Source organism: Halichoerus grypus, chromosome 12 (genome assembly GCF_964656455.1).
Source record: "Halichoerus grypus chromosome 12, mHalGry1.hap1.1, whole genome shotgun sequence".
Classification (NCBI taxonomy): Eukaryota; Metazoa; Chordata; class Mammalia; order Carnivora; family Phocidae; genus Halichoerus; species Halichoerus grypus.
The window spans coordinates 92182725-92423368 of record NC_135723.1 but is presented as its reverse complement, the minus strand read 5'-3'; the positions used below and the strand labels follow the sequence as shown (position 1 = coordinate 92423368).

At 47.7% G+C, this 240644-nt stretch overlaps 2 protein-coding genes, 3 long non-coding RNA genes, 1 other non-coding gene and 1 pseudogene across 18 annotated transcripts; 2 read left to right on the top strand and 5 right to left on the bottom strand.

The window, feature by feature from the left end:
* Positions 1-14856: 14856 nt before the first annotated feature.
* LOC118519242 (uncharacterized) lies at positions 14857-32989 on the bottom strand. 8 transcript variants are annotated; one of them, XR_004909742.2, is made up of 5 exons: positions 32866-32989; positions 30785-31070; positions 29623-30399; positions 28242-28296; positions 14857-14962 (listed from the first exon to the last, which is right to left on the bottom strand). It is a non-coding gene; the product is annotated as an uncharacterized LOC118519242 (long non-coding RNA). The 8 variants fall into 8 exon arrangements; XR_013443013.1 differs by lacking the exon at positions 28242-28296 and adding an exon at positions 21753-22021; XR_013443012.1 differs by having other exon boundaries at positions 30835-31070.
* A 392-nt stretch (positions 32990-33381) lies between these two features.
* Positions 33382-217040, top strand: HIPK2 (homeodomain interacting protein kinase 2). Of its 6 annotated transcripts, XR_013442895.1 has the most exons (16): positions 33386-33623; positions 88471-89554; positions 153395-153518; positions 153786-153905; positions 155725-155811; positions 157448-157632; positions 162624-162786; positions 166606-166813; positions 167733-167854; positions 176925-177067; positions 180080-180259; positions 182956-183237; positions 193283-193527; positions 199347-199501; positions 216193-216428; positions 216883-217040. XR_013442895.1 is itself a non-coding variant. In XM_078059631.1 (15 exons), exons 1-15 carry the CDS (start codon positions 33605-33607, stop codon positions 201505-201507), a joined length of 3693 nt encoding a protein of 1230 aa, XP_077915757.1. In that variant the 5' UTR covers positions 33382-33604; the 3' UTR covers positions 201508-212789. The 6 variants fall into 6 exon arrangements, 5 of the variants coding, with proteins under 5 accessions (XP_077915757.1, XP_035975874.1, XP_077915759.1 ...); XM_078059631.1 differs by lacking the exons at positions 216193-216428; positions 216883-217040 and adding an exon at positions 200851-212789 and having other exon boundaries at positions 33382-33623; positions 166687-166813; XM_036119981.2 differs by lacking the exons at positions 216193-216428; positions 216883-217040 and adding an exon at positions 200851-212789 and having other exon boundaries at positions 33382-33623.
* LOC118521714 (uncharacterized) lies at positions 81586-82495 on the bottom strand. Its single transcript, XR_004910374.1, has 2 exons — positions 82443-82495; positions 81586-81845 (listed from the first exon to the last, which is right to left on the bottom strand). It is a non-coding gene; the product is annotated as an uncharacterized LOC118521714 (long non-coding RNA).
* Positions 173099-173205, bottom strand: LOC118523736 (U6 spliceosomal RNA). Its single transcript, XR_004911362.1, has one exon. It is a non-coding gene; the product is annotated as a U6 spliceosomal RNA (small nuclear RNA).
* A 781-nt stretch (positions 217041-217821) lies between the features above and the next one.
* LOC118551783 (small ribosomal subunit protein uS17 pseudogene) lies at positions 217822-218786 on the bottom strand (annotated as a pseudogene).
* Positions 218787-219882: 1096 nt separating this feature from the next.
* LOC118550150 (uncharacterized) lies at positions 219883-230480 on the top strand. The gene is made up of 6 exons (XR_013442896.1): positions 219883-220368; positions 220620-220713; positions 222473-222594; positions 223055-223137; positions 229169-229307; positions 230102-230480. It is a non-coding gene; the product is annotated as an uncharacterized LOC118550150 (long non-coding RNA).
* Positions 224535-239099, bottom strand: CLEC2L (C-type lectin domain family 2 member L). The gene is made up of 5 exons (XM_036114215.2): positions 238632-239099; positions 230462-230536; positions 228151-228317; positions 227210-227310; positions 224535-225214 (listed from the first exon to the last, which is right to left on the bottom strand). The coding sequence occupies exons 1-5, from the start codon at positions 238819-238821 to the stop codon at positions 225103-225105; spliced, it is 645 nt and encodes a 214-aa protein (XP_035970108.2). The 5' UTR covers positions 238822-239099; the 3' UTR covers positions 224535-225102.
* Between the last annotated feature and the right edge of the window lie 1545 nt (positions 239100-240644).

Below are 240644 nucleotides of genomic sequence, written 5' to 3'. Positions count from 1 at the left end.
ACAAAGAGCAGCCAGCCTGTGAGATGACAGGGTGCTGCTGTCTGTGTTCTGGCCTCCTCCCCAGCTGAGCCCGGGTCCCATGGCACTGGCTGTCAGCTGGGGCTCTGTTCTGAAGTCACAGACAGGAGCTTGCCCACAGCTCCACGAACCCATCGGAGCTATCCGTGTATGATGCTCATCCAGACCCAACTAGACTAGACTAGTCCACCTAACTAGATCCTCTTAGAATGTGGTGCTACTTGAATCAACTCCCCATGCCCCAAATGGACTATGTGAATCAGACATATTTGCTCTGCCTGAAGAAGTCAACTTTGTACCTGGAACATTCTGTCAAGCCCTGTCTTCACTGGTCCTAGCTCCCTCCCCATCCGTACTAGTCTGTGCACTGAGGTCCCAACCTGCCTTTTCCCTGTGCCCACCTGAGTTATGACAGGCCTTGTGCGATTCTATATTCTCATGCCCACCCCACCCCCCCCAAACAGGCCAGGCTCCCTCCTGTGCATTTTCAAAACTCAGATGTCACCTCCTCAAGGAAGACCTCCAGGACTACCGATGATGATGAGTTGCTCTTTTATGTCCTGCCGTAACATCCCAGGCTTTCTCTATTGAAGTCGCCTGACTAGTTGTGTATCTCTATACTCCAGACGTAAGCCTTCTGAGAACAGAGGGTGTGTGCATCTGATTCAACAGAGTAGTCCCAGGGGCAAGGAGAAAGCCTGTCTGTCCCTCAGTAGGTGTTCATGAAATGCTTGAGCGAAGGAATGAATGCCCGTGTTTCAGGTAGCAGCCACCAGATGGCAATAGTGCTCTTTGGGTTATGAAGGTAAATGCGCAGACTTTCTTCAAGAGCACCTGCAATAAATTGAGGTTTGTTCCCATCATCGGAGCCCTTGGTTATTTTTCTGTAAAATATATCAGTTAGTTGAAATAACCACAAAGTCACTGCTCAAGCTAGACCTTGTAGGAGAGATGTTAACAAACGGCATCCCATAAGGAAAGGAAGAGGTGCAGAGAAAGCACCGTGGAGTCCCTGGGTCCTTAGTAGCCCTCTCCACGGGATCTCAGTACGGGGTTATTTGACTCGAAGGCCCGAGAGTATCCCTTCAGACGCGTGTGAAGTTTCTGAAGCTGCCCAGCCTGACCCCCGCGTGGCTGCCTGTACCTGTTCCGGGTTCGCTGGCTCTAATTTTACTTGCTTAGCTTATCGGGGTTTTGCCAGTAGACCAGTTTGGCTAGAGAGGAGGGTTTATGAAGGCTCGTGAGAGATAAGGCTGGACGGAGGGAGGGGCCCGCGGGAGGACGCCTCCGGACAGCAGGCTGAGGAGCGCGGACTTTACCCCACGCACAGAGCAGTAGAGAGAAGGTTCTAGCGCCTCGCACATCTGCGCCTGCGTGCGTGCGGGCGGGCGGCGAGCATGCGCGTGAGGGACGGGGGAGTGGAATGGGGAGGGAGGGGTGTGTGCCAAGTGGTGTGGAGAAGGACGGATGATGGGGCTGGGGGGCACTGGAGCGAGGGAGACCCACGGCGCGGGGAAGGGGGGTGTCACTGTAGCAACCTAAGATGTAGGGCGGAGGCACCAGACAGTGGGGGTCGGGGATGGCGGACATCCGCGTGGATTCGGGTAGGTTCCACAGGTAGGACAGCTGCAGGATCGGACGACTGGTGGGGGAAGCAGAGGGGGAGAAGAGAGCCTCGCAAGGAGCCCCACTGTTGGACTAAACCCTGCCTTTGTGCAAATTAGAAAAAGGCCTGTCCTACCCCAGAAGAACCAGGCTCTTTCTTTCTGCTTAGATGACTTCTCAGTGAAGGGATGACACTCGACTTCTACCTGCTGGCAAACCATCTTGTCTGCAAAGCTCCTGGATGACTGGGGGGGGGAGGGTCCCTGAGTCAGTCGGTCCATGCCCGCCCTGCTCCACGGTGGGGTGGGACCAGTTCCAAGCCTGGATGCAGGAGACAGGAATGGGATGGTATTTCTGGGAGAAATGGGGACAAATGGAGGGGGGGCTGCTTTTAAGAGAAGGAGCATCTCGAGTTTCCTACATCTCCGGCGCAGTGGTTCTCGAACTTTCGAGGGCGTCAGACACACACGGGAGGGCTTGCTAAAACACAGGGTGCTAGGTGTCTGATTCAGCAGGGCTGGGCTGGGGTCTGAGAACTGACATTTCTGCCAAATTCCCTGGTGATGCTGATGCTGCTGGTTCTGGGACCATTCTTGGAGTCCTACCCAAACCAGATGAATCAGAATCCAGGTGGAAGAAAATCTGGATATCTTCCCTGTACCTACACCATAGATTCAAAGACAGCAGCCCTGCGGACAACTCAGGTCAGAGGACACTGCTGTATATAGAGTGCAGTATTTTGGCAAAGTGTTTGGCTTCTATTTATGAATTTCCCCCGTTTTGTCTCTAACACTCTCCTCTTTCCCCCAGGAGAGGATTCAACTTCCCCTCTTTTCCTGACCGGAGTACCGTACTGGCCAGAACTGTCCCGTCCTCCCTGAGAAGCAGTGTGAACTGTTTCAAACTTGGTTCTTTATTCTAAGTACTTGCCACTTTGCTTTGTCTAGCTCTTCCAGATATCTTCTAGATATTCCAGAAACATCTATCCTGCATTTCCTGTGGGCAGGACATGCCTGCTTACTGCTTACCTGCTGAATAGGAGCTACCATTCTCAGTCATGAGCTCCTCCTACCCCAACCCTGGTCTCACCCCTGCACTCTCCAGCTACCCAGTGCTTTGGAGTAGATGTCTGTCTTACCTGCCAATATGATTATTCGAAGTTCTGCAGAAACTAAAAAAAAAAAAAAAATGTGTGTCCTTTCTCTCAATATGGTAGTAGAAAGAAGAGGTAACATAAGGTGTGTGTGGGATAGAAGTAAATATGGGTCTGAAATCCCACATAATTACATAATGGAGAGGTATTGCCAAGGTAAATTAATAGGAAAACAGTTGGGTGATGTTTACCGACAAAATCAGTTTGGGGTGTGTTAGTCCCTGCTTTTGCTTTGTCAAATGAACCATGAATACATCTCCCAAGAGGCAACCCCCTCATGGAAGTGACCACATTTTTCTATCTGCTTAGTCAGGTGACCTCAAAACTAGGGATATTGCCAAGATAAGGGCTGAGAGCTACCTGGGGCTCTTCTATCACTGGCTGCTTTGCTGAGCGCCTCCCCATCCGTCTGTCTGGCTGGCTGTCTCGTGTCTGTCCTAGCTTTCCATCTGTCCTGCTCTCTGTGCTACCCTCACATGCTGGAATGTCTGCCTTTGGTCTGTATTCTCTTACATCAAAACACCTGGATGGGAAAACTGAGATTCAAATGACATTCGCTGTCAGTATCATGTGGACACCTCCCCTTCTCCCAACAGGTTTTGTAACTTGGCCAAGCCACTTTGGATTTGAGACAGGACTTAGGCTCGCAACTGAGATCAGAGAAGCCAGCATGCTATCACGCATTTAGAAAACACTCTGGAACATCTGCTAGGTGAGGACTTCAGGAACAGGTGCCAGGAAAGGAGGATAGATAAGAAAAGTGCCCTGTGATCAGGGAGCTTGCGGATCAGTGGCCCAGGACACTAGACTTGAGGCAAAACCACAGGATGTAGAGTCCGGCTGAGGACTCTAGGTCAGTGCCAAGAATCACCACCTTTGGAAAAGTCAGGAAAATCATCTTGGGAAACCAATGAAAGATTACAGGCACTTAGTCCAGTTTTCCACCTTCATAGCATCCTGGGCACCTGGTCGACTGGTCTCTGCTTGATTTCCTCCCATTCTGGGGAGCTCTCTTCCTTGTGAGGCAGCCCTTCTCTTGCTATAGGGCTTCAGAAGCTGCACCGGATTTCCCCAAGGACATTTCCTCACCTGAACCGTCACTCCCACATCTGTTCTTTCATCTGATAGTGACAACACCCTGTGATGTAGGCAGGGTCGTAGAGTGCCCGCTTGGCCAAGCAGTTACACTCAGTCTTGGTCAGGTTCAGTGAATCTTGGCAAAGACAAGACTAGCACTCAGGCTGCTCAACTCCTGGCCTAACGATTTTTTTTTTTTTTAAATCATACAGCTCTACCATTGCATTGAGAGCAATCCAGACTCCAGATTTCTGAATTTGAAATGTACCTCACTACTAACCTTCCCAACAAGCCTGGGTGAGAAGGTGAGGGTTAGAACCATGTGCCCTAGAACTTTGGCCTTCATGAAGAACAAGCCCATTGCCTGGGCTCTGGGCTGAGTCAATGGGGAAGTGAGCTGAGGTCAAAGGGAAGCCTGTTCTTCATACTCTAGCTAGAGATATGGAGTCAGAGGCTCTTTCCTTCTGCTTAGATGACTTCTCAGTAAAGGGCTGACACTCTCCCAACATCGTGGTGCTTCATCCAGGAGAGACAGGGAGCAAAGGTGGTGCTGGAGGAAGGCAGCGTAAAAGCCATAGGAATAGTCCAAAAGGAATGCCCATCCACATGGGGCCAGACAGAGAGATGACAACCAGATCCACACCAACAGATGGGCGACAGAGACTCGCTTGTGTGGAGTAGAGAGGAGGGAGGACCGAGCAAGCTCCTGTGTTGCCGTCGCCTCATTCATCCTGGCTGTCTTGGAGCCTGGGTCCCAAGTATCACAACTCTGATTTATACCTGCTGTTGGCAGGAAGAGATGTACTTTCTGTCATCATTGAACCTACTATCTGTTAACATCTAACACAGTTCTAAAAAAAGATCTAGAAAACCCACAGTCTGGGAGTTCTAGGGGTCCTGACACAAGGTCAGGTAGCTTCAATTACATAACTGAGGAAAAACAGTTATATGGGATTCAGGGGCCCAGTGCAAGGTCTGAGGACAGTTTGGGTGGCCACAGTCCATAAGTCGATGATGGGTATTTTTATTCAAAAGAAGCAGGGTATAAAATAATGAAACATTTGGAAAACCTAAGGAACCCTGGACTTAGTCTTTCGTCTCAAGCACTTTTCAGGAAGCCATAAGCAGTCCAGTGGGCAATACATTTTCCTCAGCCCCTTGACCAGAAGCACGTTTTCTTGGCCAGCATGCACTCAGTCCTTGGTACCATGGTACGGTGGAATGACTGACACATGAAGGAAATGATATGTTGCCTCCAAGGAGGGTAGTCAAACATCAAGGACATCATTGACCCCATGCTGGAAGATCTCTGGAACATGGCATGTTGGAAGGACTGGATAAGAAAGGTCCATGCCTTGCCCAAGATGTTCTTCTCCACTCATTGTCCTTAAACAGAATGGTTTCCTCCTCAGAACACTAACCAAGTGACCCGTCAAGTGTATGCAGACATTCAAAGCACCTTGAATGAGGTAGTGACTGTCCATATTTTATGGGAAGCTAATCATGTGCCATGTTAATCAATGTTGGAATACTGGGGCTCTCCATCTTTTCCCCCCAAAAGACAGTTGGGACTGTGGTGAAGTGGTATAGTCCCCTCCACTCCTTTCATGTCCCTTTTATTCATTTCGAAACCAGTCTCTAAGAAGAGTACTATCTTTATTTGGGCCTCATCCACAAAATGCAATACAGGGCAAAAGACTTGTTTTTGCAAGGACACATGGGGAAAGCAAAGGAAATTTTCTTCCATATGTTTGTCTGAACTTCTAAAAATCCAGAATGAACATGTATTACTTTTGTAAAGGGGTTGGGGGGGGTTAGTTCTGGAAAAACTTTTTATTTGGGCTGCAAGCAACTGAGATGAGGATAACGGTGCATGGAAGGTGTTCGTTCACTCCATCTCAGTTTCTCCGAGGGGCTCGCCCCAAAGATGTGGGGTCAATCTCATCTCCCTGTGCTCATGTATATTTGCTCAGTAGGAATTCAGCATTTGCCACAAAATGTGGAACATTTCAACCTAAGTTTCTTTGTCTTGGAAAGAGCTTCCATCTAGCTTTTTACGGTGCACAGAAAAAGGAAAGCTCTTTTAACATTCCTCTATGCCATTGCTTTTCAAGGATGCCAGCAAGAAATAAATATAAGATACTGAGCGTCCACCTGTGGAAGACTACTCTGTGGCATGGATTCTAGTTGTGCCAAGACTAGCACTTGGGAGCCTTGAATTTGGGAATTAGTAGCCACTGTGCCCCAGATTTATGACCGTTCCCATGTCTCACCCACCTGCTCCAGGCACGTTCCTGAAATTTATGAAATGCAGTTGGTGAAAGGGTACATGCCAGGAAGTGCATGGTTGAAATATTCCACCTGGCCAGAGACAGTGTCGTGTGGACTAATTTAAGGCTTTGCTCATTTTAAAGGGGTATTTCTCATTCACAATAGCATTTTTTTCCAAGCCATCTGAAGCATCATAAAGCAGTCAAATCCTGCGTGAAATGTGCAGAAAATATCCCTCACCAAAGGTCATTTGCTGTTTCCATCTTTTGGGTTAATTACTCCTGTGGTTCTTGTCTGAGTGAAAAAGTCCTTTTCTTTTTTTCTTCTTTTCCTTCATTTGTTGCTTTAACAATTAGTTATTGACTCTGTAGACCGTGTCTGGATTTTCCTTACAGAAATAAGTTCCACAATTTCTCTTTCCAAGAGCCCCAGTCATGCCATGGGATCATCTCTAGTCCAGAATCATCAAGAATGAACAGTTAGTTCTCCAAAGATGTTGTTTTCAAAGATGTGGGAAGAGCCTGTTCGTGCCTCTCTGTCCTTCTCCAATGGGGATAATTTGGCTTTCAGACTAATTATGAGGCATGGCTCTCTTTTTGAAACATCTACTGAGAACAGCTTCACCCCTATCACCCACTCCACACCTCTGCTCGTGAATCTCAGACTCTTGAGAAACATCTGTTCACCTCAGGTGTGACCCATTATCCACTGTAACAAAGAGTGACTGTATGTGCAGAGTATATATAGATTTGTACCCAATAGAGGCAAGAAATGTTTCCCTATAAAAGGAGATTTTTAAGAAGTCTCAATATTTTCAGGTCGAGTCCAATTCTTTCAAATTCTACTTACGCGAATTCAAATTAAATTCAAAAATTAAAACCAAAAGGCTGAGGTCACACAAATGAAATTCGTGTGACCTCAGTCTTTTGATTTTGCCTTTCAGACTGATACGTGTGTGCAGGCAGAATCTTAAAGACACCAAGCTTTTCTTTAGAGACAGAATAAAATCGACATAGGTTTTATAAACACTTAATTCCTACGAGACATGGGCCCAGACTAGCTGGCGTAGTTTGGGTATGTGTGATAGTGTTGGTTTTCACTCTGTTATGATTTGCTTTTAAATATTTATTTGTGAAATATAAATCTTGCTAACATTGAAGTCTGTTCTGAAGAAATGACTACTGCTTTTGCCGTTGCTTAATGGAACTGCTGAATCTTCTTAGAAAACAAAAAGATTCCGTTATATAAACAAGTCATCCCAATGAAGCATAAAATAACAATTCTAGAGAATGCGCTGCTACCCCTTCCCTGCGAGGCTGAGCTAAGTTCTGCAGATGTGTGGTAAATTAAGTACCCTAAGATAACAGCCTGGGCGGTTAATCAGCTACCAAAAATGTGAGCAACTCGAAAAATGCTGAGAAATTAGAGTCTGTGTCGTTAAAACAACAAGCACTCACTTGAAAAATTGAAAAAATTTCATCAGTACCATCAGTACATTTATAGATTCCTTTTCCATTGATCTATTCCCATTGCTAATACACCTGTTACATAACAGATGCTTACTCGCTGTTCTGTTCAGGCCACCAGATAACACTTCCTGGTGGACTGTTCTCATTTTCTGTCAGTCAGCATGATGATTTAGGATATTCATCTCACTCAGTGAAAAAGACTAGGTCTGAGCATAGAGGGCGGAAGGACATCAAATGTACAACTGTTTTAAGTGATCGTTTTCCCACAAGTGATAAATTTGCATCCTACAGCATGAGTAAGGCAGTCATGGGCATGGGGACTCCATGTCTGGGGTTGGGAGAATACACCCTTTCCTACCTCGAATATATGAGTAAACTATTCATAGCTACAAATGCTCTAGTCCACTGGGTCAGCTAATCCAACCCACAAGCATTGTTTTCATTGAGACCTGGCTCACTGTTGCATAATGCAGCCCATAGCCCTTCCCATAGTGAATTAGAAGGGAGATGGGTGATGGAAGGAGGAGGACAACAGGAAAGACATCATCAATATTTTCAACAATAATTCACAGAATGTACCAGGCACTATATGTACCAGGCACCGTACTGGGATTAAGATGAAGGGGACACAGCCTCTGCCCTCAAGAAGCTCATGCAGTAGGAGGGGAGACAGGTGTAGAGACAGATCATGGCCATGTGGTAAAGCAGTGATGGAGACGGAAGAGGGGCATATTCCCAGCATGAGCAGAGCTGACTCTTAAAGGAAAAATAAGAGTTGACCAGATGTTGGTGGAGAGGTGGGTCTCTGGGAAAGGGGTCAGGGGTACCCTGGAGCTGGTTTGAATGGGCTCACAAGGACCAGTCATTAAATGTTCAGGAATCTTGCAAGCTGGCTGTTACACATGGTCATAAATTATTACGTAGTAAATCATCAAAATTATTTTAATTATTAGAAGTATTAAAAAGTAAATAATGTGTTTGCAATTGAATAAATCATATTAAAACGAAGACAATAAATACTAAAAATGTACCATTCCCTGATTATTTTGCTGCATTTTATGATTATCTGTGCCCTTTAGGTTTTTTTTTTCTGGTCTATTGTACATGTCTGGTGAAAATACTCTCTAATTGTGGCTACTACCCACCGCTTCTCAACGCCACATTCAATGACATCATGTAAGTTTGAAATTGGCTGTGGTGGGAGTATTTATGCCAGGAAAGCCACACATGCTACAGATCAGGGATTATTTCCTCCCCAGAAGGCCATTTACCAGCAGGCAGGGGCAAGGCCATTCAAGATCAAGCCGTGCAGAAAGCAGGGGACACAGTGCAGGAGGGGGCAGGGAGAGAGGCTACCAAATCCCACAGGACCTATCAGGCCACGTTGAGGAGCTGGAGCCAGAGGCTTCTGAGGACTTGTGTGGTGTCTGGTCTATGAGACCCAGCAGAGAGCTGGACATGTAAAAGGATCTCCGGTGGCATCTGGCTGGGGGCCCTGAACCGGGCACCATGGGTGTGCAGATGAGTGCATGGGGCCACCAGGAGAGGGTCTAGAGGAAGAAGTACGAGAGGCTGGGGGAGCAGAGGAGAAAAGCAAGTGGCCCATGGAAAAGGAGCGCAGGAAGAGGCTCATCTGGAGACCCTCCATGAGAAGGAAGCGTACTGGACAACCAAAGAGAAGAATGTGTCAAGAAGCAGGAGAGACCGAAAGGGGAGAAGGGAGAGAGAGACCTGGAAGGAGAGGAGCAGAGCACAGGCATTCAATCCCCAGCCCCAGAAACCACTGCAAGGACCAAAACCATCTCTTTAACAAAAATAGGGGAAAGTCCTGCTCTGTGGCAGAGAAGTACTAAAATATGCCAGTAGATGCCCCCAAAGCCACGATTTGTTCTAGATTGTAGGGCAATGGCGGAACCAAAATGAGAAGGCAATCCAAAATTCGACTTACCAGAAAGTGATGTGTGTCCAGGGATGGAAGTAGACAGAGGGAACCTCCCGCTTCTGTAGGGGACTGATGGCAAGGGAGAAACCGCCAGAGAAGGAGGCATCCTTCCCCCACCAGGGTCAGGACCAAGGCACAGCCACCCCAGGAAGGAAGCCCTCGGGCAACTAGCCTCCCTCAAATGTTCTGAGCAACCCAACCTGGTGATTTCGGCCAACAGTGTTGCAGAAGGTCATCGAGAGGACGTGACCTCTGGGCACCTGGTGAGTTGGACATGGGCAATCGGAGGCTCCTCACCCGTCTCCTGTCCTTGGAATGTGCGTTCTGCCTGCGGTTCCCACAGCGGAAACCGTGTTCAAGGAGGTAGGGAGCCTCGAGAGAGCAAGGTGATCTTGAGGTCTGCACTGAATACGTGAGTCAGCCTCCTTAATCATATTAATCACCTCTCAACTTTCGAGATCCTGGCGGGAGGATGCAGAGAGCTACTCGTCTTGCAGCTCCCGAGATGAGCCTCTAAGTGAGTTGCCCCGCTTGGTGCACCTGCCGCCTGGCAGTCTGCGCGCATCGCCTCTTCCGTCTCTCCCTGCCCTCCGGGTTTGGGGGCCAGTTTGCAAACCAACATGCACGAGGAAGACAGAGGTGTAAATGAAGACATTGTGCAGCAGTGACATAGAATATAACATACGAGCTAGGAACGTGGATTCCTGAGCCAGGTTGGGTCTGAATCCTGGTTCTACTAATTATTTGCTTGGATAATTTACTTCAAACTGAGCCTCAGTCTCCTCACCTGCAAAATAGGGATAAGGATAAAATACACCTCATAGAGTTGTTGTAGGGATTAAGTAAGGAAATATACATAAAAGTGTCACAGCAAGGCTTGGTATCCAGCCGGTGCTACTGATGAGAACGATTATGATTCCCTTTTAGGACACCTCGCTGCCCAGCCTCCTCACCACACCCGTTCAGGCTGTTGGATCATCGGCCTCGTCTATCTTTCATACGTGTATTTACAATTTTCCAAAAACTAGAATACAGCGACGTACACTTAACACCCAAACTGCATTCACTCGTCAAAACACACTTCAATATAATTCATCTTTCTCTGAAAATTTAGAAGTTTCCTTTAGGTTCCTGTCATGCTTCAGGGTCACCATTAGGAGCATGAATTACGGTTTGCACGAAACCACCTTATTTGAAATAGCGCTACCATGGTTTGGGAACAAATGTCCTCTTTGAACCTTGATATATAACACTATGTCATATGTCATATACATCACATATGATATATAGACACTGATCGCCCGCCTACTAGGTTTCTATTCTCACACTTTTCAAAATTTACCCAGATTATTTTGTTTTCAGTGTTAACTGACTAACATTTTGTTTTCTGCCTTTCCCTTCTCACGTACCTCGGAAGCCATATGGTAGGCAGCTAATAATGTGGTTTGTATACCTGGTTTTCCCGGCTCGAGGCTCAATGAACATGGCTCCGCCCCTTCAGTCTCCCGGTGCTGCCCCTGGTTCGCCTCCCCTGCTGAAGGTCTGCTTCTCCCATTTTGTGTCTTCCTCTCTCCCTGCTTCACCTCCTTCCTTCTTTCCCTTCTGGCTTGCCTTCTTTCTCAGTTTGCCTGCTGCCTCATCCATCTTCTCCCCCACGGAGCTCATAGATTCAGAACAGCACTTGCTTGAATCTCATTGTCTGAGCAATGACTGCCCTCCCTGACTTCTGTCTGTTAAAAAAAAAAAAAAAAAAATTCTTGTCATCCAAGTTTCATGACTGCCTGGATTCCAGATAAACTAAGATTTATTGTGTGTACACAATGGCGACCCCCAGGTTATGCGCTTCGAATGCATATCATGAGTGTGCTGAGAAGAGTTTAAGCCGGCAGCCTCTTTGTTTTATCTGGAAAACATTATTTTTATAATTATTGAAGAAGGTAATAAATGGCATCCAACGAATGCTTCGTGTGGCCAGATCAGTGATTGAGGTCAAAGGAGTCATCCCGAGGGCAGCGTGGCCCTTTTTAGGAGGTCTGAGTGCTGTATTGTCCTCAGCTGGGAATGGACACAGGGGGCTTCAGAGCAGCCCACATACCACCTGTGAGTCTTCCTTTGCTGACCTTTAATATTCTCTCTTTCTCTCCTTTCCCCCCAAAGCCAAAGAGCAAACAGGAAGGTAAAGAGTTCAAGGGCTTGCTGGAGATAGGACAAGATGGCGGGGTAGAGGGAAAGCCTTCCTTTTCCCCGTCTCATAATGAAGCACTTTCCTACCCAACAAGCTGAATCACTACATGTGTAACCTAATTATTTGACAGAATAATAGGACTTTGGAATGGCTCCTGCTATCATTTCAGCCTTTTAAATAACCAGACGAGATGTTATGTAAGGGAATTTTGGGGCAAATGGCTAAATCCTCTGGCCAAAATTCTTGCCTGCCCTCGGAATCATCAATTCAGGCATCATCTTGGGTGGGGGTGGGGCGTAGGGGAGTCACCTGGGTCAGTCACCCCCCACTATGTTCCTTCAAAGTTGAGTTTGGCTCCATTTGAATTTGGCCCCATTACTCACGGAACTGATTTTCCGGGGCTCCGAATATTCATTTTGTTCCAGGTAGATAGGGCTTTTCCTCAAACTGTCTGTGAAGAATATAAAGATAGAACAAGAAGAGAGAACTATTTTAAATGACGACAATGTCTTTGTAGGCCTTCTTTCCGTTTATGTCTAAGACTCACTAATTATACTTTAATGGATTTTTTTCATGTTGAAATTCATGTGTTCAAGGTGGAAGCTTCCATTGACATTAGGATTGGACTGAGTCTGTATCATGAGAACATATCTTACTCATTCAGTTAGCTCATTTAAAAATCCTGCATATTGTGTCGACATGATGTCAAGAAGCAGGTTTCACACCAATAGATACATTTTTTGGAAAGCTAAAATGCATGCATTGCTTTAGGGAGATGAATAGTCTTTATCCCAACAGTCATTAGAGGTTGCAGTCAGAAATCTAAAACTCTTTTTTTTTTAATTAATAGACTTTATATTTTAGAGTAGTTTTAAGTTCACAGAAAAATGAGCAGAAAACAGAGTTTCCATATACCCCTGCCAACCCTGGCAGCTTCCACTATTATTAACATCTTACATTAATGTGGTGCATTTGTTATAATTGATGAGCCAGTATTGATACATTATTATTAACTAGAACCCATAGTTTACACCAGGGTTCACACTTGGTGTTGTACATTCTATGGGATTTGACAAAGGTATAATGACATGTATCCACCATCACAGCATCAGAAAGAATAGTTCTCCTCCCTAAAAATCCCCTCTGCTCTACCTAGTCATCCCTCCTTCCCCTTGCATCCCTGGAAACCACTGATCTTCTTAATGTCTCCATAGTCTTGCCTATTCCAGAACATCACATAGTTGTAATCATACACCACACAGCCTTTTCACCAGCTTCTTTCATTTATTAATATGCATTTAATGTTCCTTCATGTCTTCTTGGGGCTTGATAGCTCATTTATTTTTATCACTGAGTGATATTCCATTGTATGGATGTTCCACAGTTTGTTTACCCATTATTTTTTTAAATTAAATACCCCCACTTACATTCTACCTAGTTCTGTGAGGGATACCAAAAAAAATCTAAAATAGCTTTATTTGCAAGGTTTGTCTAATTATGAAGATAAGACATATGTTAGGCAAAATAATATAGAAGTATATTTTAATGCATTAAAGTATATAGTTGGCACCCAACAAATGGGATCTAGAAAAGCAATGTTTTCAGGGGAATATAAATCTCTTGAAATTAGACATATGTATTTTGTGTGTATGTGCTCAGGGCCCAAGGTATTCATCAAATCCTCAAAAGGATATATTACACCTCCTCCCAATATCATGAACCCCTGCAAAAATGAGGAGGGGTGCGAATAATCATCGGGTGCATTCGTAGCTGGAAAAGAGCTCACGATGGTGGTAGGGCTTGATCTAAAAACTGAAGGGGAGTGGTAGGATATGGTTTGGTGAAGCAAGGGATGAGGAGTAAGGCAGGCTAAGAAAGGGAAATCTCTCAAAGTCAAGAAGATATTTAATTGGGGATTATAAACTACAGAATGTCTTGCTCACCCCCAACAGAAAGGGTTCCATGCCAAGTATGAGTGGACAGTGTGGGTGCAGGTGCACACACATGCATGATTTACAGAAGCAACACTGCACACACACACACACACACACAAACACACACACCACCACCACCACCTCCAACCCCTCCCCTGGCCAGTTCTGTGTGGACAGATCCCCCTGTAAAAGGGCCTTAGTTTGGCAGGTCAATATGAAACCATGAACCCTGATCAGGAAAGAGAGGAAAGGGCAGAGGGGAGAGGAGGCATGATTACCTCTGCTCTGTCAGGTTGATCTCCGCAGTGGGCTCTGAAAAGCTTTGCTCATTTTCACCTCTGTAGCGTGGACAAGAAAGTGCTGCGCCAACTATCAGGCACTTTGTAAATGTTCCCGTAATTATGCTGTCCCATCTCTTGTGAAATAAGTTTCCTTTTCTTCTCTGCCTTTCTCAACCGAATCCATCCCTAAATGTCTGGCTCAAAATTCAAGCTTTCCTTTGTTTGTTCGTTTCTTCTGGTCTCTCTTTTGTCTTTTACTACAAGGCTGTGAGACAGAGCTGCTCACTGATGGACGCTATACACTCAGGTGGTGTCTGATGCATAGTCGGTGTTCAATAAATACTTTTTATAAGTTCTAATGACTAATAATAGAATTCCTGCTGGAATGTTTTATGCCATTTTTCTTCCTCATAAACTTTTAGTTTGTGCCATTTACATAGTAGATAACCATTCAGTTACGTATCTAGAAACTGGTGATCTGATTTGAACATCTTACCTAGTTGGCCATGAATTAGGCAGGTTGCAGACCAACAACCCACATGGTATATAGGTCAGATAACGTCGCACCAAGTATTCGTATTTGCTGTTCTTTTCCTTTACCATCTGGAATTGTTTCCTATTGACATTCTCTTATCCGAGACTCAAACGATACTCAATGATGTTTACAACTTAAAAAATACATTCTCTTAAGATGATCTCATGGAGGAGAGGAGTGAATACAACCCTGTCTTTCTCCCTCATTTAACCTCCACAGCAGAGCTGACTTAGTAGCTAAAACCTTGGCTAGGAGCAAACTCAAGCTCCTGAGATCATCGAAACCCATGAGCCCCCACATCCCTGCTGGCTTATGGGGACTGCCAGCCAACCCCCCACCTTCGCCTCATGGAATTCTTGAAGAATAACCACCCATGCCTCCATCACTGTTTTGTGGATTTGTTTGTTTTATTGTCAATAGACTGTAGGCAGACGCTGGGCCAACTTCTCTGGTAAATTTGACTTAAAAGACAAGGTCTTCAACCTCTGGGAACTGCAGAGAGAATAGACGAGAGAGTAAGTGATAATACAGGTAGGAAACAAGCCACAAAAGATCATGAGTAAGGCCAGATAGGTCTTTCAGCCTCAGAGGGATTGTATCTCTGCGGAATCTTGTGGAGCCTGGGGTCTGTGTCTCAGCCTTGTGGTTTTGGTAACTCCATTTTATCAGTTTCCCCAAGAGTTATCAGGATCCAATGAGTTAATTCATTCTAACCAAACCACATACTGGCTTTGTTGTTTCCCCCATCAATAGCACCAGTGTATTAATTTAGAGTGAGAGATATATCCTTTCAGCATCCAAATATTTGGGCTCAGGGAACTTACCTTCTGATACACATGGAACTGATAAATTACATTGCTAATGAGGAGAGAGCTTGCTAAGCATGGAATCAGAATCTTGGGGTATACTTCTATGGGGAATAGTGCAGCCTGATATACACACAAGCCCTGCCCTGCTTTGGAAAAGATCTTCCCAGGGAAAGGAATACTCCAGTGTGGACACACACAGACACATTCTTCTTCTTCACTTCTCTCTTCTGCGTTTCATGAGGATTACCATCCATTCACCTATGTCATTATAAAATGTCCTTTGTCAATATTTTAAAATCATACTTAAGATTCTTTTAATTGCAAAGTACATGATCATTGCAAGAAATTAAAAAAAAAAAAAAATTCCCGGATGTGTAATGAAAAAGTTAATCCTCTCACATTTCTGCCATAGTCTCCATTCCTAGCCCAGTAGTCATAGATGTGGAGAGACTGGGGGTGCAGCCTTCTGCACCTTCCCCTTGGGCCAAACAAAGATACACAGCATAGTTAGGGATTTTTACGTTTCTTTTATAAATATGGGGTTATGCAATGCACTTGGCTCTGAAACTTAACTCTTCTCATTTGATGCATCATGGTCACTCCCCCCTAGGTCAATGGATAGAACTTAAACTCATTACTTTTAATAACTACATCATATTCCATCAAGTGGGTGGACCTACCCGGTGTCTTACTTCTGGGCAATTCTAGTCTTTTTTTTTTTTTTTTTTAATTTTTTTATTATGTTAATCCCCATACATTACATCATTAGTTTTAGATATAGTGTTCCATGATTCATTGTTTGTGCATAACACCCAGTGCTCCATGCAGAACGTGCCCTCCTCAATACCTATCACCAGGCTAACCCATCCTCCCACCCCCCTCCCCTCTAGAACCCTCAGTTTGTTTTTCAGAGTCCATCGTCTCTCATGGTTCTTCTCCCCCTCCGATTTCCCCCCCTTCATTCTTCCCCTCCTGCTACATTCTTCTTCTTCTTTTTTTCTTTCTTAACATATATTGCATTATTTGTTTCAGAGGTACAGATCTGAGATTCAACAGTCTTGCACAATTCACAGCGCTTACCAGATCACATACCCTCCCCAGTGTCCATCACCCAGTCACCCCATCCCTCCCACCCCACCCCCCACTCCAGCAACCCTCAGTTTGTTTCCTGAGATTAAGAATTCCTCATATCAGTGAGGTCATATGATACATGTCTTTCTCTGATTGACTTATTTCACTCAGCATAATACCCTCCAGTTCCATCCACGTCGTTGCAAATGGCAAGATCTCATTCCTTTTGATGGCTGCATAATATTCCATTGTATATATATACCACATCTTCTTTATCCATTCATCTGTTGATGGACATCTTGGCTCTTTCCACAGTTTGGCTATTGTGGACATTGCTGCTATAAACATCGGGGTGCACGTAGCCTTTCGGGTCCCTACTTTTGTATCTTTGGGGTAAATACCCAGTAGTGCAATTGCTGGATCATATGGTAGCTCTATTTTCAACTTTTTGAGGAACCTCCATACTGTTTTCCAGAGTGGCTGCACCAGCTTGCATTCCCACCAACAGTGTAGGAGGGTTCCCCTTTCTCTGCATCCCCGCCAACATCTGTCGTTTCCTGACTTGTTAATTTTAGCCATTCTGACTGGTGTGAGGTGGTATCTCATTGAGGTTTTGATTTGGATTTCCCTGATGCCAAGCGATATTGAACACTTTTTCATGTGTCTGTTGGCCGTTTGGATGTCTTCTTTGGAAAAATGTCTGTTCATGTCTTCTGCCCATTTCTTGATTGGATTCTTTGTTCTTTTGGTGTTGAGTTTGATGAGTTCTTTATAGATTTTGGATACTAGCCCTTTATCTGATATGTCATTTGCAAATATCTTCTCCCATTCTGTCAGTTGTCTTTTGGTTTTGTTGACTGTTTCCTTTGCTTTGCAAAAGCTTTTTATCTTGATGAAGTCCCAATAGTTCATTTTTTGGGCAATTCTAGTCTTTAGCCACTATACAAGCAATCAAGTTTAAAACACTCCTGTCAAAGTGGGTCAATGCCTTTTCAAAAGAAATGGTAATTCCAGTTCTATATGCTGTTTTATTTTTTTTTTTTAAGATTTTATTTATTTATTTGACAGAGAGAGACACAGCGAGAGAGGGAACACAAGCAGGGGAGTGGGAGAGAGAGAAGCAGGCTTCCCGCTGAGCAGGGAGCCCAACGTGGGGCTCGATCCCAGGACCCTGGGACCATGACCTGAGCCAAAGGCAGACGCCCAATGACTGAGCCACCCAGGCATCCCCTATATGCTGTTTTACACAAGTTACAATGAATTGTGTTGACTATTTCCTAATGACAGATAAGGACCTTATTCTTATCAGAAACCTGTATCTCTTAATCACATGAAGGGGCTATTAAACACGTGGATTCTTATAAAACTTCAGTCACAGTGGGAGAAGTCCCCTGATTTAAGCATTTTGCCCTTTTCATAGCATGGGAGAATATTTGAGCTGGCCTAGCCCAGTGGGCACTTGATAAATATTCGTTGCGTGTTCAATACACGAAGGTCATCTGGTTCAAGTTTCTCATTTCACAGATGGGGAAATTGAAGCCCAGAGGGTTAAATGAGGCACAATTAGGGTGAAAGGGAGGAAAAGTCTGAGTGATTTAAGTTGCAAAGCAATTTGGGGGCTCGGAGTAGGGAGGCGAGGATTTGGGCAGGTAGAGCTGCCATGTATATGGGATACGCACATGGAAAGAGGCAGACGAGAGAAGAAGACTTACAAAATTTGTGCATTAAGACTATAATTCTTCTTTGAAGCTTTGTTGGATGAGGCAGCCAGGGTTCACATTGAAATTTCTCATTTTAATTATTTCTTGAGGCTGAATCTCTGTTTGAATGTGACCCAGTGCAGAAATTGGACCCCTGACAGCTTAGCTTTATGCCGCCGGGGCAGGGATGGTATGGCGTTCACCAAAACGATCTCTTCCTCTTGGACGTTCGGATAGACCCATTCCGCAACCTCCCTTTGTGGTTAGATGAGGCCACGTGACTGAGTTTTGCCCTTGGACTTGGACAGAAGACAGGACACCACTCCTTGCCTGGCCCATAAAAGTCTCCCATGAGGGCTTCTCCATTCTCTCTGCCTGTCTACCATCTGGAAGTGAAGGACTCCGAGGTCCCACATGCAGGTGGGGGAAGCGGGGTCCCTGAAGCCCCGTGTGGAAGGCTGCCTGCTGAGCACCCACTCTGGACTGCCGTTAAGAGCGAGAAATCAACTTCCACTGTATTAGACCACTGTGAGCATCTATCTGTTCCAGCAGTTTGTGCTACTTAGCTCTGCTATTTAATTAACTACATTAGTGTTTCTGGGTTGTGGGTTTTTTTTTTTTAATGAATAACCAGATATAAAATCCAGAACTTGTATCAATCGATTCTACAGTTATTATTACACATTTTCTTTTTTTAAAAATTTTTTAAATTAACATATAATGTATTATTTGTTTCAGGGGTACAGGTCTGTGATTCATCAATCTTAACACGATTCACAGCGCTCACCACAACACATACCCTCCCCAATGTCCATCACACAGCCACCCCATCCCTCCCACCCCCCTCCACTCCAGCAACCCTCAGTTTGTTTCCTGAGATTCAGAGTCTCTTATGGTTTGTCTCCCTCTCCGGTTTCGTCTTGTTTCATTTTTCCCTCCCTTCCCCTATGATCCTCTGTCTTGTTTCTCAAATTCTTCATAACAGTGAGATTATATGATACTTATCTTTCTCTGATTGACTTATTTCACTTAGCATAATACCCTCTAGTTTCATCCATGTCATTGCAAATGGCAAGATTTTGGGGTTTTTTTTGTTTTTTGTTTTTTTGATGGCTGCATAACATTCCATTGTATATATATACACCACATCTTTATCCATTCATCTCTTGATGGACATCTAGGCTCTTTCCATAGTTTGGCTATTGTGGACATTGCTGCTATAAACATTGGGGTGTACATACCCGTTTGGATCACTACATTTGTATCTTTGGGGTAAATACCCAGTAGTGCAATTGCTGGGTCATAGGGTAGCTCTATTTTCAACTTTTTGAGGAACCTCCATACTGTTTTCCAGAGTGGCTGCCCCAGCTTGCATTCCCACCAACAGTGTAGGAGGGTTCCCCTTTCTCTGCATCCCCGCCAACATCTGTCGTTTCCTGACTTGTTAATTTTAGCCATTCTGACTGGTGTGAGGTGTATTACACATTTTCTTAATATCCACTAATTCATACAAATGTAATATGGAGTCCTAACCCACCTACCTTATCCATGAGAATGAATACATAGGAGCAAGGGGGAAAAAAGCTCTGACATTACAATTCCTCCTGACTCCCATGTAACTTAAGTTAGTTTGATTTCTCTTCTCCAAGAGTTTAAGGAATCATTTTTCTTCGGAGCACTGTCTTTTTTGTCAGTCGTGCTTGCCTAATGACTCGCACTACAGAGGTTTTGTTGTCTTGACAGGAATGGGAAGTTTGTAAACAATTATTTCAGTTTTTCTGGCTTTAAAGGTAGGATAAAGGATGAATAGGAAACAGTTGGGGCAGTGAAAGAAAGGGGGATTAAAGGATATCAGTAGCTCAAGGAAACCATGGATTTCCTGGATTGTTCTGGTTTCCCAAAGCCATGCCAATACTGTGAGTAGTAGTGGTAAGAGTGAGCAGTAGTAAAAGTTTGAATGTTTCATTCAGACATGAAGTCCAAAGGCTTCTCATGGTCCCTGCTGGCATTTTAAGCTAAAGCTACACTGACTTGTATAGCTAAGAGAAACTGTTTGGTGAGCCTAAGACCTTGACACAGCAGTGTGGGATAGAAGGATTGCTGCTTGGTCACAGGTATGTGGGATAAAGGGAGACTAGTGTGGAGAGCTATGCATGCTTTATGGTGAGGAGGAAATAATGGAAGGTATTAAACAGGTGACTTTGGCATGTCATCCATGGGCCACACTAACCGTATTGCTCAGGTTACAAGGCCGCAGTTAGGGCTCACTGTGGGTTGATGAAAAAACTGACCTAGAAGTACACGAAAAGACCTAAACACAATCTAGAAAAAAATAATGCTTACAGGATATGGTGATTTGAGACCATAGGAAAAACACCATCAACTCCTAAAATGTGCGTCACACATTTTACTAACAAAGAGATTAAACATACTAAGAGACTAAATACTAAGAAGTATAGGCATTTTCTGTCATTTCTCAAATTATGACAAAGCAGACCAAAAGGTGAATATGTGAAGGCGCCTGGGGGGCTCAGTCGTTAAAGGTCTGCCTTCGGCTCAGGTTATGATCCCAGGGTCCTGGGATCGAGCCCCGCATTGGGCTCCCTGCTCTGCGGGAAGCCTGCTTCTCCTCTCCCCCTCCCCCTGCTTGTGTTCCCTCTCTCACTGTGTCTCTCTCTCTGTCAAATAAATAAATAAAATTTATATTAAAAAAAAAGGTGAATGTGTGACCAGTGGATGCTACGCTGGGTGGGAATGATATACTATCACTCCAAGGACTCATTCCATAAACAGGTGGGGGTCACACGGACAGCACTGGAACGAAGGGTGCTATCTTCTTTCTATAACAATTTATAAGGTGGGTCCTTACCCAGACTTAAAACCTTATAGCTTTTGTTTTCCAGTCCTTCCTTCCTATTGCTCACTCTCCACCATCTTGGACTCCTGCCCAGAAATATTCTTTACTGGGACGCATGGGTGGCTCAGTCGATTAAGCGTCTGCCTTCAGCTCAGGTCATGATTCCAGGGTCCTGGGATCGAGTCCCACGTCGGGCTCCCTGCTCAGCGGGGAGCCTGCTTCTCCCTCTCCCTCTGCCTGCCATTCCCCCCTGCTGTGTTCTCTATCTCTCTGTGTGTCAAATAAATAAATAAAATCTTAAAAAAAAAAAAATTCTGTGTTTCTCCACTGCTTGTGGAAATAGAGTCAAATACCTCTGCTTGGTACCAAAGACCTTCCCCAGTCCAGGCCCATCTACCTGTAGACATACTTTGTATCCCCTGTTGCCTGACATCTATCCCCTGTTGGTACAGGGCAAGCTCCATTCAGTGCCCCATGATCATTCCTTCATTCCCAGCCCTAAGCCTTTCCTCTTTGCCTCTCCTCCTCTCTCCACACGTCCAGTCCTGTGGTGCCCTGGGTGGAGGTTAGCATTCTGAGATCACACAGGTCTGGCTCCAGGCCCAAGGGCGGGGAGGTTTCATGGACTCAAGTGCACAGGACCGGGACTGTGTGCTTGGCTTGATCCTCAGCTGTCACTGTCTTGAACCTCTTAATTTCTGAAGAAGGGGCACACATTTTCATTTTGTCCTGGGCTCCACAAATTACGTTGCCAGGCCTGTGGGTGGGAACTATGCATGTGGGCAATCCCAACACATGGCCTTGTGTTTTAGTTTAATTAAAATGAAGACAAAGCTTGAACATACCTAGAGCACTTTATGTGTGTGAAGCGATTTTACGAGCATCGCCTCATCTAAACGCCCCAGCCCACCTTGGGGGTGAGGACACCGAATTCCAGCAGCAGTTGTGGGTCTTCAGGCAATTCTGAATCGATTTAAAGCATTTTCTGGTTTTCCTTGTAATTTTTCATTCATATTGTTTGTTCATCCCCAACTCTTCTTCCTCTGTCACATTTATAATAATAAGTTCAGAGTAGCCTAAATGTTCACCGTACTGGCATGGTTTCCTTGAGCAGCTGAAACAAAGTACCACAAATGGAATGGCTTAAACACCAGAACTTTATTGTCTCACTGCTCTGAAGGCTAGAAGTCTGAAATCAAGCAGAGCCACACTCCCCTGAATGCATCCTTGCCTCTTCCTAGCTTCTGGAGGTTTTCTGTCCCTCTCTGGCCTTCCTCGGCTTATAGGCACAACTCTCCAATTCTCTGTCTTCACATGGCATTCTCCCTGTGTTTCTGCCTTCACCTGCTGTCTTCTTACAAAGATGCCACTTATATTGGATTAGGGCCCACTCTACTCTGGTACACCTTCATCTTTTTTTTTTTTTTTACGAGAGATTTATTTATTGTTTGAGAGAGAGAGAGCAGGGGGAGGGGTGGAGGGAGAGGAAGACAAGTAGACACCCCACTGAGCAGGGGGCCCAACATGAGACTCGATCCCAGGACACTGAGCTCATGACCTGAGCCGGATGTTTAACTGACTGAGCCACCCAGGTGCCCCCAGTATACTTCATCTTAATTTAGCGAATTATATCTACAATGGCCCAATTTCCAAATAAAGTCATTTTGAGGTAATGGGGGTTAAGATTTCAACATGTCTTGTTTTGTGGGGGTGGGCATAGTTTAACTCCTAACATTTACCCTCCCCCCTCTAAAGAGTCATTAAGTCCTGCAGATTCCAACTCTGGAATGCATCTTGAAGACAGTCATTCTCCTCACTGTTGCCATCCCTGTGCCCAGGCCTCCCTGTCTCCCAGTCTTGTGACCCTCCAACATATTCCCACTCTGCAGCCAACAGGGGCTTTTAAAACCTCAGCTGGATCTTGTCACTCCCTCATTTCCCATTATCTCTTGAAATATCCCACTCTTTGATGAGGTCTATAAGGCCTTGTGTGACTTGGCCCCCTAACCCCTCTGACCTCTCCAATCCACCTGCCCCATCACTCTTCCTCTGGCCCACCTCCTATTCCTCCCTTATGCTCTAGGCAGACTGAATTTCCCTCAGGTAAGGGTTAAGATCTCTTGTTTTCCAGACCTCCTTGCTTCCAGGAACTCTCCCCTTCCCTCCTCATCTTTCAGGGTGTGGCTTACATTCCACTTCCTTCAGGATGTCCACCATCCTGTGTGCTACTGTGTCTGGGCAAAATTAGTGCGAAGGGGGCCTGCACAGCCCTCTCTTCTCTGCTGCCTACCAAAGAGAACTCTGAAATCTTCAGCCCTGATATTTCCGCCCCACCCCCTTCCTTCTACTCCAAAGGGAAGGTAAGAATTTAAGTCAATCTGCACGATGAGATCCTGGGGTGCCTGGGAGAAGGAAATGAAGTCTGGGGTAGAATAAAGGAAGATTTAATAATGCACTATGCATCATGCACTATGAATGTGAATTCCATTTAATGTTGTTTCAGAAATGCAAAAACAATGGACTTCATTTGAAATTAGCTGGAGCTCATGAACTGTTCTTGACTATGGCCAGACTTCACAGGGTTCAAGATATCAAGAGTTACCCCCTTATAGCATTTGTCCTTTGTCCATCAGAGCACTTGTCATACCACTGTGTGTTTCCTGGTCTCGCTCCCCTTTAGACTGCAAGTGCCTAGCACAATGTCGGGCACATAGTAAGCCCTCTAATGGTTAACTGATGAGTGACCAAATGGTGTAAAAGAACTAAGTCACCGAGAGGTTAAGAGATTTGTCCATGGTCAGACAGCAAGTATGATGTAGAGGCAGACATTGAACTTGGGTTGGCATAACTCCAAAGGCCATGTTCTTAGCCATTGCTTAGTGGGTGATGAGCTCTAGGAGCCCCAGGTGTGGGTCTCTCTTGTCACAATTGTATTCTTAGTAGGTCCTTGTTGAATAAATTTTTCTTTTTTTAAGATTTTATTTATTTATTCATTTAGAGTGGGGGGAGGGGCACAGGACGAAGGAGAGAGAGAATCTCAAGCAGACTCAGAGCTGAGCACAGGGCCTGATGCAGGGCTCAGTCTCATGATCCTGAGATCATGATCTGAGCCCAAATCAAGAGTCAGATGCTTAACTGACTGAGCCACCCAGGTGCCCCTTTGTCGAATGAGTTTCTTGAATGAGAAATGGAAAGAGGATAATAAGAAAGAAAGGAAAAGAGAGAGAGATTGTACAGGTGAAAGAAAGAGGTTGGAAAACAGAGAAGGAAGAGAGGAGAAAGAGAAATGAGAGAGAAGACAAGAGAACTCCTTACCACCCTGTCCTGACTAGATGCTGGTGCATTCTGGTCTTCTTCATTGACCAGTATTTTATGAAGTTTCCAGTAAATGCTGGGAACTGTTTAGACACTCGGGACACATCAGTGAGTAAAACAGACAAAGACTCCTGACTTCGTGGATATTGCATTTTAATAGGGAGACTCAAACAATTAAAAAAAAAAAAAAAGAACTTAAAAGATAAGTAAATAATATATGATGTTGGAAGATGAAAATACTATGCAGAAATAGCAGAACAGGATACAGACAGGGGTTCTATCTTAGAGTGGGTAGAGTTCGGGGGTCTGCGAACTTGGGTGGGAAAAAAATGACTTCTTTATTCCCATTAACCTTAAACCTTCGAATCTGACTGTAGGCAACCGGACACCTAATTGCAGTAGCTATGAGTTTGTTACCAGTGGAAGTTACAGGTATTTTTACATTATATCGACAGTTGTTACAAGTACCTTGAACTATTGTTTATACTCATCACTACTTTGTAGCTATTGGACCCGCAGTTACATCTAGCTGTTTAATGTATCAATAAAGAAAAATATATTTGGTAACTGTATCTCAGTATCATTAGTTTCTTTGGTAACTTTATGTATTTTTTTTAGTGCACTTAAAAACAGTGCTGTGAGAAGGGGTCCCTAGGCTCCACTAGACTGCCAAAGGAGTTCACAAACCAAAAAAGGTTAAGTAAGACCACCAGGTAAGGGGAAACGAGGTGCAGTGGAGGACAGTGGGGGAGGGGGGATAGGCTTCAATACTAAATAGGGTGGGCGGGGTCAATCTCATACCTAATGCCCTGTTGAACCTCACCCATCCTCAGCTGGCCCTGGCTTTGCCCTAAGCTCAGACTCAGGCACCCAGCTATGCCAGCCTATTATCTGATGTAAGAACTCTGGCCCTTCCCTGCTGCTCACCACCTTCCCCTCTTGGTGGTTATTTAACATAGCATTTAAAATTCAGAAGTTTGGAGTCAACAAAACAATGTCAAAAGAGCACAAGGAAATCCAAGAATGAATATATATATATATATATATATATAATATTTGTTGTTCTGCCCTCTATTTAAACATCCAACTCAACCAGACAAACTGCCTCAAATCAGCCAGGCAGTATATGTCTCCTACAGAAAAGATAAGCAAATCAGCAGCTTCTGAATGTTGATTAAATGTATCACCTAGGGCAAATGGAACGCGAGCTGAAGATTCTGCCATATTTCAAGAGAAATTCTTTAAAAATTCAAATTCCTCTCACAGGTACAGTGAAAATCCTCAGAACTGTATGCCAAAGAGCTTTTGTTTCTTAAAAATTACACTTTGAGGCTGTTGAAATGTTTTTAAAAGATCTACACACGGACTATGAAGAAACACTATCTGGAAATCACAAAACTAAATTTTTCTTTATATTAATTAAGATGCTGTTAGCGGCAAGGAACAGGATGCCCAGCTGAAGGCGGCTGAATAAAGACCTTGCTTCTCTCACATAACGAAAAGCCTGGAAGTCAGTGGCTCGTCTCCAAGATGTCAGGATTCTGGGTTGGCGCCTTTAACCCTAGAGGAAACCACCCAGCCCCTAAATGATTGGGTCTCTCCCTTCCAAGTGTCAGCCTTTCGCTTCTTCGTTTCTCACACCGGTGGATGTCCATATCGGGGCTGTTGAATACCTCTGTTATAACTGTATCCCCTAGAGAGTAAATTTTAAATGCAGATTTCCAGGCCCCCCCACCAGAGATTCCTGAGTCAGTAGGCCTGGGGTTCTGCCTGAAGAATCCGCATCTTTAGAAAGTCCCTTTGGGGTTTTGGTGCAGGTGACCCAAGGACCAAACTTGGAGAACTGACACCAAGTAACCTCTTCCTGTGTGATCTCACTCCTATGAATGAGCTACCCACGATATACTGATGACTAGAAAACATTTCTAGCTCTTATTAAAAACTCTTGGCTGAGCTCCAGCCTCCTGTACTCACTTGGCAAATGAGCATCCCTATCTGAATATCTCATAGGAACCTTAAACTCAACAGGTTCAAAACTGAACGCGTTTTCACCCCACATCTGGTGCATATAGAATAAAGTACAAATTCCTTGTCCTGGCAACATGAGACTCTGCCTTTACTTCCAGCCACATTCCTGATCACTGCCTGGGCCTTGTTCTTGGTGTTTAGCACTATTCTGACTTCTGACAGATCCCGGACACACATGGCTTTCTACATGCTTCCTCCCTGCCAGGATTCATGCTCTTGGGCACAGAAAGGCCATCTCCTCACACCCTTGTAAACACACTCCTTGCCATTTGTCCCTCGTGTTAGCTTTTGACCATGTGCATCCTTTTACTGCTGCACTTGCTATAATGTATTATACTCTACCTGGCGGTTTTGAACTTGAGCTCCTTGAAAGCAGGGGCTGTGGCTTATTCCCTTTTATACTCCCAGCTCCTGCTCTAGAATCTAACACATAGCATGCAGTCAGGCACTGACCATCTGATGAATTGAATTTCTTGGTGAAAAAAAAAAAAAAGAGAGAGAGAGAGAGAGAGAAGGAATGGCCAGGGAAGTTGAAAGGAAATTTAAAAAGGGCACTGTTATGAGAAGTCAAGGGAGGGGATTGGTTCAAGAAGGATGAAGGGATTAACAGTGGCTAACTAATGTTTGTTTAGAGATCAAGCAGAGGAGAGGCTGAGAAAGGGCCTGGGATTTGGCATGGGAGAGGTCACTGGCAGCCCCAGAGAGCCCTCTGCCACTGGGGCCACCCCCTCCCTGCCCGCCCAGGGGTTGCCACATAGGGGCAAGCTCTTTCATGCCAGTGAGAGGGAACTCTAGCATACAAAGTTGACACAGTCCAGAAATGCATGGGTCCACGGATTAATCAGTGAGTTAGGCTTAACTTGGCTTAACAGGATCCTCAGGCTTTTGAAAGAGCTCTCCTGTGTCTACCCTCTCTTCTCTATTCACTCAAGCTAGGGGCTTCTCCCCATGCTATTTCTGCCTAGTTTGTCCATGGTCAGCCTGGACTTGATGTCAGGCAAACCGAGCTATTCCCCGTCTCCCCTCATCACGGAAATTTCTCTGCAGGGCTAGATTGCTTCCCTGAACTGCTTCTTGGGTGCAAATCTGTCCTAATCTGCCATTCCTGAAACCTCCAACAGAATCACCCCATCTTCTGTGCTTCTTTCACATTTGTAGGCTGATGGAATTTATTCTTCTGGCCATAACTCCTTTCTGTCGAATGCTGTTCCGGGCTCTCTTTGCCTTTCCTGTATCCCCGATCAGGTGTCTGATCATTTTTTTCTTCTAGGAGCAGAAGCAGAAAATGAATGATGTTTCTGTATTCCCCTGATTTTGCCAGTGCGATTTCTCCAAGACTGCCATTTCCACAGCTCCCCTTCACCCTGCCAAGCCTTGCTCTACCCTTTGCCCTTAAAGCTGTAGCTCCTATTGTTCCTAATTTGAATGCAACGTCTACTCTTTCACATCTTCTGTCAGCGTCCTGCCCTGCCACTGAAGCCTTTGTTTGGGGAGTCCTGCAGTTATTAAACCCCAGTCTATAACACCATTTAAGCCAATCAAAGGTTTCAAGCAGAAATATGAAGTGATTTCTTTAGAACACCTAAAACAAATGTAAGTTGATATTATGACTTGTTAAGACATGAATCATAAAAGAGAGGGAAGGAGAGAAAGAAGAAATTGTGTGTGGGATAGGAAGATGCACAGAAAAAGAAAACGAGGTAGATACATTGTCAAGAGAGAGAAAAACAGACATACATGGAGCCAGAGACCAGAAGAGAGGTAGGTCGTCAGAAGACAGATCCTGAGAAAGTGAACTGCCTCCCCCCAGGCGTATCCTCCAAAGACAAGACCAGAGGCTCCAACACAGAAAGAAGGACCAGGCTGGAAAACGAGAGCATTGCATACCAAGTCCAGATAAGATACAACCTGCACAGATATCACACTACAAACACCCAGAGAGTGATAACAAGACACGAACACCTGAAGATATACACCCCAAAGACAAATACCTCCATCTTGTGGTCTTGAAGATACTGGGATGTTGCACATTTTCACAACTGTAGGCTTAAATAAGAAAAGACGTTTGTCATTTGCCCTATAAGCAAAATGATCTTGAAACCAGGTCAAAACTCCCCCCATGTTTGGTCAGCCCTGAGAAAGATATGACTCATACCATTTGTAGAAAGACAGATGGAGAAGAGGTAACTGACATAGATGGCTACTAAATCCTCTCCAGTTCTCTTGCGTTTGTTAATATTTCTCAAAAGACACTAAAGTTACATGGTCTTATGGCAATGTAGAGTTCCATGTAGTGCAAAAAGAAAAAAAAAAGGATTTATTAAATGGGTGAATATCTGTAAACTTCTTAGAACACTAAGTGCTAACGTGTTTATTAAATAAATGTAATACGGTGCATACTAACCTAGCCAGATGCGCTAGGTCCTGGTGCCAGCTCACTGTCTCACCCTGTGACTTCGGTTGCACCTCTCTTCCTGGAATACTCTCTAGTGCCCTCTTCTGGAGCCTTGATAACCCTCCTCACCCTCTATTCTCCACCTATCGGAACACTGTACATTCTTTTCAGGCTGAATTTAAGAACCCTACATTTCCCCCGTAAGTAGCCTCACCAGAGCCACAGATGTAACCTTGTTGCTAAATCCAGTGGATGCCTCCCCGCATGTCTCATTGATCTCTCATTAGCACGGAGCGCTGCCGACCACACCTCCCTATGCGGTGGTCTTTGCCCTGGGATATTGTCCTCCTCCTTCCCTCTCCTCTCCTCCACAGGGAGTTCTTTTCCCTCTTCCCTTACTTCAAATACTAGTGTTCCTTGGAGCTGTGTCTCAGATTCTGTCCCCCTCCTGCTCTCGTGCTCTCCTTCAGGGGCAGTTCATTGTTAGATTTATATCCCTGCTCCCACCATACTATCTCATCGTAATGCAGATGCAGAAACTGAAGCTCAGAGAGGAGAAGCAATTTGACTAAGTTCACACAGCTATGGAAGTGGAAGAACTGGGCTCTGAACCCAGGTCTATCTTAATCTCATGTTGCCTCTGGCTGTTTTGTGGAGGAACCAAGTTGGGCACAGGTGGAAAATCTGGTTAAAGAGAAAAGATAGAGAGGGCACCCTTGGTGGGAAAGTAGCGGCTGGGCACAGATAGGCAAGGCTGGAGGAAGACCACAAATTCGATAGTCATAGAAGGGAAGGGAGACAAATAGGCATATCAATCTACCAATTCATGAGAAAAAAATCTAAATTCATTTAAATAACATTTCCCCACCTACATGATGCCATGTATGCTAGCTCAACTGAATGTTTTTTTGCTGCAGTTGAGCATCACACAGGTAGAATTTAGTCCTAGTGGTCTGAAGAGAAGGCGGCCATCTTACCTGTATGGCTCCGTCTTGTTCTCCTTTCACAGGACTCGCTTTCTGTGCCCAAAGTGGGTGTATAGGAAGGAGACCACCCTTAAGATGTTTTCAGGTGACACAAGTGATCTTTCTTCATTTCAATTCTCCTTCTTGGGGGGTATCTTAGTTTCCTACGGCCGTCATACCAAAGTACCACAGACCATGTGGCTTTAACAACCAACATTTATTTTCTTGCAGTTCTGGAGGATAGATGTTTGAGATCAAAGTGTCAGTAGGTTTGGTTTCTTCTAAGGACTCTGCCCTTGGCTTGTCGATGGTCGCCTTCTCCCCGTGTCTCACATGGTCTTCCTTCCGCATGTCTGTGTCTTAATCTCCTCTTCCCATAAGGACACCAGTCATATTGGATTAAGGCCCACTCGGATGACCTCATTTTAACTGCATTACCTCTTTCAAGACCCTATCTCTAAATACAGTCACATTCTGAAGAACCAGGGGTTAGGACTTCAACATATGAATTTGGGGAGGACAGAGGAGATATTCCAGAGAGTACTACTGCCTAGAATCACTCATGGCTTGACAGCAACTGGGACGAAGTGAGAGGCAATTACTAAATACGAATCAGCACGAGCCCTGAGCTGAGGGACATCCAGACAAGTATGCCACGGACCTTGCCCCAAGATGCTGCCAACCCAGTTGTGGGGACAGGTCACCTCCACAGAAGTGGAGAGTCAGCCATCTAGGGTGGGGTGTGCCATGTGACAGCAGAGCATGTGTGACAGGAACTGTTCTGGAAGCCTAGAAGAAGAGATAAAAATCAGTTCGATTGGGGCACCTGGATGACAAACAGTCGGTTAAGCATCAGACTCTTGATTTTGGCTCAGGTCATGACCTCAGGGTTGTGAGATCGAGCCCCATGTTGGGTTCTGTGTTGCGATTGGAGACTGCTTGGGATTCTCTCTCCCTCTGCCCCTCCCCCCTTCCTCTCTAAAAAAAAAAAATCAGTTACATTGGTCACATGGAGTTTTTTATAATAATAACAAACACCTTTTATTGAACCTCTGCTATCTGCCAGCACTCTATACAAGTTCTATCTCCAATCCAATCCCACCTCAGAGGCTGTGGGGAGCACTATACAAAATAACTTACTTATACCAAGTTCTTAGTGTTGTGCTTGACTCACATAATAAATGGCGGCTGTCATCACTCCATGGATATTTGTGCAGGACCTACCCTATGCCAGGCAATGTGCTCCTTGCTGGGGATATAATGCCAAGCAAGATCAACGTGGCTTCTGCCCTTGCTGAACATGCGGTTTAGAGATGCACCATCCAACATGGTAGCCACCAGCCACATGTGGCTGTGAAAATGGAAAGTTCAGTTCCTCGGGCACGTTAATCGCATTCCATGTGCTCAACAGCCACAAATGGTTACATTTCCATCACTGCAGCAAATTCTATTAGGTAGCACTGGAAAGGGGAAGAGAGAGAGAATACCCGTACAGTAAAGGTCATGATAGACACTTAGAGCTACAAGGGAAGAACACTTATCATTACTATCTCATCGTAATGCAGATGCAGAAACTGAAGCTCAGAGAGGAGAAGCAATTTGACTAAGCTCACACAGCTATGGAAGTGGAAGAACTGGGCTCTGAACCCAGGTCTATCTTAATCTCATGTTGCCTCTGGCTGTTTTGTGGAGGAACCAAGTTGGGCACAGGTGGAAAATCTGGTTAAAGAGAAAAGATAGAGAGGGCACCCTTGGTGGGAAAGTAGCGGCTGGGCACAGATAGACAAGGCTGGAGGAAGACCACGAATAAACCAGTCTCGCTAGAGAGGCAGTGACTTGCTGAACTCATGCACTTGCAATGGTAAGTCGGGGCCTGCCTGCCTTGATTCAGAGCCAAGGAGGTAGGTACCTCAGCAGAGGCTGATGCCTTGAAGGACGTGAGCAGGGAGCACAGCCCAGTCAGAACTGTGTGTTATGGAGGTGACAGTTCTTAGGGTGAACTGGCCTGAGACCAATTAAGGACAGCAGGTGGGATAGAAAGGAAGGGGTGAATGAATGGTGTGAAGCAAAGAGCACCAAAGGAGCCAAAAGACGTGACGGTAAGATTGAACGGTGTGCAATAGTGGGCAAGATACTTGGCTTCTCTGGGCCTCACTTTTTCAGTTCTAAAAGGGAGGCCTGACCCAGATGGTGTCTGAGGCCTTTTCTAGCAATGGTAGTCTAGGATTCTGCAAACGTGAATAACATTAGGCTAAGAGAAGCAGTAGGACTTGTAGCACTGGATATAGGGGTGAAGAAAATGGCAGAGTCAAAGGTCACCCTGAGAGGAAGGGGGAACTACACGCTACCACCCAAACTAGGTAAGTGTGTGCAAAAGCTTGCCTTTTTTCGGGGATGGGGAGGGGGTGGGGGAGCGACAGGGGGTATGGAGTTTGGGAAGGATAAGAAGTAGTGAGAAAATCATGACTTTGTGTTTAAGAAAGTTACAGTGATCGTTACTTTACAGCCCCCAAAGTACAGATTTTAAACTTTTTTTGACCCTTGACCCACAGTAGGAAGTAAAATTTACATCATGGTCTGTACGGTTGTCCAGTATATATAACTGAAACAAAAGGATTCTGAAACTATAGTTACCCTCACTAAGGAGAATGGATCCTAATAATTGTCTACTCCATTGCATTGCTTTTTTTTAAGGGGGTCGCCATCCACTGAACTAATTTTATGATCAGTTCATGTGTCGCGACCCACAGCTTCAAAAACACTGCCTAAGCGTGGACTCCAGTCTTCTGAGGTTGGAGGCGACGGCAAGGCATCCTATCAAAGAATCCAGGAGGGAGCTGAAGTGAACCTGGAGAGACTCTGGGCTGGGGAGAGTTTGGAGGATGTTTAGCTGAAGCCCGGATCGCAGCGCGATCTGCGAGGAGCAGAGCAGAGGCCTGGGAACCACGGTCCAGGCGGCAGAGCCGGGGCCCCGCAGGACTCCGCGGACGTGAGCGTGGCGTGCAAACCAGATTCCCGCAGGGATTCAGCCACCACCGGGGGCTGCCTGTCTGAGGCGTGCGCGGAATGGCTCTGCACCTCCGACCTCCAGTGGGTTGCAAAAGCTCCTCCCCTCACTCATTCTCCCCGGAGGCCGGCGAGCGCCCACTCCTCCCTTCATTCATTCCACACCTAGCTCAGGGCGAGGCGGGCGAGACTCTCCGCCGGCGGCGCCCCCTGCCCGCCCCTCCCCTCCCGCCCCGCTCGCGCGCGCACACAAACTTCTGGCTGCCACCTCTGCGGACCCGCGGTCTTCGGCCGGTCGGAACTGCACCGCGCGCACCTTGCCCGCGAGCCTCGCGGCGGCCCCGACCACCACCGGCGGCCCCCCGCCCCGCCACGCCCCGCCCGCGCCCGCGCCCGCGCCCGCGCCCGCCCCGGCCCGCCGCTCCTGCCCTCGGCTCGGCCTTCCCCGCCTCGCATCCGTGCCATCGGCGCTCGATTGCGCGCGGACTCCGCGCTCCGCGGCTCGCTCGCTCGCTCGCGCTCGGCCCGCCGCCCCCGCCCCCGCCCCCCGCCCCCGCCCCTCCTCCCGGCTCCGCCCGCCCCTCCTCCGCCTCCCGTGCAACTTTTGCCGAAGCCCCCACACACAGCCATGCTGAGCTGAGCTCCGGCCGGGCACTGGCCGCGCGCTGCCCGCCCCGGCTCCCGCCCCACCGCGGACCCGCTCGGGGGCCGCGGCCGCCCGGCCCCTCGGCCTCGGCCGCTGCGCCCGCCCGCCCGGCCGCCCGGAGCCCCGCGCAGGGCCCCGGCCGCGGCGGCGGCGGCGGCGGCGCCCGGCCCCCTCCCCCGGCGCCGGCCAAGTGAGGCGGTGATGCGGGCGCTGGCGGCCCCGGCTGCGCCGAGAGCGGAGACACAGGCTCAAGATGGCAGATTCCGACTGAGGCTGGGGGGGCCGAGCTCGCGCGCCGCGTTCCCTTCTCCGTTGCCATGAATCGCGGACACCCCGGCCCCGATGGCCCCCGTGTACGAAGGTAAGGGGCGCCCGGCCCGCCGACCCCGCTCGCCCAGAGCCGCCCGGCCGCCGCGGCCCCCGCAGCTTTGTTCTGCCCGCGGCCCCTCGCCGGGCAGCCCCCGGCCCGCAGCCCCCCGGGCGCCCGGCCTCCGGCGCCCCACCCCCGGGGCTTTAACCGGCTCCCGACCCCTCCCCGCCTCCCCCTCCCCTGCCCACGGAACGGCCGGGATCCGGAATTTAACAGGATCTTATTTCCAGGGTGGAGAAAGAGGCGGGGGTGGGGGGGGTGGGGGGTGCGAGGGTGGGCTACTGCCCGAAGAAAAGAAATTGGGAGGGGGCGCCTGGGAAAAGACAGACCCGTGACTGTGCTTTTCATTTATTTGGAATAAATAAAGGTGATGCGGTTTAGCTTTCCTCCTCCCCCCGCACCCCCCAAGAAAATTACCTTTAGGGTGATCTTTCCACTCTGTCCCCACGGCTCCCCTTTCCACTGCTCTCCACTCCCTCCCCACACTCCTTTATTCTCCGCGAGCCTCTGATTTGGGGGGGCTGTCGAATCGGAATGTATGGGGCTAGGTGATGAGAGGGGGGTACAGAGGAAAAGTCCATTTCAGACCCAGGCAGAACAATGAAATTGGCTAAAATCTCCCCGCATTAGCGTGTGTAAGGGAAAATGTAGTTTAGGTTTTCAAGTCGGGGGTGGGGGGGCGGCCGAGACGTTTTCCTTGGTCGGTCTGGGTAAACCTGCGTGGTGCACCTTCACCTGGCGTGGGGTCATTTTTCTGATCTGTCTTTAGGAAGAAAGAAAAGAACGGAGGGCAAAAGCACTCCACTTCCCCTTGCCCTCCCTCTCTCTTTCGTTTCTCTTCAGTCAGTTCTTGTCAGCTTCCAGCCAGAAATCAAACCAGAATCAACTAAGTTTTTACACTTCGGTGTGTTTTTGTGTGCTTGTAGTAGAAAGAATTTTAAACCGAAGGGTGCCCGATTTTTTCAGTCATTTCATCGTGAAAATGTTTTTCTTATGAAATCATTGAAATAGCAGCCTTTACATACTTTTAACGTTGGTCCATCTGGCTTTCTTTCGGTTTTTGCTCAGATATTCTGTGGGTGAAATAGCAAATGAGAGGGGAAAGGGTTTGTGTGGAGCAGAGAGGAGGGGCGGGGAGAGGAGGTTTTAATCCTTCTATAAATCCGAGAACAGTGCTGGCGAGTGAGACAGGGAACGCATTAATAGTTTTATCTCTGTTACAAGAGGCAGATTAAAAAAAAAAAAAACTTATCTGAAAAGAAAATCTGTTATTAGTTCCAGGGCTCCAAATGAATTTGGTTTCTGGATGGAATAAAGTTACCAGTCAGGCCCTGGATAATGAGGCTGTAAATAACCTATGGACTGTAAATATTTTTTTTCAGACTCTCTTAGAAACAAAGGGGCTGTTTAGAAGGCAACAGAGAGATGTTATTCCAGGGGCTTTCCTCTTTGATTCTGAAGAACACAAGGTCCATTTAACCATTCGACAAAACAAAACGAAATTTCTGATCACTCCACCAGGCAGAATAGAACGAGCCGGTGGCTCTGTGAACATGGGAGGAGAACCCATGTCGGGCAGTCATTGTTCGTCTGTGTCTATGGGAGGGGGCTACAGTCAATGCTCCCACTGTCTATGGAGTGTTAAAATGAAACAATTTTCTCTTTATTAAGTACCTCCTTGAGACTCCCTCTGCTGGACACTCCGGGTGTGCATTAGGGAGGGAACTTGGCATTGAATTCAGAACTGTAGTAAAGGGCTCCTTTCCCTTTTGCAAGGGGCTGGGTACGGGGGGATTTGGGATGTATTTTGTCAACTTCGTAAGAAGCCCCTCTCAGAAACTGTGCTGGTCCTCTCCCTTTCCTATCGTTCTAAATCCATATGGAATGTAGGCCATACCCCCTAGGCTAAGACTTGGTACTCCCGGTCCACTACAGTGTTCTTTCGGTGCATTACACCAGATAAAGAATTGTGGGTGAGTAAGGTGTTAAGGTTTAAGCATAATCATGGATCTCAAAGGTCTCAGGAGCTCACTTGTTTTTATTTGCAGGCTTCATTCCCTGTTCCAGATGACCTACCTGGTCACCTCTTTCCACCCCGGGTTTCGCTCAGTCTTGCCTGTGTGCTGTCTTATAACTATTCCTCCACTTTGTACCCTTTGACTCTGCTGGAGTTTCTGTGCCTCTTTATCCTTATTTCCCTAGGCTTCCTCCTCTCCCCTCCTCAACCAGTCCAGCCTTGCTGGGTACAGCTCAGGCCTGGGTCTTTTTGAAGGAGACTGTTGGTCATGCTCTAAAACAGACAGGTGACCTCTATAAAGGATTGTACTGCTGGAACCTACATTCACTTAGTGTGATGAGTGCTTCTAAGACTCCGGTGACCTCCTTTTTCCCTCCTTGGCGATATCTGCTGGATTCAGTGAGCCTGATTTTTACCATATCCCAGTCAGAATGCATGGGCTTCTGGCGTGTATCCTGAAGGAGCAGGGCTTTTCCTGGGGAATTCGCCGAGAAGATTTCTAATCATTTTTGAGCTACTAAAAAACTCGAACATAGGGTTCTTCTCAGGAGCAGGATAATGACAGGTGAGGCATTTCAGCTGGAATTCGGGTGTGCACCCATTCGTTTGAATGGGGTGCAGTTGCCCCAAGTTGGGATACTGGGTGAAGGCCTGAATGCAACAGTGGGGCATTCTGAACTGCGAGCTGTTTAGAGAGAAACGCGGTCTTTGAAACAGGGTATGTTTGATAATACAGATTAGTGGGTAGCAAAGTGTTACCAGTCTCCTGCTACTTGCTTTTAAGGTTAGGTTTATAAATAGCACATTCGTTTTCAGTAACTTGGTACTGATTAAGTTAGACTTATTTAAAAAGGTTTATTTTCTTTAGAAAGTTAAACATTTGCCTTGCAATTGTGTTTACTCCATCAGCTTGCTTAGCAAGGCTTTTTTTCAATATGTAGTACAAAGGCCAGCCGCATAGGTCTATATTGCCATGGGTTCTGAATTAGAGGACCCTAAATTCCAAGTTAATTATGTTCCACCGTACCCGAGATGTGTCATATCAATTAGTATTGGCTTACACAGTCAGACTTCCCAAAACTCTAATACTGAAATCTCTCATCAGATGGGTCTGAAGACACCTACCAAAATGCCTACCAAGAAATGGATTCTGAATCATCTTCCATTAAAAGAATTTGATGACACATGTTCTAAAATATCTTTTCCTGTGTTTGTGTTTTATATTTTTAAAATGAGTAAGTATAAATATTGTTTTCATTCTCACCGCTTTTGAGTAGTGAATCAAGGCTCGTTAATTTTACCCTCAATTCCGGACAGTGTGGTCCCGTACTCAAATCAGAGACCTGGGTTTGAATCTAGTTGTATGACTTTGGGCATGTTACTTAACTTCTCAGAGCTTTGTTGTGTTTTTAAGCCTCATTGGATTGTGCGAGGACTCCATTAGAAATGAGTACCTGTAAAGTCCCTGGCTGTAGTAGGCATTTTGTTGGTATGTGTTAAATCCCTCTATTTTGGGGGGCTGCTTACAGGCATGATGACTCCAGGGAAAGAATAGCCCACAAATAGTTTAGAAAACCAATAATAGCAACATTTCAATTATTAATCTCCTGCTATTCCTCCTCCAGTTTGGGCACCAGCAACAATAAACCCCCTATGGCCACAGAAGAAAGAGCCTTTTTGACCCCCTCTGTGACCTTTCTAGATTTCTATTTCCACTGAGTTTCTGCTGATTTCAGGTAGAGAATTTCTCACATTCTATGCCACTTTAAAAATGAGGAAACAACCCGTTAGAGCAGAGTTTCAGGAGCCGCAGCTGGGCCTCTGTGAAAGTATCCCGAAGTATGAAATCTCCACCTTCGCCCCCGACCAAGACCCAGGCTGCCCCCAGGCCGGCCCGGAAAGGGAGAGGTGGCCCACCGAGGACCTCCTCAGAGGGCCAGCAGCCGCTCAATCCCAGGCCAGGGTCTGGCTCATCATGCATTCAACATAGTTTTCTTACAAGAAGAAATTTGGTGCCTTATGCAAGTTACAGCTGCTTCTAGTCTTAGTATTTAATTTTTTTTTTTTTTAATGTTTCATTTCTCTTCCTTCCTCCCATAGAGACTAATCTTGGGGAACTACCTTTGAGGTTTATATGAAACAAAGTAGCGATGATCAAGAGGGTATGATACGTAACCATTTTTTATTGTTCTCTGAACATGTAATTTGCCAGTGCTTTCTGGTAGTCTAATGATGACAATTCCAGCACTTCGGGCTGCTATCAACGATGGGATTCAGAGTAATGCCAGCCGACTTTATATAACCACCGGTAGAGTGTGAACCTGAAAGGGCCCAAACCCGTAATAGTTCCATTTCATATGGCAGTACTCTATTGGGGGGGTAAAAAAAAAGAAAGCTGAAAAGCTGGAGTATAGGGAGGTCTTTATTTTTCCTCTAAAAGAAACCGAGATGCCTGAAGTTCACAGCACTAAGCGTGCCTTAGGCTCTACTTAGTCTGTGCTGCTCCCTCCACTCCCATGAACTCGCTGTCCTTACAGGCCCCCGAGGTGGGCGCTGTTACCCACCCCCTTACAGACAGGGCACATCTTTAATGAAGTCACTTAAAAGCATTTATGTAGGGTCCCTGACTTCGAGGAGTTCAGGGGGTATGGGAAGTGAAAGTCAGAAGTACACGTGGGCTCAGTGGATCATGGCCTGACTCAAGATGGAAGGTGTGTGTGTGGGGGGGGGGGGTGCGCACGCATGCATGTGCCAGTGTTTAATTCTTAACGTGCTAGTGTTTCTTCAGGTGTAAAGAGAAGACCCCATTTCCCTATTTTCTTTTGAAATATATATATTTTTTAATTTGGATCAAACAAGCATTTCGGAATGTTGGAAATTCCTATTACAAATTTCCTTAGAAATCACCCTCTCTAATTACCATCTCTTCCTCTTTCATTACCTAACATTTTGTATCCTTGTAAATGCAGATATGTTTCTAATTTGCACACGCTGCTGGGAGACTTCGTGTTTTTTTTTTTTTTTTTTTTTTTCTATTTAGGGTTCTGCGTTCTGTTGTGAATGGACCCCTACATCATGTGTGGCTGTTGGAGAATTAATTCCTGGCTTTGCTGCCTGGCTGGGATCTTGTATTCCAGGTGGTTTTGTGGTGCTTATTAGTGGGGATATAGTTCGGGGGGTCACTCAGCAGATCTCTCAGGGAGTTGTAGAAGAAAACCCAGCTCTGCCTCTCGGGGGCTTGGAACCCAGGGCAGGAGAGGACCTTGGGGCAAATGTAGTTCATCCTCCTGCCTTCAGGAAGGTTGAATGTCCATGACTTGAAGTTGCCAGTTCATCGAAACAATTGTTTTTCCCCCAGGAAAAGCCCACACTAGGAACCCCCTCAGTAACCAATTCCAGGATTCTGTTAACCCGATTCCTGAGTCAATTCCTGGGCCCGCCTGAAATCTCACCTGCTGGTGTTCAAACCTGTTTTCTTTTACTCAGTTCCTTTTTCTAAAACCTTTCATATATTTGAAGATAATAACTGGGTCTCTACAGCTCTTTCCTAACAGAGCCTGTTCTGCGTCCTCTCCCTCCTCTGAACTGTCTTTAATTTCTCCACATTAAAAAAAAAAATGGTGGTGGTCGAAACCAAATACAGTTCTTTAATAATGGTCTCATTAGTACAGTGTACACAAGAAAAATGACTTCAGGATTCTTGCATCATTGTGAACCCCTGGAGGGCAAGAACCAAATCTGATTCATCTTTGTATCCCCCACAGTAGCTGGGCAGTTCGTTAAACCTAGTAGGCACTTCATAAATATTTGTTGAATTGACTCTTCCTAATATATCTAAGTAATAACTTACATTACACCAGCCCTGGATTGGTAACTGATAGTTGGCTTTCTCTCACCTCGGTCCTGAGTCTTTATTTGCCTTCTGTGCATGTCTCGCCCTCCTTCACCCCAGCAGTGCCACCTTCTGCTTGACTCTGAATGTGCTTGATCACTTTGAATTCACCCCTCTACTTCTAGCTCTTTAGAACATTATTTATCTCCTACAGATCTGACAAGCAGAATGCAGAGGACTCAAGTGTATAAAGTTGAACGGCTCGTGAAAGAAGAGAACACACACAAGAATTTTGATGATTCTGTGTAATATCAGTTCATCCAGGTTTAGAAAGGACAGTTTGTCAAATTCTTTACAGATTCTGAGTCAGCTAAAGCCATACCTGTTTTTCCAGGTTCTCTGTGACGAGTAAGCTAAGTGTTCATGAGAGTGGCTACAAGTCAGCCTTAACAACCAGTATTCCTCCCTGTCTTTGGTCTGAAGCCAACAGAAAAGGCAAAAGATACTGATGGACAAGGCCATTCAGCCTGTGGCTTTCTGATGAGTGACTTTACCATTAGAAAGTAAGCTAGTAAAATAGTTGCCAGTAAAAAAAAAAAAAAAAAGACAAACCTTGAAAACGGCAAAATAATTTTGTGGTTTTTACAGCCACTTATTTCTACACATGGCATTGAAGAGATTTGTAGTGTTTTGAAAGTGGTCTGTTTTAGCAATTCTTGCCTAACTTCTTTTGCTCTCGTAGGTTCTGATTAATTAAATGCCACTGTGTTTAAGCAGAATTAAGATTGATTGACTCTTGCATGTGCTAATGCTATGGACTTTCTAAAACTTTTACCATCAAAGAAAGAGTGCAGTCTAATATGTGAGTGCACAAGGGCATTTTCCTTCAGGTTGTGCTGCCCATCCTCGGGGAAAGATCACTGTAGAAGCTGCCATAACTTCGGGTAGAAAAGCACTTTGGGTTCACATAGTTACAGATTGCATCCTGATGCAATAAGGTTGGCTTCTGTATTTTTACCATTTTCCTCCATATCAGTATCACCTCATTGATTCAACGTATGGAGTTATGATTCACAATATAAAATGATTTTTCCAAGAGCTTGACATAAGCAAAGTGATCCATCATGCCAGTTCTGTGTAGAACTTCTGGCTTCATAAGGCATTAAAAAACAAATTTTAATGGTATGTGTGCCTGCAGTCCTGTTAAAAGTCCTATGGTAAGGAGATTTGGAAAACCCTGGTTTATTGCTGGTTGTGGAAGTATATTCTTTTTTTTTTTTCTCCTCTCTCTCTCCCTAATGAAGAATTTATAGAGCTCTGACAAAAAGCAGCATGTAAATTCTTGAAATTGTGCAGAAAGGCAGCATGTTACACCTTCCTGAGTTCTTTGTGACTGCTCGTCCTCACCAGAATCCAGGCTGATAGCAGCTTCTTGCAAGAAAGTAAATTTCAGGGGAGCTCGTTACAGGCAGAGAGAGAGCGCGCACGCTTGCACATGGGTTCAGCTTTACCCCCTGAACCACTTCATTTGCAGCTCCAGCACAGTATGCTTACTGTTATTCATTAAGTTATGACCTGAACCATCAGGGAAGATTAATCGATATTCATTATGTTCTGTTAACGGAGACTGGGAGGTTCCCTAATATATTACAGAAATGTTTCCTTTAGAAAATAGTTAAAATAAAGAAACTCTCATTTAATTATATCATGACTTATTTCAAAAAGGATTTAAGGCCGCCTAAAGGGTTAAATTTCTGGAAGATGGGAAATTAATTTGTGTAGATCACTTTTGTGGTTCAGCTTATTTCCAAGGATGTCGGATAAGTGAGGTATTCCCATTTGAAGAGACAACAGAACCAGTCAAAACTCTTGTGCTGGCTTAACAAGGTGAATAAGCAGAGTACATAATGGAATTCATTTGCAAAGTAATTTTTGCTTGGCTGGAGAGTGGTAAGCACAAAACAGACCAGCAGACGAGAACAGTAAGTGTTTGGGATCAGTTGTTGAAAGGTTTAAAAGGGGTTCTAATTCAAGAGACATTTTATGGTGAGGAGAAGGGGACAGATATTATCAAAATGATACTTGAACAAGGTAATTTCTCCTGGCCTGGATATGGCAGTAGAATGAGGCAGCCAGAGGGTGAGCCATGCTGGGGGGCTGTGTGCTGCCTTGGGAGGTGTGAGCACCGTGGAGATGGAACGGGGACTCTGGTTGGGGTCACATAGGAGAACATGCATAGAGCCCTTCTCAGCAGGCCTGACCCAAAAGGGTTCAATACATATTTGTTCCTTTCCGCGTTCCTCTGCACACCTTATGGCCATCAGGAAAGCTTGCAGGGGTTGGCAATATCACGATATTTATCCTGTTTTTCTAAAGAATCTATTCTTTTTATAGGCTCTCTCACATTCAACATTGAGATCAGAGTAGCTCAGGCTCTTACTGGGCACAGTGTAAACCCAGTGGGATCTTCACACATTAGTACCAACCTTTGACACAGGGGGAAACTGAGGCCCAGAGCAGTGAAGAGGCTGCCCTAATGTCCCCTAGAGCGAAGGGAGGAGGCAGAGCTGGGGTTCTCGTCCCCCAGGGCAGTGTGCATAAAAGGCTCAGAACACCGAATGGGGGCTTCCCTAGGCTGCGCTACCAGCTGGAGGTCCAGGGGCTGTGTTTCCAACAAGGCTGTCGGAGCCACTCACCTTTTCCCCCCAGACCTACCTGTAAGGGGGCTGCTGGGGGGGGGGCTTCTCCTGGGCCCTGATGAGCCCATGGCACCTCCCTGAGCTCATCCAGAGGGAGTTATTTCCCCCTTTCCCAAGGAAGGCAAGGTCACCTGCTGTCAGCTCCAGCGCTTAGAGTCTTCTCTTAGGAAGTTGTTCCTCATGTTTCTCTGAGAAAGTTTGCAGCTTGTCATCCTGAGCTACTTATTAACAAAAACAGAAAAATCGCAGAAGAGAAACCAGTAGAACCATGATGAGTTTCAGAGAACCTCAGAGTCTATTAAGCAGCTTTTTTTTTTTTTTTTAAATTCTGATCTTCCAGGTACAGTTTAGAGTCATTTTTTTCTCGCTGACCTGACCAAAACTTGCACCCAGGGTCCCTGGGGAAGGCCTGGGTCCCAGGGACCTAGAGCATGGTTGGAAGAGCACAGTGCCCAGCCTGTGAGGGGGCTCACCTCTTAACCTGGGGGACATCCCTCCCCTAGGGGGACGGGGCTGGGACCTTGAAAGTAAGGGGTCCAGGGCTGGAGCCCTGCCTCTCCCCTGTTCTAAGGGCAGTGCTGATAAGGGGACTTCTTGCTGTAAAATCTGGGGCAACAAAAGCAACTTGAAATGTTTCCTGTTTATACAAGTCATGGCTGGTGATTGCTTCACTGGATAGTTAGCTTTCCTTTCTTTCCCTCCTCAACCTTGATCTTCGACTCTGGTCGCTCCATAAAGCAGAGTTGATGAAACTGACCCATTTCCTGTTGCTTGCTAAGGTAGCTCAGTAACCAGTATGTCCCTCCCACAGTGAAACTTGACAGAGAGCCTAGTAAATCCTACGGCTTTTCTGTTTTGTCTGTTTGAGCCCTTGAGGTGCACAGCCTCTCCTACTCTTCTCCTTCCTTGATGTCATCTCACCTCTCTGTCCCACCCTCATCTGCCCACGGCCAGGCTCCTTAACCTACCTGTTTGTTCTTTGACTTTGTGTATCTTGGCTGTGTATTCGCCTTGACATACTTGTGGGTATGAGGGTCTAAGTGGAGGGACACGTGGAACCCTCGTTTGGGCCCATTTGTGTTGGGCCTTGTTGGGAGAGGTGGTTCTGTGACTTCTGGCATCTTCCGTCACCTGGAGGGCCTGTTAAAACTCATCAGGGGGCCCCGCCCTCAGAGTTTCTGTTTCAGTAGGCCTGGGGTGGGGCTCGAGAATTTGCATTTCTGATTGAGAACCCCTGGTTTAGAATGAATGCATTCAGAATGTAAAATCAGTACCTGTTTGTTTATTTTTTTTTTTTTTAAGATTTTATTTATTCATTTGAGACACAGAGATACAGAGAGAGAGCATGAGCAGGGGGTGAGACAGAGTGAGAGGGAGAAGCAGGCTCCCCGCTGAGCCAGGAGTCTGATGTGGGGCTCGATCCCAGGACCCTGGGATCAGGACCTGAGCTGAAGGCAGTCGCTTAGCCATCTGAGCCACCCAGGCGTCCCAGTCAGTACCTGTTTAAAATAAAATGGTGGTAGTTTTGATTACAGCTTCCTTGAAGGAGTGAGAGTCTGAGAACTGACATTAGCATTATTTTCAGTTCTCCTGCCCTTTGGTGGCAGAAACTTCCTGAAGCCATAGGACAATGTGCAGGTCCAGCCCCTGGCATTCCTGCCTCTGTCTCAGCAGAGACGAGACCCCATCTTCTCCAGGGCCTGAGCTACTGTCTCTTGGTCCAGCAGAGTCAGCCAGTCTTTCGCTATCTAGTTTGGCCCTGGGGTCCCAGAGTAGACTGGGCAGGTGTCATTCTCGCAGTAATAATATATCTCCATTAACTGACGTAAAGAGCTCTGTGATCTCTGTTTGCAGAGAGGATATTGAGGCTTAGAGATGTTAAATAATGTGTCTCAGGTCTCATAGACAGCAACTGGTAGAGGCAGGGCTTGTACCCCGCCTGATACCAGCGCACGCTCTTGTCTTGTGGTCCGTGCACCATACAGCAAGGAGATTGGCGATTAGGATCCCTGGAGAGGGGGGCAGATGGTTCTAGAGTGTTAATGTCACACACACCTCCCTGAAGCTCTACTGTCCCATTTGCCTTCTCTTCATCAAACAGGATCACGTTGACATGATGATCTAGCGTTTAGTCTGGTGGCTGGCGCACAGGATGGATATAGTAACAGGCAGCTGAGACATGAACCCCCTTTGAGCAGCAAAACAGATAAAACATCTGAGAATTACTGAGACCTCTAAGGAAAAAAAACATTATGAAAAGATGAAAACGGCAGCTAATGCCTGTCAGGCCCTAGCTGCTGCTGGTTCTGTTGTAAGGTTTTACATGCATTAATTCCTTGAATCCTTGAAGCAGAGCTGTAGGATAGGTTCATGCTACCATCATGTTATACAGAAGTCCAGGAAAGCTCCACAGCTTGAGAGTGGTAGAGCTGACATTGACCCTAGGCAGCCTGGATCCAGAGCTGGCGCCCCTGACCACCGGGCTAGAGACCCAAGGCGGAAGGGCCTCCCAACCCCTTCCTCGATGAGGGAGTAAAATATGGAAATATGCTCTTCTTCGGTTTTTCTCCAAATGTAGATGTTCTTCATTTGAATCAAAATCTACATAAATGTCTTAAAACTTGAGAAACTGACTTCTGTGAGTCTTCTTGAAAGATGAGGTGGTGGGCATAGAACAGTCAGGCCTGAAAGAGGAGAGGAGCGAAGGGGCTAGCTCTACGGTGCGTGAAAACAAGCCATAAAGCATCAAATTTGGCATGAAGCTTGACAGACCCATCCGTGGGGTGGAATGCGTGAGCCAGATTTAAGGCCCTGTTGTCTGTGAGCATTTAATAGATGATGAAGGAGGTGCCACGAAGCAGTGGGCGAAAGGAAACCTGATTTAACAAATGGGAGTGGGACCATATGATAGCAATTTGAAAAATCTCGATGGATATTCTCACCTCACATCATTATACCAACATAAATTCTACATGATTAAAATGTTAAATTCAAGGGCGCCTGGGTGGCTCAGTCGTTAAGCGTCTGCCTTCGGCTCAGGTCATGATCCCAGGGTCCTGGGATCGAGCCCCGCATCAGGCTCCCTGCTCAGTGGGAGGCCTGCTTCTCCCTCTCCCACTCCCCCTGCTTGTGTTCCCTCTCTCGCTGTGTCTCTCTCTGTCAAATAAATAAATAAAATCTTAAAAATAAATAAATAAATAAATAAAATGTTAAATTCAACAAAAATCTGTGGAGCACATTCAACATGCCAGGTAGTGTTCTAGGTGCTGGGTGTGCTGCAGTGAACAAAACTGACTGAAACCCCTGCCCCGAAGCAGTGTGCCTTTGAGTAGGTAAGGGGAAATAATCCGGTTTTGGGTTTGTTTGTTTGTTTGTTTGTTTTTGTAAGCTTGAAAGAAATAGAAGTGGATATTTATTAAACCTCTGGAGGAGTTGAAATTTCTAAGCTTAGAATCTGTAGAAGAATTTATAGAGGAAAACGTCAATAGTTTTGTCAGTGTAACATTCCCCAAATGTTAAGGTTATTTCTGATTTTACTATCATGAGCTATTTCTCAGTGTTTTCAGCATAACATTAAGGTGTCTGAAATTTAGGATAGGTTCTCCAAAGTAGAATTAGTAAGTCGAGGGATATGAACATTTATCTGGGTTCTAGATATGTGCCACCAAGATTATGTTCCTCCCCAAAGTATTTTTATATTAAACAAATCAAGCCACCTAATGCCTTGTGCACCCACCCCTTCATTCAGGAAGGAAGAGTTTCTCACTGCTCTAGGGACTGGCCCCCCCTCCTCATTCCCAAAGGCTTTCAGTACCATCTATGTGTATCAGGAGCTCCCAAACTTTTATCTCTACCTAGATTTACATTTTGAGTTCCAAAGTCATAGAGCCAACAATCTATTTGCCATCGCTATTTGGATGTCCCACAGGTATCACATTTAATGTGTACAAAGAAAAAAACTTTGGGTCAGCCCTCTGAAATATGTGCCTTTTCCAGATTTTTTTATTTCCATAAATGGCATCATCTTCCACCCAGCAGTTGACATCAGAAACCTGGGAGTCATTCTTGACTTCATTTTACTTCACATTTAATCCATCACCAAATTGTATTGATTTTTGCCTCCCAAATATAGCCATTCTTGTTTCTTGCCAGAGTTATGTTCTGTAAAGCTGCCACAAACACTGAATTAGCAAATACTGGACCAGTGCTCCTAGGTTAGCCTCCTGCAAGCCTCTGGTCATATTTTCATCAGCCGATCAATACATAACCTTCTCTGTGTGTGCTTCTGTTTAAGGACATCTTCTTTAACATATATTGTTAATTCATTAACATTGAACTCACAGGCTGTAGGACTATTAGCTCGTGCTTGAATGAAGCTTACCAGTACAAGTATTTTCTCTGTAAGGCACACCACAGCCTTTTTGCATTGAAAAACACTAGACAGCCCTTCAGCACTATGCTTGGGCGTCATTTTAAATCCCCAACAAAAACCACACCAAAAAATGTGAGCAACACGGTACTAAAGAGACAGTGGAAGGTATACTTGCCTACAGTACAAGAACAGAACCCAGAAAGCAGAGCATGGCCTCGTGTGACCTCCGCTGGGAATGCGTGCATCAGGCATGTCTGGGAATGACTGGGAAAGCGCCCTCTGAGTACTGATTGTGGGATTACAAATAAATTCTAGTGAGTTGGTGAATTCGCAAATACGGAATCCGTGAATAATGAAGGCCCACTTGTATATGGTGAACCTGCCCACTTCTCTCTATACTGCCATCCCCTGGCCCAAGGGTCAGCAAACTCATTCTGGAAAGGGCCAGATAGGAGGTACAGTTGACCCTTGAGTGACATGGGGTTAGGGGCATCAAAATCCACGTATAACTTTCGACTCCCCCAAAACTATATTAATAGCCTATTTTTGATGGGAAGTCTTACTGATAACATAAACAGTTGATGGACATATATTTTGTATGTGTATTATATGCTGTATTCTTACAATAGATTAAGCTAGAGAAGAGAAAATGTTATTAAGAAAAATCATAAGGAAGAGAAAATACATTTTCGGGACTCGGTTGTAAAAAAAAAACTCGCGTATTAGTGAACTTGTACGGTTCAAACTTGCATTGTTCAGGGGTCAACTGTATTTTAGGCTTTGCAGACCAGCCGGTCTCTGGGATAGCTGCTCAGCTCTGCACTCGTGAAAGCTGCTCTAGACACCACAGTGGGTGGGTGGGACTGAGTTCCAGTAAAACATTATTTGCAAAAACAGGCTTTGGCTGGATCGGCCCTCAGGCTGCAGTTAGGACGCTGCTAGCCCAGTCTAACCCACCACAGTGTCCTATCTTGATGCTCTTCCTGACCTGCTCATCCCCTGTGTCCGTTCTCGAGCCTCCAGCTGTTGTCCATGGTGATCTTAAGTGCACATTAAATCTGATCCCTCTCCCACTTCAGATGTCCAACCGCTTCCATCACACTTCAGATAAAACCCCAAATCTTGCATATCGTGGCTCCAACACGGTCCCTTGCTGAGTTGTCCAGTCTCATTTTATGCCAGGCTCCCCCTCTTCACCCTGTCCAGGCCTCTCCAGGTCTGTGACTTCCCCAGCTGTTTCCTGCACCGTTGCTCCCAGTCTCCCTGCCTGGGCTCTTCTGTCTCTTGCCTGACTCACTGCTGCTCACTCCGCAGTCATAACCAAAATGTCACTTCCTCCTGTGTGAATTAGACGCCCCTCTTCTAATTTCGAAGCACCCTGTTCTTTTCCTTCGCAGCACTTAGGGTTTATCTTCCACCTGCCTCCCCCATTAGACTGCAGGCTCCGGGAGGGAAAGAACACGTCTGTGGTGTGTCCATTCTCTGCTCAAGGTGCCTTCACACACATTGCACACACTTCCTAAGACTTGCTAAATCAATGACTGATCGGGAACCCAGTCTTGTTCACACAGAATTTTGTATGAAGCTACAACATAGAGACCTGAAAAAGTCACCCTTTTAGAGTGTACAGTGTGTCTTCTAAAATTGAGAGTGATGGTTGCAGAGAAAAGTCATCCTGAGAAGTGGATTTGTAAATGGGTGTGAATGTGTCTTTATTGTCCAAGGGTGCGTTCTGCCAACAGGTATATCCAGTCCCGTGGTTTCTCGCTGGGACTTGAGTGCTGTGTTAAGTCCTGCTAGGCTCCCTTTGCTCCTGGAGGGTTTTTGAACTCTGCCAGTAGTGTCTTCTCACAGCAAAGTGGGGGGTCAAGTGTGCTTGCGAGGAGGCATTTGGCACCTCTTTTAAAGACTGACTACAGTATTAGTCTGGGGAGGAGATCTTTGATTTGTCAGAGAATCATGTTAGCAATGCAGTTCCACATTAAAGATTGTTCCCAAGTCATTCCAAGAATCCTGCATGTTAGAGATGGGCAGACAGCATATTTTGGAAAGATAACACATCGTTTCTTAGATGGCCTTTTGTAGATTAGCATGGTGAGATTTAAAGCCTATTTAATTTCTTTTTTCCAAATATATTATTATAGAAATACTACTGCATTATAAAAAGTTAGAAAATAAAGGCAAGCAAAACACACAACACATGCATGCACGTGTGTGTACTCAGATTACCACAGTTATACCTTGCAGGTCTTTTCTGTGCATTTATATGTACAAATACTTTTTCAGAAAAACCGAGGTTAGATATAGTACTGTTTTATAATCTGTTTTTTTCAATGAGTAGTTTCCAGCCTTGTATTTCAGTAAAGTTCATTTAATTCTTTGTCCATATTCAGATTTCCTGAATTGGCCCCCAAATGTCCTTTGAAGCCGGTTTGTTGAAATCAGTATCTAATTGGGAACCATGCACTATTTCTGGTGGTAATTTCCTTTTAGTCTCTCAGTCTGGCCTAGTCTCTCACTGAAGAAATGGGCAGTTGCCTGGAGAAGCTCTTACCTTTTCGATCTATGGGCTTCCTTCTTCTTCTTCTTTTTTTTTTAAAGATTTACTTATTTGAGAAAGAGAGAGAGAGAGCATCAGTGGGAAGGCAGAGGGAGAGGGAGAGAGAATCTCAAGCAGACTCCAAGCTGAGTATAGGGCCCAACATGGGGCTCGATCTCACAACCCCGAGATCATGACTTGAGCCGAAACCAAGAGCTAGACACTTAACCGACTGCGCCACCCAGCCACCCCTGTGGGCTTGCTTCTTTTTAGGGCAGGGCTGAGCTTGCTTCTCCCCATCCCCTGCATTTGCTGTTATCTAAAGGTTTCACGGGTTCAAGTTCACCATTTTACGCTAGAATACCCTGGAGGTGATTCTGTGCGCTTCATTTACCTTCCACTGACCTACTATTAGTGAAGCTAAATTGACCCCGTGGATTAGGGTTGTGGTAGCCCTGAACCCTCTACTCTCCAGTTGTTTGTCCTTTTGACACTAAAAGTGATCTGTATGGTATAACTTTGATATATAGACTATTTACCAAATGGTTGTAGCGCCAAATAAGTCTTGTCTATCATCATACATTCATTAGGTTTTTGTGAAATGATGTTTTTGTAATTCTTTCATTTCTTGTATAAAGTAGAGCTCTCTCTCATCTTTGGGGGCTGCCTGGTTACCCTGAAAGAATAGTTCCAATGGGAAAGGCAGGATCTTTGCTAATCCTCTCTCCTTAATCATTAATTTTCAAAGAAAGGAATTGTGTAATAGCCTTTTCAAATAGTGAGAAATGATTTTTTTTTTTTCTGTCTTTTTCTTTATCATTGTACAGGCATGGGTTTTTATTGATTTGGTGTGTTTTAATTGTTAATCTTTTTGTTACATCCTCAGGCAGTGAGACCCCTTCAGCTCGCTGCTGTGATGTTTCGACAGGACCTCCATAAATCCAAAAAGCTTTCTTACTAAATGGCACAAGACGCCCCAGGCTCATCTTGGACTTTTCGGTGGTCTCGGACAGTGGTATTAGAGACCACAGTCCATGCATTAGGGGTGGTTATTGCTACAGAGGTGACTTGTTTCTAAGGAATTTCGGTGAATGGAACTAAAAAATACATACTGTTAAAAAGTTAGAGTTTCAATTGACATTTTCCTGTGCTTTCACTCAGTTTCCTCAATTTTATCATTGTAAGTCCTTTATGTTCTACAGAAAATCTTTATTTCTTGTTTAACTTGTAAGAATAAAGTTTTGAAATACCAATACCGATATTATTATAAACACCGAAAACTACAAAGGAAAGTTTAACACATCTTTGTAATTTTTGTTGTCCTGAGAATGTGTCCAACTAAGGATGGGTAATTAAAAACTGTGTTCTAAAGCACCTAAAAATAAATTCTTCCTCAGGGTGATGGTGTCACCAGTTTGACATATGTTAGGTTCATTTCTTTCCATTTCTTCTCAGTTTAAGAAATTTTTAAATTTAGCTTTTTTGAGATAGGGAGTGCATTTACATGACTGAAAGGTCAAAACTATGTAGATATTAAATCTAGATGAAAGATATGTAGGGATTTGTTAAGTTATTTTCTCTACATTTCTTTATGTTTCAAAGTTAAAATAATTAAACTACAGTAGTCTCCTGTATCCGTGGGTGATATGTTCCCAGACCCCCAGTGGATGCCTGAAACAGTGAATAGTGCTGAACCCTGTATGTGCTGTATTTTATGATACATACCTATCATAAAGTTTAATTTATAAATTAGGCACAGTAGAAGAGTAACAACAGTTACCAGTAGTAAAATAAAACAATTGTAACGATGTACTGTAACAAAAGTTATGTGAGTGTGGTCTCTCTTTCCCAAAATATCTTATTGTTGTACCCTTCTTGTGATGATGTTAGAAGATAAAAATGCCTGCGTGATGTGATGAAGTGAGGTGAGTGACGTAGGCATTGCTGCGTAGCTTTAGGCTGTTACTGACCTTCTGACCATAGTCAGAAGGAAGATTATCTGCTTCTCAACTGCAGTTGACCTTGGGTAACTGAAAGTAAGGAAAGTGAAATCCTGGATGGGGGAGGGGGCACAACTGCTATAGAAAGATGCACAATGAGCTCTTGCCTTGTTCCCTCATAGATAACCATTTTTGTTAGTGTCTTGTTAATTAACCCTTTTGAGTCTTTCATTTTGCAGATTCAGATTATGTGTGTGTATGTATATATACTCTTCTTCTCCTTTGTTTACACAAAAGGTAACATACGTTATCTATTCTATATCTTAACTGTTTTTTCTTAATAATGTATTCTAGCACTCTCCCTATTAGTAGGTAGAGATTATCTTCAGTTTTTTTTATGGTCACAAAGTACTCCATTTTGTTGACATACTATGGTTTATGGGACACTAACAATCTTGGATTGTATCTACTCCTCTGCTATTTACAAACCGCCTGTAAAGAATAATCTTATATATGTGTCATTTCATACTCATGCCGGCGTATCTGTGGCATATAGTCCTATAAGTGGGACTGTATGGTCAGAGGGTGAGTGAGTACGTCTATAATTTTTTTTTAAAGATACTGACAAATTCCTCCTGTTAGAATTTGTACTATATTGCACTCACACAAGCAACAGAAGAACACACCTATTTCCTTAGAGTTTTACCTACAGAATCTGTTGTCAAACTTTTGGATTTTTGCTGATAGGTGAAAAATGATATTTTGATGTAGTTTCAATTTATATTTCTTTTAAAAGTGAGGTAGAGCATCTTTTCATTTGTTTAAATGTCATTATATATATATTTTTGTGTGAACTGTGTTTTGAACTTTATACATTTTCCTACTGTGTTGTTGGTCTTCTTTATTTCTAAGAGCTCTTTATATATTGCCTGTGATATGAGTTGCAAATATTTTTTCCCAGTTGGCTGTATGTGTTTTGATTCCTTATGGTGATGACTTTGCCCTTCAAAAGTCTGTTTAATTTTATGTAATCAAATTTATCTTTTTGTTTACAGCTTTTGTGTTTTGAGTCAGAATCAGAAAGACATTTCCTATTTCAGGTTTTTAAGGTCCTTCTGGCACTTTTGTCATTTCATCTTTTCCACTTACATCTTGGTTCATGTGGTTGTTTATACTCAGGTATGTTCTGAGGTTTGGAGCCAACTTTATGTTTTTTCAATACTCAGTTGTCCCAACACCATTTATTGAAAAGCTTATATTTTCCCCACAGTATCGTAATGTCTACTTTATCATGTATTAAATTCCTATAGCATGGGGTCTGTTTCTAGACTATACTTTTCCATCGGTCCGTCTGTTGTCCATTATTGAGGTGTATGCTGTCTTTTATTTAATATCTGAAAGATATGGAAGTTCTTCCCAATTGCTCTTCCTTTTCAGAGTTTTCCTAGCTATCCTCCTTGTTTTTCCATATGAATTTGAGAATCTACATGTCTTGATTTCAGAAAAACCTGTTGGCATTTCTGTTGGGATCACATTAAATTTACAAATTACAAGGTTGAGTCTTCTCATCTAAGATCATGTTTTCTTTCCATGTGTTCTTTTTGTTTGTACTTTCCTAACGTTTAAAGTTATTTGTGTAGAGCTTATGTAGAGATCTCAAATTTATTATAAACAAAGTCATTGTCTTCTAACTGGTCGTTTGCATCTATGAGGACTATCAATTAAGATTAAGGTCTCCAGCCAGCCTTAAGGCATATTTAACAGCATGGGGTGCCTGGGTGGCTCAGTCCATTGAGCGTCCGAACTCCTGGTTTAGTCTCAGGTTATAATCTGAGGGTCTTGGGATCAAGCTCTCCCTTGGGCTCCTTGCTTAGGGGGGAGTCTGCTGGAGATTCTTTCCCTCTCTGTGCGCACTCTCTCTTTCTCTCAAATAAATAAATCTTAAAAAAAAAAAAAAAGAATATTTAACAGTATAGTTGATGCGTGTGTGGGGGCAAGGAGTATATGGGAAATCTCTGTACCTCCTGCTCATTTTTGCTGTGAACCTAATGTCTATATTAAATTTTTTTTAAAAAAGAGAACATAGCCAAAATAACCTATTTTTTTTATAGGAAAAGGGAAATAATTAAACGTCAGTAAAATAACCTGGAACAAGAAATGATTATTTTTCCTTAATTTCAGTGTATGAAGAAAGATATTTTAATTATAAAAATAGAGTGAGTGTGTGAGCGTGTGCGTGCAGGAGACTTTGGGACACTGTCCAAGGATTTATTTAGAGGCCGACAATCCTGGATTTTTATATCGCCACAATTTTGTTCAAAATATGTGACTTTGAACATAATTGTTACCCTTATATTATTAGATATGTTTGGGTTGAGGGTAAGAGGGAGAGAAAGATTGATTAATTCACTGATTCATTTCTTCATTCATTGACTGAGACAGATTGATTTCCCTAAAGTGTCTGGGCCTGAGAGATGGGGAAGGTAGGCCACGGGTCAAAACACATGCATTTGCTGTGAGGAAACATTTGTCTTAAAGGAACCGAGAATTGAACTGTATGAGACAGAAGCAATATCTGAAGGGCAGATAGATTGGGAAAAAGAAAGGTAGCTGTGGATGCAACTTGAACCAATGATTTGAAAGCCACAGGGAGTAGATTTAATCAGACTGTCAGGAAGAACATTGTAATGCTGCAGTCTCCCCACAAATGGACAGTTCTGGAGAAGAGTGATTCCTTGGGAGGAATTCAAGATGAGCATCTTTTGCTGGGCCTGCTGGAGAGTAGGGTCCAGTATAAAATGGGTGATTGGACTAGATGACCTTTAAAATTGTGGGGTGTGTGCGTGTGCTAGTGTGTATGCATGTGCACATGTGCACAAATACCCGGTCCTTCAGTCCTCAAAGTGGTCGTTTTCAGAAGTGTGAAGAGTCATAGGTGCGCCTGGCTGGCTCAGTTGGTAGAACATTAGACTCTTGAGCTCGGGGTTGTGAGTTCGAGCCCCATGTTGGGTGTAGAGATTACTTAATAAAATCTTAAAAAAAAAAAAAAAGGTCATTCATAAGTTTTACTTTTGCACTTTCCCTATTGTGCTCAACCTAAAAAAAAAAAAAAATGTTTTTTAAGGCAGGCTTGCTACTAAATGCACATGGCTTTTTGTATCTTGCTGGAACAAATGCATGCCGAGCCCAGAGATCTTCCTCTCTCTGCATGGTCCCAACTCCGAATTTGCTTTACCACTCATGACATTTGCTATCTTTCTCCACTGATCTTTCCCCTTCTCCTCCTACGCTCCCGATCTCAGGTGAGTGCCACGGTGTTCTTCGTCTGCAGAGCAGTACGAGATGTGGGGAGTCTCCCGTGGTCGCTCGTCCTCTCTGATCTCCAGTCCAGCTGACGAGCCAGCCCCTTCGGTTGAGCTCCTTTGGAACCTGGGTTTTTATTACCTGCCACCCGGCTTAAACCAGAGGCTTCTCTCAGGGCACACCTGTGACTGCCGCTGCCCTCCGTCCCATGAAGGCGGCACGGTTTCGAGGCCCACTGTGTGTGGAGCCCTGTGCCAGGTGGTTCAGCTGAAAACAGGAGAGAAAACATAACCATGCCTCTGGGGCTCTTGAAAGACCGTCGGAAGAGCCTTGGGACAGATGCCCCCCTGGGCTCCTCTGAGCGTAGGTAGAGACGCCCTCTGGTGGGACACGCACTGGTGGGACACACTAATTTCCCGGGAGTGAGGACGCACGAATGCTCACGTCTGCCTCCTTGCTCACGCAGGCCCCGTCGTGATGAAATCTGGTGTGCAGACGTGTAGGCCGCGGCGGCGGCAGGCTCGTGTGGGCCGTCGGGACGTCTGCAGTCGGGCTGGGGGGCCGGCCCCGGGAATCCCCTCCTCCCGGAGCAGGGCGGCCGCGGCCGCTTCTCCGCCAGCTTCAGCACGGCTGCTTGTGTTGGTTTCCGCTGCCCGGAGATACGGGTCGGTGAGGGATAGGATTTGCTCTGTCGGAGGTGACTTTGGAGAATCCCGTCCTCAAAAGCCAAAGAAGCCTTTTAAAGATAGGAGGCCTGAGGGGCTCTCGGGTGAAGTGGTCCTAACCTCAAGAAATTAGCTGTGGGTGCTCTCAGGCAGATTTTGGGTTCCCCGCGGTTCAGAGGTGAGACGGCTGTGATTTGGTGCAGAAGGGAGGGGGGCGAGTGCGGAAGCAAGAAATCACGTACAGACACCTCGAGTGACAGAAGGCATAAGACAGACTTCACGCGCGCCAGGGGAGGCCATGCAGAGTCTGGCCGTTGGGGGTTACTAGAATATGAGAGAACATTCTTTTATTGGCCATGTGCAGCATAATTCGGAGTGTGGAGAAGAGCTGTGTGGTGCATTGCATTTCAGGTGTCTGCAGGACACCTCAGTGGGTGTCCCCGAGACTTCGAGAGGAACAAGGACTGGGCGGGAGACCAGCGACATCTGGGGGGCCGTGGCGGCTGGGAGGCGGCGAGGAAGGAGAGACGTAAGAGCACTTGGACTTCAGTCCCGGCTCCACCAGAAGATGGGTCTGTGTGGGGGAGGGGGCGGCTGAGTGGGTGGGTCGGCGAACATTTAAAATAGTTTCCAAGCATGTGGGTGTGCCCACGTGTGTCTGGTGTCTCTAAGAGAAAAAGCAGATTGCCGGTGACCCGAGCGCAGTTGCATTTCAATGTCGAAGCACCATTCCCTGGCCCGGAGAAAACGCAGTTGTGCTTTGGAACGGACTAGCAAGCTTCCCGGGGATCCCTCCCTCTCTCCTTCCCTTCCTCTTCCTTTCTTCTTTTGAGGAAGCGCAAGAGCTATGACTGTATGGTGGTGGAACTTTGGGTACTTACGGAGAGTTTCTCAAAGCATTTATCCGAGATTAACCTTCTAGCCTTCCTGTGGCTCAAGGGAGCACCTGGAGACCTACATCTGGAGGAGTGTTTCGAGGAGTGTTGTGGTTCTTACGGCATCTACCTCGTCCAGCCCTCTGTCATTTCTCATTTATCCTTACATCTCGCAAAGTGTGCGGTTTAGTGCCTAGCACTTAATGATGGTAAAAATTGGTGTGTGGTTGGACCTGCAGAAATCCATGTTTGTCCATCGGTCTGTCTGTCCATCCATCCATCCAAATAAACCATTCATCAAACAAGGAAACCTTCCCTAAAGGCCCCCGGCTGTCTCTTCTCCCTTCTCTTGGGTAGAACTGCTAACAGCCCAGCCCAGATCAGTGCCTCCCAGGCACAGGAAGTGCTTAGCTTAGACTAATCAATATGGGCTCCTGAGCCACTAGAGGGAAGGTGATTGAAGGTGGTGGTGGTGCTGGGGGTGACATTTGAACTAAATCAGGGTTCCGCCAGAGGAGAAAGCGGGAATGGCTGTTAGGAAGACAACTTACGGTGTCTGCTTCAACATATTAATTATTTTCCCTTTTTTTCTGATTGCATCATATTTTTTTTTACCTATGGGCATTCTCCAAATTTGGCTCTATTTACTATGGTCATTATTTTCATTGAGTTCTATTCAACTAAGTACACCTCACCTTATTCTACAAATTATGCTTTGTTTTATAGTATAAGCACATATACTATAATAACCGGTACACTACAAAAAAGAATTTAAGAACAGGAACAGGAAAAATACAAATATAAAAATTCAAAACCAGGAGGAAAAAGTATCACAGATGCTCAGACAGTGAGATCCTCTACCTAGCTCTAGCTGAGTCTCATATTGTCTCTGAGCTTCATAGGGTCAAAGAGAAGGGGGAAATGTGGTTAATTCAGTAATTCTTGCTGCCAGAGAAAGAAGACATACTGAGTCATTAAGAGAAGCAAAGAGTATTTGTTTGTTAACTCTCCCCGCAACGTGGGGCTCGAACTCATGACCATGAGATCAAGAGTTGCATGCTCTACCAACTGAGTCAGCCAGGTGCACAGCCCCCCCCTCCTTTTTTTTTGAGAGAGAGAGAGAATCTTAAGCAGGCTCCATGCCCAGTGCAGAGCCCGATGTGGGGCTGTCCCACAACCCTGATATCACAACCTGAGCCAAAATCAAGAGTTGCATGCTCTATCCACCGTGCTACTCAGGTGGCCTGTAGGCGCCCCATTTTTTTAAACTAAATTTTGCAGGTGCACTTTTTTTATCTAGAAGAACCCAGTAGCATCATGAACAGGGTGTAACATTCCCATAGCTGATAAACAGCTGGGTTCTCACAGCTCTTTGTCACAGTTGTGGGCTTCCTGATTGGAAGCTCAAGGCAGAACATCAAAAATGCAACTCAGCAAAAGGAATTCTAGCCTTCGACGGGTGCAGTTCGATGCAATGCTAGAACACAAAACACTCAGCCGAACTGCTGGTCTCCATATCCATTGGACAGCCTTCATAAGTGTTACTTCTTTTACCTGGTATGTGTGTCTGTCTATATACACTCTCATAATAGTATGTATATACACCTGTATGTATGTATGTATATATGGAGAGACAGCTCAGGGATATATTCCATTGCTGACCGTGCTGTGTTCTTGCTCACTGATGGAGGCTTTAGGAATCGACCTGGTAAGGTTGACAGCTTCTGTAGAAATTAAGGACTCTATTTGAAACACTCACAGAGGAGAGTTCTATTTTTGTAAATAGGATAATTGGGTGGAAAACTGTGCTAATATCTATCTTTATTTAACCACTCCCAGGGACAAAGCCTAAGTGTTAAAACCATGAGTCCATAACCAAGAAACCACCATTTACACAGGGCCGGTGTCCTCTGTATACAGGCTGGCAGTTAAAAAGAATGGGGAAGTCAGGGGGCACCTGGGTGGCTCAGTTGGTTAAGCGACTGCCTTCGGCTCAGGTCATGGTCCTGGAGTCCCGGGATCGAGTCCCGCATCAGGCTCCCTGCTCAGCGGGGAGTCTGCTTCTCCCTCTGACCCTCCCCCCTCTCATGCTCTCTCTATCTCATTCTCTCTCTCTCTCAAATAAATAAATAAAATCTTAAAAAAAAAAAAAAAAAGAATGGGGAAGTCAAAAGCCAGACCATCCCGTTGCTTATTATTGGCTCTTATTATTGCGTATAAACAGAGGTTGAGAATGAGCAGGTAGACTGAGGCAGAGCTGTAGGGAGAAGGGGAGAGTAGTAAAGTGACACCACCAACTGCCAGGGATGTTATGTAGTGAAAAGGTTATGGAAGAGGGTTTGGGGAAGTGTCACACGAGGTACTAATTCTGTCCTGACAGAGGTGATACTTACTCCAAGTGACTTTTGTTGATCTGTCCCTGTGCAGATCTGAGTGGTCAGTGCTAGTACGGCCTGCACTGTTACACACTGTGCAGATGCCAGGGGAAGGGGGAGGGGTGGGAAGCAGAGAGCACGAGCCTTTATAGAACTCCTGCTGTGTCCAGGCATATCGTAAAATGGTTAGGAGTGTGGCTTTGCAATCGCAGGGACCCAGCGCCAGGCTCTAAGCCCAAGTTCCCTTGTTCAGAAAATTGGGGCAGATGGTGCTTTACCTCACAGACTTGGGAGGTGTCATGAATACGTCACCAACACTCAGTAAAGGTTAGTTATTAGAATGGTGGCCATCACTAGGTCTTTCTTTAATCATATGAGGTGGAGCTCATGCTCCCCATTTTACAGATGAGCATACTGAGGCTTACGGTTGTTAGTTAACTGCCTTGTCCAAGATTTTTCATCTAGGAAGTATCAAAGCTAGGATTCAAACTAGGTTTTCTAGCCCTGGAACCTGTTGGTTTTTCTCCGTTCCTTGCTACCTAAATTTATGAATAGCTCTCCTATCCCACCCTGAGATGTTTGGGCCGTGAGCTGAAGCACATTTCTGGGCTCGCTGTGCTGGTGAATGACTTTCTGTTCTTTATGCTCACATCTGACAAGCTCGGGCAGTCGTTTGTGTGATGATTGTGATGACTAAGCACTCTGTTAAGGAGTCTGGCTCAGGAGAGAGTTTCCCATTTGTGTTGGCCACACCTCCTGGAGAACATACCTGTCCAGTGAGGTGTGTGGCCAGAGGAACATGGCAGAGGTTACCTGCACCGTATTTTGTGACCATGACAGTTGTCATAGTTTTCTTCTTGCACTTCTGCCAAAGTCTATGTTTTTGTCTTTGTTTTTGGACCTTGTTAAATCTAGTATAGTGGGCTTGAACTGACTTTATGTATAATGGAAATAGCCTTATGTGGTATAAGCTCTTGCCTGGGGTCACCACCTGCTCCCACAAAGCTGAGTAGCTAGTAACTTCTTACGGATCTTTTCATATTAATAGAATAATGGAAAACAGATGGTGTGCCAGGAGGAGTGCTTTTTCTTGGAGGCTTTGAGGGCCTGTTATGGGTTGAATTGTGTCTCCCTCCCCACCCTACTGCCGCCCCCGCCCACATTTATATTTGAAGTCCTAACCCCCAGGACCGCAGAATGTGAGCTTATTTGGATATAGGGTCATTGCAGATGTAATTAAAGCTGACCTCATACTGGAATGAACTAATCCTATATGACTGGTGTCCTTATAAAAAAGGGGAAATTTGAACCCAGACACACACACACAGGGAGAACTGCATGAGAGCATGAAAGCAGAGACTGGGGCGATGCTTCCACAATCCAGGGAACACCGAAGATTGCTGCAAACCACCAGAAGCTAGGAGAGAGTCTCCTCCACAGCCTCAGAAGGAACCAACCCTGCTGATGCCTTCTCTTGAACTTCTAGCCCCCAGAGCTGGGAGAGACAGCTACAGTAGTGTTGGTTAAGCCAGCCAGTCTCCGGTTCGGGGTCACAGCAGCCCTGGCAGACGCAGACAGGGCCGGCCCATGGAGAGGCGGTGACTTCCCAACCCCGGAGAGAAACGAGAGTCACTCACATGCTTCGGTTACAGTTTCCATCGGAGCGTGGTGTCGGATGGAAGGCAGAGTTGGGAAGTAGAAAGGAGACAAGCAGTCCAGACAAGCAGACCGATGTCTGAAGAATGTGAGTGCTTGTTACATGAAGAACCTTGCTCTGAGGTGACCTTGACCTCACTGGGTGTTTTAGGTGAAGCAGTTTGCTCTTTGGGGTTGGAAATACATCTTCTTCAGGGCTACAAGGTGTCAGTTTTTTAAAAAATTGACTGCCTACAAGTGTAAATGTCGCCATCTTGAATAGTTTTGTCTGATAGAACGCTCTGCACTGGTTTAATGTTCTAGATCCACACAAAGATGGCCGCCACTTGCCACCTGTGGCTGTTGAACACTTGAAACGTGGCAGGTGTGGCCGAGGAGCCAAGTTTTAAATTCTGTTTAATTTTAATTTAAATTGCGGCTGTGGCTGGTGGCCACTGTATTGGACAGTGTGGGTCTAGAACAGAAGCAGAGCATTGGGTTAGGACCCCGAGAAGAGAACAGGGGTGCCTTCATGGGAAGGTTGGGCCAACTGATCACTCTCACGTGTGGTCTCGTCCTCAGCTAGCGGGGCTCTGGTGTGAGTGAAAGTGAAGAACACAGCAGAACCTTCTAGACGCTTTACTGAAAAGATGCTTAATGCTGGGCCCAAATACAGTATTTAGTGCTCAGTAGAGAGGCGAGGCAGATTAACCAATGCGAGGAGGACATGAGGAGGCTGGGTCTGGGGTCCAGGTGGCCTGAGTTTATTTTCAGGCTGCGTGTGCGGGTTCTGATGTGCCCGCGAGGGACCAGTAGTCCCAGTGTTAGGACCACAGGGATGTCCAGATGAGACTGTCTTCTCTGAAGGCAGGGGGGTCTCCCTTGGAGTCTTTGGTATTAGACTGGTTGTGTGCAAATGACTGGTAAAAGGTACTGGGGCCCCCTTGCCCCACCCCTCTGCACTGGCAGCCCCCGCATGGGATGGGCAGCCAGAGGATGCTGTTTTGGAGAGAGTGCACAGGGGATATTTCAGGATCGAAAACAGAACCCCAACCCAAGCATTATTAGGTGAAAAAGAGCGCACCCCCGTGAATGTTTTTGGCCAGCCCTGGACAAATGACTTGTCATTGTGTCACCACTGGCTTTTGGCTCAGTGCCCAGTATAATTTAAAAATCGCTTCTTTCTCCAACTCTACGTAGTTATCATTTTGATTTCACAGAGAAGTAAAGGGTTTATCAGTCTTAGGTTTTTCTAACCCCTGAGACAAATGATGGGTGTCGTGCAGAGACACTGCGTGGCGGAATGGTCCCTGCCTCTCCTCCCCTCCCCCCAGCCCCCGGCGGACTGGGCTTGGAGCAGTGTAGGGAGTGTGGCAGAAGGAAGGGGCGGTATGCTTGATTGAGCGGTGAGCAGGTGGATGTTCAGCTGGAATTTCTGGGTCTTGGAGGGCAGGGGTTTCATTTAAGAAGAAGCTGGAAGAAAAACTGCTCATCAGCCTTCAGCACGTTTGGTAGCTGGTGCCACATGCCTGGGACCTGGGGGATACCAGTAAGCAATGAAGGCTAATAGTACTAATGCTCATACGGTGCCACAGTGGATTAGCCCACTTGAGCACCAGCTCTGTCTTCTCCAAGAACTTATAAACTCATTGCAGCCAGGATTAAACAAAGCAGCAAAAGATACCAAGCGATGCAAGGTAATTTGTGATGAGCACCATCAGGAGAAAACCCTGAGGGTCCCAAGTGACCAGGGTTGCCTTATTTGATCTGGTTTTTGAAAGCTGGCCTTGATGTGGATGGGCAGCCAGGGAGCCCGGGGCTGCTCCAGGCAGTGGTGCACAAGGCACGGCTGGGGGACAGTGGGTGTCAAACTTGGTGCGACCGGAGCAAGTCACAGGTCACAGGCTTTTCCATTTGAATGTACTTATTTGACTGTAGTTGCCATCAACAGATGGAGAGTTCAGATGGACTACACTGAAGTCATTAATAATTTGCAGATGCAGTCAGTAGCCCGGTGCATTGGTGTGCCTCTCCGTTCCAGCAGAATCCGTGCAAGGAGTGGCTCACAGCCCCATCTGCTCTGCTCTTCCTGGCTCTATCTTTTATTTAATAACCTCTCCATGACCTGTTCATGTGAGGTCATCCATCTCTTCTTTTTTTGTGTTTAAATAGTCTTGGCTGCTCGTTGCTCTGAAGGGCTTGACTAGTTAGTGGGCGGGATCGACCTTAGTGCGGTAAACAGAAGGAGTCTAGGACGGTTCTTGCCACGAGCGTGCACAGGAGGCGGACTCCAGCATGGAGCGGATGAGGAGTCAGTGCGGGAAGAGGAAAGGATGGGATAGGCAAGCCGGGTACTTCGCCCGGGCTGCTCGGGGAATGTGAGGATAGTATAGTTGTGGGAGAAAGGGAAACAAGAGAGGGGTAGGTTTGCGGGCTGAGAATAGGGTAATGACCTCGATTTGGGACATTTTAAGTACAAGACAGGACATCCCCTTGGAGACATTTAGGAGGCATGAAAAAACCCCAGTTTGGGAGTACTCAGGGCCCCATAATACAGTGGGAGTTCATTTGGCTCCAGCTCTCCTCTCCTTCCCTTGGCAAGTGGTTCCCCATAGAGTCACTTCGGATTGGCGGGGGGAACGTTGCTCAAGTCTCCTGAGCCTTTATCCTCACACTTGAATGCTAAATCCAGAACTCCCTGTTCCTGCTAAGTAGTTCAAAAGCTGAGGGATCCTTGGAACAGCCGCACCCTGGTGGGACTTTTCAGAGCACTCCTGGGGTTGGGAGAGAAATTTCAGGGTAACTGCAGAATAATGTGAGCTATAACCAGCCTGAGTGATCTTCTTGCTGGGATCTGGATGTGAGACTGGCGTGTTTGAAGGTTGCTGAATACCTGTTGACCTGCATGCCCCAACGGGGTGAACTCCATCTACCTTTTGATTCCTAACTAATCGCAGTGAACAATACACCAGCTTGTCTTCTGTAAAACGAGAGGGGTGAACGTTCCCACCAGCCTTGCCGCCTTGGTTGGACAGGTCAGTTGACTGCCTTGAAGCTCTGCTTATTCATCTGTAAATTGAAGGGATTTGGCGAGGTGCCCTTTAACACGACTTCCCACACTAGCACTTTATGTCGGTCAGTGATTCTTTGTCCAGGGAGTGCTGTTTTTTCCATAGGAACCATTCTGCAGTTGCTAGTTAGCTTATCACCTTAGCGAGAAGCAGCGTGGAGAGGTGGGCAGAGCGTGGCCTTTGGAGTTAGTGACCCAAGCTTAAACCCCCTCTGTCACATGGCTGGCCGTCCAACTCTTGGCGACTAGCCATTCCTTGACAATCCTTGAGTTACCTCGCTGGTAAAAAGGAGATGGTAAGACCCCTTTCAGGGTCATCGGGTCATAATATGTGTCAAGCATTTGTGTTTGTGCCCTGTTTTAGACAGTTTTATTGAGATATTACTCACATACCATAAGGTTACCCCTTTTGAAATGCCTTAATTTGTACCCAGAACTCCTTGGGTTTTAGTATATTCCCAAAGTTGTGCATTGATCACTTCTACCTAATTCCAGAACATTTTCCTCACCCCAAAAAGGAAGTCCACACCCATTAGCCGTCCCTCCCCATCATTCCTCCCTCTTACCTAGTCCCTGGCAACCACTAACTACCTCCTGTCTCTATGGATTTGCCTGTCCTGGTCATTTCATGTAAGTGGATCATATAATAGGTGGTGTTTTACGTCTGGCTTCTTTTGTTTGGCATAATGTTTTCCCACTTCTTTCATGTTATCAGCACTTCATTCCTTTTTATTGCCTAATAATACTCCACCGTATGGATGTACCGCATTTTGTTTATCCATTAGTCACTTGATGGACATTTGGGTTGTTTCCACTTTGGCTATTATGAATAATGCTGTGAACATTTGTGTACAAGTTTCTGTGTGGACATATGTTTTCAATTCTCTTGGTATCTCATTGTAGTTTTGATTTGCCTTTTTCTAATGGCTAATAATGATGAGCATTTTTCATGTGCTTGTTGGTATGTGTCTTTTGGAGAAAGGTCTATTCAAATTCTTTGCCCATTTTTTTTAAAAAATGGGTTATTTGTCTTTTTCTTGTTGAGTTCTAAGAGTTCTGAATATATTCTGGATACGGTGCCTGTCGTGCCCTTTTAAATAGGATGCAGTCATTGTTACTTCCTCTCTCCAGGTTCCTCACAGAAGTCTGTAACCTATGAGGTGACATCTAGACCTAATTGCTCAGACGTTGAATCCCCAGCATCCTTAGTCCTAAGCCCTACCATGATGTCTTGACCGGAGCTCTTCTTAGCCCAGAGCCATTCTGATGAGCCATTCTGATCCTGGAGCCCAAATCTGGAACCTGGAACAGCAGGGGATAGCTGGGGTCTGGAAAGGAGCTCTGGATGAATCTATGGGGGCAGTGGCTATTTCTATTTCTAACTCTTGGGCTTTTTTCTAGATGGAGGCCTTAGGGGGGTCATTGTGCGGTGTCTTTTGTTTTTTTGTTTCGTGCTGCTACCGCACCAGGGTATCCTCCATTCTGTGCTGTGGGCATCTGGAAGTTGGGGCTGAGGACCACGTGGAGATATATCTGAGAACATTCACGTCTTCCCACAGTGCCACCGCCAAGATGAGTAGCATATTTTCCAAGAGTGATCTGGCAATTTTAAGTCATATATAAAAATGTCCCAAGGAAAATCATGGGTCTCCTTTAAAAAGAAGGGAGTTTTATGGGAAACCTTTGAAGACCTGGAAATTATTCTCTGTTCTGAGAACTGTACTCAGTGTCCTGAGACATGTTCTATACTTTGCTGCCCCTTCACCTTTGCACCCATCCTCCTCCTCCTCCATCCCTCCAGCTTGGCATGTATAACCATCCCTCAAGGCCCAGCAGGGTCTCTATTGTTAGGACCCTTTCTTCCTGCGCACCAGGGGAAAAGGTGCCTGCAGAGCAGTGAAGGCCTGGACCACCCCCTCTCGCACACCCAGAGCGCCGTCTCCACCAATCTGTGAAACTGCCAACCCACAGATTGGCCCTAAAGACTTAGATGTGGCGTTGAAGGGTCATGAACAGACAGTATTGATTCTTCCTCTTAAGTCCGTCAAGACAGGTTGAAATCTCTTTAATGCCCAGAAAATTTGCTTTGGGGGAACACAGCCAGCCCAGTTGCATTTGGATATTGCTTACTTATTTTAAAAGTAAGAAAGGGATGGGAGGTATCTCATGGTATGCTAGTCCTTTATAGGAACGGCTGTCCACAGGGGGCTGTCTCTAGCTCCCTTTGCTCCTCTGAACGAACCTTCGGACCTGCTTCTACCTGGCCGCCCTCCTGTCAATTTCACAGAGAAGCACACCCTGCCCTCAGAAAATGAGCCATCTAGTTGGAAGGATGAGACGAATCAGATAATTATTCACTGTTAGAACTGGGAGGTTCCTTGGGGATTATCCAAGTCAGTATTTTCCAATCTGCTTTCTTGACCAAAAATACTTCGTGTGGAGGAAAAAAAAGAAGTTATCCTTTGGTAAAGACATTTGGGTCACACAGTATGTTGTGTGGCCATCTCTTGGAGATGCACAGTGTTCACTAGTGGATTAAAGGCTCCGAGGAGTCCTGCAGTGAAGCAGCTCCATTGGGTTGGCCCCGGCATTTCTTCAACTGTTTGAATCTCATTTTTTTTCTTCTTTTTCCATGATAAGTATTAATAGCTGACAGGACACTGAGCATACTTCGGGAAACATTGCGTCCCTTACAGACAAGGAAACCTGTGTTCAGAAATACTAAGTGACTCGCTCAAAGTCAACAATACAGAGCCAGACTTGAAACCCAAGTTTTCTAACTCCGGATCCATTGTTCTTTTTACAAATAATAATCCTATCACGCTTGAATGAGGGTGTGTGGTATTGAAAATGTCACTAATACTACTAATGACAAAAAGCAGGCTTCTGAGTAATGCTGCTGTGTGTGGGAACCTGGTTCTGCCATTCGACCGGTGTGTGACCGTGGGCTGCTGAGCCTGTGCGTCTCTCTGACTGTCTTGCTTCTTGTGCAAAGTGAGGATAATAATAATGACCTCGCGGGGCAGTTGTGAGGATTAGTTGAGACAGTCTACGTAAAGATCAAGTCTGTGTTTCTTTCCCTGTTCTCATCGGCCCAGGTGCTGCTGGGCCCCATTATCTAGGATTTTTGAAAGGCTGAGCATATTGGACACCAAGAAGTGACTGCAGATCATAACTAATATTTATTGAATGATGGCGGAAAGAATGAATGAGCAGGAGTTAGGAGTGATTACCTGGGAACATTCAGAGCTATAGTGAACCGCTAAATATTCATGGAGCTGAGGAAGAAATGACGGAGTGATGGGCTAGAATGTGTAGATTGACGGGGGCCCTGGGGACAGGTTGTGGCCAAGGTAGGACATTTTCGGTGTCTCAGGCAGCTGCCTTCCCTTTCTCATCCCCACAACACAAAACCATGGTCCAGGTCTCTTTATGAAATCGGCAGCCATTGGCCTTTGGAATACAATTTATTTTAAAAGGTTTGGCAACAAAGTTGGTCCTGAGGCAGGAAAGGTAACGGACGGTGGACCGTGGCAAGGGGACAGGATGGTGCAGAGCACGGGGCTCCCAATGGCGGAAGGGCTTCCAAGGGGCTCCCCCAGTTCTCACGGGAGCAGAGTGGGGAGCCGGCCATTCCAGGACATCTCTCTTTCCCTTCTCTGTAAAACTCATCCCTGCCTCCCCAGCCCATCTTCCCAGCCTCAAAACTTGCTTAGGTAGCTTTGGAATTCATACCTCTGCCTAGGGATTCAGTCCTGCGCCCTAACGTGGCGCTCAGAGGGGCCGCGTGCCTGATGGGGGATCGCCAGTCACGTCAGGGGTGGGCCTGGCTGCCTTCCCGGGCTCCCGTCTCGGGGTGCCGGTCTTTGCCCTCATTCTGGAGTGTCCCGGGGCTAACAGGCTAACGTCCCACTGCTGTCTGGATTTCTCGTGGCCCTCGCCCCCTGCTCCAGGCTCCCTCCCGGCCAGGTTCTCGGCAGGCGTTTCTAGGAGCACCGGCTGCAGGCGACAGTAAATAACCCTACCCGAGGCTTCGACCAGGAGCACCAACAGCTTTGCCGCGGCGAGGGGGCAGCCAGAGAGCGCCAGCTCGCCTCCCGCTGCAGCACAGAGAGCCTCTTCATCGGGCGGCGCGCACGGCGTGCCAGACCTTGTCTGCCACGCCAGGTGCTGGCTCGTGCTCAGGGACGATGCAGGGCTGAGCACGCGGCTGGCAGCGAGCGAGGCACAGCGTCCCTCGTTTATGGACCTCGAGTCCAACAAACCCTGACTCCTGCTTGGAATGCAGACCGTGCTAGGGCACAGCTGACGGGAGGGTGGCCATTTCTCAGCCTTTCACGGGCACCGCTGCGTGGCACAGCTCCTGGGGACATCAGGAGGCCGCTTTAGAACCCAGGCTGGCGGCTCCTCCAGAGGCTAAGCCTGGAGTGTCCACACGACCCGGCAGTCCCACTCCAGGTTACGCCCGGGAGGGGTGCAGACATTTGTCCCCGCAGACTCCTGTCCGCAAGTTCATAGCGGTGTCCACAGCAGCGAGAAAGTAGGAGCAGCCCAGACGGCCTTCAGCTGATGGATGGGTGAACTGATGTGCTCTGTCCATTCAGGGGAATACTATTTGGCAATAAAAAGGAATGCAGTGCTGACATGTGCTATGACACAGGTGAACTTTGAAAAAATTATGTTAAGTGAGAGAAAGCAGACACAAAAGGCCACTTGTTGTATGGTACCGTTTGCATGAAATGTCCAGAATAGGCCAATCCATAGAGACGGAGAGCAGATGAGAGGTTGCCAGGGGCAGAGGGGGGCAGAGCGGGCAGCAGCTGCTGACGGGTGGGGGTCCTCCGGGATGAGAATGTTTGGAATTAGATAGTGATGGTGGTCGCACAACTGAATGTACTTAAAACCACTGGGCTGTGCGTTTTCACAGGGCGACTTTTATGGTATGTGAATTATATGTCAATAAAAAAGCTATTAGGCGAAAACTGCCCTGAACTTGCCGTTGCAGTCAAGTCCTTTCTGAACCTACATAGGCCAAGGGTCAAGTGGAAAGAGGGGGGAAGGCCCCGAGCAGGAGGGGAGCAGCACTGATCCTGCTGCTGGAAAGAAGCAGCAAGTGATCGGTTTGGATGAGCAAGGCTTTGGGGACACATTGAGTTTTCTGTGGGATCTCTTCTGTTTGCTCAAAATTTCAGGATGCCTTGAACTTCCTAGCCCCAAACCCTACCTGCAAATAAGTTCCAGCTGGATCCTGTTAGATTTCATTGATTAATGAATAAATGTTCAGCCTCATACGTTTAAAAAAATGTATTTTGTTTGGAAATAATTGTAAACTTACTGAAAATTTGCAAAAGTAAAAACAAAGAGTAGCCCCATACTTTTTACCCAGATCCACCAGTTATTTTACCCCATTGCACGCTCGCAACGATGCATGCTCGCTCTCTCTGTTGTCACGTGTGTGTGTATGCATACACATCTGTATTTTCATATAGATGTACTTTCAGGGAATGATTTGAGGGTAAGTTAGAGATGTCATGGCCCTTTATTTCTGCACCGTCGAATACCCTAGCCACAAGCCAAACGTGGCTATTTAAGTTAGAATGAAATAAAATGTAAAAGTCAGTTCCTCAATCACACCGGCCACACTTGCAGTTGCTCAATAGCTCCCTGTGGCTAGTGGCTCCTGAGGTTAGAGAGCCTTTCCAGTATCACACGGAGTTCTAGCGGACGCTGCCGCCTTACCCCAAGCATGTCCTGCGTGTTTCCTGAGAGTAGGGTACTCCTCCGTAGCACAGCGCGGTCTCCAACGTTAGAGAACACGACACTGATGAAATAGTTTATCTAACAGTTCGTATCCCAGTTCTGTCAGTTGACCCAGTAAAGTTCTCATTCCTTTTGGAATGAGGTCTTCGGTCTTGTCTGTGGCCCACATCTGTGTGGTTTGTGCCCAGGGGAAGCGTCTGAGCTACAGACTGTCAAGCTTTGATGCGGGGGGTCCTCTGCTATGGCCCTTCTTTCCACGGACTTGACTCGTGTGCTGGAGCCGGCTTGCATCTCCCCTGCTCAGAACTCTTTTGGTGTCTTTGTCACTGGTTAACTCACGGTGCCGTTTCCCTCTCCTTCTGCACCAACATTCAGCCTCGGAGCAGGTGGGACTCTCTCTTAGATCAGTGGGAAAGGTTTCCTATGAGTAAAAGGAAACCGGCCTGCCAGCAAGCACACTGTTTTTCTTAGTTCTGATAACTTTTCCCAAATTTTAGCCTGCATCTAAAAAGAGGCTCGTCTTGTTCCTCGTTTGTTTTCTGTTATATGGCTGAGTCGCGATCCCACAGCTCAGAGTCACTTCGTGGGGCCCAGGACCAAAGTGGGCACGGAGGAGCTTCCTGCCCCCAAATCCTTGTGTGTGGAGGCCAGATCCGTAGGCCCGGCGCTGCCCCTCACACACTCCTAAGTGCTGCCCACCCTGACCCTGGCCGTCGGCGCCTTGCTTTCCTCCAGACCTGGGGAGAGGCCGACTCTTGATGATTTTCATCCGTGCTCTGGGTGAAGAGTTGGGGGGGGGGGGGAAATAGCAAATTGCAGAGTGGTTTCTACTTTTAAACTAACTAGTATTAGAGCTTATTCTCCCAGAGATTCATGGTGACTTAATGGGATTTTATGGCATGAGTAAGCATGGGAAACAGGTTCCCAGGCTGCTGATTTCACTTCCATAGAGGTCCCCACATCCCCCTGCCAATAATTTCTAGCATTCTGTGGGAGTCAGAGCTGGGGAATGAGAAATCAACAGGTTTATTCTTTTACCTTTCTTGTATTTGCCCCTTAGAACGTATTCTCATACTCTCTGCCACCTTTTATTTGGATTCAGCATTTCTTAGAAGAAAAGAATACTTAGCAAGGTAAGAGTCACTGAAGAACGCGGTGGGAATCCTATATGAGCCATATAGTTTGAGCCAAGAAAGAAAAGGGAAAAGGATTCATGCAGAGAGAGTGGAAATGGAGCTGATGGTTCATTTTCTGCTTAACTAAAAAGGAATGAAAAGGGCTTGGCTGGCAGGGTCAAGACCACAAGGCGAGCAGTTGGGAGCCTTGTGGTGGAGGGTGGCGGTGAAGTTTCGTCCTTCACCACCTTTTGAGAACTGACATACAGAGGACTTTGAGCACTGTGTCCGCTTGGCTCACTTTGGGGTGGAGGGGAGTAGATGGAGTGTATGTATTTGATGCTAGTGAAAGACCGAGAGCTCTCACCGCATCTGCCATCAGAGGGAACACAGAAATTTGGACGTTCTCCCTTAATATCTAATGTGTAACAAGAGCTGCCCTCATTGGCCAGACGGTGTTGATTGACCTGTGCGCTTCTAGAAGCGTTGCTGAGTGGCTGTAGTTCCCTGTCACTCCTGGACCGCCAGCCTAGGGATTAAGGTTTTATTAGTTACCTGCTAGTGTCCTCCCAGCTGCGGCAGGTGAGCGTCATCTTGGGACAGGAACTCATGGATGCAGTCTAAGAGCAGATTTCATTTTAGATCAGCTCTGGCCTTGGAGATGCACTCACGGGGAATCTGGGACGCTGGAGGGGTTGTACCCCAGTGAGCATCCTGGGGATTCAGAGAGCCCCTAGGCCTGGCCATAAACCCCAGGGCGTGCCTTCTTCTGTTACTCCAAGCCAGCAAGGGCCCCTAGTTCTGTCATCTGTCACCCCACCTCTGCAGCATGTCGGGTCCCTCTCTTGTCCTCTCCCTTCCCCACCAGTCACCAGGCTTTAGGTTGCTCCTTCGGTCTCTTGTCTGTGGCCTTGGCTCAGGTTCCCACCAAGTCCTCCTTTTGTTCAGGATCTTACTCCCTCAGAGATGCTCCTCCAGGGCGGGCTGGGAGCCTCTCGGCCCTGGCCACGCAAGGCCGTGTTCCATTCAGCGGCCCGACTGGTCCTCTCCTCCCGTGCAAACACCTCTCAGGACTCCTCGACTCCTTGCTGCCTACAGGATAAAACCGAAACCGTATCTGCCTGCAGCTCATCTTTCCAAAGGCATGTGCCACTCCCTACGGGAGCCCTCAGCTGCGTTCAGGCATCCTTATTCTTCCTTGTGTTCCCTTCAGATAGGGCTGTTCCTGTTGGATCTGAACTTATCTTATTTTTTATATTGTATCTGCAAACCATTCCAGGTCCTGGGGGAAGTAGATGGCTTATAAACCTTAAATAAAAGTGGGTTTAGTCTTATTCCCTAGCTGTGATGCGTGTCTTCTGACGCGCTGGTCTCTGTGCTTCAGCTCACCCCTGCTTCCTCTTGGGGTGCTCTGCCCTGTGCTGCGTCCTCCCTCCGAACCCTGCGGCATATCATCGGTAACAGTTACGACGGCCCTATCTGGTCAGTTATTTGCTCTCACGTTCCCCGTCTCCTCGTGGTGTTCTCACAGCCCTCAGGGTGGTGCTTGAACATAGTAGGCTCTCAGCAGACATTTCTGGATGCTCACCGTGGCCTCTTGAATTCTCAACCTGGCAGATCTGGAAGTTTGACTTCATAAATTTCATCGAGGATTATGAGGTTCTGACTCGTAGTAACTAATCCTATAGAAGACTGATTGATTAATCTGGATCATTATAGAGAGAGGGTGGGCGTGCTTAGGTATTTCCTCCTTGGTCAGAGAGGCCTTTCTAGAATCCCAGGAAGACATCAGATTGCTTATTGAACATAGAATTTGAGCAAAAGTTATTATGTGTTTTTACAGATAACTATAAATTATGAAAACGCTCTCTAGGGATATTTCTCTCCAAAGAACCTGAATCAGGCACCTGAAATCGAATACCCTCTCTCTCCCTTAACAATGAAAAATCTCAGACTTATTTATAGACTTTACTAAGACGACTGCCACTTATCGTTGTAACATCATCCCTCTTTATTTTGGTATGTTCAGCATGTTACAGTTCCCAAGTTTATAGATATTCTCCTTAATTACATTTTAGGATGATCACGTTTGAGTCATCAACATGACAGCATCTTAAATCCTGGTTTTGTAGTTTCTGAGCATTTCTTCTTTTGGGATCTGCAGACCTCTGTTCATAAGTTGGTCTAGCATAGCACCTCTATTAGGGTGGGGACTAATGCTGTGCATCAGTTCTAGGAGTGTCAATCTAAAACCCCATATAAGTAAGGAGTCCAGAACAGTGTTTGTCCATCCATTAAGGAATCAGTGGTACCCTGGGTGTGGGAGCAGATGCTATTTTTAAGCCCAGTGCTGACTTCAGTGATAAAGAGGGAACAGAATGTGCCTTGCCAGGCTTGTGAGCTTATCATGAGTAATACCCACGGTTATTATGATGTCACAACTTGAGTATTCTTTACCAAGAACATAAGCATTGCATCATGCAATGGGGAACAGGGCGTGAAAAGTCTGTTTTTCCCAGGAAAACGTCAGCAGAGGGCATGAGCTGATGCTCCCAGTAGGACACAGAACCCTGAGTGCAGCCATGCCGAACTCCCACGGTCAGTGTGAAGAGCAGCTTCCCATTTCAGGCACTAGGATGTCATTTGTCTCCAAGTTTCCAAACCAAATAAGGCCTGTGTGACGAGGATCCTATACCTTCCCCTTGTTTGGGACATTATCGGGTGGGGGTTAGTGTGTGCACACCTGAAATCACTGATGGCTTTGAGGATCGTAGCTGTCCCACAAAGCCTTTCCACAGGGCACAGAAGTGATGCCTAAATGTGGAAGGTAGGGATTGAACCACTTAGAATTTTTAAAGTTGTCTCTGAAAATATGTGCTCTGCTTTTGATGGGTGAGCATGATGAGCATCAAAATATAATGACACTCGACCTCATTAATTCAGACTCATTTGCGATAGCAGCAGTAAGGAAGATTACAGTGCCAGTTAGGATGGGCTACGTTATGCTGTGGCCACAAACAACCCCCACTTCTCAGGGACTTCAAACAACAAAGGTGTGTTTCACTACCACACGGCCGGTGCACCTTGTGGGGACTTAGCTGGGGTCTCTGCTCCTCCTTGTCCTCACTCATTTCTCAGGCTGCGGAGCCTCCGCCCCTGCATCATCACTGGCACTCGGGCAGATCACACACTGGCTGTGCAAAGCTTCTGCCCAGAAACGAACACTTCACACTCACATTTCATTGGCCAAAGTTAACCATACGGCCAAGGCTAACTCTTAAGTTACTTGGCTTGGGATATCTGAGTCATAGCAGGGGTTTTCAAAGTGAAGGGCTCAGGACAATTTATGGGGCTACAGAAGAAAACATTGGAAATACATATATTTTATCTCATCCTTTTAAATTTTTCTATTTTTGTGTTTTTAGTAAGCATACTATGGTAGTAAAATAGAACGTATATAATTTATTGAAAATAAATATCACATGTGTTAGAAGTGTTCGGTTTTTTAACCAAGTGCTCAATCAATAGTTTATATAAATAGATACAAATCTGCCGTGAATGTGTTGTACTTAGAGACTGGGTCCCATCACCTCGCACCTGTCTGAATGGCTGGCATCAAAAAGACAAGTGCTGGCAGAGGATGTGGAGAAATGGGAGCCTTCATGCACTGTTGGGGAGAATGTAAATTCAGGTGCAGCCGCTATGGAAACAGTATGGAGGTTCCACAAAAAATTAAAAATACAGCCACCATATGATCCAACAATTCCACTACTGGGTAGTCTATCCAAAAAAAATGAAAACACTAATTTGAAAGAGTATATGCACCCCTGTGTTCATTGCAGCATTATTTACAAGAGCCAAGGTACAGAAACAACCCAAGTGTCCATCAGATGATGAATGGATAAAGAAGATGTGATACACACACACACACACACACACACACACACACACACACACACACAGGAATACTACTCAGCCATAAAAAATAATGAATCTTGTCATTTGTTACAACATGAATGGACCTTGAGGGTATTATACTAAGTGAAATAAGTCAAAGAGAAAGACAAATACCACATGAATTCGCTTATATTTGGAATCTAAAAAACAAAAAACCAACCAACCAAAACAAAACCCAGACTCGCAGAGAACAGATTGGCATTTGCCAGAGGGGAGGGAGATGGGGGGATTGGTGAAGGGGATTAAGAGCTACAAACTTCTAGTTATAAAACAAATAAGCCATGGGGATATAATGTATGGCATGGGGAAGCTGGTCAGTAATATGGTATTAACTCTGTAAGGTGACAGATGGTACCTAGACTCACTGTGGTGATCATTTCACAATGTATACAAATGTTGAGTCACCGTGTTGTGCACCAGACACTAATATAATACTGCATGTCAGTTATACCTCAAATAATTAAAAAAAGAAAAGAAAAGGAACTGGATCCTGGTTATGACCGGGGTAGAACTTTTTTTTTTTTTTAAGATTTTATTTATTTGAGAGAGAGACAGAGAGCGAGCACGAGCAGGGGGAGGGGCAGCGGGAGAGGGAGAAGCAGGCTCCCCACTGAGCAGGGAGCCCAATACGAGGCTCCATGCCAGGACCCCAGGAATCATGACCTGAGCCAAAGGCAGACGCTTAACGACTGAGCCACCGAGGCGCCCAGGGGGTAGAACTTTTGTAGAAAACGTTCCAAGGAAAAGAATGCCTATGTTTTTTAGGTAAAGTGGGTAAAATACAAGCTCTGTGTCTGAATCCTCTCAAGCTCTTGAAGTTTCCCGGGCATTCTCTATCAGAGTCACTGGGAATTGCTTTCTTCTTGATCAAACCTGCCTTTCCTCCCAGAATAGCATTTGAAATAAGTAGTAGATGAGTCCCATTTCGCTCTTTTTCTGTTTCCTTTGTCCGTTGGAAAATAGCGTACTGGACCGGTTGGTTGTATGTGGCAGGCATTGTGCGGAGTCCTGGGAGCGCCAGCTTTCCCCCAGAGAGCCGCTGTGTCGGGCGTGTTGTGTGTTCGGCCTTGGAGAGCCAGCCGACCTCGCCGTCCTGCCCTTCCACTGAACACTTCGTTAGGGCTTGCTTCCCGCCAGGCACTCCTCCGAGCACTGCCTCCCTTAATCCTCACCAGCACCCCCCGAGAAACTCTTACTGTCTCCATTTTACAGATGCAGACACTGAGGCATAAAGAGGCCGTGTAGCGTACTGAGGCCACACAGGCAGCCAGGGGCAGACCCCGCGGCCCCCGTGGCTGCTGGGACCCCAGAGACAATCTGGAATGAGCTCTTGGAACACAGACCACCAGTAAGGAAGGCCCTGTCGCCGGGTGCCTTCCTGCGTTAGAGGGCAGGACGCAGGCAGGCTGTCCTGTGCGTGGGCCGTGCTGCCGTGGGAAGGCTCCCTGCTGCAAGAACCTGCACGGTCGGTGCCGCGTGCGGGTGGCCCAGCGCTGTGCGGTTGTCGGCCAGTGACCACAGCAGCTCCGGTCTGATGGCAGCGACTCGGAGCATAGACGTGTCCTTGCAGCAGACCAAGGAGCCCGCTTTAATCTGTACAGCTTAGAATCTTTGGCCCCTGGCTGCCCTGCCGAGGGACCCCTCCACCAGCTGTCACGCCCACACGTCCACACACAAAATACCTGTTTGAATGGTGTGAAGAAGACCGCGTCGCATCGTTATGGCATTTCTCGCAGACAGAGCACGTCGCCGCGCTACTTGATTATTCCCAGCGTGCTCCCAGTTCGCTTGCACTTGCCAAGCACTTTCTCCCTTTCCTCCCATCTTTTATTTCTCCTTTTCCTCTTCCCCTCCCTCCCTCCCAGTGTCCCCTGCCTGCTTTCCACCCATTTCTCTGACTTTCCTTCTGTGGCGTCTTCCCACCTTCCTCCTTCACTTTCCACCGTGGGAGCGGCACTTCGTCTCCCTTTCCCAAAACGATCTCTAATTGAGTTTTGTCAGATGTCAGTTAAAGCAACAGAGAGGAACGAACGAAGAGGCTCACCAGGGACAGGCAGCCGTGATGGAGCGTTACTGTTGTGAACGGCGGCTGCCGTTTCAGTCAAGGCAGAGGGGCGTGTTTCCGTGCCCCCAGAGCGGGGCGGGCTGCATCCCGGATCTGCAGAGAGCCCGAGGGAGCGGCCTGCGGGCACTTGGCGTCATAGGCATCACTGTCTGCGTGACTCCTTTCGCAAAGTTTTCTTCACGGGGAGCCTCTGAGAGAAAGACTCAAAGAAATGCATAAACATGAGGCCGAGAGGCAGCGAACAGGTGTTGCGGCGGGGGCAGATTGCAGGCGGCGGGCCTTTGTCCTGGTTTCTTTGTAGAACAGCAAGGAGTGGAGGCTGAGCCAGGGCAGGTCTGAGGAAATACCGGCCCCGGACTCCTTCAGCACTGGTGCCCGGCAACTGAGCACACGCCGAACTTCCGCAGACCTTCAGCACCAGGCTTTCGGTCCCAAATTCCGTTGTCTTGAAGTCAAAACGTGGATCACGATGGACAAATACATTTGCATACAAAGAGGAGGTGTTTTGTACCCTGGCGAGAATGGTAACTAAGACAAGGGGGTAAAGCTGAGGATGCTTCTAGTGCTTCTCAACCAGGAGGAGGCAGAGCGGAACTCCAAGGGCAGTCCACCAGCGTGACCCTGCGATTGTCACAGATACTTTATCACAAATTGCACGCACACACATTTTTTCTTTGAAATACGTCCTGAATTGTATTAGTTTCCTAGCGCCACTGTCATATTAAAGTACCCCAAACTGGCTTAAAACAACACCAATTTATTCTCTCATAGTTCTGGAGTCTGGAGGTCTGAAGTCAAGGTGTCAGCAGGGCCGGGCTCCCACTGAGACTCTGGACAGAGCTTTCCTTGTCTTCTAGCCCCAGGTGGCTCCCGGAGGCCCTCAGCATGCCTTGGCTTGCGGCCGCCTCGCACTGATCTCTGCCTCTGTCGCTGTGTGGAATTCTCTGTGTGTCTGTGTCTTTCCTCTTCTCCTTGTAAGGACACCCACAGTCATACTGGATTCGGAGTCACCTTAATGGCCTCATCTTACCTCAATCACATCCGCAAAGACCCTATTTCTAAAGAAGGACACATTTGCAGGTATCAGGGGTTAGGACTCCAGCCTATCTTTTGAGGGGACACATGGTAATAGAATTACATAGACTAGTGGAACTTACATACTTTTTTGTTATAAAAAAGAATTGGCAGTGGCACAATATTAGAATACCAAACGGGAAGGAGTAAAGTAGGTTTCTAGTTCTGATTCTGAGTGTGCCAAGCATTTCTGAAGGTGAACCTAACAAGTAACCTTAAAAAGACAAATCAGTTGTGGGCTGGGCATGGAATGAGTAAGGGTTAAGTAAGAAAAACACTTGATTTTACTTTATAGTATGATACCAAACATTTAAGAATAACTATTTTTTGTATAAAAGAGTAAGAAGCTTGCCAGATTTTTAGTATTATAAGACATTTCTAAAAGATAGAGAAGTTGATGGGGAGCCTGGGTGACTCATTCAGTTAAGCATCCGACTTCGGCTCAGGTCATGATCTCAGGGTCCAAAGATCAAGCCCCGCATCGGGTTCCACACTGACAGGGGAGTCTGCTTGTCTCTCTCCCTCTCCCTCTGCGCCCATCCCCCTGCTCATGCTCTCTCTCTCTCTCTCTCTCTCTCTCAAATAAATCTTTTTTAAAAAAGAAAAATTGAATCTGAGGCTCATGAAGCATTGCCAGACATATACCTAGCCTCCCCAATACCTGTTCTAGTTCTGGCTTACTTGTTTCTTGAGGTGGTCAGTCATGATTTTGGAACAGTAGTGAAGGGAGGGGGGATGCCAGTGAGAGGGAGTGGCTGAAAGATTCAGGGATAAGGCTTTTGCAAAGATTTGTGACACAAACACCTGGAAATTAATACCATTGCAAGTTTAACCGCCTTATTTAGAACGTTTCAGGAACAAAAGGAGCATCCTTCTAGATCTTTGAAAAATGTGTATTTGAATGGAATTCATCAGTGTTGAAACCAGAAGCATAGCTGGTTGTGTTTTTATACTTTGTGGGTATTTACCCTTTTCATCCCACCAAGGTTGTTTAGAAGGGTTATTTTCTTGAGATCCTCAGTTGGAAGGAAAATGCAAAGCTGGGAAATGTAACAGCCTCTACAGGCCCTGCACTAAAAGGACAGTGTGGGGCACTCAGGTGGCTCAGTCGGTTAAGTGTCCCACTCCTGATCTCAGCTCAGGTCATGACCTCGGGGTTGTGGGATCAAGCCCCACGTTGGGCTCTGGGCTCAGTGGGGAGTCTGCTTTCCTTCTCCCTCTGCTCCTCCCCACATGCTCTCCCTCAAATAAATAAATAAAATCTTTAAAGAAAAATAAAAAAATAAAAGTGCAGTATGGATAGCAGAAGGGCATTAGTGCCTGTGAGATAAGACTGACCCAAGGAGGAAGTGGAGAAGGAAACTTCCATCCCATGCCCAGCCCGCAAATGATTTCTCTTTTGAGCTTACTCATGTTCCTACTTCAGAAGTGTTTGATCCACCCAGAGTTAGCACTATAAACTTAGCTGACTCTTTCCCACTTTGGTGTTACTAATGGGTCACTGCCAACTCGCCTTTATACCAAAGTTGACTATAGTTATTCCTCAATATACATTACAGGTACATCCCTGTATGGCCTTTTCCAGAAGCACTGCGGCTTACACTTAGGCAGAATTTAATTTAAAATAACCACTTTGCTCTTCCTTGTTTCCATATGTAATGTTTGACTAATTGGAATACCCTTGTAGGTCCTTTGAGGCAAAATATAGGGAAATCACAAAATGAAATGTCTTCTCTCCAAGGAGGGAAGAACAAAGAGAGTTCTCTTGGAATATCCTGACTCTATATCCTGAGAAAATTATACTCTAGTAAAATGCTTTTGGTTCCTTAAACCTATTGCTATGGGTTGAATTGTGCCCCCTGCAGAAAAATTCGCTTTATTCCTAACCCCCATTACTTCAGAATGTGACCTAATTTGGAGATAGACTCTCTACAGAGGTAATCAAGTTAGAGTAAGGTCGTTAGGGTGGGTTCTAATCCAACATGATTGGTGTCCTTATAAGAAGGGGGAAATTTGGACACAGAGACATGCGTAGAGAGAAGAGGGAGTGAAGACACAGGAAGAAGACAGCATCCTACAGACCATGGAGGGCCTTGGAACAGATCCTGGGAACAAGTCCTCAGAAGGAACCAAACCTGCCAACACCTTGATCTTGACTTTCAGACTTGATCTCGAATTTCTGTTGCTTAAGTCACCCAGTCTGTGGTCCTGTGTTCTAGCAGCCCTAGGAAACGAATACTCTTAGATGTAAAAGGTTAGGGTTTTGTAAATAATTAAGAGTCTTAATTAATGCAACTATGGTTTTAAAAAGGAGTTTTTGAGTTATTTTATTTTTCCTTTCATTGATTCCACCAGTTTCCTGGAGAAAGAAACTAAAAAGCACATGTGTCTTCCCTTCAACCCAGCAATTGCACTACTGGGTATTTATCCAAAGGTTACAAAAAGAGTGATTCGAAGGGGCTCCTGCACCCCAATGTTTATAGCAGCAATGTCCACAGTAGCCAAACTATGGAAAGAGCCCAGAAGTCCATTGAAAGATGAATGGATAAAGAAGATGTGGTATATATACAATGGAATATTACTTGGCCATCAAAAAGAATGAAATCTTGCCATCTTCAATGACGTGGATGGAACTAGAGGGTATTATGCTAAGCGAAATAAGTCAATCAGAAAAATACTATATGATTTCACTCATATGTGGAATTTAAGAAACAAAACAGATGAACTTCTGAGGGGGAAGGAAAAATAAAATAAGATAAAAACAGAGAGGGAAGCAAACCATAAGAAACTCTTAATTATAGGGAACAAACTGAGGGTTGCTGGAGGATAGGTGGGTGGGGGGAATGGGGTACCTGGGTGATGGACATTAAGGAGGACACTTGATGTAATGAGCACTGGGTGTTATACTGAACTGATGAATCACTAAATTCTACCGCTGAAACTAATAATACATATATGTTACCTAAATTGAATTTAAATAAAAAATTAAAAAGAAAACTTGTATGTCTTAATGGTATCATTCTTTTCTTTACCAGAATTATATTGGATTGGTGATTTTCAGATTGCCTGATAACAACTGGTAACATGGCCTTCATATAATCCATTTGTGGACCACACGTACTTAACCACTGCAGTGAAAGGCTGGTTTATCCATAATGGTTTATGGCGGAGTCATGGAAAGGTGAATGTGAGAGGGGCTCAGAGCTGTTATAGGTGAGGTTAGCAACTCTCAGAAAGAAAAGTAAGTCTGAACCCAAGAGGAGCTGATTTCGACACAGAACGAGCCAGTAGGTAGATTTTGAAAGTCCTGAAGAGAATCACATTTCTTGGAAAAGCAAGGAGATAACATGGCACATTTGGTTCTCTTCCCAGGAGAGCACCCCTTCTTTCTCTCCTCTTGACCCTGGGGAAGAAGAGGGCTATTGGCTTATTTCCAGCCGGGCCCAATAGCTCTTTTTCTGTTTTCGTTCTCCAGGATCAATCCCTTAATTGTGTTTATCATCATTTTATCCTTGACTTTTCCCTGTGACTCATACTTTCCTCCTCATACTATTTGACCACGTCGGTGCCCCCAAGGATTTCTTTATTTGCCATCTGCTCTACTTTCCACACCATTTCTCCTGGGAAACAGCTTTACCCACATGGATTCCATTTCCATCTAGGTGTTGTTGATGACAGCCCTTAGGTCAACATCTCTAGCCACGACTTCTCGTCCATTCTCCTGTCCTGGGTTTTTTGTATTTTTTTTTGTTTTGGTTTGGTTGTTTTTTGGTTTTGTTTTGTTTTGGGTTTTTTTTTTTAGTACATAGAGAACATTTCCTCTGTGTTCTTATAAATGCCTACAATGAAATCTATCCAAAATAGAGCTCTTCCAGCTGGACTCTTCTCTCAAAATTGGCAACACCATTCCTTTCTTAGTCTCTTTGGGATGTGAACTTTTGATTTCAGTCTTTTCCCCTTTTGGTATATTTGTCACTTCATCCTGCTGATCTTTGTTTAGCAATATTTTTGGCTGTGTCCCTTTGTCTTTGGCGTATGCATGAGCTGATTCAGGGTTACCCTTCCCTCTTCCCCCTCTGATTAATCCTGTGTGCAAGGTTAGCGCACCCTATTGAAATCCGTTCTCTTTTCAAAATGGTTTATCCTCATTCAAGATTCAGCTCAGTAAATGGGAACTAGATGCTGATTGTCAATGACCAACGGCCCCTGACATCTTAACTTTGGTAAATTAAGCAATTCCTTGCCTCAGAGTTTCAGTATGAATAGTCCAACACTGAATATTTCAACTTGGATACCTTGTCAGGGCTCGTAATTCAACTTGTGGACAGCCTATTCTGTTTTCCCATTCCCTCCCGCCCCAAGCTTTGGTTCCACTCCCCATCTTTCCTGTCACCATCATGGAACCCCACTCCTTGGAGTCTCCCAGACTTACTGGATTCTTCTCTCCTTTGCCCTTACAGCCCACCTGTTAGTGTTGTCTTACCTTTTTTTCTCTGAAAAGTCTGATGTTTCGGCTCCTTCCTTTCTATTTTCTCAGGCAGTTTCTTAGTCCAGATCCTCAGTGCCGCCCCCCGCCCCCCACCCCGGACTGCTGTGACAGCCCAGATCATCTTACTCCAGACCAGTGATCTGTCCACTGTGCCACTATGCATCAGATAGGTGAAGTGTACCTCTTTAATGAGGTAAATTTAATTTATTTGAACAATTTTGAATGGTTGTATTTCTCAGATGTCATCAGAAGCAGGTGATACAGAAACGGTACATGACTTCGGATCACCATCATGGGTGCCCATCATCTTAGCAGGTGGTGTGCAGTTGGGTGTGCCCCATACTTTACATCTGTCACTTCTCACATGTCAGCTTCTGTTTCTCCTTGCCTGTTGTACCTGTCTCCTTGTTTGGTGCTTCTAGTCCGAGAACCTACAAAGGGAAGAAGAATGGTTAATAGCATGGATCTGAGAGTTGGGCAGACCTCAGTTCATGTCCCAGCCCTGCTCCTAGTAGCAAAGTGACCTTGGACCAATGAGGTCATCTCCCAAAACTCCATTTACTCATCTGTAAAACGGGAAAAATGCACTTCACCCCACAATTGCGGGGTGTAAGCCGCTGGAGTCCGACCCAGAGAGCAAAGTCAACGCTAGTCCCTCTGCAACATAATTGTGTGTTAGAGGACAATCAGTAAGGCTGGTGGAGGCTGAAGGTGTGAAGTGAGTGGCAGGAGTAGTAGGGCTTCACACCAGCTTTACGGAGTATTCAAAACTTCTAGAAGATTGAAGTTATCAGAAGATGGCAATTCTGGATAAGTAGGCTGTTGGTGCCACGGTTGCTTACTGGTTTAGCATTTGGTATTGTATTGCTACTACGTAAATACTTCTACATTGTTGTCTCTAAGCAAAGCCTAAACTTCTTGAGGGCATAGGCCATAGGGCTAGCTGCGCCCGGCAATTTGCTTACGCGGGTTAGCAGGATCTGGGACAGTGTCCTTCTGCCTTTCAAAAGATACCCCATTTTTCTAACCTCAGCTCAAGTCTTAGCTCCTCTAAGGTCCTGTCATGTTTACTTTGGCGAGTTGCTTATGTTGCTTAGAATTGCTGGTTGTTCTTTTTAATTTGCAATGAACTTGGCAACCCCCATGGGATTTTAAGCTCCTTTAGGGCGGTGCCAATGTGTTAGATGTCTTTGTGTTTCCTTTTGTGCCCAACCCCAGTCTTTTTTATATAGAGGACCGACCCTTAATGAAATCAGTAGTATTGTTATTGTCATAATTGACGAAAGAATTCTGCAGAGTTTTGGTTGATCCTAAACTGTGCTCTGATGGAATACATTATATATTTAACATTACACAACTAGTGGATAAACAGACTTTGATTGAAAATGGTATAAAAGCCCCAGAGACATTTAGTATACACTATTTTGGAAATGTATCATTTAAAATTGGCTAATCTGAAATTATCTTTGCACTACTTGTGAAATATAAACTTGATAAGCAGGATGACTATCATTAAAATTTTATGAATATAGTTTTGCATGTCCATGAAGACATTTTTTTTCTAGTATTTTTCAACCCCTGAGGCATCAAATTATCATGTTATACAGGGTAATCAAGAGCTTTGCAGGTTAACCCTTTTCTAGATGTTTAAAAATGTCCATTCAGGTGGATATTTCTAACATTCATACATTTTTGACGTTCCTTTTGATGTATTCTACAACTTTATAATATCATATTGAGTAATGTGATCTCTAAGACAGATATGGCATCCCGTTGGGTATGGGACTTAATCCTTCGAGTTCCTGATTGTTTCTATCAAATACTCATTATTTAGCAGAAGCGTGTGTCAGAGGATTTTGGGAAGTGGGGAAATTTGTACCTCTTTAACACTAAGGTGCTCACAATTGTGTTCTCTTTAACAATGTAACTGGATTCTGCGTGGCAATCTATTTCACATCTGCCAAACCACAATTAAACTTTATCCACTGCTGGAAATGGTGCCATTATTTTACTTATAATTCCCTCTCTCAAGCTTTGGTAGAATTCAGTGAAGTTGAGTTCAATGTAATTTCTTTTTAAATCATAGTTGAACCCTCACTCAGCTCCGTGGTTTCACCAGAGTCTGATCTTCCAGTAGATAATTTTGGGGTGGTGAAATGGAAAGGAAATGTACTCAGATGTGAAGCAACTTTTCAGTTCATCTAGTTGTGAAATATAAAATTATGAAGAAACTAAGCAAATGGGGGGGGGGGAGGACTAAATGAGCCAGTCCTTTAATAAGTGACATTAAAAAAAAAAATCTTATGAGTTAAGACTTCAGGAAAATCATAAAGATTTTTGGCTATTCTTATTTTTAGGTGGAAAATACTATTCTTAACCCTAGAAAACTGAATTTCTCATTAAACCATTAAGACAGAGACAAAGAGGCACGTAGAATTACCTTGATTTGAACTTTTTTTTTTTAAGATTTTATTTATTCATTCATGAGAGACAGAGAGAGAGGCAGAGGGAGAAGCAGGCTCCCAAGGAGCAGGGAGCCCGATGTGGGACTTGATCCCAGGACCCTGGGCTCATGACCTGAGCCAAAGGCAGATGCTTAACCATCTGAGCCACCCAGGTGCCCTTGATTTGAACTTCTAAAATCAGGGTTTGATTTTTCCCCTTACCTTAGGAACCTAAACCCATCACTTGACTTCCTAGCTTTCAAAGTAGGACCCTTGTGAGAATGAATTGGAAAGGGTAACTCTGGACTGTCCCAGACAGAGTCTGGCGTTTGCTCACCCTGTCCATAAAACATCCAGCCCAGAGCCTAGTATGTACTTAGGTGCTCAAGATTTTAAAATCTGGAGAACCATGATAACCCTGAGGAATGGTGTTTGAGTCTGAGGCAGCAGGCGTGGTGAAGGGCATTTCTAGCCATGCACATCTCCTCTCTGATCCTGGGCATCCATCACCAGAGGTAGCCAGTGATGATTTCCACAATTTTATGACCCTTGGCTGTCATCCCAATAACAAATAAGTCATAAGCCATCCTCTTTCCATCTGTAAAATTCCACTTCTGCACCCTGGCCTTTCTACCAAAATGTTTCTGAAACAGTGAAAATAGAAAAAAGAGCCACTTCTCTTTTATGTAACATCAGCGTATTTCCTCTACTGCCACCCAACCCTCTCCTCCCCAAGTACTTGAGGATTGAGGAATGAGGAGCAAACTAGGTAGCAGAGGACAAAGGGGAATGCTTATTTGTTTGGCCTCCAGTGGTTAAGTTACTAAAAGTCAAGGGATTGGTTATTTCTATATTGTATAAAACATCTAAAACAATATGAATATTTAATACTGATAACTATGGGAAAAAACATTTTCAGTGTTATTGCAGAATTGGGGGGAGGTTGACTTGAACAAAAAGAGGAATAGGAAAAAACAGTGTAGATTCTGAATAAGCAAACCAAAATAGTCTCGTCAGGCAGAAGGATGTATATGGAGATATCATTTTGCATAGGTAGATAGTGGAATTCAGGATCCAAACAAGAAGGGAAGCCTCTGTCAGATCTACGGGATCAGGGTGCAGGTGGGGTTCAGAGCGTGTGTCTGGTGTCAGGCTGAGGCTGCTTGTGGGAAGTCAGAGCACGTCCAGGCTGAAGTACAAACAGAACGTGAGCACTGACACCAGGACAGGAGCTGCCTAGCCCCTGCCTTGGTTTTTTAAAAAGTCTTGGTTTGGGTGGGAAAATAGTGACAGGTTTTTCTTTACTCTCCAGAGGAAGGCCAGGTTCCATAGGTGCCTGTGACTGGTCATTGCTCTGTAGCCAGAGAACTAAGCTCTCAGGGAGGCCTGGCCAGTTAGTGCTTTATTCCGTCAACTGAATGCCTACCATGGATAATAAACTTGGTTTAATACTGGGGAAAACACGAATATGAAGTATAAACTATAGCTCTTGGACCCAAAATATAGCCTGGTTATGGAAACATGACCTAAATGTGTAAAAAGTGAAATAGCACAAAAGATAAGAAATTCAGTTCAACAAGACAAAAGAGATTTTGCAAGTCAAAAGTGCAATTTGTGGCCAAATGAATAGTACATATGGTAAGTGCCATTGGGAAAGAGATGTGGGAATGATCAGTGTGGGTTGGAGAGGTCTGGGAAGAGGAGGGATCTGAATTGTCTTGTATTTGAATAAATTGAGAGAAAAGGTGAAGGCGTGCCAGATGAGGGGATGGTGTAAGAGTGTGGAGGTAGGGCGTGTAAGAGACATTCTAGAAACAGTGAGTAGAACAGCTTAATTCAAGTTGGAGGTTGAGGACAGTTACTAGTTGGTGATGAAGCCAACAACGTAATTGAAATCGAACGTGATGATGTTAAGTGAAAGAGCCCTCCACCTTATCATGTAGACACTAAGGAGTCATTGAAAGTTTTTGAACAGGGCGCCTGGGTGGCACAGTTCGTTGAGCATTCAACTCGGTTTTGGCTCAGGTCGTGATCTCAGGGTTGTGAGATTGACTCCCATGTCTGGCTCCACACTCACTTCGGAGTCTGCTTAAGACTCTCTCTACCCCTTACCACACACACTCACTCTCTGTCTCTGTCTCTAAAATAAGTAAATCTTTTTAAAAAAGAAAAAGAACATGTTTTTGGACAGAGGAATAACATGCTTAGAAATATTCTAGGAAGATTAATCTGGCTGCTGAATATGGACAAATTAGAGGGAAAAAAAAAGACTGCTCAGGTAGACCAGATGTTTGTGTTTGGTCCAGTCCTACTAGACAATGCTTTAACTATGGAAGTGGCAGCAAGAACAGAAATAAAAAGATGGATACAAAAGACATTTTGAAAGAAGGAGAAATTACTAAGATTTAGCACCTTCTTGTCCTTGGATAAAAGAAGAATCATCAAAGGTAAATCCACATTTTTGGAACCAAGTGATTAGAAGAATATTCTATGAACAGAAAGGGGGATGCTAGAAAGGGGTGCAAGATGGTTAAATTTTTAGGAAAAGATAAGGGAGTTCAGCTTTGGAAGATAGTCTTTGATGTAGCGGGAGGCAGAAATATATTCATGGAAGGTAAGAGGGAGAGCCTGGCCTGTCATGAAGGCGGGAGTCGCCTGCATAGATAGGACAGCTCAAACTGTTTGAATGATTGTCTTCCAGAGAGAACAGAGTCAAAATGTTGGAAATGCCAACATTTTAAAGGAGGAAGAGGAAAAGGAACCACCGAGGCACACAGTGTGCAATCAAACACTGGAGGAGGAGATTACAGATTCTCATAAGCACAGATAAGAGCATCAAGAAGGAAGTTGTGGTCAGCATATCAGATGTTGCAGGGAGGTCAGGGGGAATAGGGGCTGAAAAAGTCCCTTGGGTTGGGCAATTAGGAAGTCGTTTACCTTTAAGAACACATAACTGTAGTGTGTGGATGTGCTGGGGTGGGGGCCGTGGATTAAGGAATGAGTCTTGAAGAAAAGGGAGCATAAACCACTGATTACAGGTGAGAAGAAGAAAAAAATTAAAGGGGAAGAGTATGGCTGTTACTCCTCTTGGCTTTTAAGTTGGGAGTGTGTGTGTTCCGCACACACATGAAGGCAGAAGAAAAAGATTAAGTCATTGATTCGCTCGGCAAAACTTTATTAAGTACCTAGTAAGGACTTGGATCTAATTAACAGGCAGAAATTGAAAGCTGTAAGAGAAGGAGAAGACAGTGGAAGGAACCAGAGAGGAGGAATCATGAGAATGGGAGGAAATTTGGTGTTGGAAAGGAGAGACACAGCTTCCTCTGAGACCGGAGAGAAGGAAGAAAGGATGGGGGGTGGACATAGAGTCAGGAGTGTTCTGAAATGAAGAGAATAAAGGTAGAAAGTACGGCTGCTGACGTTGGGCTCCTGGACAAAGTGGAAGGTGTCTGCTGGGAGAGAAAGGGTGGCCAGGGTGATGGGACCAGGTGGGAAGGAAAAGGTTAAATGACCATTCTAGGTAAGGCGAAGGGGTCAGAGACATGAACACGAGGACAGCTAGACACCAGTGGAGCTTGATGAAAACCCTGCTGTCCTTGTGCTTCTATGAGAAATGTTCATCAGCTGCAGTTAGATGATGAGCAGTGTTTGTTTCTACTTTCACCTTTAAGAACTTGCCTTTCTCATTGTCTTATTTTTTCTTGATAGCTTCCTATGAATTTTTGCTTCTAGAATCACCATAATTGTAAATTGTACAACTATTCCAGAGTTATGGTCTTCTAGATTTCTGTGGTTATCTCAGTTTGGCTGAGATGTTGCCATGGAATAATAGTACTTTCTAGATAAACACATTGATAGATGAACTTAACAGGAAAAGTTAGTGAGTGGAGCCCATGAATGGTGCTACCTACTCCTCCCCCAAAATAAATAAATGTTTTAATGATATAAAACATATAAAATAAATGATAAAATGTTTTATTTAGGCCATCTAAATGAAAATATCAGACTGACTGCTGATCTCCTCAGCCTTACAGAATTCATTTAAGATGACTAAGATCCCAGGGGGTAATTATGGTTCATCCAGAAGCTAGCAGTCGTGAGTGGCTCCATGATTGGACCTATGTGGGAAGATGTTTCTTCAAACAAGCTAATCTGGGGTCTGTGACAAGGAGCAGTAGACCATTGGGACAACTTAGTATGTAACAGTTAACTGGCCCACCTGATACGGTCCTCAGTTTTAGTAGGAATACAACACAGTGAGAATTGAAGAATCTGTTTCTATCACAAACAATATTTACTAAAAAAATAAGTAACGAACAAAGTTCTGATATGCTCATTCTGTATCTGAATCTTGATTGTATTCCCTACTGACTCTACAATTCTTCCACCCTCCTAATGGTGGCAGGCGGAACACTCCAGAACCTCCTTGGCCTCCCAAACTGAGTGGCCAGAATGTGCTTCCGGGGCAGGGGAAGGGAGGGAAAAGATTCACTTTCCCCACGTTGCTTTGAAGTGGAAGGAAAGTATTCTGTAGGACCCAAGCCGCTGGTCAGAACTGAGATGAATCTGCTGAATTCATTCATTTAATTTAATTCACTCCTTTTTCTTGTAGGTATGGCCTCACATGTGCAAGTCTTCTCCCCTCACACCCTTCAATCAAGTGCCTTCTGTAGTGTGAAGAAACTGAAAGTAGAGCCGAGTTCCACCTGGGACATGACTGGGTACGGCTCCCACAGCAAAGTGTATAGCCAGAGCAAGAACATACCACCTTCTCAGCCAGCCACTACAACCGTCAGCACCTCCTTGCCAATCCCAAACCCAAGCCTACCTTACGAGCAGACCATCATCTTCCCAGGAAGCACCGGGCACATAGTTGTAACATCAGCAAGTAGCACTTCTGTCACTGGGCAAGTCCTCGGCGGACCACATAACCTAATGCGTCGAAGCACTGTGAGCCTTCTTGATACCTACCAAAAATGTGGACTCAAGCGTAAGAGTGAGGAGATTGAGAACACGAGCAGCGTGCAGATCATCGAAGAGCATCCACCCATGATTCAGAATAATGCGAGTGGGGCCACTGTAGCCACTGCCACCACATCGACTGCCACCTCCAAAAACAGTGGTTCCAACAGCGAAGGTGATTACCAGCTGGTCCAGCATGAGGTGCTGTGCTCCATGACCAACACTTACGAAGTTTTAGAATTCCTGGGCCGAGGGACGTTCGGGCAAGTGGTCAAGTGCTGGAAGCGGGGCACCAATGAAATCGTGGCCATCAAAATCCTGAAGAACCACCCGTCGTACGCCCGGCAGGGTCAGATCGAGGTGAGCATCCTGGCGCGCTTGAGCACGGAGAGTGCGGACGACTACAACTTTGTCCGCGCCTACGAGTGCTTCCAGCACAAGAACCACACGTGCTTGGTGTTCGAGATGCTGGAGCAGAACCTCTATGACTTTCTGAAGCAGAACAAGTTTAGCCCCTTGCCCCTCAAATACATTCGCCCAGTCCTCCAGCAGGTAGCCACAGCCCTGATGAAACTGAAAAGCCTAGGTCTCATCCATGCCGACCTCAAACCAGAAAACATCATGCTGGTAGATCCTTCTAGACAGCCGTACAGAGTAAAGGTCATCGACTTCGGTTCGGCCAGTCACGTGTCCAAGGCTGTGTGTTCCACCTATTTGCAGTCCAGATACTACAGGTAAGACCGCTTGCCCCGACGCAGGAGATGCCGAGTGCCCCCCTGGCGTTCACAGAGAGTGTGCAGCGGGGGTCCCTGGGAGGGCGGGGGGAGGTAAAATTACTCGCCTCCAGTTGTTGCCCTCAAGTAACTGACCATAGTTTGGTCAGAAAATTAGGACATGCGCGTGGAAGTGATGGTTAGAAGCCACGTGAGAATGGAGCCAAGTAAGCTGCTCGGCATACGTGTTCAGATTCTGAAGGGATTCCTGGAGCCTGGGGTGAAGGGCCTGGCGGGGGTGGTTAGGTCCTGGCGGATGGGGAGGACCCAGACATGGGCAGGGCATGGGGCGGGGAGGGAGAGGGGAGTGCATTATTGAGGTCACTGCCGCAGGAACTCACAAGACTTGCTCAGGAGACAAGGAGGACACCCGCCCGGGAGGCCATAACAGGGGATCTGTAGGTGATGTGATTCAGATATGATTGAAAGGATAGGTGGGGGGGTTGGGGTCTTAAATACCCGACTAAGGAAGGGGTTGCAGCTGTATCCTTAAACACAGAGCAAGCACTGAGGCATTGGAACAGGTAGCAGGGTGGTGAACAGAGGGCAGCGGGACGAAAGCGATGCTGGGAAGATGACTTTTATGTCCCTGGGGAGGGAGAGGTGTGGCCCAGGCGCCAGTCAGCCCGCGCCTGTGGTGGAGAGCTCGGGTTTGGTCAGGATGGAGGGAGGATTGTGGCAGCCTGGGTAGGGAGTGCAAGGCTTGCATTCCTTCCCTCAGTCAACAAGGATTGACTGCACTTCTAGCACGTGTCAGGCGCAGTGCTGGGCACCAGGATACAGCACGACAGTGCTGGCAAGGCCCTCGCCATCCTGGAGTCTAGCATACTGGCTCCCAGCCCCGGCTACACATTAACAGTCACCTGTGGGGTGTGGGTGGGGATGGGGTGAGGGGTAGGGTTGGAAAATCACCCAGCTTGGGTCCTAATCCCCACCACGAACTGAATCGGCCCCTCTGGGTGTGGGGTCCTGCGTGGGTGTTTTTTAATGGCAGCTCTGGTGGGATCCAGATGAGAAAGAGCACTGTTTTCGGAGTCTGAGAAACCCAAGGTTGACCTAGATCCACCCCCCTCGCTAGGCTGTGTGGCGTGGTCTTGTTGCCTTGTTTCTCTGTGCCTTTACTTCCTCACCCATGAGCTGGGGAAGTCTGGTCGCCAGCCTCAGGGTTGCTGGGCCAGTGGACTGCAGTGACACGACCCGAGTGCTTCCCTCACTGTCCAGCTCGTGGGTCAGTGCGTGAGGAGTGGAGAGAAATGGGAAATAGGAGAGTCTGTTCTGGGGAGACTGTGCTGGGCTGTGTTTGAGGGGACATCGAGCAGTCCAGTGAACATGGAAGTTGGCAAGAAACTTCCTAAAACTCCAATGAGAAGATAGGACTGACACACATTTAAGAGGTTGTCATGTAGGGGCGCCTGGGTGGCTCAGTCGGTTTAGCGGCTGCCTTCGGCTCAGGTCATGATCCCAGGGTCCTGGGATCGAGCCCCGCGTCGGGCTCCCTGCTCAGTGGAGAGCCTGCTTCTCCCTCTCCCTCTGCCTGCCTCTCTGCCTACTTGTGCTATCTCTCTGTCAAAAAAAGAAAAAAAAAAATCTTAAAAAAAAGAGGTTGTCATGTAGACTATAAAACCAGAGTCCCAAGACTCATGTGCCTGAGCACTTGTGCCCTGACACTCCGATCGGGGGTGTGCTTTCTCCACACTTCCTTCCAGGCCACAGAGAAAGGCTGCAAAATGTGCTAGAGCCTCAGCTGACTGCACACCCATCCCAGAGGCTGACCTCCCCCCGTTTACCCATCCTCAGCCTGCGGGTCTCAGTAGATAACCTCACGCCCCCATCCCTGAGAGATCTGAGCCCCAGGTCGTGCCCCTGCCCATTCCTCATCCAGTGGGGCCCTGCTGTGTCTCTGCCGCTGCCCATCCCCCCCATCTCCTGAGCTACAGCAGCTCTTCTAGGCTCTTCTCCCATCCTTCCCCAGCGTTCCCTTCCCACTTCGTCCAGCAGCTAAGGAGGAGCCTCCTCTGCCCCCCTGCCTCCCTGCCTCCCTGCCAGATTCAGGAGGGAAGGATCTACCACTCACTTGCAGTCTGCTGTCGGTCCCCCTGCTCTGGAGCTACACTCAGAGGGAAGCCAGGAGCCCGGTGCTGTGGCCGCGGAGAAGCGGGGGCCTGGGCTTGGAGCCTGCAGGGGAGGGCCCTGCCTGAACCCCGAGGGAAGGGTTGAAGGAGGAGGGTGTGCAGGGGTGAGACAGCAAGCACGTGTTCTCTTTAGGAAGTGTCTTCTTTGAAAGGTAGCTCTGGTTGGTGTCATTGCGGGTCACCTTCACAGGTCCCGGAAGGAGTAGCTGGTGCTCAGGCTTTTAATACTCAGTTACCCGAAATTGCTGCTTAGCGAACAGATACCGGTTTTATTCACCTTCAGTAGAAATTGAGCATGGTGACTTGTAAAGAGACTTTTAAAAACTGTTCGAAAGGCAATGCATATTGAGAGTAAAACTTGATGGATCAAGTAAGTCGGTTTTGGGATTCTTTATGTACTCAACGTCTTCTCGCCTTCTTGTGCCCACGTGACACTTCCCACCCCCCTCCCACCAGGATGGTCTCTGCCCTTGGTGCCTGGGACCCAGCTCAGGGAGTCTGGTGGGTGTGGAAGGCTTGTTTGCAGATAGTCTCGGTGCTCTCCTTAGCTGTCCTCTCCCCGTCTTCTACCTCTGGCCCCTGCACCCCCATTTTCCTCGGAAGGCCCTCCCTCTGGGTACATTATGCCCTTTTTTTAACCCTTAGGTGACTGCTGCCTAAAATTCTGGGCAGGCAAACCTCTTCCTCCTCGTGGTCACCTTGGCCAAAAAGATGAGTATCCTTTGGGTCTTTATGGTGGGCCTCCGTGCCCAGCTCTGGTTTCAAGGACACAGCCCGCATGAAAGCCAGCCCAGCTTTTCTGCCTCAGGTGATGCTTCCTCTTGACATTGGTCCCCACGTTCCATGCCCTCCCCAAGCCTCATCTGAACCCCAGAGTGGTTTGCTAGCATAGCGAGCAATGCAGGTGCTTGAGGACAGTCTTCGGCTCTGTGTGTGTTAGTCCTAGCTATCTGTGAGGGACAGCCAACTCCAGGCCACGATTTTCAAGTTGATTTTCTCAATTTCTTTGCCTCTTATGGGGGCTGGGGGCTGGGGGCAGGAAAAAACTCTATAATTGTCCATTGTTGATCTGAGAAGGAAGACATTTTCAGCCACATCTTGAGAGAACATGTCTTGTGTTTGAGCTGTGCATCTAAGGAGGTTCCACACTTTGGATCTATCCTTCCATGGGGCCTGGTCCTCCTGGGGCCCCTATGTCTGTGTTGGGTGATTATCCCCTGGGACCTCTCACTTTCAAAGGGGAGGACACTCACATGTCCCTCCTTATTTGAAATGGGATAGTATTAAATACCTTACCTTATTCTCTTCCCTGACAAGTGACGTGGAAACAAGATGACATAGAGAGATGTTCCTGTCCTCGGCCTGAGGTACATGGAAGGATGGGTGGTGTCACAGGGAGGGAACTCCAGGATTTGGTTGGCCAAGGTTGGGGGCATATCACTGTAGAGGCAAGCCTGTCAGTGTGTTTTTCAGGAAACAAAGGCTCCTTTAGATTTTTACATCTGATGCACGAGTATCCCCTTCCTACTTGACCTTCCAACTTGAAGGTCTGTTAACATAGTTAACTGCCGAATCGCACTGTTTCTCAACTGTATTGTGCATAAGAATCACCAGGAGACCTTGTTAAGAACACATTTCCACCAAGGTCCTGCCCCAGACCCACCAAATCAGAATTTCCAGAGAAGTGCCCCCCGAGAAAGTCTCCACCGTGTGCACACACACACGCCCGTGCACACACACACACACACACACACACATACAGAGTTCACTGCAGGGAATTGGATGTGAGCTTGTGCAGGGTGGTCTTTGGCCCACTCTGAGAAACGCTGCTGGGGAGAAAGAGATTTCCTTAATGGTGTTACCTTTCACGTGCTCACACCCCAAGAAATGGAGTTGTAGGTAATCTTCTTTACTCCCGTTACCTCACCTTGGAAGTCCCTGCCATTTCCCTATGTGATTCTACACTGATGCCAGTTTTTGTGGGGGTTTTGGGGGGTTTTTTTGTTTGTTTGTTTCAGTTGAGGGAGAGCCAGCAGTAAATTGACGTGGGGGTATTTCCACTATTGGCGAGACCAGGAAACTAAAAACAAGACCAAATATTAAGCTCTACTCTCCAGAAAAACAAACAAAAAGACACGCCATTCAGGCAAAGGATAGTCAGTGATTAAAATGTGTAGAGTTTTTTGTTTCTGCTCTGGGCTATTCAAAATACTCTGTCTAGACTTAATTTGGAACACTTAAGACCATTACTAAGACCTCAAAAAAATGGGGATAAAAATTTAGGACATAAAAAATGTCCAGTAATCTCCTTCTTCAGAATAATCTAACCTTTTTTTTTTTTTTTTGTCTGATTCTTTTGGTTGCAGAGATTATCTTCAGGTTGGTTACATGGTTGTTTGAGGTAGGGCAGAGATGTATTTTAATTCAGTTCAATTCATCAGGTGTTCACCGGCAGCCTACTGTGTGTCCTGTGTGGGTAGATCTCCTAAAGGGAAGGAGGTAAAGGAAGATCTCTAATCTTGAGGAGTTTATGGTCTCTCTGAAGCGATCGAAGGACACCAATAAATCGCCTAGAGTAGGATTCTGGTGTTTTGATAGCACAAATGTTTGATCACTCGGTAGATATTCATTGAGCCTGGAGGGGAGCAAATCATGAGAAAAACCAGTTACAGAAATTCAGAGTCAATGAAAGATTTTGCCAGACGGGTTAATAGGGAAGATTTATAGAGCAGGAGCTAGTATGGAAGGCATCTTGAGGTGGGTCATCCAGGAGATGAGAGATGGGGGTGAGGGAGCCTGGGAGCCCCTGCGATTGGCACAAATAAGGGAAGATGGTGACATCTGGAAGGAGTCGAAGGCTTGGGTTGGAAAGTAAGGATTAGGGGAGTGAGGTCTGATAGGGGAGAATATTAATGAAGGCATCAGGGTTTGGATTTAAGAACAGAGTAATTTAATGAAGTTAAGGATGTTAATGAATTAAGCGATTGGGATGATGACAAAAAAAAAAGGTTGGGGGGAGCCCAGAGGCTAGGAGACCGTAGTAATTGTTCAGGAATAAAGGGAAGAGGCCCTGGATTATAATGCCTACCCCAACAGTAGAAATGTGAACACTTTTAGTGCTTTTAACTTCCCAGGTACCGTGACTGCATCATTGGCCCAGAGGGGATAGTTTTCTGTTTATTGACTGTGCTTTCTCTAAGGCACAATTCTGAAGCTCTGCTCTCTTTGGAACCTGGTGTTAGATCCCCCCACTGCTACCAAGTGATGGGCTCTGGAAGGAGAGTTGGGAGACTTCGCCCCAGTCCTGGCCTTCTGTGTCCCCAGCTAACCATGTTCCACTGAGTCATTGGGAGAACGTCAGTGTGAGCCATCCACACTCCTGCGTCTGGACCCCATTATGACCAGGGCCTGCGTTCGGTCGTGTGGTTGCTCAGAGTTGGTGGTTCGGTGTATGGTTACGGGACTATTTTTTCTCCTGTGCGTTGAGTTTGGCCTCCTTACCCCATCAGTAGGGGACAGGGGGCCTGGCGCATTCCAAAGCGCCGTACTCTGCATCACTTCAGAAAAGGGGCACAGCTTCTAAAGCCGTAAATATAAGTAGTTTCAAAAATGGCATAACTTGTGCAGATAATCAAGTATAAAGGGTGCCTGACTGGAAATTAGGTTTGACTGAGAAATGAATCGCATTGCAGGCATTAGCTTTTTAAATTAATTTTACTTTTATTACTAGCAGATAGATACAACCGGAAAAGGCTGTAGTTTACACCTTGAGGATATTAAGTGAAATATTCAACCCATTGACAAGCTCATCCACCCAGGGAGACGGTTATAAATATGTGGAAGTTTTCAGGGTTGCAGCTTTTCTGAGAAGTAACCAATAAGTTACCTGGCTGTTAGGTTATCTCCAGTTTCCCTTTACTCGGCTCTAGGACCTTGAACTGTATGGAGATAAATTTGAAATTAAAATTTTCTTTAGTGGGAAGCTTTGTGTGTGCTTGAGTGTATCTGCCCAAGGGCCCCCTTCCCTCCTACACACACACACACACACACACACACACACGTATGCAAGTACTCACGCACAAACTCAGTACCACAGCATAAGCCCGTGCATGGCATATGCATACCTGGGTGTATGCCGGCCAGCACCTTGGTGACAGAAGCCAACACCAAGCCCTAGCAGGGATGCTGATGTGCATGGGTGTGTCCACCACAGCACCACATGGAAGGAGACACACAGACACATGCCACAGTCATGCACGTACACACAAGGACACACACGCACACCTTCACAGACCACAGGAGCAAACCCGAGCAATCCCAGAGGTTGAGGACCCCGGTGCGGAAGCTGTGTTAATGCCATGGAAATGGCCCAGTTTTCTGCCTTGCAGCAGGGATACTGACTACATGTCCCCAGACCTGAGGACAGTGGGACTGGAACCATGTTGGGGCTCAAGGGATAAACCAGTTGTTTCCAAAGTGTAGTCCAAGGATCCTCCTGCTTCAGAACCACGCAGGTGCCTCTCAAAAATGGAGATTCCTGGGTTGCAAAACAAATCTAATGAGCAGGCTCTCTGGCAGTGGGGCAAGGTGACACATATTTAAATACTCTTTACTCATTACATACTCTACAGCTAATTCTGTTAAAACTACTTTATTGAGGTATGATTGGCATACGGAAGGCTGTATGTATGTAATGTGTACAACCTGATGGGTTTGAAGATAAGTATACACCATGAAACCATCACCACAATCTATGCCATAAACACATCCATCACCTCCAGAAGTTTCCTCCCACCCTCTTTATTCATCATCATCATCATGATTTTATTCTTTGAGAACTGTTGCTCTAGATGGCAGGGCTTCCAGAATATGTCACCTCCCTCCCCTCCCCCTTCCACGGGTATACCACACGCCCTGTCAAGATGGGAGAAGCAGGACTGCTGGTGACAGCCTGGCTTTGAGCTATGGATCATTCACCTGAGCAGCTCATGGCCCCTCTGTGGGGCCCAGTCGGTGCCTGGCTTGTGGTCAGACCCCTTATGCCCCAGTGGTGTTGACAGTGAAGATCCAAAAATAGTTGGTGAGATAGGAGAGGGTGTGTGTGTCGGTGAACTGGGAAGCGGGTGGTTAGGAGGAGGTGGGCTGGTTGGGGGGGGGGGGCAGAAAGCAGATGAGCAGCAGAGATGACAATACATGTCACTCTTTGTGTGATTTCTGGTAGATGTAGCACTTTCTGCCGGGTGGCGACTGGGCTCTCCCTGCAGCCACAGCTGGGTTTGGAGCTATCATCCCGATTTATGCATTGAACAAGTAATTGTTTGAATTCCGAAGATGTGCCAGACACTGTGCTTTGTGCTGAGGTTTCAAGAAATGAGTAGGAGGAGTGCCCTCAACTATGCAGTTCTGCCCCTAAGTCTGCAATGGAATGAGCTGTCCTTGGGGAGCCATTGGTTGGGTGTGCCAGGCTCTGCTGTCCTCATCTGCCCAGTGTAGACATCTCTCATTAAACTGAGAAGGGAGAGTGTGCAAGACAAGCCTGGAGTCTCCTTTCTGCCTTGGCCCTGTCGGCTTAAAGCCTGATGGAGGGTCAGGGCTCTTGGTCTTGGGTATTGGGCTGTGGCCCTCATTCCCAGGCAGAGATGGAGATGATGGCATTGTGGAAATGAAGGTCTTAGGTTGGGTGTCCCGAAAGCCGAGCCTGAGACAGGGCTTGGGTGCAGAGAGTCCTTTTGGGAGATCTCAGAAAACAGGAGCAAGGGAATGGGGAAGTGATACCAGAATTAGGGAGCTGCCCCATTCTACCTCCAAGGGGTCCACTGAAGGTCTTTGGGATTGGGCCCCAGAAGGGTAGAAGGCTGGGGCTCCAGTTCCACCGAGGTTGAGGGTCGTGAGCCTTTGTGTGGGCCAAGCTGGTATGAAGATTGGGTGGGCTGGGGCAGACCGAGAGAGGCTGAAGCAGAAAAGCAAGGTGACGTGGTGCGCAGTGAGGTCCACCATGATGGTGGCTGAAATCAGACGGAAAGTGACACATGCCCCGAAAGGCCCCAAGGTGTGTGCTGCAGCACTCTGCCCAGACACCTGTGTGCCGGTGTCCGGAAGTTTCCTCCCACCCTCTTTATTCATCATCATCATCATGATTTTATTCTTTGAGAACTATTGCTCTAGATGGCAGGGCTTCCAGAATATGTCATCTCCCTCCCCTCCCGCCACTTACATGTGACATGTTTTTAAATGGAAAGAGAAGGGGAATCTGGGTGGCTCAGTCATTAAGCGTCTGCCTTCGGCTCAGGTCATGATCCCAGGGTCCTGGGATCAAGCCCCGCATGGGGCTCCCTGCTCAGCGGGAAGCCTGCTTCTCCCTCTCCCACTCCCCCTGCTTGTGTTCCCTCTCTCGCTGTGTCTCTCTCTGTCAAATAAATAAAATCTTAAAAAAGAAAATGGAAAGAGAATAAAAGGGAAATGTCTCTTTAGGTGAATTTAAGGACTGTATAGGTTAAGAATTCAGAATTGAACTCTAAACTTGGGTTGTTTGGAAGTTGAAGATTTGACATAAAATAGCTAAAATTAATTAAAAAACAAACTAAAATTCATGAATCTGGCCTCCACCTTCTGTAGCTGGCTAGGTGCCAGCCGGAGGTGGGAGATGGGCTGGGCTCTGGGAGAGAATACCCAGGCAGGGGTGGGGCCTGAGAGCCTGAAGTAGGAGCTTGTCGGAGAAACAGTGGAGGGACGTGGCAGGAGCTACTGTTCTCCTGCGTTCTCCGCGCAGGCTCAGGAGGGGTGCCGGCCCCTTTCCCTGTGGCTCCTCTGTTGAATGAGTGAATGAATGAATGGCATCATGGCCCAGCTCACACTGCCACATGACAGATACCCTCATGTGCCCGGTTTCTTGTGGCCTTTCACTGGTCACCTAAACCCTGGGCCCACGGCATCTGGCATCTCCGAACCCCGGATCCTTCGGGACCCCAGTAGCAGCCCTTTGGGAGTATCCACATCTCCCCAGAAACATTCATTCCCATCCTTCCTTCCCACCTGTGAGATTTCAATTTCAAACCTGAAGACAGCTGACTTGGCTTTTAACAGATTAGTTCCCTGAAATCAGCCAGTATCTGTCATGTCCCATTATAACTGCAGAAAATGAGAAGTGACGCCCCCAGCCCGGAGCAGGGGCCACACGCAGCATGCTCTGACTGGAGGGTGTGAGACGGTGCCGTCCTCTGGGCCTCTAACCTCTTACCTGCCTCTCTGTCTTGGGGGCCTTTACACACCTGCGACGCAGGACTCCCTTAACTTTGTCTTCAGACCTGTGAGCTGAGTGAACAAAGATTTCCTGCGGGGAGAGGGGCGGCTTGTGCACTGCTCCCCATGGGCTCGGCACCTGCGAAGCTCTCAGTAAATGTGAGCTGCTCATATTTCATTGTCGTTATTCTTCTCATCGTTACTGTATGCGGCAACAGACCTGGCTCTGAATTCCAGCTCTGCTACCTTAGAGCTGTGTGACTTTAGGCAAGTTCCCACACCTCTCTGAGGCTCCTTGTCCTCAGCTCTTACAAGGGAAAAATTGCAGCACCTGAGGAAGCTGTTACAAGGACTGGATGAGGGAGCGGTGTGCGTCTGACTCACCTGTGTGTACCTTGCCTGGCCCAGGGCGCCTCTGTCCTTACCATTGTGCTTTTTCCCTTGGGCTCCCTTCACAGTTATGTGCCTCTAGTTTAGCATTTATTTAATTTGGTCTGTGTATCATTAGCTATCAACATCCCCAGTATTCCCAAGCTTCTGGGGATCAGGCACGGTTTCTTTTTCACCTCTGTGGACATGGGGGCCCAGCACGGCGCTTTACCTTCAGTCTGTGCAAGGGGCTGCATGCTGGGAGTGTGTTTGGTGGGTTTCCTCTGGCGTCAGGAAGGGACAATGTCCAGCTCCACGGTGAAGGGGGGGTCAGTATTTGAAGAGAGGAGCGACATGTCCCCCCCCCCCCAAGTCGGGAGGCAGAAGTGACAGAACTGTTGGTGTGGTGAGAAAGGCAGGGGGCGCTGTTCCTGACTTGAGGGCCTGGGCTCTTGCCCTCCCGCTGCTTTGGTGAACCCGAGGACGGCTGCGAGGTCCTGCACTCATCGGGCTGGACACAGAAGCCGCAGAGAGTGAGGGACGGCACACTGGAAGCCTCATGAAGTTAGATTGCATCCGACACCTGCCGTGACTTCCTGCATCCCCTCCCCATCTCTGCCCACATCAGAAAGGTCAGGGAGCCAAGACTGGATGATGGGAGAGACTGTTCAGAGACCCCCTGAAGGCGCTGTGAGCATGTGTTGGCATGGGCGTGCATGTGTTGGACATGTGAGTGTGTTTTGGTGGGTGTTGAATGTGTGTTTGGTGTGTGTGCATTGGATGTGTGAGTGTTGGTGTGGGTGTTTTGGTGTGAGAGTGTGTCTTGAATGTGTGTTTGGTATTCGTGAGTACTGGTGTTGCTGTTAGTATGTTTATGTATAAGTGTGTATTGTATGTGTGTTAGATGTGTGAGTGTGTGTTGGTGTGGGTGTGTGTGGGTATTGGATGTGTGAGTGTGTTGGTGTGGGTTTGTGTGTGTTGAATATGTTTGTGTGTATTGTATGTGAGTATTGGTGTGTGTGTTGGTGTGGGTGTGTGTTGCTATGAGTGGGATTGTGTATGTGTGTTAGATGTGTGAGTGTGTGTTGGTGTGGGTGTGTGTGGGTATTGGATGTGAGTGTGTTGGTGTGGGGGGGTGTGTTTGGAGTGTGTGTTGTATTGGGTGTGGGTGTGAGTTGGTGTGGGTGTGTGTTGGCCTGTATGAGTATGTGTTGTGTGTGTTGAGTATATGAGTGTGTGTTGTGTGTGTGTTGGATGTGTGAGTATTGGTGTGAGTGTGTGTTGGTGTGGGTGTGTTGGGTGTGCATGCTCGATGGCAGCAGGTCGACTGGTCCGTGGGATCCCCCATATTTGGAGCCCCCTCTGGTCCTGTTTCATGTGACTGGGGACGTGTACTCTTTCATCTCACAACCTTATTTATGTAAATGTGGACCGTAAAATCAGAGTTTTTTGGCCAGAACACAAGGGACAAGCTGTTGGTGTCACTTCTTCGTCATTCACTGACCTCCAGTGAAGGAGTTCTAGTTCTTCTTTTTGTCAATTGGAACTTCTATTGGCAAATAAAAATGCACTAAGCGTGACCCCCCAGAATATAAGTAGACCTGGCCCTGAGCTCCAGTGTTCTCACTTGTGAACGTGACATATTCGCCCCGAACAGCCCCGGGGCGGTCTCAGGGAGCTGGGACAGCTCTGCGTCCTGGTTGTGGTGGTAGTGCCACAAATCTATACCTGGATTAAAACTCGGAGGGCTCACACCAAAAAATTAAATAAAGAATTTTGAAATAAAAATTTTAAATCTGTTTACCCTTAAAGACCGCTAAGGAAATTGTTGATAACATTAAACCCTTAAACCTTATCTTGCCTGGTTTTTCTTCCTGTTTTTGTTGTGTTGTGTGGCGTTGGGGCAAAAGAGATAAATTTGTTCATCCTGTGACAGGATGGCCAGCAGGGTAGCAGTCATTTCTGGAAATGACCGGATGGGGGAACCCATGGAAACGACTCTGGGGAATAAACAGCTGCCGGTGACGGAAGCACTTCTATCACGCTCTTTATTCTACGTGCTGCTTCGCGTATAGGTCATGGACGTGTCCTCTAAAACTTAAGGACAGTGACCGCCAGGAACAGAGAAGTGACACGCTGTTCCCTCTGAAGTGTCAAAGTCCAAAAAGAAGATAAGTCTTTGTGGAGTTTGGTCACCCAGCTTTATTGTGCCTACAGGGTCCTGCCCTTGGCTGTCCCATCATTGTGCCCACGGCCAGCACACCCATGTGTGAAACAAGCCATTTTCCCCAAACCGGCTTTTCCCCAATGGCTGGCCTCCCATCCGAGGAGATTTTCATGCGTATTACAGAGAAGTAGCTGGTTTTGCAGGAAAGTTCTTTTGTCCCCCACAGAGAGCGGCTGCCCGCATGCCATCTTGGATGCAGTGGGTTATCTCGTCTGCCTCTGAGTGACGGACCTTGGAGAAGGGCCCCCGTCCCCGGCAGTCCTCCCAGGCATGACGAGGCCAGCTCTGGCAGCAGGACCTGGGTCATGTACCCCAATAACTGGGCCATGGCCCAAGGCCACATGCTGGGCACAGAGCCACATTCCTTCTTCTCCCTCCCCACAGACAGGAGCTTTTCACTCCCTCCTTTGGAATAAGCAGGAGGGTCACCAGCATGTGAACGTCGTGTCAATGTGTCTTCTGCTCTGGCTGTCCTGGCAGTGAGAGGTCCATCAGTCTGCAGATTGGAGCTCACGGCCACACCACCCGTTTGCCGTGTCCCTGTTGTGCTGCTCAGGCTGCTCTGTCTGCATTAGTTCCAGGGAGCTTTGGGATATCCCTCCTTGCTCTTAAGAATTCCCTTTTCTTTCTCAGAAGACGCTCCCCAAATCTCCTTCCTTAATTCTGTGCCCTTCCTCTATTCCCCGGGTCCTAACCTGGAATTCAGAGGCCAATTCCAAGGGCCCCAGCCCTCCCCTCACCCAGTGTGGCCTCAGTGCCCGCCAGGAGCCCACACTGCCCCTTTGCTTAGGATAACTCCCCTGCCCCTCGTCCCGCCCGGACCCCCGAACCCCACCCCACTCCACTCCCCTTGTGAAACTTAAGAGCCAAATCTGCCACGACCAGAAGTGATCTCTCCCTCCTCAAGACATTTGGATTTAGTGTAATCCATCTTGTTAGTCATCCATCCATTTGATTTTCAAGGAAATCGTACGCTTCCGGGGCCAGGGCTGCCCCTGTAAGAAACGTATTTGTGTGCGACTCTCAACTGGGGGCATGCACCTCCAAACAATGTTTCTGCTGGCGCTGACCGAAACCGTGAGCTTGAAGATAGATTTTCTCTGAGAAATGTGCCATTTAAAGTTTTTTCCCAACTTCTCATGTTCATATTCTGTGTCACGGCTTATATGGAGAGGTGCGTATTTTCATCTCGTTGCTTTACTTTGTAAGCTCCGTTCAGCAGGCAATATCAAATATGTACTGTGTGCGAGACACCGCGGACGCCGAGGGGACACTGCCTTTGGCTCTGGGGAGGCTGCCGTGGCTTCCTTGGAAAGAACATCTCTTATGGACACACACATTTGGATGAAAGCCTCAGGAATGGGAGGCACCAAAGAAATTAGCCAAAGTGCCGAGTGGGCCAGACTCTCTCTGGCAAGTAACAATTTGTATTTGCCCGGGCCTTTGGTTTTGATGGTCATCCATGTTTTCTGAGCTTTCCAGGAACGTGGCTTTGTGTGACCGTTATCATAACTCTGAAGGTAGCTCAGACAGCGCTGGCATCACTGTCTCGCTGGGTGATCAGTGCCTCGCCTGGGGCCACCCACGTATTGGTGGCCAACCCACGAGTGCAGCCCGTATGTCCTGCTCCATCCAGATGAGTCCTGCCCCGCTGCAGAAAGCCAGGGGTGCTGAGGACCTCCAGGCTTGCATCCTAGAACCCCGAGGGATCCAGCAGGACAGCGGCTAGCTGCTCTGGGCAGGCCAGGGGGCTTGGGTAGGCTCAGGAGTTCGTTTGAGGTGAGCCATCTCCTGTCTGTCCTCCTGCCCTCCCCACCCTCGTACAGACAGGTGTGCTCTCCGGAGAGTGCCGAGGAGCCCCGATTCCTTTCCCTGTCACGTCGGGAGTCCCGAGCGGAATGCTTGGTTCTGCATGGACACTGGATTTACTTGCTGCTTGGTTTTGTCTGTCAGTCCCTCCCTGTCCTGGTGGTGGTGAAACGTGGTGTCCTTGACACGCCGGACGGAGCAGTGTCCACACCCACCGTGAAATAAACGGGCGCACATGCACACGCGTGTCTGCAGGGGCGTGCCACACATGCGCCCGTCACCACACGGTGGACTCAGGCGTGGATCAGCCTTGGCCCCAAGAATGAGGACAGGCTGGATACGGCTCACTGCGATGCTGAAGTTCAGGCCCTGCCCACCGGCAGCAGGGTGTGCTGAGCCTCACACCCACCTGCTCTCCGGGAAAACTTTTCCCTGCGCTGACTCCCCCTTCTTGCTGTGGAAGGAGCGCCCATGCAGCCCAAGTGTGGTCGTGTTCTCCCAGATACCGAAGAGGAAGCAGGAGGGACTTTGTACATATTCATGTTATCCCTCTTTCCATCTAGCAAGCAAGACTCACCACACTTAAATACTTTCAGTTTTGCCTGCACAGCATGCAAATTGCCGGGTTTGTTTTGCCACAGAAATTGAACATTTCTAACGAAACATGACAACATTGCCTTTGCTAGCAGGTAGGAGGGGAGCTCTTCCGCAGGAGATACGCTCCTGCCGCCCTTGGGAAATGAGAGAGGGCCCGGTGCTGGCGAGGGAGCTAGAGGATCCCAGCTCTTCACTGTCTCCTACACAGGGCGCCCGCCACCCCAGCTACCCCGCGTTCACGGAGCTGGGCACCCCCGTCGGTGAGGCAGGCCATCGAAGCGGGTCGAGGCAGGCCGTGGTGCTAAGTGCTCCGCGCAGTTATTGTTTTCCTTATTTATTATAACCGTTCTTCAAGGCCCTCCTCACGTTTCATTTCCCTATTCATCTTTCCCGGGCCACCCTGCTCTCCATGCATCTCTCCCTTGTCTGTTACAAATTCTCATTGCATTTAAAATCTGTACTTTGTGCCTTGCTTCCTGCATTTGAGGGAACTTTTGGACTTATATTTGTTTTATAATTTGTCCTGGGTGTTAGTCTTGGGCGACCAGCTAGACTGTAAATGCCCTGGGTGTCCGATCTGGTGATTAACATATTCTCCATACTTGATCGGGGGAGTTGAGGATTAGAGATTTCACAAGGTCTGTAAAGGAAAGCTGTTCTATAAATCCCCTAAGCCTTTCAGGAGCTGCAAAGGTCAGCATTAATGAAAATCATTTCAGGAATTTTTTTTTTTTAATAATTTAGGTATGTTTAAAGGAGCTTTTTCAGGAGCCTTCATACATTGCTGGTGTGAATGCAAAATAGTGCAACTACTGTGGAAAACAACTTGGTGGTTCCTCAAAAATTAGAATTCCTGTACGATCCCCACAATTCCACTTCTAGATATGCACCTGAAAGAACTGAAAGCAGGAACTCAGATACCTTGTATCTTATGTTCGCAGCAGCATTATTCAATAGCCAAAAGGTGGAAACAGCCCAAACGTCCAGCAGTGGGCAAATGTGTAAACAAATTGTGGTCCATCTATACAACGGAGTATCTTTCAGCCATAAAAAGGAGTACAGTTGACCCATTGAACAGTGCGCAGTTAGGGGCACTGACCACCCCCTGCAGTCAAAAACCCACATATAACTTTCAGCTCCCCAAAAACTTAACTACTAAAAGCCTACTGTTGGGATACCTGGGTGGCTCAGCCGGTTAAGCATCCTACTCTTGATTTCGGCTCAGGTCATGATCTCAGGGTCGTGAGATCGAGCCCTGGGTCAGGCTCCGCGCTGGGCGTGGAGTCTGCTTGGGATTCTCTCTCTCCCTCTCCCTCTCAAAAAAAAAAAAAAAAAAAGCCTACCATTGACCAAAGCCTTACCAATAACAAACAGTCAATGTATAATTTGTGTGTTATATGTATTATATATTATATTCTTATAATAAACTAGAGCAAAGAAAATATTATTAAGCAAATTATAAGGAAGAGAAAAATACATTTATAGTGCTGTACTTTGTCGAAAAAATCCCCACATAAGTGGAGCCACGCAGTTCAAACCTGTGTTGTTCCAGTCTCAGCCATGCTGGTAAGTGCTACGTGAGGATGAACTTCTGACACGGGCTGAAGAAGCCAGACACACGACACGTGTTGTTTGAGTCCCTTTCTATGACATGTCCAGAATAGATGAATTTATCCAGACAAAATGCAGATTGGTGGTTGCCAGGGGCTGGGGGAGGGAAGGAGAGGTCCTTCTGGTGGGGAAGGGGTTTTACTTCTGAGCCATGGGAATGTTCCAGAACTAGATAGAGGTGATGGTTGCATAATGTTGTGAGGTTACTCGATGCCACGGAATGGTTTGCTTTGAAATGGTTCATTTTATGTTCCGTGGATTTCACTTCAATAAATTAAATCTTTAAAAAGAAGAAAGGGGGCGCCTGGGTGGCTCAGTCGTTAAGCGTCTGCCTTCAGCTCAGCCTTCGGCTGGGGTCCTGGGATCGAGTCCTGCATCGGGCTCCCTGCTCTGCGGGAAGCCTGCTTCTCCCTCTCCCACTCCCCCTGCTTGTGTTCCCTCTCTCGCTGTGTCTCTCTGTCAAATAAATAAAGTCTTTAAAAAAATAAAATAAAATAGGGGCGCCTGGGTGGCTCAGTTGGTTAAGCGACTGCCTTCGGCTCAGGTCATGATCCTGGAGTCCCTGGATCAAGTCCCGCATCGGGCTCCCTGCTCGGCAGGGAGTCTGCTTCTCCCTCTGACCCTCCCCCCTCTCAAATCTTAAAAAAATAAAAATAAAAAAATAAAAAATAAAATAAAAAGAAGAAAGAACTTTTTCAGGCTGAGAATTTGGGATGGGATGAGCTTTTACTGGGAACAGAGATTTAGGCCCTCTTGGGTGTATTTGTACACGGGACCTAGAATTGTTAAAAATGCCAGCTAAAAGGAGTAGTTTTGAGTAGTTTTGAGTATTTGTGTAGTAGGTATAAGAATGGATTTAAAAACCCTTACAAAAGCAGAGTTTTGAGGATGATTTATACTTTTCTGGTGCTAGGTTGAAGCACTAAAGTAAATTGGGGGTTTTCTTTTTTTTCATTGACTTGGGAAGAAAAGAAACGGCTTTATCCTAGCTGTCTTTGGAGCCCCCCTCCCCGGGCACCCTGGCGTGTGAAAGTGGAGGTTGGTGTTTGCCCTGATGAACGTGATATTACCTATAGGCCAGGCACCATCTGCTGTGAGCCAGAAGTTCCCAGAGTCTCTGTGGGGTGGGTGTGCGTGTGTGTGTGCGTGTGCGTGTGCGTGTGTGTGTCCTTTTTCCTCTCTCCCTTTCTCTCTCTCTCTCTCTCTCTCTCTCGCGCTGTCTTATAAAGGGGACAGTCCTGGCCTGGGAGAAAAAGACCTTTGTTGATGATATTTTAGTATTCCTGAAGTATACAGTAGAGCTGATTTTAGAGTTGGCAACCCTGAAATAAAGCCCCAGTTCTGCCGCCTCCTGGCTCTGTGTTCGTGGGCAGGTTACTAAACCGTCCTGTGCCTCAGCTTTGCGGTCCCATGCTCACGCCGGCTTGTGAACGTGAGGACGACGTGAAGCGCGCCGACGCGGGGCGCATGGAAGCCCCCGGAAAGCGTAGCCTCTCTGAAGAGGAAAAGGCTGTGGCACCGTGTCCTCTGTGGAGTGTTGACTCCAGGGAGCTCCCTTCAGGCATGTGTGGGACCCCCTCCTGGTGCCCCCTGGTGTCGCACACTTTCTTTGCACTGCCGTGTGGGGGAAGTGCAGAGCACCTGGGTTTTGTTTGGTCTTTCATCTGCTGTGTTCCCTAATCAATAAAGACTCTTGCATTTCCCCCCTTCCCTGCCCCATTCACATGGATAGTGATATTTTATTCTCACGGGCCTTTAGATGAGAAAGAAATTGGCATGTCACCACATGCGTATTTACATACTGTCTTCTTTCCCCACTGCTATCAAGAAATCCATAGTTCAACAAACGTGCCATTATCAATGGCTTTCCAGGGACCCTCTCCTTGCCTTGGTGTCTGTTACTCTGCAATACACTGTCCCCTTCTGGCCAGTTCTCCCAAGTCTTAACCATCATATGTCCACCCTTCTCCAAATCTTGATTTGTCATTCCTTCTCTTTCCCCCTTCATCCAGGAAGCATTTCTCGGACGCCCACTCTAAGCAGGGCGGTGCGCCATGATGAATGCAGGGAGGCCCTTGCCCTCAAGGAGAATGAGAAATCACTATGATCACAGCAAAGCTGTGTCAAGGGGGCTAAGATTTCATTAAGCTCTGTTTCTGTAGCCATTTTATTCCCCAGTCATGCTTCCCCATAATTTTGGGTAATTTGTCCAAAATATCTTTTGCAGGGTGTATTTTGTGACTATTTGTAAATCTCCCTTCCCTAAGTTTTTCTCTTGAGTGTGTGTTCTGTCTCTTCCTGGAAATTTGTACTGGTTGTATCAAACGGCTCCAGTGTAATCTGGTTCTTCGCTTTCCTCTGGCCTCTTGGAAAACTTTTTAATGTCCTCCAGCTCAAATATATCCATTTCCGTTTCATGGATGCAGGCGTTTTCCTCCCTTGTCACACCGATGTCAGGTAATTGGGTTGGCATCATCAGCCCCATCGCCTGGTTAGGTGGCCCCAGGAGGTGGCATGGAGAGTCCCCCAAGGCCGCCCGGCTAGCGGGGGATGAAAGGTAGCCCCGGACCTCCCAGTGGCCGTGCAGTTATAGTTAGGCCTTTCCGTCCGCGTTGGAGCTGCACACTGTGCTGGTCACTTTGGTGACGAGGACGGCTGTTCGCTGGAAACCAGGCTGCAAGCAGCCTCCTCCTTAATGATCGAACACATGTGGCTGTTGGCGGTGGGAGACAGTATGAATATTAATAAACTATATTTCACTTTTATTGCTTTTTTATTAGGTTTTCATGGAGATGGTGTTTGTGAGTGAAGTCCAGGCGCTGAGCTATAGACAGGCATTTTGTTTTCTTGACAAAATGGCGGACCTCACAGCCAGAGGCAGGGGTGCGTTTAGGAGCAGCTAGCTAGGAGAAATGCCGGCCAACATGGCAGGTCATATAAAATGGGATGAACCTGTGAATTTTTATATTGTAACTGTCATCTGAGGCGGATAAATACCGTCGTTCAGCAGTTTTGCAGGGAATTTCTCATGTGGCTGCAGCAGCGCCCCTCCCCATAAGTGATTCTTTCACCTTCCCCCGGGGTTGTCATGGGAGTGTTAGTCTCCTCCCCGCCCCCCCCCCCCGGACCCCACAGCCCTCATCCTCCCCCTTCCTCTGCTCATCTGACCTCTTTCCACCAAACCAAAGCAGACACGACCTCCCCCATCTCTCACGCCTTACAGTCTGTCTCTGTTCTTGTGTGACCATGGACGCCACTGGGCATGCAGGAATGATTGGGCCAGCAGCAAACGGTAGACTCGTCCAGACCACTGGACCTGGGCAGGTGGCCCTTTGAGACCCAGGTAGACTAGAACGGAGCTCCCGTGTGGCTCCAGAGACAGGAGGTGGTCCTGTGCTAGGGCAGGAGCCATCCCTCAGTGATCCCTTTGGTCCTGCCCTGTGGGAGGACACTCTCTGGAGCTCTGAGCTGAGTGTGGCTGGGATGTGTTGCTGTCAAGCCCCATCATCTTTGCGGTGGAGATGGGGATGTTCCTCACTGGGCCAGGTGACAGAACCTCGGCCACATAACCTTGTGTCTTGTGCAGCATGTGAGTGCACGTGTCTCTGGGAGCGTGGCGCATGACTGTGGGAGAGCTATAGGGGACAGGTCTAACCAAACATACTTACTTTGTGAGTCAGGAAGATCAGATGCATTGCTGCTAACTTGAAATTAAATAGTCTATTTCAGCCAGGTCAAAAGACCTAAGAAACTCAAAGTGCTGAGTAATGGAGAATATTTAGATGTAACCCTTCTTGATTACTTATTGAATAGGGGCAAAAAGAATTACTCCATGGAAAGACTGTACCCTTCATGCACGTAGAATTTGTTCGTTTTTAGAATTGGATTATCACCCCTTCCATGTCTTCAATTTGCAGCACTATTTATTGAGTGCCTACTGCATGCTGAATACTGTATTTTAATACTCTGAGGAATGCAGGTATTTTTAGCAATAGTCACGAGTCACAATATTGGAGAATAAAGAATATCCTATGTGTATACATTTTCCAAGTGACTAAAACTTATCCATTTCAACACCAAACTTACCCATCTCAACGCCATTTTTCTGAACAGAAATCTAACCAGAAGACACACCGTAGCACCCACTGCCTTCTGATAGAGAGTAGAGGACGAAGGGGGAACGGCACTGGCGTTTAGCGATCTACCTGCTAACGGCCACGGACCTACATTGAACCCTCGTGACAACCATTATCATCCCCACTTAGTAGATGAAAAAAATCGAATCTCAAGAAACCAGTTGCCAGGTGGCACAAGGCTGCTAGGAAGTAGCTACTGGGATGTGAACCAGACGTGTCTGATTCCCAAACACACGCTCCGACCAAGGGGTGTTCCCTCTCCCACTGAGCCTTTTCTTAATCCCTCAGGGTTATCATTACGAGTGTGCTAAAATGTGCTCATCTGTAGAGATGCATTTACACATTCTGTTTCGATGTTTAATTCTCTTTGCTCCAAAGTTAAAAGGCTCCTGTTATCTCTGTTCACTGAATTTTTTTTTTTTTTAAAGATTTTATTTATTTATTTGAGAGAGAGAATGAGAGAGAGAGCATGAGAGGGGTGAGGGTCAGAGGGAGAAGCAGACTCCCCGCCGAGCAGGGAGCCCGATGCGGGACTCGATCCCGGGACTCCAGGATCATGACCTGAGCCGAAGGCAGTCGCTTAACCAACTGAGCCACCCAGGCGCCCTGTTCACTGAATTTTTAAAATAATAACTAGAGCTGCCATTTATTAAGTGCCTATTATGTGCCAGGGACACACACACACACACACACACACACACACACACACACACACACACACACACACATCATCTCTATTCTGCACAACCCTTGCAGCTAAATATTTTGCCTGTTTTATCAATGGGGAGATGGCCTCAGAGAGGTTAAGAAAATTGCCCGCGATCCCATAACCACGAAGGGATGGAGCTGGGTCTTTCTGCCTCCAGATCTATCATGTTTCCCCAGAGCGGTTGGCCTCTGGTGGTCTCGGGGTTCAGCTGTCTGTGCTCACTGCTGCCACAGTGCTAGCCTGGTCCCCCCCTCGCAACGTGATGTTCCAACCTTCTCAGGACCGCAGAGTCAAGTCACCAAACTTGTTAGAGGTCATGAAAAAATAGTGTGCACGAGCCGGAGGATCTGAATTCTAGCTTCAGGCTGGACATGAGACCTTGAGCAAGTCATTAACTCCTGGAATTTTAAAAGTGTCAACCCCTAGTCCCTGCCTCCCTGCCTAGGCATTTGTCACACGCGTAGGAGAATTTCTGTATGCTCCATCCACATAATGTGTGTAGGCTGAGTTGTGTTTAGTAGATATGCACACAGCTTGCTTTTCTGATGCATGTAGATGCTATTTTGATTAATATATTGAAAAACATTATGTGGGTGCCATAGCTTTTTTGGCATGTTATATTTTCTGTTGGAAGATAATAAAAGTACAATTACTCTCATGTGGCTTTGCCTGCCTCCCAACCCCCAGTTTTAGAGACGAGGATGGAGTTCCACTGAATGTCCAGGACTGTAGTCCCCACCACAGGGGGAGCACCTGCCCTGCACACCTTAGTGGGATTGCTGTGCATGTCCAGGATGTGGAAACACCATGCAGGGGGCACCGAGCCAGCTCCGTGGCTCTGCCCTTGTAGAGTGGTGTTTGTGTGAAGCAGGCTCTTGGAGGAGGCATCTCTGCAGCCAGCGCGCGTGAGCCTTGCACATGGACTTTAGAACATCTGTTTGTGGTGCTCAGAGGCCTTTTGGAGTTTACTTCCGGGTTCTGGATCATGTTCTTGTAGTTGTTGATGCCAAATAAATGAGCTCCAACCGTTACTAAATTTGGTGTATCTCTACTAAAAAGAGAATACTGTTTCAGGTACTTTATAATTAGAAATTTTACCAGATTGGTCATTTCTCTGAGCACTGGCTTATTGAAACTTTAAAAAAAAAAAAAAAAAACGGGGACGCCTGGGTGGCTCAGTTGGTTAAACATCTGACTCTTGGTTTCGGCTCAGGTCATGAGATCGAGCCCTGTGTCGGGCTCCGCGCCCAGCGGGGGTTCAGCTTGGGATTCTCTCTCCCTTTGCCCCTCCCCCAGCACACGGCAGTGCACTCTCTCTCTCTTTCTCTAATAAATAAAGTCTTTAAAAAATAAATAATTAAAAAATTAAAAAGCAGTAACTGTCTTGTCTGTAGATATGCCTGTTGGTATATTAAAATCCTTTCACTTTTCATAAATTTTATTTTTGAATACAGGAATTTGTAATTTCCCTTTTTAATACAGTCTGGTCATGATAGATTCCGTACCTTCCCTGAAAGGAGAAAGAAGTGTATCTCATAGTATATTTCTAAAGAATCTCTGGATTTGTTTCATAAGACACAGTTCTTAATTCATTATTTGTTTTTAATATGTAATTTGATACTTTATGGGGTCCGATCGCGTATACTATTCCATTTAATCATCAGAACAGATCCGTTTCCTCTCCACTTACACATGTGGGAACTGAGAAGCTGCCTTGCTGCCGGACACAGAGCCAGGAGGGAGTCAAGCCAGCTAGCCCCCGGCCCCCGCCAGCTCTCCTAACACCAGGCTTCCATTTTAGTCCAGTTTCTCATGCATAAATTGTATTCCATACAGTAGTGCCAGGTCAGAGTTTAAATGAGTCCAAACAACATAATACTGGTGGGGAGAAAAAACCCTCAAAACCTCAAAAGAGCAAGCCTCAATGACATCGCAGATCTCCTGTTGTAGGCTTATTGTATAAAAAGAGAACATGAGTTCATTGGCGCTCCCTCCACAGACATGAACGCTGAAGTTTATTAATTATAATGGGAAAGGGCGCGTCTGAGTGCTCAGTTACCAGCAACTGCCATGTTGTTGGATGCTGGGTTTATCCGCAATGGTGCCAGATGTTTGCACAATAGAAACTCTGGAACTATAGGGACGTGTAAGCCAGACTCTGCCGCCAACCCCATATGTAGCCAGTACCAGGCTGGGATAACAAGGAGGGGAGTTTTCTTTTTGTCCAAGGTGGACCTTTCCCACAGAATCCCAGCACTAGGGCACCAAAGGTGATCTTGGCAATGACCTAATCCCATCTCCTTCAGGGCGGATCCTGTTCAACACCCTTACGTCAAACACATATGAGGTCCAGGCCCGTGAGGCAGACTGGCCAGGTTCAGACGCCTGACTGGTCGGGGCCTGGTGGGTGCCCCTCCCCGGTCCAGTGAGCAGGACCAGCTCCCCTGACTCTGTGTTTAGTGCTCATGACACGAAACCCAGGCAGGTGTTCTCTAGCAAGTGGACCGTGGGCTGATGTGGCCCCTGGTCCTTCGTGCCGGCCAACAGGTGTTCTGCGGGGCTCTGGAGGCTCTCTGGGCACAGCTCCTTCCCAAGCTCTTGCCTGCTGTCTGTCATCTCTGCTGTTCCCTGTTCCTTGGGTACCTGGCATCAGGCCCCTGTGCGCCCCTCTGCCATCCCGGTCCCTGTCCCTGTCCCTGTCAGGGACGCTCTCTCTCCCAGGGTTACTAACTCATTTCTCAGGACTCTGTCCTCCTGCTCCTTTTTTTCTAATTTCAGAGTTAGAAATCTCTAGACCCCAATTAGTCCTGACTCTTGTCTGGCAACATCCAAGCCGTAATTTTGAAGTTCTGAGCCACATGATTACATGTGAGGTCAGATATTACCCTCGGGTCAGCGGGAAGCTGGTGACAGGCAGAGGTGGGCAGGTCTATACGGGGGTGGAATCCCATCTGGACTCGTTAGGTGAGAAACCCTCCGGAGCAGCTTCCCTATAGCTGGCAGGGTCCTAGCACCTTCACCAGTTTAGCTAATACGATTAAATGCTGTTGTGTGAAAATAATTCTGGGCTATTTCACAGGAAATATTTATTTTCATTCCAAGTTGTATAGCAAGCCGATTCTTTCTCATAGGAGAGTATATAATGTAAGTAACTTCAATATGATGCACTTAAACTAGCTAAATCTTAACTTTGAGAACTTCAAGATTCTCTTTTGCCCATGAACTTCATTGTGGTCATTGAATTAGGCCATCCCATTAACACCAACAAAATGTGAACCACTTTTGTCTGATTGCATGTGTCTGGTTTGGTAAGATTCCCCCCATAGCAGAGCAAGCCTCCCTGACAGCTCTTGGGGAGGAGACCACAGGATTCATAGCACTCAACAGGCACCTCCAAGCTGTAACAAGATTAATCTTTAGCTATTGCTCTGGGTCACCAACTGGCAATTAGGAACATTTTCATTTGGAGAATTTCTCTTCATATGCCTTGGGAATATTAGGGTTTGACTTGGCAGTGATACTGTAAGACATGAACTCTTAATTAAGCTGGAAATAAAATTGTGATATATTTTAGTATGCATAAGCTCCTGAAAGTACCCCCAAAGTCTTATGAGTTAATGGTCCTTTTCACTAACTTTTTTTTTTTCCAGGTTCTGTACTGGTAACGTTAAATATATACACATAGGCAGAATTCTCCTTGTAATGAACGTTAGTATTTTTAAGTTTGCTGTCTGGGTGTTGGTTGAGTGGGAGGTGGTAAGAGGGAAAGTAATTTTACATGGGAATTCATCTCTGATGTTAAAAATAGTAGTCACCAGAGACATACGATTGATACACAAATATTATCCCATACCACGTTATGCAGGGAAGCATTTGATGCTAAAATTGTAGGCTGCAGTTGAAAATAAATAGGAGACCAGCCCTCTAAGATATTTACCTGTAGCTGGGATCAGACCCCCCAGCAAGGCCCTTGGGAGAGAACCAGACAGGAGCCATCAGCTTCCACCTTCTGGCCCTTAACATCTGAGCCAGACTCCAGAGGCGAGAGTCCGAAGCCAGTTCTTTCAGACCTTTCTGTGTCTTCCAGTGTCTGGTTGCCCCTTGGCTGCCACTGACATTCAGAGGTCAAGTTATCATGTACTTGACAGTCATTCCCAGTTAGCGGTAGCCATAAGGAGAGGAGCTGGGAGGGATGGGTGTAGAGAAGCACAAGGAGGGCCTGCAGAGCCAAGAGAATGCAAGGGGGGAGCATCTTGAGCATGAAAGAGTCAGTAGCGCCAGACTCACATGGTCAAGCAGGAGCAAGACCTCACCAGGCTGGATCTGGCCAGACTTCTGGGGCAGTGTGTGTGCGTGCATGCGCACTTGCACACGTGGTGACCCCCTGGACTTCTCCTTGCAGGCCTCTTGGGCCATCTGTGTTTGCTGACCTTGACAGCATCTTGCAGTAGGTTGGGGGTAGACTTCCCCTGGATGTGCTCAAAATCAGCCTTCCAGAGCTTGGCCGGGAAGGACGCTAGGCCTGCTTCTCCCCAGAGATCTTTGCCCTCCCTGTGGGAAACTCTGTTTCATCTCATATCTACCTTATTCTCCCACCCTCTCACCCGTCCACTGGCCCCGAAACTGTCTCAGAACATTATTGAGCACCAGGTGCTGGTGAGGGGTGCCTGGCGATAGACTTGACGCATGGATGGGGGAGTGAGACAGAATGGGGGGTAACTTACTACTCGTACCCTTTGTTAAAATGAAAACTGAAATTCTTCAGTAACATTAAGTGTTCTGTGTTCAGCACAGTTGCTATTGACTCTGAAATTCCAAGATTTACCATTAGGTGCATTCAGATCAATAATTAACATGCACAGAGCACTAGCTGCGTACCAGCCACTATGCCATTTGCAACAGAGCACAGAGCTGAGCAAAAACTGTTCCTGATCTCAAGGACTCTTTTTGTGGGGGCTGTCGGGGAGCATATTCATTACTGCCCTACCCACCAGAAGGACCCAGAGGAAGGCGCAGGGCAGGTACTCAGCAGAGGGTGACTGGGGAAGGCTTCCCGTGGGCAGCAGCATTCACGCTGGGCCCTGCGGGAGGTAGAATCGACACCTCCCTCTTTGGTGCCCCAAGCCTTCATTCTGACCCTTGATTGCACATACTTGTTTATAGGTCTGACCAGCCCTACCCCATTAGAGTCTCTGGTACCAAGTACAGTGCTTGACTCACTATAGGTCCCTCAGGGGATGCTTATGAATGAGTGAATGAATGAATGAATGAACATATGTGGTGATGGCTGAGCCCAGGGAGGCAAGTTGGACTGAATTAGAAAGGTCTGGAATGCCGTGAATGTTAAAGCTCATTGGCAGTGAGGGTGTTTTCCTTCTAGGGCGGAAGCAGTGTGGCCAGCAGTCTGCACCACATGAAGGGAGGATGCTGGGGCATAGCGGGACCGGTTCCTGACTCAGAGCCGAGCCCCAGCATGGCCCAGAATCTGCCCCAAAAGTGTGCCACTAACAGAGGCAGAGAATTAAGGGAAGGAACCAGATCTGAAGAATGCTGCTGGGATTCTTGGGCTAGGAAGTGCAGAGCCCACTCAGGCCAGGCCACCATGGCCTGGGGCAACTCCAGGTCCACGGAGAGGTTGTCCCGGAAGCAGGGCCCTGGGTCAGTGGACAAAGAGATACAGGGAGGTGCCGGAGAACTTCAGGCCTTCCACCCCTAGCAGGGTGGAGCACCGGGCCTGTGTGTGTGAAACGGCAGGTAATCCAGAAATCTTTTGGCTGTGGAAGTGGATATGTGCTTCTGTTTATTTATAGCGGTGCCTGGTGTTCTGCAAATTCACAATAAAGTTTCAAGATCAGCTTTTAATAAAGACAACTGAAAAGTAGGATTGCTTCCTCCCTCGTCCCCCATTCACCTCCAGCCTGTCCCCAGTCCTCATTTGGGATAGCAGCATGCTTCTAGTACAAAAACAAGCTGAGGAAGAGAAGGCTTAAAAGCTAAAGCCAGAGAGAACTTTGCAAATTTCCTTTTCAAATTGGTTATGTGATGTGGTGGCAAAGACACTGACCCAATTGAAACTTCTAGGCTCCATCGGAGAGCTGCATTTAATGGGCTCGCCTGTACGTTTATATTAGGAAAGGTGTGTTACCAGCTCCCCCAAAGTGCAAAGTCTACCCAAAATAGAGATTGAAGGGCGGCTTTATCATATAGTGAGTCAGGCAGCTTTATCATCCAGTGAGTCAACATCAGCCAAGAGGAAGGATGAATATAGCATCATGATATTCTGCACGGGAAATTCACGGGCAGGCACACTGGGATGGCGTGTAAGGCAGGGGCCCCAGGGTCTAACTGGGGCCCCGGGCTGGACCGGAGACACAGCCTGTGGAAGCAAGCTTCAGAGGGTCCCCAGAGCTACCGTCAGGCTGCCCTCCGAGCTTTGTCAGGTGGCTGTGTTCCAAAACAGAAGGGCTGTGCCCTCTTGTCCTGGTTGGGACGTTCAGGGAGCTCATTTAAGCTTACACATGCCCACAGACTCGAAAAGGGATTCTTGGGCTAGGAAGTGCAGAGCCCGAAGACTCTCAGCTGATCTTAATGTGAAGTTAAAAATGATTTGCCACATTTGAGGCCTTTCTTCAAGCCAGTTTTGGATGTAGTCCCCGATGATTCTGTTCCTGTGGACGTTCAAGATAACCGTTGTCTGTCATGGTCTGTACTTTAAAAAAAAAAACATCTCTTGCCCCATAAACACCCTCATAAAACAGCTTCCCCTCAACACCCAAGGCACCTTGTGGGGCAGCATTTTAAGTCAGCGACATAAATTCAACATTAGGTACCTAGTGTCAGAGTTTGTGGATACTTGTCCTTCAAAGTTCTGCGCTCAGGGGAGGGCCCTTTTTTCCCAAGACCCCACACCTGCTGCCTGCCAAGCTGTTTGGGCACCAGCTAAGCCGGGGTATAAATCAGGATTTGCTGTGGGGAGGGAGCCTTCTGGAGGCAGGTCCTCAGGAAGAGGGAGTGGGGAGCCAGCTGGAATCCACCACAAGCAGTCCTGGGGCAGAGTGGACCTTCTTCTTCCCAGAGTGGTTTGAAAATGTTAGACCTCTGCCGAATTCTGCTTCAAGAGTCGTTGGGGAGGTGGAGGGGCACTCTTCGGGATGGGTTCACCCTTAGAAAATTCCAGATTCACCCTTGTTTTCCCACCTTCTCGTACCCCGTCCACACTCTTCTTTGTCATAATCTGCAAGAAGCTTTGCTCCGCACAGTTTCTGCCTTCGGGGCTGAGAAAGCCTAGTGTCAAAATGATTCTTGATAAAGGCGTCCTAGGTGTTAAATATTTATTTTAAGGTAAATGTTCTACTTCTGAGAGGTTAAAAAAACAAACGTATTTTCATGCAGAGCCTTTTACTACTCAGTGCGTGAGTGTCTTTAGGCTTTTTTATTTGGCTCTGCAGCAGCTACCCAACAAACTGGATTCCTGAGATGAGCTGACAAGGATGCAGAAATGAAGAAATAAACAAAAAGCCATGTTAATTTCAAGCTTCAGTAGGAACACAAAAAGAAGTATTAACATTCGCCCAATGACAAATAATGAAACAGCTAGGATTTGCTAATGCTTCTAGCGAGGTTTCTGTAAGCTCTCCTGGAATTTTCTCTCCGTCAGGTAGAACACATTTATAACTAGCAGTGCCCCGTGAAGGTGGTTCGGTGGGTGGTTTAATTTAAAGATTGGTCCCTGCAAGCATACGGTGTTCCTAAGACAATTCCAGGGCCCCATTTACTCCTTTCCAATCTACTCGGAGTAGCCCCATCTCCCTAGTGTAATCTTCGTAATCGCTGGTCCACTGAATAAAAAGTCACTTCACCTGGCAAGAAGGATGGCCACAGAGTTGTTGTGTTGTTGTTGTTTAAGATATTCATAAAAAAAAAAAGAAAAAAAAGATAAGTAGGTCAGCCTCCAGCTCCTGTTGGTTTCCCGTTTCTTTTACACCCACGTCCCTTAGAAGCCTGTCCTCTCCCCTTGACACGATATTTTACACACTGAGAAACATTAAGGTTCTGAAATGTGTATTCCTGTGTCAGGTGGGACGTAAGTCACTGTCAGCTTCACGTTACTTCAGTTTCGTAAGTGTTTTTTGAATACCTACTGCGTGCTCGGAACTGTGTGAGGTGGAGTGTAAACACAGGCATGCAGTGTCTCATTGGAGAGAAAAGGTGGTATGGCACGTCAGAGGAGGGGGGACTTCATCTGACTTGTTCCTTCTCTCGCCATCATCTCCTACCTGTCCTTGCCTCTGCTAGGTGATAACGCTCACACACAGGAGCCTGCCATTCACTTCGTATACTCAGCGCTTAGCAAGTGTTTGGCGCACAGTGGGCAGCAACAAAAGTCCGATGGAGGAGCTGATGGGCACGGCAAGAAAGCTGTAATGAGGCAGGGGCCTGCGAGGTGAACAGAAGACAGGGTAGGACGTTGACCTTGACAGTCAGTGAGAGTGAGGGTGCTCCAGGTAAGGAGACCAGTCTTTAGTCTGGAGAGCCTGCAGTGGGAACAGCCGAGAGGTCAGCATGGTTGAACCTTGGGATTCCTACGGAGGGGTCAGCGGACTGTGGCCGCAGGCCAGCCTCGTCCGCTGTTCACCAGGTGTCTGTGGCTACCTCCGTGCCATGTCATGCCATGAGTGCAGTTCACCTTTGAATAATGCAGGCGTTAGGGGCACCGACCCAATGCATTGTTGAAAATCTGTATGTAACTTTTGACTCCCCCAAAACTTAACTACTGTTAGCCCGCTGTTGACCAGAAGCCTTACCAATAAATAGTCGATTAACACATATTGTGATATCTGATATATATTATATACTGTATTCTTACACTAAAGTCAGCTAGAGGAAAGAAAACATTAAGAAAATCATAAGGAAGAGAAAATACATTTGCAGTACTGTACTATAAAAAAATCCATGTAGGGGCGCCTGGATGGCTCAGTCCGTTGAGCGGCCGATTCTTGGTTTCCGGTCAGGTCATGATCTCAGGGTCCTGGGATCGAGCCCTGAGTCGGGCTCCCTGCTCAGTGGGGAGTCTGCTTCTTCCTCTCCCCCTGCTCCTCCTCCTCCTCTCTCTCTCTCATAAATAAAATCTTTACATAAATAAATAAAAATTAAAACTCCATGTATGAGTGGACCGGTGAAGTTCTAGCCCATGCTGTTCAAGGGTGAACTATAGTTTCCGTACATAGTCTACCAAGCTGACAGTATTCGTTATCTGTCCCTTTACAGAAAGAGTTTGCTGACCTCCGCTCTGGAGGAATAAACAGGGATGGGTGCAGTTAGCTGAGGACCATATTGTAAAGTGACAGTGTGTACTTGGCTGTCTTGATCAGGGGACTGACCTGGTCAGAGGTGTGGTTTAGGAAAGTTAACATGGGAATGATTCAGTGGGGTGGAGCTTCAGGGAAGGAACTGGGTGCAAAAAAACCAGTTAGGAGGATATTACAGTCGCTGTCTGTTCAGGCATCGCTGAAGAGAGCACATGGTTTGGAGTCATATCTGAAAGTTGACTCGCCACACTTTGTCCCCTGGACTAGAAACCTTCGCCCTTCTTCCAGTTAGTGTCACTAGTTTGGGGTCCCACCCCAAAGCTCCTTCCAGAAAATTCAAGTCAACCCCACCTAACTGGTCAGGCTCTCTCACTTTTAGTGTTTGTATGTAGATGTGTGTCCTATCTCACAACCTGTCCATACCCTGAGGCCAGACGCTTTGGTCACACCTCTCTCAGTGGTTAGCTAATATTTTGGACATAACTAGACTTTTCTAAATGTTTGTTGATGATACAATCATTGAACAGGATGTGTTGTTGGAGGAAATAAACCCTGTCTCATTCCATAAATTAGAATCCATCAGGCCAATAATTTTAAGAGCAAGCATCTGTCTGTCTGATGCACCAACATCCATCAGTTCAACCCCTGTCAGTCATTTTGGTACAGTAAAACTAAAATTAGACACAGCATAAATACAGTCAAGACGAGAGCATTTATCCCAGTGTTCATTTTTTTTTTTTTTTAAAGATTTTATTTATTTATTTGACAGAGAGAGACACAGCGAGAGAGGGAACACAAGCAGGGGGAGTGGGGGAGGGAGAAGCAGGCTTCCCGCGGAGCAGGGTGCCCGATGCGGGACTCGATCCCAGGACCCTGGGATCATGACCTGAGCCGAAGGCAGACGCTTAACGACTGAGCCACCCAGGCGCCCCTATCCCAGTGTTCATTTTAAGATTGATAGAGGCAGAATGCTAAAGCATCTGGACTTTAGGGACGTTTCAGTGAGACAGCTCCTAGAGAGAGGAGCCTGGTGGATGGAGGGAAGGTGACGATGGGTCTCGGGCCTCAAGTTCACATCTAGCACCTCTTTCCCATTGCGACCCTAAGCCCTATCAAGGGTACAAAAGTTTTGGAAATACAAATCAGGTTTTACTTAGTAATCTTCATTAATGACCTAAATCAAGGGAGAATCTCCTACTTAACGAAGTAACTAATTTGCTCTGGGAATTGATGTTGGAAACAGGAGACTAATTGATTAATATGATCACTGTGTTCATTTTTCTTCCTTCTGTGGAAAGGAGCCAGGATTCAGCCCATGCCAGGTTTGCTACTTGGGGCTTGACTAGATCATTCTGCCTGGAGTCAGTTTTGCTCCTCTCCACACAGCTGGCCTGATCCCCATCTCTGTGCTTTCTTTCCTGCTCCCTCCACAAAGGAAGGCCATGTCTTTAGCACTTTCTCTCTAAAACCTCGAAAGCTCAGGCTCAACCCACAGCTCACCCTTTGGAGGGATTCAGGCTGTCTTGCCCTTATGGATCTGTCCCTTCTTTAAGTCATCATTTTACCTAATCAATACCATACAGTTTAGCATTTAATTTTTCTTATTACTTTGTGTATGGGATAATGGAAAGGGATTACCAGATTAAACACAAAAATTCTCCCCCCCATTTTACATGGTGTGAAATCTGACCTCACTGAGCTGATGAGCAGACCTCGGATGAGACAGTGGAGGGCACCGCACATTCTTTACCATTGTTGGCTATGGATGTCTCAACTTCTCTACTACATTGATACTTAAGATCTCCAAACCAGAAATCAGCCAGCTTTTAAACACCCTTTGTGAATGGGCTTTACCCTGGGCTAGACAGTTTGCTGGCCATGAACAATTTTTACACAGACTGCCTCGGGTTACCTGCTGCCGTTGTTGTAGGAGGACAGAGAAGACCCACCTGAAACAAAGGAGAATTCAAATGGCAACCCCCCCCCAGGTGTGCCCAGCCTGGGTCTCCCTCCCTCGGAGCATAGCAGTGAGGGCCTCCTCAGCCCCGGGAGCCCTCCCGCAGATGGCCTGCCAGACCTCGGTCCCCAGGGCTCCCCAGCCCTCATCTTCCTGGTTTAGTCTTACAACAAGAAGCAGAAGATGTTGGGGCCGCTGTGCAGAGAGGGGGATCTGTCAGCGAGCTCGGGAGCATTGCCGGTCGACTAGCTGACTTCTCCTCTGTGAGGGAGAGAGACCTGACCGAGGATGAATGAGAACGAGGGCGCATCACTGTCAAGGTCAGACGCCTGCACTACTGTCTTCATTTGCTGCTAGCCAACACACTCCTCCTGTTTGTTTCCCCTGGCAGTCCTTTAGTTCACCCTCCGCCTGCTCTTCACCTCTCCGCGGGGCCCAGGGCAGGGGGTGGCTCTGTGGGTTTCAGATACAGTTTAGTGGCCATCCTCTCCCCACCCCCCTCTTCTTTTTCCTTCTTCATAAAAAAATGTTCTAACCACTGCTTTTGTAATCACCTCTGTTCTAACCACTGGGACTTTCTGTTCTAGACAGATTTATTGCTATTAAAATATTTGTCTTAATTGTTGCAGGTGGTAAATTCTGCCTTATGGGCTTTGTTCCAACTTGCATTATTTTTTGCAAGGAGGATACTGAGTAGGTTGTAAAAATACTAAATCGTGCCATGACTGAGAAGAGTAAAAGTGTAAATTCTTTATAAGTAGTAATAGGAGTTAAGGATGAGGTAGGCAGATAAAAGACAGCCCACAATGATCAAATAGATTGTGATTCTGGTCTAATGATCTTAATTAATTCCCAAGATTAATAAAAATGTTACTCTTAATTATTGTTTTTGAAGTCCCCATGTTGTGAAATTGGGGCTTGAACTGACCTTTTTACAGCAGTTAGCAGTTAGTTGATATGACATATTTAGAACTTTCTCAGTTGTTCTTGTAAACTTGACTGGGCTTCCAAGTCAAACATGTTTCATCATTTTTTGCCAACTTAAATAAATGTAACATTTCATTTTCAAATCACTGAGTCAGAGGCTGATCAATCCTGTTAATATTTCACCGGTTCCGAGGAAGATTGTCAATTCCATGAGGGCGGGGATGTCTGGTGGGGATGAGTCTATTTTATTACTCATTTATTTACTGTGTTCTCTGTAGCTTCTAAAACAATGCCAGCATACACTGTGGCCACTGCATAAATATTGAATGAATGAAAGAATGAATGAATGAATGTAGACCTAAAACTAAAATAAATCAATAAAAATCTCTTTAGAAAAATCCAGAACAGTATATTATTATGTTAAAATTTGAATGTGTATGTTGGGATGAGCACTGGGTGTTCCACGCGACTAATGAATCGTTGAACACTACAGCAAAAACTTGCGATGGACTGTATGCTGGCTGGCTGAACATAATAATAAAAAAATTAAATTAAAAAAATTTGAATGTGTAATTTTAAACAAGAACCATAAATACGGAACAAGTGGGAATAATTAAAAATTCTTTGCCCCTGGGGCACCTGGGTGGCTCAGTCCCTTAAGCGGCTGCCTTTGGCTCAGGTCATGATCCCAGAGTCCTGGGATCGAGTCCCGCATCGGGGCTCCCTGCTCAGCGGGGAGCCTGATTCTCCCTCTCCCTCTGCCCTTCACCCCACTCATGCTCACGCTCTCTCTCGCACTTTGTTTCACTCTCAAATAATGAATAAAATCTTTAAAAAAAAAAAATCTTTGCCCCTCTGAACTATAGCGTTCCATGCCTAGAGGCTAGCAATGCCCGTTTCTAATAAATGCATTGAAGTCGCTTCATTAAAACTTTACTCCCAACTGAAAGTACTATCAGAGAGGCTAATCCACTTTGGCACACAGATCATATAAATAGTTCTTAATCGGCTTTAATTTTCTGATCTGCATTCAGCAGTGTTTATAGAGACTGGCGTCAGGATAGGTGCAGAGCAATCACAATATTAGAGAAAATGTCACGTTAGCAGTTCTTTTCAAGTAAGTCTATAAATACAAAGTTCACCAGTGTTGTTTTCTATAAACCTGTCTTTGGTATAATTACTATTTCTTTTCATTATTCTACCTTTTACTTGTATAATCTTTTATTATTGTTTGATGTGCCAGTTTCACTCTGCTGAATTCCAGATGTAATACTTTGTTTTTAAAGTATTATAAAAATAGCTTAATGTTCTTTCTGTGGCAAATTATTCCTTTGGTTCATTGTTTCAAATTGTGGGTTTTGGAAGTGTTATTTTTCAAGTTGTAATCAAAACTAGGGGAGATTTAAACTTGACTGCAAGAAATCCATATTGGGGGTGGGGGAAGAAATCCACGTGACCATCGGGAAGGCAGAGGTGCAGCTCGACTCTCTCCCTGTGCTGCCGTGAACAGGCATGATCAATAATTACATGATGTTGCTCTTGCCACGTGAAGAGCTGGGCAGGAATGTCCAGGATCTTAATTCGTGTGCACACCTGCAGAGACCCTTTGACTCTGAACCCTCCACCCAGCCGTGCGTCCACTTGTGGAAGGACAGCCTCCTTGTATGATTTCTGAACCTTCTCTGGCCAGCCTCTCAAACCAATAACGAGTTGAAAATGTTTAGTTTTTAGTGTATCAATTCTTACTTGCCAAACGTCTGAAAGCAATTTGAGAGGAATTTAAGCCAAATTTTTTATTTTAGTAAATCCGCTGAAAATAAATGTAACCTATTAATCGTGCTGTGTTTTTCCTGTGTCTTGGCGTTTCCATAAATAGAAGGTTAAAATAATGGGCATTACATGAAGTAAATAAAGCGTAATTATCCCAGTTTAAAATTCCGCCGGGGGCATGCCCGTGCCTGGCTGCAGTGTTGACCTCATTGCCGTATGACTGCCATCAATAGCTCTTTCTCCTTAATCCGTTTCCTCTAAAAGCCGTACTAACACATTTACAATGTTTGTAGTCCTTTTCTGCCATCATAATTGATGTAGTTTAGCACTGTTGAAGTTTTCATGAGATATAGTCTATTTGGCTATTCTAGGCTTTAGTACCTTCTTTGTGTGGGACTGAGATAGTATTGTTGCTAATGGGTGAGACTGAGGAATTTCCCACTGCCCGTGCGTGGCCTCGTGGTGGTCATCTCTCCATTTGCCAAATGTTACCCGTATGAGAATCATACTCAACAGATAATTTTTGGAGAACCTGTCACAGTCTTACGTTCTCGTTCACAGCTGAGTCTTGAAAGGCAGATTTTAAGGAGATAATTTTAAGATCTTTCTCTCTCTCTCTGTCTACAAAAGAAAAAAAGTGGGCTTATTAATGTTCCCTCCATCTCGAATTATGTGAATATAGCTATCTCCCTTCTTGGGTTTTATCTCCCCTGCCACACCACCAACTCCTCCAAGTGAGAGATGTGGCTCCCGTTTATGGCTCATCCTTTTAAAGGACTTAAAATCAGGGTGAGTGCACAGTGACCCACTGGCCTGGGGGACAGTTTGGGCCTCCTGGGTGGGAGGAGGGCACTATGATTCTTCTGAAAAGGTCACTCCCTACCCAGGATGAGAAGCCCTCAATTTTTTTTAACGTAGTTGTTAGCTAAAGGGATTAACCCAAAGGAAGGGATTTTAAGGCCATGTCCTTGGTTTTGTTGTTTTTGATAAGAAAATTGAATTGGGCATTCTGTAAATTCACTACCTTATATAAGAAAGCACAGGTTAAATTGATCATGCCACTTGAATCCTTCTATGGTTATTTGATTATTTTCAAAATACCTTGACATTTGAAAGGCATATAGACAAAAGCCAATCAATGTAAATAGTTACATTTCGAGGGGAAAAAAAAGACAGACATCAGCCTTTTTTTTTACTTCACCATTTTTAACCACTTGGATTCAGAGCCGGATTTTGTCTCAACTAAATAGAACAGCTGCTATTCAAATCTAATGTGCAATTTTATCATTAACCAGGCCATCCCAGAAAATCTGAATAACCTTTGTAACTTTTAGGGGCAAACTTAAGGGCATTATGCTCTAACAGAGTTGATTTCATTTGTTAATTTCTTCTAGTTAGTCTGGAAGAAGTAAGTGTGATAAAGCACATTTAGCAGTGCTTTAAGTGAGAGAGGTCCTAAGCAGACACCCAGCTACAAAGTAACTCATGTCTGTTTCCCACAACATTTAACATTAATCAAACTTACTTGGTTAATACTGAGGTTCTCTGACTATTGTTTCTTAAGGTCTTATTGATTAATTGATGTGTATCATATGCAAATGAATGCGGCCTTCCCTCCTACCTAAAAGATAACCCAAAGTAAAATAGAATATATTCACTATGTACTACATACGAAACCAGATTGTTTTAATGTACAAAGGAAATTATGTTTTGTATATTATACAGATGTACAAATGTTTTCCTGGGAACCTGGCAGTTTCTTTGAAGAGCTCATTCTTTGCTATTGTTTCCTTATTATAAAAGCCAACAAGTCAGTGCCGTTTCTGAAATGGCAGTCACTATTTTAGGATCCTGCAGCAGTGACTCAGCACAGAGGTAGATCAAAAATTATAAAATTGAGTTTAAAACTGTATACTTATGTCATCCCGCTAAAGGTCAGTTTAGCAAATCATACCAGCAGCCATAGATATTTTTATATCCTTTCACCTGATAACCTCATTCCTTAAAATTACAAGCAGTTAATTCTTTTAAAAGCTGTATGTGTCTATATGATTATCCAACTGTTGTTTCTAGAAATTGAATATTAGAGACAACCAAAATCAGCAAATGAGCAATGAAGAGTCAGAGTTTGAAAAAATGGAGTACTAATAGTCGGTGGACTCTGGATTGAAGGTATAAAGACCAGAAGTATACAAGAGTAGTTATAAACCGTCAAGTGACAAAAGAACACAAAATTGTATGTGCACTGTGATTACAACTGTATATAAAATTTTAAATGAAACACTGTGGTGTTAGAGTAGGAATACAGATTTTTTTTTTTTTTTATTTAGTGTTTTGTTTTTGGTTTTGGTTTTTGTTTTTAAAGTAGGCTCCACACCTAGTGCGGAGCCCAGTGCGGGGCTCGAACTCATGGCTCTGAGGTCATGACCTGAGCTGAGATCAGAAGTCGGACAGTTAACCAACTCAGCCACCCAGGTGCCCCTGATTTAGCTTTTTTTAATATTGTTACAGAGTTGCTTAATACATTTCTTAACATGTTTCTGTCACAGAGCACTCACTGCAAGGGATCAGTCAACACTTGCATGTCACATCAGCAAAAATAAGATGCCTCGTGGCATGACAATGCTATTTAACAAGTGACCACATCGACTTCTGGGCATCCTGAAAGGAACAACGGCATTTTCTAACAGTCGTTCCCAACTCCCGGAAAGTCATTTACACACTGGGAGATCCATGCTGCAGTGTCCCGTCTGTCCAGTTTAAACCCTCCAGGAAGAAGATGGTATTTGCCAGGGCATAAGCTGATGTTTGGCCTCCTGACCTCCGACTTTTAAGAAGGTGCCGGAGGGTGCCTCGTGGTTCCGTGGGCCTCGGGTTCTCTGTGTGGCCATGGGGACAGCCCCCTTCTTCAGTCTCAGAACGCCTGAACCCACGGTCGCTCGATCACAGGTTAAAGAACAGCTTGGTGTTCGCACCCCATTTTAAAACTGATTTAACGAGTACTCTTCTTGACCTTCTAAATTAAAGGAGGGAAGGCCCAAACAGGTAAAATACTTGCTCTTTGTGTATACCAATAAATTACTTTGAAATACTGCAGTCTCTGGAAGCATGCTTACCATGTCGTCTCTATCCAGTTCTTGATGTGTTTTGGATGGCATGTTATTGCCAGCCCTTTCAGAGACTGGCTCTGGCTACTAACAGTCACTGCCCATCAGCGCAGACTACTGAGTAATTGCTGTATTGAAGGCACCATCTGGGCATCTCAGTGTTTGAAAAAGTAGATCTGTTTACTGATTCTAAAGAGCTTACAGTCTAGTTGAAAACAGAACAACTAGAGAACGTTCTCAAGACCCAAGAAGAACAGGTCACATCACAAGCCTTTGCCCAAACTGAGAGCTGGGTGATCTTGAACAAATGAGCCGCAGAGTCAGATTAGCTAAGCAGATGGCGCCGGGTGTCCCAGGCGGAGTGTGCACGCATGTCAGAGAAAGTTAAGTACCAGGTGCTAATTTAAAGCAGATGAGTTTGGTAATGTGATGAGAATAAAGAGCGGTTGTAGATTTTTGGTAAGTGTTTAATGGAATAAAAATTGTGACTAAGCAATGGGCTGATTGATTAATGTGGCCAGGAGGCTGAAAACAGGAGCTGAGTCAGGAGAACTGGGTCAGGCCCGCCTAGCTAGGGCACCTGCTGGGAGAATGGGAAGACACAGCGAAGTCCCATCTTTTGCAGAGAAGGAATCTCCTCAATTTCATAAAGTATTGACTGTGGGATAAGCAGGAAGTAGGGTAACTCAGGGGTAGAGCCAAAAGGAAGTTTAAGCCTCCAGAAACTGTCGTTATGGTGATGTGGATGACACACTGGGGACAGGGTACCTATAATGACTTCAGGGGAGGGATTCTGAGCTGCCTGTCTCAGTGTGCTGTAAATATCCAGTATCAGTAGGATGTTTAAGCAGAGGATTCAGATTTAGAATTCGGGAGCAGTTAGGGCCAGAGATTAGATTTGTCAGCCTTCTGTGCTTTGGATGAGTTAATATGCAGAAGGAACAAGTTGAAAGTCAAGGGGAGGATTAAGTTAATGGTGGCAAGGGGCAGGGACAGCAAGAGAACTGTAGGACCAGAGTGTGGCCTCAGGTTCCCTTCACTGCTGAGCAGACGAGCAGAGGCGACGCCCAGTGTCCTCCCGAGGGGATGTTGTGACACAGCAGGGAGGACAGAACCCCCACTGGAGGAAGGGAGAGAGTTTTTGGGGAAAGGCTTACTGGAGCAGTTGAGAAAAGGAGGACAGGCATAGCCGATGACGGGGGAAAAAAGGGAAGATGATTAAGGTGAGGACTTTTCTCCGTTCAGGGTAAGGCTGAGTGGTTGGCCATGAAGGAGGGGCAGCCCGAGCCCCGAAGCAAGTGACCAAATGTGAGGAGAGCAGCTCCTTGGAGAGCAAGGCCGCCCGGAGGCCCCCGCGCCCCCACCCGCCTGCGACCTCTGCTAGGGCGACAACCAGGAAGAGCAGTCCTGAGCACTTGTGCAACAAAGGACATTGGGCTTGAGTGGGCTTGCAAGGACCAGGAGGGAGAATCGAGGCAGTCTCTGGGCCAGTTGCTTCTTATCAATTACGTTGTCTCTAGGCTTCAAAGGTTGGACACGTGGAAAGTACTGATCTCTTAGAGTTAAATTTTACCCCAGAGTCTACTTGAATTTAACTTCTGCACAGTGTTTGTAGATGGGGTTGTATCCAGTGTCTCATGAACCCAGTTTGACCAGAAGCTATTATTTAAAGTTTGTTTATTTGGTCCCTAATGCGTATAAATAGCGTTAGGATCAACCCTTCCTTAAAACCTCCTCTTCACTCCTCGGTGGCTTTGTGGTTTATATCCATTAGCTAAGGCATAATACCAGTAGCCCAGAGCTGTGTGGCTCTTCTCAGTTTCTAAAGAGCTTTGATTATCGCCTCCGCATCTGAACCTCGGGCAGGTGAGGAGCCCATGACGTGGTCCAGCTCCTGAGCGGCAGAGCCGTCTTTCAGACCCAGGCCCTGTGGCTCTCCAGCTGCACTCCACTGCCACCTCTGTGGATATAAAAACGAGAGAGGGAGAGCGGGAGTTCACCGTGGTGACCCCCAGTCCAGTAGTGGAGGTCGCGAAGGCCGCTCTTCTATGCATACGTGACTGGAAGCATTTCAATGAATACTGCATAAAGAAGTCAAAGATCACTAGGGACCAGATTGGAGAGGAAAATGCTTCATGGAGGAAGGGGCTTGCAGTGTACCTTGAAGATAGGGTAGAAATTAGCAAGGCGGAAAGCAGGGAGAGAGTTGATGGGCTGAGGCAGGTGTAAGCAGGAAGCCGTGCCGCTAGCAGTGTCAGAAAGGAGGCTGCCAGAGATGGAGCCAAAGGGGTGTGGTGAGGACAGGTGACTGAGGACCCTGACAGTCAGGAAGCAGGCTTAGGACCGCATACAGGAGAGAGACCTAGAAAAGACTTGCAGGAAGCCAGGCAGGCACCTGAGTGGTAAGCTTGTCACTGATTCCCAGGAAGATTCTTTTTTTTTTTTTTTTTTTTAAGATTTTATTTATTCATTCGAGACACAGAGATACAGAGAGAGAGAGAGCATGAGCAGAGGGAGAGGGAGAAGCAGGCTCCCCGCTGAGCCAGGAGCCAGACATGGGGCTCCATCCCAGGACCCTGAGATCATGACCTGAGCCGAAGGCAGACATTTAACCATTTGAGCCACCCAGGTGCCCCCCCAGGAAGATTCTAATAGGGATTATTAGGGAGTAGAAACTATGGAACGATCACAAGATGCCCATGTGACTTCCCTGAGAAAAAAGCATGCAAAATGAAACCCATTTATTTTCTACACAGCATTCTTGGAGGGATAGATCTGCAGGGGGAGGGGCGGACAACAGAAAAATCCTTACCTTCATGTAGTTCTTTTCTGCTAAGAGTACATTCTTAATTTCAGCTCAGCATTTGATAAGCTTTTGAAATTCCATGAGCAAAATGGACAAATAAAGACTGGACAGGGGTAGGGCGACTGGGTGGCTTAGATGGTTAAGTGTCTGCCTTCGGCTCAGGTCATGATCCCAGGGTCCTGGGATTGGGCTCCTTGCTCAGTGGAGAGTCTGCTTTGCTTCTCTCTCTCTCTCTCTCTCTCTCTCTCTCTCTCTCTCTCTGGCAAATAAATAAAATCTTTAGAGACTGGACAGGGGTAGAGTTGGGTGGCTTTTAGCTGGCAGGAGGACCTCACTCAAAGGGCATGGATTAAAGATTTGTTCCAGTCAGAGGAAAGTCTCTTAAAGCATGCCACAGGATTCTATGTGAGGGAACTGAATGAAGACATAAAAGGCTTGTTTATCAAGTTTGTGGGTAACACAAACTTTGGAAGAACATCTAAGTTCCTGAATGATAAAATCAAAATTGAAAAAGATCTCAATAAGACAGAAGCATGAGCCAAGTTAACCATATAACATTTAGTAAGAATCATTTTAGTTTTAGCATGTTTAAAAAAAATCAATTAGTGGGAGAATTAATGGGAGAACATATTAAAAGACCTTGGGATAGGAAAGGCTCTGGGGGAGATAGTTATGACGGTAAGCAGTCAGTATCAGATGGCTGTCCCGAGGGTTATTGCAGTCTTAGGACAGAGTAAGAAAACAGTATTTAGAACAAGGGAGGTAATAGTCTTGTTGTATCATATTTTGATCATGTTCACTTTATCGTGGGAGGGAGCAGTTTTACTTTCGATGTGAAGGGTGGTGGTTAATGAATCTGAGGATGTTTAACGTGGAGGAGAAACACCTCAAGGTTCATGACAACTAGCTTCCAATATGCAGAGGGTTGCCATGTTGAAGACCCCACCCCCACCAACAGGTAGATTTATCTTCCTGCACTCATCAGTGGACATGCAGGGAATTCTGGGGTAGGCGGATTCAGACTCAGGGAGCAGGTCGTCGATGGAGGATTAAACAGAGGTTTGATGAGTAGTTCTCAGGGATTCTGGAGAAGAGAGTTTTAATTTGGGTCTAAGGTTATACTCCCAGGGTGTCTAGTGTCTATCATCCAGCCGTGTGCTGGAGCTGGCTTGTACCAGCTTGCAGGAGCTGACTGTTAAATAATCAGGAATGTTGCAAGCTAGTAGTGAAACTGTTGGCAGCCTGAAATCGGCCATGGGGGCAGCATTTATACCGCAGGAGTCCCCAAATGTTAAGGATCTGTCCCACCCCCACCCTCTCCCAGCATCAGTGTACCCGCACCCCACCCCACTGATATTGTCCAGAATAAAGAGTGTCTGTTAGAAGCCGTGATCCTCCGGAATGTGAAAGAGCAGACCGGGGAAGGGAATGTTCATGTTTATGTCCTTTGGACTTTCCAGATTCTGTTTCTCTTCATTGTATGCAGTTCCCCTTGTTTGTTCGCAAACCGTTTCCTATCTCCTGTCGAGATCTAGGGCCTGTGAGTTTCTCTGTCACCAGATCTGCCAGGGAAACTCGAATATCTTCCATTTCTTGGAATAATTCTTTCCTTGTTATGTATCTAGACTGGCCAGCACTGTGCAAGCTGTGGTTCCCACCCCATTCTCAGCCACTAGCCAAAAGGACTGTGAATCACAAATGAATTCAACCATTGAAATAGGATTTGGAAACACCTGTGCTGTCGAGAACACGTGATTACAGGTGCAAGGTCCAACTCGTGGCTATAACAAAGCCCTGCAAGCCATATGGCAGTAACTGTCCAGATGATCGGGCTGTGTGGGTTGACCTCAGTTCAGCCCCTGTCTCCCCCTGCCTTACGACAGAGAGCAAATAGTGATTTTCATTCTGTTGTTTATTTCTCATTTCTTTTTTTTTTTTTAAAGATTTTATTTATTTATTTGAGAGAGAGAGAATGAGAGAGAGAGCATGAGGGGGGGAGGGTCAGAGGGAGAAGCAGACTCCCCGCTGAGCAAGGAGCCCGATGCGGGACTCGATCCCGGGACTCCAGGATCATGACCTGAGCCGAAGGCAGTCGCTTAACCAACTGAGCCACCCAGGCGCCCAATTTCTCATTTCTTTTTAAAGAAAGGATTTGAATAAAGTCTGAGTCATGATATAGAAGGGAAAAGCAAATGCCCTGTGGTAGACATGAAAGGCAAATTCATCTGTGGTCATGCAAATTCTATTTGAGCCTATTCTGGGGCTCTGAGTAAAAAAAAAAAAAAAAAAAATTGTCCTTACTTTTCTGATATGTCTACTATGTACCATTTGAAACCCCAGAGGCTTTTCTGTTTTCCCCCATGATGCCTTCTCTCCACTCCCTCCCCTTTTCGGTTTCCCAGGAGACAGACAATAGCACCCAGGAATGGTTAGGCGACGACCAGATATGAGCTTCTGTAACCATGAGAGGCCTTTCCAGTAAAGTTCATATTCGCAGCCAGTGAAGCTGTTTGTATTTGATAAGCGTTTCTCTTGCCAAAATTACCCATCCAAAGGTGATTTTAGAGCTAGGGAGCAAGCAACTCCGCATCTCAGTGTTCAAATTGTGAATAAGAGAGTAGAATCATAGGTGTTGGTGTTAACGTGCAGTCAAGTATTGTAACGTCATACCTACAGCCAAACCACGTGAAGACGAGCCACCCCCCTGTATGGTGATGGGGCGTGAAAAGGGGTCAGGGAGGGCCGAATAAGGGAATGAGGACACGGCAGGAAGAAAGGGCAGAAAAGAGAGAATGCCGCTATAGCCGAGCGGGAGTTCACAGGCTGGAGACACGCCCTCGGAAGGGTGGTCTGTGATACAGGCCAAGGACAGGGAATGAAGGGGAATGGCATTCCCACGGCAGAAGCTATAGGATGACATGAGGTGACATGATGTTCATGTTCACCGGAGGCCTGACCTGGACGGCTAGGAACTTGGGGAAGAATCCCACTCCAGTTGTAAAAAAGCTGCAGCTACAGCCTGGGATTGCAATTGGGTTTACCAGCCAGAGTTCTGACTGCTGGGCTCCAGGCCTGGAGAGTCTAGCGAAAGGATGGACTTGAGAAAGACCGCTTCGGACTTGAAAGAGTACAGAAGGAATTGAATGCCATTAAATTCAGCTGCATGAGCCGTGCACCTGAGCATGCTTATAGAGCAGAGAGTTCGGTTTGAATGGCTTAATTGTGATGTGCAGCAGGGAAAAGGTTAGGAAAAGAGTCCCAGGAAAGAAGTAGGGCAGCGAGGGAATCGTGGACACCAGGGCCATAGAAAAGCAGCTGAGCTCAGTGAGGTAGTACTCTTCAGTAAAGAACGTCCCTCCCAGCCCCTTTGCCCTCGCTGGCTACAAAGAAACAGGGGCCCTATTGTTTTTGGTCAGCCACATGCTGCTGGCCTGAGTGAGAAATCTGTCCACTGGTCAGCATCTAGCCTTCTCCAGCCAGGCTTCCAGGGGAGAATTAAGTCCTCCAGCCCTAAGGTGTCCATTGTGTGTAATGAATCCGCTTCTCTCCCAGACTCCTGGTGCTGCCTAAGAAGGCGATAGTTACTCAGATCATTTTCTGTGTTCTGTGGTTCAGATGAAGAACCCTCCTTGAGAAGAACTGGCAGAGCCATGACCTGAGACTGGCCTTCCAATGTAATCAGCAAACAGGTTAGCAACCTCCTTGGGGTTCCACTAAAGAAGATTACGGGTAGCAGCTAGGATAGTGGACGCTCAGAATTAGGCACATCCAAAACAAGATCTTATCCCACCTTTGAAGCGTCTGCTGGCTTTGCTCTACCATCAGAACTCTGTCTCCTCTCTCTAACTTACGGCTTAATTGTTCCAAGGGGCAGGCTGAGATTTGCTTTTTTATCATAAATTTGTTTGCTCTTGATTTGTTTCCCTCCTCAGTACTTCCCTCCACGATTTCCCTGGTTTGCGTCTCTCGTAACTGTGGTCCCTTAACTACGCGTGGTTAATACCATTAAGTGTGCACCTTGTGGGCTCTTGGAATTCAGTAACTTGCTCCTGGGCATTGTGGCTCCAGGCTTAGGACCCTCATTCCTACAGGCATGTTTTTATCCAAGTGAGTTCCTCCCTGGTCCTAACAGCCCTGATGCAGATGCATTCTTTTCCACTGCTCTTTGTTGCCTGTGAATACATGATTGCATGTGATCAGGAGGAAAGCATTGCTAGAATCCTAGAATCATGGTGTTGGCAAGGACTTCAGAAATCACCCTATTCAACCACCCACTCACAGGAATTCCCTTCAGCAGCTTTTGTTTAACTTATTAATAGCTTTTTTTTCTGGATTTAAACTGTTCCCCAAAATAAATATTGGGTGGGTAATCCCGGGCGTGGTTTGAGAGTTGATATTACCAGGAGTATCAGGAGGAGCAAGCTTTTTTAAAAACCAGAATTTTGCTGGCCCTTTAAGCTTCTGCATCGTACTGGTCCTTCCCATGCAGGCTTTGGCTCTCCCGCTGATCACTGCCCTCCTCCATGGATGGGCAGAGCTGGATGCTTTCACAGGGGAGGCCCCGTGGGCCCAGGCAACGGGCTCAGTGAAGCCTCAGTCTATAACAGAGGTGCGGCAAGGGCTCCTCACCTTCCTAAATGCCATAAGCCGTTCCAAAGATGTGTTTTTAATGTTGGACGTGGAGCGCCTGATTGGTGTGAATGTGGGCCCATCGGGTCTCTGCACCATCGGGACCCCGTTTTGCTTTTTTGTCATTTAACGCACCAGTCCGCACATAGATAAAACTATCCCTGCATTAATAAAGACGTGGTGTTGGGGGCTGGGAGGCGTGGTTTGCTTTTCCCCTGCCTTTGGGAAGGAGAAAACTTTGCACAGGTGGGCAGGCTTTGCTGATGCTGTGTAACACCTGGGGATCCCCATCACACTGGGTCGGGAGTCCAGGCTGTGCTGCTTGAAGTGCTGGAAGCTTATGTCCTTCGCTCGCCTGTCAGCCCTCGGTGGCCTGTCTCCAGCAGAGGCCTCCTTCCCTAGGTCTGTGTGTGGCGATGGGGAGGTGTGACTGGTCCCATAAAATCTCTAAACCTGCTGTCCACGTCACAGCACTTCACAGTTCTTAGCACTGCATTTTCCAGTTACGTTGAGAGACAAATGCCCTTGTGTCTGTACTTTCTGAGTGAAAGAATCAAAGAATAGCTTATTGTCTTACCTCTGGGCTGGAGCCCAGGAAGTACAGCAGTTGTATTTTCTGCCCTGGTGCCCTCTGCCCCTTACTTATCCAGGCCTAGCCCCTCGTGTCCTTTCCCGGGTCTCTTGAACATTCCTTGTGTTCTGCCTCTGTGCCTTTCCTTACACTGTCCTCCAGCCTGCAGGCCCTGGCCCTCCTGTGGACTCTCTGAAGTCTGCCTATCCCTGACGGTCTTATGAAGTCCTGCCTCCTGGAATTCTCCCCTATTCTTCCCAGCCCGGAGTGGAGTCTGCCACAGTCCGTGAGGGTTTAAGCTCCAGGGGCACCTGGGTGGCTCAGTCGGTTGAGCATCCGTCCGACTCTAGATTTCGGCTCAGGTCATGGTCTCAGGGTCATGAGATGGAGCCCTGAGTCGAGTTCCATGCTGGGCATGGAGCCTGCTTAAGATTCTAAAAGAGTTTAAGCTGTGTGAGGGCAGAAACCATCTTTTTTGTTAATTACCAAATACTGAGCAACCAGCCATAGTAGATGCTCAGCAAATATTTGTCGACAGAAAGGCAGTGATTGCTGGCAATCTTAACTGGCATCTGTCCTATCTTGCTCCTGTCTGCATTCCTCTTCTTATACACGTACACCAGATGCTAAGCTTCTTGAGAACAGAAACCATGGCTTTGTATCACCCTCTAGCAGAGTCTTGGACACACTAGGAGCTCAGTAAATACTGGTGATTGAGTTTATTACATAATCACTCAATAATGTTCCCTGAGCGTGGGGTGAGGGTGAGAGGCAGGCAGAGTGTCCCACCCCTGCTCTCACATATAAAACCACCTAGAGCAGCATTTTCAGCAAGCAGAAGGGTCCCCCTCTTCCCATCCAGCACTTGACTATTTAGGGAGGATATTAAGAGCATGATGCTGTTAACATTATATTCCTCTTCTAAAAATTTGCAAAGGACTGTATAGAATTGTTCACAAATCCGTTATCCAGTGGTTGGCTAGTTAAATTCCTGAGTAAGCCACTTTGAAAACTGATTATAATCCTGCTTCAAATGGAGAGTTGGAAGAAGGCCAAAAAGGGTATATTATTGTATCTCGTAGGAGGGGAGAATCCGGCAGATAGTCACTGAGTTATGGCGCCAGAGCCTTCCTTTCTTCTGTTATTGTAAATTATTGTTAGAGTAGAAAGCCAAATCAGCAAAGTGAGACTCCAGCATTGCACTTCCTCTCAGCTGAGGTCTTATATAATGAAGACCTTCATAAACAAACATTGCATAAACTTAATGTGGGATCTCTCCTATTAAAGTTCGTGCTGTTTAATGTAAAGCGGAATAATCGTTTTATATGCCTTGTAAGTTCTAAGGTGTCCCTTGCTTCTGGGGTAGTTTAATAAGAGAAAACTAGTTTTATGCCCCTCACCAGAGAAAACTAGTTTTATGCCCTTCAAAAGTCCCCAGTATACTGCTAAAACAGTAATTTTGCGTCGCTACTCTACTAGTCTTCCTGCCTCTGTCTCTCCCTCGGGGGTCTCAAACCCAGGGGCCTGCAGGGCCGGGCAGGTAACGTCAGTGAGCTGGTGAGGCTATAGAAGGGGGCAGCACTAGTCAGCCTGGGGGAATTATTGCCAAGCACAAATGTGTAGCCCAGATTTGCCAGGGCTTTGGATTTTCAGGAGAAGCTGGGAATCCAGGCTTTTAGGAAATGTCACCTGATTTCTAAATGTTAGTAACTAATTCAAAAAAATGGTAAGTCCTTTGTGGGCCAAACAGTTTCTGGCTCCGTGTGGGATACTTTCTGGGGGAGGGTAGTTTGCAACCTTTGTCCCATCCCTTCAGGCCTTGCTGCCTGTGGGCGCTTGAAAATCCACCCCCCCCCCCCCGCCCCGCCGCCCCGTACCACTTACCACTTTGCCTCCACCATTTTAAGGGGGCGTTTAATTCATTCCCATCCAGAGCCTCTGCCACGGCAGGGAAGGGACCAAATGGAGTGTCTACTACAATGGTGGGTGGCGGGCAGATGCTCAACTAAGGCTTGAGGGAAGAATGAGCCGCCACCTTCCTTTCTGTGCTCTGTCCTCTCCTTGAGGTACGCCCGCACCCGGGCATCACCTGTGGCTGTGCAACGAGTGACCTCAAAACCCAGGGGCTTCGCACAACAGTAAACGTGGATTCCCTCACAGTTTCCGTGGGCCAGGAACGTGGCCGCAGCTTGGCCGGACGGTTCTGCTCAGGTTCTCCTGTGAGGTGGAGGACCGGCCACGGCAGCTCGCGCTCGTGGCTCGCGGGCCGTGCTGGCGGCTGCCAGGAGGCCGCCGTTCCTTGCCATGTGGGCATCTGCGTGGGACTGCTGGAGTGAGCGTCCTCACACCATGGCTCGGGCTTCTCCCTGAGCCAGTGATCCGAGAGAGGGCAGGGCGTGGGCGGCTGCCACGTCCTTTATGACCTCATCTCCCAAGTCACGCATCAGTGTTTCTGCAAAATCCTGTTCGGTGTTGGAGGGGCCCACACGAGGACGTTGAAAATACCAGGAGGTGAGCATCCCTGGGAGCCATCTTGGAGGCTAGCTGTCATAGACCCTCAATAAATCCCTTTTAAACAAATGATCCAACACTGAGAGTAGTTTTTCAAAAAAACGTTAAGGGAGTAACAGTTACTTAACAGTCATCCCGTTTACTATTGTGTTCTTGAGATCAGCTTCAGAAATTAAATATCCTATTTTTTTTAAGATTCTATTTGAGAGAGAGAGAGAGAGAGAGTGCACACATGCACACGAGAGAGCGTGGGCCTGGGGGGAGGGGGCAGAGGGAGAAGCAGACTTCCTGCTGAGCAGGGAGCCTGATGTGGGGCTTGATCCCAGGACCCTGAGATCATGACCTGAGCCTAAGGCAGATATTTAACCGACTGAGCCGCCCAGGTGCCCCTAAATATCCTATTTTTACAGCCCGTCTTAGAACTGTCTTCCCTAAATGTGTCCAGTCTTTTTTTTTTTTTAAATAATTTTAAAACCCTACCTGTATCACCTCTTAGAGTGATAGATTCAGGTGTACCAGCTGCTTTTCAAGGAAACCCTTTCAATTATTGCTTACCTCTGTCTGCTTCACGGGGTACTCCTTGTTCTGATATTCTCTCAGTTGCCTGAGATGACACTTCTCTACTGAACCTAATGTTTTTTAAGGATTTGAAAGGAAAATCCCCAAGAAGCAGCGTCCTGAATAAAGAGTAGAACCCCTTTGATATATTAATAGCACTTGTGAAGACAAATAGCCCCCAGAGATTCCCGGGGGCCCTCTGAATTAGTAGGAGGGGGCGCCAGTTAATCAGAGGCTACAGACGGGGAGAGGGGTTACTCCAGTTCCTGTCGGGGGATCTATTTCTGGTACCTCCTATCCAGCCTCCCACCCCAACTCAGACAGCAGGCCTAAGTGGGCGCTTCTGGGGCTTACACACACACACACACACACACACACACACGCACACACACACACGACACCCTCAGGCTGCACGTTACCTTTGCCTTCTTCAAGAACCATCCTTAATATTCATTTTAACCAGATTTCACCTGAATGAAAATATTAAGGGGAAGGAAAGGTGCCCTGATGTGATTTCCCCCAGGAAAATCCCCACTGATAGCTAGTGCTTATTTGTTCAATAAACAAAACCTTAGGCTGGGAATTGAAGGTCAACACAAGCAGAGTCCAGGAGTGTGCACTGGGGCTGTGGAGCTGTGCAACATTCTCGTGTGCACCTGGGGAGGGGTCTGGCACCACCGCCCCCCCAGGCCCCACCCACTGCGCCTTGGCGGTGGTCCCCGAGTTGGGGCGTTGGTAAATGGAAATGAAATGTATAATTCATAAGGCCGAGGTGGTGTGCGATCTGTGGAAGGGGGGTGGTAATTACAGAATTGAGAAATGAGGCTGCAGTGTTGTAAGTAACCTTTCTAGGTTAGAGACCGCTGTGATAGATGGCCGGCATTGTTCTCTTTCTGACCTTTTTCTGAACTTCCCCTTAGAAGAACAGAGGAAATACAGTTCTGCCTTTTCCCATATTGTTTTTGAATAATACCTTCAGATGCCAGCGTTTAGCGTTTCTGTTCTTCCGTTTGGGGTTTTGCTTCCCCCGCCCCCCATGCTTCGCTGCTTCCCAAAGAAGAATCTAGCCGCTAATTACTTTGTCCCAGTATTAATGGTAAACACAGAGGCTACACAAATATTTGTCCATATTGAACAGAGTATATACAGGAAAAGAAAATCGCCTTGCAGCATCCTTTCTCTCCCTCTGCCCCCCACCCCACCCCGGCCAAGCAGGGCACTGCGGAGAGTGGTCCTTGGTAATGGTGCAGGTGGCCCGGCAAGAAATGTGTGGGACATGGCTGTTGGTAGGAAGATGACGGAGCCAGGGAGGGACCGCAAGCTCCCACTTGCAGAATAGTCATTTCAACCAGATGTTAACGTGCAGGCAGGAATGATGCTCATTCACATTGAGGCTATCGATGCGATCCTAGGAGGAAAGGAATACCAAGGCTGGGGAATGTGTCCCGTGTGTCCTTCCCTTCCTCTCTGCAGCCTGAAATGCCCAGCATTGTGCCCTCCTGCCTTCCCTCTACCGCTGTCGATTTCCTGCTCTGAACTTTGCCTCCCCGGTGATGTCCCATAACTTTGGGCTCTAGGATCAGCTGAAGTCTATCAGCCTCTGTGAAGTCGAGAAGCCCCAGAAGAGAGAAAGAAGGAAGGTCTCTGTTTCTCACACAAATAAGCATCGTTAAAGAGGCAGCAGAAGCGTTTCACTTAGCCTTGCAGTTGAATCTTGAGTTGAATGTTTGGGGTATTTGGGGTTGTTTTGTTTCCTGAAAAACCAAGTCTTTTGAGGCCAAATGAAAAGGAACTAGAGAGTTCTGTGTCAGAGCCTTTCAAACTGGGGACAGAAATCGGTTAGCTCCGTTCAGTTGGTTAATGTTGATTGAACACCTGCTGTGTGCAGAGGCACCACCCGCATGAAGAAGCAAATATAGGTTCTTTCTCCTCTAGGACCTTCTGATCTCATGGGGGAATCCAGGGCAGGCCTCAGTGCATACACACCTAGTCCTGCTTACAGAGCGGACGCTCCCCAGAGGCGAGCATGACAAGCGAGCACGCAGTGACTGTAAGTGATAGTTCAGAACTTTTATTCTTTGGCAAAAAAGAAACTGAGCTCTTCACACCAGTCATCATTGCCATTCTTTCAAACATCCACTTAATTGCTCGTGGGTTTTTTTAGTTGAATATTTTAAAAATGTCCCTCGCTGCCTCCTTTCTTCACGTTTTCTCTGGTGATTTCTTTCTTCATCTCCAAGTAGTTAGTTTCTCCTTTTTCGCCCACCGCTCCTCCACTTACATATACTTTAAAGATACAAACTTCCTATGCCAAGCTTTTCCCATTAAAAATAGAGCTTTATCGGTTTCTGTTCAGATTTCCCCATGGAAATCCCCATTATCAGAGAAGAACTCACAAGAGCTGCCTGCTCCCTACCTCTTCTCTTACCCTAAAACGAACACGCAAATAGTAAGCAACCCGTTTTTATTTCTCCTTCAGATAATCAGTCCAGTTCAACAAACATCGTGTATTGAGCATTTACTTTGTTCTTGCCTAGTGCTTGGCAGTAGGGGAGAAAGAATGTAGCCATAGCCTCTTCTGGCTCCTGAGTGTAAAGCGTGATAGCCAGCGTCGGTGAGGACCCAGGACTCTGCTGGGGGCTGTGAGGTGCACAGACATAAAGAATGCAGTCTGCCACTTCGAGATGCTTCCAGTCTCATTGAGAAGCTGGTTTTAAACAATCATGAGTATCAGTGCAGGCATGAGTGGAAGAGCCGAACGGCCCGTGGGTGTGCTGTGGGAACATGGAACAGGAGGGTGCCTCGGGCAGGGAAGGCTTCTGGAAGAGGCAGGATTCCAGTTGAGAGCCCGGATGGCGGCCAGAAGAGGTGCTTTCCAAAGAGGCAGACTGGGAGCACCGGGGGTGTCCGGGGGCCCCACCCTGACCACTCCAATGAGTCTGGAAGGTTCTGCCTCCGTCCCTCCCTCCCTTCGCCTCTCTTTTCACTTTGTGCCTTGAGCTCCACTGATGTGTGGTATCTCCCCGATTCCATGCGCTGGTTAGCTCATTTGGCTTAGACTAGTGTTTGGTGCTCAAGAGAGCAAAAGGAACGTCCTGCTCTCCTTTGCTGGAGGGTGCTCCATTCCGCAGGCATGCAAGAGAGGCCCGGCTCTGGGATTACAAAGAGGCCCCGTGGTTAGGGTGAGAAAAGCAGTCAGTGGGAAGATAGGGCAGTGCTATCTTCATCTGGGGGGATGCTACCTCCCCTTCCCCCGACAGAAACATCTGTGCTCCACCCCACACTTGGCTGTGCATTGCTGACCATGAGGCCCAGCGGCCCTCCCCAGAGGGATGCCCACCCCTCCGTCCCAAAGGGTTGAAGGTTCAGAGGCCTTTCAGAGCCTGTGTCCGCTGCACTTCAGCACCCCCTAGTGTGAGCTGGAAAGAGCCAGCTTGGTTTTTTCCTCCGTGACCCAAACAAACACAAGAAAGCAAACTTGGGCTTGGTTTGTTTTGTTTTGTTTCAGCTCCTTTAGGAAAAGCTGAGTGTTGGAAGGGTTTCCCTAAATAAGCTGCCCTTGGCCGGAGACCTAAACTTTATGCCCATTTTGTTTGGCAAAACTCCTGCTGGAACAACCAACCGGTTGCCTTGTCCCGACCGTGTCTCGTCCTAACAGGCTGTGGTTAAGGCCACCATGTGGGTGAAAGCTGCGCCCTCTGCCCTCATCTGTGGGTTTGGTCTCCTGGCAAGGCGAACACGGTGTGCACTCCCCCTGGGAGCAAGGCCTGCCTCCTCCACCGGGCTCTCTGGCCCCGCTCGTGCCTGCCTGCTTGGAGACGGGACTCGTGCTGTACTTCCTGGGTCGGAACCTGCTCCACTGGCCAGGACGGCTCCTGGCCTCACTTGCAGACTGGCTCAGGAAGTGTGTCAGCAGGCGTCAGCCCCCTCAGCCTCCTCTTCCTCGGTAATTCTTTCCCCAAAGTGCCACACAGGGAAGGAGGCCTCTTCTGAGGGTGTGGGAGTATCCCTCTTGCCACAGTGGAAACTGACCCTCCGGTTTGTGTTTGGCATCTTTCTTCAGGGGATTCTCTTTCATATCTCAGGTCTCCGGCCTCTGCTGTCTCGATTGGTGTGTCTCCAGTCGGTGACACTGAATGCATCACCCTTTCAAAGAAGGAGCAGGTTTCCATCTTCAGTCCCTGTTTCTTATCCTCGGCCATTAACTGTAGAGAATGCCTCGTGATTTAGCCCCACGCGCTGCATGATCCGATGGTGCTGGAAGGAAAGGAAATAGGCTAAGGATGAGCCTTGTCTTTGTCACAGTTCACTCACTAAGTGTTGTGAACCCCTGGGCCTCTCCCGTGCAGGCCCAGGGACCCCTAGCAGGAAAACATCATCATTCTTCAGCCCTGTGTGGGTTCATTCGTTCATCCAGCAAACGACTTGGAGGGACTCACTATGAACTCACTGAAACTAAATATTAACCAAATGTTTACTGACATTTAAATCACTAAAGTTGCACATAAGTAAGTGATATTGCCTTCTTCATATGCTTTTATCTGGGGTAAAGGGTGAGCCTTGAGTTGATTGATTCGTGTGAAAGAGGCCAGCCTTTTACCCCCTGGCCTGACATCTCGTTTTCACTCCACTGGTGGGTAACATATCACCTCTCTGAATCAAGTGAAGGTGCTGCATTTATAATTGATTCCCCAGGAATTCCAAATTCCCTCCCAGTGCAGAGAAAAGAGGAGCAGCTTCCGGAAGCTGAGAGGTGGCAGCGGGACTTGAGTATGGGCAGGCTCCCTGGGGAAGCTCTAAATGCACAGTTCAACCCTCAGTTTTAGTCAACAGACTAGCAACAAAGCAGAAGAAAAACAATCCACAAAAAGGGCTAAAAAGACCGTCTGAGGCTTTGTCTCCTTTCTCTCTCAGCCAGCTCTGTCATCTTCCCAGCTCTGGGGCTTTGTGCTGAGCCCTCCCTCTAGCCCGCCTGTTTGGGGAGCCTGCATCGTGAGGCCTGGGGTCCACGCTGCCCACTGATGCACAGGCCACACGGGGCCACCACAGGTGGAAAGGGGATGGCGCATGGGAGGGAATGTGCAGGGGCTTTGCGACAATGACCGTGCTCTGTGTCTTCACCAGGCTGGTAGGGACCCTGGTCGTTGCTTTTTGATAAGTCGTTGAGCTATATGTTTTTGCTTTGTGCGCTTCTTTGTGTGTGTCTTATCTTATACAATAAAAAATAATTTAATAAAGATAAAAAAGACTCAAAAACCTTGAGCAGCATATGAGTGAAAAGAATCGGTCTGTGTAGATACGTGCAGAAACCTGTGATTCTCTTTCCCTGGCTGACGGGTGGTGGCACAGACATCCCTTGAGCACATAGAGCATAAAACCTGATGATCTTCTAGTCCTGTGGGGGGTGGGAGGCAAGACCAGGCCTTGTCCAGCAACCCTTGGCTTCATGGTCAAAGGCACTAGGGACCAGCCTGGGAGCAACTTGCAACGTAGACACAGTGTATGTCGACAGGGTAAAGAATTACAGGGCGGTGTAAGCATCTTTGGAATGAGCCATTGTGGGGTCCAAGCTGATTTCTTCCTAGGGACATTTCTCATTGAGATGCAGAAGGAATTTTGAGGCTACCATCAGAATATACTCCAGACATCTGAGAACTGGTTTCGAATTTATACCAATATCATTAGAAGTTTTGGGGATTAAGTTCCAGATCCAGCCTTTCCTTCTGGTATGTAAGCGGGAAAGTTAGATTTGGGTGCTGTACTTTGTTTGCAGGGGTGAAGCAGTACTGGGACACAAGGATCAGCATGGGGGTGGAGTGGGGGTGGGGACCATACAGCTGACCCTTGAACAACATAGGTTTGACCCTTGAACAACATGGTCCGCTTACACACAGGTTTTGTTTTGTTTTTTATAAATACAGTACTGTAAGTATATTTTCTCTTCCTTATAATTTTCTTAATAACATTTTCTTTTCTCTAGCTTACTTTATTGTAAGAATACAGTATATAATACATATAACCTAAAACATGTGTTAATCAACTAGTTATGTTATCAATAAGGCTTCAGTCAACAATAGGCTATTAGTAGTTTAAGTTTTGGGGGAGTCAAGTTATACGTGGATTTTCAACTGCTTGGTGGAGTGGGAGTTGGGGCCCCAACCCCATGTTTTTCAAGGGTCAACCATGTATGTATTTAGTGTACATCAGGAAAGTCTCATTCCGAGCCAAGATGTTCATTGCCCATACAGATAAAAAAATTGTCACTCTGATTCTGACATTACACTGGAAATGGTCAGTTGAATCAAAGAAGCCAGCTTCCTTTGGGAGATTGTCCAAGCGTGGCATGAGAATGATGACAACATCTACACCAAACCGTGGTTATTATAATCAACCTTCCATATGGACATGATGAATCGTTCTGATGTCTTGAGCATTTCTCTTGATGATAGCTGGAGACATTCAGTTAGAACAGAATCACTGGTGAGGGTCTTGAAATGATCCTCATCAGCGCACAGTGTTATGGACATCAGCAGTGTCGCCCGAGGTAGAACTTCTAGAACATCCGTGCAGTGATTTTCCTGCATGCGTATCATTGAGCTGGAACCGCCCACAGGCATGAGTGGGGCATCTTTCCTAGCTCTCCTTTTAGAGTCAGAGCCTTGCTCCCTGCGGCAGCCCTCCACCACAGTGCCATCCTCAGCGTATTACAGGGCAAAACTACTTCTGTGGAGTGTGTCTAGAAATCTTACAGTCCACAGTGTTTGGTTGGGCCATCACAAGGACAGAGTCCTCATCACCTTGGCTGAGTGCAAGCTCATGCAGCGAGTGGACTCCTGGTCAACCTCACCCTGTGGCTCTTCCCTGAAGCTCCATCCCTCGGTCCCCTTGTCCTTCTCATCTCCCCAGCACCCCAGTCAAAAACAAAGCTATTTCTCTCACATGTCCTGTTTACTGAGGAAGCTGTGTCTTTCTCAAAATCAAATCCCAGGTTGGCCTTGGATTCACCAGGCCTCGATCACTAGTTAGATCTCCACTTGACCTTCCTGGGTCCCCCAGACATGGTATGAAGCCATCTTCCGGGCACGCTGCTCCCCATTTTCCTAGCATCCCGCTGGTGACCAAAGGATGGATTCTCTCTCCGTCTGGCTGCCCTGAGACATGCGCCCCTGCACTCACCCTGCAGGCTGTCTACTGTGCAGATCCCTCGAGCTTTGCGGTTCAATTTCTCTAAAATAGCCTCCTTCCAGTCTTCTGATTTCTGCTGTTTCTCGGGTCCTGTGTTCTTTGATGTAACCCCTTGCCTCCCACCCCGGGTCACCAGCACAAATAGTGGCTCAGAGCTCATGTCAGCATTTCTGAGTCCCCTTATATTTGCAGTGGAAACATAAGATTGAACAACCCATCTGAAATACAATTTTGCATTTTGATTGCTTCTGCCCCAGCCATACTGAGGTTACTTTCAATCTACATATATTTGTGGGACTGGGCTTTTTCATTGCAGTTCAATTCAAGTACACCTTATAATATCAGTGATTATAAAATACCATGGACTAATAGAGTGTCTTGCTTCCAAGGAGTTCAAACTGCTTTATAATTCTGCCGACCATCATTTATCTTCATCTTCATATGCTGCTGTAGAGACACAAGAGAAAAAAAGAGAGATTAATAATCACATTTTATAGATGGTGAAATAAAAACTCGGAGAAATTGAGTAACATTTTTCCAGAAATGTACAGTTCTTCCTGGGCTCTCTGATTAGTGTTGCAGATTTATTGCCCAAGTTGGGAGTGGCCATGAACCTTGCACTTGTTTTACAAGTGCACCGTGAAAATGGTCGAGACATCGACTCTGGTCGCCCACTCAGCCGGGAGAGGCCAGGTGAGCAAGAGGTGGTACCATGGATGCAGGCTTCGGACAAGGTTTCCCCATGCCAAGGGGAAGCGTGGGGCTTATGGCTAGGCACTTTTCTTTCTGAAGTTAGGTGGTAGGTATTTGGCTGTTGGTTATATTCATTTTTGTACTTTTTATAGAAATAAATGAGACAAAAATGTTTAATATGTATGCTTTAATATATTTAAGCAGTTTTCCTAGTGTTTCCACTTATAAGGAAGAAAGTGGGTTTTAAAAATGAGGAAAAGGGATGCTCTTTATTCGACTGCTATGACACAGACGTGTTACAGATAAATGATTTAATATGTTTTGATTGCCTGCTCTCTGCCAGGCCCTTTGCTAGGTGCATCCTATGATGCTTTGTTTAATTTCAGCCTCATACCAGCATCAGGAAGTCGAGGCACACAGCTAGAACCTGCCAGCACCGGATTCCGCCTACGAGCGTGTGTCATTCCCACTCAGCTTGTGTGGTCTCCACACCTCTGTTGGGGGTCACTCCCTTGCAGGGTCACATGGTCTGGCCGTGATCTGGGAATACCCTATCCGCTCCAGGTGCTGTTAGGAAGGCTAGTGGAGCGAAATATCAAAGCTTCCATAATTGATGTGTCGAAAATGACAGTTGTTTACTCTCTTTCTATAGAAAAATAGAATTTTCTGTGTCTTGCTGCGGGAATGTTGGAAAGGAACAATCTCTCTCTTAGGTGCAAATTTTGTCTGGCACTTCATGTGTGTTTAAAGTATTTTTGATGTCCCAAAATAGCAATGAGGAGACTGTGTAAGATGATTCCGTGGGGTGGCAAATGAAGGATGAGTCATTAACAGAACCTGGGTGATTTGGAGCCCAAGGGGGAAGGCCCGTTTCCCAAGCCAGCAGCCCTACCTGCTGTGGAACTGAACTGAGAACAGGAACAGCCCCCGTGGAAGAAACCAGAATGTTTTCTTTTTGTTTTTACGTATGTAAACTTTGAAACAGAAAGGCCAAATAGTGTGCCTCTCGTCATAGGGCATGTTGCCAAAGAGATGGTGCTAGCTTCAGGGGAAACTGGTGCCCGCTAAGAGTGTGGGGTTGAAACAGAACGATTCCTTCTACAAATGCGTAGGGAGCACCTTCCATGCCCAGGCACTGTGCTAGCGCTGCCGACAGCCGTGTCACGGGGATGGGGCGAGGGTGGGGCATGCACTCCCCCTGCCCTGTGCCCCGGAGGCCACCCCCACCTGTGCACTTACCGAGACTCAGCTCACACTTCTCCCAGGAAGCCCTCCCTGCTCTGCCTCTCCACCCCCATAGTCTTTCCCCCTTCGTGCACTGGGCATGTACTCGGCACGTTGTATGTTAGCTGTTGGCATGCTCTCACCTGCAGCCAGGCAGGGAGCTCCTGGAGGGGCCATAGGGTCTGGTTTATTTATTTTTCAATCTTCAGCACCGTGCATGACACATAGCAGACACTTAGGAAATGGCGGTTTGGACATTCGAGTGAGTGAGTGAGTGAATGAGTGGAGCTTGAGCCAACTTCTCGCTCAGACTCACCATTGGTGAGAATGGTTTTCACTTCAGTCAGGAGTAAATGGGCCTCAGCAACCATCAGCCGTGCCTCAGGTGCACTGAACAAAAAGAAACCGATTTTAGGCTTCACTTTGAACTTCCAGGGGCTCAGAGCCGAATGGACCAGCAGCACAGGGAACAGGGCAGGTGCAGGATCGCAGCAGAATGGTCTTCAGTCCCCCGGAGATTACTGAGAGCCAGGTAGAAGAGCACCTTCCTTAGCCGAGGGCTCAGGGCCTCGGTGTCGAGCAGGCATTTATGGAGCACGTGAGCAACAGACCCTGCCCCCTCAGAAGGCTTAACGGGGAGCCGGTGTGCAAACGGTGTTCCGAACAGTTGGTGCCCAGTTCACGTTTATTGGACCAAGCTGGTTATGGGTGGTCGTGTATTCATCCCCTGGTGTGGCCAGCACGGAGAAGGTGGGCAGCGTGTGTTTGAGGAGGAAGGAGGCGGGAGGGGCCAGGCTGTTGCAGAGATGTCATCAGGGTATCGTGTGTGCTGGAAAAGGAATGAGGGAGAGTTTGGGGGCGGATTGGAAAAGACAAAGCAAAGGCTAGAGGCCTGGACTGAAGAGGCACAAGGGAGCTGGTCTCCCTGGGAGCCGAGGGCGGCGCTGGCTTCGAGAGAGTTAAGAAGAGACGGGCTCTGGAGACCTAAACTGTGAGGCCTTTTCAGCCCCCTCAGGACCCTGGAGCCCCCTGCAAACCCCCGCCACTCTCTCTGGCCTTTTTGCTGGAATCGGTTGGTGAGCCGCCTGCAGGCCGGTGTCCCCCGGGCCCCCACTCCCGGGGTTCCTGCCCACACGGAGGCCTGCTCTTCCTCGGGTGAGAGCCTGCCCCTCGTGCCCAGCTTCCATTCCCTCGCGAAGATTTACCCCTTCTGCTGTCCTCTTTGTGCTGCCTTAGAACTTTCCGTGTGAATCACATATTGTAGCGCTTTCTTATATTTAATAAAGGTTTATTCAATCAACAAATCCTTATTGATTGAGTGGCTACTAAATGCCAGGTACTGTGCTGCCCTGTGGACGGAGCAGGGGGAGACAGACGGTAAGCAGGTTATTGGGGAAGGTGCTATAAAGTGACATTTATGGCACCGGGGATGGAGACTAACTGGTGTCAAGGGAGGCCCGTCTGTGGCCATGACAATTAAGCTGAGGTTTGAAGGATGAGAAGGAGGCAGCCGACTGAATGCCAGTGGAGGGAGCATTCGAGGCAGAAGCCACCACGGAGGCTCTAGGTCCAGGAGCTGCGGTCCTCTAGACATTGAAATTGAAAGGACAGTGGTGAGCAGGGCAGGGTCGTGATCGCCAAGGCCCCGTGGGCCATGGAGGGATTTTAGTGCAGCAGGGAGCCTCTGTGGGCCTGAGAGCAAAGGGAGAGGTGGCCTGTCTGCTCCAGAAGCTGTGCAGAGAGCGGCCTCCATGGGGGAAGGAAAGACCTGAGAGGGGGCTCCAGGTGGCCAGGGCCAGTGTGGTGGCAGCGGACATGGAGAATCGGGGGCCGGTCTGAGAGATCCTTACGAGCGGCGACAGGGATGGATTGGTGGGGAGGACCAAGGTAGAGGTGGGAACCAGAGAGCGTCCTGGGTTTCCAGCATGAGAGCGGGCCGGAGGGGCCGTGAGTCCCTTCAGTGAGACAGCCCCACAGAGGGAGGGATGGAGGGAGGGACGCACTGGGGAGGGGAGGCCAAGGGGAAGAGTTCCCTTGTAACCAGACTAAGTTTGAGGCGACTGTGAGTCATTCCCAGGGAGGCGCTGGGCCATCAGGACGTACCTCTGGAGCTGAGAAGGGTCCAGCGTGGAGATGGACGTTTGGAAGAATGAATGGAGTCCAGACCTGTGGCAGTGGATGTAGTTGCTGTCAGCTTCCTAGGGCGGTGGAGACAGTCCCCACAGAACGCAGGACTTGGAACAAGAGCTATTTACTCTCTCATGGGCCTGGCGGCTGGAAGTCTAAAATCGAGGTGTCGGCAGGGACATGCTCCTTCTGAAGCCAGTCGGGGAGGCTCCTTCCGGGCCTCTCCCAGCTTCTGGCGGCCCCGGGCACCCCTTGGCTGCTGGCGACCTCACTGCAGCCTCTGCCTCCATCCCCACGTGGCCATCTTCCCTCCACGTCTGTGTCCCAATTTCCCTCTTCTAAGGACACCCGTCCTGCTGGCTTCAGGGCTCACCCTACTCCAACGTGACACAATCCTCACTAACCACCTCTGCAGCAGGCCCATCCCCAAATAGTGTCACTTTCTGAGGTGTCGGGGATTAGGACTCCAACATGTCTGTTTCGGGAGTTGACACAATTCAGTCCCTAACTGTTAACCTAGAACAAGGGTGCAGAGAGAGAAGACAAGGGGTCCTTGGGGCTTCGCCATCACAGAGCAGGTGGCCAGAGGAGGACAAGCCCACAAAAGAAACGGAGAGGCGGGAGTGTGTGGCATCGTGAAAACCCCGACTGCATGTTTCAGGACGGGCATGGGACGGGATGGTCACCCGTGGGAAAGACATGTGCCTCTCGGGTCACGGAGCTGAGAAGTTGACCAGTTGACGTGACAACGGCGCCCTTGAGTGAAGCAGAGGATGGAAGTCAGCTGGAGGAGGGCGAGAAGATGGGGGGTGAAGCGGAGATGCTGCGGGAGACCACCCTGGAGATCTGGGGGGTCAGGGGCAGAGAAATGGGGCCACAGCTGCAGGATTGTGAACGGACGGAGGAAGCGTTTGGTTTCGTGTTTGGTTTGCTTTGTTCTTGTGTTGTATTTTAGTTTTTGAAATGGGAGAATCTGGAGCGTGTTTGTACGCTTGAATTAGCTCTGTTTTCGCGTCTGCGTGTTTGTGTTGCACACCAGAGGTGTTCAGCCTTCCTTGTCACGTGGGCTAGCCCGTCGGGGACAGGACCGGGCCTTCTGTTTCTTCTGTCCCGCAAGCATCTAGCCTGACGCTTGAGCTTTCGTTCATCGTGGTCACAGCAAGAAACATGTTCTGCTGTGCACACCGTGGTGCCGTGAATGGCTGCCCCTTCCTTTTCTAGTAGGAAATGGACTGAGAGCCGTCTTCGCAGACCTGTTCAGGTAACATCAGTTGACGAAACCCACGTCTGGTGTTTCTTGCCAGAGAAGATCACTGAAGTGCCCTTCGCTCCCGTCTTGTGTCTTGGATTCACCTTGCACATCCTCAGGGAACAGAACCTGGGAAATGGGTTTCCAGAGGTTCCACACGGCCTGCTTCGGGGCGTGAGAACCGGTGATTAATCTGTTAGGAAGGTCGGCCCCGTGGCCAAGTCCAGAGATGCCCCCATGAGACCAGCCCAGTATGTTCCCAAGACCCGACCTGGAGACTACGAGGGGCAAAAGCCCAGGTCACAGGAGTAGGGAGACAGAGGTGTGGAGAGGCTTGATCCTGCAGCAGCAGCCTGCCAGAGGGGAGCAGGAACCAGGACAGGCACTCGTTCCCCAAGGAGAGGCCTGAGTCTGCATGTGAGAGGAGACTCTCTAGAACACTCTAGAACAGAGAGGGCAGAAAGGAAGGCAGGTTCTGACACATAGGGAATAAGAGAGATTGCATTGCTAGAGGCAACCCGCAGTCATTTCATCCATGTACACCGTCCAGCACTGCGACTGAGATGACTGGCAGGTGACTTCCAAGGGACTCTGGAAGCCCACATGTGTGGGGGCAACCCTGGACACAGTGACCTCGGCCAGGTGTGGGACTGAAGGCCCCATGACACAGGGCAGTCTGGCAGGGATGTATCCTAAGGCAAGCACAGACCTCCCCAGTGCACCAGCGCCAGAGGGCAAGAGCATCCTTCCACGTTCACCTAGCCGTCAGCACCCAGGACTGGAGGACACAAAGACCTGTGCGAGGGTGAGGCGCCAGGCAGAACCCTGGCAGCCGAAGTTGCCAGCAGTGAGGGGATGGGGAAGACCCATTAAGTAGGATCAGTGGCAGCTTGCACCACCACCACCCCCCCCACACACACTCACACACAGTAACTCCCTCCTACCAAGCCTGGGAAGACCCACCCGGCCTTGGACTCTGGCAAAAGCGTGTTTGGAGCCCAGACTGAGGACTATGGCGCTCTAGAAGCAAGCACCTGGTGGAGGTGCCGAATCCCCAGCTCTGAGGAAATGAGGAAACTCTTTACTTCTGAAAAATCAAGACTGTGTAACAAAACATCTTGGTTTTTTTCAGTGCTATGATCTGGAGACAAAAGATGAGCCAATGAGAGCAAATTTAAAAGAAAAAAGTGGGGAGATGCTTTCTAAGTGGGGAGCATTCAGCTTGAAGCTCCGAGACAAGGGGAGGTGTTCTGACCACACTCTTGCTCCCTCCTCCTGTGTTAGCTGGGTGAAAATAACCCAGACGGAGTCGTCTCCCCAGCTCCCACTGCTCCCACTCCAGGCTCCTGAAAGGATAGGAGAGTGGCGTCTTCTGGCATTGCTTAATCAAGTGGGAAATTTGCAGAGAAAACAGAGGCTGGGCTAATGCATTTCATTATCAGCAGAGCGCCTTGAGCCACATTTTTTTAAGCTGTGTTCATACTTTGAACCAGGTTTTCTCCAAAATGTACCCCTACTTAATCATGACACATTCTTAGAAAAGAAAATGCACTCTGTGGTGTCCTTGGTTTTCGTTACTAACTACATGTGAAAATTTCCCTTTGAATTTAGGTGGTTTCCTTCGGAAGCTCCGGCACGTAATCTTGTCTATCACGTGAAGGGACATAATGCTACAGTCAGGAACGGGTTTATAATGGAGTTCTGACTGGTACCCAGACTATGGATTCAGGAACAGGGTTCTATAATTATAATATTAGAGGACTTTTTAGGAGACTAAGTTTTTAGAAGCTGATGATAAAACAACAACAAAAAAATAGTATTTCCTTACAAAAGTGTGATTCAGACTCCTAAGAAGACGGATCATTGGCATTAACGGATTTTGGATTGAATCCCCTTATTCTGGGGTAGAGGCAGCTTGTTTTCTATATTACTGAAAGTAGAGGACCTGTATTTCAGAATTCCTTTGTAAAAAACCAGGCATTCTCTAAAGATTGGTTTCCTGGGTTTTCAATTACAAAAGATAACTCCTGAGTCTCTCTAAAGTGGTTACTAGCTCATCTGGCTAGAGTATAATGGTAATGAAGTCAATGGATGGGGCTCCCTGTAGGTCTATTCTAGACCTACCCTTCATCTCAGCCGGCCATCTGACCACACTGCCTGCTTACGGGGGAGGACCAAGCCCAAGAATGGAGGGATCACTGCCATGCAGTGCAAGAACCACAGGTCCTTTAGAGGGAGGCAGTCATGGCACCCCGGGTTTGAAAGATAGAATTCTATGTAGAGTTCATACAGAAATAGCTGCCTGCACTTCCAAATCGCTAATGATTTCTCTCCCATTCTTCCTTTTCAGGGCCCCTGAGATCATCCTTGGTTTACCATTTTGTGAGGCAATTGATATGTGGTCCCTGGGCTGTGTCATCGCGGAGCTGTTCCTGGGCTGGCCGCTCTATCCCGGAGCTTCCGAGTACGATCAGGTGGGTCCAGGCAGCTCAGGCGTTCACAAGAAGCACTTCCTTTATAACATGACACATGGGTGGGGTTATAGGGTATTTCCTGGTCTCCCAAACCTTGCTTCCCGTAACAGTGCTTTTCTTTCTTTATTCCTCTTTCTTGCCCCTTTTTCTTCTATTACTTCTTTCTTTCCCTATAAAATTGTCATTTTTGTCAAAGGCACTAGAGCCATGAGTACACCATAGGTACGACAGGAAACGGCCTGACCTCCTTCTCATCTTTTCTTGCAGATTCGGTATATTTCACAAACACAGGGTCTGCCGGCTGAATATTTATTAAGCGCAGGGACAAAGACAACTAGGTTTTTCAACCGTGACACAGACTCGCCGTATCCTTTGTGGAGGCTGAAGGTAGGAAGAGCGGCCCCTCCACTCCTCCCCAGTGCCCGACACTCAGGGAAGAAGGGCACCGTCCACTTAGTGGGGGAGATTTGACCATCGGCACGTGGATCCTGGATTTCGCTTTGATTCAGCCAGCAGCATGGGAGAGGGGGTGACCATTGTTGATATATGGGATGGATGAATTCGGATGTTCAAAAGCACCCCTTTGCTTGGCTTGCTGCCTGCGAAGCTCAAATCCCAAGTTCTGGTGGCTAAACTCCTGGGATATAATCCCTGTAAACCATGATGACTTGTTGGGTTTGTGCTGGAGACAGAAATGAACCACCCCCTACCCTCGAGGAGCTCCCAGTCCAAAGGGAACCTGGACGCATGTGGCGAGACCAAGCCCACACCCCCCACACCCCCACTGTCACAAGTGCCCTGTCCCTGGTAGGAGCAGAGTGTGGGGCCAAGAGGAGGGATCCTTGAATACTGCCTGGGGCAGAGGGTCAGGGAGGAGCATTTGAGCTGGGCCCAAAAACATGAAGAGGGTCTTCCAGGCAGAGGAAACAGCCTCAGCAGCATGGCATCCTAAGGCTCTAAGGAGGGGTCTGTCTGTCCGAGCCGGCAGGTGGTAAAGCGCGCCATTGCACACCATAAACTCTTGGGTGGTTTTACTTTAACGGAAACATATTTTGCTTTCACTTTGATCTGTGCCTGGTAATTAAAATTAATGTGTTTTCCTGGGAAGGAGAAAATAATGCAAGTCTTAAGTATGTTTTATGTTCATTTTAGGTGTTTCTTTTTTTGCAAGAGAGTAGGTGGGGTTTTTTGTTTGTTGGTTTTTAGTGTGTGTGTGTGTGTGTGTTTTTTTTTTACAGAAACCACAGCCAAATTCTAATATGATTTAATGATAAAGTGTGGCCAGTAGTTGCAGATCTAGAAAAGAGATTTGAGAGCTAAGCAAGCACTCTGAGGCTGTTGATGAGAGGGCTGGCATTTGGCAACTGTGAGAGTGAGCAGCTCAAGGTCAGGTCCAGTGAAAAAGAGTTCCGGGGTGGAGAAGGGTGAGGCCAACCAGGGGCAGGGTTCACTTCTGTGTCTTCGTGAGGAGCCTCAGTCCTCTGTGTCTGGCTGTTCCTGGGATCGGAGCTTGGATCCTAGCAGCTCCAGGTGTGGCATCCTTGAGTGAGATTTTGAGGATCAATTACCTGTGATCCATGGATGAGTCCAGAAACCCCTAGTAATTGGAGACAGCAGCTTCCTAGACCAAGGCCGGTGCAGGCACCATATGTGTGCGGCCCAGCCCTAGGAGGACTCTGGGGCCAGCTGCCGCTTCCTGGCCATGCTGCCTTAAGCTTGCCATTCCTCTTTCTCCCTCTAGAACATGGGTTGGTCATCGTCCTACCTAGGATGGTTGTGAAGAATACTGAATGAGCTCATGGGCTTTAGAACAGTGCCTGGCAGGCAGTGAGAGCCTCTAGATGAGAGTTTGAGAAATAAAATTTAAATTTATAAAACCATGCGGAAAAGGGCCTCTGCTTCTCCACATGCGGAATCTCACCTTATCCCTTAAACTCGGGGGAGAATGAAGAGTTATCAGGGATGTGGCATATTCTTATTGGAACCCTCTGGGTCTGATTCAGAGTAGGCCCCCAAAGGGTGTTTGTGGGAAGGAAAGAAGAGAGATGAGTTAGTGTGGTGGATGAGCAGGTCACTTTAAGAAGAGTGTCCTCTGAAAGATGGGAAAAAGACCCTCCATGAGAAGCAGAAGCTCCAGGGTTGGAGTCACAGTGACGAGGAAAGAATTCACAAGACCAGTCAATCAGCTTTTGCCTCTTTTGACCAGACACCAGATGACCATGAAGCAGAGACGGGGATTAAGTCAAAAGAAGCAAGAAAGTACATTTTCAACTGTTTAGATGACATGGCCCAGGTAAGCCCCATGGGTGAGTATGCAATGTTAGCCCTTTACAAACCGAGCACAGCAAGACCTCTGCGTAGTATAAGATGGCGGGTAGAAATTCACGTTACTCAACTGCAGTGGTTGACCTTGACCTTGAACAGTGATATGCCACTCCTAGTAAGAATACCATTGGGTTGGTGAAACATTTTCAAAACCTTACACCAGCTCTTTAAAAATAGCTTCAGTTTATTGGTTCCCATTTGTAAAAAAAAAAAAAAAAAAAGCACTGGCCAATCTTAGTGATGTTTTCATGAGAGGAATTCAAGCTCATTAGCACATTTGAGTCTCATGCCCATGAGTCAGTGTATTAATTCCCTCAGGCTGCTGAAACAAGGTACTACAAACTGGGTGGCTTAAGACAGCAAACATTTATTCTCTCACAGTTCAAGAGGCTAGCAGTTTGGCATTAAAGTACCATCAAGGCCATGCCGCCTCTAAAGGCTCTAGAAAGAAACTGTCCCGTGCCTCAGTCCTCATGTCTGCTGGCCCCTGACAGTCCTCTGTGTCCCCTGATGTGTAGCTGCATCACCCCGACCTCTTCATCCTTCTTCATTCGGCCTTTATTCCTGGGTTTCCTCTTGCCTGTGCACCCAAACCTCCCTCTTATTTCCTTATAAAGACACCAGTCATTGGTTTGGTACCCACCCTACTCCCGTATGACCTCATTTCAACTTGGTTGACATCTGCATAGACCCTGTTTCCAAATAAGGTCACATTCACAGGTACTGAGCATTAGGACTTAAACGTATCTTTTGCTGCCACACAACTCAACCCACTTTAGTCAGTCTCTCTCAGCTCACTGGTGGGACCACAGGCTCTCACCTTTGTGCCCAGAGAAAATTCTAGAACTTCAGCTATTTTTAGTGTAAAGACGAGTCTAAAATCAGGACAACCCAACGAGAGTTTTTCTTAAAAGCAATGAGAAGTAAAGCTATAGACCAATAAACACTCAGCACACTTCTTACTGAAGGTGAGTGTAACCAAAAATCATGATTCTGAGTAAAGGATACTTGTCGGTTGATTAGAAGCTTAGATTGTCTGAGAAAACTGAAATTGCTTTCCGGAGCTTGCCTTGGAAAATAATAGAAAGCACCACAAAACAAGTCTTTCAAAAGCTGTCTTAAGCTTGCTCTTGGAAGAAAAATCCTATGCTCAGATATCCTACTCGTCTTGGCCAGAGGTAAGCCCCATGAATACGGGGCCTAAATTAATTCTGGCCCTAACTCAGTGCATTGCCAGAGGACACAAACATTATAGACGGAAGAAGAGGTCACATCAGCTTCTGCAGGTTAAATAAAGAACCCTTTTTTGCATTTCATTTTTTACTACTTGCTTGTAGTTACTGTTTTTCAATTGTGATAAAATATGCATAGCATAAAACTGACCGTTTTGACCATTTTGAAGTATCTAATTCAGTAGTATCAAATACATTCACATTGCTATGCAACCAATGTCCAGAAGTCTTTCCATCTTGTGCTTATTTTCAATGAGGTGTGATATGAGGTACATTTCAGCTTAACTGATGGAAGCAGGAGCAGAGAATAAGGGAAGTAGGCGGAGGTGGGGCACATCGGGGTTTTGGTAACCTGTCCTGATTTCCCTCCAGGTGAACATGACAACAGATTTGGAAGGGAGTGACATGTTAGTGGAGAAGGCAGACCGGCGGGAGTTCATCGACCTGTTAAAGAAGATGCTGACCATAGATGCTGATAAGAGAATCACTCCAATTGAAACCCTGAACCACCCCTTTGTCACCATGACACACCTACTCGATTTTCCCCACAGTACACAGTAGGTGTCTTACTCGATGCTTTTTACCAGGGGTCAGCAAACGTTTTCTTTAAAGTCCCAGATAGTAAATATTTTAGGCTTTGCGGCCATATAGTAGTTCTGTCGTTATAGGCTGAAAAAAGGTGGCAGCCAGATTGGGCAGCCCGGGGCCACACTTTGCTTTACACCAAAAGGAGGGAATGGTGGAGCGTGGGAGAGCGCGAGGCAGGATGAACCGGCCCCTGGGACCTGTTCATAAAGGGAGTGCTCAGAATGGCAGCATCTATGAAGCGAAGCCACTCAGTGCCAAAGCTCACTCCCAGAACCTTCTGGAGTGGCCTCTGTCTGGTCGGGATCCGGGTTTGTTCCTTCGGTCATCCATCCATTCAGCAGGCTGTGTGCTGTGCCACGTGCGGGTACAGTGTGGGGCCGAGCAGATGGGGGGCCCCCGCCCACTGGGGCTTCCAGCCTGTAGGTGAGGGAAAGGCACCAAACAGGTGACCCCCAAAGAAGCTGGCTGTTATCAGGGAAAGTAGGCTGCCATCGGGGCAGGGCAGGGCAGCCCCCAAGGAAGGACCGCCAAAGGAGGAGCAACAGGGAACCAGGGACAAGGCCGGCAAGGGCAGGAAGGGCGCTGCCTGCATGGGGACTCCCAGCATGGGCGGCACAGGGTGGGAGCTGGGGTTCCAGGGGGGAGAAGAGGCCTCGGGGTGAGCCGGGCAGGGCCCCGTGTTAAAGATTTGGGTCTTCATCCTAAGAGCAGTGGAAATCACGGAGGGACTCCTGAGCAAGGGATGGCTGGTTAGAGTTGATTTAACAAACACCTACCTGCTGCTCCATCAAGTCAGAGGGGCTGGGAGGCCAAGTGCCCGTCAAGGTCGGCGACGTGAAAGTTGTAGGTGGCCCAAGAGCTGTTTGGGGGGAAGCCCCAGCAGGTTACAGGACTGAGGGGAGGGGAGAGAGAAATAGGAGTGACTAGAGGGGCCCAAGGGGGTTCCGCTGATATGAAGAGACTGGAACAGTTCAACATGCTGGCAGGAAGTGTGTGTGGTGAGCAAGGGATTGAAGAGAAGGATGCAGAAGTTCCCTGAGACGCTGGGAGGGGCCTGGATTGTGAGGCCATTGTTACGGTGGGGGGGGGCCGGGGGGGAAGTACATGGGTGTCAGCAGGCACGCTGGCTGGATGAGGGAAGTCGAGGATGTTCTTCAGGCAGCTCCTGTCTTCTTTTGTTGAGAGCCAGGTGGTTGGTGGCTGAAGAAGCGTAGGAAAGCCTGGGTAGTCGGGGTAGGAGGCGGCAGAGCAAACTCACCAGAGCCTTAGGGGATAGCTGCGGAGCATGGAGTTTGGACATGAATAGTGGGGAGGGTAACCGGACCCCCAGGTGAGGGCCTGGAGAGAACTGACGGTTAGTTGGGGTCACCCCGGTTGGAGCTTTGCCAGGCTGCTAAGAGAAGACAAACTGAGAGACTAAGGACAGGTGGCCATAAAGTGGTCAGAATCCAGGAGGATGACTATGGGAGGCCTAGCTGTGAGAGGGAAAGGAGGTGAAGAAGGAGGGGCCAGAGGGGCTGAGCGGGCTGATCCCCTCAAAGACTGGTGATTTTAGGAACCGCCGAAAGAGCCAGAGGGGCGAAGGTGCGGCCGGGAGATGCGATGCTTGAATTTGCAGTGTGGGGAAGTGGAGCGGTTGCGGTTGGTCGCGAGTGGGTGGCTAGAAATGACAACAGGCCACCAGGACGAGAAGTAGCTGAGAAGCCGGAGTGCCTGCCAGCCGGAGCGCCTGCCAGCCGGAGCCTCCCCTGGTGGGCAGGGCATGGGGCACAGTGGAGGACAGGCCTCCGTGGTGGACGGGGAGAGGTGGTGGCAGGATGGGAGGAGTGTGGGTTTGCGGAGGCTGAGGAAACAAAGCACACCGAGGGCCTGACTGGCTTAAACAGCAGAGCTTTATTTTCTTACATTTCTAGAAGACTGAGACCAAACACCAAGATCAAGGTGTTTGGCAGCATTGGTTTCTTCTAAGGCCCCTCCGCCTGGCTTGTAGATGGCCATCTCCCCCCTCGTCTCACGTGGTCCTCCTGTACACCGCTGTGTCCTGATCTCCTCCTCCTCGTAGGGAACTGGATGAGGGCCCACCCTGAGGGCCTCATTTCACCTCTTTAAAGATCCTGTCTCCAAATGCAGTCCCATTCTGAAGTAGTGGGGCTTAGACTTCAACATAGGGATTGGGGGCACAATTCAGCCCATAACAGAGGGTAATGCGAGATAGCACTTCAGCCTCTCAACCTCGAGGTTCTTGGGGTGTGAAAGAATAAATAGTCCCATCCCCAGTTGTGTGCGGGGAGAAAAGTGTGCTCAAGAGAGCGCCAGATTTTAGTTCGGGTTAGGAGGACATAGGGATGCATGAAGAGGCTGAGCATAAGAGATTATCTGCACATCCTGGCTGGCCCTGCCATGACCAGACTGGGCCTCGTCCCAAGGCTGGACTTGACCCTCTCCGAGCTGCAAGAAATGAGTGGGTGGTACCCTCATTACCTCCTCTAATTTCAGTGCTGGTCCTTATCAGTTGACGCTGAGTAAGTCAGATCACATTGCAACAACCAGTGTTTCCTTGGTTTGCCAGTACAAAGAAGGAACTCGGAGCCCTCCCTAGCAAACTCATTCTGAGATCTGTCCTGTCTCTGGGGTGGCAGGGGTAAGTCAAGGCATCAGTCTGTACTGGGATCAGTACTGTAAGATCAAGGCATCAGTACTGTACTGTACCAAGGAAGGCACACTTGGTGATTTACTGGACAGGGCTCCCGTGAGATCAGTCTTTTTATATTCAGGGGTGAAGCGAGACAGCTGTGAAAGAGCATGGCAGGAGATGGAGTCGTGCTCTCCAGAAGGCTCCCATCAGCCATCTGCACAGTGGATGAGACAGTCACCCACATAAAGTCAGGGGCGTGGCTGAATGACCTCAGGGCCCTGCCTGTCTCTGGGTCCTGTGAAGGAAGCAGCAATACAGTGCTTCATTGTACTTGGTGAAAGACCAGGCTTGGAGACCATGAGCATCAGCTTCAGATTCAGAATGTGATGTAGGTCCAAGAGGATCCCTGGCAATAGAGAATTCAGAAAATGGGCTCCAGAAGGAAAGACAGGTCTTTGAGCAGACCTAACCTTACCTGAGAGTAGGCCTAACCCGTCGGGGGCCCTAGAACTGGCTGGGAAGACCATGAGAACTACAGGGCGAGAAGGAACCTCCAGCCCACACTGCTGAAGACCTCCCCACCCTTGGGGCTGGGCCAGAGCTGCCCCAACATCTAGATTAACAGGTGAAAGGGACCCCACCCATTTCTCCATACCAGGGTGCTAGTGCACAAATTCCTTAAAGACCATTCTCACAGAATTAACCCGAAGTGCAAGTGCTTGCCTGCCTTCGTGAAACTCAAAACTCAGACCACTTCAGCTGGAAAATTCATAGTCTAAAAGCTTTGGGTTGAATTGTCACAAAACCATAGAATGCTTTAAATACATTCCAAAAAGAATACAAAACCCATCATTTTATTCTTTCAGCTTCCATGTGAAAGCACTTAACAGTTTGCTTGGTACTCAGTAGATGCTCAAAGCATGTTGGCATTACCAGCATTACCAGTACTTTTAGCTCTTAGTTACCATAGAATAGGTTTTCCTTTCTCTGCAGGGTCAACAATCAGTTAACTGTTTATTTCTTGTGCATCGTGTGGCCATTCTAAGTAGTCATTAACTCAGAAAGAAAGGATTCTCTGAGCATGTCTAAGTTCGGAACATCGTTCATGGAAAGGATGTTTGGGGATAGCCCACAAACACCCGGTTGGCCCAGAATCTAGCATACCCACAGTATACATTTGTAATCTTAAAGTAGTAGAAAATTAACATTTTATTTATAGTCAGTATTACATTACTTATAATTAAAATAAGTATTTAAAATTGAAATTTAAATGCTGTTTCACTATTCTGAATATTAGCAGTTGAGGAAAAGTAAGTTTAATGAGAAGACAGAAGTGAATGAGAAACAATGTATAAATTCTGAAGGACACTCTACGGTGGATTTTCAAGAATTCAGTGGTTGAGGCCACTGAGGCTTTCCTTTTCCTCCATGCTGATGTCAGCAACATTTTTATACTTCCCTTTCCTAACTAGGGTTTTAGTTTGATTCACAGATGCAATGGAGGAAGAAAAAGAGGGAGAGAATTTTTATTTCATGTAACCTGGCAAGAATGAGAAAAGCAAAAGGGAGGATGAATCAGGAGGTTAAAGAGGATATACACGCGCACGTGAAGACTGCTAGTAATTAGCTCATCACCTTGGCAGACGACTTGTCTGTCCTCTAAAACTTCATCCTTACTTGTAAAACAGGGGCAACAATCCTCTCTCCCTCTTGTGGTTGTTGTAGGACTGAGTGAAGGAGTGCTTGCAAACACCTTCCACAGTTCTCAATCAGTGTTAACTACGATTATTAATTATTACTAGTATTATTCCCATTACATGTGCAATTCCAGTGAGGACAAAGAGTGGCGACGGGTACAAGGTACTGGGTTGGCTGGTTCCTTGGCCGTCCCGTAGATGGCGCCAGTGCCCCAGAAGTGCAAGGAGTTGTCTTTGGTAAGACAGAGGCAGGTCAGAAGCTGCTGTTTCTTGTTCCCAGTCAGAGAAACCACCTTGAAAGCCAAGAATGAGCAGTGAGGTTGGTTCAGCAGATCAGGGATATGAGGAAAATACAGCGAGAGCCGTCACGTCTCTTGTGCTGTGGAGAACCTTTAGCCATCCTGGATGGGGGACGGGGCGTAAGGCAGTGGGGGCGGTTCATCTGAATAAAGGTGACTCTTGCAAACGCAGACTTTGCGTGAGAAATCCAGGAAAGTAGACCTAAAGTTAAAGTTTCCCCGGTGGTCTTACTACATTAACGTTTCTCTCCCATTCTGTCCGTTTTCTCCCCTTTATCCCACACTGCCTTCCTCTCTTTCCCTCACGCCTCTGCCTTCTGCGTGAACAGCGTCAAGTCATGTTTCCAGAACATGGAGATCTGCAAGCGTCGGGTGAATATGTACGACACAGTGAACCAGAGCAAAACCCCTTTCATCACACATGTGGCCCCCAGCACGTCCACCAACCTGACCATGACCTTCAACAACCAGCTGAACACTGTCCACAACCAGGTGAATGGGGAGCAAAGGGGAAGGCGGGCAGGGCTGACGGTGAGCATCAGGAATTGTATTTTCCCCCCAAACCTAGTCAGGAGATCAGATTCTTCCAGTATCCTACACAATATCATACACAAAATTCCTCTGCTACGTAAGAAAGTGTTTACTTTCAAACTTACTTCCTTTGAGAGACCTAGGCACTCTGTACGGACTCCTGGTCCCATGGCAAGGTTCCAGAAAGGACTGTCTTGGGATGCTTCTTCTGAGATGGCACCTCTTAGTGTTTCCTTCTGTCCCGATGTGGGAATAATGTAAACCTCCCGCTCTAATGCTTTTATTTATGTCTGACACCTGCCTGGTAAAGAATTCGAGCGCAGGAAGGGACACTGGTGGTCACGCAGGGCAGACCCCGTCCCCGTGTCCCTGCACTGCTGGGTCCACATGATCTCCTCTCGGGACAGATAAAACCTGTCCTTTCTCCAAGTCACAGGGAAAATCAGTTCATCAGTCTGTCACCAGAATCCCAGCAGCCGGAACCAGAAGGGACCAGGAAAATAAGGTTTTCTTCCCACACATTTCCAGCTTTTTACAAAAAATTAGTAGCCTTATTAAATAAGCCTCACGCCTTATTAAATAAGCCTCACGCCTTATTTAAAATAGGAATGAGACCCAGGAACTATTTACTGAGTGAATACTCTCCAAATCCTAGTCCAGGCTGCCTCTGGTATCTAAAAAAGAGATTTGTACTTTTATTCCCAAATTCCAGTCTTCCCACTTCCCCCAAAGAACTAACTGTCCCTAGATATTTTTTTCAGCCTTCCGATCAAATCTGCAGTGGTCACAACCCTCCTGTGTGTGTCTGCACACACTGCTCCAGAGGACAGGAGTGTCTGTTCTAATCCTGAAACACAGATACCTCCGCCTTGCCCTCCACACTCTTCTGACAGGTCCCCTCCCCCACCTCCCTGGTCTCTAGGCCAGGCCTGCAGCACACAGAGTTGCTGACGCCGAGCTTTTCTTCCCTGCTCTCTCTCCCCCTGCCTATATCCAGGAGAGGCCGCATGGAATCTGCCACCCCCAGGGGCCATTGATTTTCTTAAGACTCTCCTTGGGTGGGGCGCCTGGGTGGCTCAGTCAGTTAAGCGACTGCCTTCAGCTCAGGTCATGATCTCAGGGCCTGGGATTGAGCCCTGCATCAGGCTCTCTGCTCAGCAGGAGGCCTGCTTCTCCCTCTCCCACTCCCCGCTGTCTCTCTCTCTGTCAAATAAATAAATAAAATCTTAAAAAAAAAAAAAAAAAAAAGACTCTCCTTAGGGGGAAGAGCTAATGCTAAGACCTGGCGTCCAAAGAAACAAACGGTCCCTCCCAGGGCCAGGCCCAATGCTCAGGCTAAGGTGTCCAAGGCAGACATATGAGCTCCTTGACAAAATACCACCATGGTTTTGTCCTTCATCACCAGAACCCCATCACATCGGCTGGCAGGAGGGGGTTTGTTTTAAGATTTTATTTGAGAGAGAAAACGAGTCAGCAGGGGAAGGAGCATAGAGAGAGGGACAAGCAGACTCCACGCTGAGGGTGGAGCCTGACGCGGGGCTCTATCTCATAACCCCAAGATCACGACCTGAGCCCAAACCAAGAGTCTGACACTTAACCGCCTGAGCCACGCAGGTGCCTCCAGATGGGTTAATATAACTGAGAAGTTCATTTAAATTGATGGGTTGGGGGTTTCAGTGCGGCGCACAGGGGAGCCAGGCGAGACCTTGAAGCACAGAGGCTTGGAGGGAATGCTGTGGGTCAAAGATTCGTGTGAGTCAGCAGGGCCTGCACTCACAGCATGCTCGCCAGCAGTGAGTCGACTCTCTGGCTGGTGCCATGAGCACAGAGAGCAGAGGGAGATAAATTTGGAAGGGAAAGTTGGCCAAACCGTGGGAAAGGAATGCCAGACCAAAGTGCGTATATAGTGTTCATTAGACAGTAATTGGAGATTTGGGGGCAGAGGTGGTGACAGGCACAAAGTAGTCTTTTGGAAAGAATGTTCTAGCCTCAGCCCCAAGAAGAATTGGAAGGGGGGAGAGTGAAGACCAGAACTTCACTAAACAGAGCCCAGGCACCAGGGGAGAGACCCTCAGCTAAAGAGGTAGCGATTGAAGAGTCAGGTCCCAGGGATGATTTGAAGGAGGCAGCCGCAGGAGGTGGAATGGTCGAGTACCCGAGTGGAAATCTGGAGGATATTGGTCCCCAAGGAGGGAAATGTGTATGGGGAGGAGCCTCCAGGACAGGTGGGGCCCCAGAGGGAACAGAGAGGAAACACAACGCATGTCATCAGTAACAAAACACAGATGCTCCCACATGCGCATCACACGTGCATTCCCAGTCACACTACCTGGAGGCCCAAAACAGCCACTTATTGTGACAGTACGTATCTTAAAATCCAAACATGTATGCTACATAATGTAGTGATTACTTTCAAACAAATTAATTTGCTTTGCACATAAATTCAACATAAAATCTAAGTATTAAAAAAAAAACATGTAAAATGAGATTTTATCCTTTTTATCAAATTTGACATATATACGTACCCTTCTTAAAATCCTGTTTCTACATGTGTCCAAGATACCCTTGTGGCTCTTGCCTCCTTATCCTTCAGTCCACGGAACCTCTAGTGGCAAAACTTGTAAACAACGTTGAATTCGAAGACACGGTGACCCCCTCCCCCTATCTTGCGCAGGATCAGTGTGAAGAAGGCTAAATGGGGCAAAGCCAGAGGATTCCCAATTCAGAACTGAGTTTCCTTGCTTCCCAGGGAAGTTCATTCTCAAATGATGTCTCTTTCCAAGAGAGACAGGAGAGAGGACATAATTTCAGAGTTACTTAACTCCTCTCAAAATTCTCCTGACCCACTGGCATCTCTCTCTGGCCTCCAGCCTTCGGAGCTGAACGCCAGCGTACGATTGCCCCAAACTCAAACAAGAAAGCCCAGACTGTGTGTCCCTCTCCCTGGCTATCTTTGGTATAGCGTGTTAATTTGCCGTAGTGGGCTCTGCAGCCATCCGAGGGGATCTGTAAACAGTACTCCCCTTAGGCCTGAGCAGAAGGGCCTCCTTCCAAGGCCTACCTCAGCCTTCCTCCGTGTGTGTGTGTGCTTCCGTGCCAAACTCTGGGTACCTGGGCCCCTGTGCCTGCAGAGGCCTCCTCCTGGCTTCATCCTCCTGAGTATGGACTGTGCCACCAGGCCCGAGGGAAGGGGAGTGTGGACAGAGCTTGGACGTGTGGGCTGGCAGGTCCGCATATGTGCACCCAAAGCCCCTGCGTTGTGGGATGGAGCTGGGGCAGGAAGAGAAGGCAGACAGGAGGTCAGCTCTCGCCTCCTCCCCCGCCCTCCCATTCCCCGCCCCGTCACCATGTTCCAGTGCAGAACGCAAGGAATCCAAGAGTCCTAAACTCAAACCTGGCCTTCCAGGTAGTTGTGAAGTATATTTATCAAAGTGGAAGGGCAGAACATAAATAGTTTCTGGCCCGATTTTTAACTTCGCTGTTTTTAGACCTACATTATGCAAGCTTCCGTTTGCCCTCTCATCCAGGCCCCACAAATGCTAGGACTTGGCCTGAGTGTGAGCACCGAAGGTGATTCTATTGTGGCGGCAGGTGCCTGCTTTTCCCTGAGACTCAACTGTGTCTCCACTCCCCTCCGTTTTTGCTTTTTTGCTCTTGGTTTTTATTCGTTTGCTCTTCTTTTGAGTTCATTTATTTGCTTTAGACTCGTGGCTCCCAACATACCACCTCCCTCATTTTTTATGTTTGTTTATTTTTGTTTAATCCCCATCATTCCTTTAGGCTCCCACCTCCACCAGTGCCACTCTTTCCTTAGCCAATCCCGAAGTCTCCATACTAAACTACCAATCTGCACTCTACCAGCCCTCAGCGGCATCCATGGCCGCAGTGGCCCAGCGGAGCATGCCCCTGCAGACGGGAACAGCCCAGATCTGTGCCCGGCCCGACCCCTTCCAGCAAGCTCTCATCGTGTGTCCACCCGGCTTCCAAGGTAAGGATGAGCAGACGCAGCCCCTCACCTGCTTCTTACCGGACGACCTCTGGGGCACTGGTACCCGTGGTTTTCCCACATCACTGAACTTGAGGACCCCTCTCCTGCTCTGGCCAGCCTAGAAACAACAGGACTTAAGCCTCAGCACCAAGTTGTTTTTCTCCCCACCTGCTGGTGTTTTTGTTCCCTGGCCAGCTGTCTGGAAATGAGCGTGTTGTTTGTGCTCCTATTGTTAGGCTGATGTCAGCTTACATTTCCTCCAATGAAATATCCTCCCAGCGGGTTATCTGTAGAGAGTTGCCGCTCTGCCAGCCAATGCAGTCTCCGGTTCTCATGAAAAATACAAATCTGCCTGAAAAGTACCTCCCAGGCCAGTCCCCCAAATGATTCTTTAGCCACGCACCCCAACAACTCTTCTCCTGAAAGTTCTAAGAAGCCAGAGTTATACAGAGTGATACACGGTACGAGGTTACCGTGTATCCGGAAAGCTCAAGTATTTGTTTCCGCAAACCCCACGGTGTAAGCCTGTGTGTGGCTGCTCAGGTTCAGAGTCGGTGCAATTCCAGTGGATTCGGATGCTCTTCCCGACACCCCTGACTTTGACATACCACAAGTGTATTTTCATGTTAGAAGCCATTTTTCTGCTGTGATTTGTCGGCATAACTGTTCCACTTTAGGCTTTTACAGACTCCTTAATTTGACCTTCTAGTCTCTGAAAAGGTTCGAAGTTGGTTTTTTGTGGTTTTTAAAATTTTAAGTTAGAAACTAAAGGGGAGACTTGCAAAGGACCAGGTGACAGCCAGCAGGGACTGGAGTGAAGGGGAGATGAGACCTGACCAGCTGGCTAGGAGGGTTCTCCCCATCCAGCAGTTTCTGACCCCCCAACAACCCCTCTCTCCCTTGCCCGCGTCTGGAATAGGGTTGCAGGCCTCGCCTTCTAAGCACGCTGGCTATTCCGTGCGAATGGAGAATGCCGTGCCTATCGTCACTCAAGCCCCGGGAGCGCAGCCTCTTCAGATCCAACCAGGTCTGCTTGCCCAGGTAATTCTTTATCATTACTGGTATTGCCATTATCCGTGTTAATGTTGTTCACAAAAGAGAGAGATCCCCGCTAATTCCCTCCTTGGCAATGAGTTAGGTGCTTCAACTCATTAGAATAGATCAGTAATATTCTGAATGATCCCCAGGTGAATCACCTTCCTACGTATCTTGCTTATAATTCCACAAAGAACTTTAGACACAGGAAGAGTCTGGGGAAATTATTATTACTATTGTAGCTTTATAATGCAAATTAATATGGGAGACATAGGTTTTAATCCTAATTCTGCTAATAACTTTGTGACCTAAGGCAAGTCAGTTAACATTTCTTTGCCTCGAATTTCTTTCTTATAAAAGAGAAATGATTTTTTTAGAGCCAAAAGGAACCTTGGAGATTATCTCCTTATTTCATAAGGAGTTGAAAAACCAGATCACCGAAGCTGTGATTTGGAACCTTCCTTATCTGTTCACATAGGTAACTCCGAAGGTAGAATGAGAACACAGAGGTGAAAGTGGTTGAAAATGTGTAAAATGTCGTGGAAATTTAAGGTAACAGAGTGAGGCAATGATAACGGTAATCAGTCTTCAATGGCACTCGAACAAATATATCATCATTATGCCAGACACTTCATAGTTGTTAATGGATTTAATCCCTACAACAGCACCATAAGTAAGGTATCTGTCTCCAGGTGACAAATAGGGAAAACAGGCACAATCCCTGGCTCAGAGTCCCATGGCAATCAGGTGACAGAACCAGACGCAAACCCTTCTACAGAATCGTTTCCATTGCTGGGCGGCAAGGACAGCTTAACCTAAATGTTGTTAATTTAGAAGCACATTAATTTGTAAATAAGGTAGGTTCCCAAAGCCTTTTTTCAAAGTGCTCCTACAGACACTTTATTTATGGTATCTTCTGTTGAACAGAAGTGTTTGGTTTTATTTTTAATGTACTGAAATTGCATAGGTCTGTTTGGGCTCTCTACTCCATTGGCCTTTCTAATGTTCTGCTGTCTTCACTGTTACAACTAACACACGTCTTGCTGTCTGATAGGGAAAGCCCCGTTCCCATTTCGTCCTTCCAGTTCTTCAAAATTTCCTTGTCTAGCCTCGTCCCTTCACTTTCCATATGAATTTAACCATAACTCTTACAAACAAAACAATCACTGACTCCGAGTCACACAGCAGTTAGCAATTATCGCTTCAAAACAAAATGCCCTGAAGTGTATTTACTGGACTTGAGTTAAATTTTATATTTACCTGAGGAAAAGCTGACATCCTTACAGTATTCAGTCATTTCATGCACGAACACAGCATAACTGTATATTTATCTTTTACTCTATTCATTAAAGGTTTCCTTTGTTGGAATAATTCCTAAATATTTTGCAGGTTTTGTTGCTATTAATAATTTTATTAATTTTCTTTTCCAATTACTTGTTTTTGGTTTCTAGGACTAAACCTGTTTGGTCTACTGAGTTTGTTATCTAGCAGTCCTTTTTTTTTTAAGATTTTTTTTTTTTATTTGAGAGAGAGTGCGTGTGCGCATGTGTGCACACGAGCAGGGGGAGGGGCAGAGGGACACGGAGAAGTAAACTCCCTGCTGACCAGGGAGCCCGACATGGGGCTCGATCCCAGGACCCTGAGATCATGACCGGAGCTACCCAGGTGCCCGTATCTAGCAGTCCTTCTAAACTCTGAGTAGTTCTGGTTGTTTCTATGAATTCCTCTGGATTTCTTATGGGGACTACCTTCTTACTAGCTTTGTTTCTTCCTTTACAATCCTTATGCCACTATGCTGCCAGCACCTCAAAACAATGTTCACAACAACAGTGTGGACACTGGACATTCTTAAGTGGTACCTAACTTTACAGGAAATTCTTCTGTTTGCCATATTTTGTTTGCTATCAATATTTGATAGAAACTTCATCAAGCTTGCTAATTTTTTAATGGAGTTGTATCACATGTTCTTTCTGCATCTATTAAAATACTCATGTGTTTTTTGTTCATTCATCTGCTAACGTGACAAGTTACATTAACAGGTTTTTAATGTTAAACTATCCTTGTATTTCTGAGATGAGCTTTATTTGATCACGTGTGTTTGATACGCATTTATGCTTTTCAATACGGGATTGGTTGTAAATATTGTGGTTAGTGTTTTTGTATCTATGTTCGGAAGTGAGAAATGGCCTATAATTTCTCTCGCTTATAGAATCCTTATCTAATTTGAGCATCGAGGTCATCCCAGTCTCATTAATATGTTGGATATTATTACCCTCTTCTTCTGTGTTCTGGAACAACTTATTTAAGGTGGATATTTATCATTCTTCGTCTCTGTTCTGAAGTCCAAAATGATATTGCAGTGACCACTGACACCAGCTTCTGATGGCACACAAAGTTGTGTTGCTGAAAGTTTATAAACAGAGAACCTTCCATATTTAAAGTAGGCCTACTTCTACCTCTCTCACTGGCCCTCATAGCTTCCTTTTGCTCACATAGTTTGGTAGGAGGGAGTTTGGAAAAGGCCAAGAAAGATCAAGCACACTCCAGGGGCCAACTATCTTGTTCATACTTTCTCTGATTGGCAGAAATCCAGACCAGCCTCCCAGTGCTCCTCCTCTCTGGGCCAAAACCTAGAGAACTCACACATACTTACAGATTTTTTGTTTGTTTGCCCACTTAACCCTGGCAAGCCAGAAATCATTTCTGAAAGAAACAATAATTAGCATTCTTATTAGCTAACCTAGACATTCTTCACTATTCACTTTGGGGAAAACCAGCTCAGCATTTCTGAATTTGTTTGTCCTTTAATCATAGCAGGGAAGAGCTTTACTTTTGCCTACTTGAAAAAGAGTCCCTAGAGTGCTGTAAATCTCCAAGTGGATTTAACCTAAAGCTGTAATTGGAATAGGGAACAAAAAATACGTGCGCAAAGAGTTTAGTCACTACAGTGTTTATGACAGGAAACTACTAGAAGCAATTTGAATGTTCATCAGTAGATTTGTTAATAAATTGATGTGTTAATAAAATGGAGCACCATATAGCCATTAAAAAGGACATGGTAGGGGTGCCTGGGTGGCTCAGTCGGTTAAGCATCTGCCTTCGGCTCAGGTCATGATCCCGGAATTCAGGGATCGAGCCCCGCGTTGGGCTCCCCGCTCAGTGGGGAGTCTGCTTCTCCCTCTGCCCTTCAGCCTGCTCACACTCGCTCTCTTGCTCGCACTCTCTCTCAAATAAAATCTTAAAAAAGAAAAAAAAGAAAGGACACGGTAGACCAGTGTGTCTTGACATGCAAAGATTTCTTATATTAGGTTAAAAAAAACTCCTGCACTATCCAGTGTCACCGTGTGTCTTTCTGTCCATTGGTTGTTTTCTTTCTCTGTCACTTAATCCATGCCAGTATGTTAGCCTATAAAGGTGGAGCTCTCTCCTAGATATTTTTAACTGGTGCCTTCAAAGGATGAAAGTAAGCTAACTTATAAAACTAGTTTGGTGGCTATAAAAAAGCAATAACTAAACATTTAAACTAGTGCCTTCATTTTTCTCTGGGTAAATTTCTAGGTATCAGGGAGAGGCATTCCAAATATTATTCTTTAAGTATATCCAAAGAGTGGGTATCACTCTTTTTACAAATATTTAAATCTTTCCAAGGATTGTATTTGTGGAAGTTTAGAGACAGAGTCTTTTGAGTCCATTCCTCCTGTTTGTTTGCTTTGCCTTTTCCTCCCCCACCTTCCAGCAGCATCTCACATCCTTCAAAGGGAAACCGTCTCTCTGGGGTGCCCCAAGGGTGTGTGCACAGAAGGCCGGAGTGAAATCACACCCTCTTGTGTCCGTGGTCTGGGAGTGGTCTTCACAGACTGTCTTACCAGTACAGACTTGTTGGTACTGCCCAGAGGGGATTGGCACCTCTGTCCTCCCAGGCCTCAAGCCAGAGCACCTTGACCACCATCAGAAATTGTGAATGAGTGGGTAAAGGTAGAGAGGTGGGAAATACAGTGCTCAAATGAGACAGTATTGAATTTATCTCACTTTTCAAATGCCAGGGCCCAAAACCCCCTTTGACTAGGAAGGCTGGAATAGAAATTCAGAGCTCCCTCCCACCCACCCCGCCAAGATGTGGAGATTCGTGAAAGACCGCAGCCTTTCACGAAGAAGGTGCCTTCTTCTAGCCAGTCAAGTCGTTATCACCTGAATCCCTTTAAATGCTTCCCTAAGGACAAACAGTTGGCTGGAACTTCTTAAACTGTCTAAAATACAAAACTTCAGTACTTCTCACTTAAAACCTCCTCTGGTAACATTTTCAGCAACCAGTCTGTCCAACCTTTCTGTCTTGCTCTCTGCTTCTGTCTTGCTTGGTGCCTGAATTGTTAATGAATAAGGAAAACTTTTCCATGCTACTTTTATGCATTTACCACGAGTCCCTGATCCTCAATAGAGCCATCATTTCTGTGTACCCTCTCCATAAAGAGAGGTAGTATGCTGGCTAAGAGCATGGGCTCTGGGATTTGGCTGCCTACAGGTCAGAGGCCAGTCCCACCACTTACCAGCTATATGACTTTAGGGAAGTTATTTTTGAATTTAATTTTTTTTTCAAAATAACACATGTACCTAACTTTTAAAGTTCAGTGAGTCCACGAACTTACAAGAAAATAGTAGTCTCCTGCTCTATCCCATCCCCAATTTCCAGTCCCCCAAAATAACTTTTAACTGTTTTGTTTCGTTATTTAACTTCAAGTTTCTAAATAACATGTTTAAACTACTTTTTACTGATATTTCCATTTTGGAATTTCCATCTTACTGTGGAAGATGAAGACTTAGCCCCCAAACCCACCCCATCCCCACAGCACCTGCCCAGTCATGTGCTCTCCCTCTCTCTCTCATTCACTCTCTTCCTTTCTCCCATTCTTCCCATGGAAGTTTCTTATTCAACCACTTTGCATTATTTACATAATTATTTTCTTCAGTATTATATACTTTTCTCAGCTGAGCCTCATAATATATTGCGATTCTATTCCTTACCTATGCAACTTGTTTTTCCTGGAGTTAACGGTGGTTTCATTTCTTCATTGGGTTAGTTTCCTCTCTTAAGACTCTCCTTGTCCATGGTGGTCTGAAATTTCGTGACTATATGCTTCCTCATAGGTCTTTTTTCATACATTGTCTTGGACGCTGTTTGCCCTTGTAGTCTAAAAGTTTGTCTTTTATTTTTTAAGTTTTCCCCCTCCATTTTCTCTCTTTTTTCTTCTTTCTTTCAATATGGAACGCTTCGTGAATGTGCATGTCATCCTTGTGCAGGGGCCACACTAGTCTTCTCTGTATTGTTCCAATTTTAGTGTATGTGCTACCAAAGCCAGCATTTTTGTTTCCTCTTTGTGAAATTCTTATTAATTGGGTGTTAGTGCTTCTGAATTAATCTGATTCTCATCTTCTTTCCCAATTCCTCTTATATTCTATCTGCACTTCTTTCCAAGAGATTTTCTTAACTTTTATAAAAAAAAAATCTTCTATGGGGGCGCCTGGGTGGCTCAGATGGCTGGGCGTCTGCCTTCAGCTCAGGTCATGATCCCGGGGTCCTGGGATTGAGCCCCATGTCGGGCTCCCTGCTCAGCGGGGAGCCTGCTTCTCCCTCTCCCTCTGCCTTTCCCCCTGCTCATGCTCTTTCTCTCTCTCTATCTCTGTGTCTCAAATGAATAAAATATTTTTTTTAAAAAATCTTCTATGGAATTAACTTCTGTTAAAGTTCTCATTTCTAAGGGTTCTTTCTTATTTCTCTATATAGATATGGACATGTAAATATACATTGCTGTATATGATCTTGTTTCATATATATGTATACGTGTGTGTGTGTGCGTGTGCGTGTGTATATAATTCTTTTTAACTCTGTGAAGACAGTTTAAGTTTTTGGAAATTTTCTTCTGATTTCTACACTGTTTTTGTTTCCTCTGAGTTTTTTTGTTTTAGACTCATGTTAGAAGCTTCCTTCTGGTTATCCTTGGCTGTTCATTCATATCTAAGACTGAAGCACTAAAAGACTAATTTGAAAGCTACAGGACGCAAAGGACTATTGAATGCAGGCTTCTCTCTAGTCCGATAAGGAGTGAGCCCAGCATTTTCATTGGCAGATTCCCTGATCCTCAAATGTATCTGTAGTTTTTTCTCTTGGACTAGCCAGTTTTCCTAGAGAGAATCCTCCAGCCTCCTGCTTTGGTGGGGCGTGGGAAGGGAGGGTATAAGCCTACATACCAGCGTCTGCAAACTGAAAGGTAAAGGAATCTCACAGACTTGACCTTAGATTCCCCAGTCTTCTAACTCAGTAATTACCCTTCTATTTTCCAGTTTCCAAGATTTTGTCAATTGTTGTTGTCTTTGTCCTTGTGGATCTCTATGTTTTTTTATTCCTTTGCAATCATTTCAGTTGGGTTTAGAGAAAGAGAGCAATAAATGTTTAATTTACTACATTTCTGGGCAGGTTATTTAGCCTCTCTGTAGTTCAGTTTATCCATCTGAGAAATGTGGAGAAATAACAGTCCTTACCTCACAGAACTGGTGTTAAGATGAAGTCAGAAACTTGAGGTGCCTGGGTGGTTCCATTGGTTGAGTGTCCCAACTCTTGATTTCGGCTCAGGTCATGATCTCACGGCCATGGGATCGAGCCCCGCGTTTGGCTCCGCGCTCAGCGCGGAGTCTGCTTCCCTCTCCTGTTCCTGTCCTCTCTCTTCAATAAATAAATAAATACATAAAAATAAATAAATAGAAATAAATAAATAAATATAACAACAAAAAAAGATGAAGTCAGAAACCTATCTGTGGTCTTAGCTCTGTGCTTGGCACACAGTATGCATCAAGAAGTATTAGCTCTAGGGGCGCCTGGGTGGCTCAGTCGTTAAGCGTCTGCCTTCAGCTCAGGTCATGATCCCAGGGTCCTGGGATCGAGCCCCGCATCGGGCTCCCTGCTCAGAGGGAAGCCTGCTTCTCCCTCTCCCACTCCCCCTGCTTGTGTTCTCTCTCTTGCTGTGTGTGTGTCTCTCTCTCTGTCAAAATAAATAAATAAAATCTTTAAAAAAAAAAAAAAGAAAGAAAGAAAGTATTAGCTCTAGGGGCACCTGGGTGGCCAGTCAGTTAAGCGTCTGCCTTTGGCTCAGGTCATGATCCCAGGGTCCTGGGATAGAGCCCCACATTGGGCTCCCAGTTCAGCCAGGAGCCTGCTTCTCCCTCTCCCTCTGCCCCTCCCCTGCTTGTGCGTGCTCTCTCTCATTTTCTCTCTCAAATGAATAAATAGAATTAAAAAAAAAAAGTATTGGGCACCTGGGTGGCTCAGTTGGTTAAGCGACTGCCTTCGGCTCAGGTCATGATCTTGGAGTCCTGGGATCGAGTCCCGCATCGGGCTCCCTGTTCAGCAGGGAGTCTGTTCTCCCTCTGACCCTAGCCCCTCTCATGTTCTCTCTCTCTATCTCATTCTCTCTCTCAAATAAATAAATAAAATCTTTAAAAAAATAAATTAAAAAGAAAAGTATTAGCTCTAATCTTATAAATTATAAAATAGTAATAAAGTATAAGTTACAGAAGTGTATACAAGTAATTATACAAGGGTGAAGTGTCATCTTACATGAGCTGAACATTCAGTGAGAGGGGTCAAAAATAGCCTTTACCATATCTCTAAGTAAGTAGAAATCTTACTGCCAACAAAACTATTATTCTTTTAACTTTCTGAGTTCGTAATTGTTTGAATCAATTACATTATTTTTCTGCTGGGTCTGAATTCAGTAAACTTGAAATATAGTTAACTATAATGAATTGCCTCGGTAGAACTGCTTCTTTCATTTTATCAACAAACATTTATTAAGCACTTGCTGTATAAACTGCAGTCCGTACGCTGTTTGCCTCTATCAAAACAGATCAGTAAGCAAACAGGCAACGTAAAAAAGGTCTGAGAGACCTCACTGGCCTTATCTGCACCATGAAAAGGATGGACCAGGTGAACCATCCACTCAGATCTAAAATGTGGCTGAGTCATTCTGTATACATCACTGTTGGTTAAGCTTTGACCAAGCTTGTGATTCATTTCCAGAAGTGCTTGTTTGTACAGATGAGCCAAAACACACATATTAAAGATGCAGTGTGTGGAGCACTATATTAAAGAAATTACCCAATGTTAGTGATATCCAGCCCAATGGAAAGAACAACATGTAACTGAATCTTTAAATTCTTGACCTGCCCAAGAAGTATTTTACCTTAGCGGTGTTCCTTTAGGTGTCCAACTTTGGACAGCTGTGTTCAGTCTGAATCATTTAATAACCAAAGCAAGCAGAATAACGACTGAAGATATAGGAAGCTCAGAACACCACGCAAACACCTCCCCCCTCCAGTGACTATTTAAGGAAGAATCAGGAAAGTAAGTTCATTTTAGAGTTCTTAGAAAAAGCTTAATATTTGTAAAGAATCAAGTGTGACTTTCTAACTACATCTCATTTTGGCTTTGATGAATCACGGTAATTCTCAATGAAGCTTAAGGTCCCAGCTAAGAATTTTACTTCATGCTTGCTTGCTCTCAGATGTGGGCAAGTATCTGGTGATCTCAGAATTATGTTACTTTAGATTCAGAAGATAACACAAGTTGGAGGTCTAGATTCTAATTCATAAACAAAAGGCAAAATAAAGGATACTAGATGGAAAACTTCCTGCAGGCAGAGAGTTACCTTTGTGTGGCCCAATGCCTCTATCTCAGGTCTCTCGCACGTAGTTGTGTACCAGAACAAATCAGTAAGTGAACTTTGGGAAACCTTGAGCATTGTTCTTAGAGCAGATTTATAAACAAATCATTTCTTCAACCCAAATAAATCCCTTCCATATGACTCTGTGCCCATGTACTTACTATCATCTGTGTAGGTCACCGATATTCATTTATCTCCCCTTAATTTAGTTTTCGAGGCCAAAGACCAGGTCTCCACTTGCAGACCCATCACAGGGTCCAGCAGAGCCCCGGGCCCAGAATCAGGGCTTGACTCATGCAGACAGACTATGTTAATCACTATGTGATTAACAAGCATATTGATGGCACGCGTCCTCTCTTCTACAGCAGGCCTGGCCTAGTGGCACCCAGCAAATCCTGCTTCCCCCGGCATGGCAGCAACTGACCGGAGTGGCCACCCACACGTCCGTGCAGCACGCGACTGTCATTCCCGAGACCATGGCAGGCACCCAGCAGTTGGCCGACTGGAGGTAAGTAGGGAAGGAGGTGTGTCTGGCACGGGAGGCGTGTCTACTACTCACCCAGAGAGCTGCTGGGTGGGCCTGTGCTGTGAATTCCGTGGTTTAGAAAGAACTTTTTAAATTAAAGGAAGATTATGTGGAATATGACTGCGGTGTAATGAGAATTCATTTTTAAATAAATGTACCAGGACATAAGAAAATCAGCTTTCCTGGGTGATGGACACTGGGGAGGGTATGTGCTATGGTGAGCGCTGTGAATTGTGTAAGACTGATGAATCACAGACCTGTACCCCTAAAACAAATAATGCATTATATTTTAATTTAAAAATTTCTTTAAAATAATAATATATAATTTGTAATAGCAAAATTTAGGAGCTATTAACATGCATTGACATTAGAATTTATTATTGATAATTATAACACCCAAGAATATATTTATAAGCATATACTAAAATAAATTCTAAATTGATAATGTTTAAAAAAAAAAAAAGAAAATCAGCTTTCATTACCTAATGGTCAGTTGCCATTGTCGACCCCAAATTCGGTTACATCATTTAATCACCCATATAATTCACGGACTTGCCTCCGGATGAGTTTTGGTTTGTTTCTCAGAATTAAATTCCACTCCCGGAAAACAAAGATGTGGCAGCAATGAAAGAATGCAGAAGGGCGTCCCTGAGGCTCGTAAGCAATTCTAGAAAGTGTTCTCAAGGTGTTTGGAGACGTGGGCACATTGGAGTTGTAGCCGACCTCCCAGGGGAGAGCTTGACAGAATGGGGCTTTATTTGGACTGGTAAACTCTGGCATGTTTGCTGAATGTGTCTCTTCAGTTAATAGTCGTATCTGCTAGATCAAAGTCCATTTTCCACAGACCCCAGAGGCCCACCGCTGACAGCCACGGCACACCATACCCCCTGTATCTGTTTCCAGCACCCCACTAGTCCTACGCACTGGCTTTCTCACCAACACCTTGCTCTGTTGTTTTTATGGCCACTTTCCACTTTTCCTTGTACTCTCCGCCCACTCCATCCCAACACCACCACAGTGCCCCTCACGGGGGGCAGAGCCAAATGACAGTCCCCAAGTTGCGTCCAGCTTCCCATAGCCCTCCCGGCTTTGTCAGCCCAAACATCAGGGCATCCCTCTCTACCTTCGGACAGTCTCCATACCAACCATAGAGCCTCCCTGAAGTTCCTTTCCTGATCTAAAAGGCTATTGTGAATGAAGAGCTCTCAGTACAACAAAGAGGGGTGGAGATAGAAGCCCCCAGGCAAGCCTCAAATGCAGCTTCCTCTATTCCTCCATTTAATTTTCTGACTCGTAGAAACAAGAGAGGACCCAGGCTCTTTCCTGCAGCCCCACTCATTTCCCACTGACAACACCCGCCAAGTCCACCCCCACTCACTGGAAACACTTTCAAAGCAGGGGATTCAATTCTGGTTCTTCATGACCTGGGGCAAGTTACCTAACCGTTATGAGCCTCAGTTTCTTCTTCAGTAAAGTAGGGATAATAATGCCTACTTCATAGAATTGCTGGGAGGTTTAAATTAAGATAAAATACCAAGCACTTGACCTGTATTTATCATGTATTATACTAGCACCTGGTACATGACAGGCAATAAATAAATCTGTTATCTTCCCTCCTCCCCCCCTCCCCCCCATTCACGCTGGCTCATGCTCTGGGAGACTGCCTTCCCTCTCCAGCTCATTAGGAACAGCAACCAAGTGGAAAAGCTGTCTGACCAATTGGTTTTTTCTCCCCCCTTTTTCTCTTAAAAGACCACACATATATGCTATACTACTTTTTTCCTGTGTCTTTCAGCATTTACAGCTCATTTAATTTCAGCAAAACTCACATACTCCCTCATACAGATTTTCCTTTGCCTCCTCCCTCCTCAGCTCTTACCTGGTTACCACAGAAAACACTTAAAGCTGACACTTTCTTTCCAGTCTCTTCTCCATTTCATGTGTGGGCCAAAGAACATCCATAATCATGGCTAATAAACAAAAGAGAAGTACTGATGCTAGACTTGTATCAAAAGAATGCCACGTCTATAGAAGAAACAGCAGCTAAAAAGTCAAGAAGCCGTAACATCAGTTTCTAAATGTAAATGTCAAAAAATGCTATCAAAATCGCTACAAAAGTGTCTACTTTTTTTTTCATTCATCCTTTTCCCCAAGTTGCAAAGATGATTTTTATATTTTTAAAATTCAGATAAATTCTCCTAATTTTATTAGGTGCTAAATGGGCTTTTATGGGCAAGTCTCTGGATTAATCACTTTTAATAGATCTGTGGGAAAACAAGCCTTTGAGCGCCACACAACCCAGATCATAAGAACTCTTGAAAGATAACCCACTTTCAGGAAAATGGCTGCCAATAGTACTTCTATCAACATGTGTCTGACTCTTATTAATTCTACACACATCTAGTCAACCTTCAGTTAATCTAATTGTTCATTCAACAAGCATGTAATTAATTGATCAGCTGGTACATGCCTGAGCATTGTGCTAGCCACGGAGAGAATTCAAAAGTATGTTAACATTTCCAAACAGCAGGAACATACAACTCCTAGTTTTCAACGTTTCTTTTTCTTCTTTTTAACATAAGCTACAAATTTCTCATTTATAATGCTACGATATCCTACCTCACAGAGTGCAATAACCCATTAAAATGCACGCACAGTCCCCTCTTTGGGGGTCTTTAAAAGGTAGAGGGAATATTTACCTCCTCTCCCCAGAACTTAAGCTGAACTTGCAACTTGCCATTCTTCCCATTCTTGCAATGTCCTCTTTCTCACTCACCAACAAATGTGTTCCTGCCCACTCCTTCAGAACAGCACTTAAACTTCATCGCACCTGGGAGGCTTATCTGATGAGCTCATCTCTTCAACAACCCCATGAGCTCGTGAGAACCAACTTTTTTAATTTGGCTTTTAATTGGGGAGAAACCTTTATCTTAAAAAAGAAGCTCCATATTTATAAAACCAACAAAGAGCCTTGTTTTCCCATCTCCCATTCAGGAACACCCACGCTCACGGCAGCCATTACAATCCCATCATGCAGCAGCCTGCGCTATTGACTGGTCATGTGACCCTTCCAGCAGCCCAGCCCTTGAATGTGGGCGTGGCCCACGTGATGCGGCAGCAGCCAACCAGCACCACTTCCTCCCGGAAGAGTAAGCAGCACCAGTCCTCTGCGAGGTAGGTGGTGAGAGTTGCCCTTGTGGAGAGAAACCTCGGAAGACTGGAAGTTAGAGAAACCCCTTAGCATTAAGGAGTGTCAGCATGTGCTCTGAGTTCCGGGCATGGAACAGGGAGTGGCCAGCAGAATGTTTGCTGAATGTGTCGTACCACTGCCTAGTGCTAGGGTTTGAAGGATGCGCTCACTCTCACTTCCCCGCCGCTTGTCTTTCTGTCCTCCCTGCCCTGCCCGCACCCCACCGGGAAGGGCCTGGAATTCCAGTGTCTAATGCCTGGGTCTGAAGCCATTCGTGCCCTTTCACTTCTGTATAAAACACTCAGACTCGCCTCTGAAGTTGCACTTTGGAAATCATAATAATGTTTTTTTAAAAATGGTAGAGAAATGTGCTTTCTTTGAAATCTAAGGTCAGAAATCTAACTCACTTCCGTGAACTCTTAAAAACAAGACAGAAAAGGCCACATACTGCATGATCCCATTTAGATGGCATTTTGGAAAAGGCAAAACTAGATCAGGAGTTGCCAGGGACTACTGGATGGGAGAGGAGGGGATTGACAGGTAAGGAGCATGAGGGAACTTTCCAGGGTGATGAAAAAGTTCTCTGGATTGCCAGGGGCTACGTGTACAACTCTCAAAACTCATCAGTACTTCCAAAGGGTGACTTTTACTGTATGTAAATTATACTTCAATAAACTTGTCTTTTAAAAAGATAAGAGATCTCCAAATTAAAAAAAAAAAAAAAAATTGAGATCAAGATCCTGTGGCTGCAGAATTGCTCCTACATTTTTCTCCAGAGTCCCTGACTTGGAGGCACTTAATTGCTTATTGGAATAGGTTAATCAAGAGAAAAAATCCAGTACGTAAAATGTCTAGTGACTTTTGGTTTCCTACTTCCTCATTTAACCAGGTGCCAAAAATTAGGCCTGCCTTTTTTTCATTCTCCTTTGAAGATTAACCCAGGAGCTGACTTCCTTCGAGTTGTCGTTCTTCTTCAAGATTCCTTATTTGGGTGTTTCTGACAACTCTGGGACATTCATCTCAGATTTGTGGCAGCCCTGTGACAACACAGCCTTGTCATTATTAGATTGGCTGGCAACAGAGGCCACCATCTCAACCCTTTGCTCTATCATGCCCAGCCGTGTGGGTGGTCACACAGAACACCAGTCTGACCCTGGGCTGAGCTTAGCATCCTCATGGCTCACCTTGTCAAGTAGGGACAGTAAGAACTCTTAGCCTCCCAACCTGTCGACAGGTCCCTCCCTGTTGCTCACTCACCACCCAGCTGGCTTTATGAAGGCTCATTGCCAGCACACTTCAAGATCGATATAATTATACTGAAAGTTTTGTATTTGCCTATTTTTAAGACCAGTGCCTTAAGCAAAACAGAAGGCTCTCCCTTGTTGGGTGGTGCAGCCAGGCACCCTTTTCTTTTAACAATGCCAAGTGGAGATAATTTAACTGCTGAAGTAGTGAAAACATAATCTCAAAATTGCAACATAGTAACAATAACAAATGTATGGGTTTATGCTAAGTGCAAACAGTGGAACAATCTTATCAGTAAAACTTATTGCCAGCCCCCAGAAAGGAACAAGCAACACATCTGACACCAGCTATATAGAAAATTAAATAAATCTACAAAATTATTTTCATCTTCCTGCCTTCCTTTTAGCTAGGAAGTACTAGAATCTCCAAGGACATATAAGATTCTTAGAAATTTCATTGGGCTCTCGCTGTATGGATACAACCAAGGTCAGCAAAGGTGGGGAGAGGGATGGGAAAACGTAAGGTATGTATTTCCCGTAAGTTAGCAGAAACTACGTTTGCTAATTTTTTTTTTTAAGATTTTATTTATTTGACAGGGAGAGAGAGAGGACAAGCAAGGGGAGCAGCAGGCAGAGGGAGAAGGAGGAGCAGACTCCCTGCTGAGCAGAATGCCTGATGCAGGGCTCGATCCCAGGACTCTGGGATCATGACCTGAGCCGAAGGCAGACACTTAACCGACTGAGCCACCCAGGCCCCTCATACATTTGCTAATTTGATAAGGAATTTTGAGTCGATCAAAATCAAGATTAAAAGGTCCCTATTTAAGTACACCTTAATTTCCTCTTGCGTTTTGCCCACGTTTTCTCATTCCAGTTCAAACAGACTGGTAAACTTCCTCTGAGGCTCAGGTATCAAAGACATGAGTGTTTTAGTTTCATAAGTTGCAAAACAGCCATTAGCAAGGAAACCAAAGCTTTATGTGGCAAATAACATTTCTTTCAACTCCCTTGAAGACAAGACCCATGTACATTTGGAGAATGACAGGACAGAGCTTAGGAAGTCAGACCTTGACCCTGAAGACAGTGGGGGGCTGCTGCAGTGGGGCAGACAACCTTGAGACCCTGGGCACTGCATCTGCCCCCACAGAGCAGCCCAGTCCTTGAGCACAAGCCCTCTCCCTCTCCTCAAACCCCTTTCTCCTGCTGGGAACAGGCACATGGCCCCAGACCAGAGCCCAGAGAAGGTCAGGTCCATGCCGCCACATGTGTAGCAAGTCACTGAAAGAATGAGCTCAAGAGGCAGCCACTTTTGCCGTTACAGAAAACATCTGAGTGCCCTGAACTTCTAACTTGGCAAAGCTGGTGTCCCTGGACAGTTGCGCTCCTTGGCAGGAGCTGCGGGGCCTCCCTGAGCGTGTGTGGCTTTGTCGTTGCAGAAACATCTCCACCTGTGAGGTGTCCTCCTCCCAGGCCATCAGCTCCCCTCAGCGGTCCAAGCGCGTCAAGGAGAACACGCCTCCCCGCTGCGCCCTGGTGCACAACAGCCCGGCCTGCAGCTCCTCCGTCACGTGTGGGTGGGGCGACGGGGCCTCCAGCACCACCAGGGAGCGGCAGCGGCAGACGATCGTCATTCCCGACACCCCCAGCCCCACGGTCAGCGTCATCACCATCAGCAGCGACACGGACGAGGAGGAGGAACAGAAGCATGCCCCCACCAGGTGAGGCCGGGCCACCTGGAGACTTCCAGGCAGGAGCAGGACCGGGGTGCGCTGTCTGCTCACACAGACAGTGCTCCGTGGATCTGGGCCCCTTTCCATCATCGGACGTGATGACCTCTGTCGCCTGGCCCCTCCATTTGTGTTTCGCCGTGGCCTAGAGTCCTAAAGTGATTTCAAGGGAATGTCCAACAGATTTTCCATATTTGTTCAATGCCAAAAGAATTGTGAATCACTTTGGTAGTGAAAAATAGTTATAGGCCCTCTACATTCGGGGGACTTGAGAGCGATTGTACACAGTGCCAGTGTATTTCAACTCCTGTAAGCTTAAAAATCTCTGCCTGGGGTGGTTGAATTTATTCCCAGTTGGTCAGGATATTTTTCTAGCATCGCCTTGGCTCTCTCAGAATTCAAAATAATTGTCCAATTAATCAGAAATTTCTGTGTCTGATTAACCCAATCTTTCAAACTGCCAGTTGGCTCTTCACCCAGAGAGCATTACTGTTTATTACAAAGTAGTAAGAACTCATTTTACTCTGTGTGTGCTTCCTGGGAAGGGGAAAGGAATATTTATTACATTTGCAAGACTATTAACCCTGGCGCCAAAGCCTCTTTTCCTACATTTTCCAGCCAGACTTCAACAGAGTGCGGTTTGTACTTGGGCTACCTGCTGAGCCCCTGGACCAGGCCCCTCTGGAACAGTCAGTCCCCTGGCCTTTTGCAGCCCCAGGGGCCCCGGGGCCTTGTAGATCCCAAAGCCTCACAACCCCAGCTGCCATTGGGACCAAGAGTCAGGGAAGGGGGCGGCCGGCCACTGCTGAGCCCATCTCTGGCAGCCAGCACGTGTACCGGGACCTGAGGCGAAGCTTAACGTTCACAGGCCCCAATTATTAATTCCTGATTGGATACAATGTCACTAATTAGTAATCACAAATTTTCTTGATGAAATAATAAATTCTCACACCTGAAATCATTAGCAAATGTACAGATAGGCTAATTAAAACACTCTCGCGATAGCTATCCCCGCAGGCTGTCCCCTTCCCATCTTTAGAATGAACTCAGTATTTTGCTTTGTTTTTCATGAGAGAGCTAGTATATGTCTCATTCCAGTGTCCTCTTTCCCTGTTTAGTGTCTCAGCCTGGTCTTCACTGTGTCTCAGAAAAGAATGTAGTAGAGCCCTTCTGAGACTGGTGTCAGTCCCTTTTTTGGTAACAACCCCATGTTGAGTTAATACTCCGTCCTCCCCAGCATCTCATGCCCCCCAGCCCAGGAATATCATGGGCTCAGGTGGTCCCATCACAAAGAGAAAGGCTTCTCCCAGCCCAGGGCAGCCTGTCCCCATGTTTGTAGCATGGGCCATAAAACGGGCTGAGCAGCCCCACACAGCCCTTTGCTACAACTGGGAAAAAGAAAAAGCAATTTAAAAATCTGACAATCAAGTAGATTGGATTATCGTTTTTGAAGTACGAGGTTTGAATTGACACAGAGCCTCAACGTATGTGCTCAGGAGAGAACTGAACAGCATGTCTGAGGAAAAGGGAGGATGAGAAAGCGATCTCTCCACCAATCAGACGGCTGCCAGGGCCGAGCACTGCGCCAGACCAGAGCGCAGACTGCTTCCCCAGTGGTCCCCAAAGCCCCGGAAAGACACCGAACTGAAATTCTTGGCAGCATGTAAGGACCTCATTGTAAATCAGCTGAGACGTAGGGGAGGGCAGGGAACGAGCCGATGGGCAGGCACTCCTGTGAGGGACAAGCACCAGTAAGTGACGGTGGGCTGCTGAGGACCGGAGCTTCATAAACTGGAAAATGCAGCGACCCGCCTGAGACATTACACCAAACGCAGGAAGCTGCAGATTGAGGCCAGAGAGTTATCGTGAAGGCTTCCAGCTGTCCGGTTGTGACAGGAAACTCACAGAAAGAGATAATCATGTTTTCTGGAGAGATCAAATGACTGTTGGCCTTAAAAAAATGTTTCAAGACCCAAGAAGATAGGAAAGCGTATTTGAGTCTGAGTAGGATCACACAGAAACCCATAGCTGTTTTATTTATAAACCACTGTATAATGTATTCATGTTATTGTGACTACCTTTTGGAGTGAGAGAAGAACGGGGAGGAAATATGATTACTCGTTCTTAAAAATCAGAATTATCATAAAGTGTAACACAGTAAATATTTATTGGCCCCGCCAGCGTGAGATACCATGCTAGGCACTGCAGGTGTTACATAAATAAGGTAGACAGTCTCTGTCCTCAGGAGGTTTGCAGGGTAATAAGCGAGATGCGACATGTACAAATCATAACACAAAATGGAATACCAGCCCCATAAAAACCAGCAGAGTACTGTGGATGTTCAAAGGGAAAATAGCTTGAGGAAATAGAGGTCAGAGGTCCAAAGGGTGTAGATAAATAGGAGAGAGGGTGAAATTGCGAATTCCAGCGAGGTGGGTGGGAGAGCTGGAGCCTCAGAGGTAGGCTGGCAGGATCCAGAGCACAGAGGGGCAGCTGATTCAAGGGCAAGTGCGAGGCAAGGACCACAGGGATTTCAGAATGGAAGGGGGATTGGAGGGTCTCCCCTTCAGTGAGGGTGGTCCGCTTCAGGAGATACCTGACCCCCAATATTTGGCACTGTTCGTTGCCGGAGCAGAAGGATGGTCAGCAGCTCCTACTTTGTGAGGAGGACCCCAGAGCATGAGGGGGCAGGCTGGGGAGAGCAGATTAAAGGGGAGGGGAGTCCTGACGAACCTTCACTGAGTGTTCTCATTTGCACTGTCCTGTGCATCATTTGATGGGGGGTACAAGGCAAGTAGTTCTCCCATTTGATAGGTGAGGAAGCTAAGACCCAGGGAAGGTAGGTGACTCAGCCCCGATTGATGAAGATTCTAAGTAACAGAATCGGGAATCGGGTCCCCTGCCGTTGAAAACACGGCAGTCTTGATTATTAGCAAAAATAACTGATTTCTCTTCAGTCATGAATTTGACAAAGATAAACTCTGTCCTTCCCCCTCCTCCGGCCACCACCATGCTCTCACACGGTCACGTCCAGTCTGTTTACCGAGCCCCGACCTGGTGCCACGCATTAGTCAGCAAGAGGGTAGAAGTCAGCTCTTCTCATTCTTCGAGAAGATGCTTTAAAGTGAGGAGGTCAACAAAACCCCGCCACCTGCTTTTCCTCAGTGAGTTGCTGTTGGAATAGGGGGCCCTGTGGGCATGGCTGGAGAATTGGTCTAAAGATAGAAAAACCAAACTGGTATTTTTCTGGGTCCCCCAGGATGAGGTCGTAGAACGAGTGCTATTTTAAATATTTATAAAATGATTTTGATTAGAGGAGCACCTGACTGTGCTGAATAAGCCATCTTCTCTCCCTTGAAATCTCCTCGGACCAAGTTTATTGGTCCATGTCTTATTATTCAGACCCTTTGCCAACCTGGCCTTGCACTGAAACTGTCCTTCACAGAGGCCGTACCACACAACCTCTGGGCATGGGGGTAATTTTTAAAGTGCGTCACCAAAGCGGCTCTTGTCAACTGACCAGGTAGAAACTGTTTTGTCCAGTGTTCTTATTCACTCATTTATTCGTTCATTTAATTACCTGGATATTTCTGGAACATGGGGCACAGCTACTTTTGGCCTCACTTGGCACGTGTGAGTAGCCGCTCCTGAGTACCGCCGCCAGGGTTGCCAGAATGTAAACTTGAAGAAAGTTGATTCATTCATATCACTCGGTATTTTTTTTTTAAGATTTTATTTATTTATTTGACAGAGAGAGACACAGCAAGAGCGGGAACACAAGCAGGGGGAGTGGGAGAGGGAGAAGCAGGCTTCCCACAGAGCAGGGAGCCCGATGTGGGGCTCGATCCCAGGACCCTGAGATCATGACCTGAGCTGAAGGCAGACGCCTAACGACTGAGCCATTCAGGTGCCCCATCACTCGGTATTTTAAACAGGGATCACTCTTAAAATGGTTTTGTAAAAAATATCTGACCCTTAATGTTCTTCTTTATACTACATTGAAAATCTCGAGCAATTACTCTCTTTAAAAGGCATAGTCAGGACACTGATAAACTGCTGCTCAAAAGACTTGGGCCTGGAATAGTGGACATCTGCTTCCCAGAGGGCAACATGCTCCTCTAGGATTACACAGGCAAAGTCGACTCCAGGCGGACCCCGTGTCCATGGCCGGCCACCTGCAACCCTGTCACTCCTTCCCTCCGCTCCTGGTTTGTAAGCCTGAGCGAAGAAGCGGGAGCCCGGCACACGGTATCATCTGAAGGGGCTTCGTTGTTCTGCGGTGTTAAGTTGCAGGATACCCCAGGGCTGAAGGAGAGTTCAAGCACCTGACTCCTCTCGGGAGACGGAAGGATGGTTGGTCAAGCTGACTTCACCGCATCCTCTTCACATCCTCCTTTGTTCCTTCAGAACACGCCTGCGGGTTGAGTAGTGTGGTGAAGGGGCTGTGTTTTGAAGAAGAGACACTGCAGCCGCCTAGGCCCAGCAGCCTGTCCTGGCACTGCAGCACATTCCAGAGCCCTCGCTGACACAGCGCAGCTCCGCGGGGCAGAGGGAGGAGGGGGCGGGAAAGGGCCCGGTACCACAGGGCAGAGCGTGCTCAGCCGCTGGATTGCGGACGGAGCTGGAAGAAGAAAGAACACGCGCTTCTGCGGCGGGGCGGGGGGGTGGGCTCCTTCCATGCCTTGCTCTGGATTTCTCTGGAAGATCGTCACGTACGACAGTCCTCCTGGCGATATGTACATGTGTGAGAGAGAGAGAGACATACAGGCAGATACCACACTGGGTGGATAATAGAACTTAAATAGAATGTATGCACCAAATTTAAAATGTAGATTTTTTTTTTTCTCACTCATGACTTTAAATTGAGAGCTGTATACCACATCGGAAGGAGCACATTGGCCTGGAGGCATCGGCTTCTGGCCCCTCTCCTCACAAGGTTCAGGGCACTCAGCCGCGTATTTCTAATTGGGTGGAGGGGGATGGGAGCAGGACGGCGAGCCATACGCATCCCCCGTGAAGGTTGGGGGGGACAGCAGATGTCACGTCCATCAGCTGAGACAGCTGTCCCTGTGCACAGCCCCGTGCCCCGTTCTTAGAGAAGACCCCTGGCACCGGAACCAGAAGGAGGAGTTACAGTTTGTTAACGTTTTCACTGCTTGTGGGTAGGAAGGGGGAGGTTAACGGAAACGATACGGCACAGTGATTCAGTGAGTGCAAGCTCAGGATAACTCAACAGCAAAGAAACATAACCTGACTACAAAGCAGGCGAAGGATTGAATAGCTATTTCTTAACAGAAGATTCATAAGTGGCCAACAGCTATATGAAAAAATCCTCAGCATCACTCATGATCAGGGAAACATAAATCAAAACCACAGTGTCACCTTATACCTGTCAGCACAGCTGTTATCAAAAGAACAAAAGATAAGGTGTGGACGAGAATATGGGGAGATTAGAGCCCTTGCGCACCGTTGGCGGGAATGGAATGCAAACTGGTGCAGCTACTATGAGAAACAGTATGGAGGTTCCTCAGAAAAATTAAAAATAGAGCTACCATTGATCCAGCAGTCTCACTTCTAAGTATTTATCCAAACGAGTGAAACCAGGACCGAAGAGATAACTGTACTCCCGTGTTCATCGCGGCATTATTCGCAACAGCCAAGATGTGTCCATCAGATGAGTGGACAGACGAGTGAGTAAAGAAAGCATAGCACACAGTAGAGTTCCACACACAGTGGAATGCTAGTCAGCCTTAAAAAGAGGGAAATTCTGCAATATGCAAAAAACCTCTCAACACGAGATTTCTAAAATAGTCGAGTTCGTAGAATCAAGCAGTGGGATTTCCCTCACCAGCGGTTTGAGTTAAGCAACACCTACACCTGTAGTCAGCAACACTGTACCGTATACTTACTTTTGTTAAGAGGGTGGTGGATCTCCTGTTAAATGTTCTTACTGTCAGTAGTGTAATATTCTTTACTGCCCAGTCTTGCAGTGAGGATCAGGGGGACCGTGTCTGCGAAACACTTTGACCAATAGTTGTGCATCCAGTAAATGTTGCCTATGGTTATTAATCAATGTTGTAGTAAGAAAAGAATGGTGTTTCTCACATACAGCATTGGCTATGGAATCAGAGCAGTGAAGGAAGTCACATACAAAGTTGATTGGTGGAGATGAGTTTTGACCCTGGTCTTGAAGGATGGGGTTGACTGAGATTGGCAAATAGAAATCAGAAACACATTCCAGGTAGGGCCCTACGGGGCAGGAGTCACAGGCTCGTGTCCACTCCTCCAGCAGGGTTTCCTCCATCGGGGCTGATTTCTGTACTTCCAAGCTCTTTATTTCTTTCCATCGTTTTAAAATGATGAAAATCAGCTATCGCCATGACAACACAAAGCAATTTGTGAACTCTGGAAGCTTTGTTCTTTACTCAGAAGCGGTGTTCTGCCGAGGACACTTAAGGAAATATTTCTCATTCTACTCCTCTCTCTCTCAGTTCCATTACCCAATTCATAATGAGATTGATAAACTATCAATAATAATTAGACACTGTAGTGGAATGAATCCCAGTAGAGTCAATACATATGAGCCAGAGGAATCTGTAGCAATAATGTCAAATGTGTGCTCATTTTAAAGTGACTCATTTAACAGCTTCCCATTTGTTCTTGAATCTGCATAGTGTATTCGGGCAGAGCACAGAGATTTTTAACAGTAGAAGAGATTAAAAACAGAGCTATCAAATTAATTCGCCTCTTCCACCTGTCATAGGCAAATCCAAAAAGATAGGTAAATTAGCCCTGGACTGTGTTGTTACCTCTTTGCTCATTAGGCATGATAAGCTCTGAAAACAAAGGATGGGACCCATGAACTGTTCATAGAGGTTTTATCCTACACTCCTTGATAGATATCAAGACACTGACATGCAGGATCCTGAGCCTCTGGAGGAAAGGCTCACTGCCTGTTGGGTTTTCATCAGGAGATAGCCCTAACTTCTCACAGGTCATCCAAACTAAGCTGTCAACTGTTGCAAGACTCTTACTAGCAAGCCGTCCTTTGGTGACCAGAAGCTCACTTATTCACAAAGTGGCCCATTGTATGTTTAGATTCTTATTCATACTGAGCTGAAGCTTCTCCACAATTTCCAAAACAACCCAGAACCTGAGGAAGATGTGGTCGGCAGGAATTGGCCAGGTCTGGGTCTACATGAAAGGTACACTTACTGTAGACATTTATTTCCTCTCTAAATTAGGAGTAAACCAAATCCTATTTTGAGTGTCTTTAATAATAAATCTTTATGGGACCCTCCCAGTAGGATCCTTTCATGCCACTTTCCCTAATAGATTTCAAAGCAGGCTGGAAGTGGAGGGACGTCCAGGGTCACACTAATATCCAGGCCACTGTCCAGGGTCACACCAGTGAATGGACAGTGGAGCCGGGACTAGAACACCTAGACACATTTGGAAGCCAACCTCTGTTCTTCATGTGGGGTCAACCACCCGCAGACTGCGCCGCTGTGTATGTGGGTTAGTTACACAGACCTGGCTGTGGCAGAAGCTGAGAGTGAAGGACAGGGCAGCGCATTTCCCCGCAACCCCTCCGGAACTGGGCGCTGTACGGAGTCACAGCCTCGGGGGCCTCTTCCCCTGGTCCTGGGGACCATTTTGTGATGGTGTATGCATGGGGGGAGAGGGGAGCCCTAGGTTAAGTCCACCTTTGGGCTCTTGTGCATAATGCTGCTGTGAACACTGGCGTACGAGTATCTGAGTCCCCACTCCATTCCTTTGCACGAGTACCTAGGAGGGGCATTGCTGGGTCCTAGGGTAATTCTATGTGTAGCTTTTTGAGGAAAAAGCATATGGGTTTTTTGTATTTCAACTGTTATAAGTGGGAAGCATAGGTCTTTATTAATTAAAAGGTATCTATTTTATCAAAGTGAATGTGAAGAGCTGTAAATATATGCAGTCAATCCATTCCTCACCTTCCTTTGAGTCCCTAACAATTGTCATCGGTACAACTTATTTGACAGTTCATCATAGAAGGCTTTGTGACATCCATTATTCTCTTTAACCGATTATTTTAAAGCTTTTACTGTTTAACTTGTCATGTTTTTATACAGTCCCCCACTGAAATTTTAATCACCTCGAGGGCAGAGGCATGTATTATATCTCTTTGAACAGGAATTCCCCGTAGCACCTACCACAGATCTCCAAGATATTTAATGAGTTTTCATTTCTTTCATATCAATTTTCTGGTTTATTCATAGACTAGAAACTTCTCCATCAAATCCGTACCTTGATAGAATCCACTTTGCCTGGATCTATTTTGGCAAACCTGTTTTCACATGTTAAAGGAGGTAACACAACCAGTAACGGTGATAATAGCAGCTAACTTTTATACGCTCACTACACGTCGTACACTATTCAAAGCACTTCCGTGTGTGTTCTCGCTTCTCAAAGTCAGCCTATGTATGGAGGTACCGTCGTTATCCACGTTTGACCGATAAGGAGACAGTCACTCAGAGGTTGAGTATCTAGTTGCCCAAGGCCACACAACCAGCAGGTGCTGAAGGTGGGCCTCTAGCTACAGGGCCCATATTCTGAGCCACAGACACGGTTAGGGAGGGACCCTTCTACCCTACAGCAAGAAGGACAAAAGGTGCAGCCGCTGGAAGAATTATTCAGCCCAGATGTCAGTAGTGCCAGGCTTTGGGGAGCAGGGGGGTTCAGACCTTCTGCGGGCTCGCCTCCCAGCCCCTCCAGCCTTTTGTAGGTCTTTCCACTTAACCGGCTTTCCAGGGCTCTCGAGCTTGCCCACTTCTCTGCTGCCCTTAGGGTGGCAGAGATCTATCTTGGAAAGAGTCTGGCCTGTGACTGGCCGCGTGACCTTCAGCGAGACACCTGGGGGAGGGGGGTTGGGGTTCCATTAGGCGCTCCATAAATAGCAGCTGCTTCTTTTAGCAAATTAGTTGGAAACTGACCATCTTACGTAGGCAGTCGATATTTCTTAAAAATAGATGATCAATATACAAAAATAGATGCAAATCCATTTTTAAAACCTTCACAATAAGCAACAAATTCCATATCCATCATCCCACCAGCCTGTCCTGGAGGCAGACAGAATTGGTTCCCAGAGGAGCCGCACCAACATAAATATCTCAGGAAAGAAAATGCGCTGGCCACAAGCCATCCAGAGCTGGTTCCTCCCAATGAGCGTAGAACGAAGTCTCAGATACAGGAGGAAAACAGATTCTGAGCAACTCTCTTGTAGGCATCATCCCCATGGGGGCCCTTCTGACCTCCCCTAGACACAATGCCGTCCCCTCCCTGGTCCTTGGCCCTGGCTGGGGGGAAGCTGCAGGGGGGCCAGGGCTCCCCATGCGAAGGGGACTCTCAGATGTCTGGGTGGCCTGCGCCGTCATCACACATAATACCCCACAGCACAGACGTGGCTGAGGGTGTCCCGTCCAGCTCCCGATCTCTCTCTCCCAGCGTGTCTGAACCGTGTTGTGTGTGGTCAGCCTCTCAGGCCCTCGCTCTTCATCCACCCCTCTCTCTGCATCCTGCTTCCTCTTGGATGTTTCGCTCCCTCCTGCTTGAGTTCGCCGATCTCCCAGGCCCTGAGCCTAAGCTGATGGTGCGCCCCTCCCAGACCAGGGCCTCAGGCTGCGGGGTCTAGCTGGGCTTTCTCTGCTTACTGAGATGTCCCCTCCTGGTGACTCAAAGGGTACTGCCACACAGCTGTGGGCTACAGGTGCCTCCCCTGCAGGTATGCTGAGCTCTGCTGCAGGGGGAGAGCCCAGGGCCACCTGGAAGCTTCTCCCCTGGTTCCAGAGGCACCTGTGGGCCCAGCTCCAGCCCCTTTCTCCTGTCTTCACATGTCCCCCCGCTGCTGGTTGGACGGGTGATGCTTGTGTGCCTAGTCTCCCCTCCCCTGTCTCAGAGCGCCGAGAGGGGGCTTCTCACACAGCCAGTTCTGGAATGCTGCTTGCTGTCTCACTTCACAGCCGCCTCACGATTCTGATTTCTCCCTTTCCGTTTTCAGCACTGTCTCCAAGCAGAGAAAAAACGTCATCAGCTGTGTCACGGTCCACGACTCTCCCTACTCCGACTCGTCCAGCAACACCAGCCCCTACTCCGTGCAGCACCGTGCTGGGCACCACACCAACACCTTTGACACTAAGGGGAGCCTGGAGAACCACTGCACTGGGAACCCCCGAACGATCATCGTGCCACCCCTGAAAACCCAGGCCAGCGAAGTGTTGGTGGAATGTGATAGTCTGGTGCCAGGTAATTGGGGGCCGGGGCAGGCCAGGAACACCCATCTGCCTCTCTGCACGCTGGTTTTCTTGTTGTGTTGTGTGAGAGCTAATGAGCCCCGGGTTATTGTAGCTCCTTACCCAAGGATTTCGCTCAAGTAGCCAGGGTAGGATTCCGCTTAACATCACGTTGTATAAGCAGTGTTTTAACTTTTTTATTTCTGTAATGAATACCTCGCTGACTGGACAGCGGCTCTCCCACTGACGAGGTTGATAAAAATAGGAAATAAAAGCCACCCAGCTCCCTATTTGCTGGTCTGGGATGACACCTGGCTTAGGGAGATCCTGACCGAGTAGAACAGCTTCCTGTGTGGAAAGAACCTTCTCCGAGTCTTGGCAGGTGAGGGTGATGTAGGCTTACCTCGGCGTCCCCTCAGAGCTCGCTGTTGGGAGGAGAGGTCATAGCGAGTGTGCTTGTCTCCTCACACGCTGCTAGAGTAAAAGGAGTCCTTCCATCCTGTGAAGGCCTGAAAACTAGACTCTAGAATAAAGGCTGAGAGCGTAACCTTCCAAATACACTTAGTGGCTCCCCCCAGATTTGGTAGTACCTCTTCAGTGACTCCCTTGTTCATGCTCACCAGTGGAAGAATTTAGGGAGTAAACCAGAAGCCATCTGCTTTTCTGCCACAAACCGTCACCAGCCCATCCAAGGCAGACAGCACCTTCACGATAGCACTATTTAGGAGGAAAGACGTACAAACTGCCAAAGAAGATTTTGTTTAGATTCAGGGAGCTATTCATCAGGAAGGACCCCCGTCTGTGTCACCTGCTGCAGGAGACCTTGGAACCTTCTTGGGGTGGTCGCCCCATGTAAGACCCACTAGGCATGGGCCGTTCAGAGTGACCTGAGGGTGAAGAGCCGAATTCAGGATGGGGTCTTTAGGGACTTTTCTAGCCCAGTGCCATAGGCGAGCCCACATAGTGTGGGACACAAGGACATCTCTTTCCAGAACCTTCTTTCTCTTACCAGGCAAGGGTTTCAGTAGAAACCTTGGCAGGAAGGGATACTCTCTAGAACCGGTGAGGCAAACAAAGCTGTTCACCCAGGAGACAGGACTCCTTAGAGCGGGGGCCCTCATACTTTTCTGCTCATATATCCCTTAAGTAATTGTTTAACACTATATCCATTGCACATTTTTAAGTTTAAATATTGGCAAAGGATACCATTTTTGTCATGTTATATGTCGTGTCGCTGTTGAAGTACTTTGAATATGTGTGTCAAAACCTCAGAGCTACAGAGTCAATGCATCCAATACGTGGGGACACTGCCTTGTCCCCTCATGAGCAGCCGCTCCTTGTCATCAGCCAGGCAGCCAAGCTGATTCACGTCTGTCAGAACTGGCTTCCCTGTAACAGCCACCTCACCTCTGAATTTTGTTTCGTGAATGGACGGATAGAGTAGGGACTTTCCAAAGCACCTGTAGCCTGAATACGATAGGACTGGACAGCCTTGAGTTGTTCTTACCCAAGATGGCCTGGCTTTGCTAGCAAGGGACTGTCCGTCCCTCGGGAGCTGGTCATCTTTTTCACACCTTGAGGTGGTGCACCATGTTAACTTCCCAGAGAGTGAGAAGCAATGGGAGACACGTGGATGTGAGAGAGAAGGTGGGAAAGGAAAACCAATAGATGCTAGTGCTGGTGAATCCATTCAGGAAGAGATAACATTTGCAAAATCAGGATCTGGAAATTCACCCTTTAAATCTTTATTGCCACGTACCCTCAAGTCTTCAGGAAGCCCTCCACGTGCTGGCTTAAATTGCAGCTGGCTCAGTCAGAAAAGTGTGCAACTCTTGATCTCGGGGTTGTGAGTTCGAGCCCCATGTTGGGCGTAGAGATGACTTAAAAAAATAAAATCTTAAAAAAAAAGATTGCAGCCTGCGATGCACAGGGCTTGGTGTGAAGGGCTCTCCTGCTTAATTAACAGTAAAGTTCTCAAGACTATGTTGTCGAAATCCTTAAGGAAGCCCGGCCCTTTTATTGAGCAGGAAGAGGAGATAGTCCTTCCTCATCTGCAGTCTTAAAAACTCCAAAAACCGGGGCACCTGGGTGGTTCAGTCAGCTAAGCATCTGCCTTGGGCTCAGGTCATGATCCTGTGGGGCTCCCAGCTCAGCGGGGAGTCTGCTTCTCCCTCTGCCCCTCCACCTACTTGCTGGTGCGCATGTGTGCGCTCTCTCAAATAATTTTTTTTTAAGTTTAAAAAAAAAACCTCCGAAATCAAATTTTAAGTTTACAGCAAACTCGGTGGTGGTAGTGAAGCCTGACCTGAATTATCAAGGGGCCGTTCACAGTCTCTTTATCATAGTCATTTGTGCCGCTTAGTAAAATATCCTTGGGTTTTGGAGCAGAAACCTTCCTGGCTTTGATTACAAGGTGGTGCTCAAGGTTCTGCTGGGTGTAACCTAATATATTGAACCTTTCTAAAACCTGAAATTCTGAATTTCAAAAATGTGTGCCTCCAAGGATTTTTAGATCAGGGATTGAGACCTACGGCACAAGACCATGAGTTTTGTTACATCAAGAACGCCCCTGTTCCGAGACACCTCGGGGGAACTCTGTAACAGTAATGATCCCTTTAAAATATGGATAATGGTTTATAAGAATTGGCTCAAGCTAGATCTTCTTGAGGTCATCTAGGAATTAACTTTTTTAAGGGTGGCTGGTGCTAAATTTTTCTTGGCCGTTTAAATCAGCGTGAGAGAGTGGCCAGATTTCCGCAGGTTAGAAATCTTCCCGCTTGGAGTTCTGTCGGGCTCTGTTGCTGGTGCCATTCCATGGAAGGCAACAAGTTGTGTGGACAGTTACTGAAACTTCAAGACCACCTAGTCCGGCCCCTAGGGAAGGCAGGCAAAGAGACTGAGGGCCGGCTTTGTCAGCCTAACAGCAGTGTTGTGTCTGGAAACCACAAAGGCAAGAGAGGACAGCTTTGTGAAGCCCGCATTTCCCGCCCTTCGGGTCACATGAACCACCTCCACCGTCGGCCCATTGCGCGTGGGCAGGGGGCCGTTCTGAGCGCTTACCCCACGGCCTTTCCGCAAGAACTGCGTGATATCTGAACGCTGAGAGTCTCTGAGGGACATTTCTGACCGAAAAGGAAAAAGGAGGGGAAAGTCATTCTCTGCGGTAAGGCTGCTGGTTCTAAAGCAGCCAAGTGCTGCTGTCTCTGGGGGAACCCCGTGGTATAATTTTCCGCCGTGAAGAGAGCTGTATTTTCCCCTGTGAGGACATGCTGCACAGTCTTTCTGGTGACACGTAAGAGGCGGGAAGGAACTTCATTCTGGTGCCTGCGCGTCCCCAGCCTGTGGTGTTCGTCAACACCAATATATACCATTCGCTACAAAATCATCCTAGGCTCAGAAACATCAGGAAAGCAGCCTTCCTCAGCGTCCCGGTGCGCACTTGGCCCAGAGAGGCCAGGGTGTGACCGGGTTGCAGCGCCAGCGCCACCCCCACCCCCACCCCCACCCCAGCTGGAGCTCCCAGGTGTCCCCTGGGCTCAAGTCAGGGTGAATGCTGAGCAGGCCACAGTCCGTTTTCTCGCAGAATTCACCCCTCCTGTGGTTCTCAGCTCGGGAAGGAGCTTTGGGGATTTCTCACGTCACCTTCTCAGGTCTCCTGGGTTAGTTGAGGTTCTTTTGGAAGGCAACAGAAAGAACTCTATACTGCCTTAAGACACATAATTTATTGGAAGGAATTAAGAAGGCTGAGGGAAAAGTTCAACAACCATGTCCTAGGCTGGGCAGGAGCCAGAATTCCCAGGACCTGGGCCACTGGTGGCCCGATGCCTGCTTCCTGGAGCACTGCTTCACCCTGACCCAGCGACTCCCAGGAGCCCAGTTTCCCATTTCCATGAGACAGGACTTGGTTGTCCCAGCTTGGAGTGGACACCTGTTCCTTGAGCATCAGCTTTAGCCAGGGGACAGGGCTCAATAACCAAGACATTACCAATAGCTAACACAGCTGATGCTTTTAAGAGCATAACACGTGACGGATACTGAGCGTTCCATATACGTTAACTCATATAAACCTCAGGACGACCCTCTATGTGGTTACCATTATTCTCCCAGTTTCCCAGATACGAAAGTGGAAGCACAGAGAGGTTAACTAACTCAACCGAGGCCATGAGGCTGGACCTCGCAGGAGTCTGGCTCCGCATCCCACCCATACTTTGGAGCACCCTCCCACTCACCTAGTGCAGACAGGACCACTGGGGGCTACCTTGGGAGCCAAGGGCTGTTCCCAGGGTGGCGGATCTTCGAGAGCAGCCCGGCAGGGCTTGACCAGAGAAGGTCCCTCGTGGCTCCAAGCCACACGTCAGGAGCTTGACCTTCAGCACTTGCCTTCTGCCACCCTTGGCACTTTATTCATGTCAGCAGGAGGAAATGATTCTCTTCATCTCTTGGTCCCCTGCAGGACCCCCTCTCTTATTTGGGGGCCCCCTGCTCTGACCCAGTCCCCATTCCCTGTCCCCGCAGTGATGATAGCAAGCACATACTGGGCTCTGTCACACCATTTCATCTAGAACTCCTAACCTCTTGCAGACTCAGGCTGTGGATACCTTGAGCTCAAGCTTTCTTTCTCCCTTGAATATAATTACCACAGAATGCCCAGAGAATTGAAATAGCAGAGAGACAGTATCACCAGCTGGGGCCCAGACAGCAAGCACAGTTTGGGACCTGCTACAGAGCAGCAAGGATTCCGGCTCCATCCCAGTAACACTGTGGCCGAGTGAAGGGGAGACCCCAAAGCTCTGCCGATAGCCCACATTTGCACTTCTACCATCCCTTACCCGGCAGTGGGTCCCCCAAACCCCTCCACCCTCCTGGTTTCGGAGGGCCTCTGAGAGTCTGACTCGCTTTGGCTTTTGCACAGCTCCGTATGCCAGGGCCTGGCAGGCTCTCTCCTGGGGTGCTTGTTGCTAATACAGATTTCCAGGCACCCCCGCCATGGGGTTCTAATTCAGTGGGTGGGATGGGAGGACCCCCATGTGCCAATGCACGGTCAGATTGGGGGTCTCTGTGAGGACCCACTGGCTCCCTCCCCAGTGAGACCGCTCTCCCTTTCCTGGAGGGGGGCTGCTACCTGTGGGGCAGGGAGGCTCCCCGTGGACTTCAGTGTGCACCCCTAGTGTCCGGTTTCCCAGACCTTCACTCTTCGTGTTTCTCTCCCTCAGCAATTAATCAGTGTTCTCTCTTGCCGGCCCCAGCCGTCTCCTCTTTGACTTTGATTTCATCCCCTTGGGATTTGTAATAGAATTGATCCAACCCAGTTACGTCAAGGGCCTGCTCATTGTGATGTGTGCCTCGTTCATACTTAGCGTCCTCTACCCCAGCCTTGCCCATTTTATCCTAGCGACCATATGTTGTTTTTTCCTCAGGACGTGTGTGGTCCTTTTCCTGAGGCTCTGTTATCTGTACCCTGCTCATCTGTCACTGCGTCTCTGGATCTCGGCAGACAGCCCTGGACGGGGCACGAAGAGTTACAGAGACCTCTCCTCCTTTCCTCTGTTACCTCCTTGTGCTTTTCAGTGTCCCCAGACAGAAATTCTAAAGTCCAGCGAGCTGGGACTTGCTCCCAACCGGTGGGACGGGCCAAAGCCCCAGGGAGCCAGTCCAGAGTCTGGGCAGACTCTCAGCTGGGTCTCGGGGAGATGAGGCTGATGTTGATGGGCTGGTCTCGGGAACATGCTCCTCCTTCCTGGAAGACCACCCTTGTTTTCCTAGAGGGGCAGGGTCTTCCGGGCAGTGGAGGGCCTGTGACCAGTCTATGACCCATGGCTCTTCCCCACACAGTCAACACCAGTCAGCACTCGTCCTACAAGTCCAAGTCCTCCAGCAACGTGACCTCCAGCAGCGGTCACTCTTCAGGGAGCTCTTCCGGAGCCAACGCATACCGGCAGCAGCGGCCAGGACCGCATTTCCAGCAGCAGCCTCTCAATCTTAGCCAGGTGAGTGCCAGCCGACCCTGCCTCCCCGGCCTGCACATCACCCAGATCCCCGCAGTCCGCTGGGGGCCTCAGCTTCCGAGCAGGCGGCCGCGGCCGGCCCTCACCCCGCTCACAGGGCCGCAGCACCCTAGTGGCCGGACGGGTCTTCTCGCTGCCTTGGGTTACCCTGGGGGAAGTTGGTCTCACGGGGTCACAGAGAGCCAGCCGCAAGTAAGATAAGTTGTCTCGTGGCACAGGGCACTCGGTGGCACAGTGCCAAAGCTTAAAAATAGGGTGGCCCACATCTTGCTCTTTCAGCCTAGCAGAGGCTAAAACACTGTGTCCTGGCCCTGTCAGACCAGGGTGCCCGGGGAGGACCTGCAGGCTGTTGGGCTGACTGGTTCATTGCCATGTGGGAGGCCAGGCCACACACGGGGAACCCCAAACCAAGGGCAAGAGAGGCCTTGGAGCAGCCGGGTGGTGTTGAGATGGGATTACACGTGAAGCAGAGTCTCCTTGGTACAGCGGCCTGTGTGTCCAGGGTCTATGTCAGGTCTGAATTGCAGAGCGGACGTGGGGGCCTGTTTCCTCAGAAGCCATGGAAGTGAAATAAATGGGGAGCTTGTGTTCCGAAACCCCTCGTCCGAAGCAGTGCGCTTGGTAAACTGAGGCCGCGTCTCTGTGTCGTCAGGACTCCGGTTCTCTGGAAGAGAGGGCTCTTTCATTTGTACCAATATAATTTCAAACAGCAAAGTTTCCAAGAGCCTAGGATTTCAGAGAACAAGATTTTACAGTGAGGGAGAAAGCAGTTATCACTCAAAGAGGGGCTCCTTTGACACTTCACAGCTGCGGTAGGCCCTTAGGAGAGCTCCTTCTCCTGTTACCTTTTCAAGCTGGCTTGAGCTGCGTGTCATCCAGCCAGGGACTCCGGGGACTCGGGGGACTTGGGAAAGCGTTCCTTTCTCAGTCCAGGCTAATGTTGCTTTCCCAGCCTACGAGGGAGGCATCTTCCCTCACTCCTGCGGCTTCTGGCCTCCTCCCCTCCTCTCCTCCCCCTCCTCCCCACTCCCCGGTCCTCTCCCCCTCCATACCCCCCACCTCACCTTCCTCCCCTTCCTCTCTTACCCCCTTCTCACTTCTCTCTCTTTCCCTCTTCCCTCCCTCCTTCTCCCTCCTCCCCCTCCCTCCTCCCTCCCACTTCTTCCTCCCTCTCCCTCCTCCCTCCCACTTCTTCCCCCTCCTTCCTTCCTCCCCTCCTCACTGCCCTCCCCCTCCTCACTTCTCTCTCCTCCTCCTCTCCCTCCTCCCTCCCGCTTCTCCCTCCTCCCCCTCCCCTTTCTCTCCTCCCACGTGTCTGGCCCCCACTGCAGCCCTCTCCTGGTGCTTCTCCTTCTCCAGGCTCAGCAGCACATCACCGCAGAGCGCGCCGGGACCCACCGCCGGCAGCAGGCCTACATCACTCCCACGATGGCTCAGGCCCCGTACTCCTTCCCGCACAACAGCCCCAGCCACGGCACTGTGCACCCCCACCTGGCCGCCGCTGCCGCAGCAGCCCACCTCCCCACCCAGCCCCACCTCTACACCTACACGGCGCCCGCGGCCTTGGGCTCCACCGGCACCGTGGCCCACCTGGTGGCCTCCCAAGGCTCGGCACGTCACACCGTGCAGCACACTGCCTACCCGGCCAGCATCGTCCACCAGGTCCCCGTGAGCATGGGCCCCCGGGTCCTGCCCTCGCCCACCATCCACCCGAGTCAGTATCCAGCCCAGTTTGCCCACCAGACCTACATCAGCGCCTCTCCAGCCTCCACCGTCTACACTGGATACCCACTGAGCCCCGCCAAGGTCAACCAGTACCCTTACATATAAACACTGGAAGGGGAGGGGAGGGGAGGGAGGATGGCCAGAGGGGAGGAGGGAGGAGGGGCGAGGTGGGAGCTGGGCTTTTTATACTGAAGATGCGGCACACAAACAATGCAACGGGGCAGGGGGGGCAGGGGGCAGGGACAGACACAAACGAAACTTGAACTAGGAGGTGGGGGGACTTAGAGCAGAGAAGAGAACATTTTAAAAAAGAAGGGATTGAGGAGGGGGAAATCTATGCTTTTTATTTTAAAAAAGAAAAAGAAAAAAAAGAAAACGTCAGTAACAAAAAAAACACAGCTCACGAACCCATTCTGCACCAAACTGGAAAGGAGAAGAAGAGAGCAACGGAAGATTATGGAAGTGGGGGGGGCCCCAGTTTTTGAAGAACTTTATCTATGAACTTCTCAAAGATTATTTTCATATGGCGGCAAGTGACGTTTAAGAATTTGCTGTCGGGGACACCTGATACGGAAATCCAATAGATTTTTAATTATGGAACATAAGAATTAGGGATTTTTCCAGAACTCTAAAGGGTCAGCAGCCCTCTAGAAGGTCAGGCCGTGGCCTGAGGTGGCTGATATTTGGGGGGTGGTGTAGGGTTGGCCAAGCCCAGTCCTGGCTCGTGTGTCAGGACTGATGGGGGGTGGCCAGGCTGAAGGAAGCCCCCCCCAGCAGAGGGCACAGTTTCTCTTCCTGAGCACTGGATAAATCCCTAAGCAATCCTCCAGTGTCATTAATAATGTGTGTTGCAAACTTTAGTTGTTTTTTTTCTTTTCCTTTCCTGAAGATTTCTTTTCTCTTTGAATCAATCCCTAGTCACGTAGCATAGGGCTAGCGGTCTTCGCCGACACCCTAGTAGAATGTAGCAGTCAGCACCCCTGTTTTCTACTTTGTGTTCAACTCCAATGATACCAATAGACTATTCCTCAATGTAATTGCACAAAAAAAGAAGTGATAGAACATAGGCATGTTAGCAGTGTGGTGGTCCAGGTGTGCGAGCGTGAACGAGCGTGTGCGGGTGTGAGCGCGGATGCCACCCTCCCCGTGTGTCCCTCGGCGCCGCCATCTCGGCTCTCGCCTCCTTGATTTGACACCGGTCCCTCCTAGTGCCTTACCGACCCACAGACGCGGGGTGAGGGTTTACTTCCATGGTACTCCAAGAAGCTGACTGAGGCGAGTCACATCATCTCAGCTCTTCTTTTGTGCTGTTGTAACATTTTATTCTGGTCTTTCCTTGTTTTCTTTTTTTTTTTTTAATTTAATTTTATGTTATTTTAATGCCTGTTGTCTTTTTGGAGCTGTCTGCTAGCAGAGAGGCATCAGGGAGCTGGCGGGAGTAGGGGGTGGTGGGGAGCCCAGGGATCTTGAGAGAGATGTGGGAGATGGCTGGGCGGGTGGACCAGTCTGACTTTTACTTTGGAGACTGAGAGCAAGAGAGACTCCCCACCATGCACCCTCCCCCCACTCTGCCTCAGTTCTGCCTAGGGGGCCGGCTCTTAGCCTTTGTGGGAGCAGAGGTCCCGTGTGTGTTGTGGGAATGTTGGCCTTGCCAGGCGGCTGCCTCCTTCCTGATATGAAAGGACAGAGGAGGGGAGGCCACCCACAGCCTCTGGGCCTGGCACCGCCTTCCTGTGTCTACGAGGTGGACCCAGCCCCAGGCCCTCACCCCCAGCCCACGCTCCTGCACGACCCCGCCCATCTCTCTCGTTCCACTGGCTGTGTATTGCTCTCACAGTTTTGCTAGATCCTTCCCTCTGTAGACAACCATCAACCTTTGTTTGCTGCTGCATCTTTCCTCACATTACCGGGCCTACCTACCCAAGACTCAACTTCGTTTTTGGTTTTAGAGGGGTCTGGTGGGCAGAAGGTCGGAGGGAAATTTTGAGGGTGACCAGGGAGTCTTACACTGCACTTTGGAACACTCCCACGGGCACTTAAGTTTCCAAAGAAATTTGCCCTTTGCCCTCTTTGCACCACTGATACATTCTGGAAGTTTTCTCAGGCTTTGAACACTGCTGGGGATGGGTGGAGTAGGGATGGCTCCGTTCATAGCAAAATTACTCTTGAATACATGAATGTTGGGAGACTCTGTCTGGTCTTAGATGGGGCTTAGAAGGGTGGCCCTAATTGTTTGATTCCTGATGCTGAGTCCTAACTGATCCCAAAGCCAAGTTTCCAAGGTGCAAAGAGATGGCTCCCAGTTTTGGCAGTTTGTCCTCATGCCCCCCGCCCCCTGCAGTTTCCCTTAACCATCTACTGTGAACAGTGGTGTTATAGTGATATCCCACCTAATTCAGTAACGAAGCCAGGCCATTACCTTAGCTGTTAGCTGTGAAATGTGAAATAACTCTGGAAATTCCCCCTCCCCAACCATGAATTCTACTCATCTTACAAAGAAATAGGTCCCCGAACTGGAACCAGCTTAGTCCAGGCCTGACGCTGGAAGGAAGGACACCATGACCCATTGGAGGCACACACGCAGGCAGGTCCCCGGCTGGTCCCACAGGTCGCCAGCCGGTGAGCCTGTGAGAGGCTCGCCCCAGAGCAAGACACTCTCCTCATGGACCCACCGACTGATCGACTGATGGATACTCCCCTCCTGGGACATGGGGAAGGGCCATCTCTCCGAGACCGTGGGAAAATGGCCAGTCCAGAGAGAGTGGGGGAGAAAAGTCTTCAGAGGACACATGAGCCAGAGCCCTCTCAGAGCTGTGCCAGCCAGGAAGATCCACCTGTTCCTGACTTGGCAGCAGCCAGATGGCAGCAGAACCCCATCACATCTCCTCCTGACCAGGACAGAAGTCTCGGCTGCAAATGAGACCGCATTGGCCTTGCTGGGTAGCATCCGGATCCCCTTGCACAGTTGACTCCCAGCGCTCCTATGGGGAAAGACAACGTAGCCTTCCATTTTAAAGAAAATTACTTTATCTACTTAAGTTGGAAGTCTCTTATTCTTTCACCTGATATTTTCTTTGTGTTCTTCCAGATCAGGAATGAAAGTTCCATGCTGCTCATGAAGATAATATTATTGTACTCATTATTTTGGTTATTACCATTGTAATTATTATCATTATCATCATGTTGATATTTTAGCTGGGGTTTTAAATGCACATTTATTCCCAGTATCTTTGTGTTTTCTTTTTAATATTTAAACTTATTTTATTATATCTGTGAGTGTATGAGTAGGCAGGAAGGACATGCAGATGTCCAGTTTTGTTAAACAAACAAACAAAACAAAAACAAAAGGAAAGACCCAGGAATTAGGAAAATTATTTCTGTCATCTCTAGTCCGCAAAGAGCTGTCAAGAAAGATCCACCACAGAACAAACGTTTGAAGAAGAATCAAGGCCTTTTCTGTGTGCAGGCCAGATTGGACTCTTGACATCATACTTTCCTAGAGTCTCAGTGGCCTTGGAAGAGTTCTGAGGTGGCATCTCCAAGGCCCCACCCTTAGCTGTGGTTCTTTCCCACATTCCCTGTGCTCTCCTGTGCTTCTGGAATCTGCTAACTAGATTCTTGGCCTGCCTCACATCTGATACTGACCTGTCATGCAAAAGAAAGCCCCTCTGCCCAGAGCTGCCCCACATGCCCTTCCTTTTCCCATCGGTGCACCAGGAGTGTGGCTTTATCTCCTTCAGTGTATAGACGACTGTCCCCTCCTAGAAGCCACGGGCTGGAAGGACGGACTTAAGGGTGCTAGGCAGGTGGTACCTTCCCCTGGGGAATTTCAGTCTCACTCCCCCTCCTTCCGCTCGCTGACCACACTGCCCACTTCTCCGGTCTCTTCCCCCTTTCTCCCCCAGTACCTCTTCTCAGCGCACAATTCTAGGGACAGAACTAGGAGCCAAAAAAAGATAGAGGGACGGTAAGAGGCCAGAAGAACACTGACAGTCAAGCAGCTTCTCCGACATTGCAGGCAGGGCCCCCCCTGAAAGCACTGGCCAACGGAGGGGCGCAGCGGGGCCTCGAGGCCATCCCCTCAGTGCACGCTGCCTGTGTGTGATGGGCTTTTTAAAATTGGCTCAAGGTGCCCACACACTGCCCACCAAACCCAGAAATACGGGCCTTAGGTTGAAATGCTGGTTTTGCTGAAGCTTAACCGAGACGCTGTCAGGTCATGCTCAGCCCTGGTGCCGCCCAGCAAACAGGAGCGCATCCTCCCTTCATCCCCACCCGCCCTCCTCTTCCGGTCCCCAGCACAGAGCTGCAGGATCAGAAGACCCCCGTGCTAGAGGCCAGGCTCCGCGTGCGCTCCTTCACACTTGCCCGGATCTCCCTTCCCTTCCTCCAGCTCTGAGTCACCCTGGCAAATCGGATGAATCAAAGCCTGCCTGTCCCTAGGACCAAGCTCTCAAGTGGAGGGATGCCAACCTCGTCCTTGTTGAGACCACAAATGACCTAGAGCATCATCTGTTCTTCAACTGCCTCTAGATGAAGAAGCATAGCGAAGCTGAAGAGGGGAAGATTGAAAAGGACAGGTCAAGGAGAACCATGTACTCGTAGCCTCAGGAAGTCCAGGGGGATGTGTTTCTGCCCAGTGGGTTCCTGCTGACCCGTCTGGGCATGTGCACCCATGTCTCTGCACTTAGTGCCTCGTTCATGACGTTCTGGCTGTTTCCAAGGGAAGGGGTGAGCAGGCCGACGGGTAGGAGTCTGAGGCTTGATGCCAATTAATACTGTGAAGTGGTGCGTGTGGTTGATCGAGTTCAGAGGGCAAGGAAGGGTCGAGGCAAACGGACGGTTGTCTCCTGGACTGTTTGCATGCTGGTCTTACTGGCGGTGAGGGGCTTGCAGGCTGGGGGAGCCAGCTGGCCTTGCCCTCTTCACCCTGGAAGACTCAACCTGCCCAAACGCCAGATTGTTGCAAGTAAGGAAGGGAAGGGGAGATTAGCACAGCTGCTAACAGGCTGGTTTCCCTTGACCAGATCTCTGGAAGTGCAAACACTCATTTTTGAACAAGCTAGTGGCGGAGGATTTGAGTTGTGTGAGTGTGTGTGTGTGAGTGGAGCAGACTTTCTTGGAAACTGGAGGAAGGAGATGAGGAGGCTTAAGAGCTACTGCTGACGGGCTGTGGTTGGTGAAACGAAGTGTGTCCGTGAGCTGGCCCCAGCTTTCATCCCAGGCCCTCTCGGGTGCTGGGGCCAGGGTGGGGGGTGGGGCCCCTGCTGGCCTGCCCAGGAGCTGCTAGGACAGATCACAGAAAGAAGAAGATAACGAGGTGCCCTCGGGTAGCAGAGGGAATTCAGCAGGGAGGCAAGGACTCTTTCCACAGGCCTGGCCTGGGACTTCACAATGCCAGCCTGAGCCATTTTGCCAGGAAACATTCCAGCCCCGGAAGCACTTTGCATGCTGCTATCTTGCTGATGTGTCTCACAGATTTCAGATGGAGAAGCCTCAAAACTGAGCAGGCCAGAGCTGTCCTTACCAAATTGGAAAGGAAGGTGGAACTGTTCCTTTCTTTAGCCAAAGAACCCTTCTCAAAGACACCTCCAGATGGGGACAAAATGGCATCCCTCTCTTTCCTTTCTGGGCAATAATGACATGGTCAGTGATGCATTTGTCTCTCTCTTTCCTCTCTCCTGACGTGTGTTTTTTTCTTTTTTTTTAATTGCATTTATTTCAAACTGTATCCATCTTTAAGAGGAGTGGGGATTGGTAACCCTAAATGCTGCTTTCGGGAAGCTGGAGGCACCGCACGAATACGTGGGCGTACCTGAGGTCACGTTACCCCGGGTACTGCCCAAGCGGACCCTCCGCCGGGAAGTTCGGCTGCGTCAGGGGGCAGGTGCACGAGGGAGCTGCGCTGGGCGTGTCAGTGCTTTTCCACTTCGATGCCTTAGGACTCTCACTCCTAATCTCCACAGAATAGACTCAGTCGAATCTCAGTCAGGCTACTAGAGAATTGAAGATGGTGAAACGACACTTAAAGGCAATAGAAACCTTCCAAAGGCTTTTGGTGCCCTTGCGCACTAGGGTGGCCCAAGGTGGTAGAGGTCTCTCACATCTTTCTCGAGGCTTCCAGAAGTTCCGGAGAGCCAGCTCCAAGGCAGTTGCCCCTTTGAGATTCAGTGAGCGTTTACAGAGAAGTGACCCTCCTGCGGAGCACACTTTCTCAGAGACCCTCCCAGTCCCCCACAGGTACCCCCCTACCCTAGACGGCCATGTTAGGGCAGCATGTTGACTGTGTCCCATTTGTTAACACTTGGGCGTCCCTGAAGGAAGTAGGAGAAGGCATTTGCTGAAGGCTTTACCCGTAGGGAGCTGACGCACTCAGAAGGCACGTGTTAAAGGAAAGGAAATATGATGGTGGTCCAAAATCTCCAAGTTTCTAGTGAAATTTTTGTTAATTGGGACTTCGCTGAGATACCATTTCGTTCCGCTTTTTTAGTTAACAGCAATGAGTGGCTTCATGTTTTCTGACAAACCATCTAATGATACTTCTGTTTACTGTGTGCCAAACACTGTGCTAAAAATTGCTCATTGGTTATCTTGTTTCATTTAGTCTTCATAATAACAACTCTGCAAGGGGCCCCATTCGTCCCTTTCCAGATGAGGCATGTGGCTTGGAGAGCTGGTGACATGCCCAGGGTCACATGGCTAGTGAGAGAGCCGGGCCTTGAACCTGGGTCTGCCCAGCTCCAGAACCGAGCTTGCAGCCACCAGCCTCCTGGGCCACCTCGTGTGTGTGTGTGTGTGTGTGTGTGTGTGCGCGTGCGCACGCACGCACGTGAGTGCAAAGAAAACCCTTGAAGGAACCCCTCGCCATCCCTGCCCCATGCGTGCAACCCAGCAGAAGGTCTGAATGAAGAGGGAGCCCTGAATTGGATGCAAGCAGAAGGGGCAGAATTCATTTGACTTTTAGAGAAAATCTTAGGGGAGTTTCTTTTGATTCATAGTAGAATTCATTTTAGATTTCTTTCCAGTGTACCAACTAGCTTTAGTAGTGCTGCTACAACAAACTTATGAGTGAAGAAAAAAAGTGTTCTTTTCTTCTTTAAAAAAATAAATAAATTTTTTCTTGCTTATAGTTAATTCTAGAAAGGCAATACTAAAGGTATATATTTTTTTTAAAATGCTATTTTTTACTGCACTGATAAATATCATGACAACTCTGTTCTCTATAATCGATCCACTCTTCAGCTCTGGGTAGAACCAGATGCGGGATTCACACCAAATTTGTAAATACCGTGTGTGGGTCTGGTGTCCAGGAACTTTTTTCTTTGTGTAAAAAAAAAAAAAAGGAAAAGGAGAAGGAGAAAAAACAAGATGACTCTTAGAGGAACCAAATAAGGGTTTCTTTGGAGATACCTTTCTCAAAGAAATGGAAAGAACGGTTATGTAAACAGAAAAATCAGCCAACTCTTAGGGCATAAGGAAGGAGAGTCTCTTGCCGCAGTATGAGATTAATAGTAATACAGAAGCATTTTTAATTTGGTTGAAAAGTAACAAGAATTTAGAAATGCTTTAGGATGAGATTTTTAATTTTTTAGAAAACTATTATCATGTGTTATGAAACATCTCCTCAGTTGTCTTGGGTGGGTTTTTTGTTTCTTTTTTATTTAAAAAAAAAAAACTTCTTTATTGACTGGCTCCAGGCTTGTTTGCCTAAATTCTTAGGTAGTTTACACGAGTTCTAGAACCTTCTAGAACTTTGACTCCATTGGAAGCAAACCCAACTAATCAGAATTTGAGATCCTGGTTGGTTTCAATAGGTATTCTGGAATTCTGACAGAACACCTAAAGATTTTTTTTGAAGAAGGTTTTAGATACATTATCTTACACAAACTGTGACCTAATGGCAATAATTACCTCAAATGTGGGCATTCATCCTGGTTTTAGCCTTTTTTGAAATCATGTAGCCAGCTTGATCTTGGGATTTAAAAGACTATGAACTCTGTGTGGGCTGAAAATAATGATTAATGCACACCCTGGTCATTGTTGCTTAAGTGAATTCTGAAAATAGCTGATCTTTACATCAAAAATGAAACCAAGGAAGAGATTATTCTTTGTGTGTTGTAATGAAATGTGATATTCAAATGCACATGTTAAGTATATATGTTTTTAGCTACTGTACAATGCTGTTAGCCTTCTAAGATATCGAGAGAGCCACATTTTAAATGCGTAAACTAAGTAATTGTGGATACTTAAGCATATTTCTGGCTACGTTTTATAGTTAAAGTGTTTTATAGTTTACATTTAAACTGGTACTTTTTAAAGAAAATTTCTGTTTATAACTGACATCTTCAAACCCCAGCGATCTCCTCTTTAGTTGGAGGCCCTGCCCCTCCAAGGCAGGTGTTTTCTACCCATACTGTTGTGTAGCCCAATATGAGCGTTTCCCTCCACGTTACTTACTGGTTTCCATGTGAACGCGAGAGAATGTGAAAGGATTTCTGGATTGAGTGGGAAGGGGTGAGTCCATAGCCTGGGCCAGATGTGAAGACCTCATGCCATGTTGTATCAACACTTGTCTCCAAAGAGGCCTTCTCTTTGACATCGTGGAAGAGGCAGAGAGAACAGATACCTGGTTCGTTGATTTTGTCTTGATCTGAATGTTTAATTTCTCTCGATCCACTGACTTCCGGTCACCAGGCAGAGTAGAAGACACTGGGATGCAGGCGGCCCTGAAGGGGCAGCTGCTATTTCTGGGCCTCTGGCAATATTCTGATCGGTGTTTTGCAGGGGGGGAGCCTCACACCCCTACGCCCACATTCATTGGCTGGGCTTTCCATAGACCTGCTGTCACTAATTCCTTTTCTCCTTTAAAACAAAATAAATGCAAAAGGACGTGTTTACTTTTGACTCTTTGTCAAACTCAGATTTGAAGCCTAGGTCGGTGGGACGGGGGAAGCTAGATTCCTCCCTAGAGACTGATTGCTGCTGAGCAGGGGTGGGGCTGGGGAACCTAGGGGCAGCTGGGGGAGGGGTGTGGGTGACTGCGACCCCTGGAAGTAGAGATGGTCACTGTGACGCTTCAGAGAGTGGGCCCCACTGTCTCCTAGGAACAGGCTGGAACATGCTGGTGTCCCGAAGAGTTTTGGTTTGTTTCTTGTTTTCTCTCGTACCACAACCCAAGTGCGGAGGACCTACTGTGGTAAAGGGCATTCCGTCAGCAGCTAAGACTTTGCAAACTGCAGAACACCCGGGACCAGGGAACTGTTTGTGTGTGTTCCTTCGAATGCATTCGTGTTTTCCCTGTGACCTCTCTGTGGACCGTATGTTCTCGTGACAGGTTCTTGTAAGAAATGTTAGGGTAAAATTTTTTTTTTTTAATCTCGCCCTTCCTCATAATACTCCTGCTTTCCCTCTGTTTGGTCTTTCCCTTTGCTTGAAACTCACCAAATTAATTTTATGTCACTGTCTTTGGGGCTTAACCGTATGTTTAAAAACTAGAAGCATAGGAATTAGCTTCAAAAAAAAAAAAAAGTAAATACGCTGCATCTGAAACTCACTCCCTCTAGTGTCCTTTGAACCGCTCCCCACAGATCTCTCCTGGTGCGGCCTCCCCACTCCTTGTCCAGGTCAGTGTCTCCGGGGCCACCCCCGCCTCCACCCCGCTGCCACCACAGCCCCCCAGGACACTCTCAAGAGCCAGGAAGAAGGACCCACCTGGCCTCATGAGCGGTGGTCTTGCCTCCCTGTTAGATACTCACCTGCTTGGTGGAAGGGGCAACGGATTTATCATTATTATTATCATTATTATTAATTATTATTATTATTATTATTATTATTATTTTAATAGTTTTCGGCTCAGGTTATAAGGAAGAACTTGGGAAGTGGAAAGTGACTTGACCATGCCCATCCTTTGTAGCTTTCTGTGACTTCTGAATGGAACATGAAGCGTCCCCCCCCCACTCGCCTCTCCTCACTTCCAAGTAGACACCCCCCACCCTCCCACCCCCCGTGGGCGCTGCCTCCGCCTCGGGGTTTCCCCCCACCCTTTCACGCTCCCTCTCACTTTTGTGTTACTGCTCATTTAAAGCTGTCTTCCGTGGCTTTTCCAGGGCACAATCATTTCTGGCCCCCAAAGCATCTCCTCATCCTCTTTGTGTGCATTTTTTAACCAAATGAAGTAGACCAGAAAGTCCTACTTTGGGGCAGCAGACTTTCTAGTTTAGTAGAATCACTGTATAGATAGAGATGTTGATATATATGTTAGTGTATATATATATCAAACCAAATTTCTGATAGGACAAGTATAGCTTTACGGATGAGGAGGAAGAGGGGCTTTCAGAAGTCAGGCAGCAATGGCGTCGTAGACGAGCCCGGGGCCGGCCCCAGGCTGCACCTTCCCTGCGTGGGCCTGCGGCATGGCGCCAGGTTCTCATCCCCCACCTCACCACAGCGGAGGCAGGTGGCCCCGAGGGGGGCCGCCGCTCTCTCTGGGTCCCCAGCCTCCAGGGCACAAATGAGTGAGGGGGGACAGCAAATCAGAACGACTGGCATTTTCCATCCCATTTTGCGTTGACCGCATGTATTGAGCTGTAGCCTGTACTATATCACGTTTCCAAAAGCGGGATCCATTAGGATGGAAAGCGACAGGATCTGTAGAAATGTTTACCTTTCAACTGCCCATGAATTCCGGACACTGGATAGAAAGACTCACTCCCCAGAATGAGAGCCGGGAAGAGGAGACCCGGTGATGATTGGTCACCAGTCCAAGGAACATGGCTCCCTCCCCAAGGTCACCTTGCCTACATCTTCCTCCACCAGGTCATCTCAGCTCAATAGCCCTATGAAAGCCCCGGTCTGTTGTGTTCCTTCACTGTACGGTTTCTGTAATGAAAAGTGTTAATCCATGTTAATCTTTGTGAAAATTATTGCGTGCAACAGTATTTTCTCGTGTACCTCTTTTTCCTATGTGAATTGTCCCTCTTTTCTTTTTTATTTATAAATGTCTACTTTTTTTAAAAAACAAACCAATGTGTTGTAGACCTATATGTAACCTATTCCTTAGTCTCATATTATAGGTATGTTATAAGAATGGATATTTTACTTGGCTTTAGAATGTTTTACAAGAAAAATAATTCTTAACTGATCAAGTCCTTGCTACTAAAATGCTTGTGTTTTTCATCATGATGTCGTGTGCTTCTAAATTAATAATCATTTTCGTTGTAGAAAAATGGAGTGAATTTATATTAGTCTTGGAAACTAATAATAGCATTGTAAATTTATGAGATGATTTTAACAGAAAAAAATTATAGAAGAATATAGTTATTTTAATTGTAATATTACTAACTGTAGGGTGAGAAAGGGGGGTCCCGTTGTGGTGAACTATGTTATAGCTTGTTACTCACAGTTTCTTTTTGATCATTTTTTCGGTCTCTGAGGTGAAACGAGTTATTAATTAAAATTTGTAAACTCACATATGCATATTGTATATGTGTAGAAATGTAATCACACTTTGTCTTGGAATTACATTAAACTGTTTGGAATCACTGTACACTTGGCCTGGCATGCTTATTTCTTCTAGAACCAGACTAGTTCTATAAGACTAAAGAGATTACTGATACAAGTAACACCCTTGGGAGTTATCTAACCCTTCAGAAATCGTTTAATACCCCCTGAACGCGTTCATAACCCACCCACCTCACCTACGGTCTGCCAAGATGACTGTGGATGGCTGTAGAGAGAGGGCCTCACGAGGAGGGCCCACCTCGTCTGTTGGGCAGTCATCTCCACCATCATCCCAAACAGAAGCTCTATACCTGTTAAACAATAACTCCCCGTTCCCCTCCGCGCCCTTGACACCCACCCTTCTTCTGTTTTCCGTCTCTGGGTACCTCATGGAAGTGAGATCCTACAATATTTGCCTTTTACTTGTTTGCCCTGGCTTATTTCATGTACCAGTGTTCTCAAAGGTCATCTATTTTGTAGCATGTATCAGAATCTCCTTCCTTTCTAAGACTGAGTAACATCCCATTGTATGTAAATGCCAAACTTTGTTTATCCATTCATCTATTGTTTTGTGTTTGGGTTTGTGTGTGTGTGTGTATGTGTGTGTGTTTGGGTTTTGTGAATAATGCTGCCATGGATATTGGTACAGAACTATGAATCCCTGCTTTCAGTTCTTTTGGATACATACCGAGGAGTGGAATTGCTGGATTATCTGGAAATTCCTAACTTTTTGAGGAACCGCCAAACGTATCCCCAGTGACTCCACTATTCGGCATCCTCACCAGCAACGCACAGGGATCCGGTGTCCTCCCCCGGCACTCTTAGGCTGCCTTCCATTGCCAGGGTCTGGGGCCTCAGGACCGCCCAGCTCCTGGCCCCCTGTTATCGGCGCCTCCTGGTTTCACAAGCTCACAAGCAACCTAAACCGCACCCACCTTTTCACCTGTACCCTCAGCTTCCTGCCACCTGTGCTTCTGCCACACTCGCTTGCTGGACCCAGCCTACCATCCACGTCTCTGCTCCTACATCGAAGACCCCCGAACGCTTTTGGAGAAGACCCCCGAACGCTGTTGGACCTCAGCCGGCTTTCTGAGCTCATCGGCTCCCTCTGTGGCTAATCGGAAAGCTCCCGCTCTCCCTGTGCCCTTGACTACAGGACCCCCCTCCTGGGCAGAGTAACCCAGAGAAATGCAGGTCTTCAGAGCCCCTCAACCCCCACCCCCTCCCACAGTCCCATCTGCCTCCATCTACAGGCTTTCCCCCTGTGCAGAGCTCTTTCCTGCCAAGCATCCCTGCTTTGGACCTTCATGCTTTTCTCACACGCTGCCCTGCGAGAAGCAGCCTGTGTCCCTCGCTCTCTCCTGCCCTCACGCTACTGACGAGGTCAGTGTCCCCTGTCCCCGTTCCCAACCCCTTCTGCATAGTTCTTACTAGGCTGTACTGTCCACATTTCTTTCCTGATGTCCCTTCTCCACAAAACCACAAAACCCTGCAGGTAAGAGTGGGTAGTCAAATATTGGGCTAAATCAGCAAATTACTCAGCCCATTTTCTTGCCCCACCGACCTACCTTTCCGTTGAATTCCAGGTCTCCCAGAATTCAGATAATACCAACAAAACCCTAAATGCAGCCAAGACGTGAACTTGCTTCAGTTCAACTCAGCCAAATTCAATTACATAAAAATCCATGAAGATTTTGACAGAACTTCAGAACTCTTCAGCATATATAGTTTTTAAATTATAAATGCGCCACCAGGGATCACAGCCCATGGAGGTCATGCCCAGGAGCCTGTTCCAAACAATCAGGTGTATGTTTTTTGTGAGTCTGACTTACCTGTTTCCTAACTATTCCCTAGAATATTTAAGCCTAAGCAAATACTAAATACGTGGAAAGGCAGAGAATACACTAAAGGCAAAGTATAAATGTAACACTGATGGGATGGTGACCTCATGACCTCATGACCTCTGAGCTTACCTGTTCAGTCTCTCTTTTCTATCAGTACTGAGCTTTTTTTTTTAAGATTTTATTTATTTGAGGGGCGCCTGGGTGGCTCAGTCGTTAAGCATCTGCCTTCAGCTCAGGTCATGATCCCAGGGTCCTGGGATCGAGCCCCGCATCGGGCTCCCTGCTCGGCGGGAAACGTGCTTCTCCCTCTCCCACTCCCCCTGCTTGTGTTCCTTCTCTCGCTGTGTCTCTCTCTGTCAAATAAATAAATCTTTTAAAAATATATATATATTTATTTGAGAGCGAGCTCAAGCGAGAGAGATCACAGAGGGAGAGTGAGAAGCAGACTCGCCACTGAGCAGGGAGCCCGATGTGGGACTTGATCCCAGGACCCTGGGATCATGACCTGAGCTGAAGACAGACGCCTAACCCACTGAGCCACCCAGGTGCTCCTGTACTGAGCTTTAAAGCAGATGCCTTGGATCCTCTCCCTGCCCCCACCTCGAACACTATGTCCCACTTGGGCCACGCAGAACTCCTCTTGGGAGATCTTTTTCCTCCAGCACATCTCCCTTAGAAGATCTAATTCCATTACACTGTCTGGCATCGCTTGAAGGTGGAAAAAACCCACTGCCCAGCAACAACCATAATCCCCACCCCCTAGGGAAGAAACAGCGAGGAGCTGGACAGCCTGTATTGTGAGACCATCCAATTCCAGGTTTTAACTGTGGTTGTTTTGTTTGTTTTGTTTTTTTCCTGGGCTGCAAGTTTGGTTCAACATCCGCAAATCAATCAATGTGATACACTACATTAATAAAAGAACAAGAACCATATGATCCTCTCAATAGATGCAGAAAAAGCATTTGACAAAGTACAGCATCCTTTCTTGATCAAAACTCTTCAGAGTATAGGGATATTGGGTACATACCTCAATATCATAAAAGCCATCTATGAAAAACCCACAGCGAATATAATTCTCAATGGGGAAAAACTGAGAGCCTTCCCCCTAAGGTCAGGAACACGGCAGGGATGTCCACTATCACCACTGCTATTCAACATAGTACTAGAAGTCCTAGCCACAGCAATCAGACAACAAAAAGAAATCAAAGGCATCCGAATCGGCAAAGAAGAAGTCAAACTCTCACTCTTTGCAGATGATATGATACTTTATGTGGAAAACCCAAAAGACTCCACCCCAAAACTGCTAGAACTCATACAGGAATTCAGTAAAGTGGCAGGATATAAAATCAATGCACAGAAATCAGTTGCATTTATATACACCAACAACAAGACAGAAGAGAAATTAAGGAGTCGATCCCATTTACAATTAACTGTTTCACACGTGCCGATCTAGAGGAGCCCTGCAGTCCTTTCTCCTGAGACACCTGGCATTTGCCAGTGCGTCTACGACAACGCTGGAGTATAGGTACTCTTGGAAAGAAACCACTTGACATCTGCTTTTGTGTCTTTTTATGTTCTGTTTAAATGTCTTACGTTTTATTGCAGTGGCTCTCAGGATCCTTACCCACTGCAGACTAAGCCTGTGGACCGGGCTGCTCGAGAAAGCACAAAGTACCCGCTGCCGGATCAAAGGCCAGAAGGAAAACACGGATGTGTGGAGGAAGCCGTGCTGGGAGGGAAAAGAAACATCACCGGTCTTAAGATAGCACAGGCCTCGAGCACCGGGTGTTGTATGGAAGAGATGCATCGCCGAATTCTACACCTGAAACTAATATTACACTGTAAGTTAACTAACTGGGATTTAAATAAAAACTTGAGAAAGAATAAAAAATTTTAAAAAATAACATTTGTTAAAAACGAAAAAAAAAAAAGAAAAGAAAGAAAGCTAGCCCAGGAACCAGGGAGGGAGGCAGTAGGAGAGAAGGTAGTAGTGACAGCATAGTGATTCGGGAGCATGGGAGTCCGCCATATTCGGGCTGAGTTCCAGGCACTGTTGTTCATGACCGCAAAAGCTGGGGAGTTCCTTACTCTCTCGAGCCTCAGTTTTCTTATCTGTAAAATGGGGATAATACTACATGTGGGCCAAGGCTGGCCGCATATTCCCCCAAAGCCAAGTCTTCCTCCTCTTGCTGAGCACACAGCTAGATTATATGTCCTAGCTTGCTCTGCAGATAAATATGACCAGAATGGGCCCTAAAAAACGGTCACACATTTATCCACACTCTCTCCCCTCAGTTTCTGGCCAGATGTGGAAGATCCAGTGAAGAACTCTAAGGGCCTAGAGCACGGTGGGGCCTCCAGACAGAAGCAGCCCAGGACACTGAATGACTTGGTGGCCTCCTGATAAACCCACACGGGACAAAACCACAAAAGAGCAAGAAATAAGTATTTTTATTATATATATATATATATACTTTTATGGTCTTATAGAGTTATTTTTTTGTTTTATTTCAAGTTAGTTGACATATAGTGTATTATTAATTATTAATTCGGGGGTAGAATTTAATGATTCATCAGTTGCATAGAACACCCGGTGCTCATTCCATCATGTGCCCTCCTTGATGCCCATCACCCAGTTACCCCATCCCCCCACCCACCTCCCCTCCAGCGACCTCAGTTTGTTCCCCAAAGTATTTTTATTATATTCAAGACTCTGAAATTGTTGTTTATTATAACAACTGAGCTATCCCGACTAATATAGACATTGGTTCCTGAAAGTGAGGGGGTGCTGTAACAAACACCTAAACGAGAATACGTGGCATTGGTTTAGCAGCTAGACAGAGAAATATGGAAATTGATTTCAGGAGCTGGAAAGGTGATAGCCCATGTTATGCTTTAATAAAACATGCCATAGGGGCACCTGGGTGGCTCAGTCATTAAGCATCTGCCTTTGACTCAGGTCATGATCCCAGGGTCCTGGGATCGAGCCCCGCATCGGGCTCCCTGCTTGGCGGGAAGCCTGCTTCTCCCTCTCCCACTCCCCCTGCTTGTGTTCCCTCTCTCGCTGTGTCTCTCTGTCAAATAAATAAATAAAATCTTTAATAAAAAAAGTAAAAAAATAAAAAAATAAAACATGCTATAATCATGCCATTAGAAACCCTAAGCAGTCTGCAAAAAAAAAAAAAAAAAATCCACTCAAGCTAACAAGTCAATCTGGCAAGATTGTAGGATGAACGGTCAATATGCAAAAATTGATTCTACTTCTTTATACTAGCAACAAACAGTTGGACTGTGAATTTTTTTTTAACTGTAGGAGCATTAAAAATAAAAATATTTGAGGATAAGTTTTTTTTTTTTCATTGGGAAATAACTTCATTTTCTTCGGGGGTGTGGGCAGATGTCTAGTCTCAGAACTTCTGGAATTGCTTCTTGGTGCCTGTGGTCTTTGTGACTTTGGGCACGTTGAAATGCAGTCTCGCTCAAGGGCCAGCACTCGTCCACTGTGACAATGTCGCCCATCTGGACATCCCTGCAGCAGGGGGACAGGGGCACGGACATGTGCTTGTGGCCTTTCTCAAAGAGGTTGTACTTGGGGTAGTGGAGGTAGTCTCAGTGGGTGACAGTGGTCCTCTGCATCTTCATCTTGGCCACCATGCCAGACAGAATATGCCCTTGGACGGAGACATTACCAGTAAAGGGGCACCTCTTGTCAATATAGGTGCCCTCAATGGCCTCCTTGGGCATCTTGAAGCCCAAACCAATGTTTTTGTAGTATCGCGGGAGCTTCTCCTTGCCAGTTTCTCCAAGCAGGACCCTCTTCTTATTTTGAAAGATGGTGGGTTGCTTTTGGCAGGTGCACTCAGTCTGCACGTCTGCCATCTTCCCAGCTGCCTGAAAAAGCTTGAGGATAAGTTTTAAACAAATATATGCAACAATTCTACCCTTAAAACTTGTAACAAGTTGCTGAAAATTTTAAAAACTTTTTAAAAATGGAGACATCTATGCTGTTGAATGGAATAGTCAAATTATTAAAATGGCATAGGTCTTCACATTGATTTACAGATCCAATGCAATCCCAATCAAAATCCCAGCAGGCTTTTTCAGTACAATTGACAAAAACAAACAAACAAAAATAAAGCATTAGAGACCCATGTGATAGTATCAAATAGCCTTAACTGGAGTCCTGGGAGGAGAGAAGAAAAGAAGGGTGAGGTAAAGAGGTAAAGGTGAAGACTTTTCCAAAATTGATCAACGACACCAAGGTGCAGAATCGAGAATCTCAGTGCACACAAGAGTACAGCTAGACTGCACTTCTCAGCCTTCCGAGACTGTCCTGGCCAGTGGTCTGTGGGCAGAGTGCATTCCACCTGCAGGCTGGCCCCTGTCTAGTCGAGGGGGAGATCTGCTATGATCAGCACAAATCTCAGAGGCTTGATTTCTCACTCACACAGTTTGCTACAGGTCCAGACAACTATCTAGGAGACCTGTCCCCTACATAGTGACTTAGCATTCCAGGATGTCTCAGCTTTATGAAACCTCCAAATAAACAAGTCACAGTTGGGGAGGGGAGGGACCATCGAAGGGGTGTCCACGGGTTCTTAAATGCTTCCACTTGGGTGGGAATGCAAGCTGGTGCAGCCCCTCTGGGAAACAGTGTGGGGCTTCCTCAAAGAGTTGAAAACAGAGCTACCCCATGACCCAGCCATTGCACTACTGGCTATTTACCCCAAAGATACAAATGTAGGGATCCAAAGGGGCACGTGCACCCCAATGTTTACAGCAGCAATGTCCACAATAGCCAAACTATGGAAAGAGCCTAGATGTCCATCGACAGATGAATGGATAAAGAAGATGTGGTGCATATATACAATGGAATATTATGCAGCCATCAAAAGGAATGAAATCTTGCCATTTGCAACAACAAGGATGGAACTAGAAGGTATTATGCTAAGTGAAGTAAGTCAGTCAGAGAAGGACAATTATCATATGATCTCACTGATATGTGGAATTTAAGAAACAAGGCAGAGGATCATAGGGGAAGAGAGGAACAAATGAAACAAGACGAAACCAGAGAGGGAGACAAACCATAAGAGACTCTTAATCATAGGAAACAAACTGAGGGTTGCTGGAGTGGAGGGGTTGGGAGGGATGGGGTAACTGGGTGACAGACATTAAGGAGGGCATGTGTTGTAATGAGCACTGGGTATTATATAAGACTGATGAATCGCAGACCTGTACCCCTGAAACAAATAATACATTATATGTTAATTAATTGAATTTAAATTAAAAATAAATTTAAAAAAAAAAGGCTTCCACCTGGAAATGACCTGCATCACTTTTTCTTGGTTAAAGCAAGTCACTGGGTGCCTAACTTCAAAGAGACTGGGAACTACGCTCTTTCCATGCGCCCAGAAGGAAAGTGAAAAGGCTTGCATGGCAGTCCCATCTACCACCTCCTCTGAAACACATCCCCTGTCAACTGCTACATCCAAAGGCTCCGGACGGAGCAAAGCTGCTCCCCATCACTGACCTGCTTAGTCTCTGGTGTGAGGCAGAAAAAATACTTTGTTAGCCTCTGAAATTTGGGTATTATTGCAGAAGCTAGCCTGCTCTAATATTCTACTCAACTTACATTATAGTTAAAGAAGGTAGTAATACTTTTTTTTTTTTTTAAGTAGCCTCCAGGCCCAGTGTGGAGCCCATTGCAGGACCCAAACTCACGACCCTGAGATCAAGACCTGAGCCAAGATCAGGAGTCAAAGGCTTAACTGAGCCCAAACAGTATCCTTTTTTTAAGCCCTTACCATGGGCCTGGCACTGTGCTAATAAGCACTTCATGTATGAAATGTTTAGCACAGTGCCTGGCCCTAATCAGCTCTCAATTCATGTTAGTTGTTATCCTTATTCCAATTTTGTCTTATCTGTGTATGTATTTGCTCAGATGGATTCTGTGCTATAAACTACAGGACCCTAATGGGAATTGCAAGGCGATTGAGCATCTTGCTTATCATTTTCTCTAACACATCTGCAAGTTTTCATACTTTGTGGGAGGCTGAGCTGGAAGTACAGTTTCCAGGATCACAGACAGCATGTGCGGAGGAAAGAACATTGGAACTAGCAGTCAAGGTTAGTTGAGTTCAACACATATTTACTGAGTACCTTCTGCATGTGCCAGATGCCAAAGAAACAAAGGAGTGTGAGAGTGGACCCCTGCTCTCTAGGAGCTTACACTTCTGCAAGGATGGCAAACAAGTAAAGCAGGACACGTGTAATAATAAGAGTATAAACAGGGAACAGGAGGGCCATAAGACCCGGGTTCTAGCTCTAGCTGTGTGACCCCAGACATGTTACTTAACCTCTCTGGGCCTCGTGGACAGTGAGAATGGGGTAGATAATTTCTAACCCCTACAATTCTCACCCCTACAATTCTCAAAACCCTGTGAGGTAGACAAGGCAGGCACGATTTCTACTTTAGAGAGGTGAAGCCTGGGGTCGGAGAGGCTTAGCAATGCGGCCAGAGCCCCACACCGGCTGGCCGGTGGAGCTAGCCTCAGACTAGTCTCAGGCAGGTCTTGGGAGCCAGACCCAGAACGTGTCCACTCCAGGCTGCCCCGACAGAGAGCGGGGATCTCTGATGAAGGTGGCAGGAGGCTTTCCAGATGCCCGCAGTTTGAGTCCCATACGCTACAGACCAAGAAGAGAACAGAGGCAGGTACCTCGCCCCCCTCCCCCCCTCCTGGTGTAAGCACTCCCAGCAGACAGTGGGCCTTTCTGAAAACCAGGTCATCTTTTACAGAATGACACGGTGACATTAGCACGGTTATCCTGGTGAGCCCAGGAACCTTCAGCAGCCAAGGCCAGTCAGCGATGCCTGGTTCCCATTCACAGCCATGTCCCCATCTCGGGCCCTGTGCATGATGCAAAGGACATTTTGGAGGCTGGGACAGCTCTCCCTCACTGTACCTCTGGGCCACCGCCCACCCAGCCCACCCAGTACGTGCTCGCTTAGGGAACATGAGTGAGCTCATCTAATTGAAGCACAGCACATTAAAGATTCATCTTTGCTGCACCTCTAAAACCACGCCATGGCCACCAAAGCTTAAGAGACAAGTCTGACCAGAGCAGCCTCTGCCATCTCCCGCCGTGGCACACGGCTCCGGGCGCTGTGGGCAACCCCACGGTCATGGGAACCATCTTTGGAGCAGGTGCTATGTGCGAAGAGGCCAACAACACAGTCCCTACCATCCAGGGCTTTATAATCAGATGGCAGAGCAGTCAGATGGGGTGAAGAGAGGAGTCACAGATGACAAGGCCAGGAGATTCGGGCCATGTGAGAGGCTCGGTCCTAAGTGCTGGAGGTTTGGGGGAAGGGAGTGGCCACTGAGAGCTGCTACCGTCCGGGGAGGCGTCTGAGGGAGGCTCCAGCCCGACCTTGAAGGAGGAAAAGGACAGAAGGCATCATTTGCATTACCCCCACCCTCTGTGGGTAATTTAAATGAAAATCATATGAAGGAGACAAAAGTGTCCAGAAAAAGAATCGCCTGTGGGCCTCCATCCTGTTTTCCCTGGGTGGCCCCGCACCCCCACACGTACACCCTCCCAAACCTCCCTCCCCAGAGCTGGCCTCAGAGCTGGCAAAGGGACATGCGTGCCACACGAGTGGCTTCCCAAGGGCCCTGTGGGGTGGGGGTGGGTTCGGACCCTGCCTCCACCACCCCGCAGCTGTGTGACGTGGAGCCAGTCCCGTAACCTCTCTGAGTCCGCTCCCCATCCGTAAGCACGGGCGGGCAGTGCGGCCTTGCGGGGCGGAGACGGACTAAGCCGGCACCCGCTGACCTGGCGGCACAGCCCCGCACGCTTAGCCAGTCCTCCCTGTCGCCTCCAGCTCCACAGAGGCCGTGCGTGCTCAGCCTTCCACAGGGGCCCTGCCCGCTCCAGGGCTGCACCGAGGACCGGCCTGGGGTTTGGGTTCAAACCCACCCAGGGATCTGCGGCCCAGGCTCCGAGGTAAGCACACTCTCACCGCCAGGGGTCGCCTCGGCAACGAAAAACCTTCCGAAGGGGCTCAGGAGTGGGGTCCGGGGAAGGGGGAGGGTCCCTTGGGCCCTCGTGGCGGAGGGAGGTGCGCGCAGGTGGGGCGGAAGTGGCGGGGGGGGGTCGGAAACCAGCGGGGTGCCCGCCCTCGGTGCTGCCCCCTGTGGCCGCCAAGAGCACAGCACCGGGCCCCGCAGCCCCGCAAACGGGGCGGGCTCGGCCCACGCGGGAGGGTTAGGGTTAGGTGCTAAGCCCTCTCTAACCTTGCGAAGGATTGCCTGCGTTTCCGCATTTCCGCGGGCCAGTGTTTGCTTTCCGTCCTGTGTTTCCTTCCTTGGTAGGGACCAGATGGGAAAACTCTGAAAACCTTGGCGACCCTGAGTCCGGGTTCCTTTAGCTGCTAAACTGATTTAGAATTGTGGTGTGTTCCCAGGACAGACCCAAGGGCAGCAGAGCTTATTTGCCAGGGTGCACTTGGAAGCGGCCGGTGGCAGGCTTTGGATAACCGAGTAAGAGGTAAGATCCGAATGGCACGGGTTCATCGTCCCCTGTCTTGTCCCACTGCTCCCTTCCCAGCCCCCCTCATTGTTCGGTTCTCCCCACCTGCATCCCCCCCCCCCCCCCCCCCCGGCGGGCCGAGAACAGAGCTCGGGGCCTTGGGACTCTGCCACTTACACTTTCGCCACCTGTGGCAGCATTTCCTGCCTCGGACATTTCTGTGGCTACCACCTGCGAGGCTTTGGAGCCTGGCCATCTGTGAGGGAAAGATCCCGGTGAGGACCACGGGCCTGTGCATGACTGAGAATGGGCGGGAGGGAGACTATCCCCAAACCCCCCCTCCAAAGTAGCGGCGGCCACTGACCCCCCGACACACTTCCCACACGTGCAGGGAAGGTGGTGGCCTTCCTGCCACCCCCCCTCCCCCCCGGGGCACCACCACCACACTGAATTGCGGTCTGTTCTTCAGCCTACGCTCAGGTTCCTCACTGGCTTCCCACTAAAGACAAAATAGGAGATCACAAAAATGTCCATATTTTACTAGATATCTGGAAAGCAGGCAGAAAGTTCAACAAAACCAAGCTGACAGTTTTGCCTGAAACCCAACAGTAAAAGGACTGAGCAGAGCAAAGCAGGACCTGGTTTCCCTCTGAGCTATTTTCTGAAAATGGGCCAGGACCCAAATTCACCTGCACGCGGCTCGCCGGCCGGCAGCCCACATCTCAGCCAGCCCGGGGCACTGAGCGGAGGCTGGGGAGGTCCGGGCCCCACTAGGGCGAGCGCTGGGGCCCCAGGGGTGTGTGTGTGTGTGTTGGGGTGGTGGCACGTGGACCTCAACAGGCCCAGGGGAACTGCCAGACCCCCACCTCCTCCCCAGGCAGACCGAGGAAGGTAAAAAGAGGCTGTAGGACCTGCACACACTCTTATCCCGCCCACCATGAACATCATCTTTTCTGCATAGCTCATCCTCCCGCTCAGTCCACCCCCCCTTCTCCCCTAAGGCAGAATAAGTCATCCCTCCACTGTGTTCCAGAACATTCTGGTGCTTCCCAAGCTGTTGCCTCTGCTCCCTGTGTACTCCTTGGGGGATAAAGCTGTTGATCCCCAGGCCTGGTGGGGTGTCTGGCACGTGGTAGGTGTGATGTGAATAAACGTTTGTCATATTGAGTCGAATAGTAATGAAGGAACCAGATGGAACATACCCCTCAGACATCTAAGAATAACTCGGTAGCCCGGCCAAATTAAATGGTGCCCTGAGGCCACAGAATGTGTTTTTGTCCTCGGCTCCTACACGCTGCCACCTGCCACGCTAGATCAAGTGCATCTCAGCGATGGCTCCTCACAGGCCCCCAGAGATGTGTCCCTCCACTCCCCACCCCCAAGCCATGGCCCTGAAACAAATGGCAGCCGATTCCTCTGGATGCCAGTCATCTCTTTATTCCGTCAGTGACCAACACAACAGCACCCCAGACACAGCAGGGGCCTGCCTGAGAACCCAGGCCGGGCGAAGAGGGTGGTGGAGGGGGCCCCGTGCCGGGAAGCCCGCCCTCCCTGCCTCCCCAGCACCCAGGGGAGAAATGATCGTGCAGACAGTGATGCAATCCGTGTCAGCGCCCACCCTTCCTCCAAGCACCAGGGCCGCATGGGGGGGCACGTGTTCCAGCGCGGGGCCAGGGAGGGCCTTGGGGTGACTGAGAGTGGACTCTGACCTTGAGGAGGGACTGTGTGCATGCCTGTGCATGCGTGTGAATGTGTGCACGTGTGCGTGTGTGTTTGGGGGATGCCTACACTACGGAGCATGTGGGATTTGACGGCTGAGCCACAGGACCTGCCTGGGGCCAAGGAGACCAGGAACCAGGGCTGTGGGACCTGGAACAGGGGCCTGGGGCGGAGGGCACCCTCCTCACTGCTTCGCCTTGGAGAGGAGCGGGGGCAGGCCGGTCTTGGAGCCTGGCTGGAGGGCCGCCTCTGGCCTGACCCACCTCATGTGTAGGCCATCTTGCTGCACACCCAGGGCCGGGTCATCAGACACTCCGTTGACACCAGCCTGGTGGGCTCCACGAAGACACACTCTCCCAGGCCTGAGATGGGGAATCTGTGGCCAGAAGACAAGAGAGCAGGCGCTTACAACCTGGCATGCATAGCCCGTTGCTGGGTGGCCCCGGAGGCCCGGTGACCTGTCCCTCCCTCTGGAGCCACCTTCCACTACTTTTAGCCCTTATAGAACTTTCTAGTGTGGCTCCCCCCATTGTCTACCTACTGTGTGCACCACGGCTCCAGCCACCCTGAGGATGCCTACAGACACACCCTGCACTTTCCCATCCTGCTTCTGCATCCTTCCAGAGTTAGCTCACTTGTCCCATGAGCCAGAATCCGGTTCAGGACCACCCTCTGCCCAGCCTCCCTCCCCGCAGCACCTGCCTGCACCGTGGGACATGGAGGCCTGTGTCTGTCTGTCCCTGCCAGTCCCCCAGGCGGTCAGCACCTGCACAGTGGGCTCCGTGCCCCTCTCACCTTGGCTCCCCTGATGAGCACACAGTTCTAGCACAGGAAGAGCCCAGCGGAGATGAGCTAAATGAAACTACCTCGCAGGGGTGCACCTGATTAACCCCGGCGTCTGGTGCCCAGGCTGTGTGGCCCACAAATTCACAGACATCATCAGTAGGTGTGGGGGGTGGGGGTTCTTTCTACCTAAAATCATTCCTTTTGAATTTGAAGATTTCTTCTCAACCTCGTTTGGTCACCCAGATCTGAGGCCCCTGCCAAAGCTAGTGCTGGGGTCTCACAAGAGAGGGTACCAGAATGACCTCAAGAGGGGGTGCCAGGCAGGACTACCTCAGTGCCAGAGAAACATGGCCTAAAGGCCCAATGGTTGGCAGATGGTCAGCACGCTGGGGACCCCAGCCTCCAGGGCTCTCCCAGGTTCTGGGAGCAGGAAGCTTCCAGAAGAGGGGAGAGAGAGACAGAAAGTGCAAGACTTCTCAGCAGCTCTAAGAATAGATCTGGGATGAAGGCAGGAAAAGGACAGAGAAAAAACAGAAGAGACAATGAGGACAAAGAGGGGGTATAAAATGAAGGGCACAGGAGCCAGGGCAAAGGAGGGAAGGAGCTGACAGAATGCTCGCCTCCTGGAGGCTAAGCCCTAAGCCCGCCTCGAATGGGAACTTCCGGCCATGGTGGAGGGCTGGGGGTCTTGGGTGCCTCCCACTTCTCCTGCCTAGGGGACCCTACTGCATCATCATCATCATCAGGTGAGCAGCTGTGCCCCCACCCGGCTCCTCAGGGCCTATTCCTCCAGCCTTAGGGGCTGGACTAGAAACTGAGGTTCTTATTCCCCTGTATGCCCTCCCCTGTGCTCCCCTAAGCCTGGACTACCTCCCCCCCACACACACACACACTATCACCACCCCCCCACACTGCCACAGCCAGACACTCCCACCCCCACCACCCATGACCCCTGCCACCAGCACCCAACAAACCAGTCCCTGATACGCACACCTGCCGCCGCAGCACACTCTCACGTGCACACCCCTTGGGTCACACAAGCAATCCCACCACTTCACACACGGCCAGCACCCTCAGGCACTGTTTGTTCAGGGAGTGCTCACAGTACCCTGGGGTCAGAGCCCCTTTCTTCCACAGGAACAATGTTTAGGCAACACATGGCTGCCCAGAATAGAGACCCCATCCCCACTCTCCCCTGCGGGCAGTGTGGTCGAGTGGCTAAGTTCTGACCAATGCAGAGGGACATCTAGACCATGTCTTCCCCTTCCTCTGAGCCACACTGAGCCCCACAGACGAGCCGCTACCCAGGTGGGGAGCCACAAGATGGAAAGAGCCTGGGCCCCACAGCAGGAAGCTCTGATGACTACATACAGTAGAGCTGCCAAACCAGGCTGGACATTAGGGGAGAGAGAGAGAAGTAAAGCCCTCTTCATTATTATTATCTCGGTCACACGCTGCTGACCCTGGAGGTTAGGAACTCTAGCTATCACAGAACTCAGTGGTTCTCCCTCAGAAGGCTATGTCTGGGGGGGCTAGACCTTCCCCAGTCTAAGTCCAGTGGCCAGAAGATGAAGCCTCAGCTCACGTGTCCGGGTCAAATGGGTCCCCGTTGACCCAGTGGAATTCGTCCCCAACTCTGCGCAGACCAATCCAGGGCTCCCTCCGTGTGAACTTGAACATAAACTCCTATATCAAGGAAAGAGGGAAACCTGAGTCATCTGCAGTTTCCTGACTGTTCGTACATCCCAAGACTGACCTCCGCTGAGAAGACTGGCTCCCACAATATACAGACGCTGAAAGGGGGATCCCTCCCTGCATCCCGCAAGTAAGGAGCTGGGTTCCAGAGCGCCCTGCACTCTCACTGACATCCCTCCCAGCAGGTGGGAGCATGCCCGCTGGACGAGGAAGCCTAGAACAAGGTTTGTCCTCCTAGCTCCGTGGTCCAGCCCGCCAGTCAGTATTCCTGATTTGCAGGAAGCCTGGGATTGCCCAATGTGATGGATGGTCTGGGACAAATCACAACGTTCAGTTTGGGTGTCCTTCTACCCCCATACTTCTGGGCCTTTCTCTGCAGCAAGGAGATACTGTACTGTGTATCCAAGACAAACAGAAGTGATTTTTCGACTACCTGCTATTTTGGATTGCCACACCACTGTTACCCCCAAATCCAAAACGGACAACAGACTCATTCATTGTGTTTCTTTCATTTTTCTACTGAGAAAACTGTTTTGGGTGTTCATCGAGAGCTCATGCCCTGATTTGGACGAGTAGAAGGTGCCAGTGTGTTCTTCATTCACAAGGGCGTTTATAATTTGTAATTCTAATGAATCTAGTTGAGCTCAGCAAACCAGCCTCAGCTTGAAATCCGTTGGCCTTCACCACAGCAGTGGAAACAGGAGCCACTCGGAAACGTGCTCGCACCCCACAGGGCCCACCAGCACACCCCCGGCCGGAAACAGGTCATGGGGGCCGCCACACCCCAGGAGTGGGGTTCTCCCCGGAGGTCGCCCGCGGCCCAGCGCTCACCAGCTCCTTCTGGCTCTGGATCACGGCCAGCGCAGCCTCGTGAGTATGGCAATACTGTCTGCCCGTGTTCCAGTCCCTCGGCTCCTCAGAAAAGAAGTAGCATTTCCTTCCGTAGAGCAGCCAGTCCTCCGGGCAGGGCGCCTCGCACTTGATACAACCCTTGGAAGCTGCAGGGGAGACGGAGGGGACTCAGCGTCTGACAGCAGGCCTGGCCCCTGCTCGGGCCTCAAGAGTCCTGCTCAGCGACCCAGCGTTCCCTCCACCGGCCCAACTTCGGTGCCCTCCGGGGTGCCTCGGGTGGCCCTCTCCCCAGATGAGCCCCTCTCACGGTGCCCAGCAGGGAAAAGGGTGGTGACCCAATAAACAGGGAAGGGAAATTGGGGAGGCTGGCAAGGGCATGACCACCAGGAGAAGTGCCAGCAGATTAGCCCCTGGGGTCAGAGCTCCTCTCTCTCCCCAAACTCCCTGAGGCATGGAAGCCCAGAAACACAGATTTAGAAAAGATCTGGAGGCCACGTGTCCAAGCTTCTCCATCCTGCCTGGCTCACTGCAGTGTGTCCACACGGGCACCCAAATGCTGCCCCCAGAACAGACTGGAACACACCAGATGTGGCCCCACTCCCAGCAACAGTGATGGCCACACTCCTTCCAGTGGCTACGGGCTTTCCAGTCTACAGACTGCTTCCAGGAAAGGAATCAGTGGGTATGTGCACACGTGCGCTTTCCTCGGCAGGCAGAACGTGCCCTTCGCTTGTTTTCGTGTCATCTATTTCCAAGCCGGGTCTCCCCTGTGTCCAGAATATGTATCAATCACCTTTTAAATCCATTTGAAGATCTTATTTTTATTTCTTCCACCTTTATCTCATTCACATTGGCTCATCTGAGTTTCGAAAGATACATTTTGATCTTGATTTTTTTTTTCCCACCTGTCATATTAAGCACCCTTCATCTGTTGCCCTGAGCATCCTTGTGTCACCTACGAATTCCATAAGCATCTTTTTGTTTGTTTTCGTACAAGTGAGTGATTAAAATGTCGACGGGGACAGAGCCAAGAAGAGGCCTGTGGTACTCCAGCCCCGAGGGACCTACAGACACCGACGCCAATTAAATAACCGACACTCCGGCCTGTCTGCTCAGTGGGCTACAGGACCACTAAGGTATTGGCCATGGCGTGGGCACGTGTCAGCTTTTCCACAAGGACCTCCAGAGAGATTCTGTTGTGCTTTACGAAAATCACAACACGCTATGTCTTCGCATTGCTCTGACCTCCCCAACCTAGCACGAGGACAAAAGGAAACTAATTTAATTCGTAGTGATTATTCTAGATGAATCCAAGCTTGCACCAGTGGTCGCCATATTCTTTTCTAAACACTCACAAATCCCCTGATTATCATGCATGCCCAAAGGGGAGGGTTTGGTGGGAGCTAATACTATCACTGGACTTCTCTCCCCTTTCAAGGTGCCCACCTCTGGGTGCTTCTCAAAGATTAAAGACAAGGGCGCCTGGGTGGCTCAGTTGGTTAAGCCACTGCCTTCGGCTCAGGTCATGATCCTGGAGTCCTGGGATCGAGTCCCGCATCGGGCTCCCTGCTCGGCAGGGAGTCTGCTCCTCCCTCTGACCCTCCCCCTTCTCATGCTCTATCTCATTCTCTCTCTCAAATAAATAAATAAAATCTTAAAAAAAAAAAAAAAAGATTAAAGACAAGGCACTGAAATCCCTTTGCAAACTCTTTAGAACCCACCACACATTTTGACTTGAATCCATAAAAAGCAGCCCAATCTCCTGGTCATAGAGCCTTGCCTGTCCTTGGAGGGTTTCCTCCCTTGTATTCCTTTCCCCCTTTCAGTCCCACATGGGAAGCCCCCTAGCAGGGATGCCTCCAGAACTGGGCAGCAAAGATGATGTCCTAATCATCCTTTCTTTCTTTCTTTCTTTTTTTTTTATCCTCAGCATTTAGGGGACCTAACACACAGCGGGGCTCCATAAATGTTTGTTAAATGAATGAATGTGATCTTTCAAGGCCCTTGTCCCCAAACCGTCTCCTCCAAGAAGCAGTGCCTATCTAACTCACCTCAAGTTGGCTCTGTGTACCCAAGTCACCTGGCCACTCCCCCACGTGGCTTAGTAAAGGGGACAGGGAGAGCCATCGTGTGGATATATTATTTTAGGCTAAACTCTCACCCAGAAACAGCACTCTGTTTTCTATGCTTTGGGCCCCACGGAATACATGGTATGTCCGGAACCTTTCTTTACCGAATGAGACCTGATTTTGACAAGGTGTGTGTACCCCGCCCGGACATCCACGCTCACCCAAGATGCTCATCACCACCAGGATGGCGAACAGAAGGACCGCGATGGCCCCCAGCAGGAGACGTGTGGTGGTGTCTGAAGAGAGAAAGAAGGGGTTCAGTACCCGGCCACCCACACCCCACTGCCAAGCCCCACCGCCAAGCCCCAGGTCCCGACGCCAGAGAACTCTGGCCTGGGCCCAGCAGTCTGAGTTTTCACAAGCCCTCCGCGGGAATCTGCTGCTCACTGAAGTCCCAGAGCCGCTGTTCTGGAGCCCAGGTCTGAATCTTCGACCCGGCTGCCTAAACCCACCCCTTCCAAGGCTCTGCGCTTGCCATCTTCCGTGGCACCAAACTTTCCAGTTCTTACCTCCTGCCGCTTCTCTGCCTGCTCCCGGTTTCAGCCACGTGGATTCCCTGAAATAACCCAGCCTGTCCTCACAGCCCCGGGGCTGGGTCTTTGCCCCCGGAGCTCTTCTCCCCCCTGCCCCGCTACCCCTGGAATCCTGCCCACCCTGCCCCTTCCATCCTCTTCACAAAACCTCCCCTGATCCTCTGCCTTCCCCGCTTTTAAATTTTTATTTATTTTTTTGTTATCACTGAACATTTTTATTTTCTTTTTAGCGGAAGAACCCTTTTAGACCTTAGACATAGACTCTATTTTTCTTACTGTCATTAAACAGACATAACATCAAAGTTGCCATTTTAACCATTTTTAAGCGCACAATTAGCGGCATTAATTCCATCCATGATATTGTGCAACGATCCCCACTGTCTATTTGCACAACTTTCTCACCACCCAAACAGAAACTCGGTACTGATTAAGCTTTCACTCCTGGTTCCCACCTCCCCCAGCCCCTGGTTACCTGTAATCTACTTTCTGGTCTCTATGAATTTGCCTATCCTAGAGATTTCATGTAAGTGGAATCATACAATATTTGTCCTTTTGTGTCTGACTTATTTCACTTAACTCAATGTTTTCAAGGTTCATCCATGTTGTACCATGTGTTAGAATGTCATTCCTTTTTATGGCTGAATAATATTCCATTGTATGAATATATGTATATATATACTCCTATATACATATATATTTGCTGTTGTTTATCCATTCATCTGTTGATTGACACTTGGGGGGAACATGAACACCCAGTCCATAACAGGGCGTCCCCCAGAACCTTCTGAGCTGCTGCGGTCTGATTTTGTCTTCTAAGCCCACCGCCACGCTGAAATCCCCTTTGCCAGCAGCCTGAGGTTCTCTCTGCCTCCCTCGTGTACAGCCTCTCCTGCCCCTTCTATCCTACGTCATCCTTTTCCTTAGTTTACTCCCTTGTTCTGGTGGAGTACATCTTCCACTGCCCTGCACAGCCCCAGCGGCAAACGTTCACGCTGGGTCCTGCAGTGAATGCTGCCCCTGGGGTTGTGAACCCAGAGGCCTGAGTACTACAGGTTGGAAAGAATTCTCCTTCCAAAGAATGTTGAGGGCATTACTTAATTGTCTTCTAGCTCCAGTGTTGCTCTTGAAAAATGGCTCCAGAGCCATCCTCATCCATGATCCTTTTAATATCATTTGCTTTCCGCGTCCCGCCCCCACCCCTCAGAAACTTTAAAGGATCTTTTCTATGACACAGTCTTCTAAAATTTCATCATGCGTGCCATGCCTTCGTTTGGGTCCATTTTCATCCACTAGACTAGGCAATCAATGGACCTGTTCAATCTGGAAGCTCATGTCCTTCAGTTCCAGGAAATTTTCTTCAACTATACCATCAATGGTTTCTTCTCACCCACTTTCTCCATCCACTTTCTGGAGGTCATATTCTTCAGATGTTGGACTACTTGAATTGGTCCTCTGAGTTTCTTTCCTTTTTTCTCCCTTACCCACTATCTTTTTGCCTTTTTGCTCTATTTCCTGGAAGGTTTTTCTCAACTTTATCTTCCTACTCTCTCCCGAATTTTCCATTTCTGCAATTATTTTTAATTTCCAGGGTTGTTTTTTGTTTTGGCTGTGGTTTGCTACTGTTCTCAGTAGCATCCTGTTTTTAATGATGCCATATTGGAGCGCCTCAGTGGCGCAGTCTGTGGAGCGTCTGACTCTTGGTTTTGGCTTGGGTCCTGATCTCGGCATAATAGGATACAGCCCCTGCCTTGGGCTCTGCACTCGTGCTGGGCATGGAGTCTGCTTGGGACTCTCTCTGCCCCATCCCCTCCTAAAATAAATAAATAAATCTTTTCTAAAACATGATGCCATGTTTTCTCTTATCTCTTTCTGGATATTACTGATAGTTTTTTGGAGGCAGAGGAGGAGAGGACAGGGGGGCAGAAAGGTTATTTCTCCCTGTATAGTCTCTTTTTCCTCCAAATTGCTTTTTTTCCTGTTCATTTGTTTTGGTCTGTGGTTTCCATGTCATCAAGTTTCCTCAGATGTCTGGAGATCCTTGGTTATTTGTTCCTGATTAAGGCAGGAGGGAAGAGTCCATTGGAGCCTCCGAGACTGGGGAGGGGCTTATAAACTGTGGGGTCCCAGCAGAGTGACCAGGCTGGGCTGGTCCTCCAGGTGCTCTGAGTGCCAACCTCCTGGGGTTTTTCCTCTGGGCTGGGCCAGAGTTCCTGGAGAAGGCTCTTCTGTTTCCCTCCTGAAGGGTGTAGGCTTGACCAGGAGGAGAGGCTGGGAGGCCATCCTAAACATTCATTATGTACATGTCCCCTTAACTGCTTGCTCCCAAATGTACTGCCCTCTCTCAGACTTAGCCTCAGGCTCCTGCCAGAGCTGGGAAGAGGACCTGGGCAACTAAATCCTTTCTAAAATATTCAACCAGCCCTCCTATTTCAGCTCTATCTTCACTCACTGCCATGATGACTGGTGCCCCCCATCTCCATACTTTGGGGGCTCCTGTGTGTGACTCAGTTTGCTCCTCTGCTTTCCGAGCCTTCTCAGGCCAATAGAAGCAGCTCCCACTCATTATTGATCCCTAGCTCCCAACTGTATTGGCTATTGTCTTCTCTCCCGTTCTCGTTGTCCTTATGGCCTTTGAAAAATCCCTTTACTGTCATGTCAGTGGGCTTCTGGAAGGAAAGAGGAAAAATGTGTGTGTTCAGTCTGCCATCTTTACCTGCAAGTGCAGCCATCATTTTGAAATCCTTCCCGTGAGCAAGGACTATGCTGGCGAGTGACCAGGAGTCCAGAGGCAGGTGGCTGTGGGCACGCTAAGAGCAGAGCCTCACACCTGCCCTCGCGGGCTGGGCTCTTTCTGTGTCTGCTCCTTGTCCTCAGTGGCAGCCTCAGTAGGGCTCAGTAGGATCAGCCTCAGTAGGGCTGATCCGCCTGATCTGCCCGATGACCCCCTGTGGCAAGTGCACTGCCTGGATCCTTCCTCTCCCTTCTCTACGGGCCCCTCTAGGCCTGTACAACTGGCACCGTAATGCTTTGTGCACTGAAGGTAAGAGCATCGCGTCTTAAACCACTTCACTGGGTTCAAATCCCAGTTCAGCCACTTTCCTAGATGGTTTAGTAACTTTTCATGACAAAGTTACTTCGCTTCTATTTTACTTCATTTTCTTCATCTTTAAAACAAAGGAATAGTAGTATCTGCCTCTTAAAAATTTTTATGAGAAGCCAATGTTCAGGGCTTAGCAGAGTGTCTGGCATAGCAAGCTCTGGTTCAATGTTAGCAATTGCCATGATGATGATGATGGTGGTGGTGGTGGTGGTGGTGGTGAGCCCACAGGCTCCTTTAGGGAAAGCGCTGTGCTTTACTTGCCTTTGTGTTCCCTACAGTAGGCGAAAAAAAAAAAGCCATTGCCTTGCATGTTACAGAGCACCCCCGGATACTCAAAGGGGAATTTAGCTACACTGAATGACAATGTCCTTAGTCAGCCTTAAACTCAGCTGACTCTGTAGGAGAGGCCGTGTGGACATACAGCTGCTCTCTGGGGGCGGGGAATCTGCACACGCTTCTCCAATGTCACCAGAACCAAGGTGCCTCTTCATTCTTTCCTGAGGACAACTGCTCTGGACACGGCACCGCGGACAGAAAAAGGACACTCCAGGGAGTCCCGGCTCGTTGCTCACTGCTGCCCTCACAGAGGACGACTGTGGGGCTGGACGATCCAAAACAACGTTGTATTCGTTTCCTAGGGTTGGGAACAAACCCCACAAACTGGATGGCCTACAACACCGGAAACTTATTGTCTCACACTTCTGGAGGCCAGAAGTCCCCAATTAAGGCACCAGCAAGGCCGCAGTCCCTCTGAAAGTGAGGGGAGTCCTTGCTCGCTTCTTCCTGGCTTCTGAGGTGCTGGTGACCTTCCTCGACCCTGGTTTGCAGTCCCCTCATTCCAGGCTCTGCCTTCTTCATCACACAACCTTCTCCCTGGTTGTCTCTGTCTTTATATGACTGTTGTCTTATAAGGAGCCCACCCACTCCAGTATGCGCCTATCTTAACTAATCACATCTGCAATTACCATATTTGCAAATAAGGTCCCCTTCTGAGGAGCTGGTGGTTCAACTGCTTCAACATAGCTCCTTGGGAGAGCAGGAGGAAATAGAATTCAAGCCGTAAGAAGGGTCTAACTCAACAACCATTCCTTCCATGCAATTGTCCACAATAGATGGACTCTGAGGTTGCAGTTACTTATGTTTATAAATGTATATGATTTAGCCTCATGTTGGAAGGGACAGCTGAAAATCTGGCTCCTAACCCAAACAGATGCTCCATCACCCTCACACCCAGAGCCCAGAAGAGACTCACTGCTGACCTCTCTGAGTTGTCAGAGCCACAGTCTCTGTGCATAGTCTTGACTCTTTGAAACTATCAAATGTAGAGTTTGGTGATTTTTAAATTTTTAAAGGCTTTACTAAATGCATGTGTGTGGTTTTGATCAGGAAGTTGTGGGTTGATGCCTAATCAAGAAACTTTCAACATTAAAAATTCAGAATCGGTGAGCTCTGAAAAATCTATAGCCTGGCGATACGCAGAATCACTGTCCCCTGCCGTACCCCCAGGTCACTCTTCCCCATCCCCACCCCCGATGCCAGAAATATCCCCATCTCCAGTCACCCCCAGTCTTTCTAGAACCCAGGCCGAAGCAATGGGTCATCTTTCCCAGCCCCTCCCCAGAGGTGGGGGTGGGGGGTGGAAGGAAAAGTGATTAGCCACCAGGAGAGAAGGCTTGATCAGGAGAACTTCTGTTTGGCTTTATATTTATACAGCTAATTGTTCATCTAAGGAAAGTCGTGAAGTCCTGAGCTCTAATCCCGGTTTAAATTTAAGAAGTTCTCCATTTCGCTTAACCCGGGAGGAGAAAAAGAGGGTCCACGCAGGAGGCGGCAGCGTTGTCTGAGGATCACGGGCAGGAGAGCTACACGCACCCCAAACACAATTCATTTCCGTCCCCTGGGCCTCATGAAGTCTGAGATCCTTGGTCCATGTGGAATGATACAAGAACTCTCAGGGCAGAGGGCCCTTGTGGCAAACATGCCTTAGCAACCAACATGTGTCCTTGGTCAAGACACTTAGCCCCTCCGAGTCTGTTTCCTCATCTGCAGAACAGATAGAGCACTCAGCAGCCCCGGTAGGGTGTGTGTGAGGATTAAATGGGACAGTATCGTGAAAGCCCTGAGCATGGGGTCCAGCACACCGTAGGTGCTTCCGAAATGTTTGCTGCGTGGTAATAAAGGAGTGTTTAGCTTGGTCAAGTCCAAAAGTCTCCCACTTGTCTCAAGACAGGTACTTGGCTAAGCAAGGGCTGCACAGTCCTTGGCCCTCAGACCTGGCAGACCCGTCATCCCATCACGGGTGTTTCTCAGTGTCAGTCGACTGGGCTCATTTCCGTGGACTTCAGTTTGGAGTGGGGAGCCGACTCAAGGTAGGTAGACCAGCAGTCCAAGGGTTTCAACTGAGCTCCCCCATCACGGGTGCAGGATGCTAAGTCCAGAGAGCTGGGGAGAGGGGTCACCTACACAGCCTACCCCACTGTGGGGCCCTGAGAGGCAGAAATCATTATCTAGCTTAGTAGATAAGGAAACAGGCTCAAATGAGTTTGAAAACCTGCCAGCCCATGGTGGTGGAGGATATGGCTTGGGTTTACCCGACTCCAGACTTTGTGTTCTTTGTACCTCACCAACCTGCCTCAGCCCCTGTCCTGTGATTTCTGCCCACACAGCAACACCCTGGAGAGACCAGTCCTGGTCCCTGAGCTCCCCTCTTCTGACAGGAGATGGGGGTGCCAAGGGAACACCCAGCAGACCCTCAGAGCACCAGTGGAGGAGAACACCCTGGACTCGGACCCCAGATACTAAAACTACTGTAGAAAAAGCCCTTGGGCCTCAGATGCTGAGCCTCCGAGGACCACAGGCATCAAGGGTGAGCTGCTTCTGGGTAGACCATGGGGCGGGCCAGAGGAGGCATGAGACCCAGACCCAGACCTGGTGAGGAGCCACACCAGGACAGGCAAGACAGGGCTGGAAGGCTGGACACAAGTAGGCACGGGTGGAAGAGCCAGTGTCCCGCTGGGCCATTCTCCTGCCTTCTTCAGCCTAACTGCAAGTGGTCACCCAGCCCGGGTGGGGAGCAGGAAGCGGAATGTGTCAAAGTCAGGGCAGGAGGTACAATAGGAACCAGCAAGCCAGAGAGCACTGAAAGAGGCCACATCACCCCTGAAGAGGCCCTAACCATCAGGGGGCTAGAGTTAGGTTAGGGCAGACCCTGCAGGAATGCTTAGGAATGAATGAAGACATATAGGCAAAAGGAGTGAGCAACTTCAAGAAATAACTTGGGCGGGAGGGAAGCAGGGATCACAGGCAAATCCAACAATGCCCAGCAGAGAGAGGCGTTTGTCCACCTTTATTCAACTCAACTCTTCCCAGCCTGCAATGGCTCTTCTACTCCGTGAGCCAACATCTTTGCTTCCTTTGTCCCAAATCACCATCCAGGTGTCGGACCGCCCCTGCCTCCAGAGTTAGCACAGAGTTAGTCCACACCCCTGGCCCACTAGCATCCGGGTCAAACGCTGACATTACTGCCCCCACCTTTCCCTCCGCGGCAAGGCACCTGCCCTGCCAAGTGCTGGCTAGGTCTCGCCCCTGACCACCACCCCACCTTCCACACTGACCTGGCCACTCTTCCAAGGGCAAATCCACTGGCTCATTGTAGGCTTAAAACCTCTCAACAGCTCCTGCAGAACAAAGTCCAAACTCTTTGGCAAGGCCTGGGTGGCCATTCACAATCTGGGCCCTCCAGATTCTTCTCTTCCCATCCCTTCCCCCCATCCCAGTACTCCGGAGTTCAGTTTGCCACAAGGGAACGGCTGGTTCTGGCCACCTGGACCCTGAACATGTCACTCCTTGAGCCCGGTGCACCCTGTCTTCTCTCCACATCTAAAAGGTCACCTACTCCAGGAAGCCTTCCTTTTCTAATACTCTGTCCCTACGGGTGGTGTGACCCAGGCTCTGGGCTTCCCTAGTTAACACTGCACAGATCCTCAGCCTTTGGACTGGGGATGTCAGGAGTACGCAGAAGTCCAGAGGGCCAGCCCTCCCCCCTGCCAACTCTAGCATCTCCCACACCACACACCACCAGGGGCCACAAAGTTTTCCAGAAGAACTCATGAACTTGAAATCTATTTTCCACTTGGTTACTGCCCCTGAGCTAGCCAGGGGTCACTCCCTGAGGCCATCTGACTGGAAGGGGTAGGTGGCACTCATGACCTTGCAAGGAAGAGCCTGAGGCATATTCTCCACATCTCCCCTCCCTACGTGCCCCCATCACCACCAGCGTGCTCTCGGCTTCCCACCGGGGCACTGGTACCATCTCTGGGCTCTACAGCTTTTGTCGCTTTGCCCAAAGCATTTCCACTACTACAGATCTCAGCCACCCTCTCAACATGCCCATCGGATGAGGGCCGGTCAGTACACTGTCCCCCCTTCATTCTGGAGGAGATTGGGGCTCAGAGCACGAAACCTGCTCCCAAGGTCAAAGAGTGAGTTAGCTGCCTAGGTAGGGTCAAGGCTGTAACTATAGGTGGTCCCTAGCTACATCCCCCCACCCCCTCCGCCATGTGGCATCTGAGTGCCCTGAAATCAGTCCTCCGGGGGCTCCCGCCCTCCCCTCCAGGAGCTTGGCCAAGGTGACTCTGACCCGGGTCCCCGGGCCGGAGTGGGGGGGATGGGGGAGATGGAGGGCCGCTGGGCGCTTACCCTCCAAGGCCGCCTTCCAGCTGGTGCTGCCCTCATAGCCCGACCCCGATCGCCGCAGCAGCCCCTCGGGGCCGCGGCCCTCGGCCTCGGCGGGCGAGCGCAGCCTGGGCGCAGCGGGGACGGGCGCGGGGCGGGCGGCAGGGGGCGGCGGCGGCCGGGTCCGCGCTGGGGGCTCCCGGGCCGGCTCCATGCCGGGCGCTGCGCCGCGCCGCGCCCGCGCTCCTGCACTGGGGTGCGGGGCCCAGCCCGACGCGCACTCGGCGCTCCGCGCGCCCTGCGGGCCCCCCAGGCCGGCCTCGGGTGGACCAGTGCCGCGGCTCGCGCAGGCCGGGGCTGAGCCCGGTTCCCCGCGCCGGACCCTCTGTGCCCGGTCGCCGTCCCCTCCGCCGGCCGTGCGCGCCGAGCCTGCCCTGGGCGAACCGCAGCCTCCGCGCAGAGCCGGGGCCCGGGGAGGAGCCGGTGGAGGCGCGCGGTAGCGGGGGTGGCGGGGAGGCGCGGGGAGGGAGGGTGCGGGGGGGTGGCGGGCGGGGAGGGAGGAGGCGCCGAGGAGCAGGGACAGCCCCACAGCCACGGCCCCGCCGGCCACCCGCTCCCGCGGCAGGATGCCAGATGCAGCCGAGAGGAGCGCCGAGCCTGGAGCCGGGAGACCTGTCCTCTAATCCAGCTGCCCCTGCCAGCCTCCGGCCTGTCCTCTGTAAAATGGGAATAAAGTTTACAGGGATGGTGCGGTGAGACTTAAGGAAAACGGGGGGCTTTCCTCTGGCGTCCCGGAGCTGGAGCAGAGGGGTGGGGCTGTCACTTGGCCCAGACTCTTGAACCAGGAGAGAAAGGAGAGAGCAAAGATCTGTGGGGACAAGTGGGGCAACATTTCAGATTCAGTTCACACCGGTGAGCATCCACGAAGCGCCAGGGACTCTTACAGAGTTGAGCTGACGACATCCCCAGTTTAGGTTGAAAACTGGAAGTCAAGGGCATTTCTGAAGGCTGCACCCTGCAGGTGTGTGGTTGGTGGGTTTTCTCACTCCTGGGCCAGGGCTTCCTCAATGGCCTTCACTTGGCCTGTACCCTCTCCCTGGCTGACCCACAGTCACTTGAGGCTCTCCCCCTGAATTTTCCCTCTCTCATCCCAATCCCACATCGGTTTCCTCATCTACCGTTCCTCATCCTCAACTCCTGTATTTCCATAGGGATGAGAGCTTAATCTGTATAATACAAGTGGTAGGTTTCTTGGCTTATTCCCTTGGATTGGGTTTGAAAAGTCAGATTGCCTTCCCACCATACTGGTGTATGCCCAGAAATCCACAAGTTCATCTAAGATCTGCAACCAGGATGCACATTACTCTGGGACACCAGTGTGGTCTTAGGTCTTGGCAGCTGGAGGGCTAGGAACACATCATTTATAATCATTTCACTTTACATAAGGGAATAAAGTGAAAAATTGTAAAACCACACAAAAAGAAGAAAAACTAAGTACTGGTAGTAGAACATATTTTATTCCATGGTTGTATTTTGGCATAGTCTCCTTCACAGAGTCTATTCTTGGCTGTCAACAATCAGATTCTCATTGCCAAGTCCGTGTGAGTATAGCTGTATGATTCACTACTACTCCACTCCAGCCACGGGGTCTTCAAGGTCCTTCTTCCTTGGGTTCAGGAAGACAAGGGGACTGGGGGTGGGGGTGGGGCAGGCATCTTTCTGTTGAAGAAATGCTTCTCTGCTGGGGCAGAGCCTCCCTTCTGTCAAGTGTTTCTGTCTGGCTCGTGGCTCATCTTGCTAGAACAAGTCTTCCCAACAGGAAAGGACCACTCCTCTGTCCTGCCCTTTTTTTACCAACAGGTTCCCAGTGATGCCTGTGATCCGTCATCTTCCGTCAGCCCCTTCTCAGGCCCGGTGATGACTTAGAATCTTCTTCACCCTCAGCCCCACCCTACTATGCAACCCATATTTGTGACCCCAAGTAGAGCACACAAATAGGATGTTCAAAGTGGAAATAGTGGGGGTCGTCAAAAGACT

What these genes read in the sequence shown, in the direction of transcription:
- HIPK2 (XM_036119981.2), top strand. An exon ending in GTGTCCACCCGGCTTCCAAG is followed by an intron (nt 166,814 to 167,732) that starts GTAAGGATGAGC and finishes CGTCTGGAATAG; the next exon opens with GGTTGCAGGCCTCGCCTTCT. An exon ending in CAGCAGTTGGCCGACTGGAG is followed by an intron (nt 177,068 to 180,079) that starts GTAAGTAGGGAA and finishes TCTCCCATTCAG; the next exon opens with GAACACCCACGCTCACGGCA.
- CLEC2L (XM_036114215.2), bottom strand. Translation starts at nt 238,821, where the DNA reads ATGGAGCCGGCCCGGGAGCCCCCAGCGCGGACCCGGCCGCCGCCGCCC. An exon ending in CTGGAAGGCGGCCTTGGAGG is followed by an intron (nt 230,537 to 238,631) that starts GTAAGCGCCCAG and finishes TTCTCTCTTCAG; the next exon opens with ACACCACCACACGTCTCCTG. An exon ending in GACCCATTTGACCCGGACAC is followed by an intron (nt 225,215 to 227,209) that starts GTGAGCTGAGGC and finishes TTCTGGCCACAG; the next exon opens with ATTCCCCATCTCAGGCCTGG.